The sequence below is a fragment of the Aedes albopictus genome, chromosome 3 (genome assembly GCF_035046485.1).
Source record: "Aedes albopictus strain Foshan chromosome 3, AalbF5, whole genome shotgun sequence".
NCBI lineage: Eukaryota > Metazoa > Arthropoda > Insecta > Diptera > Culicidae > Aedes > Aedes albopictus.
Genome location: NC_085138.1, coordinates 361,781,676 through 362,070,033, shown reverse-complemented (window position 1 = coordinate 362,070,033; position 288,358 = coordinate 361,781,676). Strand labels below are relative to the sequence as shown.

The 288,358-nt window shown below is 40.6% G+C and overlaps 14 protein-coding genes across 25 annotated transcripts; 5 read left to right on the top strand and 9 right to left on the bottom strand.

Moving 5' to 3' along the window:
* Nucleotides 1–4,510: 4,510 nt before the first annotated feature.
* LOC115261072 (AP-3 complex subunit mu-1) lies at nucleotides 4,511–6,497 on the bottom strand. Its single transcript, XM_029862447.2, has 6 exons — nucleotides 6,362–6,497; nucleotides 6,128–6,215; nucleotides 5,742–6,067; nucleotides 5,518–5,677; nucleotides 4,811–5,310; nucleotides 4,511–4,746 (listed from the first exon to the last, which is right to left on the bottom strand). Exons 1-6 carry the CDS (start codon nucleotides 6,394–6,396, stop codon nucleotides 4,611–4,613), a joined length of 1,245 nt encoding a protein of 414 aa, XP_029718307.1. The 5' UTR covers nucleotides 6,397–6,497; the 3' UTR covers nucleotides 4,511–4,610.
* A 17,931-nt stretch (nucleotides 6,498–24,428) lies between these two features.
* LOC134289521 (histone H3.3A-like) lies at nucleotides 24,429–25,392 on the bottom strand. Its single transcript, XM_062855417.1, has one exon. It carries the CDS (start codon nucleotides 25,248–25,250, stop codon nucleotides 24,840–24,842), a length of 411 nt encoding a protein of 136 aa, XP_062711401.1. The 5' UTR covers nucleotides 25,251–25,392; the 3' UTR covers nucleotides 24,429–24,839.
* A 12,663-nt stretch (nucleotides 25,393–38,055) lies between these two features.
* On the bottom strand, nucleotides 38,056–40,936 carry LOC109428986 (dynein regulatory complex protein 9). Its single transcript, XM_019704831.3, has 5 exons — nucleotides 40,435–40,936; nucleotides 40,276–40,374; nucleotides 39,920–40,212; nucleotides 39,548–39,856; nucleotides 38,056–39,494 (listed from the first exon to the last, which is right to left on the bottom strand). Exons 1-5 carry the CDS (start codon nucleotides 40,888–40,890, stop codon nucleotides 39,314–39,316), a joined length of 1,338 nt encoding a protein of 445 aa, XP_019560376.3. The 5' UTR covers nucleotides 40,891–40,936; the 3' UTR covers nucleotides 38,056–39,313.
* A 763-nt stretch (nucleotides 40,937–41,699) lies between these two features.
* LOC109428987 (dynein regulatory complex protein 9) lies at nucleotides 41,700–43,362 on the bottom strand. Its single transcript, XM_019704832.3, has 5 exons — nucleotides 42,999–43,362; nucleotides 42,843–42,935; nucleotides 42,495–42,787; nucleotides 42,123–42,431; nucleotides 41,700–42,064 (listed from the first exon to the last, which is right to left on the bottom strand). The coding sequence occupies exons 1-5, from the start codon at nucleotides 43,359–43,361 to the stop codon at nucleotides 41,884–41,886; spliced, it is 1,239 nt and encodes a 412-aa protein (XP_019560377.3). The 5' UTR covers nucleotide 43,362; the 3' UTR covers nucleotides 41,700–41,883.
* Nucleotides 43,363–43,699: 337 nt separating this feature from the next.
* On the top strand, nucleotides 43,700–49,282 carry LOC109428878 (dynein regulatory complex subunit 2). Its single transcript, XM_019704716.3, has 3 exons — nucleotides 43,700–43,848; nucleotides 45,924–46,400; nucleotides 48,272–49,282. Exons 1-3 carry the CDS (start codon nucleotides 43,708–43,710, stop codon nucleotides 49,250–49,252), a joined length of 1,599 nt encoding a protein of 532 aa, XP_019560261.2. The 5' UTR covers nucleotides 43,700–43,707; the 3' UTR covers nucleotides 49,253–49,282.
* Nucleotides 46,419–47,509, bottom strand: LOC109428879 (general odorant-binding protein 71). The gene has a single exon (XM_019704717.3). It carries the CDS (start codon nucleotides 47,426–47,428, stop codon nucleotides 46,508–46,510), a length of 921 nt encoding a protein of 306 aa, XP_019560262.3. The 5' UTR covers nucleotides 47,429–47,509; the 3' UTR covers nucleotides 46,419–46,507.
* Nucleotides 49,283–52,053: 2,771 nt separating the features above from the next.
* On the bottom strand, nucleotides 52,054–110,074 carry LOC109416888 (switch-associated protein 70). Of its 10 annotated transcripts, none has more exons than XM_019690984.3 (5): nucleotides 109,933–110,074; nucleotides 60,364–60,777; nucleotides 53,759–53,947; nucleotides 52,438–53,691; nucleotides 52,054–52,394 (listed from the first exon to the last, which is right to left on the bottom strand). In XM_019690984.3, the coding sequence occupies exons 2-5, from the start codon at nucleotides 60,460–60,462 to the stop codon at nucleotides 52,278–52,280; spliced, it is 1,659 nt and encodes a 552-aa protein (XP_019546529.2). In that variant the 5' UTR covers nucleotides 60,463–60,777; nucleotides 109,933–110,074; the 3' UTR covers nucleotides 52,054–52,277. The 10 variants fall into 10 exon arrangements, with proteins under 10 accessions (XP_019546529.2, XP_029730892.1, XP_062711403.1 ...); XM_029875032.2 differs by having other exon boundaries at nucleotides 109,889–110,073; XM_062855419.1 differs by having other exon boundaries at nucleotides 60,364–61,010; nucleotides 109,933–110,073.
* A 15,384-nt stretch (nucleotides 110,075–125,458) lies between these two features.
* Nucleotides 125,459–145,462, bottom strand: LOC109428880 (E3 ubiquitin-protein ligase RNF25). 2 transcript variants are annotated; one of them, XM_019704718.3, is made up of 4 exons: nucleotides 144,955–145,461; nucleotides 144,767–144,835; nucleotides 127,038–127,734; nucleotides 125,719–126,965 (listed from the first exon to the last, which is right to left on the bottom strand). In XM_019704718.3, exons 1-4 carry the CDS (start codon nucleotides 144,960–144,962, stop codon nucleotides 126,504–126,506), a joined length of 1,236 nt encoding a protein of 411 aa, XP_019560263.3. In that variant the 5' UTR covers nucleotides 144,963–145,461; the 3' UTR covers nucleotides 125,719–126,503. The 2 variants fall into 2 exon arrangements, with proteins under 2 accessions (XP_062711398.1, XP_019560263.3); XM_062855414.1 differs by lacking the exon at nucleotides 144,767–144,835 and having other exon boundaries at nucleotides 125,459–126,965; nucleotides 144,955–145,462.
* On the top strand, nucleotides 133,736–135,112 carry LOC134289487 (uncharacterized protein K02A2.6-like). The gene has a single exon (XM_062855362.1). The coding sequence runs from the start codon at nucleotides 133,736–133,738 to the stop codon at nucleotides 135,110–135,112; it is 1,377 nt and encodes a 458-aa protein (XP_062711346.1).
* Nucleotides 145,463–147,692: 2,230 nt separating the features above from the next.
* On the top strand, nucleotides 147,693–150,522 carry LOC109416887 (FACT complex subunit Ssrp1). Its single transcript, XM_019690983.3, has 4 exons — nucleotides 147,693–147,918; nucleotides 147,994–148,937; nucleotides 149,018–150,113; nucleotides 150,183–150,522. The coding sequence occupies exons 1-4, from the start codon at nucleotides 147,868–147,870 to the stop codon at nucleotides 150,264–150,266; spliced, it is 2,175 nt and encodes a 724-aa protein (XP_019546528.3). The 5' UTR covers nucleotides 147,693–147,867; the 3' UTR covers nucleotides 150,267–150,522.
* A 22,891-nt stretch (nucleotides 150,523–173,413) lies between these two features.
* LOC109416886 (high mobility group protein D) lies at nucleotides 173,414–197,392 on the top strand. Of its 2 annotated transcripts, none has more exons than XM_019690982.3 (3): nucleotides 173,414–173,572; nucleotides 195,833–196,024; nucleotides 196,146–197,392. In XM_019690982.3, exons 2-3 carry the CDS (start codon nucleotides 195,875–195,877, stop codon nucleotides 196,332–196,334), a joined length of 339 nt encoding a protein of 112 aa, XP_019546527.1. In that variant the 5' UTR covers nucleotides 173,414–173,572; nucleotides 195,833–195,874; the 3' UTR covers nucleotides 196,335–197,392. The 2 variants fall into 2 exon arrangements, with proteins under 2 accessions (XP_019546527.1, XP_029730894.1); XM_029875034.2 differs by lacking the exon at nucleotides 173,414–173,572 and adding an exon at nucleotides 188,046–188,202.
* Nucleotides 197,393–220,968: 23,576 nt separating this feature from the next.
* LOC115268103 (uncharacterized) lies at nucleotides 220,969–231,246 on the top strand. Its single transcript, XM_062858144.1, is given in 7 exon segments — nucleotides 220,969–221,022; nucleotides 221,101–221,218; nucleotides 221,276–222,137; nucleotides 230,014–230,238; nucleotides 230,240–230,603; nucleotides 230,658–230,924; nucleotides 230,979–231,246. Coding segments are annotated over 7 exon segments (2,145 nt in total). The 3' UTR covers nucleotides 231,234–231,246.
* On the bottom strand, nucleotides 222,262–224,026 carry LOC109428883 (multiple inositol polyphosphate phosphatase 1). Its single transcript, XM_019704722.3, has 2 exons — nucleotides 222,746–224,026; nucleotides 222,262–222,618 (listed from the first exon to the last, which is right to left on the bottom strand). Exons 1-2 carry the CDS (start codon nucleotides 223,888–223,890, stop codon nucleotides 222,435–222,437), a joined length of 1,329 nt encoding a protein of 442 aa, XP_019560267.3. The 5' UTR covers nucleotides 223,891–224,026; the 3' UTR covers nucleotides 222,262–222,434.
* Nucleotides 231,247–234,563: 3,317 nt separating the features above from the next.
* Nucleotides 234,564–285,266, bottom strand: LOC109428885 (facilitated trehalose transporter Tret1). Its single transcript, XM_029875035.2, has 5 exons — nucleotides 284,740–285,266; nucleotides 283,291–283,639; nucleotides 275,286–275,421; nucleotides 246,070–246,278; nucleotides 234,564–235,648 (listed from the first exon to the last, which is right to left on the bottom strand). Exons 1-5 carry the CDS (start codon nucleotides 284,754–284,756, stop codon nucleotides 234,569–234,571), a joined length of 1,791 nt encoding a protein of 596 aa, XP_029730895.1. The 5' UTR covers nucleotides 284,757–285,266; the 3' UTR covers nucleotides 234,564–234,568.
* Nucleotides 285,267–288,358: the final 3,092 nt, after the last annotated feature.

Genomic DNA, 288,358 nt, shown 5'->3' with positions numbered 1-288,358 from the left:
TCGATGTAATAACAGCAAATGCAAGTACGAAATACGTGATTAACCCTCGAGCAGTCGCGTCTTTGGCTACCTGCAGCGACGCCGCGCTCACGCTGTGTACCACATGCGTGCATTTGTCATGGTGCGTGTACTCAGTACCCGACGTGACCGCTCCCGGGTTAATAGTGGTAATACTTATTGAAAACAAAGTTTTTTTTCTATATTGCAGTACAGGCGGTGCAGTATACAGGAGCCTAAACACTGATTGCAACTCCATCACGGCGAGTTCGGCGATATCAAAAACGGTGGGAAGTATTGTCGGGCCGCCACCAAATCGGATTTCGCACAATCAAGTCGCGACTTTTTTTAGTCATGTCAAAAGTAGTGCGCATCCTTCCCGTTATTGTCAGCAACACATCCCACTAGATGCGAAACAGTTGCGACACTTGTGGCCCAAGAAAATGGCAATTTTCAATTGACGTCGGTCTTGATTCCAACCGGATAGACAATAACTAGTTCCGTTCGTTTATGACATCAGCAAATGGGAGCGAGTTACCTATCAAAACTTGTTGGATTCCCGGTGCCGTGAAACAGTGCCAGCTGTGAGTTTGTAAATCTTTATATCATGTTCGAACATGCAAAGAAAACGCATTGCACTAAATTATTATCAATATTATAATTTTTATAAATAAAATAACATATTATGATCAAATGTCTGTGTATGCTTAAACCAACCATCCAATATAGGTAGTTCAACCCTCATGTTGAGGGTCAAATTAAGCATAAACATGCTTGAATTTACCATGAGAATAAGTGAGCTGTCAAATCATCAAGCATACATATTGTTGATGTAAGCATAATATGGTTGATTCAACCATATTTATTGCTCAGATCAGATCATAAACTTTGCTCAACTCAAGCTTACATTATTCTTCGACCTGTTGTAATATGCGCAATACAATCTCAAAAAGGGATTATATAAAAATCAGTGCATAAATATGCTGGTTTGGGACCGAAATATGATTGACTTGACGTTATTTTTTTTCTCCGTACATCGCAAACAAAGGTATTGGTGGAATTTATTGAAAAAAAAAACCCTCAATGAATTTCTGAGGGATCGCTGGAGAATTTTATGAAACAATCCCTGGAAAAACTACTGGAGATATCGTTGAACGAATTCTTAGAAAAAAAACATCCTAAGCAATTTCTGAAGGGATTTTCTGCAAAGAATTCTTTAGAAAACCACTGAAAAAAAAAATTAAGGAATCTTCGAAATAATACCTGTAAGAATCTTAGATAGATATTCGTAGAAAACAATCTTGAAAAATGCTTGAAAATGAATATATTATTGATTAAATTCTGAAGCAATTTTTGAGAGGATCTTTGGAAAAAATATGAAAAAAAAATCCTAACTAATAGAAAAATCTGAATAAATCCAAAGCAATGCTTGGAGAAATGCCAGAAGGAACTTTTGGAGCAACCCCCAAAGGAACGTGCAGACGAATCGCTTGAGAATTTCTAGAAGAATTTTCAGATAAATGCCCCAGAAAATTCCTGAGCAATGAAGAAATTCCGTGAAGAAACCTCTGTGGAAATTCAAGCTTTATTTCAGGAAAATTTTCTGAATTCCTAAAGGAAAACCTCAAAACAATTCCTAAAAAAACCTCCGAAACCTCGCGAAAAAAAACTACTGAAATTGTATCTAGGTATAGAAGAATTTTCGAATCCCATAGAGAACTCCTGCAAAAAATCTAACAATATTTCTGAAGGAATGTTTGAAGAAATACATCAAGGAGCACGTGCGGTGTCCGAAACGATCCGTTCCCTGGGCGAATTCCTTAAATAATCTCTGGAGCTATCCTTGGAGAAATTTTCAACGAAATCCAGCGCCGGACAGGGATGCATTCTAAAAGGATACTATGAGGAATGAATTCTTCAGTTGAATTCTGGCTCGTTCTATACAATTTAGTGAGAAACTTTTTCTGTTAACATTCTACAAAAATCTAGAAGAATTCCCAAAGAAATTTCTGACGGTTCCCCAGAGGTAACCCTGGAGCATTTCCTAAAAAAATGAGAAGCTAAACAATTTGTCAAATAATAATGCATGGAGGGGTTTACACAGAATAGTTCTCAATTAGACGCGATTGTAAAATCATTTGTTTAGAGGCGTACCAGTACTTATAGGGGCGCTGAAATTTGGAAACCTTAAGTAACCAGCTCTGATTTTACCATGACAGCACTGGGGCACACACCCGGATAAAAAATTACCATTCCTTACATGGTAAATATTATTAACATATGACTGGTTTTATTGTTCACAATAAAACACATAGTAGATATATTGTTACTTTTTACAATAGAAATCAAGCCCATATAGTTCGTACAATAAGTGAACATTAGCTTTATTAGTGACTAATTGATTCGATTGTTTTTCAATAGTTCTCTAATAATTTGAAGTTACTATCAGTAAAAATTTATTTAAGTTGTTTTTAAATAGTTGCAAAAGCGCATGCAAAGTTCTCATGGACTTTTTATTATAAGAATCAAAATAAAATCTACTTTGGCAACTACTTTTGATCGCAGTCAAAGATACGCGCGAGATAGTCGCCTAAGGCAACAGACCTGGTGTTCAAATTTTCCATCATAGAGTTCTTTGAGATTTCACGAAAAAAGTTCACCACGTGGCCGGGTGATGTGATGACTGCTGCGACTACACGTGGTATTTGCACCGCGATTGAATTTGAACCATCTTTTAAGACCTGGAAAAGTAGTCGCCATAAATGTGTTTTTCATGCAACGCACAATATTAAAAAAGAGTTTATTTCTCAATCACACTTAAAAACAATTCGGAACATATAAATAACAATAAATATTATTGTTGCTTGGATCATGTTTGTATAATCAAATACAAAATCACTTGACATATTTTTTTATAGTTTTCGTTTTAAATTTGAGTACAGTAGATGTTTCGGTTATCGAATGTTATTCGCTAAAACTTCAACGACTGACAGACGTCAAGCCGTGTTGACAGAGGAAGCTCTCAATGAATAACTGAGGAAGTACTTATAGAAAACTAGCTGAAAAGCAGGTTTAGCCAAGTGAGAATGTTACGACATGAAAAAATGAACAATGATTTTTCTAATGTTTTCCAATAAATTAAAGGCGAGATTAAAGAAATCTAGTGAATAGTAAACTACCATTGATAACAATACAAATACAATTAGTTTAATGGGGTCAATTGAACCGATGTTAAAATAAACATGCAATAATATTTGTTGTTATGTAAACAGATTTTGCCTTTGAAAAACCAAAGAAATCATATTTCTCGGTAACATTTTTCTCCAGCATTTACAGATACTAATGGCCACATGCATTGTGAACGATTTATGGTATGGATCATACGATCTGAGGTCTGACTTGTGATATTTGGCAGTTATTTGAAAAGATCGAAGATAGATCTTTTCAACAGCTGCCAAGCAATACTTATTAGACAGACATCAAAGTGTTTGATTCATATCATAAAATGTGCATATCATTCTGGCGGCCGTTAGTGCTCGTAAATGCTGGATATAAATGTTAGCAAGAAATAAGAATTCTATGGATTTTCAAAAGCGAAAACTGCTTACAAATAACAACAAATATTATTGTATTTTTATTGTAACAACGATTCATTTAACGCCACTCAATTAATTGTATTTGTATTGTAAGAACAATGAAAAAACATTAAGATATATTGTTTTCTTTTGAAAATTGCCCTAAAAATGTCTCATAAAAACACAATACATTCTATTGTTTTTCGCGAAAAAGTGTATGAAAATTTTCTCAAAATTTTATGGTAAAGATACATAACGACCACCATTTTTTATTGTAAAAGTGCCATTTACCATTCGCCGAATGGTATAGAACAATAGGGGTGATGGTGAGTGTACCGTGTAAATTACAATACGTTTAATGGTGAATATTTTTCGAAAAAATGGTGTTGTAACAATAAAATTTATCGTATTTTTATGATATTTTTTATCAGGGCAGAAGTTCTACGAAAAGCTGAACCATCTACCTACAAAACGCTGAAGCCTTTTATGGATACGACGCATGGACGCACGGGACTTGGAAAAAGCGAAAGGAGCACGATCTGCATCAGCTGCTGAGAGAACCAATCATCGGCCACACCCTGAAAATCGAGAGACTAGGGTGGGCAGCTCGCCATCAGGTTGTTAGGCATAAACTCGATAAAAAAAAGTTCTCGAGAGCAATCCGACCGATACAAAAAGACGTGATGGGCAGCGAGCTAGGTGGGTCGATCAAGTGAAGGACGATTTACGGACCCTTCGCGGAGTGCGAGACTGGAGACGTACAACCATGGACAGAGTCGAATGGTGACGACTCATACGTAAAGCAGAGGACACTCTGAGTCAGATCTTAGTCAGAAGTCCGACCGGTAAGGTCAGGTAAGTAACTAATTGAAGATTTAAATAGCTGTCAGATCGATAACTGTACGTATGAAGTTTCGGAACAATTAGCTCTACGTCGCTCAAATTGGAATGGTATAATCTCTTAAATAACATATATTACTGGGTGATTACACAACATAAAATACGGTTGAGATTGACACAATAGAAGAGCGTTTACCTTCACATGCGTATCTGGAACTTGCCTGCCTTCGTAACATACTTGACCCCCTTGAAGGGCTTATACTTTTCGCCGTACATATCCAGTCGGTTCACCTTCAACCCGGACACAGCAAGCTGAGAAATGGTGAACTGCACCCTGGAAGATAAAGGATGATGTCACTCGAGGTCGTCATAGTCTGATCTTCCTCCCCGGAACTTACCGATCGATGCTGGTCTCCAGCGAAGTACATCCCGACTGCACCGACACCGTTCCCCTAATGTTCGGCAGTTTGGTCACGTCGATTCTGCCCACGTCCCAGTGGAGGGTTTTCGTCACCGGATCGAACGTATACTTGCCCTGGCTGGCGAGCAGGGCACACGTCAGCACCGCTTTTGGCATCCGGATCTCCAGCTTAACACCTTCCACCACGCGACCCAGGGTCGTCTTCGGTCCCACCGTAATGTCCATTCGACCTTGTTCGCCCGGTTTGAGGCTTAGACTGTGCCGCACGTAGATTGGGATTGCTACTACACTTTGCGACCCGACGTGGTAGGACATCAGGCGGAAGTTACCGTCCGGTGGAATGAACGAGAGGATCCGTTCCGACTCCCAGCGTTTGAAGCGGACGCACGGATGGAAGGAAACGTCGTCGAATAGGCGCGGGTTCATGAACGACAGGGTCAAGTCCGGCATTCCGCTCAGTTTGATGCAGCAGTCGATCTGGGGAGCATAAAAATATGTTTGTTAGATTAGAAGTTTGTAACGTTAGTAAAAAAAAAAAAATCACATTTCCCTGGTACTCTAGAGATCTTAAAATTCTTGCAATTTGGTATTCAAACAGGCTTGATTCATTATTGTGCAATGTCTGTACTTCCGCCCATTGCAAACCAGTCCTAAGTGTAAGAAGTGTCTATAATTTGAACTTACATATCCCTGAATTTCCGCAAAGATGGTCTGCCCATTCTTGTCGATGATGGCATCTACTTCCTCCACCACGTCGAAATACGCCTCATTGTTGGTGTACTTAACGCCGGTTCTTCTCCATGGAATGGCCGACAATTGACCGGTAGGAAGCGTGCCACTAACACTGAAATTATTACAATTTCTTTAGTTAAAACTTGTCAGAGTAGAATGACATCTCCCGCACATACTTCGACTTCCCCGTCACGGAATTGGCAATGGTCCGCAGAATATTCGGCGGTTTGATCAGCTCCTTCAGGATGTTACTCTCCGTGGCCAGCGGGAATCCATTGTCCAACATTTCGTCCAGCAGTTCATAGACCACCACGTAGTTTTCCTTGATTATACTCTCCGTGCACTCCGAGAAGTAATCCTCGAAGGTGTCCACCACTCGATGGAGAAACTCTATGACGAACAACGGCGGACATTCCTGCTTGCAAGCAGCGACCAGCGAAACTCCTCCCCGCTGAATCGATACCAGATAGTGATGGGGTGTGGAAATCACCGGAGGGACATCCTGCAAAAAAACATCATTCACATAAATGTAAAACTCGATAATAGAATTCCATTTACATACATTTGGGTTCTCCCGCTGGGCATCCAAAAAGTAGGACACACAAGTGCGGGACACGACACTGCGCCAATGTTTCTCCAGGAAGACATCGCTGTGTGGAAGATAGTGATAAACAGTGAAACTGGCAACACTGACGCCAATCGGCAATCAAAACAGATCGATGCACTTTCCAAATACCTACAGGAATTTTGCGTTTTACAACGCAAAATGCGCCGTAAACGCAGCAATTTCACTTACCCACTGGAATTGACGATGAATAAACTGTGAATCATGATGTTTTATGCCAAAATTGCACTTTTTGATCCACTTTTGGCCCGTTTTTCTCCGACGATCTTCTCCCAGATGATGATGTGTTGTTCGATTCGAGTTCACGCAAAAACGGCTACGCTCAAAAATGTGTTCGGCCTGCACATTTTTAGTAAACATCCATGCCGCACATGACTGTGTTCGAAACACACATTTTTTTTTTAAATTGCTCGTACGCTCATATGAGCAGAGCATGTATTTTGCAATAATTTCGACATGGCAACCTCACTGGGTTTATAAACCACCTTCAAATACCGAAAAATATTGATATTTTGCAAAAATGTGAGCGTGCGAGCAATTTAAAATATGTGTGTTTCCAACACAGTCCCTGTGCGGCATGGGCGCTACTCAAAAATGAGAGCTTTTATTGAGAGTTTGTTTTGCTTGGTTGTCAAAAATCGCGAGCGATGTGTGTGTGTGTGCGTGGGCGGGCGCGTGACGGCTGATTTTGTGGAACGACTGGAAAATGGAATGAACTACAGTCAATCCTCCACAAGTTGACATGATCACGCAGAATGAGCCATTTTTACGAGACGTTTCGGATCAGCTGATCGCTCATATCATGAATGAAAATTTGACAGGAGGTTGCGCCCAAGCCCGTGAGTGTTAATATCAATATCAACACTGTTGTCGTTTCGTAAAATGGACTATATGGTTTTTTAATTAAGAAAAATGTATCGATTTTTTGATTTTATACGCAAGAGAACCTTTTTCTGAGTCACTATGATTTTTTTCAGATTTTTAGAACTTCATTTTGATACCTCAAATCAATTTCAAAGAGATTTTCTGAAATCACCTTTTGACAGCTGGGTAACTGTTTGACAGCTCCACCCAGTACAAAATGCGACGAGGGGTGATTCGACAAATCGCTCCCATACAAACATCAAATTGATTTTTAAATAGGTTCCCGGACACCAACATTCATGAAAATTTGGATTTCGGCTCCGTTTCGCATGCAGATTCAGAATATGGAATTATCTCAACACCACTAAAGAAGCCAATTCTGGAGCTCGATTTGAATAGGTCGTATGTGCTTTTGTCAATATAAAATTCGATCAGTTTATTTTAGTCATTGTAGCAATATAGCAGATATTTTGAAAACTTTTAATAATTGAACAGAAAGCCTGTTTTGTGAGGATTCTGCTGTATGTATATATAAACTTTGCTCAATTTCAACGGTTTTCGCTATAATAACCGAATCCAACTGATCGAATTTTTATTCTGCTATTCTGCTATTATCAACGCATCCCCTGGCTTTCGCCCATCTGCGTTGTCTTTTCACTAGGCAATACGTCTACCAATTGATGTTTATGGGCTTGCCGGACCAAGTCATGTAGCTAAGCCAAACACCCCACCTACAACTGTTGGGTAGGCACCATTGTCCCACCCACTGGTCTTTTACAGCTAGTTGTAGGTGCACGTGTGCGTGTAAGTATTTGAGTGTGTGTTAGTGTTGGTGTATTGTAGACGCCAACTCGTTCTAATCCACTCTGATTGCTAACACCCTCTTGAACCATTACACTAGTTTACAGCATTTTTGAACTCGGTAAGCTGATGATCGTTTTTGGTGTAGAATCATGCCGTGAGTTCGAAAACGCGAAGGAAAAAAAATAAAGTAGAGCGGAAATTTTTTCGACTTTCCATACAAGGTTGATGATTTGAAATCGATTTTTGTTCTATTTTAAGCAAAGTCGCTCACTTCACACATCTCATTCTCCGTAATCAATGCTCCGATCGAGCTGAATTTTTTACTGTAACTCACCCACATATGATATGTCAAATAAACGTTGAAAAAGAATTTTTAAATTGTTTTTTTCTTATAGAAAAAAATACATTTCTTCATAATTTTTTGGAAATTTTGCTAAAATTTAAGGAGATCGTCCCCAAAACTCAACAATATCTTGATTTTCATCAATCTGATGCAAAACCTGCATTCAGATGATCGAATGGTATTATATTCAGCTTTTAATTTATGGAAAAAGATTTAAAATTGGTTGAACAAAACGCAAGATATTTGAATGTTATTAAATTCCGTATTTTAAAAAGTTCTAAAACTCGATATTAAGCTAAAACTCAAAAACTGTTCTACTTTAAATTTTTTAAAGCACGGTTTCGAAATCAGCGCTAAAATATGCTTCAAAAATTTTGGTCGTTGACAGAAGTTCACGACTTTCGTTTTATTTTGTAAACTAGTGTTATCCTTAAATTTGGCAATCTATGAAATAGAATGAGTTAAACGCCTGTAAAAAACAGTCAGTTAAATCAAACAAGGAATATTAGTATTAAAGCGAAGATACAACGAAGCAACGCCCCGAACCTCGAGAGCACAAACCCCAAGAACCAAATGACAGGCAGCGCCGATAAGTTGATCGACTGGCCACCATCAGGGAATAATCAATCGAGCAAACTCCCCAGCACAAACTGCCATCAGCTCTCCCGACCTACGCCCAACAAATTCGAGGCACAGCCCAGCCTTAGCTTCACCTTAAAACCAAAATCTAGATTACAGAGAACAATACTTCCCAAGTAACCACGCAGCTCGAGCCGCAAATCACGCACAACACGGCACAAATAAGACAAACACTACCCCGCCCATACAACCGAAACCGACCTAGAGTAGAGAAGGATCTCTTTCCACTCCAACCCGGACTCAACTGCACCCACAGGGCAGCGCACCTCACCCACACCGCACTCATTCATGCATCACTGTCCGAACCGCACGGTCACCTGGGTTGAGTCTATCTGCATGACCTCGCCCAACCCGTAACACAGAGTTAAAATCCCTCTCTTGCATTACAAAGTACTCCCTCTTCCCAAAAGTCTGTGCGTGGTATAAATGAGACCTTTAGGCTGAAGAAATCGTCACCGATACAACCGCCAACACTGAGCACTCAATGATGTCGGCCTTATCAACGACGACCCCCTCAGTCCCAAACCCAATTGATTGATGCACCAAGCGAAAAGAAGAAGAAGTTTTGACATCCAAGCGGTGTGCCGTTTACATCCATCGACCAATCAGCGACGAGGATCTAATCGACGGCATACCGCTTGGATGTCAAAACTTCTTCTTCTTTTCGCTTGGTGCATCAATCAATTATCCCACACTACCCAAGTAACCACCCTGCTGAAGCCGTATGCACCGCACGCACAAAGCACACCAAGAAGCACACACACACCGACACGCACCACCCCACACAAACCACCAAGGCCGAAAAAAAACGGAAAGCGGTGCCACCAGCACCACTGCTGAATCACGCCTTTTTGAGTATAATTCAGAAATCGTAGATCCATTCCACGACCGTACTCAGCCCTAACGGTCAATACATGCGCCTCACACATGCAACCCCTACACCCTAACAATATGGTTACTTGGGTATCCCTGGGTTTTTGACATGATGGTCAGGGATCACAGCCATCAAAACTTTCCACACTTTATCAGGGCTTACGACCTGTAGACATGATGATTTCTCAATAGTTTCAAGCTCTTTCGGACCTTCCGCTATGGGAGACCATCATGGCTAGCGGTGTTAATAACCGAATCCAACTGATCGAATTTTTAATCGACAAAAGCACATACGACCTATTCAAATCGAGCTCCAGAATTAAGTTTTTTAAATATTGCGCATTTCCCACTCCACTGGACCCTTTTCGCGGTTAGTATAAGTGCGGAATCATAAAAAAAAACTGCGATTTTGCATCGGATCCATTCGGTGTCTTCTGCGAAGTTATTCAGCACCTTATAATGCATAAGTGCACAGAGGACACCGACACGATTCGATCAAAAATCGCAGTTTTATTCACGATTCCGCACTTATACGAACTGCGAAAGGGGTCCAGTGGGGTCGGAAATGCGCAATAAACTATAGAGGGAGAATGTCACTGGCGTCGCCGCTGCAACATATCTTGCATGTGTCAATCTAATCTAATCTATCTAATCTAACACATGCGCAGCCAGTACAAGAAAGCATCCTGGAAAATAATCGGGTTAGATTACGCCCAGGGGGTTAGACACTCTAATCTTTTGATTTTAATCTTTTCTAATCATTTCCTAATCTCTGCTAATCTTTTCTAATCCCGCTTAATCCCGCTGTTTCCTACCAAAAAAAAAAAAATCAAATCGTTTTTGCTTCAGTGTTTAAATTAGTTCTGTCAAATCACCATCATTGTTTATGTTTACGAGCTGTGCCTCATTTTTTTGTTAACGATTGAATGCGGGTACTTCTATGAAAAATAATTAATTTGTTTAGTTTAAATAATTAAATTTTTGTATTTGTATTGTATTTATTTGGTTTAACGTTAGCCTAAATAATTAGGTAAAGTTTCATATCAGTGATTTGTATACTCAGTCGGCAGGTGATTGGGTAAGTTACGGTGGATTAATTGAATTCGATTTGATTTGGTAACGATAGTTTTGTATTTTCTATTTTCCCCATCAGACTGCGACTTGTCGGGCAAAGAAATGTAGGCGAGGTGCTGCAGCGGAATTGGCCGATGTGGGCCATGAGTGTTTGGAATTCAATGGTGACGGTAGTGCCAAAGAAGGTGTTTGTGCAGTAGGAATCCTGAAGTGGACTGTTACCGTGGCAACTTCATTCAATGGTCAGGTTCGGAACGGGTTAGATCAAGAGTATGCTAATCGCCGGCTGGCGGTCACGTCTATTCAGGAAACCTGGAATGTCACTCACAAGTACTCCTGGCTCTCCACCTTTTTCGGAAGTTGGTTTGTTATGCCACCGTCCGAAATCAACACACATCATCAACAACATTCTCCCGAATCCCGGACAAGCGCTGGCCCCAAGGCTGGTCCACAAGAAAAAAAACATCCACAGGGCGTTCTAGAGACTGAAAGATTCGGAGTTTTACTAATTGTTCGGAGACAACATGACCCTATAAACGAATCATGTACCTTAACTCGTTTTCGTCGAAGGGTATCATTGAGTCTTGAGTCCTGTTGCGGTATCATTGTAGGTAATACATTTGGCGAGAAAGGGAGATCGGTTGAGATTATGGCGATGTTCCAGACCATGCTGCTGGTGACCGAACAAGTGAGTAGTTAAAATAAAATAAAAACATCTTGGCATAACATCCTAAACTCCCAACTGGGACAACCTGGCTTCTCAGCTAAATGATTTATGAGCACTTTCAAAGTTGTTTTTTGTCAGTTTTTCTACCAGTTACCTTTTTGCATTTGTACAGCTATTTTTTTTACAAAACGGTCATGTCTGACGAATCCAATTTGGCTCAAATTATAACAGTAACCATTGCATTACGTTATTTTGATTTGTATTAAAATAATTGAGTTCTATCCCCTACATCGAATTGTTACAGATATACGATTCGACAAAAGAATTGGACCACTTCCCGATTGCCATTACAAAAAAATATGAAGATCAATTTGACTTAGCCATTCTCTTCCATAGTGACTGTCCATTCATTACGTAAGGGGCTGTTCATAAACCACGTAGACCAAATTTTGGCCATCTCAGACCCCCCTCCCCCGCGTAGACTTTCGTCCATACAAAAATTTTGAAACTTGTATGGAGCGTAGGCTTTGGCCAGATCCCCCCTCCCCCCAAAAAGTCTACGTGGTTTATGAATGGTCCCTAAGTGATTTTTACGATTTTTCGACACCACCTAACTCCCAACCCCTTCTAAGATTTTTTAAAATGAGAATCCAAATATTTGTGTATGGCACATAAGATTTCTCAAAGCCCTTCCCTCCTCTCCTCTTCTTCTTTATGGCTCGACGTTCGCATTGGAACTTGACCTGCCTCTCTTCAACTTAATAGTGTTCTTAGAGTACTTCCACGATTATTAATTAAAGGGCTTTCTTTGCCTGCCATTGCATAAATTTGTACATTGAGTGGCAAGTACAATGATACACTATGCCCAGGGAGTCGAGGAAATTTTCCCGACCGGAACGGGAATCGAACCTGCCGTCTCCGGATTGGCGATCCATAGCCTTAACAACTAGACTAAGGGAAGATTCAAATATTACGTCCATCGTTTTTCGGGATTTCCAGACCACCCCCTCCCCCCTCTGTCACGCACTTTTCCTATACCCAATACACGTACTGTCACACTTTTCTAGACCCTCCCCCTCCCCCAAATGTTGGACGTAATTTTTGAACGTTCCCTAACTGGAAACCCTCTCCCCCTCCCTCTTCCCCCATTATCCATGGTCATTTTTTATATGTATCTAATGAAAGTTAATATTTTTTCAATAAACCTTTGTAGTATTAATCTACCTTAATCTTTGTAGATTCATGCTGGTCACCTTACAAAATTATCAACATAGTCAAAACATAATTAAATGCGTTCGAAATTAGCACTGACCCGTCTTGCCCCGCTCTACCCTATCCATTTCTGCTTTTTTAAAACCGCAAATACAAATATTTATTTCACTTTTTGTCCCACCTCTTTTTGGCTGTTCGAGAGGGGAGATAAAAATAATAAAGCATTTAATCTGAAAAATATTAAAAACTCATCGGATTTGTTAAAGAATTTTTAGCAAAACCCGATATTTTGATAAAAGTTATTTATGTAATGAGTTGCAAAAAGTTGATTTTTTCAGCACGAGTCGTACATTTATCCAACGAGGCTTGCCGTGTTGGATAAATACGAAGAGTGCTGAAAAAATCGAGTTTTGCAACGAGTTCCATACAAAATTTTATGCAATGATTTTTTTCATAATGCAACCCATTTGAATTGCATAATGTTCATAATGCAACTCAAATGAGTTGCATTATGAACATTACACAACTATTTTTCATTATGCAACTCATTTCAGTTGCATAATGAGCCAGTTCGGAAAAATTGGCCATTATGATACCAAAATGAGCTACATAAAATGTAATTTAGGATACTGAATTGCATAAATATTTTTTGTCTGCCCCCTAAAAATGCAAAATCCAGCCAAAAATTTTTGAAGGGGGGGAAAACAAAAAGTCAAAATTAAATTTGTATCAGCCTCATTAAAGCTACGTAAAACTTAAAAGTCTTGCCTGCAAGAACTCTTGGCCTTGCATTGGATACTTGGACCAAGAGAGTCATGGTACATCAATAAAGTTAAATAAAACTAATGTTTAGTTGAAGAACTTGATAAGAATTTCAGAATTTGCTTCTCCCGTATAAACATTTATACTATTTTTTTCTCATTTCTTACAGATACTTCTGGCAATTACCAGCCCAAAAATTTCACTCTGGTTATACCACACCACCTACATGGCATCCTGGTCATCATCAACAGTGGACAAGACCAAACGATTTCTAATTTAGCATTCATAATTTATATTCGTTTACATATTAGAAAAAAAAACATTTTTAGGGGGGAGGTGGGGGGAGGGGTTGTATTGTTTTCTTGGGCCTTATAAAAAATCCGAAAATCCAAAGAATTCCACCATGCCTTCCCAAGTTGCGACTTTTGAAATAGTTCATGATTGATTCATACATGTAATCAGAAATTGTCATATTTGAGTAGATTCACCAAGTCCTTTCAAGGTGTGAGGTTAAGCAATGCTTGTATTTTTTATAATCATCTTTTATCCTAAACATCACAACACACGTGATTGTTGCATTTCGTCAGAAATAGAAGGTCTAAGAAGGTTCACAATGTCCTCAAAAATTGCGAGGTGACGCATTACATGTATTTTTTTTTTTTTGACGTATAGATTTTTGTGAGAAGGTTCACCATGTCCTCCGAAATAGCGAGGTGACGCTTTTCATATCTTCTTTTAGAATCATATTATTTCTCCTAAATCTTCAAAATGGTTTATCAGAGGTTCTAGGGAGAAGGTTCATCATGTCTTCAAATTCCATGTTTTCTTTCAAAGTTCATATTTATTCTCCTAAAACTTTGAAATAGTTTAGCAGAGGCTCTCATGAGAAGGTTCACCATGTCCTCAAATATTGCGAGGTGACGCATTCCATGTCTTCTTTCGAAGCTTATACCTATTCATTCCCCTAAATAGTTTACCAAAGGCTCTTATGAGAAGGTTCACCAAGTCCTCAAACATCGCGAGGTGACGCATTCCATGTCTTCTTTCGAAGCTTATATTCTTTCCCCTAAATAGTTTACCAAATGTTCACCATGTCCTCAAATATTGCGAGGTGACGCATTCCATGTCTTCTTTCGAAGCTTATACCTATTCATTCTCCCAAATAGTTTACCAAAGGCTCTTATGAGAAGGTTCACCATGTCCTCAAATATTGCGAGGTGACGCATTCCATGTCTTCTTTTCAAGTCATAGAAATTCTTGTGAGAAGGCCACCATGTCCTCAAACATCGCGAGGTGACGCATTCCATGTCCTCTTTTGAAGTTAATATCTTTCCCCTAAATAGTTTACCAAAGGCTGTTATGAGAAGGTTCACCAAGTCCTCAAACATCGCGAGGTGACGCATTCCATGTCCTCTTTTGAAGTTAATATCTTTCCCCTAAATAGTTTACCAAAGGCTCTTATGAGAAGGTTCACCAAGTCCTCAAACATCGCGAGGTGACGCATTCCATGTCTTCTTTCGAAGCTTATATTCTTTCCCCTAAATAGTTTACCAAATGTTCACCATGTCCTCAAATATTGCGAGGTGACGCATTCCATGTCTTCTTTTCGTCATAGAAATTCTTGTGAGAAGGCCACCATGTCCTCAAACATCGCGAGGTGACGCATTCCATGTCCTCTTTTGAAGTTAATATCTTTCCCCCAAATAGCTTACCAAAGGCTCTTATGAGAAGATTCACCATGTCCTCAAATATTGCGAGGTGACGCATTCCATGTCTTCTTTCGAAGCTTATACCTATTCATTCTCCCAAATAGTTTACCAAAGGCTCTTATGAGAAGGTTCACCATGTCCTCAAATATTGCGAGGTGACGCATTCCATGTCTTCTTTTCAAGTCATAGAAATTCTTGTGAGAAGGCCACCATGTCCTCAAACATCGCGAGGTGACGCATTCCATGTCCTCTTTTGAAGTTAATATCTTTCCCCTAAATAGTTTACCAAAGGCTGTTATGAGAAGGTTCACCAAGTCCTCAAACATCGCGAGGTGACGCATTCCATGTCTTCTTTCGAAGCTTATATTCTTTCCCCTAAATAGTTTATCAAAGGTTCACCATGTCCTCAAACATCGCGAGGTGACGCATCCCATGTCCTCTTTTGAAGTTAATATCTTTCCCCTAAATAGTTTACCAAAGGCTCTTATGAGAAGGTTCACCAAGTCCTCAAACATCGCGAGGTGACGCATTCCATGTCTTCTTTCGAAGCTTATATTCTTTCCCCTAAATAGTTTACCAAATGTTCACCATGTCCTCAAATATTGCGAGGTGACGCATTCCATGTCTTCTTTTCGTCATAGAAATTCTTGTGAGAAGGCCACCATGTCCTCAAACATCGCGAGGTGACGCATTCCATGTCCTCTTTTGAAGTTAATATCTTTCCCCTAAATAGTTTACCAAAGGCTGTTATGAGAAGGTTCACCATGTCCTCAAATATTGCGAGGTGACGCATTCCATGTCCTCTTTTGAAGTTAATATATTTCCCCTAAATAGTTTACCAAAGGCTGTTATGAGAAGGTTCACCATGTCCTCAAATATTGCGGGGTGACGCATTCCATGTCTTCTTTCGAAGCTTATACCTATTCATTCTCCCAAATAGTTTACCAAAGGCTCTTATGAGAAGGTTCACCATGTCCTCAAATATTGCGAGGTGACGCATTCCATGTCTTCTTTTCAAGTCATAGAAATTCTTGTGAGAAGGCCACCATGTCCTCAAACATCGCGAGGTGACGCATCCCATGTCCTCTTTTGAAGTTAATATCTTTCCCCCAAATAGCTTACCAAAGGCTCTTATGAGAAGATTCACCATGTCCTCAAATATTGCGAGGTGACGCATTCCATGTCTTCTTTTCGTCATAGAAATTCTTGTGAGAAGGCCCCCATGTCCTCAAACATCGCGAGGTGACGCATTCCATGTCCTCTTTTGAAGTTTCTTTCCCCTAAATAGTTTACCAAAGGCTGTTATGAGAAGGTTCACCATGTCCTCAAATATTGCGGGGTGACGCATTCCATGTCTTCTTTCGAAGCTTATACCTATTCATTCTCCCAAATAGTTTACCAAAGGCTCTTATGAGAAGGTTCACCATGTCCTCAAATATTGCGAGGTGACGCATTCCATGTCTTCTTTTCAAGTCATAGAAATTCTTGTGAGAAGGCCACCATGTCCTCAAACATCGCGAGGTGACGCATCCCATGTCCTCTTTTGAAGTTAATATCTTTCCCCCAAATAGCTTACCAAAGGCTCTTATGAGAAGATTCACCATGTCCTCAAATATTGCGAGGTGACGCATTCCATGTCTTCTTTTCGTCATAGAAATTCTTGTGAGAAGGCCCCCATGTCCTCAAACATCGCGAGGTGACGCATTCCATGTCCTCTTTTGAAGTTTCTTTCCCCTAAATAGTTTACCAAAGGCTGTTATGAGAAGGTTCACCATGTCCTCAAATATTGCGAGGTGACGCATTCCATGTCTTCTTTCGAAGCTTATACCTATTCATTCCCCTAAATAGTTTACCAATGGTTCACCATGTCCTCAAACATCGCGAGGTGACGCATTCCGTGTCTTCTTTTAAAGTCATAGAAATTCTTGTGAGAAGGTTCACCATGTCTTCAAACATTGCGAAGTGACGCAATCTATGTCTTCTTTCAAAGTTTATCACCCTCATTCTTGTTTTCGATCGAATCCACTTTCGAATGAAAATCGTTCGCATTCCCGTTTACGCCAGCAAAATCAAATGGCCTACTGATTCGATCGAACCAAAAACGTTCGAAAGTCGATACGTCCGTAAACAAGAATGAGGTGTTTCTCCTAAAACTTTGAAATAGTTTAGCAGAGGTTCTCATGAGAAGGTTCGCCATGTCCTCAAACATCGCGAGGTGACGCATTCCATGTCTTTCGAAGTTTATATCTTTTCTCCTAAAACTTGTGAGAAGATTTACCATGTCCTCACACATAGTGAGGTGACGCATTTATAACATGTGTTCTTTTGAAGTCACAGGGAAGCTTACGTATTTTCGGTAGTTTTGTTCTTTCCGTTATGGCTTTTTTTATAGCAAAAATGGTTTTGTACATGTAATTATGTGTATAATTTCCATAAATGCGTTGACACCTCATTTAGTTTTCTCGGCCCTATAAAGGGTTAACTCACGGTTGGCCTCAAATCCTTCAAAACCAAACTATTTTATGTCTAACTTTCAGGCAATTTAGCTGACAAAAACCTCCATGACGAAGAGAACAAACCTGTTGACATCCCGAAGTCACCCTATTTTTTCCCCTAAAACTTTGTTTTCAAGAGGTTCTTGCCAGAAGGTTCATCATGTCCAATTGGGTAAACGATTGATCTTGAACCATACTAAGAGATAAACCCTAGCATGGTTAAGCTTATAACATACATCACATTAGCCTTACTAGCAGGGATGGCATGTCACGCAGAAACTGTGCCCATTTACGCTCATCTTTCACTGAACTTCTCACTTTCATTTTTCTTACAAAAGAGAAAGAGAAAAAACGCACAATAAAATGTACATAATTTCTCTCACGCAGAGTTTTTGTGCGGGTGATTAGAGTGCTGCGTGAGAGCAATGAGAGCCCGCAGATCATAATCCCAGTGCGCAATTTCTGCGCACACGCAGAAAAAACAGAACTCAGTGCACACGCAGTGTGTTCAAAGCGGTCAGTGTTGTTTGAGCATTTGGTGAACCGAAAGCATGACAGTGAGCCCAAAACCAGGAGTATCAAATCCTGTGATATCAGAGACAAGCATACGTCTTAAGCTGGTCAAGTACTTACAGTTGATGGATATTTTGGTTCCAAATTCCACCAAAAGGCTCTGCTAGTGAGCTAACAAATTTTGTTTTTCAAATATATCAGGAAAATTTGCAAAAAATTGCAACGAAATTCCAATCTCATATATCTCATGATCCTGATTACTTAGAGAGTTGGTGTCTTCGGCAAAGTTGTTTGGCTGATCAAGGACTAACCGATAATAAAACTTATGATTCAAAATTCCACCGCTAGGCGGTGCTAGTGAGTTAGCAAATTTTGTTTTTCATATATATCAGGAAAATTTGCAAAAAATTGCAACTAGCGCCGCCTAGCTGCAGAAACTTGAACCAAACGGTAATTATTCTGAAAGCCCTTGATATACCAAACAATTTTGCCGAAGACACCATCACTCTAAAGAATCAGAGTACTGAGATATGTGAAATGTAAAATTTGTACGCTCTCTTGGGCCGCCTAGCGGTGAAATCACGAATCATACGGCCCATATTGTGAAAGCCCATGACCAGCTGAACTACTTTGACGAAGAAACCAACTCTCTAAGTAATCAGGATCCTGAGATATATTGGATGGAAATTTTGTCAGTGTTGCATCTGCTTGTCTATGATATTATCACATAAATCACAGACAAATAGATATGTGACACTAACGAAATTTCAATCTCATATATCTCATGATCCTGATTACTTAGAGAGTTGGTGTCTTCGGCAAAGTTGTTTGGCTGGTCAAGGATCAACCGATAATAAGGCTTGAGATTCAAAATTCTACCGCTAGGCGGCGCTAGAGAGCAAACAAATTTTAAATTTCGCATATCTCAGCATCCTGATTTTGTAGAAAGATGGTGTCTTCGGCAATATTGTTTAGTAGATCATGGGCTTCCAGAATAATTACCGTTTGGTTCAAGTTTCTGCAGCTAGGCGGCGCTAGTTGCAGTTTTTTGCAAATTTTCCTGATATTTATGAAAAACAAAATTTGTTAACTCACTAGCACCGCCTAGCGGTGGAATTTTGAATCTTAAGTTTTATTATCGGTTAGTCCTTGACCAGCCAAACAACTTTGCCGAAGACACCAACTCTCTAAGTAATCAGGATCATGAGATATATGAGATTGAAATTTCGTTAGTGTCACATATCTATTTGTCTGTGATTTATGTGATATCTTAGACAAGCAGATGCATTTGCTACTAGACGGCGTAATAGGGCACTGCACTGTTATGATTTTGTATGTGGTTTTGACGTTTCTTGGCCTTGTTGTTTACATAACTTCTGTGAGCGTGAAAGAGAAGGAGAACATTTTATACAGCGCCCTATAGTACTTTCATACTCCCTGTGGTACACACAGTATTGCACTGGAAGCACGACTGAGTGCGCACTCAACGAATTTTTGTGTGCACATTTTCTGTGCGCACAAAATGTGCACGCAGAAACTGAAAAACATGCTTGTTCTATCATTTGTATGAGCACTCATTTTGAGTGTGCCGCTGATGGATGCCAGAGAGTGAGCGGCTGGTTTGTGTGTGAAAAAAGTTGCGTAGTTCACCCTCGCTCTCGTTGAAAGTCGTGTGTAGAGTGTATGTTTTCTCTTTTCACGTTTCGCACTGAGGAGCATGCCATCTCTGCTTACTAGCATAGATTTCGAAAAAATAGAGAAAGCTTTTAATGTCTATTGAATTTTATTTGATTAACTGTAAACATTCAGCATAACCTAATTATAAAAAACCTAATAATAATTCATCGTGATCCATTTGCTGAAACAGCTTTTAACTTCACAACATCTCAATACCGCTCACTTCTCCATGCAATAGAGTTATTAAACTATAGAGGACGAATGTCGCTGCTGTTCCCTTTGTTCTCGTTCGCAAACATCCCGGGTATCTATCTGTCAAACTGCATACTTTTGCGCTTTGACACTTATATCCCTCCCTATCTTCGCCAGCAAGAGATGTTGCGGCGGCGACGCCAGCGACATTCTCCCTCTATAGTTTATTACCTCTATTCTCCATGCAGATGATTCTGGTAACTTTCTGGCATGACTGCATCCGGTTCCATGTCCATTGTCCATCCATTTGATCGTCCTCCGGATGTCGTTCGTCACCTTAACTCCAATTGACGAGACGATAGACCACTGTATGATGGACGGTCCGATGCCCTGCGTTGTGGTCCCCATCGATTTTGGGCGTCATTGCAGCGAGCTTGTCCTGTGGAAGGAGCTCAACTCCAACACTGTCGTTCGGGTATCGTCGTACGAATTTACTTCAGTAAACAGGGATATTTCGCCACGTACCAGTTGCAAGATGGGTCGGCATTGAAAGCGAAGTCATTTCGTAGACCCGGTGATGAAAAGGAAGCCTCAAGAAATTCTACGGTTCCGGATAAAACGATGATTGGCTCTGTCCGAAGAACCCGCAAAACACACCGGCCTTGATTGAATAAAACTTTTGTTTTGTTTTTTTTTTATGATTTTTGTTTATCAGCAAAATGACAGTTCTGTACACTCAACGAAAAGCAGGATGATTTTTGTTTTGCAGAGCCCCCGTTAATCTTTCTAATTTTGATTAGAGTGTCTAACCCCCTGATTACGCCCGATTATTTTTCTTGTCAATATTGATGATTGCAGCATATCGAAGATATGACACAAGCATCAAAGCGGCCAGGCCTACTGCGCAGCGTTTACCGCAAAGGGGCTGTCCATTAATTACGTAAGGGTTTATAGGGGGAAGGGGGGTTCAAGAAATCTTACGCTCCATACAAAAATATTTCAGTTCTCATACAAAAAATCTTACAAAGGGGGGTGGGGGTGTCGAAAAATCGTAAAAAATCCCTTACGTAATTAATGGACAGCCCCAAAGATGATTCTTTGAATAGATTCGATATCAATGAACTTTCATTCTAAATCGAATCACTTCTCGAATCTACAGGGGAGGAAGGATGCGTGGACATACCGTACCAAACGCTCCGAGATTTAAATATGTGAAATAAGGTATTTTGTTGTATAAATGGATGTTAAAATGAGAAATGAAGCATGAAACGTTCTCACCGAATTTTGTTAATTCATCCGTGGATCCACTTGAGGAATGAAACTTTCGACGTCCCGTGGCCCATTGTTGATGACCGGATCCATCTATAAAGTGCCCCACACAATGCATACGTTTGCGTGTGCGTGACAGTAGTTTGACAGATTTCCCATGGGAAAACTGTCAAAAAAACGCAAACCTCGACGGAACGGACGCTATGTGTTCCAGGCTTAACTCCTGCATGTAGATACGTCACTATGAGAAGACGCATCCGATTCGGCCAAACCAAAACTCGCGCACGGCATCTTTGCACTAACTCGAAATCACTGCACTATCGAAATCTCCAAAATTACCACTAGTCATTTCACAATTGACCCAACATCCAACACAAAAGTCTGCGGATCACATGATACCACAAAACCCACGACATCTTCCGCAACATATCTTGCATGTGTCAATGCGAAAAAGTATGCAGTTTGATAGATAGATACCCGGCATGTTTGCGAACGAGAACAGAGGGAACATCAGCGACATTCGTCCTCTACAGTTTTTAGCTCTATTATTTAGAGTCACAGACAAACAGAAGTAACACCACAGAGAACAGACGTCTATCTTCGCTTTCTGTATTGAGTAAAACTTTGTAATGGTCATATCAGAGTACCTATGTCGTTATGCTCCCGTTGTGTAGTGCTAGCGTCCCATCACTTACATTGTCATCACAGAGAAACAGACGTAACTCTTAGAACATATTTCATTGAAAAACATCGTCACCAAAACATAACCCCAAACATAACAGCCCAATGCTAAACGTACTGTGCTTGGCCGGGCCATCACTAGGTGGCGGTAGTAAAGTGACCAAACGTCAAACAGGAGCAAAAACGACGCCAGCGCAGCGAGTGGTCAATAGAGTGGGTCATCGTTTATATGGAAAAATGAAAAATTCAATGGTATCCCATCAGATCAAAGCTTTTATGATCCCATTGCAGGACCCAAATGAGTGTGCAAAATTTGAGCACGATCGGTTATGTCTACGTTTTGCGCATCGCGTTTGAAATTTGTATGGGGTTTTACATGGGAAAACACACTTTTTTGCATTTCTCTCATAACAAGCTCGATTTTTCTGAAATCATGTAACCGACAAAGTTAAAACATAGCCTAGAGTGTCCTGAAAAACTTTGTCGAAGATCACGAAGTGATCTGATGCTTATGAAAAAAGTTATAGCGTTGACATTGCTTGGCGAAACAGTATGATTTTGTTGCTATTGTTATTCCTTTACATGTAAAAACGTAAACACATGCATGCAATTCGTTGGTTATAACTATTTTCACAAGCATCGGATCGCTTTGCGGTCTTCAACAAAGTTTTTCAGAACATCCTAGGCTATCATTTTATAGTATCGGTTAAAAAGTTTCAGACCAACTTTTTCAACTTATGGCTAAAATGCAAAAAAGTATGTTTTCCCATACAAATTTCAATTGCAATGCGCAAAGTGTAGACGCAACCGATCGTGCTCAAATTTTGCACGGATACTCAGGACCCGAAACGGAACCAAAAAAGATTTGATCTGAGAAAACGGTTCCGATGACCCACACTAGTGGTCAATCGACCTACTAGTACCGAAAATTTGAGAATCAACCGTTAAAAAGGTGATCGATGGGAAGCGAGTGGAGTGTGACGTCTCTTTCTCTGTGATTTAAGTGTACCTCAACACCATCAACGAAGACTGCCCGATAAATAAACTCAATCTACCACACGATGGCAGTCAGGCTTATTCTGCGCGGCGTGTGAGGTGAGACGAGTCGAATGAGGTGACAAAAGTCGACTCGCCCCATTTGATTTACATTAGTCGTCTCACGTCACGTGAGACGAAACCGTCCGTCTCACCTCACACGCCGCGCAGAATAAGCCTGAGTGTTCATCGTTAAAACACACTAGCCCACAAAGCGACACTAGCTCTCAAATGCCAAACAAAAATGACAACATGACAACACAGAGAAACAGACGTCACACTCCACTCGCTTCCCATCGATCACCTTTTTAACGGTTGATTCTCAAATTTTCGGTAGTAGGTCGATTGACCACTCGCTGCGCTGGCGTCGTTTTTGCTCCTGTTAGACGTTTGGTCACTACCGCCACCTAGTGATGGCCCGGCCAAGCACAGTACGTTTAGCATTGGGCTGTTATGTTTTGGTGACGATGTTTTTCAATGAAATATGTTCTAAGAGTTACGTCTGTTTCTCTGTGCTTAAACCCTTTACGCACGATTACGACGTATTTTACTTCGAGCTTAAACGTCTGTTCTCTGTGGTAACACTTCGAACATTAAATTTTCGATTCAAATCATAGTCACGGAAACATGTTCGCCCAATGCTAAAAGGACTGATTTTGGCCTACCATCAACTAGGTGGCGGTAGACCGTTAAATCGGTGTACAATGGAAATTATCAGAGTGTTACGTCCGTTTGTCTGTGCTACTGTTCAACATGTGATGAAGGCAGTTGAAGAATTTGTGTACCTACTTGGGTTCACTGGTGACCGCCGACACCAGCAGAGAAATTCAAAAACGCTTATCAGGCCGGTAGTCCTCTATGGGCAAGAAACATGGACTGCAGAGGATTGACGCGCCCTTGGGAGTTTTCGAACGAAAGCTGTTGCGTACCATCTACGGTGGAGTGAACCAAGAGCTGCATCAGCTGTTGAGAGAATCAACCATCGTCCACACCGCAAAAATCGGGAGCCTACGGTGGGCGGGTCACGTCATCAGGATGTCGGATAGCAATCCGAATGGAAAAAATGATTCTCGAGAGCCATCCGACCGGTACAAGAAGACGTGGTACGCAGCGAGCTAGGTGGATCGATCGAGTGGAGGGCGATTTGCGGACCCTTCGCAGAATGCGGAACTGGAGACGCACAGCCATGCACCCTCATTCTTGTTTACGGACGTATCCACTTTCGAACGTTTTTGGTTCGATCGAATCAGTAGGCCATTTGATTTTGCTGGCGTAAACGGGAATGCGAACGATTTTCGTTCGAAAGTGGATTCGATCGAAAACAAGAATGAGGGTGATGGACCGAGTCAAATGGAGCCGACTCCCACGGCTTGTTGCTCCCACATATTTGTTGGGCTTTTCTCAATAACAATGAAGTAAAGGCACTTGGTTATTTTTTAAATCATTAATCATATCTTATTTACCCGTGCTTTCTAGATCTCATACATCGGCTAAGAACACTACCCTAACCAGTGCGACGCCTCGTTTGCCGCCGACGCTGCATTAGCGATGTTCCTCTTCACATTATCACGCACACACACTTATTTTTCTAACTTGTAATTTCATGTAAAAATGGGGGACGCCTAACCGTTTTTGTCTTCTTTTCACCCCTCGAAAAAGGACGCTTCTCTCTTCCAAACCAAAATTTTCCAGAAAACACTCTTCTTTTCGAGATCTGCAATGGCTGGTCCTGAGAAGGACCGTTTTGGCTTTATTTTATCGTTTCTCCTGTACAGTTATCAATGGTAAAAAAAACACAACTTCACATTTCTCCCCCGAGGTCACTTCCTCCTCCAACTTCTTAAGCACGTTCGCCACGGATGCGCCGGGCCAGCTGGATGTCCTTCGGCATGATGGTGACGCGCTTGGCGTGGATCGCGCACAGGTTGGTGTCCTCAAACAATCCAACCAGGTACGCTTCGCTGGCTTCCTGCAGGGCAGCAACGGCGGCACTTTGGAAGCGCAGATCCGTCTTGAAATCCTGCGCAATTTCGCGCACCAAGCGCTGGAACGGCAGCTTGCGGATCAGCAGCTCGGTGGACTTCTGGTAGCGACGGATTTCTCGCAGGGCCACCGTTCCCGGCCGGTAACGATGCGGCTTCTTCACTCCGCCGGTCGAGGGAGCACTTTTGCGGGCGGCCTTGGTGGCCAGCTGCTTACGGGGAGCCTTTCCTCCGGTGGATTTACGAGCTGTTTGTTTTGTACGGGCCATTTTGCTTTCGGCTTGTTTGCTTCTGCTTGGTTTAGTCCTTTCGAAAAGATCACTCGCGGAGATCGAACCACTTTGAAAAACGCACGAATACTGATGACCGACACCCGAACGGCAACCCCTTTTATTACGTTGCTGGATTGGCGCGAAAATCTACCAACGAAAGCGGTCGAGACGGGCACGGACGACGCTTTTGTTTTGAATGTACCGAAAATGCACCGAGAAAGGGCGCCTTCACGCACACACTCTCAAAACGTGTACGGATACGCGCGACGCGGCGGCATAGGTATCCAGAATCCTCTTTTGCTCTCTACTTTCTCTTCTCTTTCGCTGCGGTGTTTTCTCTACCTACCCGACAGCCGGCCCGAAGGGTGCGATGTGGATTATGAATGAAACGACCACGATGCCGACGGACGACGATCAAATCACGCACGCCGGGCAGAGACCAAGTCCCGTTGATTCGGTTGATTCGACCCTCCTTTGAAGAATGAAATTGGCGCGCGCGCAATTTTTTCGGTCGTCGTTGTGGATAGTGTGCGCCACATGGTTGGTGGTAAAGATTCGGTTTGTTTATGCACTTCGATTTTTTAAGGGATGAGATTATGGGGAGGAGAGTCCAAAACGCCTGTGTTACGCAATGGTGTAACGTTAAGAAATTTCTATAATAAATACGTGTTAAGGGTTCATTCAAATATTACGTAACGCAAAATTTGGCAGTTTTAAACCCCCTCCCTTCCCCACGTAACAACCCAAGTAACCACGGTGCTGAAGCCTTATTGCATGCAGATATACGGTGTATTTAGTGCAATCATTACTTTACATGCAAACTTAAGGTTGATTTAAAGTGGAAGTGGGCAATTATAGAATCAAATTAAGATTAAACTGGTATAATCTTGGAGCAGTCGCATAATTGCCCATTTCCACTTTAAATCAACTTTAAGTTTGCATGTAAAGTAATGTTTGCTCTAAATACACCGTATATCAGCATGCAATAAGGCTTCCAGCATCGTGGTTACTTGGGAACTTTCGTATGAATTTTTTTGAAATTTTGTATGAAGCGTAACACAGCGCTAGACCCCCTCCCTCCCCTCTTTGCGTTACGTAATATTTGAACAAGCCCTAAGGTGTCATGATGCATCACTAAATTTTTAAACAAATCATTGATTTTTTCCTTTTCAATGATTGTTTGCCTCGCGTTTTTGAAGTGATAAAAAACTGTCAATTCTGAAGCTACGCAGCAGAAAAGGTATCATCGTAATCACTGCGAGTGAGCATATAGGATGATACATTTTCATACGAATATTCGTTTTGGTGGCAGAGAATTATCACTATGAAATTTCGAGCCACATATCCAACATGGCTGCCGATGCTGATGGTGCCGTAAAAAGCCTTAAGGTTTTTACGTCGTATTTGGAAAACTTCTCAAAGAAATGCTTTTACGGTTCTAATACTAATCTGAAAAAAATGGAAATGCTCATTTCTCCCAAAAGAACAATCTAAATTCCTCAACAGATAGACATTTCTAGGAAAACTACTTTTCAGTTTAAAAAAATGACAAATCTAGAAGACTAAGATTTTCATTTCTAAATGTTTTGAATAACAGTTATTTATTTATGCAATTCAGTATTATAATTTCTATTTTATACTACTCATTTCAGTATCATAATGACTTACTTTTCCGTACCGGTTCATTATTTTTTTTTTTTTTTTGAAGAGTGATCAGGTGGAGCTGCAGGACAGCTGATAGCAAAGCCTGGACCCTTTCCCAACTTTCCCCCTACTAGGACCAATACTCACGATGGACTAGACGATGTCGTCAACTTGAGCAAAGTGTGTAGTAATTAGCATTGGGTCGTAGTAGTTTTTAAAAATACTGTTTTTAACTTTTCCCATCGCACTAGTGTTTTGATCGAATGGAAGCTCCAAAGATGATTTGATAATTGAACAATATTTCAATAATCGAAAATCTCCGAGGTCACTGGACAACATTCAGAGATAAAAAAAAAGGGTGTCTATGTCTATGTTAACGCCTTCAGAGTACTATTCTTAAGAAATATACAAAGAGCAAAAACAAAAAAAAATGTGTCGTAGCTAATGTTTAAACATTTGATATTTCTGAAAATTATTCGAAGACAGCTACCAGAGCTAGCGTTTTTAGCCGATATGGGCAACTAGTTTTTCTGGCAGCTTCCCCAAACAATATTCAGATAATATCCTCAATTATTTTATAATACATTCTGAAAATTATTTCAAGCTGATTACCAATAGTGTCAATAACCGATGTTAGTCATTGACAGCACCAGCATCATCCCCAAATAACTCTCATATTAGTGTTAGATAACACTTTTTGAGCTTCCATTCGATATTGTAAAAAAAATTGTCAAACCCTATTTGTCAAAATATAGTCAATAATGTATCAAATTGTGTTCCTAATTTCGCTAATCGTCTTCTGCATATCTGTGATCATCTCAGTCCAAAGTAATATTATATCCATCGTAACCCTTTACATTGTCAACCGTCCTAAGTCCTAACTAAATTCCTGCTTTTTTTTTGATCAGTGAAATAATACCGTCTAAGATATAAAAACAAAAAAGTTCAGTCAACTGAAAAATGATAATGATTATTTGTCAACTTTTATAAATTCACAAAACCCATACAAAAAAAAATACAAATATAAACTCCTATAATCAACAGTTTTATCTTTACCTAATCAGTCCATAATTTTCAAATTGTAATGAATCCAATCTGTAAGGCTGTAAGTCAACTTATCCTAGCGTCCCCTGTCCTGTGTACTTTCGATTTCAAGTGATAAATGATGAGTGTAACGCAGAGACCTCCCCTACCCACTCTTGCGTTACGTTAAATTTAACAATTATTGTTAAATTTGAGAAAATTCAATAAATACAAAGATTAGGTCTATGCAAGCTGAATTATAACTTGTCTTGAACTTGTGATAAATGCACAACGGATACTCCTTTGGTTCCCATTAGCACTTACGGCCGATTCCTTCACTTGCGCTCAACTCGTAAACCAGATATATCTAGCTCAAAGTCCAAGCGGTGGTGAATAAACTGGCACTAAAGTGCTAATGGGTTAAGCCCTCCCATCGCGTCAAGATTGAATATCCAGGGGGAGGGGACTTACTTTTCCGTACCGGTTCATTATACAACTGAAATAAGTTGCATAATGAAAAATAGTTGCATAATGTTCATTATGCAACTCATTTGAGTTGCATTATGAACATTATGCTACTCAAATGAGTTGTATAATGAAAAAAATCATTGCATAAAATTTTGTATGGAACTCGTTGCAAAACTCGATTTTTCAGCACTCTTCGTATTTATCCAACTCGGCATGCCTCGTTGGATAAATGTACGACTCGTGCTGAAAAAAAAACAACTTTTTGCAACTTGTTACATAAATAACTATTATGTAAGGAGTTGCAAAAATTTGATTTTACGAAGAGTGCTGGAAAAAAACAAGTTTTGCAACGAGCTTCATACCTACAAAATTTTATGCAATGTTTTTTGTTTTTCATTAAACAACTCATTTGGGTTGCATAATGTTTATAATGCAACTCAAATGAGTTGAAAATGTAACTATTTTTCATTATGCAACTCATTTCAGTTGCATAATGAACCTGTACAGAAAAGTTGATCATTATGAGACCGAAATGAGCTATACAGGGTGTTTGGTTCGTGAGAGCAAACTTTTTAAAGGGTGATATCGATAGAGAACCATAAATGGTGAAAAAAATGTTCTACGCATATGGTCAAATCTCAACCGTTACGTAGTTATTGAACTTTCCATGTTTTTGGTTATTATTGCCTCAACTGGCTATAACTTTAAAATGGTCAAACTTATCACAGTTTTTTTACCCTTATTTGAAAGTCAATAATTTACCAATTTTCTATCAAATGGCATAAATAAGTTTTCAGAGCAAAATAGCTCAAAATAGCGTATTTTAATTTGTTTTTGTCAATTATCTTTGAAACATGCGTAATCAATTAAAATTCTTTCTTCGGCAAAATTGTGGCCCCTGTTCCACCCTACAGTTCGTTCTTTGACACCAAACTTTTAGCTCTTATCGTTTTCTTGCAATTTCGATTTAAATGTGCGGCACAGTGCACAAAAAAGTGCTTACCTTGACAATTGCAAATTTATGATCTGAAATGCGATGTTTAAATCAAAATTGCAAGAAAACGATAAGAGATAGAAATTTCAATTAAAATTCTTTCTTCGGCAAAATTGTGGCCCCTGTTCCACCCTACAGTTCGTTCTTTGACACCAAACTTTTAGCTCTAATCGTTTTCTTGCAATTTCGATTTAAATGTGCGGCACAGTGCACAAAAAAGTGCTTACCTTGACAATTGCAAATTTATGATCTGAAATGCGATGTTTAAATCAAAATTGCAAGAAAACGATAAGAGATAGAAATTTCATGTCAAAGAATGAATTGTAGAGTGCAATAGGGGCCACAACTTTGCCTTAGAAATAATTTCAAATTATTACGCATTTTTCAAAGATAATTTACAAAAACAAAAACAAACACACTACTTTTGAGCTATTTGCTCTAGAAAACTTAGTTATTTAACTAAACCAATCGATTCAAAGATGCCATTTGATAGAAAATTCAATAATCTTTCGAATAAGGGTAAAAAATTGCGATAAGTTTGACCATTTTAAAGTTATAGTCAGTTAAGGCAATAAAAATAAAAAAAAACGTGGGAAGTTTAATAACTACGTAACGGTTGAGTTTTGACCATATGTGTAGAACAATTTTTTCACCATTTATGGTCCTCTATCACCCTTTAAAAAGTTTGCACTCACGAACCTAACACCCTGTATAAAATAGAAATTATGGTACTGGTATGGTAGAATGGATTTGGCTGAAATTTTGACAGTCGCTACGTGAATTTTGATTTGTATTTAATCGATTGAGTTCTGTTCACTACATCAAAAGTTACAGATATACGAAACGACAAAATAATACGACAATGATTTTTCTTAAGGGCCTAACTGACTTGATCGATTTCTCTTTGTCGAAACTCTCCTTTGCTAATAACTTGATCAGAACAAACAAAACCATTCTTCTTCTTCTTTATGGCTCGACGTCCCAATGGGGCTTGGCCTGCCTCACTTCAACTTAGTGTTCAATGAGCACTTCCACAGTTATTAATTGAAGGGCTTTCTTTGCCTGCCACTCACTGCATGAATTTGTACATTGTGAGGCAAATACAATGATACACTATGCCCAGGGAATCGAGAAAATTTTCCCGACTGGAACGGCAATCGAACCCGCCGTCTCCTGATTGACGATCCATAGCCTTAACCACTAGGCTAACTGGAAACTAAATCATTATTCTTTTTGTTTCTAGAGCAAGATGTAGTCGTCGTCTTCGCATTTCAACCAAACAATCTATGGAAAACCTAATACACTTTCCGTAGTACCTAACACAAAGAGAGAATCGATGAGGAGAAATCGAAAATGTCAGTTAGGCCTTAATACAAATCGAAATTCTCGTAAATCCATGTCGGCTGTCAAAAAAAAAACGAGTTGCATATAAAATTTTATGCAAAGATTTTTTTTCATTGTAGAACTCATTTGAGTTACATAATTAACTGGTGTGGAGAATTAAAAATATAAATATTATAAATATAGCAAATCAAATTTAATATATATGAATCGATACAATGAATACTTGGTTTTGAAACTTGATACTTTTGGTAAGGCAGTTCTAAAAAAAAAACAATTTAAACGAATGTCTAGGAAAATCTTCAATGTTGCCTCTACATATTTACAGCCATATTGCCATAGTGCAAAACACCAAAATCAATACTTTTGTGAATAAACTGAAACAATAAGATGCCATTGTACGAATGTCCATCTAAAAGAGATCTACATCGAATCTTGGCGCTCTGTAAATATGATGCTGTTTGGAACCATTCTCCCCTCTTGGTTCGATCTGTTTTTGTTAATTCTGCCTTGATGTATAATTTCTCAAAAGCTTAAAAGACCTCCTCTGACACAAATGCAAAACCAATACTGCATTGCATGCATAGCTAAATAAGCAAGAGATGATGTCTGTGAATACAGGAAACTAATTTAGGTACATATCTACCTACAATATATATGAGTATTGGTTTTATACACATTGCAATACGGATTCTTGAAATTCGAGTGTTTGTTATACCTCTTTTGTGGAAAAGAAAAATTAATTAGCTCTAGATGCTGGGCTGTTTTGATTTTTAACTCTGCCTTGATGGATGACCTTGGACAAAATTACTAAATTTAGCATGTTATGAGCATGGTTAACGAACAACAACAAAAACAATCGTTTTTACAAATCAGTATTGTTATTCCCCAATAAGATATCTCATTGAAATAACAAGAGTTTCAGGCTTTTGATTTAGGCTGTCAAGTTTGACAACAGCAATATTTTGGTATTTAAAGGGACTCGCTAAGACTTGAGTGGAATACCATTATGAGAATTTGGTTTGAAAGTTTTACACTTTTCACGAAAAAAAATGGCCATGAGATCCACGAAGTTATTCCTATAAAGACGCTGAAAAAATCATTATGCAAGATTTTAATCTCTGAGAGTATTCCAGAAAAAATCCCTTTGTCATTCTGAAGGAAGTTCTATTGGTATTCTTGAGAAATATTGAAAGAATATTCTAAAAGCTAAAAGTGTTCCTGAAAAAATCAGGAGGTCTAGTACATGACAAGGTTATATTGAAGACATCCCTGAAGAAATCCTTTAGATTAAACTAGTTTACGAAAACGTGAAGGAAATAAACAGTGTCAGTGTAGTATACAATTCAATCGATCTTTGTTCTATTGTTAAGCGAAGTTGCTCCCTTCTTACACATAATTTTCCATAACCAATGATCCGATTGAGCTGAAATTTTTATTGTAACTCGCTAACATTGAAACAATAAAATACAAATCTTCAAAATTCTCCTAGCGGTTTGATTATGGATTTTTTTTCGAAAATTCGTTCATAGGTATATAGTGATTCTTTTGAAGGGTTTAAAAGAGGACCTCGAATATTTCAAGAACTCCTTGATGTCTTTTTTCAGGTTTTTAATTCAGGATTTCTACAAAAGCTTCATGAAGTTCATATGTTGCTTGTTGTTACCAGGAACTGCAATAAATGCATAAAATTTTCTTCTATTTCAATCATTAGTAATTCAGTTTAGAGTGTGTAAATTACTGTTTTAGAATAGCGCTACCTACGCTATTTAGATCTGTGTTAGATAGTTAATAGAGCTAGGTTATAGATTTTCCTTTTCCGTAAAAGAAGAATAAACAATCATCATTTTATTTTTGCTTCTGTTTAGCATTTGGCCTCCTAGAGGGTTTTTTAATCCCATTTCGTCTTTTAGTGATTGAGTCCAGATAAATCCTTTTTTGTAAAAACGGGGTAGAAAAAATCGATTTACCGACAAATTTATAAAAAAAAAAATGATGATTAAGCTGATAGGAAACTGGTGTTTCCCTTTCAAACTACCAAATTTTCACGTTATAACCTCTACTTGTAATCGCCAATTAGAGTGGAACATCAGCTTTGGCCAGTAGTCTATTTTACATATATGAAGGCCAGTAGTCTATTTTACATTATGAAGTTTATGAAGTCTTTCTCCTTCAAGGATCTTCTTTCTAGAACTCCCTGCAGAAATTAATCCTGCAACCAAATATTCCAAAACAACTTTTAGGAATTGTTTCAAAATTCCTCTCAGGTATTTTGGAGGTTTATTCTGAAGCTCTTGAAAGAGTCCCTTCGGTAATTGCTTCAGGAGTTGCTTAAGAAGTTCCTTAAACTAGCAACGAATTACTCTCAAAGTTCCTATGTCGTCCTAAAAAAAACTCGCAGAATCAAGTTTGAAAAAAGTTCCAGTAATCAATGCATGAAAGACTCTGGGAGTTCCTGCAGATTTGCCCACAGAAGTTCATACAGATTTTCCTCCAGGGTATACTTCAGGAAATCCCTTCAAAAACCCATACTGGGGTTTCTTTAGGAGTTCCTTTTCTAGGGGTTCTTTTTTCAAGAATTCCTAGAGGAGGCATCTTTCTGTAAATTCCTTGTTCCTTAATATTTTTTTCATTTGTTTTCACTGGAATATTCCCATATGTTTCTGTTAAATGTAGGAGCATTGCCGATTTCAAATCACAAAAACGATCCGCGAACCGACTTTCAATTTCTTTCGGCGGCTCCAAACATCAAATGACACATTCCACGCACTTCTACACCGCGGTTTTTGAACTTCATTGAACGATATTTACAGACTCTTGCAGTCGATTTTGATTATTTTTCAACCAAAATGTAGATAATTACTTATATTCTTCCAATAGCACTCAAAACATTGAAAACTGTTTCGAGAAAGTAGCAAATATCTTGGTTGAACACCAAAATTTGTCATTTTTTGCGATGGTGTCCCGTTACGCTGTATTTCTTGATTTTTTTTCGAAGTAAAAAAGTGTCCAATTCACAATTAGAAAGCATAAATTGAATCTTCTATTCAAATCTGATCGTTTGATATGCTGGTTAGCATGTATTTAACAACATAACAATTTTTGGAAGCAGATGTTTGATTCTCGCGCAAAACGTAACGCATGGAATGTGTCAAATTAGTCTCGTTGTAGGATTATACAGTTTCTTCACAAATTCTTGTACACGTTCCAATAGGTATTTTTTCTGGCAAATCCACAATTCAGGGAAATCGAGGAATTTGTGAAGGTAATCTTGTAAGTGTTTTTTTTTAACTCCCAGAGAAATTAAGTATTGCAAGATTTTTTGAAGAAATTCCTGGAGAAAGTGTATAGAGAAATTCCAAAAGAAGTTTATAAAGGTATTACTGGAGTAGTCGTGAATGTTGGTAGAACTCCTGCGGGAAGAATTTTCACAGGAAATCCTGAAGGAATTCTTGACGTACAATGTTGTATATTATTCACTGGCATTTTACCAGATTTGCTGGTATGTCTGAAACACTTGTTATTAATTAGAAGGCACAGAATGTTGGTAATTGGCAAATTGAGAGATGAATATGTGTACAAATCGCGTTCTGGTGAGATTCAAACCAATGACTCCGTATTCGCTAGACCGGCGCTTTAACCAACTAAGCCACAGAACAGGTAACGATTTTGTTGATTAGAAAGTCAAACTGACTCCGAGCCCACACCATTCGCTCTAACTTGTCGTTAATGGGCATTTAACGCGAGTGTGTTGTGGGTCGGCATCTAAGCCGAAAGAGAGATGGATTTATGATAAAAGGTGGGCTACGAGAAGATTGTCATGTTCTCAATTGAACCAGATGAAGTGATTCCAGTTAGTGTAGCGGTAAAGGCTTTGGATCTACAATCCGGAGACGGCTGGTGGGTTCGATTTCCTTTCCAGTCGGGAAAATTTAATCGACTCCCTGGGCATAGTGTATCGCTGTCCTTGCCTCACAATATACAAATTCATGCAATGACAGGCAAAGAAAGCCCCTCAATTAATAACTATTGAATTGCTCAAGGAACACTAAGTTGAAGCGAGACAGGCCAAGTCCCAGTGGGGATTTAGAGACATAAAGAAGAAGAAGAAGTTTATGTGGTTACATATTCAAATAAATTTTTAATTAACCCTAGTAAGATGTTGATGATGATGATGATGATGATGATGATGATGATGGTCCCGCCACATACCCCTACAAAGGTTTGAGCTAGACGATATATCTTTAAGATAATTATTAATTATGATCAATGAAATCAGATTTGCAAACTAAATACGGTCTGATTCTTTTTACAGATATAAACAACATTATAATTTGTCATACTATACAGCAAAAACATAAATTTCAAAATACTGCTGCTCTCAACTACAGATTTTTGCAAGCGTTACTAGTGATCATGAAAGATCAGAAAATCAAAAATATTGCGAGGATTGATAACGTTCGCGCGATGTCAAAACAGTCGGCAATATTCTCATTCTCAAGAAATTCCCGACATTCAACTAGACAACTCACTACTAATCTACAGAATCCTTCAGCAGTACAAATATTCCATATGATAAATAAATACAAAAATGTCATTTATACCTGTCACCGCGCGCGAGACTCAAACTTTTGTAGACTACACAAAATAAGTTCAGTTAATAATACTACGTCAACAAATATAAAATCCATCATCATCATCGGGGCGACCATTTGTTTGTTCATGCCTCCTATTACAAAAATATAAATTGTCCACACAAAATATCCGTTGGTAAACTTCGTCAAGATACAAAATCTAGTCAAGAATAAAAAGTCAACAGAGTAGCTGTTCAAAAAGCAGCTTTTACGTGTGAAATACATAGTCTTTTAAACTGTGATAGCGTAACTGCATTCGTGATGTGGTCAGGCATCGAATTGAAAACATTTATACCTTTATAATACAAGGAATTTTGTGAAGCACCATGCAAAAAGTAGGGTGTTCTTATTTGATCCGCGTTTCTAGTGTTGTAACTATGAATGTCACTTCCTCTTTCAATTCGATCACACAAATATCTAGGCAGCATACCATTCTTTAATTTAAAAATGAACACCAACGTTAAATATACAATTCTTTGCTTCACTGACAACCACTGAAGGGCGTCCAACAAAAAAGTTAAGGAAGTGAATCTGTTACATCTTAAAATCAACCGCATTATTTTATTTTGCAAACGCTGTAGCCTTGATATTTGTGTTTCATTAGCTAAAAACAAAATGGATGGGCAAAACTCAATGTGTGGAGAAATGATTGATTTGTACAACTGTATTTTACTAGCAATAGTCAAATCGTTTTTTAATCGACATAGAATACCATACTTTTTGGCTATTTTCTTGATGACATTGTCGATGTGAGCGTCAAACTTTAGTCTGTCATCAATAATCACGCCAAGATATTTAATTTCGCGCACACGATCAATTGTCTCACTATCAATTTCTACAGAGACATCATAGTTTACTCGATTCCGTGAAATGACCATGAATTTAGTTTTACTTATATTCAATTTCAACTGTTTGTACTTCAACCATTTACTCAGAGAACGTAAATCTGCATTCATCTGTGAAACGGCTTCCCTCAGATCTTTGGCTGCAATGAATATAACGGTATCATCAGCAAAAAGATTAATATCGCAAAATCGTAAGACTCGCCGCATGTCATTTATATACATAATGAATAAAACGGGCCCTAATACACTCCCCTGTGGTACGCCAAGGCTGTTCACCACGGGGCTCGAAATTGAATCATTGAAAGCAGTCCGTTGGGTTCTGTCACACAAATAGCTTTCGAACCATCTATATGCAGAACCCGCAAATCCAAAGCGCTTTATTGTTTTCAACAACAAGGGCCGAGAAATTGTTTCAAAAGCGCGTTTGAGATCCAAAAAAACAGCAACAATCGTATCTTTACGCTCTAGTTTCTCTTTCCATTTCGCTAGCACCAGATTCAATGCGGTTTCACAGGAATGACCTTCCCGATAACCCGATTGCTCCGGTATTAGCAAATTAAAACTATTTAGATAAGCTAACAGCTGGCCTTTAACAACAAGTTCCAAAATTTTCTCTAATGTGTGCAACATGTTGATGGGACGAAACTCTTCGGCTTTAATCGTTCCAGCAACTTTTTGAATGGGAATCACTAAAGATTCCTTCCAAACATGCGGCACGTGCCCAGTTTGTAATGATTCATTAATCAGGTCCAGCAGGTTGTGTCCGATGACATCAAAGCAATCCTGTATAACTCTAGCATTTACATTATCTACGCCAGCCGTTTTTCCCATAGAAAAGCAAATATTTTTCAATTCTTCCAAAGTTATTGGGTGAAAAGATTCAAATCTATTGTTAATACTAATTGGCTGTTTTAATTCGTCAGGCTCATCTACTAATTCAATTGATTGATTAATAGATGAAACACTATCGACGAAATATTCATTAAATCTACACGCGATAACTTGTTCGGACTCTTCTAATGTGCCGTTGAAGGTTATGGACCGCGGTTTACAATTACTAGGCTTTAACAAAGATTTCAAAATTTTCCATAACTCTTTGCTGTTGATGCTGATCAATTTTCCTCTGAATATACTCGCATCTTGTTTGTTTAACCAGCTGCGAGTATTTATTACGCGCGACCTTGTACCATGAATGTTAGGGTCAGTATAACCCAGACAGGCTGAACGTATATGTACTACATAGTCAGCGTAGTACGTCTAATCTAACATCCAATGAGGGTTAAATTAGCAACAATAAAAACACTATGAAACCCAGTTCAAAACAGGTCCCGAGTTTTGACGAAAAGGTTTCAAGATTAATATAAATCAAGCGGGTGCATTTTTCTAAACACATATTGCAAATGTAAAACAAAAATAAGAATAAGTTATATTCTGTTCGCCTATGGCCTCGTTTGCTGACTCGGTGTGTTAAAACATTGGTACTTGCGACGTACTTTTCCACTTTAACCAACATATGTATGTACATGCATTTGAATGGTTAACAAGGACATCACAAATACGGATATGCGTAAACCACACAAGTATTGCACATGTACAGTTGAACCATAGGCATCCGAGAAGATCCTTGAAAACAAAATAGTGGGAAAAGACAATCATGCCTACCTAAATACTCCAATACCATTGCCTATCCGTGTATCTTTGTATTGACCTGGGCTGCAACTACTGCTGCAGCATCCAAAATAAGTAAGAAGGGTGCATCTTTGTGTGGTGCAATAGGGGACAGGGGTTCAAGAATGTTTAAAAGGATATTGTATTGCATGCTTTCAAAACTAGACCGAAAGCGGACATGTATGGAAAGGGTGTGATAGATAACATGCAAATATAGGAAGAATGAGCAATCATTCAGAAGAGAATTTCCAGCCACATGCAATAAAGAGCAGAAAAAGTAAAAGAGACGTCTCTGATTGAAATAGGAATACGCAGAAGGGGTATACTTTTGGAGTTTCTAGCCTACAGAATCGAGATTGCATATTTTAAAGACGGGCTTGGTGGTCTAGTGGCTACCGCTTCTGATTCGTATGCAGAAGGTCATGGGTTCAATCCCTGGCCCGTCCTTTTCATCCTACTTTGTATCTTTCTATCCACTTTCTCTCGCTCTCTCTTCCTCTACATATACAACTCATGTATATTCATATGTTCATAGCCATCGCTAGAACCAGAAACGAATTGAAAAAAGTCGTTTCCCTTCCTTCCAATTTCCACTCACAGCACAGTGTATATATAACGCCTTATAAGTTATGCAACCAAAGCGTGCTGTGCCGCTTGACCTTATTCACCTTATTCACCACACAATCTATCACGAACACTATAAATAACCCTATCCATGGATCACATCACCGACCCAACGGTGACTCCCAGATCTCCCATCCTTTCCGTCTAACAAATACCCCAGTCCGTGCGGGTTGTGGGGACGCAGAGTGCTCTCGGTCTCTAGTAGCAACAACCAGTACACTCTAACATTCTTTTCCCTTCCCAGCTGACTATAAGGACTTGGCCGGCGCCGGTATTGATCAAATATGCATGAGCTGCTAAAATTGCACATTGAGAATAAGTGGAATGTCCCAGCCCCTTATTCAGTTGGATCTCAGTGCAACTGGTACCAGTTCAGATCAATCACGGAGGAGCAACCATTGACATGTATAGTCAGAATTGATCGTTTTTTTTTTACAGAATCGAGATTGCATATTTTAAATAAATCGAGGGCAAATTGTCACAATGTTGATTGTTGATCGATGTTTCCTGTTTAGATACATACATTATTTAAAAAAAATTTATTCATATATTTTGTAAAAAAATACGCGACATAACACTCAGTGCAGTACCAGATACATAAATATAGGGATGTGCTTCACAGCATTTCCAAGTCAAACCTTTGTAGATCACATTCGCGTTCAAAACCACGCTCGAAAGGAACACCGAAAGTTGCAATTTACTTCCTGCAAAAAGGCAGTTTCATAGTAAATTTAAACATAGAACTTTCTACCATGAGGAGAAAATTTTTAAGCAATCAAGTGTTTCACCACTACTGCATGTAGGAACGATTTAGGAAGTTTACTTTTTGCCCTTGGCACGCCGTCCTCCCCGGCGACCACGCATTTTGCGCTTCCGCTCGGCTACGGAACGCCAAGCTCGCTGCAGAACAATTGCGGCCCGTTTCATCATGAACTGGTGTATGACCTCCTCCTGGGCCCGCAGCTCATCCAGGCGCCTTTCCTCGATTGCATCGAAGTATCTGGAAAGATAATTCATTCAATTATATGCTAAGTTGCCCGAAGAATTGCATACTTCTTCTCCTGGGGATCGAACACCGTACGCTTCCATTCGTCGAACTCCTCCTGACGTTCCTGCAAGGTATCTCCCAAGGCGTTCAATTCCTTGGTCCTTTCGCCGGCATCCTTATCGTATTTATTGAGCCACAGCTGGAGCTGCTGCGTCAACTTTGCTTTCTTTGTCCGGTTTGCCTTTTCCGACAGAAGATCGGCCTCCAAGGTGTTCTTGTACTCTTTGGTCCTACGGTTGACTTCTTCCTGAAGCTCCTCGTAACGTTGATCACTTCGCTCGAAGTAATGGAACATGCTCCGATCGGACTCTTGACTAGGAATTAAATGGCAAAATCAATCTCACATAACGATTCTACTTTACCGAGCAACACAATACATAAACTCATCGATTTGCCTCTTGCTCTGCTCCTCCAGCCGTTCAATATCCGCCCGGTACTTCTCGATGATGGCTGTCTTTTCCTCGATCTCCACCTGGAACGATGCCCTCTTGTCCTCCAGAATACGCTCAATTTTGGCGATTTCCTTGATGTTACGCTCGTTCGACTGCCACATCCGATGCAGGATCTTCTCCTTGGCTAAATCTTTCTGGGCGGTCATCTTCATCTTGGTGATGTTGAATTTGCGAAACTCGCGGATGTTGGACAGAAATTTCTTGTATACTTTGGGTAGCTAGGAAATTAAAATACATTTTAAAACGTTTGATAACTAAGAAGACTCTCAAACAATACTGACATTCTTCACATGACTTGAAATCTCTTTATGAAGATCTTTGTTCGATACCATTTCAACCAACTCGATGAACTTTGTTGAAGGAAATTGGAAGTCTGCCATCTGAAACAATCGTTTCTATGATCAGAACGTATTCAACAGAAAATCTCCGAAAATACTCACGTTAACAATTTCCGGTACGAATGCTTCGCCATCATCACTCGATCTCATGTACTTACAAAGCAAGCGCAGAACGTCCTGCTCTTCCGCATTGAAATGCTTCGCCATCAGCTCTTCGTTGCGACAAATCATCGGCAAGCTGAACAGCACTTCCAGCGTGTCGGACATTTCCTGCAGAATCAACGTGACCCTATTGATCTGGATGTTGAACTCGACCTTCTGTAGGCTCTCGGGGTCGTACGAGTCGTGTTCCTCCTCCCCGTGCGACATGATCTCCAGACGGATTTTTTCGATCATGCTCTTCACCGTTTCGATGTCCTCCGGGGAATCATTGGCGAAAATTTCCTCAACCGTGTCGGCCATCCTCGCGAAGTGGCAAACTGATTTCAACTGATTGGTATCTATCGTTTTGACCAGCACAAGGGACATCGATTTAACGCGTGGGTAGCATGTTGCCATGGGTCAAACTTCACCCCTCGTTAAGTGTTTTTAAATTAACACCTGGTGCATGGTGAAGGGGTAATTTTTGGCACGCGATTTTAATGTTAGCCAGTGCTTCAGAAGCGAGACAAACTCTATTATCGATTATTCTTGGATGCTTTCAATCAATTTTCAATTTGGGCGGACAGGACAGACAGACAGACAGGACAGACAGACAGGACAGACAGACAGAACAGACAGACAGGACAGACAGACAGGACAGACAGACAGGACAGACAGACAGGACAGACAGACAGGACAGACAGACAGGACAGACAGCCAGGACAGACAGACAGGACAGACAGACAGGACAGACAGACAGGACAGACAGACAGGACAGACAGACAGGACAGACAGACAGGACAGACAGACAGGACAGACAGACAGGACAGACAGACAGGACAGACAGACAGGACAGACAGACAGGACAGACAGACAGGACAGACAGACAGGACAGACAGACAGGACAGACAGACAGGACAGACAGACAGGACAGACAGACAGGACAGACAGGACAGACAGGACAGACAGGACAGACAGACAGACAGGACTATTCTACCCATGATCGCATATCAGTCCCATCTTTGCTGGGTTTCCTATTCATATGGGACAGTAATGCGATCATAGGCAGTATTGTCGTCAGTAAGTCACGACAGCATTTTCGAAACTTAACAAAGAATTCTTCAAAATATATTTCGTTTGGAATGTTTCTCAAAGTTGTGCTTGACCAATTTCAAAAATTGAGGGAATTTTCCAAGCATGAATTATTTAGAAATTTATATTTAAATGAAAGTGGCTAATTTATTCCAAAGATTCTAATGAATTGTAATTGATATTTGTTTAAGTTAAGTAGATTGATGAAATAGATGATTGCGCACGCTGGATATGAATACTGAGTTGCATTTGTAAGACTTACTAATAAGGTGAAGTAAGATGCGATTGTGAAAAATATGATAATTATTCGTAGCAAGTTTACTTTTTGCCCTTTCCACGTCGTCCTCCGCGACGACCACGCATTTTACGCTTCCGTTCGGCTACCGAGCGCCAAGCCCGCTGCAATACCTTGGCTGCCCGGTGCATCATAAATAGATGAACACGCTCTTCGTGGGCCCGCAGCTCGTCCAGTCGACGTTCTTCAATCGCTTCGAAGTATCTAAAACAGAAAAATCAGCGTTCTGAGGTAACTTAACTTCGATTGTCGGTGGCCGTACTCTATCTCCTGTGGGTCGAATGAGTTTTGTTTCCACTCATTGAACTCCTGCTGCCTTGCTCTCAAGGTACTGGCCAAGCTTTTCAGCTCTTTGGTCCTTTCGCCGGCATCCTTGTCGTACTTATTGAGCCACGTCTGGAGCTGATGCGTCAGCTTTGCCTTTCGCATTCGATTTTCCTTCTCCAAACGAAGATCTTCCTCCAGGATCGTCTCGTACTCCGTCGTCCAACGGTTGGCTTCCTTCTGAAGTTCTTCGTAGCGGTTGTCACTTTGTTCAAAATAACGAAACATGTTCCGGTCGGATTTGTCACTGGAAGAGATCTTACTTGATGAGATCTGCATAATAAATATGACTATCATTTTCAAAACTGACATGAATTCATTGATTTGGTTCTTGCTTTGCTCATCCAGTCGTCGAATATCTTCCCGGTATCTTTCGATTTTCGACGTCTTCTCCTCGATTTCCGCCTGGAATAAAGCTCGCTTTTCCTGAAGAATTTGTTCAATTCGAGCAATTTCTTTAATGTTACGCTGGTTAGACTGCCACATCCGGTGCAGGATCTTTTCCTTGGCCAACTCTTTCTGAGCGGTCATCTTCATCTTGGCGATGGTAAACTTTCGGAACTCTCGAATGTTGGCTAAGAATTTCCGGTAGACTCCCGGGAGCTATAAAGGGCTCGGCTGTTAATTCAAATAATTCGTAGAAAAAATACATGCTTACATGCTTGATCTGACCAATGATGATTTGATGAAGTTCTTTGTTCGATAACATTGAAACCAATTCGACGAACTTCATCGGAGAGAACGAGGACAGCTGAAAATATAAATCAGATTTACTATATTCAGCCAAATGAACAAAGTCTTCAACTCCACTAACCTCAGCAACGGTAGGAGTTGATCCACCCTCGTCAGGAACCTTGGATCGCATATACTTGATCAGTAATCGAAGCACATCCTGCTCCTCAGCGTTGAAGTGTTGCTCCATCAAATCCTTATTACGACAGATTAGCGGCAAGCAAAACAGCACTTCCAACGTCTCGGACATTTCCTGCAGAATCAATGTGACCCTATTGATCTGGATGTTGAACTCGATCTTCTGGCGACTTTCCGGATCGTATGAGTCGTACTCCTCCTCACCATGGGACATAATTTCCAGACGAATCTTTTCGATCGTATTCTTCACCATCTGGATGTCCTCCGGAGAGTCACCGGCAAAGATATCGTCGATTGTGTCCGCCATATGGGGCGTTGTCACTTTCCCGTTCACGATTGAAATCTAATTACATCGAAAAGGAACGAACGGCATCGACGTAATGCAAATCCCTAACGACGACGTTGCCATGCGTTTGTATGTTGATTCCACCATGCGCTCCGATGCACTTTCCGTGGTTCGGATCCCTTATCCGATGGTAGCGGATTCCACCGTTTCCTCAGTAACACACGTTGAGAACTCACAAACAAACTTTTCCTTTCCCTACATAGGGAAGAATTGCTCACTCTCATTCAGTCTTCGACCGCATTCCACGGGAATCAGATTAGAGTTCGTTTTATTCAAGGAAGTAGTTGAGTTCAATTAGTGAGCAAATATGGGCAAGAAAAAGGGAGGCAACAAGAACAAGCTGGCCAAGATGTCCGAAGAGGAACGGGCACGGTACCTCCAGCATCGGGCCGACATGGAGGAGGAAGCTAGACGACGGAAGCAGCAACTGATTGCTACGTTCATGAAGGTATGTTGGGAATTTCCTGGTTGACACACATCCGTTTCTTAATGACATTACATTCATAAAATTTGAGAAAGAAAAAAAACATCTGAAATCGTACAATCAAGTATTTGAATGATCCTTGGAAGGATTTCCAACAAAGTTCTCGGAAGGATTTCCTGCGAAATCCTTGGAAGGATTTCCTGCGAAATCCTTGGAAAGATTTCCAGCGAAATCTTTGGAAGGATTTCCAGCGAAATCTTTGGAAGGATTTCCTGCGAAATCCTTGGAAGGATTTCCTGCGAAATCCTTGGAAGGATTTCCTGCGAAATCCTTGGAAGGATTTCCTGCGAAATCCTTGGAAGGATTTCCTGCGAAATCCTTGGAAGGATTTCCTGCGAAATCCTTGGAAGGATTTCCTGCGAAATCCTTGGAAGGATTTCCTGTGAAATCCTTGGAAGGATTTCCTGCGAAATCCTTGGAAGGATTTCCTGCGAAATCCTTGGAAGGATTTCCTGCGAAATCCTTGGAAGGATTTCCTGCGAAATCCTTGGAAGGATTTCCTGCGAAATCCTTGGAAGGATTTCCTGCGAAATCCTTGGAAGGATTTCCTGCGAAATCCTTGGAAGGATTTCCTGCGAAATCCTTGGAAGGATTTCCTGCGAAATCCTTGGAAGGATTTCCTGCGAAATCCTTGGAAGGATTTCCTGCGAAATCCTTGGAAGGATTTCCTGCGAAATCCTTGGAAGGATTTCCTGCGAAATCCTTGGAAGGATTTCCTGCGAAATCCTTGGAAGGATTTCCTGCGAAATCCTTGGAAGGATTTCCTGCGAAATCCTTGGAAGGATTTCCTGCGAAATCCTTGGAAGGATTTCCTGCGAAATCCTTGGAAGGATTTCCTGCGAAATCCTTGGAAGGATTTCCTGCGAAATCCTTGGAAGGATTTCCTGCGAAATCCTTGGAAGGATTTCCTGCGAAATCCTTGGAAGGATTTCCTGCGAAATCCTTGGAAGGATTTCCTGCGAAATCCTTGGAAGGATTTCCTGCGAAATGCTTGGAAGGATTTCCTGCGAAATCCTTGGAAGGATTTCCTGCGAAATCCTTGGAAGGATTTCCTGCGAAATCCTTGGAAGGATTTCCTGCGAAATCCTTGGAAGGATTTCCTGCGAAATCCTTGGAAGGATTTCCTGCGAAATCCTTGGAAGGATTTCCTGCGAAATCCTTGGAAGGATTTCCTGCGAAATCCTTGGAAAGATTTCCAGCGAAATCCTTGGAAGAATTTCCAGCGACATCCTTGGAAGAATTTCCAGCGACATCCTTGGAAGGGTTTCCAGCGAAATCCTTGGAAGGATTTCCAGCGACATCCTTGGAAGAATTTCCAGCGACATCCTTGGAAGGGTTTCCAGCGAAATCCTTGGAAGGATTTCCAGCGAAATCCTTGGAAGGATTTCCAGCGAAATCCTTGGAAGGATTTCCAGCGAAATCCTTGGAAGGATTTCCAGCGAAATCCTTGGAAGGATTTCCAGCGAAATCCTTGGAAGGATTTCCAGCGAAATCCTTGGAAGGATTTCCAGCGAAATCCTTGGAAGGATTTCCAGCGAAATCCTTGGAAGGATTTCCAGCGAAATCCTTGGAAGGATTTCCAGCGAAATCCTTGGAAGGATTTCCAGCGAAATCCTTGGAAGGATTTCCAGCGAAATCCTTGGAAGGATTTCCAGCGAAATCCTTGGAAGGATTTCCAGCGAAATCCTTGGAAGGATTTCCAGCGAAATCCTTGGAAGGATTTCCAGCGAAATCCTTGGAAGGATTTCCAGCGAAATCCTTGGAAGGATTTCCAGCGAAATCCTTGGAAGGATTTCCAGCGAAATCCTTGGAAGGATTTCCAGCGAAATCCTTGGAAGGATTTCCAGCGAAATCCTTGGAAGGATTTCCAGCGAAATCCTTGGAAGGATTTCCAGCGAATTCCTTGGAAGGATTTCCAGCGAAATCCTTGGAAGGATTTCCAGCGAAATCCTTGGAAGGATTTCCTGCTAAATCCTTGGAAGGATTTCCACAGAAACCTATCAAATGTTTTCTGTTTATTTTTTATCTCTGCTCAACAGAACAAACTGAAACGTGAGGATGCTTTCGCTCGGCTCAACCTGGCCAAGATCAACCAGGAGTGGCGCAGCATCCTGCGCAACATCAAGTGCAAGGAGCTCAAAAACGAAATCGAACAGGTGGAAAAGATGTGCACCGAGTGCATCGAGAACAAGAACGGCATCATCCGGCGGTTGCTGTGCGATCTGGACGAATCGGAGGAAATCTACTCGACCATGCTGCACGCCCACATGGAGAAGATCGAGAAGATCATGAACATCCACAACGATCGGTTGGCCTTTCTTACGAGGCTGTACGAAATCGAGAAGAAGGAGATCATCGAAAACTACGACCAGGAGATTGCGAACTACAAGAGCAAGAAGTTCGGACTGCAGAAGGAGCTGGAGTGCGTGTTCTATGGGTTGGCCGAGCGATCGAGGGTCGATCGGAAGCGTTCCGAGGAGGAACATATGCTGAAGAAGGATGAGCTGAAGAATTCGGTGAGTTTTATTTTCAGAGAAACTTTGCTTTTATTGGAACATTTTTGTGAAGGGTGCTTGAGAGACATTGCGATGCAGGTGCGTTGTGAAATCAACTCAGATGATCACTAGAACATGATTGTTTCGTTTTCCCAGTCGTTGCAGTTTGCTTGCCCCCTATCAGCCAGGCACGTGACGAACTTCATCGAGTAGTCGCACTTATCCTTCAGTTTGTTGTCCATGCTGATCATGTGGAAGCATTCCTGGATGGAGTCCGTGTAGAAGTCGCGTAGTTCGTAATCCCTCAAGTCCTTCGTGACCACGTGCAGTACCTTGTGTTTGTCCGGGAAGCCTTCGTTGTTGGTCATCTTCATTTCCTGGAAGAAACACTGCATCATGCAAGCTCGATCACGTTCTGTATTGTTGGTTCCGTTGCCCGAAGAGTTTCCATTGGGATGCATGAATTGATTGCGATCGCGGTTGTAGCGATCGTTCTGTTGGTAGTTGTATCCATAGCCACCCTGAGAGCCATCGTTATAGTATTGTCGCTTGTACCGTCCCTGCTGATTCCGTCCATCGTCCATCCTTCGTCCCATTTGCCCGTAGTCGTAGTCCCGATCGCGATCCCGGCGTCTTCCATTATCCTGACGATTTCTGTTGTCCCCTCTGCTGCGATCGTCCCCATTCCTGCTGGAGTCCCTTCCCCTGTTCATGTCTTCTCCATTCCTTCCTCTCGTATTCGGTATTTGAATACCTCCAGCTCCACTGACCTGCCTTCTGCTGTTACCTTCGGTGCTCGATTCGCGATCCTCGTCACTGTCCGTGTCTGAGTAGGACGAATCGTTATTATCGTACTCGTTGCTGCTCTTATTCTCTGCCTCGGAGGTGATCCGCTTCATACAAACCCTTATCACCTTCCGAATTTCATCGCTAGTCGGGCCATCCTCGGTGCGACATTTGAGGGCCCAGGTACCTTCCAGGAGCAGGAGAACCAGTACGAGCAAAGCCGTAATGAAGATCGAGTTTCGCGTTGGCCAATGGTTTCCCATGGTTAATCAAGTTTGTCAGCCATGACGCTTATTTGAAAGAGCGAACCACTTCTGTATCGAAACCGTAGATGCGGTACTCAGTAGCTGGATGAAGTTCACTTGAATCTGTTACGATTGCTGATAGTGCTTTTATAGCTGCAATCGTGGAGTTTGATTGACACTTCCGAAAGGCAAATTGAACTAAATACTTTAAGTAATTGGTTGGGACAGATGCATGTCAAATATTACAAGGGTAACCTTTTCTATCTTATTGTGCAGATTGCATAATAAATAATTATTCAAATAAATGATCTGCTCATACTTCGGGTGCGATTTTGTTTGAGGTTTGTTGAAATTCCGGTCACTATTTCAAATATAAGCCACTGACCTTTTCACTTAGACTGTTTTCGAATCCTAAGGAATAATTTCTATAGTTTTCTAGCAACATTCCAATCAAACATTTAGTTGAATTTTACTATTTCTTTCTATGAAATTTGCTAAGGAATTTATCAGAAAAAAACCAAGAGTTCCATCTAAACGTTCTTCGAGTCTCCGAGATTTGCCGTTGTAAAAGTAAGAGGAGCTCAACCTGTATTCACAAACTGAACCAGTCGTTTGCACCTGCTTAGAATTCATCTTCATATTGGTCCACCATTACTGCTTGCACTTGCTATGTAATTCGTCTTCAAAACCCTAAAATACTTTCGTCCACTTCAATATTTTAATGTTGTCGATGTCTGTTTCGACTATCCATAGTTCTCTAGGTCAACTGCGAGATTACCTCAAGTGTTACAAAGCTAGGATTAGAATAAGAGATGCTTTCCCACAAGATAATATATGATAAAGCCATTTTCTCTTCCCTAGATGATTCTCAAGCTCGAAATGATCACCAAAGAGCGCGAGCGGCATATGGAAAAGCTCTGGAAAGAGTTCCAAAAGGTCCTAAACACTTATCTACGCAACACTGAAGAGTACCGCAACGAGTACAGTAAGCTGCGGGACCAGGATGCCAACGATACCCGCCACATCCAGAACCACTACGTCGAGGTGGCTCGACTGAGCGATTTGATCTCCAACCTGCGGCAGAAGCTAGTGACCATCAAAGACGAACACGAGTTCAACGTGAAACAGCTGCAGAAGACCAAGATGGAGCTGCAGGAGCGCATTCGGAACATCAAACAGGAGATGGAGATTGGGCTGAAGATGGACGACGAGAAGCTGAAGCAACTGGCGGTTTGTGGGCATGGAGCGCTGAAGTATTTGCAGAACTTGCTCAGACGAGGCAATGCGATTCTGCAGATTGCGACGTTCTGCAAGAAGTTCGAGACGGAAAACGAGAGCTTGCTTCCGTTTGTGCACAGTGCCGTGAAACGGCAGATGTTCGAGGTGGACGAGGATGAGCTGAAGGAACCTACTACGGAGTTCGAAGTGTTCAAGAAGGATACCTTTGGGATTGCGAAGAAGTTTGAAAACTTCTGGATGAGATTCAATAAGGCTAGGGTCGACTGTGCGTGCTTGCAGGAGGAGAAGAAACAACTGCTCGAGGAGAACGAGAGATTGAAGAATCAACTGAAGGAGTATCTGATAACGGTGAATATGAATAACGGCGGTTCGTTGGAGTCAAACGAGACGCTGCTTGCGGAAAGACCTAGCTCGATGAAGGTCGAAAAGGTGATTCATATCGATTTGAAGCTGAAGTCGGTTCGGTTCAGCAAGGATGGTAAGCGGAGACCGGTGACTTGCATTGAGGGAAACTTGAGCAATGCCATTCGGAACGACAGGTTGATGGAAATGCGAAGCAAGCCGAATCAGTTGTACTCGTTGATTCGTCAGTCCACATCCTAAGGATATGCGGGGCTATCATAAATGGCATGAAGTTTTTTGGCATAAAGCTATCAAACATGATTTATTCTTTTGATATCTTCTGGGACAGAAGCATCTGTTTCAGCGAGTCGTCTATTTAGATTTTACAGAAGATACCTTCTTTCTATCTGCTTTGAATCCTAAGATACAGCAGTTCAACATTTTACTTGATAACTAGCACTATCTAGCGCCAAAACAATTAATTAACCCTAAAAGGGATACCTTCATGGCCTCAGTTTCGTCACCTCACTGAGTGTGTTCCATCAAAGACGAGCTCTGAAAGGCGCCTGGGGTCCAATGGACTCCAGGTATCCTTTTTAGGGTTAATCAACCAAATTGTTGCAACGCTTATTTGACTTTCTCAAAATTTATGCAGAAGAATCCATCATTCTAAATAAACTAGTTCTTAAGGTACCTCGCATGTGGATAACAGATGCTAACTAATTGGTGCATCAACAAGACTGCTCCTCTTCATCTTAAAAAGAAGTAAACTGAAAACCCCACGTTTTATCTGCTTTGGAATGTGAAATACCGTGAGGTGCCCATATTTCGTGCACTTATGAATTCCCAAAGTTTGATAAACGTTTGAAATTTTACCAAAAAAGTATATCGGATTAATTTCTTCAATAATATTTAGTGCTGGCACTCTAGCTCCCAAGAAAAATATAAATTAGGCAACTTCACATTATACGAGATAGTTACAGCATTAGTTTTGATTTGTTTGAAAGTGCCAAATTTCGTGCACGGGTTCCAAATTTCGTTCAAAATGGGTCCAAATTTCGCTCACTCTAAAAGACGTAGAATTCGCCTAAATGTGTTAATTTTCAAAAGGTAGCATACTCGTACAATACAAATGAAACCATAACGTGGAGATAAAATCGATGTATGTGACGAAATATGAGTGAATACTTGCTGTTTCCCATGTTCGTCCCGGATGTTTACATTAAGATTTCCAAAAATCCTTCTGTAGTTATGAGGGTTATTATTTTTGACGATTGTTTTGCACTTTAATTGACATCCTAATTAAACAATAGATTGTTTGCTATTTGAATCAAATGTTCACTAACTTTACTGATGGTCAGTAATGTGAATCAATTCATTTTCGTTATTGTAGCTGTTTACCTTTCTATTATGTGTCATTAATAGTCACATTCCTCGCGAGGTTAATTCTAGTAAAATGTCGTCTTCCAAATTTGTGTTCTGGCAATAAGGCTTACGCCAATAATTTGCATGAATGAAACTAGCGACTGTAAGCTACATACTACTTCCAATGTTTGGATAAATAAAATCATCCTGAGCCTACTTAGTATTCCCACATTTATAAATTTGTTTATTTTTTCTCACTTTCTACGTAGTTTATGAGCAGTCCCTAGCTAATTTTAAACCAATCAAAATAGTTATTAGAACTATTATTAATAACCGAATCATGTGATGGATACAAGTACACATGAACCTCTAAAACAAAGTTACAAAAAAGAATGCGCGAAATTAGGGCCCCATACAAATTTTGGGTTCCTTATTTCGCCAACAACATAAATGTTGAAACAAAATAAGAAAACAGCATTTTTAAGAATTTTTATTGCGTATTATAATAAAACATATTGAATTGAAATAATCATACATAAATTGGAATATTTACTTTTGCTAGAGATCGAAATACTTGTTCACTTCCGTGAGTGTTGATTTTCTCGTATCTCTGAATACGGCATCTGCTATTTGCATACATTTGCAATTTATTTTTCAATCTTTGACATAAATCAATTTTTTTATTTCTTTTTTTTGTGAATTTTATTGAGGTCAAATGTAGTTTTGAGGTTATAGCAAACTTTTGATGATTCCGCTGTTAATTAGATAATAATGCTCTCAGATGTCAGAAGTTAACGAAGTTTGGGCGCGCACGAAATTAGGGCACCCCACGGTACATCAGTTCAAAACTTTACTTGTTAATTGACGCCACCTAGCGACAAAATCATCCAACATAATTCATGGCTAGTTTGCTTTTGATCTCCTGAAGAACTTCGCGGAATACCTAGTTCTTCTATCTGCCTTGAATCCGGAAATACAGCAGATCAATGTTTTTTGTTGATAACTTACGCTCTCTAGCAGCTTGACGCATCAACAAATTTCTCTTGACATCCTGCAGAACTTTACCAAACACTTTCCAGTCTGCTCTGGATCCTGAGATACAGCAGTTCAAAGTTTTACATGAAAACTAGCGAAACCCAGCGGCAACATCACTAACTGATTGGTGCATCATCGGATTAGCTCTTGATCTCCTGAAAAGCTTAGCCAAAGATCTCAAGTTTCTATCTGCTTTATATTCTGAGATATAGCAGTTCAAAATGTTGTTTGATAACTAGCACCACCTAGTGGTAAAACCATCAACTAACTGTTGCATCACTTGATTCACATTGAGCTCCTGAAAGCCTTTGCAGAAGATTCATGCGGATCTGATGTGATGGTTAGAGCACTTGACTATCACGCTGAGGACTTGGGATCGAATCCCACTCCCAAGAAACTCAAAAAATGTGGATTTTGCCTTCGGAAAAGAAGTAAAGCCATGTGTCCCGACATGAGCCAACCCCGGGATAAAAATCTCGTTAACTCGGGCCCTATCGGCCAAATTTCCGACTTATTGAATATTAGTTGGCGTTGTTCAAATCGCGACAACATGCTTCATACCGAATAATTTCATAACCTAAGAATTTCCGACTGTGTGGTGTTCATGGATTGACTAAATATTATCACTCTCGATGAAATTTTACAATACACTAAAGTGCACGTGTTAATGGAATGTAAAAGGTATACTTTATAAAAAAAAGTTACACTTAAAATATTGCTTCACAATGAGTTAGTGGCGGCACCAAACGATAATAAAAAATACTGAATTTCTTAAATAACCTAACCTAATAATTAACTTTAACAGAAAGAACGATCCATCTCCGTGGTTGTCCTCGAATGACTAAAGCAAGATCGGGTTACTGGCACTGCAAAACAAAGCAGCAGTCTATCGAGGAACCGCAACGATCACCGGCCGATCGGATGCCACAAACGACTGCGTCCTGCGAATCATGAAGTCCGGTGCTTTGCGATACGTCGGGGCAATGGCCTGCAAAACAAATTTCTTATGAATGCAACGGTGTTGCTTGCTCCACGAAATCACTTACCTGTAGTTTGGCCTCGACTATACCCTTGTTGTCCTCGGACAGCTGTATCTTCTGCCTGGCCATGTTAAGTTCTCGATCCAGCTTCTTCCGTTCTTCCTCCAGTTGACGTAACTTCTGCTCCGCTTCCTTGAAGCGCTTTTCGTTTTCCTGCTGCATATGTTCGAACTCAATCCGTTTCTGCCGCTCCAGTTCCAGCAAGGCCTTCTGCTCGGATTGCAGTTGCTCTAACTCTTCACGTTTCTCCCACTCCTCGGCTAACACACGTGCTTGTAGTGCTCTCACAATCTCTTCGTCCCGTTTGGCCTGAATCTCATCCTCCAGCATCCTCTCTAGACACAGCTTGACATCCTCTAGTTCAGCGACCCTGCGAGAGTCTTCTCGTGCTACCGCTTCGTACTGCCGCGCCTGCGATTCCGCCGCTAGACGAGCCAGCTTCTCCTGCTCCAGCTGAACATTGGTTTCTTCCAGCTGCTTCAGATGAATGCTACGTAGACGCTCCTCTTCTTGCCGCTTCCTCAGTTCCAATTCCCGTTGCTGCTTTCTCCGGTTAACCGTATCTCGTTGGAAACCTTCCCGCCCGGTTGAATACGTGATGGCCAACTGTAGTGCCGATATCCACTGGAGGCGTGTTTTGTGATCGTGTGCTCCCAATTCGTACGCGCGATCCCCAGAAATCAGGGTAAACTTCGGAATGCGCTCAGTCTTTCCCGAGGACGGTATAAATGGCTTCACAGTGAATTTCGAATCGAGTGCTATCGTTCCGCAGACCTCTCGATCCGTATGATGCTTATAATACGTCAACTCACAAGGTTGAAGCACGAAAAAGTACTCCCGAAACGTAGGCAACACATAGCCCCTCCGGAACAGATAACCCTTCTTGATCACATCCATGATCAACGTCTGATAGATGTCTCTGATGGCCTCACAAATCGACGCCACGTAATCGTTCAGCTTGTCAAAGTCTTTGAATCTCAAAATCGCCAAGAATTCCCCAAAATCCAACCCATCGTCCCATTTTTTCAAATAGTCGTACTTTTCCTCGTTGTTGTAGTCCAACCCAAGTGAGTTCAACAGCTGCTTTACGACGATCAGCGCCTCCGAAGGATGGATCTTCACCGTGAATAAATTATCGTCCAACTCATCGTTGTACAAATCGGCCATCATGCAAAATATCCGGAACAACTGGTAGGTGACCTCCTCGGTGAAGTAGGCATCCTTGAGCTGAAAGTCCTTGTGACAAACCAACCAGCACACCTGAAACAAGCATAAAACAATAGATGTTACCGAAAATCCCAGAAGCAATACAAAGAACACAACGAACCTCATCGATCTTGCTCTCGTAGTTGCGCACCGCCGACAGCGGGAGTTCGTTGGACATCGAACAGAACACCTCCTGGCTCAGATAGTACAGATAGTGATCGAAGTTCAGCGTCGGTGTCGATCGGTAGTGATCGAGCCCTCGCTCTACGCCGTACAGATCCAGCAGGGTGGCAATGTTGGCCGTCAGGACCTGGATGGTGGAGATGGAGAGAAGATAGTGATGAGAATAGAGAAGTCACGGTATTTCTTTTTAGTAAATTCAAAGGTTCGTTCGAAGCTATGTATTTTTTCTCCAGGTTAGAAGCGGCTCACAACAGCACTAGAACTATGTAGGGTATTGTACCATTTGGGCAGGTGTACCTATTTTGGGCACTTACCGCTATAAATAAGTCAATTTCAAACCGACTGATTTTTTTTTTGTACAGAGTTAGATACTGTACGTGCCTAACTCACAAAATTTCAAATCAATCGGTTTGAAATTGACTTAGTTATAGCGGCAAGTGCCCAAAATAGGTACACCTTCCCAAATGGTACAAGACCCTACGGTCACAGACAAACAGACGTGTCACTTGGAAGAAAATGCGATAAAAATCATCGTCACGCAAACATAATCGCCCAATGCTAATTATGCTGTGGTACGCAAATCCACTGAGTAGATGGCGGTAGTGAGCAAACGTCAAACAGGAGCAAAACGATGCGAGCGCCATTAGCGAGCGATTTGCGAACTACGGAATATTTGAATAATCCGTTAAAAAGTGATACGATGGGAAGTGGGTAGAGTGAGACGTCTGTTTGTCTGTGCTACGGTGGTCTTCCAGAAAGTTGGGGGCTCTGCGAACCAGCCATGAAAACAATTGCTACGGAAAGTTAGCAACAGAGTAATACAAACAAAATCCGACGAAAGACAGACGAAAAAGTAACGATTGGAAGTTCGGTACGTGGAAATGTCGATCTCTCCACTACACTCAGCGAAGTAAACTACCGAAATTCATCAAAATACCTTATGAAATTTAGCCATAACTGTAAATTATGGATGCCATAAGAATTACCTTATGAAAATTAAACATGCTTATTATGACCTAATTACATAAGATACACTTATGAAAAGAGCAGAAAAATCGTAAAATGATGCAGACTGGAATCGATCCATGAACGTCGAGATCACTGAGCTCGTGCCCAACCCACGCGGCTATCGACGCTTGAGAATATCGTGATGCTCAATGTGTATAAAAGCCAAACTGTGAGTCGATTTTGCGTCATAAACCGACCTTATGAAATTCAATTTAGCCGTTATGAATTGTTTAAAGACCATTTCATAACGTAGACCTTATGATAATCTTAGGTTTATTTGCCTGAGTGTACATCTGGAGCATCCGAATGCTCGCCGATCTACTGGAAGACGCCAATCCACAAGAACCAGCAGGCTAAAAAGATTCACCCGCGCACAACATGCACCAAAGACGCTGATAGTACCGATGATTCTCTACGGGCACGAGACTTAGACTATGCTCGAGGAGGACATGCAAGCACTAGAAGTGTTCGAGCGTCGCGTGTTTAGAACTATCTTTGGCGGAGTGCAGGAGAACATTGTTGTACGGCGAAGGATGAACCACGAGCTCGCTGCACTCTACGGCGAACCTAGCATCCGGAAGGTGGCAAAAGCTGAAAGGATACGATGGACAGAGCATGTTATGAGAATGCCCGACAACAACCCTGCAAAGATAGTGTGCGAAAGAGATTCGGACGGTACAAGAAGAGTTGAAAGGCAGTGTGCAAGGAGGGCGAATCAGGTGGAAAGAGCGACGTTGGAGATTGACAGTCACGAACCGTGCATTATGGAGAAATATTGTTGACAGTGTTGGTAAAAACTCAAATTCTCAAATCTCATGGTTGAGTTGTTTCACGCACGATTCTTGACTCGCCAAACTCGCCGCCGAAAAAATCATGCATGAGTTAACTCATGATTTCACTCACTGCTTTATTTCTTGGTATTGTTATTATTTACATCGAAGTTTTTAAAATTTCTTGATAGAACAAAAGTATATCTAGCGTACAACAACATTGAATATTGGAGCGGACCTGGTGTGATGGTTAGAACACTTGACTATCACGCCGAGGACCTGGGATCGAATCCCACTCCCGACAAACTCACAAAAAAAATGTGGTTTCTTCCTTCGGAAGGGAAGTAAAGCGTGGGTCCCGAGATGAACTAGCCTAGGGCTAAAAATCTCGTTAATACAGATAATAAAAAAAAAAAAACAACATTGAGTGCCGTTCAAATTGATATGAATTCGTTTTATAAGCAAATGAGATTTCGGCGCTTGACTCGTGAGAGCGAGATTTTGCATGAAAAACTCGCGCGTGAGAAAACGATTCAGAATCGCGCGCGAGTTTGCTCACGCAGGAGCGGTTCATGAGTGTGCTTTGTGTGTGAGTTTACCAACACTGATTGTTGATTTAGTTTTATCTTGAATTTGTTGTAAATAAGTAAATTAATGAACGAGGGAGCGACTATTAACCCGTTCAGGAGAGTTTGGTGATATCGCCACCCCGAGGGATGAGGGCGGCTGGAGCTGGAGCAGTTCGATGAGTTGATCGGTTACGCTAGCGGGCGGAATAAAATCAGCAACGACCTGCTGAAACTCCGAAAGTCGGTGACACTGAAGTAAGTACGATTATATGGCCGAAGAATGAAGCACGCAAAGAGGAGAGATTCTCCTAAACAGAAAACTGTTTCTTTTCCGAAAGCTCGACCATATCTTATTAGACCATGCAGTTCACCGGAACCGTAGGGGAGAAGGAAACCCGCCCTATGGCTTGAACTGCATGGTCTGAACAATCTATAGAAGAAGAAGGCAAACCGTAAAACGAAGGGGACGCTCAGCACTAATCTACAGTGTATCAAACAATTGTCCGTACAGCAAATTTTTTGTCAAAATGATTTTTCATTCAAATGTTAATAACTTTTTTATGCGTCAATCAGAAACGCTGAAATTTTGACCCATCATGAATCATATATTAAAGCTCCATTAGTAAAATTTTAAGCAAGATCGAATAAGTTTTCTGAAAGTTATAGAACTTTTAGTAAAACTTATAAGATTTTTGTACACAGTTTTAAAACATTATATCTCAATATGTACTCGATGATTTTTTTTCATTTTTTTTTTGTGTTACATCTTAAACCTAAGGCTGTCATGTTTGGGGTTTTATATTCACTACAAAAAATATGAAAAATGTGCGTATGTAGTTGACGATGTTTTAAAATTTACCATATTTTGCACATATAATCTTCAGACTCTAGTTTAATTTAAAAATACTTCACTTTTGCAAAAGAAAATAAAAAATGAATAACTCTTTTAAAGAAAAACTAGAAAGGACGAGCAAATTCCTTTTAATTCTACTACTGTGCTTATCTTCGGACAGATAGGCCTATTTCGTCTGTGACTTACAGACTTCTTCAGTGTCAAGTGCTCGACTGCCAAACGTTTTCCACCAATAAAAGTGCATTAACTGAACGAAAAATGCATAGGACCTTCTCTTCATATGTAGTTTAGTAGGTCCTGTATAAAAATATATCAATAAGAGAGTTTGAAAAAGTTGAAAACACTTGGCACTTTTATTGATCAAAATATGACAAATTTCCAAATGACACTCTGAACGTATACAGATTTTTCATATTTTTTGTAGTGAATATAAAACCTTAAACGAAGCTGCATATGAAAACCTTAGGTATAAGCTGTAACACGAAAAATATTGAAAAAGTTTCATCAAGTACATTTTGAGATATAATGTTTTAAAAATGTATTCAAAAATTTTATAAGTTTTACTAAAAGTTCTATAACTTTCAGAAAACTTATTGGATCTCGCTCAAAATTTTATCAATGGAGCTTTAATATATGGGTTATAATTGGTCAAAATTTCAGCGTCTTTGATTGACGTATAAAAAAGTTATAACCATTTAAATGAAAATTTATTTAGACCAAAAAATTGCTGTACGGACAATTGTTTGATACACTGTATTTAAACCCTAACTCAGACTGCTGGGTTGGTGATGGGTGCACAGATATGACTATCAGCAAATTCAGAACAGAGTCGAAAACGGAAGAAGACGGCCACAGTCGAGGGTCATCGCTAGCCATCGCGGATGGCTGATCTCGCGCTCCGACAAGCCGGGGTTTGTCGTGGCGGGGAACACCGACGACCTAGTCGGAACCCTCAGTCTCGCGTGCAGCGCAACGCAACAATGCCAAGAAAATCCCTACCCAGGAACGGGCACCGACCAGTACACACTGGTGGTACCCAGCAATCCAAGGACTCAGCGCATCCTGTTTAAAAGACAGATGCAAAGAGTTCGCATCGATCCGGGTAGAACAGAGCAAAATAAGGTCTACAGAGCGGCCAAACTGGCACTGAACAAAATGACAAAAGCGCGTAAGCGGACGTGCTTCGATAGTATCTGACAGGCCAACACCATCCCAGAGTAATCATGGCTTGTCAACACCCCCGAGATTCAGCAGAAGATGGAGGAATCATTGTTACCGCGCCGCGAGACACGACCATGAGTTCCCGTCCAGGTTGCCCCGGTGACAAATGATGAACTCATCGCACAAGTCGCTCAAGGTGAACAAGACACCGGGCCCAGGCATGTTCGGAATGGCTATACAGATGTGCCTGTGGGCCTGAAGGGACATCCGATCCGCCATAGGTAGTACCCCCGCTGCAGCACTGGGTTTCGCGACTCCGAATCACAGAAACGACTGGTACAACGGCGAATGTGAACAGTTGAAAAACGAGAAGAATGCAGCATGAACGAGAATGCTGCAACACCGTACGAGGGCGAATGAGGCACGTTATAGACAGGCGCGGAACAGGCAGAACAGATCTAGGAGTACGTTCGCAGGACAAAAGATTTCCAGCCCCTAACCTCCAAGAGATTGAGGAGGAGGTTAGCCAGTTAAAAAGCAACAAAACCGCTGCAGCAGATCAACTACCATTCGAGCTTCTAAAATACGGTGGAGAAGCATTTGTGAGAGCACCACACTGGGTCATTACCAAGATTTGGGAAGAGGAAGTATTACCGGAGGAATGGATGGAAGGTATCGTGTGTTCCATCCACAAAAAGGGCGACAAGTTGGATTGCGGGAACTGAGCGCTGCCTACAAGATACTCTCTCAAATATTATGCCGCCGTCTATCACAGATTGCAAGAGAGTTCGTGGGACAATATCAGGCTGGATTCATGGGTGAACGCGCTACAACGGACCAGAAGTTCGCCATCCGCCAGGTGTTGCAGAAATGCCGCGAATACAACGTGCCCACGCATCACTTGTTCATCGATTTCAAATCGGCGTATGATACAATCGATCGAAACCAGTCATGGCAGATTATGCAGGATTCCCGAATAAACTGATACGATTGATCAAGGCGACGATGGATCGAGTGATGTGCGTAGTTCGAGTATCAAGGACATCCTCGAGTCCCTTCGAATCTCGCAGAGGGTTACGGCATGGTGATGGTCTTTCGTTCTTGCTGTTTAACATTGCTTTAGAGGGTGTAATAAGGAGAGCGGGGATAAACACGAGTAGAACGATTTTCACGAAGTCCGATTAGCTGCTTGGTTTCGCTGATGGTATTGAAATTATACCTAGCAAATTTGAGACGATAGCGGAAACGTACATCCGACAGAAGAAGGAAGCCAGGCGAATCGGATTAGTCATTAATGTCACGAAAACAAAGTACATGATGGCAAAGGGCTCTAGGGAGGAATCACCGCAGCCCGCCACCTCGAATTTCTATCGACGGTGATGAAATCGAGGAGGTTGAAGAATTCGTGTACTTGGGCTCACTGGTAACCGCCGACAAAGACACCAGCAGAGAAATCCAGAGACGCATTGCGGCAGGAAATCGATCTTACTTTGGACTGCGCAGAACTCTACGATCGAACCATCCAAAAAACTAGACCGGTAGTCCTCTATGGGCACGAAGCATGGATTCTATGTGAAGAGGACCAACGCGCCCTTGGAGTTTTCGAACGGAAGGTGCTGCGTACCATCTATGGCGGAGTGCAGATGGAAGGCGGGGCTTAGAGAAGGCGAGTGAACCACGAGAGCAGCGAGCTAGGTGGGTCGAGCAAGTGGAGGACGTGCTGCTGACCCTTCGCAGAGTGCGGAACTGGAGACAAACAGCCATGGACCGAGCAGACTGGAGACGACTCTTATGTACAGCAGAAGCCACTCCGGCCTTAGTCTGACCGGTAAGGTAAGTATGCTACGCCTTAGCCACCAAGAAGTCAGGCAAGTTATGTCGAATTCGTTTTTGAACCTGGGTTGGAACTGGATTGGCGGAAAATGTGTAAACAAACAAACTCAAACAAACTTTAGTACAAGCGAAACCGAAGTCGGGTTGGGGTAGAAACTGTCATCTCATCCAGTTCCAACCCGGGTTGGAACTGAATCAAAAACGAAAACGACATTAGAAATTGTGTTTACCTCTTCTGCATCCCCTCAAAGGTCGCAGGATGACTAGGAGACCATTTGAGCAACAAAGCGATTACAGAAACAAAGATATTTATGTTCTTATTACCGAAATAATTAGAACCACCACTTACCTTCAATTTCGATTTCCCCACAAAACCGGAGCAATCCTGCTGCAAAGCGCGAAACGCATGCCAGATACTGTTGGTCACGTTCTTCAGAAGTGTCGTCATTGCTGAGCCGCTATACGTGCTCTTTCTCGAGTCGCTGCTATTCTTCTACACAGTAATAACTCAACGGCAACGTCTTTCGTTGGTCAGTAGATAATCACTCTTGAATCACACAATCGCGCAGTTGGTAGATAGCACACTGCTGGCACTTTTCATTTCACTTGCCAAACCTGGCTGGCCCCGAAAGTCTATGCCGGGAATGCGTTTGTTTTAACAATCATTCTTTTCGTTCATTATTTGTTCTTCACCACTATGAATCTTGAATCAGATTTGTTGTTTCTCCGCCACGCGCTCAACACCTTTTAGAAGCCTTCTTGTCTGATGGGGATGGGAAATTCTCACGATTAACTAAAACATATTGTTCGATTCCGTGGTTGGCGCACAAGGTGAGCATATTTAAATTCGGACGTGGTACTGCGCGCGCACTTTATCTGGACATTTGAGACCGTGCTTGAAATCAGCACCATCGGGCTGAGTAAAAACCCATTCTTCTCTCGTTATTCACACAGCACAGATACTTTTGTGCTTGACTTATTCAGTCCAGTCCAGACCTAAGGTGTTGGTTGGAAGATATGGTTTGTTTTTGCTATGAATTGCCTTCATTTTTACCTTGCGATAAACCGGTAGAACTGTTGCCGATGGCGATGGGTAAGTACGCTCTGGTTGGTTTGGATATTTCACGTTTCAGGTGTCAAGTTTGTGTAAACAACGGATATTGTATTGCATTACTTTCGCAAGTGACTTACAAACAACGACAGTGGTATCAGGTGCAATATAACGCAATGAGACCATTTATATCCATTCGACTTAATCGAATGGGGGTATTAATATAGGCAAAAATCCAATATGTAACGTTTCTTAAAATGATTTATTGAATGTCTAAATTGAGAAAAAAAATTTCAAATTCCACTGTAGATGGCCAAAAAAATATCCATGCGCCAGAAATTCGCATCACCATAACTCAAGAGCTCAAGGTGAAAAATTTATGAGTTTTCAATTCAAACTTACTCCAAAGACGTCCTTTCGGACATGGAAAGCAAGCAATATTAATAAAACGATATTCGCCGATAAAGGCCAGTCAGCCAGCCTCATCTCTAATTAATTCGAACTAATTGCAAACAAGTTTTTGATTGGATTACCAAAAATATCACAAACAGCCACCCAGCATCCCAGAATCAGACAACGAACGTTGCGACCTGGCCGATTGGACTGGACTGTCGAGCCCCGAATGATTGGTGGCCACACGTTTCATCTGATTGCATTGATCGTCGACTAATCTCGCCAATTTTCACACCGAAATGGTAAGCTCCGACCGCCCACCATATGATATTTCTATCGAAACGATCGAAACAAACACCGCGACGCGACGGAGACCGGAGTCGCGAGGAACACCTCTATCTGCGGCTATCTTTCGCCAGTCTTGTTCGCGGAGGCGTAAAGATTCGTTCGATCATTTTTCATTCAGGTGAAGCTGAATGTTTGTTTTAGCACACTTTTCGGACACTTGGCAGTATTTCATTCGACTCGGAGTTACAAGTTTGTGTGGAATATAATGAGATCGTTACATCCGACGTTCGGCATTAGGCACTGTCCATAAGCCGGCATTTGTGGAGCGATTGCTCATGGAGGGTAATACGAATGATCTATCCAGCAATGATCTAGTCGGAACCATGAGCCGTGCGTGTGACGCAGCACTGCTAAGGCAATACCCAGAAATTGACGCAAACCGGTATTTTGGAAATCACCTGGCGACCCGTCGGCATACAGACCTATCTGCCTCCTGGACACCTCAGGGAAACTGTTGGAACGGATCATTCTGTCGTGGCTGAGGTCAATACCGAGAAACCAGATAACTATGGGCTCTCGGATAACCAGCTTGGCTTCCGGAAAGGTCGATCGACGGTGGACGTTAATAAGGCCGTAACCGACGAAACGGCCGAGATAGCGCTCCAGAGAAAACGTAGAGGAATTCGCTACTGCGCGGTCGTCACGTTGGATGTCAGCGTCAGCTGGGTCGCCATTGAATACGCCATTCACCACCTATTAGGAGTTCCGAATAGCTCTTGCCGGATACTGGAGATCTACTTCCAGAATAGGGTGCTACTCTATAACAATGAGGAGGGAGAAAAGAGGTACATCACCACAAGGAGTACTACAAGGGTATACGGCGAGTCGATAGAGGAAATAGAACTGACAGCGGAACATGCAATTGGCATAATTGGCAATTGGCATAGTTTCGGACACGCAGGCATGTCTGGAGTGTGCAGACTGCGACGAGACCGCGGAGCATGCGCTCTTTGAATGCTCACGCTTCGTGGAGCAAAGATCGAGTATGCAGGAGTTATGCGGTAGAACCATCACTCCTGACAACATTGTTGAAAGGATGTGTACGGAGAAAGATAAGTGGGATTCGGTTACTTCCACGGTTTCTTGAATCGTATTTGAACTACAGAGAAAATGACGAGCCAAACAACAGCTAGTTGAGTCGGCTTCCCTTCCCAGCCAGGAGCTTGAGTTCAACGGGTAGTCCAAGTACTAGCCAGGACCTGAGCCTTCAGGGGGAGAGTGAACAACTTAAGGCGGTAGCAAATAGAACGCTTAGCATTACGATCACAAACATGAGACAACGGACAACACACAAAACATCCAGTGGTCCAGTGAAGAACTTTCTGTTTGACGAAAAGTTTTCACCGACTGAAGCGGGAATCGAACCCACACTCTGAGGCTTATGAAACGGCTAGACAACTGGCGCCGCTAACCGCACAGCCACGAAGCCCACAAAGCCAAAGTCGAAGTCATCCCTAACGGTCATACCGCGAGGTAAGAAAGAGAGAGAAAGAAGTTTTAGTGTCGCCCCCACATAACCCGAGGAACCTCTTGGGTATCTGTAAAAGTAAATTACCTTTCTATAAACAAAAAAATAAAAAAATGACTGTGCGTAAGGGTTTCGGGTGAACTATCCAGTTCATTCGAATTTCGCCGGGGACTGCGACAAGGTGACGGACTCTCATGCCTACTATTCAACATCGCTCTGGAAGGTGTGATGCGATGAGCCGGACTCAACAGCCGGGGAACAATTTTCACAAAATCCGGTCAATTTGTGTGCTTTGCGGACGACATGGACATTATCGCTATATTATATTTGGAACGGTGGCAGAGCTGTACACCCGCCTGAAACGCGAAGCAGCAAAGGTCGGACTGGTGGTGAATGCCTCAAAAACAAAGTACATGCTGGTAGGCGGAACCGAACACGACCGGATCTGTCTGGGTAGTAATGTTACGATAGACGGGGATACTTTCGAGGTGGTGGAGGAATTCGTCTACCTCGGATCCTTACTGACAACGTGAGCCGTGAAATTCGGAGGCGCATCATCAGCGGAAGTTGGGCCTACTACGGGCTCCAGAAGAAACTGCGGTCGAAAAAAATTCACCCACGCACCAAATGCACCATGTACAAAACGCTAATTAGACCGGTGGTCCTCTACGGGCACGAGACATGGACCATGCTCGAGGAGGACCTACAAGCACTCGGAGTTTTCGAGCGACGCGTGCTAAGCTAAGAACGATCTTCGGCGGTGTGCAGGAGAACGGTGTGTGGCGGAGAAGGATGAACCACGAGCTCGCTGCAACTTTACGGCGATCCCAGCATCCAGAAGGTGGCCAAAGCAGGAAGGATACGGTTGGCAGGGTATGTTGCAAGAATGCCGGACAACAACCCTGCAAAGCTGGTGTTTGCAACTGATCCGGTTGGCACAAGAAGGCGTGGAGCGCAGAGAGCACGATGGGCGGACCAGGTGGAGCGTGACTTGGCGAGCATTGGGCGCGACCGAAGATGGAGAGCGGCAGCCACAAACCGAGTATTGTGGCGTACTATTGTTGATTATGTCTTGTCTTAAATGTGATGTTGAACAAATAAACACTAGCGTGCGCATGGTTCTTGCTTAGGGGGGGCACTATAATAATGGTGCAATATATGTATGATCATGGTGCAAAATAGAATGATGGTGTTACACGCAATATGAATTCCCAAGTAGGGGTTTCAACATGTTGTGGTGCCAACATCACCAAGTACTTCATATTGGGATTCTAGAGCAGGCTTCGGATGGTAATGATTTCAAGGCAATACGAAACTTAAATATGAAGTCATTATCTCGACTCTTATAAAATTTTATAAACGTATTAAATACAATGAAGAATATCTAGACAATTATCAATTATAGAAAAAAATATTGTCGTTGTGAAAGAATTTTGATCCTAGACAACTAATGATGCTAGGAGAATGTCAGAACTCCTAGATAGAACATTTTGATCGGAATCCTTATTGCAATCTACAGAGATGCCTCCAGGATTTCTCCAAAGATTCGTGCATGAGTTGCTCCAGGAATTCCCTCAAAAAATCTTCCAATAATTTCTTCAGAAATTCCTCCAGGAAGTCTCATATATTTCTCCAGAAATTCCTCAAATAATTCCTCCAGGAATTCTTTCAAAATTACCTCCAGGAATTCCGCCTGAAATTTCTTCTAGGAAAAATCCAATGAAATGAAGAAATGTCTGCCCCCAATATTTCCTCCAGGGATTCCTCTAGGAGTTGCCCCATGGAATCCCCCAGAAAATCCTAAAGGAATTTCTGAAGAATATCTTCCTGGAGTTCCTTGAGAAATTCCTCTAGGAGTTCCTTCAGAAAATTATCCAGGAAATTCTCAACGAATTTCTTCAGGAATTCCTTCAGGGATTCATCCATGAATCATTTCAAAAAATCCTTCTTAAATTAATCAACAAATTCCTCCAGAAATTTCTCTAAAAATAACGCCAGAAATTCCTACAAGAGTTCCTAAAAAAATCCTCGCAAGAATTCCTCATGAAATTCCTCCAGGGATTTCTCCAGAAAATCCTCTAGGAATTTCAGCCAGAATTTCTCCAGAGAATCGTAAAAGAATGTCTCCCGGAACTCTTCCAAAAATTTCGCGAGGAATCTCTACAGGAAATCCTCCACAGATTCCTCCAGTAGTTTCTCCAGGATTTTTTCCAGGATTTTTTTCAGGAATTCTTTCAGGGATTCAATAATGAATTTCTTCTGAAATTTCTCCAGATATTGCTTTAGAAATTCCTCCTATATGCAACCAGTGATTTCTTTCAGGAATCCATCCACGGATTCCTGTAGAAAATCCTAAAGGAATTTCTTCCAAAACTCTTCCAGGAATACCTCCAAGCAATCCTCTAGGAATTTCTTTAGGATTTTTTCCAAAAATTTCTTAAGGAATTTCTCCAGGGATTCATTACTGAATTTCTTCAGAAATTCCTCAGAAATATTTCCAGAAATTCCTCCAAGAATTCCTTCAGAAATTCCTCGAGGAGTTCTTGCAGACATTTCTCCAGGAAGCCTAATATATTTCTCCAGAAGTTCTTCAAATAAATCCCCCAGGAATTCCTCCAGTAAATACTCCTAAAATTCCTCCAGAGATCCTTCCTGACATTTTTCTAGGAAAACTCCTGAATGTCTGTCTGTCAGAATTCCCCCAATATTTCCTCTACGGATGCCTCCATAACATGCTAAAGGAATTTCTCACGGAATTCTTCCAGGTATTCCTCAAGAAATTTCTCCAAGGATTTTTCCATGGATTCCTTCAGGGAATTCTCAAAAAAATTTCATCAGAAATTCCTTCATGGATTTCTTCAGAAATTCCACAAAAAATCCTTCAGAAATTCCACCAGGAATTCTTTCAGAAATTTGTCGAGGAAGAACTCCTGAAATTCCTCCAGCTGTTCCTCCAGGCATTCCTTCAGAAAATTCTCTAGGAATTTCTGCCTGAGTTCCCCAAGAATGTCTCCCGGAACCCTTCCAAGAATTCCTCGAGGAATTCCGCGAGGAAGTTGTCCAGGAAATCCTCCACGGATTCCTTCAGGAATTTCTTCAGGATTTTTTCCAGCAATTTATCCAAGAATTCCTGCAGGAATTCATTCATAAATTTCTTCAGAAATTCCTCAAAAAATTCCACCAGGTATTCGTTTACAATTTGCCCGAGTAGTTACTTCAGACATTCCTCCGCGATGCCTCCAGAGATTTCTCCCTGAAATTCATCCATGGACTCCACCAGAAATCCTAAAGTAATTTCACCCGAAACTCTTCCAGGAATTCCGGGAATTCCTCGAATGATTCCGCGAGAAATTTCACCAGGGAATCCTCCACGGAATCCCCTAGGAATTTCTCCAGGTTTTTTTTTTCCTGATATTTCTTCAGGATTTCCTCCAGGGGTGCAATATTTAATATCTTCAGAAATTCCTCCAGATATTCCTCCAGAAATTCCTCGAGAAGTTCCTTCAGGCATGCCTCCATTAATTTTCCAGGAAGCCTCATATATTTCTCCAGAAATTCCTCAAATAATTCCTCTGGTAAATACTCCAATAATTCCTCCAGAGATTCCTCCTGAAATTTTCTTTTAGGAATGACTGTCAGAATTCCTACAATATTTCATCTAGGGATTCCTTCAAGAATTGATCCTCGCATTCCTCCAGATAATCCTAGATTAAACGAAACTCTTCCAGGAATTCCCCCTAGAAATCCTCGAAAAATTCCCCCATGGGTTCCTTCAGGAAATTCTCAAGGCATTTCTTCAGGAATTCCTCCGAGGATTGATTCATGATTTTTTTCAGAAATCCCGCAAAAATTCCTCCGCTAAAATTCTTTCAGAAGTTTCTTAAGGAAGAGCGCCAGAAATTCTACCAGGAACTCCTCCAGGGATTCCTCTAAAAAATCCTCTGGGAATTTTCAGCAGAACTACAGGGATTTCTCCTTGCATTCCTCAAAGAATTCCTCAAGAACTTTTTCTAGGAGTTTCTCAAGGAGTTCCTGCAGGGATTCGTTAAAAAAATTCTTCAGGAATTCTTATAAAAATCCTGCAGAAATTTATCCATGGAGCCTCATATATTTCTCCAGAATTTCCCCAAATAATTTCTCCAGTAAATACTCCAGAAATTTCTTCAGAATTACCCCCAGGAATTCCTCCAGAGATTCCTCATGAAATTTCTTCTAGAAAAAATCCTTTTGGAATGTCTGCCAGAATTTCATCAATATTTCCTCCCGGGATTCTTCAAGGAATTGCTCTACAAATTCCTCCAGAAAATCCTAAAGGAATTTCTCCCGGAACTCTTCCAGGAATTCCTCCTGGAATTTCTAGAGCAATTCTTCCATGGATTCCTCCAGGACATTCTACAGAAAATTCTCAAGGACTTCTTCAGGGATTCATTCCTTCAACGATTTATTCATGAATTTCTTCAAAAATTCATCCAGAAATACCTCCAGGAATTACTCCAGAAAATCCTCTAGGAATTTCTGTCAGAATTCCTCCAGAGAATCTTAAAGGAATGTTTCCCGGAACCCTTCCAAGAATTCCTTCAGGGATATATCCATGGATTCCTCCAGGAATTTCTCCAGGATTTTTTTTCAGGAATTCCTTCAGAAATTCCTCCCTCCATGGATTCCACCAGAAATTTCTCAAGGCATTCATCCAGGGATTTTTCCAGGAAATCCTTCACGGAATCCTCTACATAATCCTAAACCATTTTCTCCTAGAACTCTTCTAGGAATTCCTCAGGGATACTTCCATGGAATCCTCATGAAATACCTCCAGGGATTCCACCAATATTGTCTCCAGGGATTCTTCCAGAAATTCCACGACTAATTCCTCCAGAAAATCCTAAAATATTTTTTTCCGGATCTTTTCCGGGAATTTCTCAAGGAATTCCTCCAGAGATTTCTTCATGGATCCCTCCGAAATTTCTTAGGGAATTCATCCATGAGTTTCTTCAGAAATTTCTCAAAAAAATCCTTTATTAATTCCTCGAGGACATTCCTCCAGGAAGCTTTAAATATTTGTCCAGAAATTCCTTAAAGAAGTCATCCAGGGATTTCTCTAGTTATTCCTCTAAGAATTCAGAAATGAATTCCTCCAAAAACATCTGGAGGAATTTATCCAGAAATACCTCCCGGAATGCAAACATGGAATCTTCCAGAAATTTTTCCAGAGATTCCTGAAGAAAATCATCCAGGAATTTCTCCAGGAATTCCTCCAGGAATGTTTCACAAAAAATACCCCAAAGAATTCTTTCGGGAATTCCTCCAGAAATTCCTCCATTCATTCCTTCAAAAATTTCTTCAGTAATTCCATCTTGAATTTCTACAAGGATTCCTCCAGGAATTTCTGCAAGGATACCTTAAGGAATTCTTACTCGGATTTCTCCAGAAAATCCTGAATAAATTTGTCCCGGAACTCTTCCTGGAATTCCTCGTGAAATTTTTCCAGGGATTTCTACAGAATTTCTTTCAGGATTTTTTTTCTGGAATTTTTCCAGGAATCTCCTGGAACAACTATAAAAATTTCTCTAGTTTTTGCTCCAGAAAATTCTCTAAAAAATCTTCATGGATACCCCCAAGAATTCCTCTAGGTATTCCTCCAAGAGTCCATCCACGGATTTCTCCAGAAAAAAACTTCTCCCGAAACTGTTCCAGAAAAATTTAAAAGAATTCCTTCAGGAAATCCACCAGATTTTTTTTTCCAGGAATTACTTCATTTTTTCAGGAATTTCTCCAGAAAAATCTTTAAGGATTCTTCCAGAATTTTTTCTGGGAATTCTCCAGGGATTCATCCTTGAATTCCTTCACAGATTCCTTCAGGAATCCCTCCTAGGACTACAGCAGGGATTTTTCCCGGATCTTTTCTGGGAATTTCTCTAGGAATTCCTTTAGGGATTTCTCCATGGATTCCTCCAGGAATTTCGTCGGGAATTCATCCAGGAGTCCATCCATGAGTTTCTTCAGAAATTACTCAAAAAAAAATCCTTCACAAATTCCTCGAGGAGTTCCTTTAGACATTACTCCGGGAAGCCTTAAATATTTGTCCAGAAATTTCTTAAAGAAGTCATCCAGGAATTTCTCTAGTTATTCCACCGAAAAATTCTTCAGGAATTTAAAATACCTCCCGGAATTCAAACATAGATTCCTCCAGGAATTTCCCCAGAGATTCTTCAAGAAAATCATCCAGGAATTTCTCCAGGAACGTTTCGCAAAAAAATCCTCAAAAAATTCTTTCGGAAATTCCTCCAGGAACTCCTCCATTATTCCTGCAAAAATTCCTTCGTTAATTCCATCTTGAATACCTTCGGGAATTTCTACAGAGATTCGGATTCGGATTTCTCCAGAAAATCCTGAATAAATTTCTCCCGGAACTCTTCCAGGAATTCCTCGAGAAATTTCTCCAGGCATTTCTACAGACATTTTTCAGGATTTTTTTCTGGAATTTTTCAAAGAATCTCTCCAGAAATTTCTCCTGGGACAACTATAAAAATTTCTCTATAAATTGCTCCAGAAAATCATCTTAAAAATTCTTCATGGATTCCTCCAAGAATTCCTCTAGATATTCCTACAAGAATTTATCCACGGTTTTCTCCAGAAAAAAAACTTCTCCTGGAACTGTTCCAGGAATTCTTCGAAAAATTTCATCAGGTATTCCCCCACAGATTTCGCCAGGAATTTCTCCAGGAATTCCTACAGGGATTCATCAATGATTTTTTTAGATATTCCTCAAAAATCCCTCTAAGAATTCTTAGTTCCTTTAATCATTCCTTCAGGAAGCCGCAAATATTTTTCCAGAAATTTTTCAAAGAATTCCTTCAGGAAATCCTCCAGAAATTCTTCCAGAAATTCCTACATTTTTATAGGAATTTCTCCAGAAAAACCTCTAGGGATTCTTTCAGAAGTTTCTCTAATAATTCTCCGGGGATTCATCCTTGAATTGCTTTACGGATTCCTTCAGGAATTCCTCCTAGGATTACAGCAGGGATTTCTCTAGGATTTTTTCCAAAGATTTCTCTAGGATTTTCTCTATGAATGTCTCCAGGGATTCCTCCAAGTATTCCTCCAGAAAATCTTACAATGATTCTTGAAAGCTGCCTTCAGAAATTCCTCCAAGAATTTTTTCGCGGATTCTTCCAAAAATTCCTTCAGGAATGACTCCACTGATTCCTCCAGAAATTGCTCCACAAATTCCTCCAGAGATTTTTCCAGTTATTTCTGCAAGGATCCGTCATTGAATTCCTCGAGTAATTCTTCCACAAATTCATGCAGGATTTTTTTCCAAAAAATCCTTCAGGAATTCCTCTAGCAATTCATCCTGGAATTCCTCCATGAATTATTTCATGGATTCCTTCTGGTACCCTTCCAGGGTTTCATCCTGTTATTCCTTCACGGATTCCTTCAGGAGTTCCTCCAGGGATTACATCAGGGATTTCTCTAGGAATTTCTCATAGCTTCCTCCAGGAATTCTTCTAGAAACTCCTCCAAATGTCCCTCCAGAAATTTCCACAGGGATTCTTGCAGAAATTCCTCCGGACATTCTTCCAGAAGTTCCTCCAGGAATTCTTACAAGGAAACCTCCAGGCATTCTCTCAAGGATTCCTTCAGGAATGCCTTCAGAGAATCCTCCAGAAATTCTTCCAGGAATTTCTCCAGGGTTTCTTCCAGGAATGCCTCCAGAGTTTACTCCAGGGGTTCGTTAATGAGCCCCTGCTGGAACTCTTCCAGAAATTTGTCCAGGAGTTTTTCGAAATATTTCTCCACAAATTCCTCCATGAATTCTTTCACGAATTCCTCTACGGATTCCCCCAGGAAATTATTCAAGGATTCTTTTAGAAATGCCTCCAGGGAATTCCTTCAATAATTTTTCCAGCAATTCCTTTAGTAGTTCCTCCTGCAAATTCTACATAACTTTCTCTAGACTCCTCTTCCAGTTTTTGAGAGCTACGTTCAAGAATTCTTTCAAGCACTTCTTTAGTAATGCCTTCAGGGATTCCTCCAGAAAGTCCATCAAGGATTCCTCCTGAAATTTCTCCAGGGATTTCTCCTGGAATGCCTTCACGGATTACTACAGATACGCCACGATTACGCATTGAAAGCTTCAGTAATGCATAAAATTTAACGATGGTGCATTATTTCGCAATTAGACACATAAAGCCTGTATCCGCAATAATCGGGACACAGAAATACGGCTGTAACTCTGCCATGAATCAATAAAATTAACCAAAAAAAAATGACTGAATACTGTTTGGTGTCTGCTTATTATTTGTGCCAAATTTCATAAAAATCGGTGCACTACTTTTAGCTGTAGCTCAAAAATAAAACGACATGCGTTTAAGAATTTTGTACAGTCACGACCAATTTTCATCTGCATGACAGATGGTTATTTTGCGCTACAGACCAATGTACAGCAATAATAACGAAATTTCGTAGGCAGTTGTGATACACATAAAAGCACTTTCATACAAAATTTCATCAACTTTGATCACCTGGTTTGAAAGCTACCAGCGTTGAATGGGGGTGAGTGTTAGTGAAAATGTTTCGTGTTTTTCATATGCGATGTTAGCCTTTTCATAGCTTTTAAATGTCTTGGCCAATTTTCATGGAATTTTCACAGAAGATAGTTGTTTATATATATATTATTCCTGCAAAATGTCGTCATTTTTGGAATTGTACTTTCAACAGTATAATCAGAACAATAAGGGGTGCTCACTAATTTCTGTCGAAAGGGCTAAAATCAGGGTTAGTCCCAATAAATGTTTTGACTATAGAATTTTTTATAGTGCATCGATTTTAATGAAATTTTACCCATGCAAGATACGTATATTGAGAGGTTCATGTTCGGAATTTCTGCCATATCCTTTGCCAATTTCAAAAGTACAGCGCTTATAAGCTAATCTAGGTGCTGTACAAAAATCATTCGCCCACGTTCTACTGTTTCATTGCTACATCAAAAAGTACTGCACCGATTTGCATGAAATTTTGCAGGTGAAATCAACACATCTTAAGATGTTCCCAGGTCAAATTTTAACAATTTCAATGTATCCTTTGCAGAATTATTGCGGTATTTCTGTGTCCCGATTATTGCAGATACAGGCTTTATTTGATTCAAAGATGGTGCGTGAGATGGTGCCTAGATGATTCTGTGAGCATCATTGTGGTGCATGGAATGAATGATGTATGTATGGTGCATTAGCTATGATTCTGTTATACTCGTCATGTTTCATATTAAGGTGCACATGCAATTCGTGCAAAGGTGCAGGAAACTCAATGTGGCACAGAAATCAACATGTTCCAGGTTCGTGGAATACTATTTTGTATGCGAAATGCCAAAATGGTGCATCAAATTCAAATGTAAACCACATCATAATGGTGCATAAGATGCTTAGATGGTATAATGAAATCCAACGCGCCCTTGGAGTTTTCGAACGGAAGGTGTTGCGTACCATCTACGGCGGAGTGCAGATGGAAGATGGGACTTGGAGAAGGCGAATGAACCACGAGCTGCATCAGCTGCTGAGAGAACCAACCATCGTCCATACCGCGAAAATCGGAAGGCTACGGTGGGCGGGTCACGTCATCAGGATGTCGGATAGCAACCCGACTAAAATGGTTCTCGAGAGTCATCCGACCGGTACAAGAAGACGTGGAGCGCAGCAAGCTAGGTGGGTCGACCAAGTGGAGGACGATCTGCGGACCCTACGCAGAGTGCGGAACTGGAGACAAACAGCCATGGACCGAGTGGAATGGAGGCGACTACTATGTACAGCAAAGGCCACCCCGGCCTTAGCCTGACCGCAAAAAAAAAGGTATAATGAATGCCAAAATGGTGAAAAGCTTTGAAGAAGGCGTATGATGCTAGTGTGCTGTATTAGTTGTCGCCGTTATTCAAAGATTATCAACATGTTGCATGGTTAGGTGCACGAATTGCAAAAATGGTGCATAGAATACAAATAAAAGTATTTTATGTGATGCTCACAACATAATGGTGCATCAGATGCCTAGATGATATAATAAACGCTGAAATGGTGCTTGGAAAGCTTTGATGGTGCATGAAATTAAATGATGGTGCATATCAGTATGATGCATTAGATTTCTAGTTGATTAAAAGATAGTGCATGAGATCAGCATAACGCGTGGATACCTAGTTCATTCTGTAGACGCTTTGAAGAAGGTACATGATGTTAGTGTGCTGTATTAGTTGTCACCGTTATTCAGCGACACTCGACATTGTGTATGGATAGGTGTACGAATTGCAAAAATGGTGCTTGGAATTGAATGTGGTGCCGAAGTCACCATGGTTCACGTACATGGATTACAGTTTTGGAATACGAAATGCCAAAATGGTGCATGTTATTCGAATATGGTGCTGACCTCACTGATTAGTTAAAAGATGGTGCGTGAGATTAGCCTAAAAATGATTCTGAGAACATCATGGGTGTGCATGAGATACTAAGAAATTGTATGTATCAGGGGTGCATTTGTTGCCACCATGATTCAGTGATTCTTAATATTGGGTGATTAGATCCAAAATGCAAGAATAGCAAAAATGATGCATAGAATTTAATGTGGTGCGGAAGTCAACATGTATCAGGTACATGGAATACAATTTGGTGTACGATATGGCAAAATGAAATTCAAATGTGAATTAAATGCCTAGATGAGGCATGAGATGGTGCTTAGATATTTATGTGATCATCATGGTAGTGCATGGAATGCATAGGCGCTACATGATGTTTGTATGGCGCAGTAGTTTCACCATGATTCAGTTATACTCAACAAATTCCATATGTAGGTGCACGAATTGCAAAAATGGTGCAGGAAACTCAATACGGCACAGAAATCAACATAGACCAGGAACAAGGAATGCTATTTTGTATGCGAAATGTCAAAATGGTGCATCAATTTCACTTGTGAACCACATCATAATGGTGCATAAGATGCCTAGATGATATAGTGAATGCCAAAATGGTGGTTGGAAAGCTTTGAAGAAGGTGCATGATGCTAGACGATGCATTAGTTGTCACCGTTTTTCAAAGCTTATCAATATGGTTAGGTGCACGAATTGCAAAAATGGTGCATAGCAAACAAAAAAATGTATTTTATGTGATGCTCACGGCATTACGGTGCTTTAGATGCCTAGATGATATGATAAACGCTGAAATGGTGCTTGAAAAGCTGTAATGGTGCATGAAGTTTCATGATGGTGCATGAGCCTCTGCACGAGTTTGCCCTGTCCTGCTCACTCCCACAGAAAATTTGAAAACAGCGCGCACAGTAAAAGTCACATTTGACTTTTACTGTGCGAACTGTTTTCAAGTTTTCTGTGGGAGTGAGCAGTACGCCAGATTCGTGCAGAGGCTCATATCAGTATGAAGTATTAGATACTTAATTGATAAAAAGACATTTCATGCGATCATCATAATACGTGGATACCTAGATCATTCTGTGGATATCATGATGGTGCATTGAAAGCTTTGAAGAAGATGCATGATGTTAGTGTGCTGTATTAGTCGTCACTGTTATTCAGTGATACTCGTTATTTTGTATGGCTAGGTGCACGAATTGCAAAAATGGTGCTTGGAATTCACGTACGTGGTTCACGTACATGGAATACAGTTTTGGAATACGAAATGCCAAAATGGTGCTGGTGCATGTTATTTGAATATGGTGCTGATATCACTGATTAGTTGGAAGATGGTGCGTGAGTTTAGCCTAGATGATTCTGAGAACATCATGGTTGTGCATGCGATACTAAGAAATTGTATGTGTCAATGGTGCACCATGGCTCAGTGATTCTCAACATTGCGTGGTAAGATCCAAGGTGCAAGAATTGCAAAAATGGTGCATACAATTTTTCGTAGAAGGGGGGGCAAGTGCCCCCCCTTGCCCCCCCCCCCTGTGCACGCTAGTGCAAATAAATGTATGTATGTACGTACTCCTAGATCTGTTACCGAGCCACCTTAGGTGCTTGCAACGTCGCCATTGAGGTGCTCATCGTAATGCTGCCGCCACCTCTCGACCACCTCAAGGCCTGAAACTCTTAGCTTCTTTTAACAATGCACTGGAGATGAACCAGCCTGGCTAAAAATCTCCCTAATAAAACTAATAATAATAATAATAACAATGCTAGTCCCCTTTTCGAGGTAAACTTTACAGTTATATCACGCCGCGTATATGGGAATGTACTCAGTAGCAAAGCTGTAAACAACAAGCTGCTTTTAAACAAGTTGCTCAAATCCCTTCTGGAGCAAATAGGATTTAATCTCATCTGCTCCCGGAGATTTGTAAGAGGGAAAGCTATTAACCGTTATGTGTCCGACAAACTATTTGCTTTTTTCTACGCCATGCTTTTTAAATGGGCGCTGGATACCCGGGTACCCTGTCGGCCACATAAGGATTAAGCGCCCATTGAATCGATTCAGTAGCTACGATGCTCCGTGTCTCAGCCAGAAACTCGTGACTACATGAAAAGACACCTGATTAATCCGAAGATGTAATAGCCATACATTCAGAACAGTGTGTTCTGAATAAGTATTACAAAACTTCCTCGTCAGAGAAAGACAAATAAAGTTTGTTTAATCGGAAATCCTCAGATTTCGCAAGGATTTTGTTCAACCGTCTGACTTCAATCAAACTTGAAACGATTGTATAAGTTTTTTTTTTCAGCCAAATTGTTCAGCAGATCGAAGAGCTTTCTTATAGTGCTTCCGAGCGAACTTGTAGTCACCCATCCAGCTGAACGCCGTTAGCTCCAACTCTTTCTACCTTGTTTCCTGAGCTGATCCATATCGAAATTCCACCAGGGGATTCCTCTTGTAGTCTTCATTGGCCGCAATTAGAGGACAAGTTTCTTTCAGTTTTTAAGAACGTTTTAGTTTCAACTGCATCATCCATGTCACTTGGGAGTTCCAATGAAAGGTAAACACATAGTTTGTTGACCGGACGTTAAGTTTGCGTAGTAAAATTCAAATGTTCAAAATAGATGCAGCGATATTCAGACAAACTCTTCATCCAGATAGTAAATTCGAGACAAATTCAGTACGAGCAGAGCGTTCTATCTAATCTAACACTTCTGCTATAGCAGATACCATAAAGGTTGGGCGTTTGTCAATGTTAACTAATCCAAGGCCTATACTACTTAAGTAATCCTAGTAGTGAGTTCAGAGATGAGTGTAGCGAGGAATGCGTTATAGACAAGCACACCCCGATTACCTCACATTTTAACCCTCTAATACCCAAATTTTTGATTTTGATCTAAATATCATTTTTCGTTATCTAAAATCGATTTAAACATGTTTTGGAAGATGATTCTTTTAAATTCTCAATTTCGTGAATTTCAGTTTTTGATTTTTCTAATTTTTATTTTTGAACATCCCCACACTTTTATATTTTTCCTGGAAGCCAATTTGGGGAACGGATTTTTTGAGAAGAAAACATTTTGAGATTTTATGATTATTGTTGAAATATTATTATTTTAAATATTTATCACAGAAAATTTTATTTTCCGTGTAATTTTAAGGAAAATAATTTTAGAGTGTATTCGATTCCCTTAAACTATTAAACAAGGACAGAATGATTTGGGAAAAATTTAAAATATGTTAATTGTAGCCATTCAATACAAAATAAACAATGACTTCTAAAAGGTGACTAAAACATCAATTTTTCAATGATTTTTAAAAATTGTAAATACGTTTTAAAATACACCAAAAACCATTTTGAGATATACAGAACAGTCCTGAATATCAGGCAAAAATATAAAAAAATTGATTTTGCACGAAACAAAAATTACAAAAATGCTCAAACTATACCCCGTCTAAAGACGGGATTGGGTATTAGAGGGTTAAGTTTTGTTCTGCTCTAAAAGAGGTTTTGATAAACAATGTTATAAACTTTTAATAACTGATGGCTTATATACAGGGGGTGGCCACAATGTTTGGGATAGGCAACTTTTTTTCTCCCAATAAAAAATTCAACATACTGTAACTTTTCATGGAGTACATCAAAAAATCTCAAATTTTGGCTGTTTATGAACCTGTTAGATATGCATCATTGGTACAAATTTGGGCTCGATTGAATAATTTTTCGCAGAGTTAAAACCGTTCGGGTAAAACACTATTTTTTAGACAACTCAATTTTTAAGCTGTCATATCTCGGAAACCTGTGAACCGAATTGAATGAATTTTTTAACGTTTATCAACAATATATTGATAATTAATACAAACTAATAAAATGTAATATTTTCTCACGGCGAATTAAGTTATACCGGGTTCAAATTTTTACCAATATAGGGGAAAATAAGTCAAATTTACAATACCACACAAAAATTACTAAATGTGTTCTTTTTCTAATCTAAATAGGCTCTAATAAATCTGATTAAAAATAACTTGAGAACAGAAGTGGAAAATCTTTGGACATCAACACTAAAATTTATTGACATTGACGTAAAAAAATAGTTTTTCGAGAAAAATCCAAAAAGTGTCAATCCATGATAACTTTTTTCAACGTTCAAAAAGTATCTATGTTTTAAGAGTTTGTGAAGCATTTGTATATTGTTAGTGTACGTTCAAAATTTCATTCAATTCGGTTCACTGGTTTCCGAGATATGACAGCTCAAAAATGAGTTGTCTAAAAATTGTGTTTTACCCGAACGGTTCTAACTCCGCGAAAAATTATTCAATCGAGCCTAAATTTGTACCATTGATGCACATATAATAGGTTGACAAACAGTCAAATTTGAGATTTTTTGATGCACTCTATGAAAAGTTATAACATGTTGAACTGTTTCATGAGAGAAAAAATATTGCCTATCCCAAACATTTTGGCCATCCCCTGTATATACTGGAAAAACTTGTAATTAGAAGACGCGAAATATTGCTAATTAACAAATTGAGAGATGAAATTTGTGAAAAAAAAATCGCGTTCTGGTGGGATTCGAACCCACGAAACCGTATTCGCTAGACCGCCGCTTTAACCAACTAAGCCACAGAACATATAACCTACAGGTAATGATTTTGGGAACAGAAGGCCAAACTGACCGAAGACACACCGTGAACACTCCTTTTACACAAACCCATCTCTCTTTCGGCTTAAGCTGTTAGTACCCAGGGTCGAATATTTGTTTAAAAAGAAACCAATGCTCAAACATCTTGTTCTACTCGATTGAATTTTCATTATTATCTGTTGTTTCTTAAGTTCTTTCCTTGTCAGGCCTTAGATGCCAATCCACAATACACTTGCGTTTGTGCCCACTAACTACAAGTGAGAGCGAATTGTTTTTTGTTGAACTTTTATGGCAATATGTATCATTGTACCCTATGTTTTCATATTCTAAATCTTTTTCAACCTACGATCACCACTGGAATTCGTAGAATACTGAAAGAGGACAGCAATTCCAGCTGATGAATGAGTAGTCGGAGAAATGCGTGCGGGGGCGGACGTTTTGACGCGAGAGGAAAGTAAAACAACCACAACATCACACAGAGTTTCACGCTTGGATCGACCGGAGGAGGACGTGTTGATGGCGATCATGCGATCAACGGTCAACGTGCGCTCTACAGTCGACCAAATATGGTGACCCCTCCGGTCGTGCAGTATCACTCTCCAGTCTCCACTGTTTCCAGTAGTAGGTTGTTGGGGATGTGACCACCTCGGTAGGGTTCTCCAAAACATACCGGTTCCGATCGGTAGTGAGTCACTATCTGAACGAGATAGGTGACCAAGTTCGCGTTAAGCAGCAATAAGAGTTGGATGCCCTAAAGAGGAAGTGATCGAACCGAGGAAGAGTCGCTCTGAGAAACGACCTTGACCGCCGTCGTCCAGATAGTTTATTTTACTCTCTGCGGTGTGTTTATCGCAACGGATCGGATGGCGCCGATCTCTACCTCAGTCAGAGTTGGCAGAGTTGATGAAGAGAAATATGAACTTATGCCCATATTTGAAATGCGCAGTGGCTCAACATCATCGCCAACGGTCGTCGGGCGGTCGTGTGCAAAATACCTCGCAAACAACCGCCGGAAGCACTGCTCCCAGCAAACGTACGGACACGTGCAATGTCATGGGTGTTCTGCGCGGCTACCACACTCGATGCCATATTCTCCAAACAAGATAGACAAATTACTCTGTCACGATTGCGCTTTTGCTTTGTCCGTCTCTACCAACAGTTACACACTGCTACTTATTTATGGTAATTGTATAAATGGATTATAATATAATATACACGAACTTAAATCGTCGGACAAGAACGCCTCGTAGAACACTGTCATCGCAATAATGCCTGGCATTCCATTTTGGACGGACAGCGATCGGTATCATCAGTCAGTCATTGTTTACTCAAGCACCCGAACCCATATTTCGAATTCCTTTGTTATCCTCAGACGCAGCCAAAGAGCTATAAAAACTGGCCATAACTGTTAAACTAAAACCACCATCCGTCCATTGAGACCTATCTCATTTATAATCCGGTATAAGTTCGGAAATTTTAGTTCCTGAAACGAGCCACTCAAAACACTATCCAAATAAGGAAAGTAGTTCTTCTTCTGCCGGATAGTTAAATGGCGCCGCCGCCATCCACAGCGCAGACATCGCGGACGGGGTGCGCTGCGCATTGAAGCGGTGTTCTAGAATTTTGAAACCCGACAGACCGAACGGCTCAATTCTCGGTATCAGTTTTATCTCAAAGCACTCTGCCGAGTCTGGCTGGGTTGCACTCTGACTGGTACCCATGGCCCGGACCCGATCCCGACCGGTCGGTCGAGAGCATCCGTTTCCAGTTAAGGCTAAAAAGGATAAAACGAGATTTATGTCGTCGACGACGACGACGACGGTGTTGTTTTTGTTGTTCGCGGTGATGTGTTGTACACCGCAAAATGACTGACAACAACGGGGAGAACCGCCTGATTTGCATACCATACTGACACCATATCAACGGCTTGTCGTCGCAAGGCGCTCTCCTACGACTGTGTATGATGCAGGTACTTTTCGTTTTATTTTGATTCAAGTTCACCATTCATATGGGTTGCACGGGACGGGAACAACCGTTGAGCACGTTCAAGTGCGAACTATGAACTTGGAATTTTCGCTGTGAAATAATAAAGATTGAAATTCAATAAACTACAGTCAGGTCTTTTTTTACGCGGTTTTCATTTACGCGGCCGCGTAAATGAAAACTCCATACAAAAAAAAAATTCATCGTCTTATTTTTGCATGATTCGTCGAGAAATGGTGAGACTTTTTTTACGCGGTTTTTTGAATTTTGAACTGAGTTTTATTTTTACGCGGTACGTATCCCCCGCGTAAAAAAAAACCTGACTGTATAGTGTTTCTCATTGTTTCCTTAAGGTGAAACATCGGAAAATAGAAATATGGCTGTCACAATGGCCGACTTGAATCCCTACTCACGTTTACGTTTTCAAAAGCACTAATTCGTAAACAGATGCGCTTGATTTGGATTATCTACATCTTTCATCCTTTTGCAAGTGAGCAAAGCTAGGGTGGTTTGATGTTTTTTTTTTGGGCTCTTCTGATGTTCCACCTTAAGGACAAACGTCTTGAAATCCCAGTTCAACAATGCTCCAGAGCTTCGAATGCACGAATCTCAAGAAGTAAGCTTCGTACAACAAGTTCTGCCAGATATTCCTCCGGAGAGTTTTTCCAGTTATTCCATAAGGATATCATAGAAACCTTTGGAATGCCTTAAAAAATCACCGAAAAAATTCTTATAAATTATGCCTTGTATTCCTTCCGAAGTTGCTCCATCGATTCGTTTCGATGTTTAGAAAATCCTTCAGGAATTCTATTGAAGATGCCTTCCACTGTTTTTTTTTGTGAAAGTTCTTTTAGAACATCTTCCATGGATTGCTTCAAAAATTCTTCTAATGTTTCCTTCAGATGACCTTTCAGAAATTTATCACAGAATTTCTCTCGAAAAACTTCCATGACTTTTTCTTCCTCCAGAAATCCGTTCGAGAAGTCTTTCAGGAAATCATCCATAGATTCATTCAGAAAAGTCTTCAGCGAACCCTTTAGAAGATTAAAAGTTCAGAATTGTTTCAGAAATTTCTTCAAGGATTTAGAAAATCTTTAAAAACTCTTCCAAAGTTCTTTTCATAAATTCTTTCAGGGATTAGACTTTTCCCAGGAGATTCCTTTACAAATTCTTTGTGAAATTCCTCTATGAGTTTGTCCAAGGCTTTCTTAAGGAAATCTTCTATGACTTCTTTCCAAAATTGCTCCATGGATTCCTTCAGAAATGACTCTGCTTTAACATCCACTATTTTTTTTTCAGTTATTCTTTCCGGGATTCTTTAGGAAATTTCTTCCTTCCGATATTCTCTCAATAATGTCATCAAACAATACTCCATTTTTTTTTAAATAAATTTCTGAAACTTCGCCGGGCATTATTTTAGAAATTCTTCTAAGGATTCGTTTATATAATCCTTCAGGATTTTCTCTAGGGATTCAAAGTTTCAGATTTTAGAGTTTTCTTCCGGAATTGCTTTAGTAATTCTTCCAAGTATTCTTTCAGAAAATCTTCAGAAATTCGTAAAGGTATTTTTTAAAGAAGTTCACCAGTGATTTGTTCAGGAACACTCTCCGGATTCCTTTGGAAATTCCCACCGGAATATGTCTAGGAATTTATTCTGGGATCCATCCAGAAAACCCTACAGGAATTCCTCCACCGATTGTTACATATTTTTTTTTCCAATGATGCAGGCAGAAATACTTCTAGTGCTTCCTGCAGGAGTTCATACAGATATTTCTTCAGGATACATCTCATTGTTATTTTTTCCAGAAATTTCTCCGGAATTTCCTCTAAGGATTACTCTAAGAAATTCTTCACCGATTCTTTAAGGAATTAATTCAGAAATATTTTTAGGTAGGGTAATTTTCCAATTATTGCACGGCTAAAAACTTGCCTATTGTTGCACACTACATGTTATTCTTATGGGGTGTGCAACAATTGGCGAATTTTTAGCCGTGCAACAATTGGAAAATTACCCTATTTCTACTTCTGCCGGAAGCTTATACAGACGTGTCTGTAGGAATTCCTTCTGAAATATGTCCTGTCCATAGAACGCTCTAGGAATACTTTCAGAAAATCCTCCAAGAATTGTAGTTCTAGGAATTCTTCAAAAAAAAAAAAGAATCTAGGAATTTTCCAAAAAAAATATCAGTAGTTTTTTTTCCAGGAATTCTACCAAGGTTTTCTCGTAAAGATTCTCTAAGTTTTTTTTTTTCAAGGAGTTTTACAGAAATTCCTTCGGAAAATCCTTCAAGAATATCCCTGAGACTTCTTAAGTGCCGTCGTGCGGGGCTACTTTTAAAATGCGTGGCTACTTTGGACACTTTTGAATATGGATTTTTTGAATTCGAAATATGGTTCAAATCTATTTGATGTCTTTGGAACTATTATGAAGCAATAGTTTTCTCTTCATTTGGATAAAATTATTTTTCAAACAGACCGTTTATTGCTTGTCAGGACGCGAAAAAACATCGAATAAACCAATAAAATATACATAACGTATCAGAACATTTGGTCTGTAAGCATTGTTTCTACATTTCATAAATTTCAAAGGATTGATCAATTCATTAAAAATGTATCAACGTAGCATATACAATCGAATATTTGTATCGTTATACATTATGAATGACCTTTTCACCTAAATAACGGATTAATGGTCCCTTTTTACAGGCTATCTATAAAGCAATATCACGCTGCTCATAATACCAAAGGTAGCACAGAACCATCTTCAAATGCATATATTAATTGAAATTATGTCTGAAATAGTATACATACTACAGTATTGATACAAAGTAGTTTTCAAAATAACCCTGGAATTTGAAATGCAATTTTGCTATAGATGAAAATGTCCAAAGTAGCCCCCATCCGGTTCTATGTGAGATGTGTCCGATTGGTGTATGAACAACTTTTTTGTTAATTGACGGATATAGTTCAAATTTTGCATACATCCTACATACATACTCACGATTATTATGTGTAAAAAAAGATTGAAAAAGTGTAAAAAGAAGCCGCACGACGGTAGTTCGTCTGGAGATTCATACAAGGATAATGCTGAGATTTTTACATAGATTCTACTGAAATTCTTCGTAATTTCTGCAGCAATTCTTTCAGGAATTCATTCAACAATTTCTGCTCAAATTCCTTCTGAAATTTCTTCAAGAACATCCCCAGAGATGTTTGCAGAACTATAGGAATTTCTTCAGGAATTTCAGCAAGGGATTTCATCATGGGATTTCATCAAAAGTCTTTCTAGGGAACTTTTCAGAAATTTCTCTTAATAGTTCTTTAAAAATCCTACGGAAATTCTATCGGAAATTCTATCGGAAATTCTTCCAAGAGTTCTTCTTATAATTCTTTGTGAAGTTCATGTAATAATTCCTGCTGAAATTCCAACAAGAATTCTTTTTTGAAATTGCTCCTGTGGTTCTTTCAGAAATATCTCGTGGCAAACGCGCTAAATTGTGACATAGTTGGGGAGGCAAGGCCCTTCAAAATCAAGAAAATTCTGGTAAAATCGACGCAGTTCATCCCAATTTGGCCTGTTTACGTGCAATGTAAACCAGTGCATTGGACTGGAAAACCAAACTACGTCACAAGTTGGCGCCTATGTTTCCTGAGCTTCCTTCATAGATTTCTTCAGGAATTGTTTCCGATATTTCAGAAGTTTTCCTGGAAATTGCACAAAAATAGTAAAAGAGTTCCTTTAAAAAAATCCATAAGGAAGTGTAGTTTTTATTTTGTACTTGCTCACTTGTAATATGCTTAAAATAAGAAGATTAGATGTGCTGATTTTGTTTTTTTTATGAGATTGGTGCGCTTAAAACCGTGAGTAGGCGCAAAAGTCGGCCATTGTGGCGGCCATATATGGTTTCGAACAAGTCTGTCCTTAAGAGTAAAGCTTTCGCGCTACTACTTCAGCGTGCCGGTTTGGGGCATATTGCCCCAACATCTTACACACCAATTTTTTTGAAACGCTTCCAGCACAAAAAAATTAGCAAAATAAATTGCTGAAGTTCAGCAATTATTTTGCTGAATTTCAGCACAACATTGCTGATCAACTGTCAAAATTGCTGGATGATTCAGCAAGTTGAAAAATAATTGCTGATATTCAGTAAATTCGCATTGCTGAATGAAATCAGCACAAAAAATCAGCAAAGTTTGCTGAATACCAGTAAACAAAATTTGCAGTGTACAGTTACAAGGGTTAATACTATGAGGACCCTAATCAAACTTTCTACAGCAAATTGTTGGTTATAAATGGTTCGCGCACTTTTCCATATGAAGTAAGGGTCCGAAATGACCAGAATTTGTTCTGAAAGGTTTATGGACAACCTGTAAACAATACCATCGTAGAACATTGACCGTCAGTCTCAGACTAACCTCGATTGAATGGTTTTCGCACACCCTTGAGTCCAACAATGGTGGCAACCCGAAAAACCCAATCCCACACGTTGGTGTTAGCAAAAAAAATGGACAAAGCCACTTTTCTCGTCGTTGTCCTCTTTGGCTTGACCATCACCATATCGTCAAAATCGATAAATATAAAATAAATTGTGCGAATCATGTAGGTACCTATAAAATCTCGTAAAAAAATCTATACAGTATCAGATTTCGCGTGGGCACACTCATTCCCGATGGCTTCTTTTGCACGGTGGCATGTACTAACTAGGCACCCCAGCTCGGTTGGTCACGAACGCGATCGATCGGTTAGTCAGTCAGTCAGTCAGTCAGTCGTCCCAGTACGCAATGAATCACCAATCAATCTCGTGTTCACTACTGTGAGAACACTTTTGAACCTCCAGTTTTTACCGCAGTTGTAGAACACCACTCTTCATAACTTGTTCCTCTCTTTTGGGAAAGTAATTAGCGATGACGACAATATAGCAGCAGCAACAGCTCTCCTCATACGCACAACTATTGAGCCGCGGCTTGGACAGATAGCTATCATTCAATCACAAAAAATAACGCTCACCTACAATTAGAGAACCACTTTTCTCCCGAGGTGGACAAATATGGTGGTGGCTTCTAATACGCCAACGTATGTACGTGCGCGCGCGGCTAGATATGGATCGTGCACGTTTGTCGCCGCGCTCCTCTGTGACGACTCGATAGGTCGAGCGAATCGGTAGCTGGGCGGGGCTGACTGCGGTAGCTTGCAGATCGGAGGAAGGCTTGACCGTAGGTAATGACAACGCTAACGATCGATCAGGTTTGGTCGATAGTCACACGATTGGAGATTAAGTAATTAGATTTATATAAAATTTACTCAATGAAAAGCGGTGATCGTGGGATAAATTGAGCATGTGACACAGTTTTCTGGGAAGTTGTTGCACTGAGTGGCCATAACTTTAGAAATAATTGTAATTGCTAATGAATAATCAGGTGATAAACCAGTAGAAGAACCTAGATGATTGCATTGGATGAATCGAGGACTCACAAGAGGACTTTCAGATTAGTTATGTAGATTTTTTTTATGAACTTGGAAACTAAGACTAAAAATCCCTAGCAAAAAATGCAGGAATTATGCATGAAGAAATGGTTTATGGGTTTTGGCAGGTCAATAAAGAAATTTCAATCTAAAGAATTTATAAAGTTGCCCGTAAAAATTTGTGAAGCAATCTTTGGAAATTTCTAAAGGCCCATTCTTCAACCTTTGCATTATTTTTCAAATATTTTTTTTTTGCTTTTCTGACAGCAACTTTGATTAGACATTTTTTAAGACGCACTGTTAGTAAAGCTTCGAGGAGAATTTGAAGGTGTTTTTGGATTTTATTTTTACAAAATTGATTGAAATGTCGGGGCCCGTGGCGCAGTGGTCAACACGTTCGCTTGAAAAGCGAATGGTCATGAGTTCGATCCCAGCTCCGGCACTTGCAATTTTTCATCAATTGCTCATCCCCCCGAGAGCAGCTGATATCTGAGCCTCTTCGGAGCATACAACTCTAACGGACCCGGAATTTGGATATCGGCGAACCGCAATTCATAATGGACGACACCCAATTGGACTGCAAACTATCAATTTCTGACTCCGGAGATGACCTTCTCTTCTCTGGTGTAATCCTGTCTAATGTGCACACCAATTTTTTTGAAACGCTTCCAGCACAAAAAAAAGTCAGCAAAATAAATTGCTGAATTTCAGCAACATTTTTGCTGAATTTCAGCACAACGTTGCTGGAATATTCAGCAAGCTGAAAAATAATGGCTGATATTCAGTAAATTCATATTGCTGAATGAAATCAGCACAAAAAAAACAGCAAAGTTTGCTGAATACCAGCAAACAAAATTTGCAGTGTGGGTAGTGGCTACGGCTAGGAAAACTCAGATCAATTTTTAGCGTAAAAAGCGTGTGTAGCCCTAGCGACTCTACTTCAAAAGTTCTTTTTCGTAGGGTAATTTCTGTATAGATTACCTTGTGAACCCAGTTTAGCTTCTTTCATTATAAATGAAATGTCGTGCCTCGAGCATGCTATATTTTAGAATAACGTTAACAGTATGTTTTAACCTTTCCTTATTGATGTCTTCAAGCAAGCTCTTGTTTTCAGCATATTTTCACTGATACTTTGGCAGTATTGCTACGATGATTATATCATCTGAAGCAGCTCAAATATTTTTTTGAGATGCTTCAGTTTGATGGAATACTTGGATGGAATGAAGTGTACTACATGCATAACTTTACATTGAATTGCGCCTAACCCAACTCTGCATGAATAGAATTTGTCATGAGTTGACTGATTGGCACGTGTCAGAAGAGGAGTCTCTATTTGACCTTCTTTCCTGCCTTTTTTGCACTTTTGAGTGTTCCTTCGCAAACTTTGCGTATTCAGGCGTCCCTGCTCAACAATCTAGACTAGGGAACCCGAGGAGAACCTGTACTAATTGTGTTGGCGCGGTAATTACGGATGGTTACCCTAAACAAGTGACAGAACCAGAAACAATAGGTGGAATGAATTAGCGGTCGAGCAATTGAATTGCTCGCTGATATTTTGTAGTTATTCAATTAAATTGTGTTGATCTTGAAGATTTTAAGCGCAAATAGTGAGTGGTAGGCAAAATTATAAAATAATTTTGATTTCAATTTTTATAAACCTATTTATAGTTTAAGCTGATCCCCATACTGCCGTAATTCTGCAAAGTGACGTAAGCGCCACTCAAGTCTTTCGACATTTGTTGGTATATTAGGGTAAAAGCACTAGACTTCGCCACTGCTCTAGTCTTCGCCCCCTCCATACATTTTCCATTTTTTATGTATGAAGTGGCGAAGATTAGGGCAGAATTTTAGGGGGGCGAAGTCTAGTGTTTTTACCCTATAGGGTGCGGGCACCGGTTTTGGCCAGTCTAAGGGAAATCATTTTTATAAAAATAACCAATACTCCTATGGAAACAACCAATGCGTCAAATGAAAAGTTTCGATCTATACTTTATAAGAAAAATGCAGAAATCAAGCCAATACTTGATTTTTGTATTAAAAGTGGCGCTGGCCAAAATAGAAGCATTGCCGCAGTTTTGGCCATATTCTTAACTTTGGTTTCTATTTTGGCCAATCACGTGTATTTCTTATGGGAGTGGCCAAATTAGAAGCACCCTGGCCAAAATAGACATATGGGAGCTGATTTCTTAAGGAAAATTATTTTTTTCTTCTAGTTTTTAATCAAAATGTATGGTTTTCACAGCTGTAATCATCATATTACAATAGAATCTACTAGTAAAAAATAAATTTATGCCGATTTAGATCGTAACAGGCTGAATAACGCACTATGGCCAAAACTCCGGGCTGGCCAAAACTGAAGCTTCTACCCTATATATTATCTGGTGAAAAAATAACACTGTGGTATGCCTACTGTATTAGAATGCAAGATCTAGCCGTAATCTATCATCTATGGAAAGAAACTTAGAGGATAACCAAGAGTTTTATGCATAATAATCAAAAAATTGGTCAAAACTCTCAATGTCGCTTACGTCATTTTGCTGAATTACGGCAGCATACACACTGTGTCTTTTGACCTGCTGTGAAAATCAGTGCTACGATTGAATCGCCACCACAACAAATTGGTTGCGATCACATTTTATGGATAACTCGCTTCCATTGCAACTCCAAGAGAGTTTCATTGTGGTTTTGTTACTAGAACGCCCTCCATTGTGGTATACCATAACTATTGCTTTGAAAGAAGCTTGTCTTCTGCGGTCTATGCGTATCGCAAGAGCTATTCCTGAATAGAATTCTGATCTGTTCTAGTTCAAAATATCTTCGGATAAACCATCCAAGTAATCACAAGCATTATATCATAACACTAATTCAATCGTATTATAGTTTAGCTAATGCGAGATTACTTTTATTTTACACCTGTCAAGTAATAAAGCGTTTAATCTACATTATGAAAGCATTGAAGCATTATGGGATTGACAGTTCTATATAGAAATCCTCTACATAGAGATGAGCGGAAGTTACATATGTCGATTCGGCAACACTGTTAGTTTTGTTTACAACAGCTTCCAACACTTGTCACACAGCTAGATTTTCAAACTTTGTGCGTGACTTTGTTGTGGTGCAAGTTGTTTTGTTTACGTTTGCTAATTATATTCGAACTTTTTTCCCCAAATTTTGAAAAAGATAACAGCGCAATCGAAGAAATCTGAAATGCATTGCAAAGAATAGCGCGAACCAAATCGGCAGAAGTGAATCACGCAGCAGCAATGAAAGTTTTTTCGAGAAGAGCAGCGACAAAAGTTTCTTTGTGAGCATAAGCTCTTGAAAGCAGAATTAATTAAATATTATCTTCTTACTAAATTTACATATGCCATCAAATTCTCGATAATAAAAATAAATATTTGTAGTATGATGATTAACCTGGGCTTGTTAGGGTAATATCTGTAAATAAAAAGAAAATCGCGTTAAGTACTGTTCCTTTGAATTCCACTAAGAATTTGCATCCTTTGACAGATACGTATTTCGACCTCAACTGTAAGGTCGTCTTCAGTGTCTTGTACTTGACTCGACTCAAGTACAAGACACTGAAGACGACCTTACAGTTGAGGTCGAAATACGTATCTGTCAAAGGATGCAAATTCTTAGTGGAATTCAAAGGAACAGTACTTAACGCGATTTTCTTTTTATTTATTTGTAATATGTTTATTGTCGATTGCAATACCGTCCAAACAACGCCTTCCTCCAACGATATACATGTTCATTTGGCTCACACTTTGACAGTTCTCACTGCTTGATTGGCTCACAACGGCCGGCTCCACATATCTCTATAATGTAGGATTACTAGTTCTATAGGGACGTTGTTGAATGCTTCATTGCATTACCATGCTAAAAGCTTTATGGCAATCAATAATGCAAGCATTTATTACCTCATATATGCCTTCACTAATGCTTTAATCGTTGTAAACAGAAAAAAAACATCTGTTCAAAAAAAGTCTGTACAACCTTTTTAAAAAGATAACCATTCAAAAGAAAAGAAAAACAAGCACAAATTTTCATGGATTGGTTTCCTTATTTAACATACAGTGTATCAAACAATTGTCCGTACATCAATTTTTTGGTCAAAATAATTTTTCATTCAAATGTTTATAACTTTTTTATACGTCAATCAAAAACGCTGGAATTTTGACCAATTATAAAACATATATTGCAGCTCCATTGGTAAAATTTTGAGCGAAATCGAATAAGTTTTCTGAAACTTATAGAACTTTTAGTAAAACATTTAGGATTTTTGAACACATTTTTAAAACATTATATCTCAATATGTAGTTGATGAATCTTTTTCAATATTTTTTGTGTTACAGCTTGCACCTGAGGCTTTCACATGCAGCTTTGTTCGAGGTTTTATATTCACTACAAAAAATATGACAAATATGTATATATTCAGAGTATTATTTGGAATTTTATCATATTTTGATCAATAAAAGTGCCAAGTGTTTTCAACTTTTTTTAACTCTCCTAATGTAATATTTTTATACAGGACCTACTAAACAACATATGAAGAGTAGGTCCTATGCATTTTTCGTTCATTTAATGCACTTTTATTGGTAGAAAACGTTTGGCAGATTATATGTTCAAAATATGGTAATTTTTTAAATACCGTCAACTACATAAGCAAATTTTTCATATTTTTTGTAGTGAATATAAAACCTCAAACGAAGCTGCATATGAAAGCCTTAGGTATAAGCTGTAGCACAAAAAATATTGAAAAAGTTTCATCGACTACATATTGAGATATGATGTTTTAAAAATGTGTTCAAAAATCTTATAAGTTTTAGTAAAAGTTCTATAACTTTCAGAAAACTTATTCGATCTCGCTCAAAATTTTACCAATAGAGCAGTAATATATGATTCATGATTGGTCAAAATTTCAGCGGTTTTGAATGACGTATAAAAAAGTTATAAACATTTGAATGAAAAATTATTTTGATAAAAAATTTGCTGTACGGACAATTGTTTGATACACTGTAGTGCCCCGTTCTCATGAAAGAAATGGTAGAATTGAGCACGTATGAGAAAATAAGAGCAGAATCAACACAGACGTCACAGATTAATTTATATCTTTATATTATCTTCATTTGTGGTTCAATCGGTTCTGTAATCGCTTGTTTTCGAATCAATTTGGGAGAGTAAGATGACTGATGGCATTCAGACCCTAGTACAACTTTTTAGAGCTGCTGAAAACACAACTCAATGAAGCACGAGCTGAGTCTGTTGCACATTTTATCAGATGCAAAATACATGGTAGTCGTAGCACAGCGTTAGCGCGTCCGAGTTTCATCGCGGTCCAGTTTCAGGAGTCTAGGTTCAATCCCCGAAATAGAATAAAAAACATCATAGTGAGAGTATCGGAACAGGTATGAGAAGATAAAAATAGACAGAAAAATGAAAAAATACTTTTTTTCTTTGTTGACATGATGCCTTTTCTGAAATGCTTGAAACACATTGTCGATTATCGCATCTGTGATGTTCGTGTGGCTAACATGCCTATTCATGTGAACTCACATGCCTCCCAATTTGGGAGGTCCACCCACAGTGACTCTTTTACATAAAGATTTATATGTTTTCAAGAAAGCACTCGCTCAAACGTATTTTTTTCTTGGGTAAATGATGAAATAGGCTTATATGTATGGCGATGGCACAAATGTCCCAAATGGAGGATAACGTGCTTCAGAAGCCGGCCTACTGATACCTGATTGATCGAGAAATAACCTGCAATATGTTGCAGATTGCCTACACGCTTGAGAAATATGTCAAAGAACTAACTGGTTGTTTTTTTTTTAATTCTGAACGAAGACTTGATTATGACTGCAATAACTCAGTTACCAGTATTCAGCACATTAGCCTCTCAGTTCAAGCGAACAGTAATCAATCAACTGCCATATCGCACACGGAGAGGAATGTCACATTCAACAAACGATAATGCTATTTTCGCCCCTTTTATTCAAGTGCATCCGATCGGAGCCAGCAAAAACCACCATTCAGTGTCACTGTCAGAAGTCACATTAGCCAAATGTCCAGTTTGCCTTGCTATTAGGAACGCTCATATCGCTGACATATCATAAATTACATAAACGGTCACGTTCGTTCATAAGCAAACCGGCAGCGAGGCGGCGTGGCGATGATGACGACGGACGAGAGTGCTGCCTACATACATTGTACGCGGCGAGAGCGCAAAAAATGCCACTGCAGAAATGGATCCCAATCTGGACGAATGGAACTTTGCGCGCAAATCCTATCTAGCGGCTCCGAAGTCGCAACAAAAACAAAACCAGCACAACGTGCGGTGCTGCGCGCCCGCGCGAGCTGATGATGGATGTGATCGAACCGTAAGCACGCAACAACTGCCGCGGCCTGGGCGACATGCTGTCAAAACGCTTCTTTGGCTACCCGCTGCGCTCGCTGGATGCTCTATGCTCGAACTCGAACCAAGCTGCTAATGTTGTGATTGCTTTGCGTTGTTCGCATAAGCTCGCGAAGCGAACGAATAAAAAATGATCTCCATCCTTCGCTTCCGATCCGTGGAGAGCGCGAGCGCGCGCGCGCGATCCTCGACACGATGATGCGGATGAGACGACGACAACCAAAAAGGAAGTAATGCGAGCGAGCGCACCCGTTTGTGCGGGATCATAGTACGGCCCGCGAAGCGCGACTTGCTGGCGACTGGCGGTTTTTCTCTGCTTAAGGTCCTCGATCAGCCAGGCGTGTTACAACACTTAAGGCAGGGGTCCTCAAACTAAGTAAAGAATATGGTATGATCGAGTTCTCTTTATTGATCTCACTTATCTTCTTTAAATTTAAATGATAAATATGCTTCGTCGAGGAGCTGGAGAGCCATGCTGCGGATATTCCGGTAGGTGGTAGCGTACAAGATCGCCATCAAGAACGCTTTCAACGCCACCAGCGAGAATCTTTTGAGTAGCGTATGGAACCAGAGAGAACAGTGGATCACAGTCCGCAGATAACAGCAAGAGCATGATAGAGGAGCGAAGGAACGCCAAAGCTGCGATAGTGCGAGCACAAACACCAGGAGCCAAAACCGTAGCCAGTGAGAGCTCTTCGATTTTAGTTAAAGAAGTAAAACGCTCATGTAAACGGGACAAAGAGTGTAGACGGACTCCGACGAAGGCGACAAGGCCGAAAATACCGGTGACATACGTCTCATCTACGATATTTCATATCGCCTCAGTGGGACTAATATGAACACTGCGATACCCGTGATAGAGACGTCTGGACAGATATTAATCGGCCCGGCTGACCAACTGAAACGCTGTTTCAAGCGCTTATGAATATATTAACCGTGTCAACACCAAAGCATAGAAACAGAAACAGCCATCCGTAGTATGAAATCGAACAGAACCCTGAGGATTTTTAGAATTCCTAGAGAATGTGTGATAGAATTTTTCGTGTTAAGTACTGTTCCTTTGAATTCCACTAAGAACTTGCATCCTTTGATACGTATTTCGACCTCAACTGTAAGGTCGTCTTCAGTGTCTTGAGGTCGAAATACGTATCTGTCAAAGGATGCAAATTCTTAGTGGAATTCAAAGGAACAATACTTAACACGATTTTCTTTTTACTTACAGGTATTCCCCTAACAAGACCAGGTTAATCATCATAGAATTTTCGGAAAAAATCTCTAGACGAGTTCGTTTAAGTATTTCAGAAGGGAATTTCAAAAGCATCTCTGAAGGAATCCATGGGGAAATTATATGAGAAACTCATGAATAATCTCATGGTGGAATCTCTGAAGGAGTTTCTCGATTGATTCCTAAGGTAACTTCAGTAGGAATCTATTAACAGATACCTAAAAAAATGGAAGTATATTGGAGTAATTCTTAGAAGAATGTTTTTTTTTTCGTCGGGTATAATTTCAAATATTTTGCTGAGTAGTAACCATTCTCCGTTAATAATTTTCTTTGTTTTCACTGTTTTCTTAAATTGAAATGGAAAACATATAGGGTATGAGTGCCATAAGTAATTTTACGCTCACCGGTGGTATTAGCTCGTTGTTAACTCGTTAGGTATTTGAAACACATTTTAGTTAGAAACCCGATCATTGCAAAACATGAATATTGAATGCATTTCAAAGGCACTCAAGTGCCATATATGTGCTGTCAGTGCACTCCGATTCACGTTAGTGTCAAAATTACGTTGCAATTAGCGTATGTCATTTGCTCGTTGCAAAGCAAATATGTTGCAATTGCAACAGTTGAACGGCCGCTGTTGTAGATGGCTTCCTATGAAAATATAGTGACTGGCCGTTGGTTTTTTGGCTATGTCTCTAAACCGGTAAGAGATTCCATTTTAGCGCCAAGGAACGAAAGAAAGAACATTAGTTTTTGCGCTAGGAAAAATTCTGTTCAAAATAATCTATGATACAGATGGTACTTTTATCAGCATTTTTAGTCGTTTTTTCTCTATGGTGAAAAATTTTATGAGAAACTTTTTGCTCAGTGTATTTTTAATGGATTGCTGAGGTAATTTGGCGTCGATTTCACTAAAAAAAAGTTTGTTCTACGATGCATAGTTTTTGAAATATGATTTTTTGAAGTTTGGGGTGTTTTACAAAATTTTGAAAAATTGTGATATTTCATCTAGCGTTTTCCGGAAAAATGGTCCACTTTGATTTTTTTGAATTCCAAATATGATCATATATCCACGACCTCTAGCTCTGGTGAAATTTTCATTGAAATCGGAGACCCTTCGGCCCAAACCTGTTCGGTAATAAAAAAAAATCCCCAACACCATCTTGTTCGCATAAACCTCATCTCAATAAAAATCCTTATTATGACATCACCAGTTTCTTCTCATGCTCGCAACGAAAAGTTCCTGAACCAACCGGGAATCGAACCAGTCACTCTCAGCATGGTCTTTCTCCACGCTTCTCAAACACTGTTTGCACGGCGCAACAGCCTCTTGCAGGCTCGCTAAAACGAGTAGCAAAAGCGAGTCTGCGACTGCGACACGTTGGCGCGCCGCGAAACCCGAGTTTGGGAAGCGCTGGTCTCGCTGAATATCCAGATGCTTACTGCTTCGGCAGTATGAACTCTGTTCACTCCTATACATGCACTTGACTCTAATAAAAAATATTCGGGAGGAACACTTGAAGGTATTTCGGGATCGAATACCATGAATAAAATTTGGAAAGAATCCCTAGATGAATCTATAAAAGAATTCCTGAAGAGGTCTCTGGAATTGGAAGAATTCCGGAGTTAATGGGAGGATTTTTTTTTTGCAAATAGCATGAGAAATGGTTTGAAAAAAAAAAATATCCGAGAGGAATCTTATGTAGATTTTCGGGAGAAACATCTCGAATAATTCATTCTCCCAGGATACTTGAAAGATATCTGGAAAAAAACTTGAGAAAATTTTCTGGAAAAGGGAAAAACTAAGAGTCTTTTTCAGAATTCCAGACAAATTCCGAAAGAAGTTCTTGGGATAATTCCGACAGATATCCCACGAAGAATTTCGCGAGAATTCGCTTCGAAAATTTACGGAAGGAGTAGCTGAAGAAATCCTTGAAGGATTCCAGTATTGATTCAAGGAAAAGTACCGGAAGGAGTCCTTGGAAGCATCCCAAAAGGAATTTCGATGAGTATTCCGAGAGAAATCACAGGAAGAATTCCTGAAAATTTCCTAAAAGAATTCTGGGAGGAAATATGTTTGAAAGGAAATCCTGGCAGCCTTCTGGGAGCATTTCCAGGAAGAATTTCAGAAAGAGCCCTTGGAGTTGGAGCAATTTCCGCTAAGTCATTAAGCTCTCGGTCGGGAAGAAATATGTAATTGTTTCAGGGAAGAATCCACGAAAGAAAAGAACCCGGGAAGAATCTTTGCAGTGAGGTTCGGAAGGAAATGCCACAAAAGCTTCAAAAACATGCCTGAAAGGATTCCGGAAAAAAAAACAACGTGGAAGAGTTTCAAAAGGATTTGTTTGTAAAAAATCCAAGAGGAAATTCTGGACGTATACTTTACAGGATTCCGAGAGCTGGAAGATTTGTTGGAGAAATTCCGGATAGTCCATGAATAATTCCGCGAGGAATTGCCTGAACAATTTTGGGAGCAATATATGAAGTAATTCTGGTAAGAGGAAAGAAAATCATTAAGAAAATACTAGTGGGAATGCTAGGAGAAAATTTTAGGGAAATTCCTGGAAGAGTCACGGGAGCAATTCTGTGGAGCATTCCAGAAAAAATCCATAGGATAAGTGTACCAATTATGGCTATAGTACCAATTATTCGCCATAGTTGATTTTCACCCTTTAACGATGTACATCAACAAGAAAAACTTTGTGAACAACAGATCACGTTTACAAAAGATAGTCGCACTCATTTAAACTCCACATTTTCCTTAAATCATGGTGGAAATAAATTATTTTCCTTAAAATTTCAGCTTTCTTGCACCCTTTTTCGCCATAGTGTACCAGTTATGGCTAACTCCATAAGGAATGCATGCAAATAGTGCGAAAAGGAATCGAAGTTAAAAAAAGTAACCATAACTGGGACAGGGCTCCTATCATTGGCACACGCTGTAATAAATACTAAAAGTAGTTTTGGCTCCGTTTTTATATTTTTCCTGTAAAGTATGGAAACTAAGCTGTCTTTTAACTTATTGATGACATTCGTTGGTCTTCTCGTTATTTTTGTATAAATAGCTTTCCTTAGGTAGTGCCATTATTGGTACACGCATCCTATTTCCGAGAAGAATTAATGAGAAACTTTCAAGTGAAAGCCCTGGGAAAATTTAGGAGCAAAGCCAAGCCAATAAAGTAAAAAGAGAAATTTCTGAAAAAAAAAATCGCCAGAAATCTGAAGAAGATTTCGGGGAGATGTTTGAATTGCGGAAGATGCCCCTAGAAGAGTTCCAGGAGGATTATATGTAAAAATTCCGGAATAAATCTTATTTAGAGTTCCGGGACGAAGCTCTGGAAGAATTCCGGGAGATTTCTTTGGAAGAATTTTTGAAGAAATCTTTGGAAGAATTCCGAAAGGATTACTGGAATAAATTCGAGGGGAATCCCTGAGAGAATTCTAGAAGAAATTACTAGACATAATCTGGAAAAAGCATCTGGAATGATTCAGGAATGAATCCCAGGAGGAATTTACGTTGGGATCCTCATGAAAACTACTGAAAAAAACATCTGGAGGAGCTTTGAAATGAATCCAGAAAAAATATCCGGGAGAAATCCTAGAAAAATCCTGGAAAAATATAAGGAGGATTCTTTTGAAGTATTCTGGAATGAATCCTTGGAGTGACTCTCAGAGGAACCCGGAGAATTCTAGGAGTATTTTTATCTGTATTAAGTAACGAGAATGTCAGCCCTAGGCTAGTTCATTTTGGGACCCATGCTTTAATTTCCTTCCGAATGAAGAACTTACATTTTGCCGGGAGTGGAATTCGATCCCACGTCCTCAGCGTAAGAGGAGTTGTTTTACTAGTCGTAACCAAATATTCAACCTATTACTTGCATTTTTTCAAAACACTCGATGTGTTGATAACTCTCAAAGTTGAATTTTGGTCAGCATTTGTTTTGTATCATTTCCGGTTCATTTGAAATAAATTTTAGACCACTGCCATTTATCTCTGACCACTATCTACTGCCATGTATACCATGTATACGCTTGTCAGTATCCCGATTTTTGTTTAGGTTAATCAACCCAAGCAGAAAATACCAAGTCAAATACTCTGCAATTCATAAAAGAAACACGTGTTTGAGGTTTGAATTGCGAAAAGAAAAACACGTGCTCCGGTGGGAATCGAACCCACGACTCCCAATTCGCTAGACGGGCGCTTCTTTTTCTCCAAGCTACGGAGCCACAGTTCTGTGCTTTCAGGGGACGGAGCTGGTCAAGTGGCTCCGTAGCTGTATGTGATTGATGGGAATTTGATTTAAAAACAACTCCTCGTTTTACGTACTACGTCAAAATATGTGAATGTGCTAAAACAATTTGAGAACCTCTGCTTAAAGGATAGCGTCGTCCCCACGAAAAAAAAGTGTGCATTTTACAGCTGCGCCACCAAAGTTCAACGGATCGATCTGAGGTTGCCGCCGTGTGTCGTTGTTGTCGCCGTGGGTACGAAGATCGCAAGTGAGCACCGCACCGCACGCGCAATGGTCCTTGAAATTCTTCACAAAACTGTGAGCGCCCGGCTCGGGTTGGCGGGTGCCTACTTATCTGTATATTTACTACGTACGACGTCTGACAGGCAATTGACCCCGGCGAGCTGCTTTTGCTGCTGCTGCTGCCGTTGACCGTCTCTCATGAGGACAGAAGAACAGTGGTTTTGTTTTGGGGACTGCATCACCACCGGAACGGCGGCAACTATCCCAGGTGCCACAGACAAGAATAAGATAGTGAGTCCCAAGTAACACACATGTTATATAAAAGTTACGACAGCGCAAGTTTTGGTTGTATAGAAGTTTATTTTACGTTATTTCAACACAATGTTAGAATTACGTAAAATAAACTTCTATACAACCAAAACTTGCGCTGTCATAACTCTATTATAACATGTGTGTTGCTTGGGGTGAGTCACCATCACCAGTAACTGTCGAGTCGGTAGGCTGTTTGGGCAAGCGGATGATGATGCAGCGCGTCAAGGTCGTTCAAAATGTTAATGGATTAATTGGAGATGCCACCTGGGGGAATGACTCAACTAATTGAAATGCAATCGAGACGGAATGTATTCTAATGCAAAGTGACTAGGCGTCTTGGTTTATGTGGGACTATCTCGTACTCGAGTTATTGGCTACGCGATACGAAGCGTCGCGTCGTCGTGAACTGAAGAAAACAGTTTCAAAATTTGCTTGAATCCGCTTTGCGAAGGTTGACTCGCAATAGGACTTATTTGGACTTCTTCTTCTTCTTCTTCTTGGCACTAGGACAAAGAGAGCTGCAGAGCTTAGTGTTCTATGCGCACTTACACAGTTAGTATCTGAGAGCTTCTTCAACTAATGATCTTTTTGCATGTGTATATCATGTGGTAGGCACTAAGATAATCTGGGAAGTCGAGGAAATTTCCAAACCTTGCTAAAAAGGATCTATCGTTGAAAATGGTTAAGCAGTGGCAGCTAGATGGGCTAGATGATTCAAGTGTTGGTACAGAGTTTCGCGTAGGTTGGAAGAAGTGACAGCCAAAGAAGTTTGCGGGAAAGTGACATCGCTGTGGAAGTTCAGAGGAAGAGCATATGAAGAAGGATTGCCGCTGAGACGAAACTGAAGACTGTGCGAATCATTCAGCGTTGAATAGAAAGGCGGCTACGTTCATGGCAACTCGTTTTGAAAGTTCGTCGAGTACTGGACCAATACGTTTTCGATATCTGCCTTCAGCAGGAGTTTAAAACGAGGCGTGGCGAAGGAGGAGTAATCATGATTAACAATCAATTCATGGATTAAGGAAGTGTTTGTGATGAGCATGTCCTTTTCGAGCATGAAAATAGGCATAATTTTCTCCTTCTCTTTTACTCCATCAGAAAATTTGTAAACAACAAGGCCAAGAAACTTCAAAATCCCATACGAAATCAAAACGGTGCAGTGCCCTATACCCAGCCAATAGGGTCAAAGTGTACCCTGCACTCAGGCAAATAAACCTAAGATTATCATAAGGTCTAACTTATGAAATGGCCTTTAAACAATTCATAACGGCTAGAACGATTTTCATAAGGTCGGTCTATGACGCAGAATCGACTCACAGTTTGGCTTTTATACACATTTAGCAACACGATATTCTCAAGCGTCGATAGCCGCGTGGGTTGGGCACGAGCTCAGTGATCTCGACGTTCATGGATCGATTCCAGGCTGCATCATTTTGTGATTTTTCTGCTCTTTTCATAAGTTTATCTTATGTAATTAGGTCATAATAAGCATGTTCAATTTCCATAAGGTATTCTTATGGCATCCATACTTTACAGTTATGGCTAAATTTCATCAGGTATATTGATGAATTTCGGTAGTTTACTTCGCTGAGTGTGAATACCGCGATTTCTCCCAAGATTCCATCCAAATTTTTGCCGGGATTCTTTCTGGATTTCATCACACACACACACACACACCAACAAATCTCAGTTTTCATAGTGACACAATTGAGTAAACTGACGTAATTTAGCAAGACACAAATATTGAACTGATCTATTTTTGTGGCTCGAGTAATCTATTCAGGAAAATAAATACTACCAAACTAATTTTACGCCATTTCAGACATATTCAGTAGATTTTAAAGCAAACTCCTGCGATACTTCGTCACGTAACGTGATATTTAGTTCGTTGTCTCATAAATTTACATGAGAAAAGACACAACCACGGTTTGTTTACAAGTAGCCAATCTCCAAACGTCATTTTTCGGAATCGGCTGCAGAAGCAATTCGCATGAAGTTTTCGCGAATTAGATATTTGTTCTCACAGTTGAAGTTCAGTAAATTTTATTGAAAAATTATTTTGGTGGCTTTAACCCTTTGGAGCCGGAGGGGTCATATATGACCCCGGCGATGAAACCGAGCATAGCAAACGTGTTCGACACCAGCGAGGTTGCGTCAACAGCGGCGAAACATATCGGCTCCAAAAGGTTAAGCGGACAAAGTAGGCGGAAACAGCAGGTAGTTATTTGCAAAGAAGAAGGGAATTAAGATATATACTTCTCGGTGCAATAGTGTAGTGAAAAAAAAAACAAGATTTTGAAACGCTTCTTATTTTCAGTTTCCTTCGATACATAATACCCTGCATCAAGCGCTGCATCGATTTGTGTCTTCCATATGCGACCCATTCCTGAGGAACAGACTCCCAGTGCAGGTGAACCATTGCCCCCTACAAAATAATCAGTGGCCGGCTCAACAAGCAACGTTTTTTCGGGAGAAGGCTACGATAGTTTAATTTTTTCAATGATGTAGAATAATCAATTTAATAATAAATGCGTGGAAGAATTCCTTAGGACATTCATACCATAAATCGTTATTTGAGAGAAACTGGGGGATAATTTTCTAGGGTTGGCTTTTTGAGATTATGTTTTGATGCGTTGTCAACTTGCAGTAAAATTACAAGTCAAAACTGCCTCGAGTTTACCTCTTGTAAAAATAAGTTCGCACTTAATCTTGCATCATTTTTCTCGCTGCAATATGTCGGCGTACAGTGACATAAAATTACAAGGTTTTTTTTAAGTGTGCAATTCACCCTTCTGGAATTCGTCGCAGGATTACTCCTCTGATTTATCCTTGAATTCATCCCAACATTTGTTCCGGAATTCTCCCGGAAATTCTACCGAGCTACCTCCCGTAACAGTTCCCGGAGTTCATGCCGGGATTTCTCACAAAGATCTTGCAAAAAGCGTCCAAACATTTTTTCAAAAAAGTATTATAAAAGTTCTTACAAATTACTTCTGGAATGAGAAATGCGGCAGAAATTTTGAAAGGAATTTCATGAAAAAAACTGGAGGGAAGTTCTAGTAAAATACCGCAACGAACTGGGAATACTGGGAGAAGCTCTGATAGAAGGTCCGACAAGACCAATAAGCGAAATTTTGAAAGAGATCCCGAGAGGAGTACCTGAATAAATCACGAGAAATTCTCTAAAAGAAATCCCGGAAGAAACTAGTAGAAATCAAAGAAGGAATTCTGGAAGAAATTCCAAGAACAAAAAAAAACTCCCAATAGATTCGGCCAAAATTTTGAATTCTGGCAAAATCTCAAAAAGAAATGTCGGAATAAACTTCTCAAAAAAAAACAGGAGGAACACTGACAGAAAAAATGTTGAAAAATTTCTAAGAGAACGAAGAGCTCCTATAAAAATCCCGGAAGAACCTTCGTAAAAATCACAGGATAAATGCATGAAACGATTCCAAGAGAAATCCCGGGAATATTTCTGCGAAAAATCTAGAAAAGAACACACTTAGAAATGTCCAAATCTCGGAAAAAAAACGGTCAGGGAGGAACAACAGAACTTTTTCAAACAAGGATTTCGGGTAGAGTCCCAGTACGAATCGCCAGAGGAATTGCGGAAATCTTGGAAATATCCTGGTAGGAACCAGAAACAAACTCCACAAATATACAAACAAGATTCCCTAGTTAAATAGAATACTAAAGAAATCTTGGGAGTAATTCAAAGAGGAATTCCAGATAGAGTTCTTGACGAGCTTCTTGTGAAAATCCTTAGGGAACAGTTTCCACATTCAAAATTACCAGCTTTTAAACTACGATCCTAAAGCTCTATATAGATTCTTGGTTTTGGTCACAAAACCTGGTCTAAGGGCCGATTTCTTCACCTGCCCGGCTTAACGACGTAAGCCTGGTTTATCTTAAACCACACTTAAAGTTAAGCCAAATTCTTAAGCCAGGTTTAAATATTTGCATTTCTTCACACCGGCTTAGCAAATGAAGGCGATGGCTTACGCTAAGCCAAGCTTAACGAAATTTCCCATATCATTCCAGTGACTTTCCAATGGAAACGTCATTTTAAGCCGCCGATATTTTGAAATGCCCGTTATATGCAGTATGGAGTAACAACAACAAAACATCCGCTGAAATTTTAGTAGGAAAGGCGGAATCGGTAAATTTTTCGGATGCAGAAGGAAATTAACAACGATGAACTACCTATAGTGTTGATATTTTACCCAACGCTAGTATCAAAGATCTTCGATGTAGTACCTACTCCATATGATCGTTCTACAACATTTGGTGTTCAAATTTGCCTTTCATTGTACAAAATTGGAGTGCCACCAGTGCCACATTGCAGCAAAGGCGTTGCAATGTTGATTTTATGCTATCCAGAATCGCTTTCGAATAAATAATCTCCATTATCGCCCTGTTAGAGTTGCATTTCGATAGTGAGTTTTTGAAAATGTGTTGGTCGTGAGATACTCCAGCGTCCAGACCATTTTTCGAATATGTTTAAAATTTGGAACTGTGTATGAAAGCCACAGCAAAGTTCAAGTTCAACTAGAAACTGAAATCCCTCAATAGAAACAGTTTATTCCTCTTTTATTCCATTCGTTGGTGTTTTTAAAAGCTTTATTTTAAAAATGCTTATGTGCCGTTCACAAAATACGTAACGCTCTTAAGGAAAGGAAAATATGATCGTGCGTTACGGCCCATACAAAAGATTTAGGATTTTAATATAAAAATGCATTAATACGATGATGATATGTACAACCGAAATCAGTTGCATTATGAATCATATTGCAATTGTTTGGTATAGTACGAAAAGCTAGTCCGTTGTGATCCGGCAAGTATAAATCAAATTTCATAGTGCTGATTTACAAAAAGATATTTAAAATCCACTTGCGTCATTTTTAGATATGGGAACTTACGCATTTTCGGCAGTTTTGTTCTCTTCGTCATGGAGTTTTTTTTTTGAAATTTATTGAACTCAAAGTTGGCCTCAAATCCTTCCAAAGTGAGCTGAATGATATGCCCATGTTTCAGGCATTTTGGCCGACAAACACCCCCTACGACGAAGAGAACAAACCTGCCGATAATATCCAACGTCACCCTATTAGGTATTCAAAATAAGTCATATTTAGAAGTACACCACGAATAATACTTTTTAAATTTAGAATTATAAGTCAAAATGTTGAATATTCGATGGGCTAAACGTGCTTTGAACTAAGTTTTTCTATAGAAATTCCTTATAAGGAATCAGTGTATAAAAAGTTATTAGAAGATTTTTTTTTGCGTGTCATCCTAAGTTTGTTTGTTAAAAAATAATATGTCTTGAACCATAAGAGACAAAAATATGTTTATTGTGATCTGAAATTATGGAAGGACTTGACTTCAAATAAATAGAACTTCAATGCAAATGTACTTTCGACTTCCAAATCAGGATGACAAATTTCCAAAAGTATCAACACGGTGCCTTTTTGAAGACTTTCAATCTAATGTAAAAACTTGATTGTCCAAAAACCCGATGTTGAATATTTTATATTGACGACGCACCGGCTGTAGATTATCATTTTCTTTATCATCGCCTCCATCCGTAATCCGTATCCAAACGTTTTAGAATTGTATTGTTCATAAATATCTATATATAAAAAATGCAGTGGCATACGTGGGACCGCGCATAACTTGCGAACGAAAGGTCCGATTTAGATCGTCTTAGTTTTGTTCTGTTAGTTTTCACCCAAGGAAGGTTTATGAGGCAAAAAACATGGAAACATTGACAGTTTTTGAAAATCGATCTTCTATACGTTTTGTGACCGGGACTTGGACTTGGCTAGGGACTTGGAACGTCAAAAAACGCAGTAGGCAAGACAAAGTTTGCCAGGGACAGCTAGTACATACTATAAAATGTTTTTTTTAAAATATTGTCTGCTGTTTCAAAAATTTTACCATGAAGCAGGTGAAGAAACCCAAACTCTGCAATTTGCGGCTTAAGCCTGGCTTAGCGCTGCTAAGCCACCTCAGAGCACCGCTTAAGATAAGCCACACTTAACCCTTAAAGGCGCACGACAATAAAAAACTGATTTAAAAAATAAATTAATAATTAATAATAAAAGTGAAGGTCAATTATTTTGGAGCGTTTTTAGGTATGTTGTTTTAAAACAACATTGCGCATTTAAGGGTTAACGTAAACCGTAGCTTTACTAAACCGGGTTTAGTGGTTAAGCCGAGGTGAAGAAATCGAAAAAATGATAAGCCCGGCCTAAAATTTTGCTAAGCCTGGTTTAAAATTTAAGCCCGGGTGAAGAAATCGGCCCTAAGAGTACATATTTTTTAATGCTCTTATTGGTTCTTGTTGAAATTTTTTTTTGATTTTTGTTTTTGTTTTCATGGTAATTTTGAGTAATTTTCTTACCATGTACGCACAATTGGGTGTTCACTCATAAAATAAAATCCCTGAGTTTTTGAACTAGAAATTGTTACGGGTATACATATTTGTTACATTTACAAGACAGAATATTTTTTAAATGTTATAACACAATTCAATATTCGTACGTTCTTTGTGTTATATGTTTCAATTTCACTAGTAACTATTCCCTTAATTTCAATATACATTAGGGTTCTGTCAGAATAGAGGCCAATGAAATGCAATCCTATTTTGATTGCCAACTTTCAGGCCATTTCGGGCCGCGGTTAAGCACTAGAGGGGCTGCCCATAAACCACGTGGTCATTGGGGGGGGGTTCGGCCAATGACTATTTTGTATGGACATATAAAAAATTTTGTATGGACAAATGACCACCCGGGGGGGTGGGGGTCGAAAAGTACCACAAAAATGACCACGTGGTTTATGGACAGCCCCAGAGATGTAAACCTTTCCCTGGCACGAACTTCAAGTTATAGAGCTCTAGTGCACACTTAGTTTTTTATACCGAACTCGGTTTAATTTTTTAACGAACTCGATCGGTTGCATTTGGCAAACCGAGAAATTCGGTACATATCAGATATTCTGTCGATTAAAAGCGAATGCTCGTTAAAAATGACAGATTCATGCGTCAAAACTACCGAAAAAGACGGTTCTCATTGAAAATATACGAACTCGGTGCCAGATACCGAGAAAACTCGGTTCACCAAGCTGACGAGCTGAACAATCGCGCGGCCATGTTTGTTTTTCTCAGTTTTCATCAGTTGGACTAAATGATGAAATGACCGGTGTTTTGTGCAAATATCAAGCTATGTGTTGACGGATTTAGAAGGAATCTACTTGGAGATGCTGGTAAGTGCTTATACTAATGGGATATCAAAATTGTTGAGCAAAATAATGTGCGATTAATTATGTTTCTCCTACTTTGTTCCAGTTGATCCAACGCAACATCCGGAAGCGGGCGAATTTCGCCAACTACATAGAAAGGCTTTTCCCAATCGAAATTTAAAAATCCATGGCTTACAAATATGTATGATAAATAAAACATGCAATGAAAAATGTAATCGCGAAGTTAATTATTTAATAGCTCATTGGTATCCGAATAACATTTCCCAAACATCCACGATGTATAACCGAACTTCGGTTTATTAATTTTGCTTCAGCTCCAACCGACTGCTTCGGTAAGTTTGACGTTTTGGTTCAAACCAAACCTATACCGATCACTCGGTTAATGCACTTTCAACCGAACACCCAACCGAGCGTTCAGCAGATAAAAACTCGGTTGAAATTCAACCGAGTTCGGTTAAATTTTCTAAGTGTGTGATGAAACCCGAATCGGATGCCTGATTAGAATTAGTTTTCCTAGACAGAAACAACCTATGAAACCAGCAACAAGTGCTGTGAACTATAAGGCGAACTGCCAAATAAAACACAATTCCAGGATGACTGATGGACACAAACCAATTAATGAGGGCCCATATAGCCGAGGCGGTAAACGCACGGGTATTCAGCATGACCATGCTGAGGGTGACGGGTTCGATTCCCGGTCGGTCCAGGATCTTTTCGTAAAGGAAATTTCCTTGACTTCCTTGGGCATAGAGTATCTTCGTGCCTGCCACACGATATACGCATGCAAAATGGTCATTGGCAGAGGAAGCTCTCAGTTAATAACTGTGGAAGTGCTCATAGAACAGCTGAGAAGCAGGCTTCGTCCCAATGAGGACGTTACGCCAAGAAGAGAGAGAGAGAGAGAGAGAGAGAGAGAGAGAGAGAGAGAGAGAGAGAGAGAGAGAGAGAGAGAGAGAGAGAGAGAGAGAAACCTCGTCATCCTGTGATCGGAAGGTGTTTATCCATCTGTTTTGTTATCCATATGTTTTGTGTTGTGCTGTTTCTATTTGTGATGTCTCTTATTTGTGCATTTGTAAGGTTCCAGTGTCGTGATCATAAGCCATGTCGATATGGATTTTTTTATACTAAAAAGATACTTTTCGCCTAAATGGCGTGATTTTTTTTTTTTCGAAATGGATTATTCTGGAGGGGGCCAGGCCCCCTTGGCCACCCCCTATTTACGCCAATGGTCGTGATATACTTTGTAATAATTAATTTTCTTTTATTTTTGTAACAAATCCCACCAAATAACTAAATTCTTCTAAGTACCTTTTTTGCTAAACTCCAAGATTTTTCTCAGAATTCTTTTAGGTTAATTGCAAGAAATTGGTTTAACAAATCCACCGACAACTTCTTGGTAGACGTATTGCCTAGTGAAAAGACAACGCAGATGGGCAAATGCCAGGGGATGCGTTGATAATAGCAGAATAGCAGAAATTGGTTTAACAAATCCACCGACAACTTCTTTTATCAAGAAATGACATCCAAACACTCTTAAAAATAGGGGAAAAACATTCAGGAAGCCCAACCTATAATTCTACACCTGTCCGTTAAATTACAAGTACAGGTTTAAACTGGACTGGATGTCTGTTATCACCACCAGTACGGTGCAGTATTACGCGCAAACCCCAAAATTTTATTCCCACCTTTGGGTTTCCGCGCCGAAGACCCAGCGCCAGATTCGGCGACAAAGAGAGCTGACAGCAGTCGCCGGCCAGTTGGCAATCCTGATATTTGACGACGATCGCCCGTTAGTCATGGGAGTGGATTGTTGTCACGCAAATAGAGCTTTTCGCTGAAAATGCATGTGTATTGAGTTATTGTTGACTGATTTTTGCTGTGTAAGTGTGGAATTCAGCGATTTCCTGTATCGCGTAAGCCTTCGCTGGAAGAAAACATCATGTTGCTCAGCGAAGCAAGGAAAATTTTCAGTGAAAAAAGCAATAATGTTAAGATTTGGATGAAAATCCTATGGAAAATTGGAAATCACGATAGAGTATCAAAAATTAAAAAAAAAACCGGTGATATGATAAATCTTTTGGCTATTCCGATGAATGGAAGTAGAGATTTTTTTGGTGTTCATTCGAGATTTCTGAGAGTTGTTCTTGGGGTTCCTAGCAGAGTTTGTCCCAGAATTTCTGCAGGAGTTTTTTTACGGGGTCTCTGCTGGGGTACCTCCCGGTTCTTTTTTTTTTCAGAGGTTTTCCCAAGTGGATCAATGCAAGAAATGCGGTGAACAACTTCAAGGAAAAGCCTGGAAAAAGCTCTGAAAGAAATCACGGGAAGAACTTTACGAGAAATAGCCTCTGCAATTTGGGATTGCACTAAAAAAAATAAGGAGAAAGACCAGGATAAATTCAGAAAAACTCTGAGAGATATGCCAGGACCAAAGCCGGAAGGAATCTTCTAAGATATGTACCGGGAGCAACTCCGAGAGAAATTTCAGGTAAAACTTAAAAAGAATATCCCGCAAGAATCTTTAGGAAATATTCCAACTGAAACACCTGTACAAATCCAAAGCAAAACTCTGAAAAGCTCAAGGAAATGTCTTGAAGAAATTGCAGGTGAAACTTCTAAAGAAATCCCAACAAAAAGTCCTGCAGAAAATTCATGGAAAACTCCTTAAGAAATCTTTGCCGGAGCACTAGTAGAAATCCCATAAATAATTCCTGCAGCAACTGTGGAAGAAATCCCGGGAAGATCTACTGGAGAAGTCTCATGAGAAACACTGGAAGGAAGAGCAAAATATCTTTAAGAGGAATTCCGAGAGAAACTACTGGAGAAATTCTGTGAAAACACCTGCGATATATCATTAAGACTCTTGGGTAGATCTCGTAATTAATCATGGAATAAATTCCTCGGAAGAGCTTCAAGAACCTCCCACGAGGGACTCTGGAAGCAATACAAAAAAAAACCTCTAGAATAAATTGTGGAAAAAAATCCTCGTGAAAAACTCTAGCATCGGTAGGAACTCAGAAGTCTCGGAAGATTCTTAAAGAAAAAAAAAGTTCGAATCTTGGAAAATGGAAAAAAATAAATACTAAGAACATGTTTCATGGGAAAATGCGGAAGGTATCCTGTGACAAATCCTGGGAGGCATTCCATGAGGTATTTCCAAACTAATTTCAGAAAGAAACCCTGAGAGAATTTCTGGAAAAAATCATTGTATCGGCATTACTAGATTAATTTCAACTACCAGATTCATACCAGCAATGTAGTAAACTCTGTGGACTCTAATTCTGTAGTAAAGTAGTAAAGTTCATTATTTCGTATTCATGTTTTTTTTATCGTTGTAGAATTCCTCTGAGCGTTCAAAATGTTTCCTGAGTATTACAGGTTTTCCCCTGATAAACAAAATTCCCTGAGAATTCTCGGTTTTCCAGGTAGTAAACACCCTGTATAGGAATAGAATTCCCAGTGGAAAATTTGTCGAATTCGCTCACGTCAAGGTCGGCATCAAATGTCAAGCTGGAATTGTTGTTTACCGTTATATTTATCAGCAGTTTATTAATTTTTCTTCCGTTTTTTCATTATACTCTGTGCACAAGGATATCGAGAAAAAATCCGTTGCGAAAAGATCCAGGACCAACACTGAGTCGAACCCCTGCTGAATTCCAGTACGATTACTGCTTCTGCTTTATGGGCCCTTATCTTATGTCTCCTTAATCAAATGCATTATTTCTTAAATGTGTGAAGTGTTGCTTTCTCCGTAACAGTACTTATTTGTTTGTAAATATTCAGTGACCGCATTTGGTGCGATATCGCCGCTCCTTCGTCAACCGTCGTGCTATGTAATCGAAATGATAAGATAAGAATTTGCAAACTGTAGACTGGCCGATGGACAGATCCGGCAAAGCTTTGCACAAAGAAATATCTTAGAAGATTTCCGGGAAACACCCAGCAGCAACATCAATAGCAAAAAAAAAAACAAGTGTATGATATCACCCTAGACTATTTTCAGACACTCATTTGCCCCGGCAATTAGTTTCCAAATACGCCTAGAATGGGTCCGGATTTGGAGCGATACAAGCGTTAGGCACACGTGCGTTATGCATTTAAATCACCTCAACAGCTGCGGATACTCATGTTTGACTCCTAAGTTGATGGCCATAAATCCAATCCGATCCTAATGTACTAATTGTACACGATTAGCGCCGACAAACCATAATCGTCCAACCACCTTAAACTATTCGTTCATTCGCATAAACAATCGGAAACCGTGTGATCCACAGGCACGCGCGTAATTTCACACATTGTCCAACAGTTGCCGTTGCGTGCGCTCAACAGACACGGGGTCAACCGCTACTACACAGTACACACTACCGAGTAACCTATCCGGCACTAGATCCTAACGCATAAGTAGATCCAATGATGTAGTAACACTTCTAGTTAGACACGCACTTGTTCTTGCACCTTCCCACAAAACACTTAAGCTATGTACTAACTTTGAGAGCCGAACTGGAATTAAGCGCATGCGTACGCGACCGAGCTTGAAACGATACTAAGAACACCGACTGCTTTGGAGAGCCAAGCTGCTCAAGTTACTCCGTCCGACATCAAGGCGCGATGTACGATCGTCTGTCTGTTCAAACTTTGAGTCATCACATGATTTGAGAGCACCACGCACGACGATGGACGACGACGACAACAGTTGTTGGTCGATCGGTCTGGGTCCGAGTGCTGGTTATTCGATACGATACTAGAGATGATCTGTACCGAACCGATGAGGGCGACTCTACTACAGAGGACGGATATGGAGCGCGGCGCGGACACACAAAGTGGAAGAGTAATAACAACAAATTGACTTAGTTGCCGCTGCCCGCCCGCGGGAGAAGAGCGTTGAAAGCAACATGAGACTTATGAGCGTAATCGGTCACTTGGGATTGCAGCTTAGAGACTAGAGATGTGCAAGATACTCAAGGGGTTGTTGGGTTGTTAAATATAAGATGATGAGATCTAAGTCGGGTTTTGGGCAGAATCCGTATCAGCTAATGACCATTGGCAGAAATCCCACGTTTACGTCTTTGATGTCTTAATTTTATTGAAATAGAAATGTTTTCATGATCGATTGTTTTGCAGTATAATAAGGAAGTTTGGGAAGTAATTATAAAACACACTCTTGCTGGATAATTTTAATAATTTATTAAATTTCGAATGATGATGCCTAAATTCCTTGTAAGTTGTACTGGAATTTTCGGTGTTATTCTATTATAAACTATTGGTTTTATTCTAAATCTATATAAATAAAAATGGAAAGATGTTTGTAAATCATGGTTTGGCTCAAGAACGAATCAACGGATCTACATGATTATTTCACTGTTGGTTACGTGTAGCGCTCTGATGTATCATTTAGAACTTTCGGTGCAATATAGGGTCTTGTACCATTTGGGCAGGTGTACCTATTTTGGGCACTTCCGCTATAATTAAGTCAATTTCAAACCGATTGATTTGATTTTTTTGTACAGAGTTAGCTACTATACGTGCCTAACTCTATACAAAATTTCAAATCAATCGGTTTGAAATTGACTTAGTTAAAGCGGCAAGTGCCCAAAATAGGTACACTTGCCCAAATGGTACAAGACCCTAGTAGCTTTGTCAGTAATTTATTTAGTTTTAAGCATTTATAAGTTAACGAATCTACAAATCCGCGCAAGGCGTAATCTGAAAAGTTTAGCTTCGTATACTGGCACGGTCGCCATGTAGTAGATTGCAACATGTAGGTGATTGCAACACCCAACTAACATTTTCAGCGCTCTAAGCTTCGATCATTTACTTTCTGTTGTGTAACCATCGAATTGAAGCATTTAATGCTGAATAAAAGGGAAGCTAGCTAGATATAATCCATAAGCTAATACACGGCTGCAAAACAAGCACCATACAGCTACCAAACTCAGTAATCAATCACTTGTCACTGGGACTGCCTTTACTGCACTCTGTTCCAACTACCGGACATTTCCGGAAGATGTGAAACCTTGAACAAATCGAATAGGAGTCCCCACTGCTACTATACAGTACAATTCGTAATACTGACAAAGCCCGTTTTGCAATATCAATACATCTAGAAGCTGTAATAAAGAAACTGATGGAATACCAACACGGCTTGTCGGATGTAAACATAGTTGTCAAAACAAACTTTAAGCGGGATATATAGCTACTACACAAATACTTTGCAGCTATCCATCTCTATGCTGTGAAATTATTTGGATTGCTTTTATTGCACTTTAATCCAACTCCGGAAGATTTGCCGGAAGATTTGCAAATCGAATAAGAGCCCCAACCAATAAAACAGCTGCTTTTATACAGTACGTTTTGTAATGTTTTCAAATACACAAAACAGCAGCGCTTCGTAGCTGTTTAAAGAACACTTTTTCAGCTAGAAGCTGTGACGACGAACCAGTTGGCGCAACCACACAGCTGGTTCAATGTTAACATTATTGCGTTTGACGTTTCACAAGCTTTTGCAGCAAGATGAAGTTGGGTAAGGTTTATTGTGACACAATTATGAAGCCTTGTCTGGAGTAAAACAAAACGGGCTATTTTCTATGCTATTTATGTATAGCAACGTGGTAGCGAAGACATCATCAGGACCAGCGGGTACGGAAATCGGGAGCTCGATTCCAAGTAGCGGCAAGTACTTTAATTATTCAGTTTTAAAAGCGAAAATTACAATTCCACATGTATTGCGTCGCGGTATCCATAACCGAATTATAATTAATCGATTAATTTGGGGATTTAACAACTACTTAACAAGGCTGAAAAAGCGCCTTCTCAAGATGTTATTCAGTTAGTAGTTACACAGGAGCCAACAAAAGAGCTATGACTCGGTGGCAAACAAGCTGCTCGCATAGCATATACATGTGGATTAAGTTCGCCAGATTCATTGGTATAGGGCTTGCATAGAAGCTTCCGTCCATATGAACGACACAGTAACTCAGCATCAAGCCGTATTGAGAACGCTTTGTTGACGTTTACATTCACAATAAATGTTAGTTGGGCAGGCTGTGCGAACTAGCTGCTGCGTTTTAAATTAAGGTCGGCCGAATCATGAAAAGGTTAATATCACTGCGTTATCCGGCTATGTATCAGGCCATATTAATAAAGCTAAGTAAATACTCTTTGCCCTGATCTCTGTTAAGTTTCACAGAGGTTTGCTTCACGGCTTCACATAGATTTAGTAAAGAGTATTTACTAAACTTCATTCATATGACCAGTTGTTCGCAGAAAGTGTTTTCAGAGGGATTGAATCATGGATTGAATTGGTTTCAGTATTTATTTATTTAGGAACAGGGAAAAGTTTGCGTTTGAGTAGAGAAGTCATGTGACCTTATTCTCGCGTTTCATAGAGCGAGCAATGGCGCTCAAGCCTAGGATTTCGAGCCGGGTCATTAGGCGGAAATTCCTATGTCTCATCTCGTGAAGAAGAACATCAATGGAGTGACATTAACTTTCTAAGCAACGTCACTCCCAACGCTTTTGCTTCTCAATCTATATCATATGTTATACGGAGCGGCTGACAAAATGTCACCGTTCTATGATTTTGTTCAATTATTTTCAATGACGCTGAACAGTAGGCCTGGTCGCTTCAACACTTATACTGCATCTCTGATACGTTGCAAGTATTGATAATGACAAGAAAAATGATAAAAGTAGTCGATTTTGTCATTTTCCAGAATTCATCCAAGAGATGGCTGTATAATTGTGCATGTGTAGACTAGACTAGAAGCACAGAACAGATATGCAACTTCGAAAAAATTTGAAGTTTCGAGGTGGAAGTCGGGAAATTGTCACTTGGAGAACTAGATTGGAATGAATTTCCATGGGAAAATAAAAAATCATCAAAGCGTGTTACGCCGTCTCCCTATGCTCGCTGTAGGCAAAAGCTTCGCTAGGGTTCAGCTATCAAACGAGCAGTGCTTTTCGTGACGAAGATTCACACCAGTGCTAGAAGTTATGTTGGCTCAAATGATGAACAAAGAATCACTCAACATAAATATTATAATTATAAACACACTGCCTAACCTAACTAACTAATACGAAAAACATCACTTAAGAGCTTTTTAGACTTTTAGTTGTTGCGCGAGACAGAGTAAAATCAAAAACATGGAAACACCGGTTGAACACACGAGACATACTAACGATTGACTCATTGTAAGAATAAATGTTACGTCAAGCGGGTTAGACAAAGAAACTGAAGTAACTGGTATGAACGTAGACAAAGACGACAGATACACATCGTTAAATTTGTTTTACAGGAAAAGTTCGGTAACTTTGCAACTTTTACCAAACTGCGTTAGATTTTGACAGATAAACGATAAGAGTTTAAAGAAATTTGGTATACTTTTTACTGAATTTCATTAAAATCCCGTTACCGAACGCTAAGCAGTTGAAATTTCGGTAAAAATTACCGAACGTGATTAGCTGTGCAGACACTCCGATGATCTCGAAGTGATATAACCTATACGATATTTAAAGGTTAACATTTCGTCTAAAACTACGCCAAGATCTTTCATCGATGATACCATATTTATGATGTTTCCGGCAATAGAGTAATCAAAACGCATGAGTGAGTGTTTTCTACCGAAACAGATAACCAAGCATTTTGACGAATTTGAACACATTCGATTCACAGAAAACCAAGATATGAAGTTGTTTAGCTCTGTCTGCAAGGATTCACTATCTTGACGACAAGTGATTTTGTAAAATAGTTTTAAGTGATCGGCATATGATATTTTAAAGCAGTTGAGTAGAAGATAACATCGTTCAAATAGAGCACGAATATGAAGGGTCCGATATGACTGACCTGTGGAACAGCGGATGTGACACAAACTAACACAGTCAAAAATCGATCGACCAGATAAGATTGAAACCAGTCTAATACATAAACATAACCACTTATTGGGTCTCCAGTTAGTCTAGTGGTTAAGGTCAATCGCCAATCCGGAGATGGGGGGGGGGGGTTCGATTCCCGTTCCGGTCGGGAAAATTTTCTCGACTCCCTGGGCAATAGTGTATCAGGACTGTATCGGGAATTAGCTATAAACGTTCATAATTGCCTAAAAAATAATCTATTCGAAATAAACATAAGTTTTTTTTTGGAGATACTATATAAATCGTTTAAATAAAGAATGGCAGTTTTGATTTTCAAAAAAATAATCATTTAACTTGGACATTTATTTCAAAGATTGCACATATGTTTTAAAAATTTTGAACACCTAAAAATTTTATATTGCGAAAACTGTGAGAAAATATTAATTTTTTTCTCTTATTTTTGCATAAAAATATTTTCATTTCCAGAATGTTCATGATATAGGAAAGTCATTTTTATCAAAAAAAAATCCTGCGTAGTTTAGCGCAATTCTTAAAAATGAAAAAAGGCCATTTTATGAGAAGCTCTTTTTTATGCGTCTTCAAAGAACGATTACGTAAATAAAAAATAGATAAAGTTGAATTCGCTTTTTTTTTCTATTGGGCATGTATTTAAATTTATTGAAGAGCTAGTTTTACCAGAGAACGGAATTTTATAACCTCTGAAGATATTTGAAACAGAGCGTCAAAGTTCGCCCAAAAAGTAGGTGTTTTTTGAGATAGACCATTTTCTACATGTTGGAGGTTTTTCTATCCAACATATAAATCTTGTACCGACTTTTCAAACCCTCTAACCAGAATACCCTCTTCGAATGAGTGTAATCAGTTATAAATTTTAAAAGTCGGTATTGAGTGATATGTTATGTGTACATAACTGCTAGTAATAATCATTATTTTCCAGATTTTTCCCCGTACATTTTTTTCTCGCTATGAATTTTTGAAACGTTAAAATTTTTTTTTTTTTGTGCAGATTGTTATTTTGTGCGGTGTACTCATACACAGATAAAAATAATGAGGTTTACACGTCATGTAAACTTCATTTCAGTCATGTAATGTCATGATGCCATGTAGTCATGTAATGTTATGACAGTTTACATGATATATCATGTAAATTTGTGTTATATGTCATGTAAATACTCAGAGTCATGCTGAATTACATGACATATAATGGAAGTTTACATGGTATTTTATGACTTTTACATGATATGTCATGTAAACTTCTGTGAAATCTCACGCTCCAATCATGTGCATTATATGTCACAGAAATTGACACTATCTTTTCGATCTGTGTAGAACCATATTTTCAATAATACTAAACATTTTCCAAATTTCTTCAAGCTGTTCTAAACTTAACTAAATTGTGAAGATTTCATAGAAGAACCGGAATAAAAAGACCACTGTGCTTCGAGATAGAGCATTTTGAATGTTTATAGTTAATTTCCGATACAGTCCTTATACAAATTCATGCAATGGCATGCAAAGAAAGCCCTTCAATTAATAACTGTGGAAATGCTCAAAGAACACTAAGTTGAAGCGAGGCAGGCCAAGCCCCAGTGGGGACGTAGAGCCATAAAAAAGAAGAAGGACCATCTATTATTTAATCTCCAATGTACTTTAAGTAGTTATAGTCATAAGAATAATTATAGAAGTTGGCGATACTACTTCAATGAAGGGCTCTGTATACGTGTAGACATTAGAGTGGGTCATCGTTTATATGGAAAAATGAAAAATTCAATGGTATCCCATCAGATCAAAGCTTTTTCGATCCCATTTCAGGACCCAAAAAAGTGTGCAAAATTTGGGCAGGATTGGTTATGTCTACGTTTTGCGCATCGCGTTTGAAGTTTGTATGGGGTTTTACATGGGAAAACTCACTTTTTTACATTTCTCTCTTAGCAAGCTCGAAATTTTCTAAAACCATGTAACCAATAAAGTGAAAACATAGCCTAGGGTGCCCTGAAGAACTTTGTCGAAGACCGCGAAGTGATCTGATGCTTATGAAACAAGTTATAGCGTTGGCGAAACAGCATGATTTTGTTGCTATTGTTATTCCTTTACATGTTAAAACATAAACACATGCATGTGGTTCGTTGGTTATAATTATTTTCACAAACATCGGATTGCCTTGCGGTCTTCGACAAAGTTTTTCAGAACATCCTAGGCTATCATTTTACAATATCGGTTGAAAAGTTTCAGACAAACTTTTCCAACTTATGACAAAAATGCAAAAAAAAGTATGTTTTCCCATACAAAATTCTATACAAATTCCAATTGCATTGCGCAAAGTGTAGACGCACCCGATTGTGCTCAAATTTTGCACAGATACTCAGGACCAGAATTGCAACCAAAAAAGCTTTGATCAGAGAAAACGGTTCCGATGACCCACGCTAGTATACATGATTACACTAGCCACGGTCGCCATGTAGTAGTCAAGTTGTGTGTGTGGAAAGGGCTCTGTTTTCAATTCAATATTTCAACTATAAAGAGTTGCGAAATAAGACATAAGTAAGGGAGAATAATAGTTGATTTCCGAACAGTAACTCAACCGTTGCACCCACTTCCGATATATGTTCCACCATAGCGCTTCAATGCATGCAAAAATATTATTTTTAACTCAACATCCATGTATACATGGACAAATAATATGTGGAACTATACAAATAATCCACAGCGTGGTGATTGTTAGGATGGAAACATCACTTAGCCATGGAAAAAAATACCTAATTATAGTTGCTTTATTGATCATCTGTAATTTCAAATATTCAAACTTACACTTAAGTGCACAAATTCACAGGCTTATGAAGATTACGCTTCCAACCAACTTTAACTTATATTTCAATTTGTCATATCGTCTTCCTCAGTTCAGTGTTGCCAGTTCCACAGCATAAGTGCAAGTTAGCACAACAGTGATACGGTTAAACTTTTTTTTTCGTATCGATAAAAAATTATATGATTTGTTCGGAAAAAATGAAACATAATTTAAAGTATTGCCTCAAAATGAAAATACCGCATTATTTACCATGGACTTTCGCACCCTGTAAAGCAAAACCTTGAGCAAAACTAAAAACTCTTATAGCAATCTGAATATTTTTTTCTGCTTTGTGTTATTGTAGACGTTGCATGCCCTTCTCTTCACAGATGAGACTGATTTCCGATTCTGGCGAAATTTGAGATTCGAGATATTCATCGGAAACGTAAGTTAAATTTAAACCTAGTCGGTTTAGGAAATAATGTTTGGGAACGGCAACTTTATTCACTTACGATCAGCTATAACTTTTCATAGAGTGCATACAAAATTCTCCAATTTTGACTATTTGTCAACCTATTATAATTTGGGCTCGATTGGTAATAGAAACGTTTTCGATTAACACTATATTTTAGACTAATTTTTGAACTACCATTTAGAGGCATGGTAGAGAATCGAATGTAATTAAATTTGGAGCATTCATTATCAATATTTTGACGCTTGGTACGACGTTATAAAATGTAATATTTTCTCACAACGAATTAAGTTATATCGGTTTGACATTTTCAAACTTATAGAGGAAAATACGTAAACATTACAACACCATACAAAAAAACTAAATGTGTTCTTTTTTTCCAATCTGAATAGCATTTTCTTCGAGAAAGATCCTGTAGTGTCTACCTAATGGTTGTGTGCATTGGATATCTACCTACATGAAATACTATTCATGACAGTACCTAAATGTCTAGGTATGATTCATTATGTCTACGCAAGGTAGTATAAATACGGGTGGTCATTGGACCACACAGCAGATAGGGCACAAGCCTTGGACTTGTCAACATCTTTATTATTCTTCTTTTGAATGATATAAAAGATCCAAAAGTTCTTACTTTTTAAAGACTTTTGAAGCATTAATATCTCGATGAAAAACGTTAAAAGTTCGATCCGATTTACTGGTTCCGGAAAAATGACAGTTGAAAAATAGTTGTCTAAAAAATAATGTTTTACGAAAACGGTTCTAGCTTCACGAGACATTAACCAATCGAGACCAAATGTGTACGAGTGCACTCTATGAAAAGTTACAGCTTGTTGAGTTTCTTGCGAGAGAAAAAAAACTTGCCTATCCCAAACATTTTGGTCATCCCCTGTACTGTCACTCGCATAACAGTCCCATATGAATAGGAAACCCAGCAAACATGGGAGTGTTATGCGAGTGGGGGGGCAGTGTGTTACAGAACTAAAATAAAACATTATTTTGTAAAAACTTTCAAAGGCAAGCATTAAAATTTTAATGTATTGTTCATCGTGAATATTTGTTATCAGAAATACATCATAATACAAGAAATCAAAAAAATAAAGATAAATTTCTCACGAATAATGGTCACCCCTTGTTGCAACATTGCACATGGTGCAGCTTGTCAACGCTATCCCAGGTGCTGAATCATAAGCAAGTTTATGCGTCATTCATCGAAGGGCTGCACTCCATGCACTCGAGTCGCTCGATCGCTCCAAACTGGATCAAGATACCTCGCACAAATGATCGCCCATATAGAGAAAGAGGAAAAAAGGAGAAGCATATTTGTCATGCCTCCGCGTCTTCTTTAATTTTCTGAGAATAAAAAAAAACACTCAAGCCGTGGCTTGAAAGGGTCCGTTCGACACGTTTTTTCTAATCCTTGTGAATCCATATAACACCGAGTAAGCAATAATCGGACAGATCGACTATAAGACTGATGGGAGATGAGAACAGCCTTTAACGCCGAAAGGTGCTGATCGATGATGAAACAGAAGAATATTGAAAGAAAGTATAAAACCACTCAACAGTGCGAACTTAGAACGGTAGAACCATAAAGGTAAGAACGAAAATAATGAAAAGAGAGTAGAGTGGAGAACATTCGTATAGGGAGTGCTCGGAGTGCTATTTTGGACACTTTCCGCTATAAATAAATCGATTTCATATTTTTTGTACACGTCAAAACACTTCTCACCGTGCAAAAACAAAAATAAGTTAATTGGTATAAAATTGACTGAGTCACAGCGGAAAGTGCACAAAAAGGCACTACATATAAATTTGTTCCAAACAATCCCTAATAAAAATGTATTATACACGGCTGATAGGGTGAATGATTGTATCATTCCCTGTATGATGAAGATGATGGTAGCCCGAAAGGGTTGTTAAGCACGTTGTATCATATTTTTCTGTTAGGGATCTCTTTAGGCTTTCGGGATGTTTCAGGAGCGGCAAAACTATATGCGTATTGTTTACATATTTGACATTACGAAATTTATGACTTACTTCTTTGATAGAGTGTGGCATTTTCTTCAATGGCGCTTTTTATCATTCGTTTCCATCCTGTTTTCATTTCATTGAAATTACATTGAAATTGAATTATCATCTTAAACACTACACCGTTTACAAGTATGAATCTTCTGCACATTCTTCGCAGTTTTTTTTTCTTACTCTTCTTGATTGATTGATAAATTTATTAGTTTGAATTTTTTGTTATCGTGAATTAATTACGTTAATTAATTTATTAGTTTACTACAAATGTGGCCGCAATCTGGCACATCGACGAAGCTTCATTTTTATCTCGCTTCGATAACTTCGTCTTTCGGTATACGCCAAAATTATGCATTTTTTGAGTGCATCTCTTCGTCAAAGAATCAGTTTTCAAAACAACCTCCAATGTGCGAGAAAGTATAGTAATACTAGATCTGCAATTTTTATCAAGCTCAATCTCAATTTACAAACAAATCAAGTAACGTTGCACTTGTTAGGATGAGAAAGATAAAAATTCAAAACAAAGTTACAAAGTGAACTAGTAAATGTCTTTTCAATAAGTTTTTCTGTAAAAATGTTAATTTCTTCATATTCTTCGTCAAAATAAACCAAAATATTTAAATGAAATTACGTGACATCTAATTAATACACACATGTGACGTCTACATATTTAGTAAAATCAACTAAAGCTCCTCCCTTGCAAACGATTACGCTACTAACTGTACTGGCAAACCCTGATACAATTCAACGTTTACACAGTAATAAGAATTTGTGTAGTAACGTAACGGACTGTCTGTGCCTGATGGGAATCTATGCTCAAACGTGCAAATCGCGGTAAAAGTGGATTTTCGTAATATCGATTTCACTAATTTGAACCTAGAAGATTTTCTTTCTATGAAGCTGCACGTTGAAGAATTAGTTGAAATTTGATGACTCGACTAAATTCGTGATGACATGGTAGAAATCCTCCCAGTCACTAGGGACTGCAGAACGTTTGAACAATCTCAGCTCGTATGTTTAACCAACTATAAATTATTATAGAAATTATATTACATCAGCACCATGCTTGAACTGAACAAACCGCTAAATTAATAAATGACACTTCGATGAAGTAGGACATCAGTTACCGTATAATTCTATTACAGACAGATAGATCAATGATAATGCCTTATGCTACATAGTGTAATTATGAGATTGCGAGCAACTTTTACCGAGATATTCTTTGATATTAGGAATAAATGACAATATTCAGCAGAACGACTATCGTCCGCTAAATCAAGGATCATGTGCGTTCACATGACGATGGTATCGCTCCTTTGCATACCAGCGCTCCTAATGACACCATCATGAGCAATGTCGAACAACAAATTTTAGAGTACATCACCCTTATACCATTCCGTCTGAGGTGCAAAGGACGTTAAAGTCTTACTTTGACTTGATTTCGATTCATCTACAATTGCATGAATGAGCCAAACCAAATTCGTCGGAAAACCATGTTTGACCATTACCCGCCATAACTCCTTTCTTCTCGCTAAATCACTTGGCGCTGTGAGGTCAATAAACAGACGGTGAGTCTGCAAGTTGTACTTCCGGAATTAATATAGAATTTTTCACAGGTCATAAAGGCATGCCTTCGCCTGCGTGCAAAGCAAATGCTGCTGATGTTCATGTTTCAATGTTGACATTGGTAGCGGAGTGAAGGCTCTCCTCATCAATGACTGGAATAGGACTGCCGGCAGCAATTCAAAAAAAATCTCTGAATCAACTCCAGAAGGAATACTCGGAATAATTCCAAGGTCCCACGATCACGATGGAATCTCTGAGGAATACCAGGAAGAATTCCTTAGAGTAACTCATAGAGAGATCTACGACAAGGTAACTAAAGAACTAATATCAGAAGTTACTATGACAGACATTTGAGTAGGAATAACTGTACTCCAGAAAGAACATATGAAGCAACTACTGTAGGAAATCCTGGAGAAATCTCTGAGGAAATCATGAAGCAATTTTAGAAGGAAAGCCTGGAGAACCACGAGAAGCCATTCTTCGAGAAATTTCTGAAGCAACATTCTCTGTTTCCGCGGGCTAAACTAGAAGCAAAACATGATTGCAGCTAGAGTTCCGATGCATGAAAAAATGGCTACCGTTTTGTATTCGCAGAAATCAAACTCATCGTGTTTGATCTGGGGTTCGTTCTGCTTTGATGAAAATCCCTATGACAAGTATAAACAGCGAAACCTTTTCATCACATTAGTTTTCTTGAATCTCTGAGGGAACAAACAAAAAAAAAACTGTACAGAAATCAATACTTCATTGCCTTGCAATGACAACAGAAAAAAAAAGTTGATCATCAACATTACAGGATGCCAATATAAGGTTGACTCGCAAAAGGCTGAAAGCACTTAAGATTGAACACGAAAGGCTGAAAATTCATACGATATGGGATGAGTTATAAGATTGGCATTAGTCAAAAAAGTAATAATGACGTATATGATTTCAATCAAAGAAAGAAGAATGGAAGAGATATTTAAAGGAATCGCGGGACGATTACCCTGCAGAAAATCCACGCAGAAAGAATCCAGGAGGAATCCCGGCACAAATCCCTGAAGGAATCTCACGAGAAATCTATGAAAGATAATTTCTGAAGAAACCTCGAAAGAATTCCTGGAGCAATCATTAAAGGAATATAGGAGAGATTCCCTGAAAAAAATCTCTAGTAACCCCTGAATGAATTCGGGAAAAATCAATGAAAGAATCGCGGGAGAAATATCTAAAGGAATCTCTGAAAGAATCCTGCAGGAACCCCGGAAGGAATCATCATTGATCTTGTAACAAGATGATTGGCACATCCCTAGCGAAATGGACCACACGATCATTAGCTCGACGGCTAGGCAGTGTAGGTCTGAACCGTTGCTTGTCCGGTCGCCTTTTGTTGTAGCACTATTTATAAAATAAACCGCAAATTGTACTTCTATTTCGATTAAATATATGTTACGAAAAAACTGTTCGTTACAATCTTGGAAGGAATACCCGAAGGAAAAAAGAAAAACTGAAAGAATCTCTGAAGGAACCCCATAAAGGAATCCCGAGAAAACTCAAAGAAGCATTTCTGGAAGGAATTCCTGAAGAAATCCCGAAAATCTTTAAAAAATCTTTGAGGAATTAAAAAAAAATCACTCGTCAATATCCTGGAGAAATCCCGAAAGAAACGTGGGAAAGACCTCTGAACAAATTCTGTAGAAATCCCTGAAGGAATTCCATAAGGAACCCCCGAAAGAATTCCATAAGGAATCCCCGAAGGAATCATTGAGGGAAAAGGAACTAAAGTAGGAATCTCGGGTGAAATCCCTAAAGAAATAATGGAAACCCCCTAGGAATAATCATAGGAGTATCCCTGATGCAATCACGGAAGTAATCCGTGAAAGAATCCCACTACGGCATCCCTGATGGAATGCCGGAAAATATCCATGAAGGAACCCCGGGAGAAATCGATGAAGGAATTTCGAGAGAATTCTAATTCGTACCGGGTTTCCACGAAGAATTATGGAAGGGATACTTGACAGAACTCTGGAGGCATCCCTGAAGGCATCCCAGAAGAAATATCTAAAGAAAACTTGGGAAGCATCAATGGAAGAATCTTGGAAAGAATGCCAAGAGGAATCCCGGGAGAAATCGCTGTAGGAATGCCGGGAAAAATGTTGGATTGGGAGAAATGAATGAAGAAATTCCTAGAGGAATCTCTGAAGGAATACAGGAAGGAATTCGTGATAGAATTTCCAGAAGAATCTCGGATGGAGTCCCAGAAGAAATCCGCAAAGAAATCCCGGGAGATGGCCCGAGCAGAGTCTGACAACAAAATGATAGCAATTCGAAAACTCGATTTGTATTCAACAGCAAATTGATATCACATTTTGATACCAGTTGGTCTTGACTAAATTTGATTTCAAACTTAGATTTCGTTTTGCTGTCACTTCAAACTATTTAAAAAAATAAGTTTTTAAGTTATTTCATAACTTCCAGGCAATCTTGTATAATAGCTTCAGGAATATACCATTAGTGTAGTTATCTTATGGCATTTAGGATTTGGTATCAATCGAAAAACCCCTATATTTAACGATTTTTCCATTTTTTCGTACTGATAGCATAAACAGTTATCAATTTTCTATCACTAATAGCAGGAATTGTTTTCAACTTGCTGTTACGGGAACATTTTTCTGCTCTCATTTTTGATGTTTTAACCGTTAAAACGACCAAAACGACAACAACCTGAGTTATCATAATTTGCAATATCACAACATCAAAATTTGGTATCAATTTGCTGTCAAACTTTGCTCGGGGGGGAACTCAAATGAATCTCAGGGGGGAAATATCTTTGGGAATTCCGGAAAGAATCAATGAAAGAATTCCAGGAGGAATCCCCGATGGAATCTCAAGAATAATACGTGGTTTTTTTTTTCAATCCCTAAAGAAATCTTGAAAGAATCGTTGAAGAAATCACGAAAAGAATCCCTAAAGCAATCCAGGGGGAAATCGTTGACGGAATTCCGGTAAAAATACCTGAAAGATTCCCAAGGAAAACAATTGTAGAAATTCCGCGAGGAATCATTGATGGAAACACACCCTTAAATGAAACAATACAGCGCACGAGTAACTTTCACACAGCGAGCAAAAAGACAAAGAATTTTTCACGCAGATTTGTGTACGACTGGATCAACGCAAAAAATGTGCTGATCCGGTAGTACACAAATCTGCGTGAAAATTTTTTTGTCTTTTCGGTCGCTGCGTGAAAGTTACTCGTTGTTCTGTGTACATCGAGTTTTGCGTGTACAGGAGATATTTTGAAAAGAAATCTCAGAAGAAATCCCATGATAAGTCAAGGAAGGGAACCGTGGTACAATCAACGGGATCAGCCCGGTAGGAGTCTCGGAAGGAATCCTTGGAAGATTACTGGAGAAGATCTTGAAAATATCTCGGAAGGAATCCTTTTGGGAATGCCGGCAGGAGAATACAGAGAGGAATCCCGGGAGCCGAATTATTGTTTTAGCCTTTAGTGATTTCATCCTTTTAATATTTTCAGACTTTTGTCTTATGTTCTGTCTTATGTAATTTCAACCTTTCGTACGTAATCTTAGCTTTTTGAGATGATCAACTTATTTATTTGTTTGTGATACAAACAATACAAATCCATTTGCCATAAGATGAAAATGTGGAATGATGCTCTCAAAATCCATTTAACCCTCTAATACCCAAATTTTTGATTTTGATCTAAATATCATTTTTCGTCATCTAAAATCGATTTAAACATGTTTTGGAAGATAATTCTTTTTAATTCTCGAAATCGTGAATTTTAGTTTTTGATTTTTCTAATTTTTATTTTTGAACATCCCCACACTTTTATATTTTTCCTGGAAGCCAATTTGGGGAACGGATTTTTTGAGATAAAAACATTTTGAGATTTTATGATTATTGTTGAAATATTATTATTTAAAAATTTTTTCACTGAAAATTTTATTTTCCGTGTAATTTTAAGGAAAATAATTTTAGAGTGTATTCGATTTCCTTAAACTATTAAACAAGGATAGAATGATTTGGGAAAAATTTAAAATATGTTAATTGTAGCGATTCAATACAAAATAAACAATGACTTCTAAAAGGTGACTAAAACATCAATTTTTCAATGATTTTAAAAAAATGTAAATACGCTTTAAAATACACCAAAAACTATTTTGAGATATACAAAACAGTGCTAAATATCAGCCAAAAATATAAAAAAATTGATTTTCTATGAAACAAAAATTACAAAAATGCTCAAACTATACCCCGTCTAAAGGCGGGATTGGGTATTAGAGGGTTAAGTAACTTCCTTTGAAATTATCTGGAAGCTATCCAGAAGATGATTCTTTCTGGAGATAACTACGAAACAAAATATCATGAAACTGCTTTCAAGCTTGAAGGTTCTCGTTTGGAATGTTCTATGCCATTGACAATTTTAAATCTGCATATTAATCAACTGTGCATGCCAATTCATTGTACAAACAGTCAATAGCATGGTGATTCTGCAGAGACAATTACGCGTGCCCACAGAGATTATAGAATACAGTTCCAGCTGTATGATGCAACTGATAGAATAAAAGGCTACTCACAGTCTAAAACTATAACTTGCAGTTATATTGACAAAATCTGTAGCAATCTCAACTAATCACATTCGGCATAAAACGCATTATGCTAAATACACAGCATATAAACTCAGCACAATCCAACACAAACACACAATACCCTGATAAATCAGATATACGCCTAAAATATCATTACAAAGTACCTATCACAAAAAGCAATGCTCTAGTACTAGCACTTGGTGTGCACCGCCGTCGACGGCGCACGTGGCAACAGATTCGTACCAAACACAATAGAACTCCCAGCAGCAGTGCCAATAACGGCACCACCATCAACATCGTCATTCCCTCCTCCATCACCACCGCTATTGGCACGCCCGGGAAAAAGTATGATATTCTAATCAGTCGCATTGGTTTACACGTTAGGGATAGGGTATGAGTTACACCATTAATTGATTGACTATTAATAAGAGTGCTAGATGGACTTCTACTAGTGTGGATATCATTTTGCTGATATCCACCGCTTGGTTTATGGGTGCCAGGGCTACGAAGATTAGATAAAGGAGCCATAGTGGCTCCGATAATTGCATAATTGGCCTCATCGATCCTAGCGGGCGAGAATGTTTGTACGAGCGGCTTACCTTGCTGGGCCAAGTGTTATATCAGCAACCGCTGCCGCCATTGGGTTGAAGTGTCGTCATCCGGCAGCAGCAGTGCCGCTCGATCTCGGAGCATTAGCGACGACCTGTGGTTGCTTTGGCTCCACTGTGCGATTTCTGGGGGCAACAATTGTCACCTGGCATTCGATGCGCACGAATTGTTTACCGAGTTCTTCTGACCGGCAGCGGTTCCGGTGGCATTGGCTGACGTTGCGCCACTATCACTACCGCCGCGATGACGATGACCGCCACCGTGATGGTAATGGTGGTGGTGATGACCGCCCCGTCGATGACGGTGGCCACCACGATGGTGGTGGTGAGAATTGTGCTGCTGAGGCTGGGGAGAACCATCAGCCATCTCCACCGGGGCTGGTCCCGGTCCGTTCTGAGGAGCACGGTTTGCTCGATGGTTGCCTTGCTGGTTTCGACTACCTCCGGGGCCCGCCCCGAAGTGTCTAGAAGAATTTCCGCGGTCATGCTGTGCGGGTGGCTGATTGTGGGCCGATGATGCGTTGTTTTGCTTATGTAACTGTTGTACAGGTTGATTCTCCATCGGGGGGTTTTCATGCAGTACTTCGTTCGTGACTTTCGATGTCTGAAACAAAATACACATTATCATAAGGTTGTAATAGAATGGAACACTGATATCCTTCCTGGATTCACTCACCTCATTGTTGGCGCCTTCCGTTTCAATGGCAATCACGTTACCCTCCTCGGCGTCCAGATCGATGATCCCGCCCCTGCTCTTCTGGTGCAAATAGAGCCGACTCATTTGTGCCTGCAACGTTTTGAGCTCATCGGTGACCCGGAACTTGGGCGCATTGATCAACTCACTCGGAGGTCGACATTTGGACAGTGGTTCCACCTCAACTTCAATCGGTTCCCTACAGACCGGACACTGCGCCTGATAGGGTTTGGTTTCCTTTTGCTTCCACACGGGCATTTTGGACAGCTCTTCGTCGTAATTTCGCTTCGAAGCATTCAAGTGGCACGCCAGGCAGTGACTGTGCAGATAGTGATAGCACACGGTTTTGGTGAAGGCATCCCCCTCTTGGAACCCGTACAAACATATGACGCACTGCCCCGAAGGAAGGTTACTCTCCGTTAGGTGCTCCCGAATGATATCGATCAGATCGAAAACCACCGGTTGACCCACCGATTCGTCCAGTTTCTGGCGCACTGCCGATTCGATATTGTTGATGATGTGATCATCGAGACCACGTGGATTTTTTAATCTTATAGTCGGCTTCACATCTGGGTATGTGGGTCCTGGGAGGACCTGCAGCGTAATGCACACGTACTGACTGTCCACTTCTTCGCCGACTGTGGGGAACACCGTCGTTTCGATCATTTCCGGTATACCACTGGAAAAAGGATAGAAAGATTTTTTCATGATTAATTTTAAGATGGCTTTAATTATCAAAACGGAATGGTAAACAATTTTAAACTTTGAATACAGGTCGGACTCGATTATCCGGAGTCGGGTGCTGAACCTCCTCAAACATATATCTAGGAAACGGGCTCAGGGTTAAACATTCAGTCAAATTGGGAATAAGTTTATCTAATTTAGTTTGATCAATCCACGAAAATGCTGAAAAAAATGCCGAATATACCGTGTATGCACCAAACTTTGCGCAGTTAAGAAAAATCAAATTTCTAGTCGTTATAAAAATTACAAACAAACAAAATATATCATGAACCACATGCTCATACGACAGACTAATGATCCTTCTTTGAGTCTGCAATATAAAAAATATATAATATTAACCAAAAAATACTTAAAATAGAAAAAAAACTATTTCATTGCCTTGTTCCTAACTTTGCGCACAAAATCTTCGATTGTTCCTAACTTTGCGCATGGTGTGCCTAACTTTGCGCATGCTATGAATTGCTCAAAAAAGTAATAAAAAATGCTATTATTTAATGGTTTCCCATTAAACTAAAGTTATTCAGATCAGATAGTGTGATCTTTGTTGAAATACTTTGTCCTCGCGAGGGAGGGGGAACGGAGGCCTCCGGAGTTTTTGATTTTGTCTGAGGTTCGTACTAGGCACCTACCGTGTGAACAATCCAAACTTCATGAGGGGTTTCCTGTGGCTAAAGATCAAAGGTAAAAGCTTCTTGATAAATGAAGTGACCGTTACGGATAGGAACAATAAGGGGTCATTTAAATATGACGTCCATCTTTGGGGGGAGGGGGTTGGGGTTGTCTGAAAAAGTGTGATATGCCATGTATTAGGTATACTATGAAGCATGACGGGGTGCCCCAGGGGAAGCGAGGGTTCTAAAACTCTAAAAAATGGTGGACGTCATATTTGAATCGTCCCTAACATTGACCGCCGGAAAAGCCAAATGAAGGAATGTTCACAAATAACGTCTCATTGTAGGCAGATGGAGAGTGCCTGCCGTAGTGATACGGTTCATACAATTTTCTACTAATTTCTATATAAAATCTGCTACAAGGTTGAGAGGCAGGCCTGAAATGATCAGTGCTGGTGTTACATAATATTTAAATGGTTCATAAGTCATGTATTCACGTTCAACATGCGTTTACTGAAAGTGCGCAAAAATTAGGAACACAGTGCAAATAATGGTTCCAAACATTGCGCACCACTATTTACTAATTAAATTGAAAAATTTATTACGAACTGTGATTGATATTACTAGAATATCACCTTTTTTGTCAATTAACCGCAAAATTAATCATCGTTGCACAGTTTTATTGAGGAAAATGTTGATTTTTAGTAGAGTTACTTCTTGGTAACCGTGTTAAGGCGAGGCAAATGTTAACGTTTTTGTGTATTTTTTTGTTTATTATTCAACATAAACAAAGATTTTATGGCAATTAAAAATTTTTCAAATAATGTTTACGTTTACACAATGCTAGTGCAATGATTAAACTGGTGAATGTGTTGACCTGTAGTTATTTGTTTCGTTATTTCACAAGAATGCGCAAAGTTTGGACCTGCGCAAAGTTAGGTGCGCACACGGTATAGAGTCATTGGCGGAGACAAGGTAGGGAGGATTCTAACGCTAATCCGAATATCACTAGCCCGAATGACAGTAGTCCGAATGGCACTAGCCCGAATACCACAAGCTTGAATCTGATAAACTCATCCATCATTATTTTGGTAACAATAGAACACGGAAAAAGCAACGTATGTTCCAACTAAGGAAAAATCTGTGGAGCGGACCTGGTGTGATCGTTAGAACAATTGACTATCACGCCGAGGACCTGAGATCGAATCCCACTCCCGACAAACTCCTGAAATGTGAGTTCTTCCTTCGGAAGGGAAGTAAAGCATGGGACCCGAGATGAACTAGCTTAGGGCTAAAAATCTCGTTAATAAAGATAAAAAAAAGGAAAAACCTCTGCCGAATATGTGAATTGATTATGACGCTAATCATGGTACCTATCAGGTATCAGAAGGCCGGCTCCAGAGGTACGTTATCCTCCATTTGGGATATTTGTGCCATCGCCATAATAAAAGCCTATTTCATCATCTATCTGAGGGAAAAGGAAGGAAATAAGCATAAGGATGGGGATAAGGACAGATAGGGAAATAGAAAAAAAATACTCTGGAAGAGGGTACTAACGCATAAGCGCCCCACAATGGGTTCAAACTAGAAATCCTCTACATCTTCTACATATTGTCGCGCTTATCTTTTATTAGTCTTCTTCTTCTTTTTTCTGGCCAACTAGCACCTTTCGGCGCCAGTTGTGTTTTACGTCGGCTGGGTCTAGGAGCTAAGCCTTAAATTCCGACGCCCCAGGGAGACAGCCACCACACCTGAGGACCCTACATATCGAACCCATCAACACATGGGCCGGGACCTACGGCTTTACTTCCTATCCGAGGGAAGGCGTGATCACGGATTTTATGTCTCAGAAAATCCCATCGGCGTCGACGGGAATTGAACCCCGACCGACTGGGGTGAGAGGCAACCACGCTTACCACTACACCACCGACGCCGACAACAAAATATTAGAGTCTTGCGGCGGTCGTACGCTCGCAAGGCATACCGACGCATGACAGTCGCAAGGCAAAACAAAAGAAAAAGTGTTTCGATATGGACCAGTAGGTCTGTGCCAATAAGGGAGAGAAAAAAAAAAGTGTTCCCGCCAAAAACAAAAGCACGTTGTTTTCGCGAAGTGACAGATGTTTTTGAATGTATTTGTGACGAACGACAAGAGTGGCTCAGTGGAATGAGTGTTCTTGCTGTCAAACCCCATATAATGAAATTATATACTTTTAAATCTGGTGACGCTGTTATGATTAGTTGTAGTAATGGAGTCGTCTTATAATGTTAACTTTAATGAAAATATACATTTAGATCGAAATACCTAACATCAAATTGACTCTTTTCATAAAATGAGCTTGAAAAGAATGCTGTGTAACCATCTTGGCAACACGCTTTATAAGTGTAGACATTTCTCTCTCAACAAGAGAGACGAGAGAAAACAGTTTCCGTTCAGGAAGCGTTTGAAAAGTCTCCAGCTTATTGCTCTCTCGCTCTCACTCTCACAGAAAATACAAATTGGAATAGGCAATATGAAAAGTCAAGGGCTTTTCGCAAGAGGAGACGATGTACTCTTGGTAGTCTTTTGGAGATAGCAGACAGCGACGGACGTGCGATGTCTCAAGCGTTCGAGGATTCGATGGAGGAAGTTTCGGCCGGCGCGTACGTATGCTTGGCCGGTCACGATGGTGGAACTACGGCGGAAGATAGCGGCAATTCTGCCGGCGCTCTGGTTAGTCCTGCCGGTCACGACAATTAGTGACTGTCGCGCTAATATCAGAAGCCAGAGGCAGATAATCGCCATATTCTGATTTTTCTTGAGAGGCATAATAATGTAGGATTACTATCTTTGAAGAAGTCAGCAAATAGATTCGCAGCCTCTTCGGTTGAGTTTGACCTTATGTTGTTGTAGGTTACGTCGCTGGGAATAGACCTATTACGTTTTTTCGAGTTGACATAAGACCAGAACGAGGAAGGATTAGCTTGCAAATCAGTTTCGGTACTGTTGGATCACAGCAATCAATGGATTTACACGTCAACTGAATAATACCCTAAATACGAATTTATCATCATAGCAGCCTTTGCTCCAAGGTTACTGATAGACGAAAATTCTCGCGAAAGCCAAACAATTAATTTCAGTGTGTATCGTCCCAAATGTTTATCATAGAAACAACAACTCGTTCATTTACTCACAAATGCGGGAATGAACTCATCCTGCGTGAGTGTGTTGCCCGCCAACTAACTGGAATGAAAATTGCGAGAGCGCTCTCGAACTATTTTCCATTCAGCTGCGAAAGATAATCTGCTCGAAAATATCGTGCTGATTCTCAGCTTTCATTCCGATTCCCACTCACGGCGATAATATCATCGGAATCGGCAGGAGCATGGGGAAGATTTCATCAGAAGCCCGTTTGTGTGCATTAGGGTTCGGAATTAGTCAAATAAAGTTATAAATTTGTTTGCTAGATCGAGGACTGACATGCAAGGGTTCGTTCAAAAATTACATAACGGGGAGGAAGGATACCTAGCGCGTAACGCACTTCATGCAAAATTTTAAAAATTTGAAAATACAAAAGTTGTTTCGTGGTTGGGGGTTTTGGGGGGCTGAAATTGTCAAATGTTGCTTTCCTTTCGATTGATTAGCAAATGTGTCATCAACTAGCACTCAAGTGCATGAAGATTTTAAATCTCGGAATTGATCAATGGATAAATATCCCGAGCGGGAGCGGTTGCGTCGTGTACTGAGACACGCATCATGAAAATTGCACGCATGTTGTACACCGCGTGAGCACGGCGTCGCTGCAGGTAGTCAAAGCCGCGACTGCTCGAGGGACATTTATTGGACAAATGGTGTATCTGGTAAAGTTATTAAATAATTCAAGGATTTACAGAAGAAGGTACAAAAAAGCAAACAATTTTGTCCAATTACATTATCTCTATCTAAATGGTCAGGATCATGATATGTGATGTATTAAATTTTAGTATGCTTGAACATTTTTTGATTCCTCCATTCTCCCTCAGAGAAGCATGTTTTTTAACTATGTAATATGTATGCGGTCCGACCCATAATCGTAGAGGGAGTCCACGCTTCCTAAAACTACATCTTTTTTTACTCTTCAAGCAAACATTGCAGAAAACACCATCCTCTTGTGCTCTTACCAGTGCATTTTGTATTACACAAGTTTAACTTGTAATACGAGAACGACCAATCCACGCTCGATGAAATGACCTTGCCAAAGGCACACATCTTCCGGTTCATCAGTTAGGTTTAAAATACCGTTAGAGTTGCTTATCAAGCTCATTTTACTGTAGCGCAAAATATGTGTCTCAAATATGTAAATGCATCAAGGTATAAACATTTGCATCTTTGGTGAGCATTATTTAAAGACACGGTATCGATACCGCGCTGCTTTTCCTTTGAATCGGCACTCGTGGTGATAAATTATTATCAATCGCAGTGAAAATTATCAACCGCGATAATAACTGCTCCAGTTTTCGCTTCCTTCGAATTGTTCACTTTCGAGCAGCGGTGCGAGAGTTGTGATCGATGAATGAACACCACTTCGAGAGCGTGAGTATCTTTGTTTACAAGCGCCACTGGAACCAGCGAGAGTTTTTCTCAGCTAGACAGTGACGGCTGAGTTCATTGCATTAGCGATCAAAATATGCACGGTGAGCTTGGGAATGCTTATCGGCTAAAAAATCATAATGAGTGCTCCACGATACGATTATTGGTAACCTTGCTTTGCTCCACTATATAAGCAGAGGAATCTGCACTGGTTGATTCATTCTAAGTTTGGCTTCCAATAAAGCAACTACTACTTAAGAACTACAAGAAAAGCATTTTCATTCCGGAAGTTACCGAACATATCAATTTGGCGACGAGATTTCAAGAACCCGAAGCAATGGCAGACCTTCAGCAAGCAATACTCCAGATGGCGGATCTCCTACCAACACCCAGTAACCCGGAGCAAACCCTAGAAGCCTTGGCTACGAACATCAGTGAGTTTTTTTTCGATCCGGAAAATGGAATTACTTTTGACAAGTGGTACAGCCGGTACGTGAACCTCTTTGATTCGGATGCCAAGAATCTGGAAGATGCCGCCAAGGTACGATTGCTGCTAAGGAAGTTGGATACACCCTCGCTCACCCGATACGTCAACTACATTCTGCCGAAGCTTCCCAAGCATGTCAATTTTGCGGACACCGTCGAAATCCTCAAGAAAATTTTTGGAGCTCAAACGTCAACATTCAACAAGCGTTTCCACTGCCTGCAGCTTGTCAAGTCAGAAGCCGAAGACATTATCAGCTACGGAGGCAAGGTGAATCGTGCAATGCGGCCAAATGCACTATGTTCGGGATTGTCCTTTCTCGGATCATCAGTGCAAACAGTGCAATCGTGTTGGCCACAAGGAAGGCTACTGTGGCTGCCTGTCCAAGCCGAAGTCAGTTCCAGCCAAGGAGAAACAACCAATGAACAAGTCCAAGAAATTCCGTCAAGCGAAAACCCGTGGCGTTTACATAGTGAATCACATCGCTCAACACTCCAGCAAACGGAAGTACGTGCCCACATTCATCAACGGCGTGGCAACCAAGCTACAACTGGATACAGCAAGCGACATCACAGTGATCTCACAGCAAACATGGAACTACCTCGGAAAACCAGCGATCAAGAAACCAACGATTGAAGCGATGAATGCGTCCGGAAAACCGCTCCAATTGCTAGGAGAATTCCAGTGCGAAGTCAGTATCAACGGTAAGACTGCTGAAGGAAGATGTTTCGTCACAACGGCTGCAAACCTCAACCTGCTGGGCATCGACTGGATCGAGCTGTTCCAGCTGTGGTCGGTTCCCATCGATTCGGTCTGCAATCAAGTCAGGACGAAGACGATCGATCAGCAAATCCGTGAATTCCAAGTGAAGCACAAGGACGTTTTCGACGATTCTCTGGGGCATTGCAAGAAAATGAAGGTGAAGCTTTTCCTGAAGCCGGATGCAAAGCCTGTTTTCTGCCCCAAGCGGCCAGTTCCTTTCAACACCGTTCCATTGGTCGATGCCGAACTCACAAGATTACAAACGTTGGGCATCATTGAACCCGTCGACTTTTCCGATTGGGCTGCTCCTATTGTGGCAGTACGCAAACCAAACGGCCGAGTTCGCATCTGCGCGGACTACTCAACGGGACTCAACGAAGCACTCGAGGCCAATCACTACCCGCTTCCGACGCCGGAGGAAATATTCGCGCAGCTCAACGGCAGTACCGTCTTCAGCATAATTGATCTTTCCGACGCGTACCTGCAGCTTGAAGTAGATGACGACTCCAAGAAGCTCCTCACCATCAATACCCATCGTGGACTGTTCCGGTTCAACCGCTTCGCTCCAGGGGTAAAATCAGCACCGGGGGCATTCCAACGCCTGGTGGACGGAATGATTGCGGATATTCCTGGTGTACGAACATTCATCGACGACGCTATCGTATTCAGCAAGGACATGAAGTCACACGCAGAATCACTCAATCTGCTCTTCAAGCGCCTCAAGGAGTACGGTTTCCACGTTAAACCTGAGAAGTGCCGATTTTTCCAAACTCAACTCGGTTACTTGGGACACGTAGTGGACAGTCAGGGCATCCGCCCTGATCCGGAGAAAGTGAAGACCATTGCAGCCATTCCACCTCCAACCAACGTTCCGGAACTACGGTCCTATCTTGGAGCTGTCAACTGATAAGAAACACGATGTTAACTAGTACACGGTTTATTGAAGAAAGAGTAAGAGTTCAGGTACAGGGGTGGTATATATAATAGAATTCAAATTATCATAGCCTACTAATCATTGGGTCTATTTACTAATGCTTATTTCTAACACCCCCTCTTAGACCCAGTGTGGATCGATGCTTCAGGAAAGCTGGACCAGGTAGGCCCTTCGTGAAGACGTCCGCCAATTGATCTTCAGTCGGGATGTACTGAAGCTTGATGACGTCATTCTGGATGCACTCTCTGATGAAGTTGTAGCGAATGTCCAAATGCTTCATCCGCTTCTGGTCCCGGGGTTCTTCGGCAATATGAATACAGGACTGGTTGTCCTCGTGAATCACCAAAGGAACGTCCAGATTCACTCCAAACTCGGTGAGGAGATTCCGCAACCAAATTGCTTCGCACGATGCTTGGCTGAGGGACACGTACTCCGCTTCTGTAGACGACAACGAGATCGTCGCTTGCTTCCGTGTAGTCCACGATACTGTGCTACCATAGACTTGGAACACGTAACCACTGGTGGAGCGACGGTCGTCCATGTCACTGCCCCAGTCCGCATCCGCAAATCCAACGAGTGGATCGGCATCAGTGTTGCGTCGATATTCCAGGCACAGATGCTTGGTCCCTTGAAGGTATCGCAACACGCGTTTGAGGTGGCACCAGTGCTCATCGGTCGCGCCACTCTGGAAGCGGCTCAGGAAGTTCACCGCGATGCTAATGTCCGGACGAGTCGATAACATCAGATAGGTCAGACAACCTATTAGCTCTCGGTAGGGATGCTGGGTCGCTTCCTCGTTATCCTTCTTCCTCGTCAGTTTTTGGTTGGCGTCCAATGGAGTCATCGCCGGCTTGCAATTGTCCATCCCGAAACGCTTTAACAGAGCAGAAATGTATTTAGCTTGATTCAATCGCAACGTACCTTCCTTCATGTTGTACTGAATCCGCATGCCCAGGAAGTTTTTCAGCTCCTGCATGTCGTCCATCTCAAACTCGCTCTTCATCTTTCGTTTAATCCGTTCAATCTCTTCCAGGGAACTTGATGCCAAAACGATGTCATCGACGTATAGGACTAGGTACGTCCACACGCCGTTCGCTTTCCTCGTGTACAGGCAGCTGTCGTACTGTGAGCGTTGGAACCCGAGCTTCAGGATGAAACTGTTGAAACGCTCATTCCAACTACGAGGTGCCTGCTTCAGGCCGTACAAGGATTTGTTCAGCCTGCACACCTTGTTCCCCCTCTCAAATCCTGGTGGCTGCCGCATGTAGACGGTTTCCGTCAAGTTTCCGTTGAGGAACGCCGTCCGCACATCCATCTGGTGCAAATGGAGATTCTTCTGCACCGCCACCGCCAGCAGGGTCCTGACGGTTGTCATCCGGACCACGGGAGCATACGTTTCCTGGTATTCGTAGCCTTGTCGTTGGGAACACCCTTTGGCCACGAGCCGAGCTTTGTACCTGTCGATTGAACCGTCATCACCGTATTTAATTTTAAATACCCACTTGCAGGGAACCGGTCGAACACCAGTTGGTAGGTCCACGAGATCCCAGGTCCGATTCTTATCGAGCGCATGCATCTCATCGTCGATCGCACGCTTCCATTCCGGCCAATCGTCACGCTTCCGGAGTTCATTGATGTCGTCCGGCAATGCTTCCACGTAGTTCTCCGCATTCAACGCAAACGCCATGCACACGTCGAAATCGGAAAAACGAGCAGGTGGCCTGCGAAGCCGATCGCTTCGCCGAACTGGAACTTCGTCATCCTCGGCGCTTCCGAACTCGTCAGCTGATGAATCGCAACCACCAGCAGCTCCATCTTCCGTTTCTTCGATCGCCGGTTCGGAATTTGGTTCAGGATTCGCTTCACGTCGCAGATTTGGCCGTTCTTCCAACGGTTCTAGACGGTCGGACACCAGGTGGTCGTTAGTGTGCACTTCCACCCGACGCTTCGATTCCGACTCTTCAACGACTACGTCCCGAGCGATGATGATCTTCCGCCGTACAGGATCCCATACACGATATCCGTTGACACCGTATCCGACGAGGTAGCAAACTTGACTCTTCGCATCGAGCTTGGTCCGCTTCTCCTTGGGAACGTGACAGAATGCCGAAGACTCGCAGTCTGGACACATTTGGCTTGTGCCCAAACCACATCTCGTACGGGGTTCTATTTTCGACCAAGGCAGTAGTAGGGCTCCGGTTGATCAAATGTACTGCGGTCAGAACCGCCTCGTTCCACATCGACCGCTTGAAGCCCGCATCGTCTAGCATCGACCGCGCTCGTTCCATGATGGTCCTGTTCATCCGTTCTGCGACGCCGTTCTGTTGCGGCGTATATGGCACAGTTGGCTCCATGACGATTCCTGCTTCCTCACAAAATTGTACAAAATTGGCATTAATGTACTCACCACCGTTGTCGCTCCTCAACCTGGCGATTCGAGTTCCAAAATGTACGGTGGCCATCGCTGCATGTTTCCGGAAAGCGTCGAGCACATCCCCTTTGGATTTCAGCACATACACCGCCGTGAAGTGCGTGAAGTCGTCGATGAAACTGACGAACACCTTCTGACCGTCCCAAGAGGCTGGTGTGAACGGACCGCAGACATCCGTGTGGATCAATTCCAGCGGGCGCGATGAACGGGGCTGAACTGCTTCGTCGAACGGTTGCTCGTTTGCTTCCCCATCATGCATGGCTCACATACACCTCCATCCGGTTTCAAACTTCCACTGCCAACATCGATGCCTTCGACCATGCCAGTTCGGATGAGCTTCACCAATCCAGCGTTTCCAATGTGGCCGTACCTGCGGTGCCACAACGTCAGCTTGCTTCCTTGATCAGCTGCCATGGCGGATTCAATCTTCGGTACATCCACATCCAATTCGTACAGCCGGCCCTTCCGACTCGCAGTGCACACAACTTCAGAGCCACGTGTGATTCGTGCACCATCCTTGCCGAACGTTACCTCCATTCCCCGTTCTGTGACTCGCTTCACGGAGAACAAATTGGCGTACAATCCTGGTACGTACAGCACGTTGTACACCGTGCATGTCAGCTGCCCACCTTCCACGTTGGATGTCATTTTTACTTCGCCGGCCACACGACTGGTCAGCGACACTCCCGACTTGGCGACGTTGATGACGATGGGGGAATCCAACGTGCGCACATTTTGCAAATAATTTTTGTCGCTTACCATGTGTTCCGACGCGCCGCTATCCAAAATCCAACGGAATTCGCCTCCGGCTGGTTCGCCGTCCACCGTCATGAAGGCCACATCGCTACCAGTTTCCGCCACGTGCGCTTTGCTTTTCTTCTTCTGCTTTTCCGGTTTTGCTACAGGACGTTCGTTCTTCGCATTTTCTGGACAGTTTGCTCTCTTGTGTCCGGGTTTTCCGCAAGAGTGGCACTTGAAGACGAACTTACCACTTCTTCCAGCAAACGCCGTGCTCGTTTCCGGTCTGTCCCCGTTGTGCTGTCGCTTCGCGTCCTCGCTGAGCAGCCTCGACTTGACGAATTCCATCGAGCACTGCTCGACCGGTAGCGTCTCCAGTACTGTGATCAGCTGGTCGTACGATTTTGGCATCGACTGGAGCAGGAAAAACACCACCACCGGCTTGTCGAATTTGATTTCTGCCGATTCCAGTTCTCGGATCGTCTTTTCGAACGCCAGAATGTGCTCCTCCATCGGTCGTCGTTCGTCGTACTTCATTCCGGCGAGCTGTTTGAGTAGGTAGAACACGCCCGAAACTCCTTTCCGCTCAAACGTGTGCTGCAACGTGGTCCAAATCGCTCTCGGGGACGTCTTTCCGCGGATATATTCCAGCTGGGAATCCGCAATCTTGTGGATCAGGATCGACTTGCATTTGGCGTCTTCTTGCTTCCGCCTGGCCCGCTTGTCCTCCTTTTCCTTCTTTACCGCTGCCGTGTCCTCAGGAACCACCGGGAAAAAATCATCTTCCTCCAGAGTTTTCTCGATGCAATGGAGCAAACCCAACTCTTCCAGGTACGACTCCATGCGGAAACTCCAGTTCGAAAAATTCGTCCCGTCGAATAGGTACACGCGCTGCGTCCGATCGTCCTCCATTTCCGCGTTTTTACGACAAATTTTTCGTTCCGAACCGAAACCACGCTACTGACGCCACGTGACTCGCGTGAGAAAAAAAAAATTTCTTCGCCCGTCGGTCGCGTACTTACTCGCGGTTGCTATGGTAACGTGGAGTGCCCATAACCTGATAAGAAACACGATGTTAACTAGTACACGGTTTATTGAAGAAAGAGTAAGAGTTCAGGTACAGGGGTGGTATATATAATAGAATTCAAATTATCATAGCCTACTAATCATTGGGTCTATTTACTAATGCTTATATCAACTTCTACGGACGATTCGTGCGCAACCTACACGAATTGCGCCACCCGATGGATCAGCTGTTGAAGAAGGAATCAAAATGGCAATGGACTCCACAATGCCAGGACGCTTTTGACAAGTTCAAGAAAACACTTCAATCAAACTTGCTCTTGACACACTACGATCCAAAACTACCAATCATCGTAGCAGCTGATGGATCAAACACAGGGATCGGCACGGTTATCTTTCACTAGTTTCCCGATGGCAAAATGAAGGCAATACAGCACGCTTCAAGAACGCTCGCACCTGCGGAACGGAACTATGGACAACCGGAGAAGGAGGCACTGGCGTTAATATATGCGGTAACGAAGTTCCATAAATACTTGCTCGGTCGGCATTTCACACTACTGACGGACCACAAACCACTGCTGTCCATCTTCGGTTCCAAGAAAGGTATTCTGCTACACACTGCAAATCGACTACAACGATGTGCACTCACAATGCTGAACTACGATTTCGAGATTCAATATGTATCAACGAACGATTTCGGATGTGCAGATTTGCTGTCACGGCTCATCAACCGAACCAATCAGCCAGAGGAAGAAGACGTAATCGCAGCGGTCAACCTTGAGGAAGATCTTTCAAGCATTCTCTCCGACGCAGCAGAAAAGGTTCCGGTTTCGTTTGCAGCACTGCGGAAGGCTACATCAACAAACACCACACTCCAAACCGTTTCTAAACACATCCGTGAAGGTTGGCCAAACTGTTCCAAGGATCTCCCCATTGCAGTTCAACCGTACTATCACAGACGCGAGTCACTCACCATTGTCGACGGATGCATAATGTTTGGCGACAGAGTTGTCGTTCCTGACGAATTTCGACGAAGGATCCTGAAGCAATTTCATCGAGGTCATCCGGGAATAGTTCGCATGAAGTCCATAGCAAGGAGTTTTGTATACTGGCCCGGAATCGATCAAGAAATTGAGGACTACGTCAAGCGCTGTACACCGTGTGCAACGGCAGGAAAGGCTCCTACAAAGACAACATTGGAATCCTGGCCTGTACCTTCAAGACCCTGGTCGAGGATTCACATCGATTACGCTGGTCCAGTGGATGGAGTCTATTTCCTCGTGATAGCAGATCCCTACTCCAAATGGCCAGAAGTTCATGTAACCAAGTCAACGACATCAAGAGCAACAATCAAATTACTGAATCAAACCTTCGCTACATTCGGTGTTCCAGAGGTACTCGTGTCAGACAACGGAACCCAATTTTCAAGTCACGAATTTCAAACTTTCTGCACCAGTCAAGGAATCCATCACATTCGCATCGCTCCATATCACCCGCAATCAAATGGACTAGCTGAAAGATTCGTGGATACTTTGAAGAGAAGCCTCCGCAAGATTCGCTCAGGGGGAGAAACACTAGAAGAAGCACTGTGCACTTTCTTGCAAGTATATCGCTCAACGCCCACCAATGACCTGGAAGGTAGATCTCCGGCGGAAATCATGTTCGGAAGACCTATTCGTACCATACAATCCATGCTCAGACCGAGTGAATGTGGAACCGCATCCAGGAACAGGAAAAAGCAAAACGACGCCTTCAATAAGAAGCACGGTGCAGTCCAGAGGAATTTCCAGCACGGCGATTCCGTGTATGCCAAGGTTCATTCAACGAATTCCTGGAAATGGGAACCAGCAACCGTAATTGAGAAAATCGGGAACGTTAACTACAATGTGTTCCTGAACGATCAACAACGTTTAATACGGTCCCACACCAATCAGCTCAAGAGTCGTGTTCCAGACAAGAGTCCAAAGAACCAATCATCTGCACTTTCCATATTCTTCGATGGATTTGGATTAACGGTCTCGACAGAAGCTCCAGCGGATGTCGCTCCTCAAGTTCAACCTGCAATTCAACCGCTTGATGACCCACCTCTTCATAATCTGGAAGATTCTATCTTGACGGATGATATGTCGGATGGAGAAGCTGCTGGAACCGATGAAACCGAGGATGAACCGATTCCGGCTCCGAATGCAATTGATGAACCACAACCAGCCCAACCTGAGATTCCAATACTAGAAAGAGGACGACGCATGATTCAACTACCAGCCCGGTTCAAGCCCTATTGGATGACGAAACCTTAAGGGGGGAAATGTTGGATCACAGCAATCAATGGATTTACACGTCAACTGAATAATACCCTAAATACGAATTTATCATCATAGCAGCCTTTGCTCCACTATATAAGCAGAGGAATCTGCACTGGTTGATTCATTCTAAGTTTGGCTTCAACTACTACTTAAGAACTACAAGAAAAGCATTTTCATTCCGGAAGTTACCGGACATATCAGGTACGATTTATTTAAGTAGTCCTTGAAGGCGGAATCCACGGATGATTGGTAACTGGATTCCAATTGTTGCAGGTTCATTTTGGCTATGTGCTGTCTTTGCTTGAAGTATCTTTTCCTGGCCTTGCGGAGAACGTTGCGACTGTGGCGTAATTCTGCAGTCCACCATGGAGGAGACGTCTTAGAGTATAGTAGGTTTCTTTTCAATGGCACTTTTTCATTCAGGATTGAAAATACTGTGTCGTAAAAATTGGTGACGGCATCGTCTAAGTTATCGGTCTGTAGAATGCCAGACCAGTTGACCCTCTCTAAAGACGTCGAGAGATCGTCAAAGTCACAGTGACGGAAGTCAACACACCAAAAATTCGATTGAGGGTTTCAGCAAAATTTTGCTGAATTTTGCCGAGCTGAAGGTTTCAGCAAAAATTTTGCTGAAATTCAGCAATATTTGCTGATTTGTTCAGTAAACTCTGCTGATCACCAGTAACGTTTTGCTGAAATTCAGCAAACTTTGCTGAACGTTCAGCAAAAAATTTTGCTGGACTCTTCAGCTCGGCAAAATTCAGCAAAATATTGACCGTCCAGTTCCAAACTGTTCACGACCGTTCGAAACAGTCGGCGTTTTAAACGGTCGGTGAAACAGTCGGTGACGGATTTGACAGCAGAAATGAGCGAGAAAGATTTCGCGCGCAAACGCGTTTTCAAAAACATTCAATTGGTGGAACAAGGACAGCTAACCGGTCGCTCTGATCAGCTGTTGCCGGCAGCCAAGCCGCCAGCTTTTTGGCGCGGAAGTCGGGGGGTGTTCAGATGCAATGTTTATCACTCAACAAATTATGAAAATATTGTTTTTCGCAATAAATGTTTTAAATGTTTTAAAGTGAGGTTTAATAAATGCAATTTATATTATTTCCAGGATAATTGCTAATGTTTGTTATTCTAAAGACCTATACGTTTGAAATGATGATGTGCTTTAACAAATTTGCTGATTAATTGGTTTCTGTAGAATACATCGAGCGTCCCCTCGATATTCGACGACTGTTCTGAACAGTTTCACAAACAGTCGGGATAATCCAACTTTGAACTGAATACACAATATTGCTGAAAGAGTTTGGTGTGAAAATCAGGAAGACCACGATTAGCACGATGTATCTAAATGTAATGTAAAAAATCTGTAATCTAAACGAATAATGAACGGCTTGTGATGGATATCAACTTTCAGGATTGGTGTTGGGGGTTCCAGTAGTTCGACGTTGTCAGGATCATTCACAAACGCTAAATCAAGAAGTCTTCCATTTGCGTTGTATGCAGAACAGATTTGATGCAGGCCGCATGGCAGGACAGTTTCACACAGGCTGATCTCTTGTTCAGAAGAAGCGTTCAAAGGAATATAACTGTTGAGGTCAGTGTCAAGTTGCCATTGCAAACGAGGTAGGTTATAGTCGCCAACCACCACGATGCTGTCTGAGCTATCGGAGCTTTTGAAGTACAGAATGCGATGACGTGTTTGAAAGCACCCGTAGGGGATGGTTCGTCATGCGGTAAATAAACCGAACAATAGACGTCTTTCCTGTTGAGGTTTCCAACAGATACATCAATTGTGATAGCACATACATCTCTGATGGTTAGCGAGTTTGCCATTTCATGTTTACTAAAAGTAGCAAACACCGAGTTTACAAGGTTTCCTATATAGAAATTCCCCTTACGGATGTAAGGTTCTTGGACTAAGGCCACTTGGGCTGTACCATTTTGCATAAGTCTGCAAAGATTGATTGTTGCTGTTCTTTTATGCTGAATATTGATCTGAGCTATCCTAACCGTAACCGCTACCCAAACTAGGTAAGTTTATACTCTTCGCAATAACAGCACAACAAAGAACAGCAGCAATAACACCAGATCGGTATCGATTGAAAAACGCCAAAGGCGAGGATACACAGAATACTCTGAGTAAATCGCATAATGCGAAACCATATAGGTGAAAATTTAAACTAATTAACAACATCTTCATAATCCCGCCTTATTTAGCCTCAAGTGAGACTAAAGAAGGGCAGCTGATTGTCTCGGAGAAACACAAGGTCCACTGCACCATTGCTCCGGTTAGCGCAGTAAAGGCTACATACTGTGGAGGGCGCCCTGGTACTCCACAGGCTCCGTTAGCGGTTAGGTTTTTATTAGACCCCCCTAGCCATTCATTCCTAGGCACGGTAAGCATAAAGCCGCATCACACCATGAATTAGGGGTCACCTGTTGGTGGATTCTTACCACCGGAACAGGCGATCCGTAGTGTTATTCTTAGCCAATTGAGACAATCGCTACCGACACTACACAACTATCTAGGCTGATCGAGAAAAGAAGTTAATATTGATAATCAACTTCATACTGGCTCGAACAGCCTGCAACAGTCTCATTCCCATTTTTAACATATTTTTTCGATGAAAACTAACTGTTCAACAGATCATACTTATTGGAAATTTTACAAGGAATCCGAATATGCAATAAAAGTTGAGGGTTTACGGTCGTATTCACAAATTATAGTGGAAAATATGACTGAAAAGGCGTCAAAACGATGTAACGTCACGGTAGAATGTGTTATTTAGCCAAATCCTGGGCCGACCGGAAACCAAACTATCAGGAATCAGCATGATTTGGTAGAAACCCGAGTGTTAATCTTTTCGGATATGTCAGGTAATTTTGCATCACAATTTCACGTATTTGAATTTCAACAGCAGAAAAATTAATAAGCGTCAAATTAATATCAAGTGATATAAAATGACAAGATGAACTTCATATAAGGATAAAAGCAATTAAGCCCCAAAGGATTCGTTGCACCAGAGCCCAGTGCTATCAGATGCAGTTGTGCAATCGATTTTCTTTCAACTGCATTGCCAGACAACAGAGAAAAGAATGATCCTAGACCAATTTCACCACACTCACCTGCTGTTCCGGGTAATCTTGACGTCGTCCATCAGGATCGCTTCCAGCGATTCGACCTCGTCGATTAACCTACGGAGTGATATCCAGAAAAATAAGATTTCATGAAAAACGCCCAAAATTTTGATTTTTTGTGGAAACAGTAAATCGAACCAGCTATCCATTTTCCACATGTGGTTCTCTATACTTACGCATCCATTTGCTTTTTCCTTATCGGTGCGGACGGTCCTCTTGAAGAAAATCACTCTTTGCAACAACCAGACTCAAAATTTTCGCCAAAGCTCGTCCTCGCCTTCAACAGCACTAGAACCTGGCCGTACGGAAAAATCAATTTTCCGCACCTAGTCGTTTTCCACACCTTGTCCTCACCACGCAGACAGTGCTCGTCTTCAGCCGAAGCGCAAGGTGCAAGTGCAAAAAAAGGCTGATGGTAGTCCGATTCTGACGATTCTACCTTCCACAACGACTGACCGGCGGTGCGCGGATCACGGAAGATTTGGGCGAAGCACAATAACGAGACCACTAGTTCTACCGGATCGGGTGGCCACAGGAACTTTTCGGAAGTCGATTCTAACGCGGACACGGCGCGGATGCTGCTCAAACTGATAGCGAAAAACGCAGAATAAACCCAGAAAAACAAACCTTCGCGCACACGAAAAGGAAGCTCTTCCAAAATTTGACAGCCAAAAGTGACAACATCAAAACGGGATTAACGGGAGGGGCGGTAAAATCTGCATATTCGGTAAAATTGGATGCAAAACAAACGGAATTCATGGGCGTTGACTAAATTGGGGGTCAGAATTTGATTTCATTCAATTATTTTTATTGAGCGCTAACGAATCAGATTAGGGTTCATTCACAAATATCATAACGCCAAAATTGGCCTGTTTAGACACCCACCCACCCCATCGTAACACTGTTTATATGGAAAGAAAAATTATTTGTTCGGGCTGTAACACCATGAAGGACACCCATGGGCACCCACCCCCTCCTGCGTTATGACATTTGTGAACAAGCCCTTATTCGGTTTGAATTGGGGTTTTAAATTATTAAAAATGTATTGATTTTTTCATTTTATACGAAAGAGCATCTTTTTCTGAGCCACTATGATTTTTTTCAGATTTTTAGAACCTTATTTTGGTACCTAAAATCAATTACAAAGAGATTTTTTGAAATCACCTTTTGACAGCTGGGTAACTGTTTGACAGCTCCACCCAGTACAAACTGCGACGAGGGGTGATTCGAAAAAACGCTCCCATACAAACTTCAAATTGATTTTTAAATAGGTTCCCGGGCTCCAAAACTCATGAAAATTTGGATTTCAGCTCAGTTTGACATGCAGATTAAGAATATCGAATTATCTCAACACCGTTTAAGAAGCCAATTATCGTCACTCCTGGCATCGAAATCGAATAGAAATCAAATAGAAATCGAATCGAAATCGAATCAAAATCGATTTAAATCGCGATTCAAATCTAATCATGTTTCGAATCGAAATCGAATCGAAATCAAATCGAAATCGAATCGAAATCGAATCTAAATCGAATCGAAACCGAATCGAAATCAAATCGAAATCGAAATCGAATCGAAATCGAATCAAAGTCGAATCGAAATCAAATAGAAATCGAATCAAAATCGAATCAAAATTGAATCGAAATCAGAATCGAATTGAAATCGAATCGAATTCGACTTGAAAATCGAAAATGATTTCGATTCGATTTCGATTCGATTTCGATTCGATTTCAATTCGATTTCGATTCGATTTCGATTCGATTTCGATTCGATTTCGATTCGATTTCGATTCGATTTCGCTTCGATTTCGATTCGATTTCGATTCGATTTCGATTCGATTTCGATTCGATTTCGATTCGATTTCGATTCGATTTCGATTTGATTCGATTTCGATTCGATTTCGATTCGATTTCGATTCGATTTCGATTCGATTTCGATTCGATTTCGATTCGATTTCGATTCGATTTCGATTCGATTTCGATTCGATTTCGATTCGATTTCGATTCGATTTCGATTCGATTTCGATTCGATTTCGATTCGATTTCGATTCGATTTCGATTCGATTTCGATTCGATTTCGATTCGATTTCGATTCGATTTCGATTCGATTTCGATTCGATTTCGATTCAATTTCGATTCGATTTCGATTCGATTTCGATTCGATTTAGATTCGATTTAGATTCGATTTCGATTCGATTTCGATTCGATTATTTCGATTCGATTTCGATTCGATTTCGATTCGATTTCGATTCGATTTCGATTCGATTTCGATTCGATTTCGATTCGATTTCGATTCGATTTCGATTCGATTTCGATTCGATTTCGATTCGATTTCGATTCGATTTTGATTCGATTTCGATTCGATTTCGATTCGATTTCGATTCGATTTCGATTCGATTTCGATTCGATTTCGATTCGATTTCGAATCGATTTCGATTCGATTTCGATTCGATTTCGATTCGATTTCGATTCGATTTCGATTCGATTTCGATTCGATTTCGATTCGATTTCGATTCGATTTCGATTCGATTTCGATTCGATTTCGATTCGATTTCGATTCGATTTCGATTCGATTTCGATTCGATTTCGATTCTATTTCGATTCGATTGCGATTCGATTTCAGAACGATTTCAGATCGATTTCGATACGATTTTGATACGATTTCGGTTCGATTTCGATTCGATTTCGATTCGATTTTGATTCGATTTCGATTTCGTTTTTCGATTTCGATTCGATTTTGATTTGATTTCGTTTATTTCCGAGCTAAAATTTCTCAGTGCAACGCCATATATTTTCCATCGGACCGGTAGAACTTTACCGCTCGCCGTTAAAACAGCATTAACGGCACCGTTGCTTGCATCGGTAGTTGTGTGTTAATCTGTCAAAACATAACCTTTTTTCCTTACCGACCGACTTTCGGCTTCACGATCATCCTTGTTCTGCAGTAGCAGCAGCTTCACGCATAAACTTTTAGCGGCATATTCCATCGTGTTGTCCGCGGCGCATTTGCACTTTTTTCCGTGTTTTCTGGCGTAGGAAATTCCGATTGTGACCAGACAATTCGACCACCAGTGGCACCAGATCTCGAGCGTGATGGATTTCCTGGAGTACTCATCGATTAGCTCCGAAGTGCGGGGTGCTATGGTAAGTGTTGATTCCCAGTGCGATTGCACCGAGACGCCATTAATCATGATTGTTGTTTGCGGGTGCTTTTTGTAGTGTCCCGGGAAGCTGAAAATGACCGACACGGCGATTGTGTTCAAGAACGAGAAAACCGGCAAGGTGGAACAGATTAACGCGTCGGATATTGACTTGATTAACTTTCAGAAGTTCGTGGGGAACTTCGGGTTGAGGGTGTTCATGAAGAATGGGTTGTTGCACCGGTTTATTGGATTTACCGGAGATGAGCAGAAGATTGCCGACTTCGTGAAGAAGAACTACAAGTTGGACATGCTGGAGAAGGAGCTGTCGATGCGTGGTTGGAACTGGGGCACGGTACACTTCAAGGGGAGTGTGTTGTCGTTCGATATAGAGAACAAGACCAGTTTCGAGATTCCGCTGAATCATGTCTCGCAGTGCAACAGCGGCAAGAACGAGGTCACGGTGGAGTTCCATCGGAACGATGACGCCCCGGTGAGCTTGATGGAGATGCGGTTCCACATTCCGACGTCGGAGTCGGCCGAGACGGATCCGGTCGAGGCATTCCAGGAGCAGGTGATGAAGCAGGCTTCGGTCATTTCCGCTACCGGCGATGCAATTGCGATCTTCCGGGAGATCCACTGCCTTACGCCTCGTGGTCGCTACGATATCAAGGTGTTCCAGAGCTTCTTCCAGCTGCACGGTAAAACGTACGATTTCAAGATCCCCACATCGTCGGTCCTACGGCTGTTCCTGCTCCCCCACAAGGACAACCGGCAGATGTTCTTTGTTATTTCGTTGGATCCGCCAATTAAGCAGGGTCAGACGCGGTACCACTTCCTGGTGACACTGTTCCAAATGGACGAGGAAACCAACATCGAGCTGCCGTTCACGGAGGAAGAGCTGAAGGAGAAGTACGAGGACAAGCTGACGAAGGAATTGTCCGGGCCGGTTTATGAAGTGCTCGGCAAGATCATGAAGGTGATCATCAACCGGAAGCTGACTGGACCGGGAACTTTCATTGGGTGAGTGTCGACGTCTAACTAAAATTTCTCTTTTCACTTTTACTTATCTTTTCATTATGTTTTCTGTTTTTTTCTTACAGTCATTCCGGCACTCCGGCCATCGGTTGCTCGTACAAGGCCGCTGCCGGATATCTCTATCCGCTGGAGCGCGGTTTCATCTACGTCCACAAGCCTCCGGTCCACATCCGGTTTGAGGAAATCGCCTCGGTAAACTTTGCCCGCAGCGGTGGTTCTACCAGAAGTTTCGACTTTGAAATTGAACTCAAGACCAGCACCATCTACACGTTCAGCAGCATCGAGAAGGAGGAGTACGGCAAGCTGTACGATTTCATCACGTCGAAGAAACTGCATGTGAAGAACACCGGCAAGGACGGCAAAAACAACTACAAGGAGGACTTTGCCGACTCGGACAACGAAGCCGAACCGGACGCGTATCTGGCTCGGGTCAAGGCCGAAGCGAAGGAACGCGACGACGACGACGATGGTTCGGATTCGGACGAGTCGACCGACGAGGACTTCAACCCGAACCAGCAGGAGTCGGACGTGGCCGAGGAGTTTGACTCGAACGTGGAGTCCACGTCGGAGGAGGATTCCGATGAGGCTGGAAGTGGTAGCGGATCGGATGGCGGTAGCAAGAAGAAGAAGGAAAAGAAAGAGAAGAAGGAGAAGAAGGTCCGCAAGGAGAAGAAAGAACGTAAGGAAAGCAAGCCCAAGAAGTCCAAATCCGGAGGAGGTCCGAAACGTCCGGCGACGGCCTTCATGATGTGGCTGAACGCCACCCGAGAGAGCATCAAGAAGGACAACCCGGGCATTTCGGTGACGGAAATTGCCAAGAAGGGCGGAGAAATGTGGAAGGAGATGAAGGACAAGTCCGAGTGGGAGGGCAAGGCGGCGAAGGCCAAGGAAGAGTACGCTGAAGCGCTGGCCGCTTACAAGGCCTCCGGAGGTGGCGGCAGTGACGATGAAGGTGCCAAGGGCGCCAAGGCCGCCAAGAGGAAGAAGGAAGGAGCTACGCCGAAGAAGTCCACCGCCTCACCGATGAAGGGCAGTGGGTTCAAGAGCAAGGAATACATCTCCGGAGATGACTCGTCGAGCAGCGACGATGATAAGAAGGATGCAAAGAAAGCGAAGAAGGGTTCTGGCGATGAGAAGGAGAAGAAGGCTGGTGATAAGAAGGTAAAAGATTCAAACAAATTCAACAGTTTAAGCAATCAATTTCTACAATTTATTTTCTCTATTTCCCAGAAATCGAAGAAATCCGACTCGGAATCGGAAGCCTCCGGCAGTGGATCTGAAGAGGAGGAAGAGGAAGATGCAGGCAGTGATTAAGCGGGCGCAGCATAAGGCAGGTACTAGCTATGTGCGCATTATTCTTATCTACTACAACTACATCTCTATACAAGAAACTCTCCGCCGGCATCCTGTTTTTTGAGCGACTGTGGATGATTGATGATTATTGGAAACCGATCCTAAGGATTTAGTATTAGCGAGGACATGATCGTTTTTACAGACATTGCTTTCTTTTACATTATTGTGTAAGGTTATTGATAGGCTAACAATGGATCACTTGTACAAACTTCCCCAAGACGAGTGCGGTTGATTGCGTTGCGATGTTGAATATCCGAAATTCCATGGAACAGGAAGCTTCGGATTCTCGTATCTCCTTATCTAGTTATCAGGTAGGTAGTTCTCCCTCTTTCGATATTTTCAAAGTTTCGTTTGCAGTGTTGAGACCACCCATGGTGGTGCAGAGGGCCGAATTGAAAGATCTCCATTCTGGGCGATTGCCAGCCATCGCCTTGACCTGTTGCCAGGTCAAATTTCTGTCAACTATCTTTGTTTCCTTGTGGAGGCTGGAGGCTCCGCTATAAGCCTCTGGGTCTGCCCCCTACTACGATGTCCTGCTTGGTGCCACCATCGGCCACCATTTGGCTTCCAAGATATTGGAAGCTTTCAATACTCTCCTTTACTTGCCCAGCTACCGTAAAGCTGGAAGGGTTGACCGTGTCTACATCCAACGATTTGGTCTTGTTGACGTTAATGGTGAGACCTGCCGCCGCAGAGGAGCGAACGGCAAGATCATCAAGCTTACTCTGCATATCAGAGTGCCGTTAAGGTAAGAGAGCAATGTCATCAGCCAGTTCGAAGTCATTTAGGTGCTCCATGGTTATGAGCTGCCACAGCAATCCACGATTTAGTTCACGGTCAATCGCACCTACCAGGATCTCGTTGATTACGATGAGGAACAGTAACGGTGTTAGAGGATACATCCTTGCCTCACTCCAGCAACGATCCGGATGGGATCGGACAAAACACCGTTGTGCAGTACTCTGCACGAAAATGCCCTGTACTGTGCTTCAATGAGGCCGATGATTTTCTCGAGAGACCCTTGCGCCTGAGGGCTTCCCACATGTTTCCGTGATTGAGACGGTCAAAAGCTTTTTCGTAATCAATGAACACCAGGTAGAAATACTCTTGGAATTCATTGATTTGCTCCAGAATGATACGAAGCGTGACAATATGCTCCGCACAGGATCGTCCGGCACGGAATCATGCTTGCTGTCGCCGGAAGGTTGCGTCAATCTTCTCCTATATTCGCTTAAGGATCACATTGCAGAGGATTTTGAGAACGATACACAGTAACATGATGCCCCGCCAATTATCGCATACAGTCAGGTCACCCTTCTCGGGTACCTTCACTAAGACGCCTTGCATCCAGTCGACCGTAAATGTCGCGGTTTCCCATATATTGCAGAGTAATTGATGCAGTAGTTGTGAGGATACTACGGGGCAGCTTTGAGCATCTCAGCTGATATGCGATCGACCCTTGGGACCCTGTTCGATGTCATGCTACGGATGGCTGTTTCTATCTCCTGCACTGATGGAACTTCGGTGTTGACATGGGTAATGTGTCGAACCCTTGGCGGTTCATGCTGAGGTGTTGATGGTGTGGCCGGCACGTGAAAAAGGTTTCCAAAATGCTCGAACTAGCGTATCAACTGGTCAGCCGGGTCGGTCAGTAACTGTCCAGACGTGTCTTTCACGGGCATCGTAGCATTCATCTTGGTCCCGCTAAGGCGACGTGAGGCATCGTAGAGGAGCCGGATGTCGCCGGATGTTTGCGGTTTTCTTGCCTTCGTCGACTAGGGAGTCCGCCCACGCTCTTTTGTCCCGTCTACATAAGCGTTTCACTTCCTTCTCGAGAGCCGAATAGCGCTGACGGGCTACGGCTTTGGCTCCTCGTGTTTTCGCTCGCTCTATCACGGCTTTGGCGTTCCTTCACTCCTCTATCTTCCTCCAGGTATCATCTGTGATCCACTGCTTTCTTCGGGTGCATAGCTCACCCAAATTATTCTCGCCGGTGGCGATGAAGGCGTTCCTGTTGGTGCTCCATTGATCTTCTACACTTCCACCTTCCGGAATATCCGCAGCAACGGACTTCGCTCAGTCCTAGGATATCAAGCTTCGTACGGCATGCCTCATTGGCTTATTGTGCCATTTTAGCCTGCTGGGCTAGGGTTAATTCATTCCAAGTTCCAATTCTTGTCCGTTGTTTCGCGCTAAAAGTCGTTGCCGTTGAATCAGTTCGTAATCTTTCATTTTCGGTTTTTGTAACGGTTTTTTGGTTTCGGAAACAGTAGGTTGTTGGCCTAAGGTCCCCTATCCACCGTGGTGGGGCTGCCACCTTAGGTATAGCTTCCGGTGGAGGAGCATTTCATACTCAGTCGCTGGATGCCAGAACAAACGTTGTTTTAAGCCGCACCTCCTTGGTGAACAGACGCGAGAGAAGTACCTCCACATTCTAGCTGAAGTCAGAAGGACAACGGTGCCCAGACTGTACTACCAGCTAAGCACACAACTCTTAGCTGGCGGTGTTTGTCATCGCTTGACCCGTGGAAGCATGAGGTAGAAACTTGTCAGGACCAGAGCTATGTGTTACGTTTGTAAAGTAGTTGTTGTGTGTGTAAAATAGTTTAAAGAATTTTATGAATTGGAGAATGGATTTCATAGAAAGTTCTTTGATTGTTGCATGGAGTGTGTTACGTTTGCATTTAGTCGTATTTTTGTATCGTATGTTATACTCTGGCTCAGTGCTGAAAATTTCATTTCGTCATATCTAAATTCAACCACCTACAGCTCATTTTAGAAGCTGAACCTGAGAATATGGTATATGGAAAACTTGTGCAACTAGACCAGTTCTGCAAGAAAGTCATGGAAAACCCGCTATTTTTCAAATATTTATGATAAATGTCACGGACTACCTTTGAAAAATTCCAAATGATATTCGTAGTCCGTGACATTTACCTTAAATATTCAAAAAGTTGCGATTTTTCCGTGACTTTCTTGCAGAACCGGGCTAGCCGCACAAGTTTTTCATATACCATATTCACAGGTTCAACTTCTAAAATGAGCTGTAGGTGATTAAATTTAGATATGACGAAATGAATTTTTCAGCACTGCTCTGGCTTGTGAAACTGTACACTCTAAATAATTTTCACGTCTGATTTACGTGAAATATCACGTAGCTCATCCTTATTCCGAAAACCTCAAAAGTTACGTGACATTGGTAACCTTCACTCGATAACCATGTCGTTTGCACCACCCTGTTTGGTCAAATCCACCGTATCTTCACGTAAATCGATTTAATGCGTTTGTGTTAGTGTACTTTCGAGTTGGAAGTCCCCGCGAAACGAAAGTTACGTGAATTTCCGGTGTGAAAAAAAAAATCAATATGGCGCCGAGAAGTAAGTTGGTGCAAAAACTCCTTACTAATAGAAAGTTGCTGGAAATATTGAAAGGTAATTTGGTTGCTCAAGGCAATAGGCAGTAATGAATAGTGATTGTTTTCATTTCTCAATAGTTTCAGAAGCTGGAATAGATGTTATGTATCCTGATGGTGACGGAGGACTAGTTCAGCGAGTGTTTAGAAGCTGGACTACGAAGATTTTGAGTCACAATCCTTGGGTTTGCTTGAAATCATCAGTACAAAATAAATGTACTGTTGTAATACAGTTAAAAATGTAGATTTATTAATTCAAAATAAAAGACTGATTAAGATTTTTTCTTTAATTGTTGCATATTTGTACCAGCTTGTAGCGTATTTGAGGAGACAAATTTTTAAATCCTTATCAATGCAATGATATTTTTACGGTAGGGTATGCTTTCTATGCTTTTTTCATTGCATTGTGAGGATTTTAAAACTTGCCTCTTCAAATACGTTGCAAGCTGGAGCGGCTGCTCTATTTTAACTCATAAATCATATATAAATAACGTGAAATTCATGTTGAACTAACTATGGTTTCACGTAAAATTTACCTAAGATTCCAGTAGCTCTCACCTACATTTCACGAAAGCGATGCGTAAAATTCATGTCAAATTTATCTGAACCATCACGTCGATTGCCGAATCTCAAATATGCCCAGCTACCTGAAATTCCGGCAAAGGCTACGTGAAAAATATGGTGGACGAAAACTACCTATCTTTTCACGTAAATCGGACGTGAAAATTCCTCAGAGTATACCTCAAGTATACCTAAATTGAAACACACAATCCGTTCCGTAACACGGACATCACATTGTAGACCAGTGATTCCCAAAGTGGGCGAAATCGCCCCCTGGTGGGCGAAAATCAGGTCCAAGGGGGCGAAAATAACTAAAATGAAAATTGGGGGGCGAAAATACTGGAAAGGGGGCGATTTTTCAATAATAGAAATCTATAATATGAACTATTAAGTTCAAATCTTTGAAAAATCCCATGTTAACGACCTAAGTTATACAGAATTCCAAAGTTAAATATTTTTTTGTTTTTTTTTTCAGGAAATGGTAGGAAGAATTCCTACATATTTTTCTCGTAAGCCTGCTACAAGAATTTACGAAGGAATTCCGTTGGGAATGAGGAATTTTGTAAACACTTTTTTGGCAAACATTCGAGGAAAGTTTAACAAATCCATGTTAAAAGATAGTGTTTTCCCATAAAATAATGTTGTCAAATGCATAGGCGAATTCTTCGCAGAGGTTTACAGTCAAGAATTTGGAGAAGTTTCAGGATTTTTTACAAACATTTTTGTGGAGATATTGGTGAGGAGGCTTCTGATAAGGTTTTTGGTGGGATTCATGTTCCCTAAAGAAAATTATGACGACTTTTCTAGTGTTATTCGTCACACAATTTCAGGTTTTTAGGTAATTTTTCAATTTTGATTAACTATTTCCAGAAATTCGGAAATAACCTCAAATATTTCAAGTTTGCCGCAAGAATCTTCTTTTTACCCTTCTTACACCCATAAGAAGGGTATAAATATCGCTCGAAAAACCGACTTTCGATCCGAGGCCCGGAGGGCCGAGTCTCATATACCAATGAACTCAGCTCGACGAACTGAGCAAATTCTGTATGTGTGTGTGTGTATGTGTGTATGTGTGTGTGTGTGTATGTGCGTTACAAAAAAAAGTCACGCACGTTTCTCAGCCGTCTGTCAACCGATTTGAGTTCTCTTGGAAGCAAATGAAAGCTACTACATCCTAGTAGAACGCTATTGAATTTTTTTTCGATTGGACGTTTGGTTACCGAGATATCTCTCGAAGAGTACTTATGAGTCATACATCTAAACTTTTTAAGATTTTTGACCAAGTGTATCATAATAAATATTTCGGCCGTATGTCAATCGATTTGGGTTCTCTTGGAATCAAATGAAAGCTACAGCATCCTAGTAGATCGCCCAGAAATTTTATTTCGATTGAACATTTGGTTACAGAGATATCTTTCGAAGAGTACTTAGGATTTATACAACTAAACCTTTTGAGATTTTTGACCAAGTGTATCATAATAAATATCTTAGCCGTGTGTCAACCGATTTCGGTTCTCCTGGCACCAAATGAAAGCTACAACATTCTAGTAGAACCCTATACAATTTCATTAGGATTGGAGATTTGGTTACCGAGATATCTTTCAAAGAGTACTTGGGAGTAATACAGGTTAACTTTTTGAGATATTTTTGACCAAGGGTACCATAATAAATATCTCAGTCATCTGTCAACCGATTTGGGTTCTCTAAGCACCAAATGAAAGCTACAATAACCTTGTAGAAGGCCCTGAAATTTTATTTCGATTCGACATTCGATTACTGAGATATCTTACGAAGAGTATTTCAATAAATTCTTTTTTATTATTATATTCACTTGTTATCTTGCATGAGGTTTTGACCAGTCTATGGGAAATTATTTTTCAATAAATAATGCTGACCTCATACAAAGTGTATACGAGCAGGTTATTGTTTTCAACAAAATTATATATAACAAATTACAAATACACAGGAATTCTATGAAAACTAACAATATGTTGAATGAAAGCTTTGAATTTATATATTGTGGGAAAATGCAAGAACCGGACAGCCAAAATAACTAGCTAATGCCAAAACTGATTAACTTAGTAGATATATCATTTATGTCCTTTTGACACCATAACCATGAATACCAAGTACAGTATGCGACAGGGAAAAATGCGAAAGTGTTTTTCAACCTCAAGTCTCAATTTTGTCCATTCGACGTTGACCAATCTATGTTTCAACGTTCCATGATCTCTAAAAGGCTAATTTTCTCAAAAGTTTTTTTTTTAAATCCCATTTTGGTCACTCATCTTTACAAGACGGTGCCTGAAGCTGAAGACTATCAGAATTTTCAAACCAATTTTCAACATGTTCATTCATTCATTTCATTTATTTAGTATTACATCAAATTCAAGATAAAACTGAATCAACAATATTTCTCCATAATACACGGTTCGTGGCTGCCGCTCTCCATCCTCGGTCTCGCCCAATGCTCGCCAAGTCACGCTCCACCTGGTCCGCCCATCGTGCTCTCTGCGCTCCACGCCTTCTTGTGCCAACCGGATCAGTTGCAAACACCAGCTTTGCAGGGTTGTTGTCCGGCATTCTTGCAACATGCCCTGCCCACCGTATCCTTCCGGCTTTGGCCACCTTCTGGATGCTGGGTTCGCCGTAAAGTGCAGCGAGCTCGTGGTTCATTCTTCTCCGCCACACACCGTTCTCCTGCACACCGCCGAAGATCGTCCTTAGCACGCGTCGCTCGAAAACTCCGAGTGCTTGCAGGTCCTCCTCGAGCATGGTCCATGTCCGAGGATCCGAGGTAGACGAATTCTTCCACCACCTCGAAAGTATCCCCGTCTATCGTAACATTACTACCCAGACGGATCCGGTCGTTCTCGGTTCCGCCTACCAGCATGTACTTTGTTTTTGAGGCATTCACCACCAGTCCGACCTTTGCTGCTTCGCGTTTCAGGCGGGTGTACAGCTCTGCCACCGTTCCAAATGTTCTTGCAATAATGTCCATGTCGTCCACAAAGCACACAAATTGACCGGATTTTGTGAAAATCGTTCCCCGGCTGTTGAGCCCGGCTCGTCGCATCACACCTTCCAGAGCGATGTTGAAGAGTAGGCATGAGAGTCCATCACCTTGTCTCAGTCCCCGGCGAGATTCAAATGAACTGGATAGTTCACCCGAAACCCTTACGCAGTTTTGCACACCGTCCATCGTTGCTTTAATCAGTCTAGTCAGCTTCCCAGGAAAACCGTTTTCGTCCATGATTCTCCATAGCTCTGCGCGGTTGATACTGTCGTATGCCGCTTTGAAGTCGATGAACAGGTGATGCGTTGGGACCTGGTATTCACGGCATTTCTGGAGGATTTGCCGTACGGTAAAGATCTGGTCCGTTGTCGACCGGCCGTCGATGAAGCCGGCTTGATAACTTCCCACGAACTCATTTGTTTTAGGTGACAGGCGACGGAAGATGATCTGGGATAGCACTTTGTAGGCAGCATTCAAAATAGTGATCGCCCTGAAGTTCTCACATTCCAAATGGTCGCCTTTCTTGTGAATGGGGCAGATTACCCCTTCCTTCCACTCCTCCGGTAGCTGTTCGGTTTCCCAGATCCTGACTATCAGCCGATGCAAACAGGTGGCCAACTTTTCTGGGCCCATCTTGATGAGTTCAGCTGCGATACCATCCTTACCAGCTGCTTTGTTGGTTTTGAGCTGGTGAATGGCATCCTTAACTTCCCTCAGCGTGGGAGTTGGTTCATTTCCGTCCTCCGCTGCACTGGCGTCGTCGTTTCCTCTGTTGCCGTGGGCTCCCGTGCCTACGTTCTCCACGCCGTTCAGGTGCTGATCGAAGTGCTGCTTCCACCTTTCGATCACCTCACGTCCGTCCGTCAAGAGGCCTCCGTCATTATCCCTGCAGATATCGGCTCGCGGCACGAAGCTGTTGCGAGATGCGTTGAGCTTCTGATAGAACTTCCGTGTTTCTTGGGAACGGCACAGCAGTTCCATTTCTTCACACTCCGCTTCTTCCAGGCGGCGCTTTTTCTCCCGAAAGAGGCGGGTCTGCTGTTTACGCTTCTGTTTATAACGTTCCACGTTCTGTCGAGTCCCTTGCTGCAGCATTACCGCCCTCGCTGCATTCTTCTCCTCCAAAACCGTTCTGCACTCTTCGTCGAACCATTCGTTCCGTCGATTCCGTTCCATGTACCCGATTGTGCTCTCGGCTGCGTCGTTGATGGCTGCTTTCACTGTACTCCAGCAGTCCTCTAGAGGGGCCTCATCGAGCTCGCCCTCGTCTGGCAACGCGGCTTCGAGATTCTGCGCGTATGCTGAGGCGACATCCGGTTGCTTCAGTCGCTCTAGGTTGTACCGTGGCGGTCGCCGGTACCGTACATTGTTGATGACGGAGAGTTTTGGGCGCAGTTTGACCATCACCAGATAGTGGTCGGAGTCGATGTTGGCGCCACGATAGGTCCTGACGTCGATAATGTCGGAGAAGTGCCGTCCGTCAATCAGAACGTGGTCGATTTGAGATTCCGTCTGCTGTGGTGATCTCCAGGTGTAACGATAAGGGAGGCTGTGTTGGAAAAAGGTGCTACGTATGGCCATATTTTTGGAGGCGGCGAAATCAATGAGTCGTAGGCCGTTTTCGTTCGTCTGCTGGTGGGCGCTGAACTTACCAATCGTCGGTCTGAATTCCTCCTCCTGGCCTACCTGAGCGTTCAAATCACCTATGATGATCTTGACGTCGTGGCTTGGGCAGCGATCGTACTCACGTTCGAGCTGCGCGTAAAATGCGTCCTTGTCATCATCAGTACTTCCGGAGTGTGGGCTGTGCACGTTTATTATGCTGAAGTTGAAGAATCGGCCCTTGATCCTCAACCTGCACATTCTTTCGTCGATCGGCTACCAACCGATCACGCGCCTCTGCATATCACCCATCACGATGATGTTCCCAGGACCTGTTCCCAGGTCGCGTGTGTTGCCGCAGCTCTGATAGATGGTATGATTACCTCTAAACGTTCGCACCATGGATCCTGTCCAACACACCTCCTGCAGCGCTACGATGCCGAACCCGCGGTCCTTCAGTAGATCGGCGAGTATGCGGGTGCTCCCAATGAAGTTGAGAGATCGGCAGTTCCACGTACCGAGTTTCCAATCGCAAGTCCTTTTTGTTCGCTGGGGTCGTTGCCGTTGGTCTCGGTTCGTATTATTCTGTTGCTGATTTTCCGTTACAATGGTTTTTTACGGCTGGCTCGTAGGGCCTGACACCAACCCCCTACTTTCCGGAGGACCATAGTGCACAGTTGAGCTTAGAGTCCTTCCCTGGCACTCGGACGTAGATCAGCCGCCCCTAACATGGGGATCAGACGCTGTTGTGAGCCGCTCCTCCTGGAGAACAGACGCTCAGGTTTGCCGAAGCAAACCCCCCCTTCCCTGTCAGCCTACGACCAAAGTTCCCACCGGGGTTGGTTACCCGATCTTCCCTAAGGTTGCTCATAGTTTCCGGCCGGTACCGCGTGGAGGTAGGGATAGGAGTTGCTGGGCAGAGGCTAGTGGATCACAATGGGATCTGAATTGCGCAGCATACCCAGCCTTTACCGTGCCTTCAACATGTGTAAATTTCATATGTGATGAAACAAAAATTTTAATTTTCTCTACAATATCATAAAATATATGTGCTTATTTCATCTGGTATGTGAAACTACATGGCTCTGGATTAGTATGCCCTGTTTGTTCATCGAATTAAAGCTATTTTTTTACTATTTTAGCCATTTTCTCTTGTGGCCATTGGGCGCGCAGTTGATCGATACCCACTCTTAAGGCTTGCATTATCACATGTTAAAAATCAAATATGTTCATTTTTATTTTGTAGTGCTAGAATATAGACATTGACTGATACACTGTCTTGAAAAAACAGTGATATATATCCCATATTTAACGTGTGATAGTGCCTTGAACAATTCGCATTTTTTCCTGCCGCACCCTGTACTTCGGAGCTAATTTAATATTTATTTGTTAATAGATTCAAGATCTTTTCGCAGTTAACAATATATACAATATTTCAGAATATGTAAGCTATTTTTTAAACATTCCATACAAGATTCTAGGAGATGTCTGGCATTTCTGGTAGTTTAGTCCATGATCCATGATGCTATTTTGGGAACCAATCCACTAGATGCCAAATCCACAATATTTTCTAGAACTTTTGGTCAATTACACAAAATAAATATGTTAAATACAAATAATACAACAATAATTTTAATAAGTGTAAGAAGGGTTCTGTTCACCATAGGTGGATTAAATCGGGTTTTATCAAAGGTTTTCCTTCTTTTAAAATGTTGAAAGAACCATAATTTAAGTTCAGGTGTTGAAGCTGCTTACTTTTTACCAGATGTTTCTCCTTCTTATAAAATAGGCTATTCTTTCAAGCAGTATTGTATTCGAACAGAACGTGAGCAAAAAATGAACTGAACACTTTAAATTTTTTGGTCGACAAAGCATTGAACTTGCCTGTCAGAGCTTTTGCTGCTTAAGAGCGCCCGCTCGGTTCCCATTCGACTCTGAGTTCACATGCGCTAATCTTCATCATTAAATCCTATGTGTCTTCTTTCCTACACAGATCGAAAAAAGAGTGTAAAATTCTGTGACATATGATGCACATGTTTGGAGCGTCGGATATCACAGAAGTTTACATGACATATCATGTAAAAATCATAAAATATCATGTAACTTTCCATTATATGACATATAATTCAACATGACTCTCTGTGTTTACATGACATATAACACAAATTTACATGATATATCATGTAAACCATCATAATATTAAGTTTACATGACTAAACTGAAGTTTACATGACGTGTAAATCTCATTATTTTTATCTGTGTAGGACTAGAACCTTGTGCCGCATCTACATGTTTGGACGTTATTATGTTATGTCATAGGGAAATGCATCATAGATCCTTTGGTACGACATTGTAGTCTCGGATATTGAAATACAGCTCCAGGAATTTAGATTTTTCGAAACACACGATGATCGGACTGGTTCACTCTTCAATAAAAAGAGATTGAATTAGCCCAAAAGATTGCCAAAATTGAAGTTTGAAATGGCGCAAATATGATTATTTTAGTATCACAGATACCAGGATAACATGTTAGTCAGCATGCTACGGGTTCAGTCCTTTCCAGTTCATGCCGCGTTCAACTTGCATGTTCAAATATATTTGATCGCAGTGTGCCGAGTATGAACAAATTGAACGCGTTCCCACTGCAGTGCTGCAATTCGGTTCTGAATTCTTATGCGCACATTGGGGGAAATAGTTTCTGTCGATATGTGATGCTAATAAACCTGTCTAGTCACCCGGAGTTCCTTGAGGAACTTAATCAGGAATGGCCAACTGATGGACCGACGATCAGACTCTATTGGTTTAGGCAATTTTATGATTTTCGATAATTCATGCCAATAACTCCGTTACTGTATTGTATTAAATCATATGATTGGAAATCCGGATTTTCCAAAACCCATGTTTACCGGACTGGTACGCTCAGATATGGTTCCAATAGCAGAAGAATTTCTGCATCTAATGAGCTCAAAATGTTTGAAATCTGTGGAAACATGGTGAAGGTATGGCCAGTTCAGTTTCGCGGATTTCGCTACACTGAACGGCGGCTTGCGGTGAAAATTACTATTCTGAGGGTCAATTTAAATGCACAACGCCACTAAATTTGTGCAGACTGAGTTTCGTTTTAATTCAACAGAATAATGTTTTCAATTTTACCATGGACTCGATTTTCAATTTAAAAAAGTTTCTGTTGGCAACCGGATTCGAACCAAGTACCTTGACATCACCAGGCTCGCACTCTACCACTCAGTTATCGAACCGGTTGATGTGAGAAGAAACAAAACGCACACAAGAAGCGTTGGTGGGTCGATGATCATGTTTGCCATGGTAAATTTAAAAACATTTTTATGCTTGTCATTACTGCAAGGCTCCTTTCAGTGTAGTGTTCAATTTAGAGCTCGCACGCGTTATAAATTTAGAACTGAACAAAGTTCAAACATTTTTGAGCAACAGTTAGGTACAATAGTTTTTGCCTCAACTACCGCTTATTACCCGAATTACCCGAACAATTGTTTACATCTAAGACTCATTCAACCTAGTTTCCGAGTTGACACACATAATACTTCAAACGAGTGGAAATAAATTGTTGGCGAAATCCTTTGTCAATTTGAGCTAAAATAGTTTAGTATTAGCGGGGTATTGGCCGATATAATACTGAAGAAAGTACAATAACATAGACATTATGATACCGAAATCCATAAGATTATGTTCCACTTGAATGTCTTTTCATCAGTTAGAGTTAGCTCACGTGACCAGATGTCCATTCGATGAATAGTCAAATCGATTGAATGTCATATACTTCCTCTTCCGTAAAATGGGTTTTGACCAAATGACCGTTTGACCAAATGTATTTTCGAGCAAAGATTCTTTTGTTTCCTGTGATCATTATCAAGTCAAGTCAAATATTTATCAAAGACCAATAGATTAGCCATAAATGTCCAAAATGTCATTTCATTCGATTCTCTGCAACTTTCAAAACTTTTCAACATGTTGATATCTTTCAGCCTTTTGATATCTTTCAGCCTTTTGACGCTTTCAGCCTTTTGATCATTCAGCCTTATGTGTTTCAGCCTTTTGATCATTCAGCCTTATGTAATTCAGCCTTTTGTACGTAACCCTTGTACACGGATAGCACTAATCGTGCCTATATGTGGATAACATTTCTTGAGAATCGGTTCAAAATTGACTAAGTTTATTGGCCTTGGTATAGTTGGGAGCTCTCGAACTGTGTGCAATGAGAATGATGTGTTAGTTCCAAGCCCCGGAATAACAACTACGAATTGTGCGGGCATCTATGCTCATGCATTTAGAAGAATTACGTATCGATATTTCATATACTTTTATATAACTTGCAAATGTTGCCAAAAACGGAACCCCTTATTGCCGAATCCGGAACTTGCCAAAAATGGAGCACAAAAAACGGAATCCCACTGTACTCCGTTGGTAATGAATTGGGTTTTTAAATTAAAAAAAAAAATGTATCGATTTTTTGATTTTATACGAAAGAGCACCTTTTTCTGAGCTACTATGATTTTTTCCTGATTTTTAGAACTCTATTTTGGTACCTAAAATCAATTTCAAAGAGATTTTTTGAAATCACCTTTTGACAGCTGGGTAACTGTTTGACAGGTCCACCCAGTACAAAATGCGACCAGGGGTGATTCGACAATTCGCTCCCATACAAACTTTAAATTGATTTTTAAATAGGTTCCCGGGCACCAAAATTCATGAAAATTTGGATTTCAGCTCAGTTTCGCATGGAGATTCAGAATATGGAATTATCTCAACACCGCTAAAGAAGCCAATTCTTAATTGATTTCTTTAATTGATCGTTTTGCATGTTCTGATTGAGTTTCTTTTTAAACCTGGCAGTTCATAAAGAGGAGATTTCAATGGAAACATTAGGCCATATGAATAAAACTGAGTAAATAATCTGTACTAAATCTTTGTGAAGCCGTAGAGCAAATTTTCTGTAAAACTTCACACACTGAAATAAATTTTGTTGTAGAAACTACCGATGATTCTCAACCGACAACAATTTCCAGTTAATTCCACTAAAATACTGTCAGTTTGACTAACAGTGCAGTTAACATTACCAAAAATAATTTTAATTCAACAGCTGGGCATTGTATGTTTAACGGTAATAATTTTACTATGGAATCGGTAGTTTCCGTAACAACATTTATTTCAGTGCAGAGATTTGAGTAAAGAATAGGTATTTACTTAGTTTTATTCATTGGCCTGTTGGAGAAATTTATACCAAAGTTATTATCTATTCTATTTTAGCAATGTTGAAAGCTAGTTTCTGCTATGTCTATTACAATAAACTGTGAGGTAATTTCAATTGTTTAGTCATCATTACCGAAAACCGTTGACCATCTTCTTCATATTCCTGGCTTTAGATTCTACTATGACAGAGCCTACTTTTCAGCAATGGCTGTAGCGTTCACACACTTTCAATTGATTTTTTTTTAAATAGTACTTCGACAAAACAAGTTTCGGCAAAAACATATTTTCGCAATCCGATGCATAAATAGCTACTGTGCAGCTGCTCCAACGGTTTATAAGCGCATTTGTAGCATTTATGCAATTGCGATAAAAGGAATGTAGTCTAATGTTTTACTCGGCAACAGTACCTTAACTATTGTCGAGAAGAAGAACTCCCTTTTTCGTATATCCTTGCTTGAGACCTTTCCTCATACCTTTTGCATCAGGGCAAGCTGCATCATGCAAAGCGTGTTAATAGCAATAAGAGTCCCTTTTCCCTTTTCATAATAATTTTCATATGGTTTCTGCTGGCTGCTGGTTCACTGATATTCGACCGGCCACAGAAGAGCAGGCTGCTGCAGTTTGCAGTACCTAGTAGTAGCATAATTCCACCAGTTCCATTTAGGGTGTCGTCTACCTTGCAGTCTTGCTTGTAGTTACTGCTATGCTAACCGACGACCATTCTTCCCGTATATGTTTCTTCTGCATATTCGCTGTGTGGTAGAACCGTCGAAGTTTTCAAGTGAATTATGACGAGCAACAAAAAGTTCGTTCCATTTGCTATGCTGCCGATCGCAGAGGTTTGCTATAAGCAGGCAAGGACGTTTTTCCCGCCTGACGCATGATCAAGTATCGATAGAAAAAAAGAAAAAAATATATATAGGAGCAAGATGATGTCTTCCATTCAAGCACTGCCTCGATTTTCTGAGAAAAGTAATGCTGGGGCAAAAATAGCATCAATACGTTTAATCATGTTTATTCAACATTTGATTAAATTGCAATTTAACAATCGCAGGCGTTATTAACGCAAAATTGAAGATGTTTTAAATCAATCTTCTCTACAAGCGCGATGCAGGCTTTACAGTCTGAAGAAGCCTGTGTTATCGGGGTGTCTACTACCTGGAAAACATGGAAAACCGAGAATCCTCAGGGAATTTTTATTTAATAGGGAAAACCCTTTCGATTCAGGGAAATTTTGCACCGATATTCAAATTGTTGGTATGAATAGAAAAGTTTTCGAGTATGTAGAGTTTTCTTCTTTCGAACATGAGCCTTAACTACATATTTGTAGTAGGAACAAACTGTTAATATGTTCTCCATTATTCTACCGGTTTCTACTGATTGTTTGTGGTTTCGTGAAGACGTTGAAAATTCCTTTGAATGATTATTCGCAAAGTAAATTAAATCAAGAATGAATCTGGATATAGCCAATGCTAGAGAAGCACAAGGAGGGCTGCTAGGTATATATACGACACGCCAAAGATTCCGATAAGATGCTGCAAATTCCATGTCCATGGACGTAGATTAACCTGGAAGCTAGAATCCATCTAGAAATTTCGCTATTATTCCAGAAATTCTGTCTGGGTTTCTTTCTGAAACTTTTTTTTTAGAAATACCTTGGAATGCCTCCCAGGATTTCCTAAAAGATTCCATCCCTAATTTTCACGTATTTTTTCTTGGTACTCTTTTTGGAATTGTTTCCGAAGAAACACGGAATTCCACCTGCGTTTTGCTCAAAGACATTTTCGTAGGATTCCTACCAGGATTTATCCCAAATTCTCTTTAAGAATTCCTCTCGGGATTTTTCTTGGATATTTTACGTGTTCCTTTTGGGACTTGCCCTGGAAATCTTCTCAGTATTTCTCTCAGAGTCGTTACAGGAGTTATTCCTGAGATTTCTACTAGTGTTCCTTCAAATATTTCTGAATGAGTTTTCACGAATTTTCTGCAGTAGTTTGTCACGGGATTTCTTCCGAATTTTTTTTTCTGATTTTCAACAAGAGTTTCAGCTGGGATATATTTTAAAGCTAAAGGTTCTCGCAAAAAAAAAAAATTAGTGTTCCACTTGAGTGAAACTCAGAGTTTCTCCTGGAACTTCTCTCAGAAGATTCCTTCTGGTGTTGATTCTCTCAGAGTTTTTTCTCGATTTACCCTAGAATTTCTCCTAAGATGTTTTTCGGAATACCTTCTAGGATTTCTACTGCAACTATTTCAGATATTTCTCATTGAATTCTGGTTTCTGAATTCATTGGTTTCATACAGAGCCAGGCTTTTCCTGGTAGTTGTATCTGATTTCTTGCAGTGATCCACCTGAGATTATTTTTTACATATTTTCTCAGGATTTTTGGCAGAACTCTCCGGAATCTTTAACGGAAATTGTTCCGAAATTAGAGCATACAACAATTTCTTGAATAGATACTTGCAGGGATTTTCTACAACCCAAGTAACCATGACGCTGTATATAGAGTATTAATTTCGCTTTATAGTGTATTATATGACATGCGATATAAAGTTGTTTTGTCATATAGGCACCATTATAGTAGGTTTAAAGTCGAAAGTGGCGCTACTATTGTTGATTTAAAGCAAGCTTTACTGTGGTGATTGCTAAAGCATATAAAATGCTTGTACCTTATAGCTAATGCAATCAAATCGTATGGAATGCATACTTAATGCATCATGTCAAAAAAGAAAAAAAGTATGTTTTTCATTTTTCTATCTATTTTTATCTTCCGATACTCTCACTTTGATGTTTTTATTGTATTTCGGGAATTGACCCTAGACTGCTGAAACTGAACCACGATGAAACTCGGACGCGCTAACGCTGTGTGCTACGATACCATGTATTTTGCACCTGGAAAAATGTGCAACATAAAGTAAAGTATACTTAGCTCGTACCTTATTGAGTTCTGTTTTCAGCAACTCTAAAAATGTGCTGGGGTCTGAATGCCATCAGTTATGTTACTCTCGAATATAAATTCGTCTGTGTTGATTCTGTTTTTTTTTTGTTTTCATACGTGCTAACTTCTACCTAAAATACAATAAATAAGAAACAATACAAACAACGCTTTAATCCTTACTTTTATGAAATCGGGGCTTTATGCTAAATAAGGAAATCGATATCCCACATATTTTTTGTTCCCTCAGCATCTGATTGTTTTCATGTCCCAACCAGAAAGCCAAAAAACCATACATAATATAAATTCAAACAGCAACATCTGAGCATGATAATCTAAGTGCTCAGCAGCAATCCATGAAAAGTTTGGTTTGTTTTTCTTTTGTTTAGAATGGTTCTGTTTCTAAAAGCGTTTTACAGTTTTTTTTTTCGAACTGAGCGATATATTTCTTTTTACAACGATGGAAGCTTTAGTAAAGGCATATATAAAGTAATAAATGCTTGCATTATTGATTGCTATAAAGCTTTTAACATGGTAATGCAATGAAGCATTTAACAACGGCTCTATAGAACTATACAGAACTGTCAAAATCTCGTAATGCTTCAATGCTTTCATAATGTAGATTAAACGCTTCATTACTTGGCAGATGTAAAATAAAAGTTATGTTGCATTAGCTAAACTATAATACGATTGACTTAATGTTATGATATAATGCTTGTGGTTACTTGGGCAAGTTTTCGTCTGAATGATTCTTGGGATAACTCACGAAATTTCTTCTTTGGAAAAATATCCGAAGAAATCCAAGTGAAATCTAGCAAGAAACTCCAAAAATATTATTGAAGAAATTGACAGGAACAACAGAAAAAAAATATCTCGTAAAAATTCCCGAAAGAAACTGTTGGAATACTATCCCAGAAAACCACTAAGAAATATTCGCGAGGGAACTTTTGATAAATTTGGAATGGTTGTCAGGAGGACTCCAGCAAGAAGCTCTGGAAGCATATCGGGAGATCCTGAGATGCTCTAGATACAGATACCTCGTGCATAACTTCAGCGGAAATTTAGAAAAAAAAAACTCTGGTAGAAATCCCAGGAACAACCCTCAGAAATCTTGGAAAATGCTTACTCTATTTCTGGGGATATTTTCTTGGATATTTTGTATAGTTTCTGAAAAGTATGTACAAGTGAGTCTGTGTTTTATTCCGAACTTCTCTTGGAAAATCCGAAGAATTCTTAAAAACATAAAAAAATGTAGTTGAATTTTTGAATTTTAAACTTTTAAAATTTCCCGCTGGAAAACCTGAAAAACTCAGGGAGTTTTATTTTGGGTTATGAGTAGACACCCCCTTGAGTTGAGATTTGTACTCGTGATCTCCCAACCACCCAATGCCCTGTCGCAAACCTTTTATGTATAGCATCTATGCATTGTTTGGGCTGAATCATTTGCACGATGATTTCTGCACATACATACATTTATTTGTTCAACAACATCACATTTAAGACAAGACATAATCAACAATAGTAGGGTGTGTGTACCAATTATGGCACTACCTAAGGAAGCTATTTATACAAAAATAACGAGAAGACCAACGAATGTCATCAATAAGTTAAAATACAGCTTAGTTTATACATGAAAAATATAGAAACGGAGCCAAAACTACTTTTAGTATTTATTACAGCGTGTGCCAATGATAGGAACCTTGTACCAGTTATGGTTACATTTTTTAATTTCGGTTCCTTTTCGCACTATTTGCATGCATTCCTTATGGGGTTAGCCATTACTGGTACACCATGGCGAAAAAGGGTGCAAGGAAGCCGAAATTTTAAGGAAAATGATTTATTTCAACTTTGGTTTGAGCAAAATGTGGAATTTAAATGAATGCGACCATCTTTTGTGAACGTGATCTGTTGTTCACAATTTTTTTCTTGTTGATTTACATCGTTAAAGGGTGAAAATCAACTATGGCGAATAATTGGTACTATAGCCATAATTGGTACACTTACCCTACGCCACAATACTCGGTTTGTGGCTGCCGCTCTCCATCCTCGGTCGCGCCCAATGCTCTCTGCGCTCCACGCCTTCTTGTGCCAACCGGATCAATAGCAAACACCAGCTTTGCAGGGTTGTTGTCCGGCATTATTGCAACATGCCCTGCCCACCGTATCCTTCCGGCTATGGCCACCTTCTGGATGCTAAGTTCGCCGTAAAGTGCAGCGAGCTCGTGGTTCATCGTTCTCCGCCACACACCGTTCTCCTGCACACCGCCGAAGATCGTCCTTAGCACGCGTCGCTCGAAAACTCCGAGTGCTTGCAGGTCCTCCTCGAGCATGGTCCATGTCTCATGTCCGTAGTAGAGGACCACCGGTCTTATTAGCGTTTTGTACATGGTGCATTTGATGCGTGGGTGAATCTTTTTCGACCGCAGTTTTTTTGTGGAGCCCGTAGGCCCGACTTTCGCAGATGATTTGCCTTCGAATTTCACGACTCACATTGTTGTCAGCCGTCAGTAACGATCCGAGGTAGACGAATTCCTCCATCAACTCGAAGGTATCCCCGTCTATCGTCACATTACTACCTAGACGGACCCGGTCGTGTTCGGTTCTGTCTGCCAACATGTACTTTGTTTTGGCAGCATTTACCAACAGTCCGACCTATGCTGCTTCGCGTTTCAAACTTATGTACAGTTCTGCCACCGTTTCAAATGTTTTGGCGATAATGTCCATGTCGTCCGCAAAGCACACAAATAAATTGGATCCCGGCCTGTTGAGCCCAGCTAGTTGCATTACACCTTCCAGAGCGATGTTGAAGAGTAGGCATGAAAGTCCGTCACCTTGTCGCAGTCCCCGGCGAGATTCGAATGAACTGGTATTTACTCAGTTTGGTACATAGTTCATCGTGGCTGTAATCAGTTTAGTCAACTTCCCAGGAAAACTGTTTTCGTCCATGATTTTCCATAGCTCTTTGCGGTCGATATTGTCGTATGCCGCTTTGAAGTCGACGAGCAGGTAATGCGTTGAGACCTGGCATTCACGGCATTTGTGGAGGATTTGCCGTACGGCGAAGATCTGGTCCGTTGTCGATCGATGAAGCCGGCTTGATAACTTCCCGCGAACTCATTCGTTTTAGGTGACAGACGACGGAAGATGATCTGGGATAGCACTTTGTAGGCAGCAATCAAAATAATGATCGCTCTGAAGTTTTTACATTCCAAATGGTATCTTTTCTTGTGAATGGGGCAGATTATCCCTTCCTTCCATTCCTCCGAAAGCTGTTCGGTTTCCCAGGTCCTGACTATCAGCCGGTGCAGACAGGTGGCCAACTTTTCTGGGCCCATCTTGACGAGTTCAGCTGCGATACCATCCTTACCAGCTGCTTTGTTGCTTTTGAGCTGATGAATGGCATCCTTAGCTTCCCTCAGCATTTCCGTCCTCCGCTGCTGACGTTTCCTCTATTGCCGTGGTCTCTCGTTTCTACGTTCTCCACGCCATTCAGGTGCTGATCGAAGTGCTGATTCCACCTTTTGATCACCTCACGTCCGTCCGTCAAGAGGCCTCTGTCCTTATCCCTGCACATTTCGGCTCGCGGCACGAAGCCATTGCGGGATGCGTTGAGCATCTGTTAATAGAACTTCCATTTTTCTTGGAAACGGCAGAGCAGTTGATTTCTTCGCACTCCGCTTCTTCCAGGCGGCGCTTTTTCTCCCGAAAGAAGCGGGTCTGCTGTTTCCGCTTCTTTTTATAACGTTCCACGCTCTGTCGGGTCCCTTGCTGCAGCATTACCGCTTGCGCTGCGTTCTTCTCCTCCAAAACCGTTCTGGACTCTTCGTCGAACCATTCGTTCCGTCGATTCCGTTCCACGTACCCGATGGTGCTCTCGGCTGCGTCGTTAATGGCTGCTTTCACTGTACTCCAATGTCTGGCAACGCGGCCACGAGATTCTGCTATGTATGTATGCTGAAGCCACATCCGGTTGTTCTAGTCGCTCTAGGTTGTACCGTGGCGGTCGCCGGTACCGTACATTGTTGATGACGGAAAGTTTTGGACGCAGTTTGACCATTATCAGATAATGGTCGGAGTCGATGTTGGCGCCACGATAGGTCCTGACGCCGATAATGTCGGAGAAGTGCCGTCTGTCAATCAGAACGTGGTCGATTGGAAATTCCGTCTGCTGTGATGATCGGTGTAACGATTCGGGAGGCTGTGCTGGAAGAAGGTGCTACGAATGGTCATGTTATTGGAGGCGATGAAATCGATGAGGCGTAGGCCATTTTCGTTCGTCAGCTGGTGGGCGCTGAACTTTCCAATCGTCGGTCTGAATTTCTCCTCCTGGCCCACCTGAGCGATGATCTTGACGTCGTGGCTTGGGCAGCGGTCGTACTTGCGTTCGAGCTGCGCGTAAAATGCATCCTTATCATAATCAGTGCTTCTGGAGTGAGGGCTGTGCACGTTTATTATGCTGAAGTTGAAGAATCGGCCCTTGATCCTCAACCTGCACATTCTTTCGTCGATCGGCTACCAACCGATCACGCGCCTCTGCATATCACCCATCACGATGATGTTCCCAGGACCTGTTCCCAGGTCGCGTGTGTTGCCGCAGCTCTGATAGATGGTATGATTACCTCTAAACGTTCGCACCATGGATCCTGTCCAACACACCTCCTGTAGCGCTACGATGCCGAACCCGCGGTCCTTCAGTAGATCGGCGAGTATGCGGGTGCTCCAAATGAAGTTGATAGTTCAGCAGTTCACGTTCCGAGTTTCCAATCGCAAGTCCTTTTTGTTCGCCAGGGTCCATATAGCCGAGGCGGTAAACGCACGGGTATTCAGCATGACCATGCTGAGGGTGACGGGTTCGATTCCCGGTCGGTCCAGGATCTTTTCGTAAAGGAAATTTCCTTGACTTCCTTGGGCATAGAGGATCTTCGTGCCTGCCACACGATATACACATGCAAAATGGTCATTGGCAGAGGAAGCTCTCAGTTAAAAACTGTGGAAGTGCTCATAGAACACTAAGCTGAGAAGCAGGCTTTGTCCCAGTGAGGACGTTACGCCAAGAAGAGGAGAGGAGGTCGTTGCCGTTGGCCTTGGTTCGTATTCAGAAGGCCGGCTCCAGCCTACTACTTTCCGGAGGACCATAATGCACAGTTGAGCTTAGAGTCCTTCTCTGGCACTCGGACGTTGATCAGCCGCCCCTAACATGGGGATCAAACGCTGTTGAGGGCCGCTCCTCCTGGAGAACAGACGCTCAGGTTTGCAGAAGCAAACCTCTTCTTCCCTGTCAGGCTACGCTACGACCAAAGTTCCCACCGGGCTTGGTTACCCGATCTTCTCTAAGGTTGCTCGTAGTTTCCAGCCGGTACCAAGCGGAAGTAGGGATAGGAGTTGCTGGACAGAGGCTAATGGATTATAATGGGTTCCAATTAAGTTCAAAGGAACCTTAATTGGACCAAACATGAAATTCTGTGTTCGCTCTTCAAGTCATATCTGAATTTTTGGTTTCTGGCCAGCTACCGTCTTAAGTTGTGCTCTTTTCCATGGAAGTTTGGGTCTTGGCTAGTTTCCCTTTGAACTCAAACATCCCAAATGGAGAATAACGTGCCTCTAGAGCCGACCTTCTGATACCCGTTGGACACAAGCTCCCGGAAGGAAATGGGGTCAACTCAACCTGCTGTTGGTTGGCCCGTCATTTGCTCTGTAGTTCAAGTACGATTCGGGAGACCGTGCACGGAGACATGGAAGTAACGGAATCCCACGTGTCTGCCCCCGTACACATCCTTTCAACAATGTTGTCTACCTCATATCTCCTGCATACTCGACCCTCGAAGCGTGAGCATTCAAAGAGCCATGCTCCACGGTCTCGTCACAGTGTCTCAGGTCACAGTGTGCGCATTCCGGACACGCGGGGGAGCTGGGATTTTAATAACTGTGGAAGTGCTCATAGAACACTAAGCTGAGAAGTAGGCTTTCTCCCAGTTGGGACGTTGATTTGTAAAAACTTGCGAAAACCACGCGAAAAACATTAATAATAGAACATAAACAAATTTAAGCATAAAAACTGCGAAGGATAAGTTTGAGAACCCTATCTAGTTCATGTTGCACAACAAGTTCATCCATCGTAAACCACCCGCCCGACCAACCCACACAGTTACATTCGCAAGCTCACCAGAGAAAAACAACGCGCCACGCCGCCACGCACAAAAAGCTTCCTCCCACCCGTGTAGCATGCATGACACTGGTGAACCGCATGAACCCACAACGAGACGAGTTTGCTAGTGTGTGAGCGATGTGTGTTGCACAAGCGAAAGCACACCGCTCGTCAACACGAGACTCGCACCAACACACCCGCAAGCCCGCCCGTGTACGGAGGCCAATACGATTCGGTAGCCTTGTTCGAGCTTCTCTTCTGTCCATTGTAGCCAGCGCAAGCAGTTCGGTGTTCGAAGTGTTCCTCCATAGGAAAAAAGTGATCATAAATTAGTGCTATTTGAACGGTGAAATTCTCCGGGAAATTACTCCGGTAAGTCGTTTTTCACTTTCTAGGCCCTATGGCCACATCTTTCAAAGGGTTTTTTTCGGCCTGGTCGCGGAAATCTGGCACGCCTTTGGCGGTGAAAATGGCCAATTTCCGAGCCATGACTGGCGTGGGTCGGCGAACAAATTTGTTCTATGGCCGCCATAGTGAATTGTTCCGGTGGCAGGTCTTCGATGGGAAAATGGATTTTTCACCCGGATTTACGACCGAACTCGGTCGGAACCGGGGTCCAGGGGTTTTTCACGTTTCCCAGCTAGCCACTGGAGCGCCACTTGGGTCGCACTTCCATTTTCGGTCGAAGAAAAAAATTCGCCGAAAAGCAAGATGGCTCAAGCCGTCGAACAAATGGCTTCCACTCTAGTACCAGTCGTCGAACAAAATGTAAGGGGAAAATTTTGAAAAATAAATTTCTTCAACCGATCGGCGCGGATCCCAAATCCGTGTTCTACGATCGTCCTGGTTTTTCCGGCCGCGTCGATTGGTACCACTGTTCCAGGGTCTCCGGAGTAAATTTTCCGAGTTTGACCCATTTCGCGCCAAAATAATTTCCTTCAAGAGCTCCCATGGTAAAGTACTCCGGCCATAGGAGTCTGAAATTTTTGTTCGAAGATGACGACGGTCCATCATCCTCCTAGTCGGGCGGTCGGTCGGTCCGTTGCTTTGCTGGTGTGCGGTCTATCGGTCGGTCGGTCGGTGAAGGCGCACGATTTTCATTCACAAGCGCACAAGTTGGGTTCGGGCCAGGTGTGTTGGTGCATCGGTCTCGCTGATAGCGCCCGCAGTAGGGATGAATGAATATCGTTGAAAGCTTTCGGGCTTTTGTTTTTCGGTTGGGTGGGAACGGCGCGCGTAATCCAATCAAGGCAAGTTCGATGAACTGGTATGAATGAAATGAATCAAACGATTGTGGATGAACCTGTGTTATTTTTTGGCAAAAGGATTCACAAGTCGAATAAGAAAACGTTTTTCAAATTGTTTACAATCAAACCAAGCGTAACATTACATAGCATAGCGGCTACATTACCTAAAGGTTGAATTCGTTTATAAAAATGTTTTGGATTAGTATAATCTATTCAAGATATTTCAATTTGTCGCAGTTGTCTTTAAATTCTGCAGATAGTATGTACATATGATCAATTTAGTTAAATGATACATAAACATTGCAACATTGTTAAAGTTTTCAATATCGTAAAAAATACAGGTATTCTTCGATACAACGTACCCTCGATATAGCGTACCCTCGATATAGCGAATTCGATATAACGTACATTTTGCTTCGATATAACGTACAACATTGAATTTTTTTATTTTTTTCCCAGGAATAACCCTCAGACAAACTACGAAATCACTCAAATCAATGTTTTGTTGCAGCATTAACCTTTTTAACCAAAATTAGCGCAATTTGGGGAAAAATTTGGTGTACGTTATATCGAAGCAAAATGTACGTTTTTTTTTTTAATTTGTAATTTGTTGTTTTATTGTAAACGATAACCTTTTAGTTGTTACTTTACATGAGGTCAAGGATTCTGGCATAGGAAACATTACGTTATATCGAAGCACAAAAAACGAAATGAGTTTTTCATGAAAACTCATATTTTTCATTATTGGTTTTGTGAATATCACCGAAATCATTAATTGGGGTTAATTTCACGTCGAACATATCAACTCTAGCATAAAAAATATTAAATTTTTCTCTGCTTCGATATAACGTACACTTCGATATAACGTACAAAGAGAATTATTTTTTGTACGTTATATCGAAGAGTACCTGTACTTACAATTTAAAGTTGTTAATTATTTTCTAGTTCTGAAAATACTCTATTACCTAAAAGTAAATGATCATTACGATGCCCTAGCGTAGGCGTGTTAATGTTAACACATACTACATAACATGAATTTCTCTGCATTATTTGGCAAAAATTATAACAATTGTCTATAAATGTACGCAATCTTAATAAGTGTTATTTATATTTTAGATTTATGGTATTCATGTATGATAGTAACACAGACAGTTTATGATTGCAGATACGTTTTGAAGTTTATGAAAGATTTGACTCAAGATATAAATACATTCTCCGCATATCAGGCTGAACTAACAAACAATGTGAAAACAAAAATGATAAAATTACATTTAATGTTTAACGTTAAAAACAATTACAATACATCGAGATAAAACCATGCCAAAAACTGATGAAATGTTCTATCAGATATTGATGATAGATGTTCATACCATACTTTTCCTGAACCTAAACATTTTCCAGCACATATTTTGATACATCATCCATTTCAGATGTGCACATTCTTAGAAAGATAAATTAAAGTGTCTCGATGACAGCATGATGACAACAAATCAACAGTTACTGTTCCAACTCAGAAGTCCTTATCTTTGTTTCTGCAGCCTTGTTATACCTATATTTTATATTTTTTCTTTCAATTTTTGATTATGTATTTTAATTAGTGTATTATGGATCTTGTTTTTTGCCGGTCACTGTACTGACCCCACTCGCATAACAGTCCCATTTGTAAAAAGTAGGAGTTGAGAAAATAGCATTTGAAGTTTGAAAACTTGTTTCTATATAAAACTTTGAAAAATCGCCAAAATTTGAAAAATATTTTGATCATCTCGAAAACTTTACAGATTGCTTTGCACATGAACCTGAAAGTCTCTCAAATAAGATAAATCAATCAATCAATCAATTTGCACATGAATATAGGGTAATTGATCCGATTATGGAAGAGTTAACAGACACGAATGCCACTACCAAACGTGGTAAAGTGTCTTTAATAAATAATAATAATAATAATAATAATGGAAGAGTTAAGCACTGGGTTCATGTTTAAACCACAATTGTATCGCCCCAAACAAACTTTTTACATGGATTGAATATAAAATAATAAAATCTATCCTTTATCTACGGGAAAATAACGAAATATTGCCACTTTGAGGTTGTTAGGGGCTGTCCATTAATTACGTAAGGGTTTATGGGGGGAGGGGGGTTTGAAAAATCTTACGCGCCATACAAAAATATTTGGATTCTCATACAAAAAATCTTACAAGGGGGGGTGGGGGTGTCAAAAAATCGGGAAAATTCCCTTACGTAATAAATGGACAGCCCCTTATGAGTATTTTAATCGTTTTTTATTGCTTTTTTGCACCGTATTCGACCCCCTGCAGAAATTTTTTGTCACACCACAATATGTTCCCACCAGTTTAAGCATACATTGGTTCGCTTCGCTGCTAGAAAGTTTAAGCGTCGGTTACACTTTTTGGGTGGTGCATGGAATAATCGGTTTGTTTACTTGCTACTTTCCTTGGTGTTTGGCGTGTGAACAAATATTTTAGACGATTGAACATTTGCACGGTAATCTATAAAGCAATGCAAGATGCAATATCTGGAAGAACATTGTGCTTCTACTGTTGCGATATTTGTTCCTAATGTTGCGGTATTTGTTCCTATTGTCGCGGTATCCCATTGAAATCATATGGAATACCGCTGCATTAGGAACACTACCGCAACAATAGCAAACATATTAAGGAAAATATATTTTTAAAATAGGTTTTTTTTGGCAAATCATAAGCAAACAAATGGTGCAATCTCATAATTTAAGCACAATACATCTATTAAAATACCTTTTGGTAACATTTTAGTCGAGAAAGTGCTCAATTGCCATTACCGGAACATTAAGTAGGTACTACCACAACGGAGGGAACAATTACCCTATAACTGTAAAAAATTACAATCACTACAAAGTTCTTCAGTTTTGTGTTACGTGACACAAAAATCCATGATGGCACTGTTATGCGGCTACTTTTGATATGGGACGCTCATGACTTGGTATTTTTTTCAACATTGACATAAAAATTCGTAATTTTTATTATGTATTGTTTTTGGAAGCCCTGCGGCTTTTAAGTTTTGCGTGGCCTTAAGGATTGGGAAAGGTGGGAAATCGATGTGGTGTATTGATCTGTAAGAGAATGCGTTGTTAGTTAAATGGTCAACGTAATTTACCTTTGGGTCGCTTGTTTGGGGTAAGCGTTTTAAACATACTGGTTTTGCTGGGTTGCTCTTTCCTATTTTCGTTCGATCGTGTTTTTTTGTGGTAGGTAGGTAGTTGCGATTAAATTTTGGTTATATGTTCTTGGAATGCTGCTTCTTCCTCATTGCCATCTCCATCGAAATACGATAAGCCTATGTCATTTGCTGTCTGCGATTTCTAGCAAATCGTTTTTGTAGTCCAACTCCTCCATCTCCTGCTACAATCGCTTCGTCGCTTTCTTAAATTCGGCTCTGTCATTACCAATGTGCTTCCAATCATAGGCGAAACTACTGGGGGTGCCAGGCACCCCCTAGAACTTGAATACATTGCTGTGTTAGATGGGGCGATGAATGATGAATGGATGAACTAATGAATATTTGTTTGTGGTGCACCCCCTGGCAAAAAACCGTAGTTTCGCTAATGCTTCCAATTCCAACGAACATCCGTCCATATCCACGTCTTGTCTACCGCTGAATTTCCACGTGAAATAAGGTCTTTCAACTTTTTCCCGGGATTTTGTAGATAAGTGCTTTATGTACAGGGGATGGCCAAAATGTTTGGGTTAGGTAACTTTTTTTCTCTTATAAAAAAATTCAACATGCTGTAACTTTTCATAGAGTGCATCAAAAAATCTCAAATTTTGACTGTTTGTCAACCTATTATATGTGCATCATTGGTGCAAATTAAGGCTCGATTGATTAATTTTTCGCGAAGTAAGAACCGTTCGGGTAAAACACTATTATTTGGACAACTAATTTTTGAACTGTCATATCTCGGAAACCAGTAAACCGAATTGAATGAATTTTTTACCGTTTATCAACAATATATTGATACTTGATACGACGTTATAAAATGTAATATTTTCTCACGGCGAATTAAGTTATACCGGGTTGAAATTTTTACCCATATAGAGGAAAATAAGTCAAACTTACAATACCACACAAAAATTATTAAATGTGTTCTTCCTAGGCTCTAATATATCTGATTAGAGATAACTTACGAACAGAAGTGGAAAATCTTTGGATATCAACACTAAAATTTATTGACAATGGACTTATCAGGGTGGCCACCGAACCGGGAAAAACGGGAAAACCAGGAAAAAGACGGAAATTCGGAACGACCGGGAAAAAAGCGGGAAAAAGCCGGGAATTTGAAATGTTTACCGGGAAAATTGTTGTTAAGAGTAACTTTATGTGCATATTTGAATTTTACACCTCATCGAAAATCTGCAAAATCGAAGCCAAACCAAAATATTCTTGGGATACTTCTACGAAATCCCAAGGAATTCGCCTGCGCAATCACTTGGAATTTTCTTAAAACAGAACTTGGGATTCTTCAAGCAGTTTCTTCTAGAATTCCTCTAGGTTTTTGTACCGCTTGATTATCTCTTGGAATTCGATGAGATTTTTTCGAGGAAGGAGTTTCTTACATCTGAGATTTTTTCAAAAGTTTCTTTTTGGATTAACACGTGTCCTTTCTTAAATTTCGACACTGATTCTTCATTAGGGCCTAACTGACATTTTCGATTTCTCTTCATCGATCCTCTCTTTGTGTTATTTTAGAATGTGTTTTGAGTTTTCCCAAAAAATTTTGATTGAAATGCGAAGGAGATTACTACATCTTGCTATAGAAACAAAAATAATAATGATTTTGTTCGTTTTGATCAAGTTATTAATGAAAGAGAAAGTCGATGAAGAGAAATCGATCAAGTCAGTTAGGCCCTTATGAAAAATCATTGTCGATTTATTCTAGTTTTTTTTCAGAGAATTTTTCCGAAATTTCATCAGGAATCTTAATAGATAAGAAAATCATAACCACTAAACTGGGTTTTAATCAAGACAACCTATTGCAATTTATTCAAGAGATTCTTTTAAGATTCATCAAGATTTTCCTTCCGCAATTGTAACAGGAGTTGCTCCAATCTTCAAAATTTCCCACGGAAATTCTTCCTAGATTTTTTTTTGAAATCCCTCCAAGGTTTTTTTTCCTTTTCTTCCTGGAGCTTCCTCTGGGTTTCCCTAGAATTTTCTTCTGGAATTCCTCCGAAAGCTTTTTTTTGAAATCAATCGGGAGTTCTTTCTGGGATTATTTACAGAGTTTCTTCTGGTATTTCTCCAGGATATCATTCTGTTACTCATCCAACTCCACAAGTTCTTTGCACGATTTCTGCAGCAGTGCCTTCTAAAACTTTGATTTTGAAAAGTTCCAAAAGATTTTGCTGAATTTTATTTTTATTTAATATTTGCTTTTGGAATTTCTCCAGTGTTTCTTACTGCGTTTCCTTCAAGAGTTCTCTATGGAAAGTTATAGCATGTTACTTTTTCGTAAAAGAAAAAAAGTTGCCTATCCCAAACATTTTGGCCATCCCCTGTATGCTTCCTTTCCTGACCCTTCGGAGCATGTCTTAGGCATGGTACACAAATTACGTAACGCTAAAATTGGCCATATCAGACCCCCTCCTCCCCTTCGTAACGCTTTTTGTATGGAGGCCCGAAAAATTTTGTATGGGTCGTAACGCTACGCTGGACTCCCCCCCCCTCCCCCTATAGCGTTACGTAATTTGTGTACGATGCCTTAGACATGGCTGAGTACAAACAATGTTCATCTCCAGCGATATTTTTTACCAGCATCGCATCACCGTCGTACTGCATTACTCCCATTTTTCACTGCTATCCCTGCTTACTGCTATCACTCATGATACTCAGATACATGAAAATATAAAAGAAATGTTAGCGCCTTTGGTGATACAGTGGGGACCCGATTTTGTCAACCCCCGAATTTGTCAGCATTTTGACCCGTTTTTATTCGTCTCCACACGTCATCACCTCACCGCAAAATCGCTAGCGTATAACGATCGACACGCCACCATTTTTCGAATGTTGGAGAGCACAGGTACATTTTTCGCGGTGTTGTTTAACCGTAAACAACACCGCGAAGAAAGTACCTACACCCTCCACTGTTCGAAAAATGGTGGCGCGTCGATCGTTGAAGTTTATCGTTTGTTAGTCAATCAGCCTTTTTTGAAGTAGAAAAATAAATGTGTTTTTCATTCAGCATTTCAATTTTATAATCAATATCAATGCAGTTGATGTATTTAGATGTCATAGAAAAATTACGCAATGAACAAAGCTCGTGTAACTTTTGGAAACGGCCAAACTTTTTTTTTTGCAAACTAACACACTTATGCCATTTTAGCACCCAACCCTAGCCAATGTTTTGAACCAATATTGTTTTAAATTGCTAAAAGATTTCAGCTCTCTCTTTTTGGCGTAGCGTTCCAACTGGGACACAGCCTGCTGCTCAGTTAAGTACTTTATGAGATCTTTCACAATTTTTAACTGATATCTCCAAAGCCAATGTTTATTTTGTATATGTATATCGTGTGGTAGTCATGAAGATACTTTATACACAAGGTAGATAAGGAAATGTCGATTATGAAATGGATTCTGGGCTAACCAAGAATCGAACTCGCTAGCCTCAGCATGGTTTTGCTGATTGCACGTGCGCTTACCACATCGGCTATATGGGTTTACCAGACTATTCTTCTCAACATTCTCTGGAACAGAACACACAATAAACGTTGCTTGTTGTTGTGATTACAAGTCAACCAATTTACTTTTTCTTTCCGGCATCTCTGGGATTCCTCCAGGTTTACTTGATCTTACAGGGATTTATCTATTAGAAACCCTTAAAAAAATTGAAGTGGCATTCCCCCAGAAAATCTTGCTGCGATTGCTTCGAGAATTTTTGCTTGGTTTCTTATAGATATTTTTGCTGGTATTTCTATAAGAATTCCGCCGGAAGTTTTTAAAGGAATTCTTTCGGAGATTTTTTAACGATTAATTCAGATGTGTCTCTTTGAGATTTTTCCAGGCATGATTTCTCTAGAAGCTTTTCTTGGGATGCGTTCAGGAACTCCTACTAGGATACCTCCAAATATTCTGCTGGTATTCCTGAAGGACTTTTTCTAAAAAAAAAAACTACATGAACTCCTACAGAGATGTATCTAGAGGTTTCTCCAAGGATTTCTCCAATAATTCCTCCAACAATTGCTACGTGGATTTATCCAGGGATTTTCCTAGCAATTCTTTCAAGACTTCCTGCTGGAATTTCTCCATACATATCTGTTTTGATAGTCCAGGAGCTTCTGCTGGAGTTCTTCTAACATTTTTTTTCTGGAAATTTCTATAAGAACCCTTTCAAATATTTCCCTAAGAATTGTTCATGCATTCTTTCTATGATACCCCCACTTCATACTTCACAAACTCCCGCTGAGATTCCTCCAGAAATTTGTGCTGGTATTCCTGTAGGACTTTATCCAGTATTTTTTACAGGAACTTCTCTTGTTGTATACTTTATTAAGATAATTCTGTAGATATTTCTGCAATAATTGTGTGAATTACTTCCGTGCGTTAGTCCATGAAAAAATCTACGGAAACCACAAATTTCCCAAATGGAGGAGAATGGAGGAGAATGTGCCCCTAGAGCCAACCTACTAATGAATAAACCTAGCGATTTTCCTGGAGATTTTTTCAACAATTCCTCTTAGGATTACTTCAGAAATCCTTCTAGGAATTTCTTAAAAAGTTCCAGTATTGATGCCTTCAGTTATTATGCACTCATGTAGGAATTCCTCTAGAGATTTCACTATGGTTTCTCTGTTAGATTTCCCAATAGGGCATCCTCAATGGATTTCCCGGGGATCCCTCTTGAGATTTTTCCAGGGTTACCTATACGAAAATCTCTTGATATTGCTTCTGAAAGTCCTTTGGAAAATCTTGTTGGAAATTCTCCTGGAATTCATGCTATTTATTTATAAGTTTATATATTCATTATTATAATATTTCTCCAAGAGATTTCTGCAAATATTGCAGCAGGGATTCCTTCAATGATTTTCCAGCGAATGTTCCAGTAATTTCTCCAGGGATGCCTCTAGGGATTTCTACGGAGATTGTAGTAAGGATTCTTTCAAAAATTACTTAAGGGATTTATTCGAAGCTCCTGTAAACGTTTTTGCAGAAACAACTTATGGAATTCCTTCGGGAATGTCTTGACGGTTACGTTCTGTAATCCTCGGCTAAGAGTGGAAAGGCAGCGAAAACGTAGCCAATTTGGGCAATATGAGTGGCTATACTTGTCAATCTGATGCTGTTTCATTTTCATTCGTTAACAGCTATAGTTAGATGTTATGATTCAAGCTGCGCTAACCAGTGTCAACTGTCTTCTGTGAACCACAATTGCCATAAGCTATGACTTATGAGAAGGCTGTGTTCCAGTGGGCATGTTATGACAACAAGGAGAGGAAATAAAAGATTTAATAGTTCTTCTGTAAAGAGCACTGAATGTTAACTTTACCAAATACCATTTCTTTTTTGTGCCCTTAACACCCATTAGATTTTTTTTACCACGAAAAGTCCGTTTAAATATTACGTAACGCAAAATTGGCAATTTAAGACCCTACCCGCTATCCCTCCCCCGTGTAACTATTGTAAGAGAAATTTTGAAATTTCAAATGAAGCGTAACCCAGCGCTGGAACCAACACACCCCCCCCCCTCCCTTATTGGCGTTACGTAATATTTGAACGAACCCAAATCAGACCCTCCATGCCTATCTCCTTCTCTAAAGTGCTCAGAACAATTTTTCAAGAAAAAAAAGTGGTTTCAAAAAAACATCGCGATTTTGTCAGCCCAAAATGCTACCAGGGGCTGACAAAATCGGGTCCTTACTGTATTCCTATACGTCAGTGGTGAGCCATTTTTCGAAACGACAACAAAGTTGATAATAATATTGATATTCACGTGGTAGCGAACCTACCTGCTGTCAAATTTTCATTCACAAAATTGGCGCGTAAAATGGACTATGGACAACCTGCACTGAGGCAAAAAAAAAACTTAGGAAGAACGTAAGAACCCCATATGATTTGGCGACACTACGATTATTGTTGAAAGCCATAAATTTCACTTATGATTAAGAGGGAAAAATTCAATATCCAGTCCCTTAACCCGACGTCTCCACTAGACAGAAATGTCTTGCCATTTTGCTGGACAGATGTGGCATGACAGAAATGTTCTCTCGCTGTTTGCATGGAAAGCAGCGGTGTTGATCATTTCTGTTACGTTTTCTCTTTCTGGCAGCAAAATGGCAAGACATTTCGGTCTAGTGGAGACGTGGGGTAACAAAACCATAAGCTTTCGCATATGAATATCATCAGATAAAAACTATGATTATCCTGTGTTTTGTCTTATTGAATTCAATTACTACTGCTTATGGAAATCGATATTGTTAATTATGAATTTCATCGCGCAAGTCAAATAATATTCGTATTCCAATTTTATAGATTATGGATGGATTAATTCTATTCTAAATCATTTCATGTATCTTGTACATTGTATCTTGGAATTACCCAGTAAGTAAAATGATCGATATTTCTTGATCGATAATATTTAAAATAAAAGGACAAGGAGCGTATTCAACTGTTCTTTCATTTAAGTTTGCATAAGTGACCAAAATTCTGTGGTAAAAAAATGATCGTAAAATTTGTTTCTTGTCCCTTTTATTCAATCGTTAAGATTGATTAAGAACGACCGATCATGTTACTTACGTAATCCAAGATTTGTTGTTGATTTGGGCGGAGAATTCTTGAAATTAGGAAATGAAGGCAATTTTACTTCAGCTCCGAAAACAGATCTTTGAGTAATGTGTGTTTATCCAAGCACCAGCTAATTGGAATCCATACCCATGCTGTAACGATTTTCATAGTTTTCAATTATGATTTTTTCACAACCATGCCACTTATATGGCAATCGCCAATCATAAGTTGTAGGTATGAAACGCAAGCACAACCGCTATGAAATAAATAAGCGAGCAATGAAACAGAAAAATCGTCCATTCATATATTACAACTTATGAAAATCCTAAGTGTTTTTGCCTCAGTGTGCATTATTTTGATAAAAGATTATATTTGTCCACGTGACACCGCTACACGGAAACAACACAAAACCTACACGACTACAAGTACCCGACTAGGTAGGTGATTCTTTTGTTTGTGAATTTCCTCTTCTTCCTTTAACTCAATTTGATTTTCATAAAGTTGCAAAAACGTGGTTGTATTAGTGTATTGTTTTGACCAGAAAACGATTTAGTATGAATTTTTCGTAATGACAAAACACATTTTTCTTTTCTAAATAGAGCCAAAAGTCTTGGCCTTATTCGTACCGTTTTTACAACTCTATTATAAAACAGTTACGTAAAGGTACAGATCTGTCATTTTCATAAACTTAACAGCTAGATTGCAAAATAACTCGGAAATCGGCTTTTTTACATTTCTGCACCAACAACCGTTGTTTGTTTGTATCTGGTCTTGATCTAGTCACACGCATCGGTACCACTGACAAATAGAATAGCCCATGTACGAGTTTATATAGGATCAGCTGATCGCTCAATTTATGAATTAAAATTGTTGACGCTAGGTGGCATAGTATTAGGGTAAGGGAGGTATTTTGGACCGCTTTAGGAAGTGGATGAACAATTCAGCGAAAAAAGAAGGTTCCCACTTCTAAATATGGATAATTTCAGTAAGCATTACGTAGAGCAACATGTTTTCTGTCGAAAAAGGCCTACCAGAACTCTAAATTGTTGTAGTAAATACAAGAAATATCAAAACTCCTGAAGGATCTCGGGCTTCTATTTTGGTCCACCTGACTTTATTTTGGACCACCAAGTGCACATATTTTGGCCCACCAAATTAAACTTCAATTGTTTGATGAAATGAAAGCCACCTCTGCAAAAATGTAAACATAGTTGAAACTACGTGAAGTTTACATCTTTTCTATTTATTTTTTGAGGCAGAGGTCGTTTAAAAATTACGTAACGGTAAGAAAAGATGAAATTTTGTTGCAATTACCAGTTTTTACATATTGTAGTATGAAACTTCATAAAAAAAATGCTACGCAAAACGTGTATTTATTAACTATTGCATGACGTAAGTCACCATGTATAAATTACGTAACGCTTCATAGGAAGTGTGAAAGTCTAGAGATTTTGCTAAATATAAAGGCGTTCCACACATATTGTAATGGGTGGAAAGGCCATCAAAAATAAAGTAATTTGAATGATACGTAATTTGTCAAACATACATTAGATAACACATTGTCTCAGTCATCAACTAATTGCCGAGAAGGACAACTTTCTAAACTGGATGACTGAACACCTGAAAACTTAAACTTGTCAAAAAGTTGTTAGGGCACAAATCGAATCGAAACGAAATAACTTGGCGAAAAGTTGTTAGAACAAATCGAACCCACAAAATTCTCATTGTGAAATAAACGTATAACAACCCAGATCACGGGAGGTCCCAACTTATTCTATTTATCTGTTTTCAGAGTACATTACATTGGCATGAATGCTTTCTCTCTTTAGAAGGAACTGGAGAGATGGATCTGACAGGTGGTCCAAAATATGTCCACATCTGATTATGTTGAACATATTTTGGCCATACCTCAAACCACCATTTTAGTAAATATTATCGCTCCACCGAGGTTAAGAACAGTTTATTTTGAGTTCTTACATGACCCTAACTACATTCACATGAAATAAATATTTATTTGTAAAATTTAATACCTCTTCGAAGCCGACTGCAAATTTGTCACCTTCTTTGTTTTTGATGCTTTTCCGTGTGTTTCATTGGAAGTGAAAACATTTTCTTTATTTTTGATACTGAACAGCATATTTAACTGACTTCCAAAATAAAGGTCATCACACAGTTGAATACTTTTCGTGTTCCAATAAAAATTTATCAAGATTTAGTAGAGATTTTGTGAAAAATATCATAAAACTCCCTAGGTGGGCCAAAATACCTGCCCGGTCCAAAATACCTCCCCTACCCTATTAATCACGTGACGAATACATTTTTCTGAACTGTTGTCGTTTCGTAAAATGGATTTTCTTTGCCCTATCATCCGTTGTTTAACGTTTCGTTGTCCGTTAAGAGTCGTACGATCGTTGTTAATCGCCGGCCAGCCATTCTAAAAAATACATTGTATGATCGTTACTTATTTCATGAATATCTCTGCTTTATTCTATGGATTTTCTTTAATGTTTTTAATTTGAAGTTACGTTACGTTAAGTTTTCGAAAAATTTCATTATCAATCATTGTGACAGATTGTGACATAAAATTGCATTTAAAATGAGGAAAAGTATTACCTTATGTTAGCAATATTTCACCTCCTCAACGGAAAACATATTTAATTTATCGGTACAAATCTAATTTTATTTAGCCTTCTCGAAAATAAGAATAACCTACCTTGACAACGAAGGTTAAACAGTATCGGAAACAAAATTGTATTATTAATAACAGTACTTATTTTTGCATTGATATCAATTCCGGTTTTTCGAATCATGAAACATGAAATTCCACCGAAAACTCAACTCCTCATTTTCCCGTTTCGTTTTACCGGTTCGCGCCAAACGCGCTCCAGCGATTCAAAATTTGTTAATGTTCATCATCACTTCATTCATACATCGAATTTACTACCTCTTGAATGTGTTCATCCGTAGTAGAAATCGCAAAGCGCAACCGTGTACCGAGTCGACCGACCGAACGGTATTTTATCTCGCCAGGTAGGCAGCGCGCTCTTCAACGGGCATCCAACCAACCAAGCCAAAGAGGCGAACGTTTGCCTGTACTGCCTGATGCTCGTTCGACGAACATTGCTCTAGAGGCAGACTCTGGCTGGCTGTTTCCGAGCGTCGAATGGCGCTGCTACTTTTTGAAATGTGTGCCGCTTGTTCAAGAGAGGGAAAGCGCAAAGCACCACCCGGTCGGTCGATGTGATGTGATGTGATGATGACGGTTACAACACCGCGATGCCATTTTGTATCGTATGGGAAAATTGATTTTTCGACAAATTTCGCAATTTCGAGCGATCATTGACGAGATGGGGCGTTTGAATGGCATTTCGGGGCACTAGTTCTAGCTTGTTTTGGGGGTTTGGGAGCTTGTTAGCGTTTATTATCAGAGAAAAGAGCGTTTTTCGGCTCGAACCGGAAAACACGGATTTTGCGTCGCAGAAGGGAATTTGAGCTGCGAGGCGTCATTGGGGGTTAATTAACACCGGCTGGGATCGATCTGTGCCGCCTCGGTTCGGATTCGATCGAATTTTGATTGATAATTTTGCGAAAAACATTTTCGCCTATGAATCGAAGTCTCGGTCTGGATTCAAGGCAATCGAGCGCGCGGGAGATGGATCGCGCTCAAAAATGGCTACCGACGCCACCGAACGGGCAGGAAACAGCCCGGAAATTCATTCACACCACCGTGGCGGGTGAACGTTTTCATTCATCGGCACATGGTGTGGGGTGGTGGTGTGCGTGTGATCGGGTGAGCTTTCGACGCACACAGGCGAATTTGGGTGCGGTGGTAGTGGTGCGCCTAGGTAGAGGAACGTTTGTTCGCGCGGTCTCGAGCTCAGAGGCCGTTTGTACGCTGGGCATCAATTCAGTTGTAGCCTCGTTCGTTGATCCAGTCGGTTGTGTTTTGATAGTTGCTCCCGCAGTTGTTGGTGTGATTCCAAAAAGGTGATTGTGGAAAATAAGTACAAGTCCCAATTTCGGACTGGTGTTAGTGCAATTTTTGCTTCGGAAAAGAGTTTGTATGAGTGGTGTTTACGTTTTTATTGCCGGCAAGTTTTTCCAACTAGTTGAACCCTGCGATTGATTAGAGAATAGTTACTACTATTGAACAGTTTGTTGAAGTTTACTATGAAGATGGAAAACGCGCGAAAATAGTGGCATTTTTTCGCGCGGGCATCATGAGGCAGCTGGGGCCTACTTTGACGAGATGTGCGCTTGGGTACGCTTGGTGTGAAAAATCGATATCGTGCCACAAGCAAGCTCTTACCTACTATCTACTGTGGCTGTGGCTGGGGGTGAAAGTTCGTTGGAAAAAGAGCTCCCGGCGGCGGCATGGATGATGAAGAGATTGGATTTTTTTCGGTTGTGCGGAAGGTGACCCCCGCGCGCGCTTTCTGTTGGCTTCATTGGCGGAGTGTGGAAGAGAAGCAAGAAGAGTTGTACTGTGGTTGGTAGCTGATCATGGGACGACGCCGAGAGCGCGCGCTTGCTTCATACAAATTTGGTCGTCCATTTTGTATGAGAAGAAGGAAACACGCGAGCAGCAGCGCGCTGGTTTTGTTCGGTGCTGTGCCTGCTTGCTTGCTTGTTCAAAAAAGGCGATGCGGAGCTCAAGCTGGAAGAAGTGGCGGTTGTACTTCATTGAACGAGGAGCACATTGTTGGAGAAAATTTTAAGTGGTTTGCCTGAAAAAATGCGTTTTCAATTTTATAACAAAACCCAGTCAAAATGACGCCAAGATTATCTCATTCCCAGCGAGTGCGAATGTAAAACGCTAGCGTGGCCGGGAATTTTTAATGAACCCAATTCAAATGCCACGTTTGGGACGCCAAAAATTTGCAGGTAACGCTTCTGGGTCGTCCTTGATGCGCTACCAGGAAATGAGCTAAGCATTTTTGGCGCTAAGCTTCCCCCGTGGAGTGTTTGCCCCTACCTCCTTCTTTGTGGGTACCAGGAAGCGTGGTGTAACGGTGCTCTAATCAGGGGCGTACAATTTCGTTTCAATGATACACTTTCATGCAACATTTGAATGAGTCACTTCAAGTGTTTCATAGATTTTTCTAATGACTCGGTCGTTAAAAAAAACTTTTCCACTCATCGTAGCACTCGGTAGTCTCCCACCCGGTCGCATTACTTGTGCTTCACCCGTCAGAGCATTAGTGTCTCACTGGTGCGCGCTAGTCTCTCAATGGTTACGGGCGCCCGTTAATTGGATTTAAGTGGTCGAATTTGTTATTCTCTTTCATAAAACATAATTATCATTCTATTGGCGTGCACCACTATTTAAAAATGTAGTTTAAATAGTGTTTTTAGCATGTTGAAGTATTTCAATGACTCATAAATGAAACGAAAATCCAAGTGTATCATCCCATGTTTCATACACACTTGTTTCTGTAGCATCAACGAACGAGTGTGTTGCTGGGTGAGAGATGAAGCATCACAGCAGTCCGTTCGCATGGGAAACGATTTGCTACAGTCGTCGTACGTCATGTTTTCCTTTCGAAATTGCACGACCCTGGCTCTAATTGAATGATTGATTACTAGGGTTAGCATCTTTGAAACTAACTGTACAAAAATGCCTTTTTTTGCGTTAAGAATACCCAGATTTGAATTTCAGTCGGAGTGGCGTCATTTCGAAGAAAAATCGTAGAACGTTGTTTGATTCACTTCTAATTCATGTTTGAAAAACCAACACTTCAATCTCATTACTGTCTATAATATTGGTCTATTTCTTTTTGGCAATGCTTTCATTTTTACAAGAAACTATGCATAAACTTTCTTAAAGACGAATCCATGTTGAACATCGATTTCCGTATCGAATGACGAAATTTTCACGTTTAAATCCTCCTAAAAGGAGTTAAGATTTTCGCCCCTCAGTAGCGTCCCAACATTCAACTAGGGCTAAAGCCTGTATCAGCAAAAATCTGGACACAAATAGGATACCAAACCGTTTGGGTAGTGGCTGGTACTTTGGGCATTTTCCGCTAATACTCAGCTAATTTCAAACCAATTTACTTGAAATTTTATACGCAGCTTGATATGATAGGGTATAGGGTGTCCCTTATGCCGTTTTTCTTTTTAAACCTGGGTTGGAACTGGATTGGCGGAAAATGTGTAAACAAACAACGTCAAACTTTAGTACAAGCGAAACCGAAGTCGGGTTGGGGTTGAAACTGTGATCTGATCCAGTTCCAACCCAGGTTGGAATAACTCAGTTAATTTCAAACCGGTTGTCTTAATTTTTTATACACGGCCAGATCTCAGATCTAGAAACACGGATGTGTCTCACTGCGTACAAAAAATCAAGGCAGCTGGTTCAAAATTGACTGAGTTATAGCGGAAAAGTGCCCTGCCGAGAGGATTCCAGCTCTCTACGTATCACACGGCGTACAAAAAAAGTAAGGAAATTGGTTCAAAATTGATTGAGTTACAGCGAAAAAGTGCTCTACATAGAAGCCTTGCCGAGATGGCTCCACATCCCTACAGATTTAACTCTGCTATCGGCAAATTTAACCAAAAAAAAAACAGAAAAGACTTTGGTGTGTGTCGGGGTTATTCGTGTCAAATTTCTACGACAAAAAGAACTGCACCAATTTCCATTAAATTTTGCAGGTGGTGAAGTAAAGATATCGAGGTTTTCTCAGGTCAAATTTAAACAATTGACCAGAAATCAACCCAAATATAGGTTCTTTTCACTCATATCGGCTCTTCCGTGCGAGAACCCAAATTTGGCTATACCGCGTTAAAGCTCTGAATGGGTAGTTTCCGTTTGATCCCGGCAGAAAATTGCAACCCATCGCAAAGTTCTTTCTACCTAGCGTTGACTTTCGAAGTACCCTAGTGGGTTGAAATAAACCCACTTTTGAGTATACGGCAAAAAAACCAAATTTGGCTTCTCGCACGGACATTATCGGCTAGGTAGCTGCTTCTCGCTTTGTTTTTGACAACATTGCGAGCGGGAGAGCGAGAAAACAACCCACTGGTGGGTAAAAAGTTCAAGCGGTTTACTTATTTTTGCGTTCTTTTAACGTATTTTTTAGGTAATCTGTTTTTTCCGTGTACACCCGATTCTTTTCTTCGCACGGGTCCTTTTTCTGTCATAACTCGTTTCGTACATGGATAGTACTGACGGTGTCTCTCTGTGTACAAATTTTCATGTGGATCGCTTCAAAATTGACTCAGATATGGCCTAGAATTGGCTCGTGCCCTAAAATAATCCTTGTTTCAGCAACAGCTTATTTTCAGTGCTCGAACTATTGCGAACAGAACTATGTATTGCAATTCTTAAAGCTTGTTGTTTTTTACTTTTATTTTGAAGAATTTGCATTAGGGTAGCGAACCACTTGGGCAGCGGCCGGTATTTTGGGCACTCTTCGCTATAACTCAGTCAATTCCAAACAAATTGACTTGAAATTTTGTACACGGCTAAATACTGTACGTATGAGTTATAGCAGAAAAGTGCCCAAAATAGGACCCCTGTCGAGATGATTCCACTTCCCTACAACCCTACAAATATTGCATTGAGATTGCAGCACAGAATTTGAGTTCACGACCAATATTTTCGGGATTTTGCCAGAAATCTGCAATACTCTTTTTACTTCTATCAAACCATAAGTAATACAGAAACGATCCCATTTTCAACCCTTTTACCCTCATAGTGTCTGCAGAGCACGTAAAACATCATCACTTTTCGGCAAATCTTACCTAAACCAGTGTTCATTTCAATATCGTAAACAAGCTATGTGAAAGCGTCAGTGTCAACACTAGCCGTGACGCGATTTTTACAGAAGCAGCTCGCTCAACGTCATCGGATCGGAAGACGATAACAAAAATAATCTAATCGTAATACTCACTCATATTTCGGTCATGACGGAGCGTGACATGATTGTAAACCAGGCACAAACTAGCTAAAAGTTATAATTCCAACCAGGGATGGGAAATGTCATTTAGTTATTTGCTAATTTCACTGCACTTAGTTGGAAATGTCATTCGGTTACATCATTGATGATCCGTAACTAATCAGCATTATGGACTGGTGATGCGTACGAACATAAATTTCCATCGAAAGTGGTGTAAATAGAAAAATGTCATGACATTTTTTCGATTAAATTCCGCGATATTTTCCATTCCTGATTCCAACACAATTTGTCATGTTTCCGTCATGACACGACCCTTGATCATTACGAAATGACATGAAGAGCCAACTTTTTCACCATCATGGAAAGGTCACGACCAATAGCAGCGCTGGTTATAAGCTAATTAGGGTACTTGAGCACTCTACTTATTAAATCAATAGTGAAACTATTGGAAACAAATAAAAACCTTACGGTTTCGATTAATCCCAGTGATTTCTAACATCTTTTGTTCGAGCACTTCAAAGCATTTGTTTTATTAGCATTCAAACCTTTGAAGAAAGTCGTTTAAATTCTACAACATTAATGATGTTGTAGCATTCATGTCATTTGATGTCAATGGATTGACGATCCACTTGGACAGTAGTTGCAATTTCGACTATGCCTCAATAAATTCCTAATCAATTGACTTGAATTTTTGTACACGGCTACTCTACGTAGCTCACCACGATCAAACAATTACGTCAATTGGTGAAGTGGATTTTCGATCCACAAACTGATTTAAACATTTGGCTTGCGTTTTACCTGTATTTTGTAGTGGACCCCTTTTGTGAAAATAAATTCGATCAAATTCCTGAGATCTTAAGAATTACAAGTGAGAAATCGCAAAATCTTTCCTAGAAGTCACCTGAGTCAGCGGGAGTATTCAGCAATTGCTCCATTCTGATGGTGTCCGGATACGATTTATGATCGGTTCAGAATCCGTTCGTAATGGAAATGTTCTTGACTCTTCTACTTGAGTACAGAGAATTTATTCTCTCACATGCTGCCGAAAACTTATTTGTGGTAAATTTAAACATATCTCAAGTTTGTTTCGGTCCTAAATATTGTGCTGCTTGAAACAAAACTAACTTTAGTTTCAAAACAAAGATCCGTTTCATATTTATTCCCAACAGCTCTTTGGTTTGACATTGCGCGTAAATTATCCGATCTTCGAAGGGGACAAGCTCTTAACTAAAGCTGTTATAAAACCAATGAAGAGCAAGTGATTCTTTCACGAAGCAATCATAAAACACAAATAAAATCAGTTAGAATATAAATTGTTACTCTTGCTTTTAGAAGTATAAGTGTATTGCACCGGTTCGTGCAACCATACAATTCCTTTCCGCTACGCTTCGTTTGTAGGTGTTTTCTAACTGGCAAAGGTACCCGGCGAATTCAAATTCTGCGGCCGGAAGAATTTCCGACCCACGTGGTTTGTTTCCACTGTTCGCTTGGCTCGCTGTACAGTTGTAGAGTTGTTACGTTTGTATTGTAAGATATAGATGTTTTCAAACTTTAAAACATCGTTGTTACTAACACTCCGGGTGCGGCGAGCGCGAATGTGTGAACAACTCCTCTTAGGTGTACGATTTTCCGTGTATGTATGTCTGTGTGCATGCATTCATTTCCCACACTGCACTTTTAAGTTTTCCTGCCTTCCCTCTAGAGGCGGAACAGTCTGGTTCGATAGTGCATAAGAACGCAGAATGCAGACGTCAGAATGTCAATAGTTACACATTGTAGCTGCAGAATTGATATGTGTGTTCAATTCTAGTGCACTTTCATTGATGATAATCCCGTGATCCTAAATGGTAAAATCACATCACTCGAAAACATTTTGATATTTCTAAGATTACCAATGATATCAACCAAATATCAACGATATCATTGATATATGCACTTGATTTCAATTTTGGTTGGTATATTGATCATCATTTATTAATGGAAAGGTGGTTTCTATTGATAAATAACATACAGCCAGTTTTTGAATCACAAAACTTTCAAAACTTCAACTGACAATCAGTCAGAAATGCTTCATCTCATCTTCATGAGCGAATAATGATAATATCGCGAACATCAGCGAATACTGATTGGTGTTTCGTATCTTCAAAAGTCAATCAAAACATACTTTGGGAAGCAGTGTTCATCATTTTCATTTGAACCCACTTCAAACACTCTCAAGCTTCCATCGAACGAACGACGAAAACACTTAAATTCAAAATTCTCACGTGAAGCGTTTCCTAACAAACGCTTCGCGTTCCCGCCTTCCACGCTTGGCATACGGTGTTCATTTTTGTGTGTTCACTCACGTCAACGGATCGAAGCAAGCGAGCGCGCGCATTTTTTCAAATTTTCAACGAATGCCATATTTAGTAACCGTTGTTGATTGGCTACCGGATTCTCTGGTGCTACTAAATCGATTCATGCTCTCTTCCTTCCAACCGTCATCGTTTCGCTCGATGCTGATGAGCTGGCGTGATCAAATATCATAAACGGCGGCACGTTAATTTTGTAAGCCCGTCACCACGACCATTTCGCTTGCTCCCGGCATCGATGCGAGGCGATGAACGACGACGAGCTTCGTCGTACGTACCTATATCACTCAGACCACGTCCCATCTCGAGTCGAGTGGATTTTATGGAAATGGTGGTTGGAAGCTTTTTTTGCCCTATTTAAACACGCGTGTGTCTGAGCCGTTGTTTGTTCGTTAAAAAGAGCGCGTATGCGTGTCGGTTATGTCGAGCGATCCGAGTATCCGGCTCAGCGACGTGGAAGGAGATTTTGTCTTCTCTTTATTAAAATTGATTTTTTTTCCTTCGTCGCCATCGCCACCATTTCGCACACTATCCCTTCTCCTCGCGACGGATTTTGAACGGCATGAACTGATATCATCTTAGTTGGCTATGATGAGCGTTCATTTCGATACGTGATTGTATTGTCGTCGCGGTTGAAACCCGAAGTTTCCCCACACCCGACAATCGATCTTTCTCAAAATCCATACGTGAAACCTAACGTCGGACGTAGTGCGCTGGACAGCGGACCTGGCCCTCTATCCAGCGCACTGTGCCCGACGTACGTCCGACACACAGTTTAGGAGAAAAATCGATTTTCGCGTGTCAAAAATTCCGATTTTCAACTGCACGAACAATATGATGAATGCTTTCTCACGCGGTACATACACTGAAACAATCATTGCAAGTGTTTCAGTAGCACTTGAAATGCGTTCATTCCGAACCTTTTGGTCATTTGGTGATCTAATAAATTCTCACGATTTCAATCACTAATCAATCGCTTAAGTTTAAGTTTTGGTGGGCACATTCTCCAGTAATGGACAAACTGCGTAAAAATGAGTGAGCTCGTTCCATATTATTGTTGAAAATATCTTGTTCAAATCCATTCAAATATTTTCAAGAATTGACTACAAATCTTAAACGTTTCGTTATCGTGTCGGTGTAAGCATAAGTTTCAGTTTCTTTGAATAAGTTCATCTCAATTCAGCCTACTTAAACATCATTCATGAACTTATCAGAGGAACTTATCAGAGTTACAAAAGTAAACACTACCCCCAGCAATAAATGAAGCACCATTCAAAATTTTCGAATACGATGCAACGTTGATTTACTTTCCAAGCAGTTATTCAAATGACTAACGGTTGGCAATTTCCTCTTTTCCCTTCGCAGATCTTTTTTCGTAACCGCTAAAAACAAAAACCAAATTTCAAAATGGCCGAGAAACCAAAGCGTCCTCTGTCCGCCTACATGCTGTGGCTGAACTCTGCCCGCGAACAGATCAAGAAGGAGAACCCCGGCATCAAGGTCACCGAAATCGCCAAGCGAGGTGGTGAATTGTGGAGAGCCATGAAGGACAAGAGCGTAAGTGTCTGCAGGCAAAGCCTACTATTTCAACAATGTCTCCCTTAGATTATCTATGGTTACTTTGATTTCTAAACATTATTTTACATTTCTCTTTATTTCTCCCCTTAACCCAATCCAGGAATGGGAAAACAAGGCCGCCAAGATGAAGGACGAGTACAACAAGGCCGTCCAGGAGTTTGAGCGAAATGGCGGCGGCAAGGACGCCGGCAAGGGCAAGAAGAGCAAGGGTGCCAAGAAGGTCGTGAAGAAGAGCAAAAAGAAGGACTCCGAAGATGACGATGATGAGTCCGGAGAGGAAAGCGACTGAACTAATTAATCTAAAATTAGAGCAAACACCCCCCACAACAACACAGTAAAAAATACAAAAAAAAACTTATTTTTAATTTATTGTATAAATGTTCGGGGCCTTACTTCTCATGAGCAGTATAAAGCAAAAAACCGGTCAGTGAAACAGATTTTAGATCAGAACGAAATTCAAAACACACTAAACTTAGAAAAGCAACCTTAGAGGCAAGCAGAAAACGACGAAAAAACATTTGGACCTGAGCTTGCGGAATCAGCTAAATTCAAACCCAAGTAGGCGAATTGGAATGGCGAACGCGCGCCCGCGTGCGCGTGCTGTGTGAAGTGAAAGTTTGATATTTTTTCGTCTGACTACACTCTAAATGTAAACCTGACAAAACAACACACACACAAACCAACATACAAAATTACAAAACCGACGTATTTTCTCTTACACACCAGGAACTTTTTCATTTTTACCTTTTTCACACACACATTCATAATGTGCATCCAACTTATGTTTTTTTTAAGGAAGGCCATGTAATATTAAATGCAAGAGTAACGTAAAAATACAAAATAAAAAACCAGAAAAAAAATCTACAAAAAAAGGAAGCATACCTAATTTTAAGTTAATTAAAATGTGTATGAAGAAAAAGGACAAAAAAATCTGTATTCTTAGGTCAAGAAAAACGAAAACAAGAAAAAGTAAGACATTGTCGTAGATGTACTCTCTCAGTTCAAAAGAATTAACCAACATCAAAGCAACAGAGACGCGTAAATATTATTACAAACAATTAGATAAACTTACCCGAGTGCGTGTGTGCGTGAGTGACGAGTGTGGCGAGTTATCGTCCCGCTCTTGTCACCCACCTACTCCCCTCCCCTCTGCTGTGTAGTAGGATTTTTCTTTCTCTAGTGTATCTAGCGTGTACCTCTACCCCCTTGTATGTAAGAACAACAAAAAACAATGGAACTCCGTTTTCTCATTTTTGTTTTCTCTCTCAATCGTGTCGATTGATTGAAATGTGGAAAGATCGTATCTTGAATTTGAATAAAATACAAAAAAAAAACAATAAAATTAAAGCAATTTGTGTTAGTATCACAAATCTTAATAATCGCTTTGGATTCTGTGCCTTTCGATGTGGTGACCACGACGAATGCCATATTTAGTAACCGTTGTCGATTGGCTACCGGATTCTCCGGTGCTACTAAATCGATTCATGCTCTTTTTTTTTCAACCGTCATCGTTTCGCTCGATGCTGCTGAGCTGGCGTGATCAAAATTAATATTAATATTAATTATTAATATTAATATCGTGCGTTAATTTTGTGAGCCCGTCACCACGACCATTTCGCTTGCTCCCCGCATCGATGCGAGGCGATGAACGACGACGAGCTTCGTCGTACGTACCTATATCACTCAGACCACGTCCCGTCTCGAGTCGAGTGGATTTTATGGAAATGGTGGTTGGAAGCTTTTTTTTGCCCTATTTAAACACGCTGCGATGAATTGGTGAGTTCTTTCCTATTTGTTTCATTGTAAAGCATAAAGCTTGGACACACCACGCTCATTTATTCGTTTTGTGATGATTAACTTGATTGACGGTTTGTTCGTATACCTTATCCACTGTGTTCTACATCGCCTTGCGAACACAATCATAGAAGTGTTGTATCCGGCATTCTCGCAACATGCCCTGCCGACCGTATCCTTCCGACTTTGGCAACCTTCTGGATACCGTGTTAGCCTTCTTGGAGCGCAGCGAGCTCGTGGTTCATTCTTCGCCGCCTTTTTTTGTTTTTCGTCGCTCGAAAACCCCGAATGCTTGAAGGTTCTATTCGAGCATGGTAAATGTAATTGTGTCCGTAGACGACCACCAGTCTTACACGCGTTTTGTACATGATACATTTTGTGTGGGGGTGAATCTTATTTTAATCGCAGTTTCTTCTGGAGCCAATCATAGGCACAACTTCCACTTCAGCCGTTTGCAAGGCACCGAGGTAAACGAATTCCTCCACCACCGCGTAGGTACTCAGGTAAGGTGCAAGTACGTAGGTGGAACTGTCTCGCTCACTCTTCACCTACTGCATGTATGTACTTAGTATTTGACGCATTCATCACCAATCCAACCTTTGTTGCTTCGCGTTTTAGACGGATATACAGCTCTGCCACCGTTGCAGGGCTGTTACAACAGTCGCGGATTTCGCGAAAATCGCGATTTTCGCAGATTTGTCGCGGATTTATGTGTCACGACGCGGATTTCGCGGATCCTTGAAATTTGGTCGCGGTTTTCGCGGATTTGTCTGATTTAAGTCGCGCATTTCGCGGATGCCTATCTGTATGGCAGTTGTAATTTACTTTAAAACCATTTTTAATTTCTCTTAAACTTATTTCTATCGAAGCTTCTATCAAACGTTATTTTTTGCAGCTTGAAAGCAGTTTCTGTTTTAAGAAACTTTTCAAAACTACAAAATATATTGAAAGTCGAAAATTTATGCAAATTTTTCCAACAAGTCAAAAGTTTTTTGAATGGAATGACAGCAGATATCACGAATGTTTGCGAAGCAAAGGTCATGCAATTTTGTTGAACCAATCTTATATCTTCGTAAGAAAAAACATAGAAAGATTAATGGCGTCTCTACAATTTCTCTAGATTCTGATGGCATTTCCCAAATTGGTTGAAATTTTCTGCTGAGATATCGTATCGTTCAGTTTTTTGTCCTGTACCTACAGGCTTATATACAGGATTGAGATCTTTCAATTCGGTTCTCTGCTCCACTATGGGTGATCAGAACTAAACATTCTAATTAAAAAAAAAACCCGATTTAATCCACCTATGGTGAACAGAACCCTTCTTACACTTATTAAAATTATTGTTGTATTATTTGTATTTAACATATTTACTTTGTGAAATTGACCAAAAGTTCTAGAAAATATTGTTTATTTGGCATCTAGTGCATTGGTTTCCAAAATAGCATCATGGATTATGGACTTAACTACCACAAATGTCAGACACCTTCTAGAATCTTCGTGAAATTTTTAAAAAATAGCTTACATATTCTGGAATATTGTATCTTTTCTTAACTGCCAAAAGATCTTGAATCGATTAACAAATGTATAAGAAAATCAGCGAGATACACTTTGTCTAATATCTCTTAATCAATCGAATAAATTTGCTCCGAAGTACTTGGTATTCATGGTTATGGTGTAAAAACGACAAAAATGATATATCTACTAAGTTAATCAGTTTTGGCATTAGCTAGTTATTTTGGCTGCTTGGTTCTTGCATTTTTCCCACAATATATAAATTCAAAGCTTTCATTTACCATATTGTTAGTTTTCATAAAACTCCTGTGTATTTGTAATTTGTTATTTACAATTTTGTTGAAAACAATAACCTGCTAGTATACACTTTGTATGAGGTCAGCATTATTTATTGAAAAATAATTTCCCATAGACTGGTCAAAAACAAATGCAAGATAACAAGTGAATATAATAATAAAAAAAGAATTTATTGAAATACTCTTCGTAAGATATCTAAGTAATCAAATGTCGAATCGAAATAAAATTTCAGGGCCTTATACAAGGATATTGTAGCTTTCATTTGGTGCTTAGAGAACCCAAATCGGTTGACAAACGGCTGAGATATTTATTATGGTACCCTTGGTCAAAAATCTCTAAAAAAGTTAACCTGTATTACTCCCAAGTGGTCTTTGAAAGATATCTCGGTAACCAAATGTCCAATCCTAATGAAATTGTATAGGGTTCTACTAGAATGTTGTAGCTTTCATTTGGTGCCAGGATAACCGAAATCGGTTGACAGACGGCTAAGATATTTATTATGATACTTTTGGTCAAAAATCTCAAAAGGTTTAGTTGTATAAATCCTAAGTACTCTTCGAAAGATATCTCTGTAACCAAATGTCCAATCGAAATAAAATTTCTGGGCGACCTACTAGGATGCTGTAGCTTTCATTTGGTGCCAAGAGAACCCAAATCGATTGACAAACGGTTGAAATATTTATTATGATACACTTGGTCAAAAATCTTAAAATGTTTAGAAGTATGACTCATAAGTACTCTTCGAGAGATATCTCGGTAACCAAACGTCCAATCGAAAAAAAATTCAATAGCGTTCTACTAGGATGTAGTAGCTTTCATTTGCTTCCAAGAGAACTCAAATCGGTTGACAGACGGCTGAGAAACGTGCGTGACTTTTTTTTGTAACGCACATACACACACACACACACATACACACATACACACATACACACACACACACATACAGACATTTGCTCAGTTCGTCGAGCTGAGTTCATTGGTATATGAGACTCGGCCCTCCGGGCCTCGGATCGAAAGTCGGTTTTTCGAGCGATATTTATACCCTTCTTATGGGTGTAAGAAGGGTAAAAGGCTTTTCCTACATACATTCCGTGATATTTTTGCTACTGTTTATTAAGCTCAAATATTACAAAGAGATAGTAGCTTTTATGTATTTGTTGCAATTGCATTTTCATGCAGAGCTCCTTGAGAAACCAAATATGATCATAAAAAGTCTGTTGACAAACGTCTGAGAAATGTATTATGATACATTTTATCAAAAATCTCTCAAAAGCGTAAATTTCATTACTCCTTAGTACTCGTGGAAAGATATCTCGGAAACAAAATATCCAAACGGCATGAAATTTAATAGCATACTACTTGGATGCTGTAGCTTTCATTTGATGCTGAGAGAACTCAAATCGATTGCACACGGCTGATTCATTTATTATGAAGCATTTTGTCAAAGACCTCTTAAAAAGTTAAGTTGTATTACTCCAAAGTACTCCCCGAAAGATATCTCGGTTACAAAATGTCCAATCGGAATGAAATTCAAAAGCGTTCTTCTAGGGTGCAGTAGCTTTCGTTTCGGGCCTTAAGAACCCGAATCGGTTGATAGACGGCTGAGAAATTTATGGTGATACACTTTGTCAAAAATATCTAAAATAATTAAGTTGTACTACTCCCTAGCACTCTTTGAAAGATATCTCGGTAACCGAACGTCCAATCAAAAAAAAAAATCAATAGCGTTCTACTAGGATGTAGTAGCTTTCGTTTGGGGCCTTAAGAACCCAAATCGGTTGATAGACGGCTGAGAAATTTATGGTGATACACTTTGTCAAAAATATCTAAAATAATTAAGTTGTACTACTCCCTAGCACTCTTTGAAAGATATCTCGGTAACCGAACGTCCAATCAAAATAAAATTCAATAGCGTTCTACTAGGATGTAGTAGCTTTCATTTGCTTCCAAGAGAACTCAAATCGGTCAACAGATGGCTGAGAACCGTGAGTGACATTTTTTTGTAACATACATACACACACACACATACACACACACACACATACACACACACGCACATACAGACATTTGCTCAATTCGTCGAGCTGAGTTGATTGGTATATGTGACTCGGCCCTGCGGGCCTCGGATCGAAAGTCGGTTTTCCAAGCGGTATTTATACCCTTCTTATGGGTGTAAGAAGGGTAAAAAGAATTTATTGAAATACTCTTCGTAAGATATCTAAGTAATCAAATGTCGAATCGAAATAAAATTTCAGGGCCTTATACAAGGATATTGTAGCTTTCATTTGGTGCTTAGAGAACCCAAATCGGTTGACAAACGGCTGAGGTATTTATTATGGTACCCTTGGTCAAAAATCTCTAAAAAAGTTAACCTGTATTACTCCCAAGTGGTCTTTGAAAGATATCTCGGTAACCAAATGTCCAATCCTAATGAAATTGTATAGGGTTCTACTAGAATGTTGTAGCTTTCATTTGGTGCCAGGATAACCGAAATCGGTTGACAGACGGCTAAGATATTTATTATGATACTTTTGGTCAAAAATCTCAAAAGGTTTAGTTGTATAAATCCTAAGTACTCTTCGAAAGATATCTCTGTAACCAAATGTCCAATCGAAATAAAATTTCTGGGCGACCTACTAGGATGCTGTAGCTTTCATTTGGTGCCAAGAGAACCCAAATCGATTGACAAACGGTTGAAATATTTATTATGATACACTTGGTCAAAAATCTTAAAATGTTTAGAAGTATGACTCATAAGTACTCTTCGAGAGATATCTCGGTAACCAAACGTCCAATCGAAAAAAAATTCAATAGCGTTCTACTAGGATGTAGTAGCTTTCATTTGCTTCCAAGAGAACTCAAATCGGTTGACAGACGGCTGAGAAACGTGCGTGACTTTTTTTTGTAACGCACATACACACACACACACATACACACATACACACATACACACACACACACATACAGACATTTGCTCAGTTCGTCGAGCTGAGTTCATTGGTATATGAGACTCGGCCCTCCGGGCCTCGGATCGAAAGTCGGTTTTTCGAGCGATATTTATACCCTTCTTATGGGTGTAAGAAGGGTAAAAGGCTTTTCCTACATACATTCCGTGATATTTTTGCTACTGTTTATTAAGCTCAAATATTACAAAGAGATAGTAGCTTTTATGTATTTGTTGCAATTGCATTTTCATGCAGAGCTCCTTGAGAAACCAAATATGATCATAAAAAGTCTGTTGACAAACGTCTGAGAAATGTATTATGATACATTTTATCAAAAATCTCTCAAAAGCGTAAATTTCATTACTCCTTAGTACTCGTGGAAAGATATCTCGGAAACAAAATATCCAAACGGCATGAAATTTAATAGCATACTACTTGGATGCTGTAGCTTTCATTTGATGCTGAGAGAACTCAAATCGATTGCACACGGCTGATTCATTTATTATGAAGCATTTTGTCAAAGACCTCTTAAAAAGTTAAGTTGTATTACTCCAAAGTACTCCCCGAAAGATATCTCGGTTACAAAATGTCCAATCGGAATGAAATTCAAAAGCGTTCTTCTAGGGTGCAGTAGCTTTCGTTTCGGGCCTTAAGAACCCGAATCGGTTGATAGACGGCTGAGAAATTTATGGTGATACACTTTGTCAAAAATATCTAAAATAATTAAGTTGTACTACTCCCTAGCACTCTTTGAAAGATATCTCGGTAACCGAACGTCCAATCAAAAAAAAAAAATCAATAGCGTTCTACTAGGATGTAGTAGCTTTCGTTTGGGGCCTTAAGAACCCAAATCGGTTGATAGACGGCTGAGAAATTTATGGTGATACACTTTGTCAAAAATATCTAAAATAATTAAGTTGTACTACTCCCTAGCACTCTTTGAAAGATATCTCGGTAACCGAACGTCCAATCAAAATAAAATTCAATAGCGTTCTACTAGGATGTAGTAGCTTTCATTTGCTTCCAAGAGAACTCAAATCGGTCAACAGATGGCTGAGAACCGTGAGTGACATTTTTTTGTAACATACATACACACACACACACACATACACACACACACACATACACACACACGCACATACAGACATTTGCTCAATTCGTCGAGCTGAGTTGATTGGTATATGTGACTCGGCCCTGCGGGCCTCGGATCGAAAGTCGGTTTTCCAAGCGGTATTTATACCCTTCTTATGGGTGTAAGAAGGGTAAAAAGATTATACCGAAAATTTTGATTTGAATTACAGTAGAAGGTTTTGTCAACACCGCTAGCCATCATGGTTTCCCATAGCGGAAATCATCATGGTTACAGGTCGCAAGCCCTGGTAAAGTGTGGAACGTTTTGATGGCTGTGATCCCTGACCATCGTGTAATCAAAATCCCAGGGATACTCAAGTGACCATACTGTTGGGTTGTGAGGGTTGCGTGTGTGGGGTGCATATATTGACAAGCATTGCTATGGATCGATAGGGCTGAGTAGGAGCGGGGAATGGATCTACGATTGCTTAATTGCGATTATACCTACTGGTATAGTCGTGGTTCAACAGTGGTGGCGCCGCTTTTCGCTTGTGTTCGGCCTAGGTGGTTTGTTTAGGCGGTGCGGGTAGGTCTGTATGTACTTCGTACGTGCAGTGCGTACGGCTTCAGCATTGTGGTTACTTGGGTAGTGTAGGATAATTGGGTTTCGGACTGAGGGGGTCGTCATCGATTCTGCCGACAGCATAGAGTGCTTATTGTTGGCGGTTGTGTTGATGACGATTTCTTCAGCTTTATAATCTCATTTATACCACGCACAAACTTTGGGAAGAGGGACTGCTTTGTAATGCAAGAGAGGGATTTAAACTCTGCGTTACGGGTTGGGTGAGGTCATGCAGATAGAAGCAACACAGGTGACCGTGCGGTTCGGGTCATGATGGATGCATGAGTGCAGTGTGTGTGGGGTGCGCTACCCTGTGGGTGCAGTTGAGTCCGGGTTGGAGTGGAAAGATACCCTTCTCTACCCTAGATCGGTTTCGGTTGTACGGGCGGGGTAGTGTTTGTCTTATTTGTGACGTGTTGTGCGTGATTTGCGGCCCGAGCTGCGTGGTTACTTGGGAAGTATTGTGCTCTGCAATCTAGATTTTGGTTTTGAGGTGAAGCTATGGCTGGGCTGTGTCTCGAATTTGTTGGGCGCAGGTCGGGAGAGCTGGTGGCGGTTTGTGCTGGAGGGTTTGTTCGATTGGTTATTGTGGCGTTAGCACTAAATTGGTTTCCGAAAAAACTTCATTGACTTCCGCTGCCTTTCCTATGCGTTAAACATTACGTCGGAAGTAGTGCGCTGTATAGAAAACCAGATTTACTGTACAGCGCACTACTTCCGACGTTACGTTTAACGCAACGGAAAGGCAGCGGAAGTCAATGAAGTTTTTTCGGAAATCAATTTAGTGCTAAACGCACAATATTCACTGGTGGTGGCCAGTTGATCGACTGTTCGCGCAGCCTGTCATTTGGTTCTTGGGGTTTGTGCTCTCGAGGTTAGGGGCGTTGCTTCATTGTATCTTCGCTTTAATACTAATATTCCTTGTATGATTAACTGACTATTATGTACAGGCGCTTAACTCATTCTATTTCATAGATTGCCAGATTTAAGGGTAATGGTTCAATAGGGTGTTAGCAGTCAGAGTGGATTAGAACGAGTTGGCGCCTACAATACACCAACACTAACACACATACACCAATACTTACACGCACACATGCACCTACAACTAGCTGTAAAAGACCAGTGGGCGGAACAATGGTGCCTACCCAACAGTTGTAGGTGGGGTGTTTGGCTTAGCTACATGACTTGGTCCGGCAAGCCCATAAACATCAATTGGTAGACGTATCCCAAGTAACCACGAAGCCGTATATAAGTGCATGAATTTTGCCATATATTTATATTTAAAATTGTGTATATAATGCTGCATTACTTTAAACACCTCATTGAAGCAATATTAAAGTCGAAAAGGGCCCCACTAAAATTAAATTAGTGCCACATATTGCAGCACGTTGACAGCCATTGCTAAAGTGACATAAATGCATGTGCTGTACATTTGCATTTGCACATGCTTAATACGTGCAACACGAAAAACCAAAACAAAAATCTATTTTTAGCACCGTTTCGTTATCGACGGCACTGATACCCCCACACATGAATGTTTTAACCATCATTTTTTTGTTGCCGGGTCGGGAGTCGAACCAGAAGTGTTGAAGACCGCTAGATGAGTTCCATACGTGCTGGCGCCTCGGGCCGTTTCTGCTGCAGTGAAAACAACAGATATTTCATTAACTAAAAGGAAACTGTTCTTCTGTCTCAATCATTGCAGTAGAGGGCAAAACGACTATGTCATATGTAATAGAATACAGTATTCTTTATCACATTCTGATAAATTACTGATAAATACATAATGCATTTTAGAAGATATTTAATCAATATAAGAAAATTAAAGCCTCGTTTAAAACACCCTTCGCACACTGCTCATATGCTGATTGTGATCTCCATCATTATTGGCATGTGATAGCAGCCTACTGAATAGGTCATCTCTAAAAAGGTTTAGCTGTCGTTGATCGGTGGCTCAAACGGAGATTAAATTGGTCGGGAGTCAAATCAGAAATGTTGAAGACCGCTAAAGTTGACCGTAAAGTTGTTCAATCTTGTTGATTTCATTTGTTTACCATTAGATCCAAGCTTTTATAATTGTATTGTTAGAGCAAACTTTGCTAGTTTGTACATTGCATTTATTCAGTTTTTGAAGTGTTGAGTTATTGAATTATCTTATATCACCCTTTAATGAACCCTAATGTAAAGGAAAATGCAATGCATCATTACATTGATAGTGCCAATCTAAAGGATTATTGCATGACAAGTGTGGAATTACTGCATTTAGCATTGCAAAGGTTGATATGCAGTCTAATTCGTGCAATGATATAATGCTTGTGGTTACTTGGGATTGCCTAGTGAAAAGACAACGCAGATGGGCGAAAGTCAGGGGATGCGTTGATAATAGCAGAATAAAATAGCAGAATTACAGTAGAAGGTTTTGTCATATATAATTTTCAAACTATTTGCACAAATTACTCATTTCCGTGTATTTCTATACAACTTTATATGAGGGTTATATAATACACAAACATAGTAGTTATTTATGCAACGAGTTGCAAAATGATGATTTTTACAGCACGAGTCGTACATTTATCCAACGAGGCTTGCCGAGTAGGCCGTTTCGTTACTGAAACGGCTTGTATAAACATAGAAATTATAGTGTCTGTGAGAATCTTTCTCTGTAATGATTATTCAACAACTGTATTCATTATTTGTATACACTTTATTACCGATACTTCAATATTACATACAATGATTCACACTCCAGACAACAATAACAACATCTCCACATATGACAGATACTCAATGTAAACATACACGCTAAACGTAATAGAGTAATACAATAATTTATTATGTGCATACCACAAGGTACCACATCTCGTTTTTTCTCCAGATCCGCTGCAAGGTCACTCCACGTTGTTTTCGCTTATAGTCTCCTCAGTTGATGAACGTCTCGCTTCAGTCTCACATCAGAATTAGCAGTACAGTCATCCATTTGGTCATCCATCTCTGCTCGGCATTTTGGTAAATTACTTGGCCGTTACCTAAAAAGAAATATTATTTTGACCCAAATCCCAAAATATTTTTAATACTGACTGTCAAGCTAAATATTACCTTTGCTGATGAATTAATTGAATTGCTTTCCTCTGTTCCAATGTTTTCAATGACAGGTAGCATGCAAACATTGTATACTGCCCACTTTTTTTTTGTTTTGACATGTTCTTTCATATAAGAATCTCATACAAAAGGTATGTATATTCAGATTATTATTCAGACATTTTTTTTAACTGATATGTCGGAACACTGCACGAATGTTACAGTGAAAAAAATATCAATATCCATTACCTCGTTTTCGATCCAAAGTGTCCAAGCGTCATACAAACACTATTTTATTTTAAGTTTTTTTTTTTAGCGAACTTCGCTGGAACTCGTTCCTTGTTCAGAATATATTCAGAAGTTTGACTTTACAGATTTTGTTTTCTAAATATCGAAGGGATTGATACTTTTTTAAATCAAATCAAATTTCAAAAAACGTTACTTGTCCAAAGCAATATTTGTAATACTAGTTTTAGCTAAATAGTAATTTGAAAACTTTAAAACATCCAGTTTTTTTAATTATATTCAATACATATTGTTCACAAAACTCACACCCGCACTAGCTGTTTGAAAGTATAGTAGAATATTAATATTCATTCTTTGTTTTGTTTTTCATGTTGTAATCCTATAATTTTCTCAAATTCTTAATACATACATCATCGTCGCAGTACCAAATCGAAATCACGCATTTAAGCACATGCAAAGTTGCAGTTGTGACGTAAATTTGAACCGGTTGCTGGTATTGCGCATCATTAAGCTACTTAAGAGCTGAAATTAGCACTAATCTAAATCGAGTTGCTATGTTTATAAGTAGGTTAAACATTTATTTTCGCACCGCCAGTCACTTCGGCTTCCAACCGAAAACGTAATGATAGTAGCGAATTATAATATACAAAGCAATTTTCTCCAGATAACAAAATAAATCGATCATCTTATTGGAGCACTTTTCGGCGATTCACCTATACCCATACCTATAGGTGTCCACGTTTTTAGGAATCATGTTTCCGATAATTTCGGAATTCTCATAATTTACCATTTACCTTTCAAACTTAATGAGTTTATTTTTACGGTTTGGTCGTTCAATAGGTTTACATTCTACGATGCATATTTTCCCGCATTAACTGGTGATTCGTGTTCAATCAAACATATTTTAACATTACAAACCCCAATTATCTGTCTATCATATCACTTATTTCACATCTTTTCGATGAAATACATCCTCATTTCTTTTTTGTTAACGCTTACAAGTCTGACGTATTTAGTGTACACTGACCATGATTGTCTGTGTCATGATGGCCCTTACGCTTGCCTCTACGATTCATTCAGTACATAGTGAAACAATTTAAAGCACGTTTTTATTCAAATTTTCAATGAACTTATTAACACAAATATCACTTATACATGTACACACATTTTTATTGGTAAAAATCCATGGATATGAATTTTATTTGTACACACATACTCGTTTTCCACGCTGGATCACACATAAAATCGATGGACCTTTTATAAACTATGTGTATCTACACATTAAAAGGGTTATCTATGGCAAATTGCAAAAATCTATGTGTGCGACACATGCATACAATATTTGCAGTTTTTGCAGTGTATGAAATCTAAAAATTCAAACAAGGTAACATGTTAGTAAATGGTACCTGTTTGCATTAATAAGCTCGACTGAAAAACAAACCTCATAATGCAGCTTTCATTAGATATATCTATTCCTGTAGTTACAGAAATGATTATCTTTTATTATTCCAATATGTTGTGCTTTTGATATACTGTACGTTATTCTCCTCAATAATAGTTCCAATACTTCTTTAACTGATCAAAATTTGTCTCTTCCTGTAAGGAAATTATTGTGCAGAATTTGTTGTTGAGTGTACTGCTGTACCTTGTTCTCTAACTTGTTCCACAGTTCTTGGCAAGATGGCACTATATCCAGTGTTAAGCAATCATAAGTGAAAATGCCCCTCCTGACCACAGCCGATACATTTTATATTCAAAGACTTCAGAAGTGATTACTCAAGAACTCACTGTACTTGAATCGCATAAACATTTAGTGGCATTCAATAGGCTATAAAGCGCTTTTTACTCGAATTCCTGAGACTTCTAGTTAGGCCGAAAAGTTTCATTTATTTTTTATTATTCGTTTTTTTTAAATATTCAATTCAACTAGTTATTTGACTAGCAGGATACTTAACAGGTTAGTGGTTAGCAACTGCTCTGAATATGTTGTCTAACTTAATGCTTTAACTGTCATTTTGACTTCCTATCTTGCAAACTACCAAGACAGTTTAATTGTTCTCACACATTGATGTTAATTTTCTTGAAGTTACATTTTTAGTCTTGTAATAGAGGACACAGCATTGGTTAAATCATGTCTTCATGTTAATTTGGTTTCAAGAGCCAACCCTTTTTACGTCTCGTAGACTTAATATACTTTACTGAGCAATGATAACTTCAATATATATCACCTGAGGTGGTTCCACAGCAATCTCAGTATTTGCTCAGTTATATTCGCATTTGGAACATATTCAAATATTATTCGTTCCTGTTTTTCTAATCACGCTCAGCCTAAAGTTTAGTTTTGTCTTTCGCCTTCTCAGCTGCCACTTAATTGGTGTGAAATTTCATTTTTAATGGTTCAATTCAACTATAAAGCCCAGATTGGAGTTCAAGAGAAATCGCTCAAGAAACTTCTAGAACGATTCCTGGCAGAAACTTTCTGCTGTGACTGACATTTGAACTGTCATTTCTTCGCAACTGCGTACTGCGATCGAAGAAAAAACGGTTTCTTGAGCGATTCAGCCAAGGAATTTCCCATGCATCAAGATAGGCCGAGAAATTCCTTCTGATCTGAAAACAGCCCTTAAATCTGTGTTGGCTGGTAACCTGTTTCTTACGAAATTTACGACACTGTTGCGTTTTTAGTACTTTAATTTTTAATAACACAATTCGCCTTATACGGCTCTACAAAGAATCGACTATATCTGTCTTGCAGGTCTTACCGCCTTCAACGGCATTTCCACCTTCAACGGCTTTTTCCGCCTTCAACGGCTTTTCACTCACCGACGGATCTTTCCGCCATCGACAGTTTTTCGCCTTACCCAAGTAACCATGACGCTGTATATAGAGTATTAATTTCGCTTTATAGTGTATTATATGACATGCGATATAAAGTTGTTTTGTCATATAGGCACCATTATAGTAGGTTTAAAGTCGAAAGTGGCGCTACTATTGTTGATTTAAAGCAAGCTTTACTGTGGTGATTGCTAAAGCATATAAAATGCTTGTACCTTATAGCTAATGCAATCAAATCGTATGGAATGCATACTTAATGCATCATGTCAAAAAAGAAAAAAAGTATGTTTTTCATTTTTCTATCTATTTTTATCTTCCGATACTCTCACTTTGATGTTTTTATTGTATTTCGGGAATTGACCCTAGACTGCTGAAACTGAACCACGATGAAACTCGGACGCGCTAACGCTGTGTGCTACGATACCATGTATTTTGCACCTGGAAAAATGTGCAACATAAAGTAAAGTATACTTAGCTCGTACCTTATTGAGTTCTGTTTTCAGCAACTCTAAAAATGTGCTGGGGTCTGAATGCCATCAGTTATGTTACTCTCGAATATAAATTCGTCTGTGTTGATTCTGTTTTTTTTTTGTTTTCATACGTGCTAACTTCTACCTAAAATACAATAAATAAGAAACAATACAAACAACGCTTTAATCCTTACTTTTATGAAATCGGGGCTTTATGCTAAATAAGGAAATCGATATCCCACATATTTTTTGTTCCCTCAGCATCTGATTGTTTTCATGTCCCAACCAGAAAGCCAAAAAACCATACATAATATAAATTCAAACAGCAACATCTGAGCATGATAATCTAAGTGCTCAGCAGCAATCCATGAAAAGTTTGGTTTGTTTTTCTTTTGTTTAGAATGGTTCTGTTTCTAAAAGCGTTTTACAGTTTTTTTTTTCGAACTGAGCGATATATTTCTTTTTACAACGATGGAAGCTTTAGTAAAGGCATATATAAAGTAATAAATGCTTGCATTATTGATTGCTATAAAGCTTTTAACATGGTAATGCAATGAAGCATTTAACAACGGCTCTATAGAACTATACAGAACTGTCAAAATCTCGTAATGCTTCAATGCTTTCATAATGTAGATTAAACGCTTCATTACTTGGCAGATGTAAAATAAAAGTTATGTTGCATTAGCTAAACTATAATACGATTGACTTAATGTTATGATATAATGCTTGTGGTTACTTGGGTAGTCGGCTCTTCTGCCTATAACATTTTCTGCTTTCAAAAAGTCTTTCCGCCTTCAACGGCTTTTCTATCTGTGATCCTTTCCGCCTTTTACGGCTATTTCAAGAATGTCGCCTTCATTAGCTTTTATCGCCTTCATTGGCTTTCATCGCCTTCACTGGCTTTTAACAGCAACGGCAAAATTTGATTTCAAAATATTGTTTCACCTCTACGCCTTCCTCGGCCATCCGGTTAACAAATCAATACTTCATTCATCATTCAGCATTTAAGTCTAGATTTAGGACAACAACCCTATTCAACGAGTATCAATATCACAATCAACAAAACTTAGATTTTCTTCACAGTTATTTATTTCTTTATCTGACAATAGTGATTGTCATCGATTTGAACTAAACAATACCGATCACCATCAAAATCTCTCACAGGTTGATCATTGACATTAGTCGAAAGTATAAATAGATTGTTTGATTCATATTGAACAGTTAGTACACAATATTTACCTTTTTGATTCCAATGTTGAAATTCAATCACAAGTCATCACCTGAAGGTCATCACCATTCTGCATGCACCACACACACCACTCATCTCTTTCTTTTTCCAAAGAAAACACTTCCCGAACCGAAATTAAACTAATTTCACATGCACTGTTCACCGTTCTCGTCGCCAATGTGAGAATCTTTCTCTGTAATGATTATTCAACAACTGTATTCATTATTTGTATACACTTTATTACCGATACTTCAATATTACATACAATGATTCACACTCCAGACAACAATAACAACATCTCCACATATGACAGATACTCAATGTAAACATACACGCTAAACGTAATAGAGTAATACAATAATTTATTATGTGTATACCACAAGGTACCACAACGAGCACTAACGGCCGCCAGAATGATATGCACATTTTATAATAAGAATCAAACACTCTGATGTCTGTCTGATATGTATTGCTTGGCAGCTGTTGATAAGACTATCTTCAATCTTTTCAAATAACTGCCAAATATCACAAGTCAGAACTCAGGTCGTATGATCCATACCATAAATCGTTCACAATTCATGTGGCCATTAGTATCTGTAAATGCTGGAGAAAAATGTTACCGAGAAATATGAATTCTTTGGTATTTCAAAGGCGAAATCTGTTTACATAACAACAAATATTATTGCATGTTTATTATAACTTCGTCAATTGAACCCCATTAAACTAATTGTATTTGTATTGTTATCAATGGTAGTTTACTATTTACTAGATTCCTTTAATTTATTGGAAAACATTAGAAAAATCATTGTTCATCTTTTTCTTGTCGTAACATCCTCACTTGGCTAAACCTGCTTTTTGTAGGAGCTATCACACAGCGGAACACACAACAGCGGGACGAGAAAGGAACTTTCCGGACCGGAGTAAAAGCAAAACACTTGCGTACGGTTTTGACGATCACGAACGAATGGACTTTTATTTACATTTAACATTTTACAACTATAAACAATAACATTGCTCGACAACACTCAACATGATTATGGTGCATCCATGAACATAGATGTTGTCTTCTTAACGAGGGGTGCTCGAATGCACACATTACTAATTCCCAACACCCCCTCTCAGGTCGACAACCCGAGTAATCCTTCGAAAAATATCACAGATCCTATCTCACATCTTCGATAGTCCAAATAATCGTCAACATTCAAAACTTCTAGGTCAGATCGCCAAATTTAGGCTCCAATTAAACAAAATCATCAAACTAATACAACAACAGTTCTCTCGCACACAATAAACGTCTAAAACAGTCAAATTTCACAATCATCAATCGTCAAACAACATTGTCAAAACACTTAAAACAGTTTTGTCTAATTAGGTAACATCGTTACCTACATGCTTTATACCGTCCACAACGATACTTTCTTAATGTTACTTCTTCTACTTCTTATTCTTGTTCGCTTTCCTAACTTGCTCTGCACTTCATTGTCTTGCGACTTCACCACATTCTTCCGAGCATTTTCCTCACTAATCGCCTTCCCGTATAGCGCCATCTTCGGGTTCTCCGCATCCTTCACGCTCACTATGGCCGCATCCGCACCACGTCGCTTGTGTTCACACCAAACATCCAGCTCGTACAGCTTTCCTGTATGGTGCCCGACAGCCACAACTTCCTCCTTCTTCACAATTTTCACTTTGTCGCCGGCAAAGTGGACCTGCAACCCGGATCTCGCCACACGATTCACCGAAAACAAATTGCTCCGTAATCCGGGGAGGTACAACACTTCCTTCGCTTCACATTTCTTCATTTTTCCGCCGACGTCAGCAAAGAGCACTACGTCACCACAAAATTCCGCTGTCATCTTCTCACCGTTCGCCACAAGCACTGGCACCGGCTGCTCCAATCGTCGCATCACTTTAAACAAACTGGGATCGTTCACCATGTGGTCCGTCGCACCAGAGTCTAGGAACCACTGCATTTTCACCAGCTCTTCTTTTTCTTCCTGCGACGCCATGAAGCAAACGTCCGCACGATCCGAGGTACGTTTTTCTTCAACTACCATGTCTGATTTACTGTTTCGACGTTTCACAACTTCGTACTCACTCGGATTCACTGGCAAACGCACGCGACAGTCAGCTTGTTTATGTCCAATTTTGCCGCACCGAAAGCACTTCAACGTTCTCCACACATGCCTGCTCGTCATGGCAACACCCTCACTTTCTCGCTCATTTTCGACCACAGGGGCCAACAGATTCTTCTTCAGGTTCACATCGAGCAACCGCTTCTTCACAAACGCCAGTGTCACACCGCCGGGAAGCGTCTCGATGGCCGTCACCACCGAATCGAACGACGCAGGCATTGTCAGCAACAAATGGCAAATTGCATCGGGCTCTTCCACTGCCGCACCGCTCTCCTTCAACTCGCGAATCAACCGATCAAATTTCAACAAATGTTCCGGCAAATCACTATCAGCCCCCTCTTCATACTTTAACCGGAGGAGCTGTTTCCTAATGAACAATTGCCCGGCAACACCACAACGTTCGAACACCGCCTTTAGCGTGTCCCAAATTTGTTTTGGATTCGCACAGTCTTTCACAAGCTCCAGCTGATTATCCGCGATGGCCGAAACGATAATCGCTTTACACTTTTTCTCTGCGGCTCTTCGCGCCACCATTTGCGTTTTCTTCTCCGTTTTCACTTGCGCGGAATCGTCGGCCATCTCACGCAACTCGTCAATTTCACCAATCTCCCGGTAGACACAATCCAGTAGCCCGTACATGTCGAGGACGGTCTCCATCCGGAACTTCCAGTTATGGAATCCGGACCCGTCGAACGCGGCGACTTTCGCTTTCTCGTCCATACCTGGGCCCATAACCTGTAGGAGCTATCACACAGCGGAACACACAACAGCGGGACGAGAAAGGAACTTTCCGGACCGGAGTAAAAGCAAAACACTTGCGTACGGTTTTGACGATCACGAACGAATGGACTTTTATTTACATTTAACATTTTACAACTATAAACAATAACATTGCTCGACAACACTCAACATGATTATGGTGCATCCATGAACATAGATGTTGTCTTCTTAACGAGGGGTGCTCGAATGCACACATTACTAATTCCCAACACTTTTCAGCTAGTTTTCTATAAGTACTTCCTCAGTTATTCATTGAGAGCTTCCTCTGCCAACACGGCTTGACGTCTGTCAGTCGTTGAAGTTTTAGCGAATAACATTCGATAACCGAAACATCTACTGTACTCAAATTTAAAACGAAAACTATAAAAAATATGTCAAGGGATTTTGTATTTGATTATTGTTCCTACAGTTGAAAATCGGATTTATTGACACTCGAAAATCCATTTTTCTCCTCAATCGTGCGTCGGACGTACGTCGGACATAGTGCGCTGGATAGAAGACCAGGTCCGCTGTCCAGCGCACTATGTCCGACGTTATATTTCCCGTATGGATTAGGAGAAAAGGCGATTGTCGCGTGTGGGGAAGCTTCGGGTTTCAACCGCGACGACATTACCCAAGTAACCACAAGCATTATATCATTGCACGAATTAGACTGCATATCAACCTTTGCAATGCTAAATGCAGTAATTCCACACTTGTCATGCAATAATCCTTTAGATTGGCACTATCAATGTAATGATGCATTGCATTTTCCTTTACATTAGGGTTCATTAAAGGGTGATATAAGATAATTCAATAACTCAACACTTCAAAAACTGAATAAATGCAATGTACAAACTAGCAAAGTTTGCTCTAACAATACAATTATAAAAGCTTGGATCTAATGGTAAACAAATGAAATCAACAAGATTGAACAACTTTACGGTCAACTTTAGCGGTCTTCAACATTTCTGATTTGACTCCCGACCAATTTAATCTCCGTTTGAGCCACCGATCAACGACAGCTAAACCTTTTTAGAGATGACCTATTCAGTAGGCTGCTATCACATGCCAATAATGATGGAGATCACAATCAGCATATGAGCAGTGTGCGAAGGGTGTTTTAAACGAGGCTTTAATTTTCTTATATTGATTAAATATCTTCTAAAATGCATTATGTATTTATCAGTAATTTATCAGAATGTGATAAAGAATACTGTATTCTATTACATATGACATAGTCGTTTTGCCCTCTACTGCAATGATTGAGACAGAAGAACAGTTTCCTTTTAGTTAATGAAATATCTGTTGTTTTCACTGCAGCAGAAACGGCCCGAGGCGCCAGCACGTATGGAACTCATCTAGCGGTCTTCAACACTTCTGGTTCGACTCCCGACCCGGCAACAAAAAAATGATGGTTAAAACATTCATGTGTGGGGGTATCAGTGCCGTCGATAACGAAACGGTGCTAAAAATAGATTTTTGTTTTGGTTTTTCGTGTTGCACGTATTAAGCATGTGCAAATGCAAATGTACAGCACATGCATTTATGTCACTTTAGCAATGGCTGTCAACGTGCTGCAATATGTGGCACTAATTTAATTTTAGTGGGGCCCTTTTCGACTTTAATATTGCTTCAATGAGGTGTTTAAAGTAATGCAGCATTATATACACAATTTTAAATATAAATATATGGCAAAATTCATGCACTTATATACGGCTTCGTGGTTACTTGGGTATACAAACTTGATCCAAGCAACAATAATATTTATTGTTATTATTTGTTACGAATTGTTTTTAAGTGTAATTGAGAAATAAACTCTTTTTTAATAAAAAAGTCCATGAGAACTTTTCAGGCACTTTTGCAACTATGTATATAAAAACAACTTAAATTAATTTTTACTGATAGTAACTTTAAATTATTATAGAACTATTGAAAAACAATCGAATCCATTAGTCACTAATAAAGCTAATGTTCACTTATTGTGCGAGCTATATGGGCATGATTTCTATTGTAAAAAGTAACAATATATCTACTATGTGTTTTATTGTGAACAATTAAACCAGTCATATGTTAATAATATTTACCATGTAATGAACACACCAAATTTTGGATTTCTCATCCAGCAAAATAATTTGCTGGATGGACATCAGCAAAATATATTTTGCTGAGAGATCAGTGATGACAACTGATAAATCAGCAAACATTCGAATCACTGGATAATCAGCAACACACCTGTCAAACACTTACAGTTTCCCAAAAATAATTACGCACGCACTCTCACTTCAAGGTTAATTAAAAGGAATGCATAAGATTTCCAACGGAAAAGGACGTCGGAAGCAGCTAAAGTAATGTGCCACACTTATAATGAACATTTGCAGTGCTGTTGCACTGCAGGAAAACTGAGTTTTATTGATTATTTAAAGTTTATTCTCTCGCAAAACAAAAAAAAAAAACAAAAAAATCCCGCCGGAATTGAGCGCGGACAAAATTACTGGTCAACCAGCAAAATATGCTGTCAAAACGCATTGCTGAATAGCCAGCGAAAACTTTTTGCTGGATGGATTGCTGTATTTACAGCATGTCAAAAACCAGCAAAATTTTGCTGGTTTTCAGCGAAATGAAAATAGTGTGAATGGTCATTTTTTATCCGGGTAGCAATAGCCGGTGGAGTTGGAGACGGTGTAGTTGCAGACACAGATTCAGCCGAAGGTTCGATAGTTAGCGGAGGAAGAGTCTGTCAATCAAAAAGGGTTTCCTTAGTAAACATAATTTTATGAATAGTAGATGCTTACTAGGTCTTTTCTCCATTACGGCAACATGCACTTTCTTCCTATTCGCTTGAAACGGCTACAGAGTGAGTTCCTCGAGTTCCTTGCGGCCGATTATCCTGAACAGGTTAACTGTCTAGCCGTTATTTAGAAGGAATGATTTGAATTTAAAAAAAAATAACAATAAGTTTCACTTCATTGTACTTACCAATGAAGGCATCCACTGTGTCATCCGACAAATCAAACGTTTTAAATAAATTTAATGTTTTTTAGTGTTCTAACTATACTCTTTCGACAATTTCGTCCAACGGGTCTTCGATTTTCTCAATTTACCACAATAAAAACAAAATGGCAGTGGATACATTTGTGCAAAATGTTATATGTATTGCATGTGGAACTGGAATTACTGCTTTTAAAATTGAATAATTAAAGTACTTGCCGATACTTGGAATCGAACTCCCGATCTTCGTATCTACTGGTCCCGATAATGTCCTCGCTGCCACACTGCTATAGGTATATAAATAGCATAGGAAATAGCCCGTTTTGTTTTCCTCCAAACAAGGCTACATAATTGTGCCACAAGAAACTTTACCCAACTTCATCTTGCAGCAAAAGCTTGTGAAACGTCAAACGCAATAGTGTTTACATTAAACAAACAAGCTGTGTGGTTGCGCCAACAGGTTCTTCGTCACAGCTTTTAGCTGAAAGAGTGTTCTTTAAACAGCTACAAAGCACTGCCCAAGTAACCACGAAGCCGTATATAAGTGCATGAATTTTGCCATATATTTATATTTAAAATTGTGTATATAATGCTGCATTACTTTAAACACCTCATTGAAGCAATATTAAAGTCGAAAAGGGCCCCACTAAAATTAAATTAGTGCCACATATTGCAGCACGTTGACAGCCATTGCTAAAGTGACATAAATGCATGTGCTGTACATTTGCATTTGCACATGCTTAATACGTGCAACACGAAAAACCAAAACAAAAATCTATTTTTAGCACCGTTTCGTTATCGACGGCACTGATACCCCCACACATGAATGTTTTAACCATCATTTTTTTGTTGCCGGGTCGGGAGTCGAACCAGAAGTGTTGAAGACCGCTAGATGAGTTCCATACGTGCTGGCGCCTCGGGCCGTTTCTGCTGCAGTGAAAACAACAGATATTTCATTAACTAAAAGGAAACTGTTCTTCTGTCTCAATCATTGCAGTAGAGGGCAAAACGACTATGTCATATGTAATAGAATACAGTATTCTTTATCACATTCTGATAAATTACTGATAAATACATAATGCATTTTAGAAGATATTTAATCAATATAAGAAAATTAAAGCCTCGTTTAAAACACCCTTCGCACACTGCTCATATGCTGATTGTGATCTCCATCATTATTGGCATGTGATAGCAGCCTACTGAATAGGTCATCTCTAAAAAGGTTTAGCTGTCGTTGATCGGTGGCTCAAACGGAGATTAAATTGGTCGGGAGTCAAATCAGAAATGTTGAAGACCGCTAAAGTTGACCGTAAAGTTGTTCAATCTTGTTGATTTCATTTGTTTACCATTAGATCCAAGCTTTTATAATTGTATTGTTAGAGCAAACTTTGCTAGTTTGTACATTGCATTTATTCAGTTTTTGAAGTGTTGAGTTATTGAATTATCTTATATCACCCTTTAATGAACCCTAATGTAAAGGAAAATGCAATGCATCATTACATTGATAGTGCCAATCTAAAGGATTATTGCATGACAAGTGTGGAATTACTGCATTTAGCATTGCAAAGGTTGATATGCAGTCTAATTCGTGCAATGATATAATGCTTGTGGTTACTTGGGTGCTGTTTTATGTATTTGCCAACTTTACAAAACGTACTTTATAAAAGCAACTGTTGTATTGGCTGCGACTCTTACTCGATTTGCACATCTTCCGGCATTGAATTATAATAATCTTTAATTAAAGAGCAATAATTTCACAGCACAGAGATGGATAAAGGGTGAGTCGTTAATTATTGTGCCACCCTACTTTCAACTGATTCGCAAATTATCTACAGTTAACGAAATGAAACCAAATTTTTACAGTAGTTTAGTATATGTATGTATTTCAACTTTTTGGTATAGGTTCAAATTTAGGATGCGTTTTAGTGAAATTCACGACATTTTCAATTAACGCCCTCCATATGGACATGTTCAGGCTCCACTTGAAACAAATTATTAAAACTATCTGCACAGACAAACAGACGTAACACTTCGAACATTTTTCGATTCAAATCATAGCCACGAAAACATATTCGCCCAATGCTAAAAGGTCTATGTTTGGACGACCACCAACTAGGTGGCGGTAGTGAGCAAACGTCAAACTCGAACAAAAACGATGCGAGCGCCACGGTTGGGCAGTTGGCCAACTATCAAATTTTGAAAAAGACCGTTAAATCGGTGTACGATGTGAATTATCAGAGTGTTACGTCTGTTTGTCTGTGATTTTAGATTTTAGCATGTGATTGTACAACATCTTTTTTAGAACTGTTAACCAAATTTATTCTATATCGACCGGAATCTCACTGATAACTGTTCAATTTATTATATGTAAACAATATACTATAAGGAGAAACTGTGCAAAATTTGGTTGATTTTGGTGAAGTAGGAAAAAAGTTACGTTAGTTTGTAACTTTTAGCTTTTAGCTGTAAAGAATTTGTGTAGTAGCTATCACATTTAAAGTTTGTTTTGACAATAATGTTTACATCCGACAAGCCGTGTTGGTATATTAACAGTATCTTTATTACAGCTTATAGCTGTAATGAAATCGCATAACGGCCTTCAAAGCGTTGCTGGTTTTGGGATTTGTCAGTATAACGAATTATACTGTATAGTAGCATCTGTTTCCTTTTTATTCAGCGTTGATTCGATGGTTACACAACAGAAAGCAAATGAATGAAGCTTATAGCGCTGAAAATGTTAGTTGGGTTGCGTCCGTTTTTTTTGCTCGTATTTGCAACCCATTAAAAAAACCACATGGTTTATGTCAGCACTGGCATTATTGTTTTAAAATGCAACAGTAGGCCACATTTTGTTGTGCATTTCTTGTCCATATTATTTTCGCTACCTGTTTAGCTAAACAGTCCAAATAGGTCCAAATCATCAAATTTCAAGTGTAAAAAATGGTCGTTTCCAAGAATGCCCGTATATCAGTTGATTCCACCAAAAGCCTACACGTAGGGGTAGCTTTCCGTTTACCTACTAGTTTTTCTCAAAGACTTTAATTGATTTATTTTTCTTTCCGATGATGTCAGTCAAGAAAAAGATCTTCAATTACATCTCAAGATGAAATTTTCGACGCAAAGTATAAAGCCGCCATCAAAGCGTACCAGAACTACATGGAAGGCTTTCAGCTGATGTTGGCGGAAAATGGTTAGTTTGACTTACTTTTGGTAACTGTTTGTATTAACAATCACTCAACTATAAAAGAGCGCAAGATGAATAAAATCCTGGATGAACGAGCAGTCCCACTCTGGTTCCAAGAACTCTCCGACGATCAAGTCGAAGCCATGAATCGACTGCTGGAAGCCATCCGAGACGACATTGACGAGGATACGGTTCTGCGCTGTCGCGAGCTGATCCGAAGCCTGGGCGTTTATCCCCTATGTCCGACGAGCATTTTCCGGGAAGCGCTCATCATGTCGCACGGAAATGATTTATCCTTTCTCTGGTTCTTGCTGGAGCTCCATTATTCCAAGAATCGAAAGACGGCCTATTCTAACAATGAACGTTTGCTGATGTCCGCCATTTGCCATCTGGACATGATGACCACGCTGAGGGGTTTGGAGGATGTGCTTCCGCCACGTGCTCCAAAGAAACGTAAACAAGCAAGTCGAAGTTGCGAATCGCTTGGGTGGCCCACCGGTTCCCGCCACTATTGTTCACCTTATTTGGAACCTCTACGGGTTAAGGAACCGCGGAAGAATATTTTTCGAAAGAAGGATTTTTTGGCGCCATTCTGCTTGGACCGTTACAAGCGATACCGTGATCCGGACTTTGTGATACCTAATGAAGCGTCCCGATGGTTCGCTAAACATGGTCGAGCCAATCAAACCATTCCGAAACAATGTTCAGAGGATGAACAGCAAAAGGAACAGGTGCAACGGAAAATTCCCCTGACAACCAGCGCATGCGGAAGTGCGGAGTTGATCGTTCGGGAGCTCCTCAACGATCAGATTGCTCTGATGGTGGGCCACGAGGAGGAACGGCAGCTGCTTTGCCGGAAGCACCAACAGATGGCCCGCAGGAGGAAGGAACTGATGGCATTGATAACCAAGAGGTCGGCGGTGAGGTGAGTTTTTCTTATTGTGGCATTATGCCATTTCACATAACGTCGTTTGGCTTAATGATCGTTGGTGATTACCCCAGTCAAATGAACGTGGCTTTCTTTCAACATAAAAACTACAACAACAATGTTTAAAAGCCACTAAAAATAAGCAACTGAGTTGGTTGGATTTATTCTTGTTTTGATTCCTGTTAGAATAAGCAGCTATACATTTCCATAATGTTGAGATTTAGCGACCAAATTGGGTCGTTCGTTGAACATCCTAAAGGCTTTCCGTCGATACAGACCATCGCATCGTCTTACCTACAATTCATCCCTTCGAGGCACTTCTAGTGAGCACATCGTATCAAATGCGCAGTTGCTCATTCGTTCGCCGAATAAGCGCTTGAAGTGGTCATAATCGCACAGTATTTGTCCCCTCGGACATCCGGGAATATGTACCGGCCGTTCCTGATGGTTGAGCATGACGTGAGTTCCGTTGGTGCACCTATAATTTTATGATAGTAAAACGTGATCTCCGTTCAATCAACCATCGCCCAAAAGCCCACATTTACAAATTTAAGCCTTCAAGATTTTTAGGGAAGTATTATACTGTATTAGACCGTTGTACTTACTCAAGCTGGGTGAATACCAAATTCGTTGCAAACGCATCGATTTCGCTGACCCTCCACTGCCGCTTCCTCTCGTAGTCCTTGTGCGTCAACGTAAAGTCATCCCGGTACATTCCGAGAAAAGCCATGACCTTCAGCAGCGTCCCAGAATGAGTGAAATAGAACGTGTGCGGCTCATGCTCCCCATCGAACCGCTTAAGCAAATCCCCGAAGGCGCTGCAAGCCTGCTCGTACGTCAATTCGTGCCCATAGCCATCGATCCAGTAGTACTCTAAATCCTCGCCGAACTCCAACAGCTTGATGGTAGATTTGTCAAACAAGGTACACCAGGGAGACGTGTGCTTCTTGCTCCACGCCGTCTCGAAAGCGCACGCCTGGTACATGAGGTAGATGCTGTCGGCATCCAGGTAGGTGCCGACCTTCTTGGAGATTCTGCCAATAATGTCCTTCATCGGCTTACTGTTGTAGAACAATTCCACTTCCTGGACGGCTTTCGGGTTTTCCTTTATCTCTGTTCTCCATCGTTGACAGAGTTTGTAAAATCTCAATACCGGATCTCTGGAAAGCGCAGTTGGATACTCCACATCCACCGTCCGGCCAAACAGTCCCAAACTGAAGTTCCTCGCGCTGTTCTCAGCCCGTTCCGTTTTGGTAAATTTGAAGTAGAAATCCTCCTTCCGGTAATCATCTGGCAACTGCCTTCCGTATCGCGCCCGGAATCGCTTGCCCAGCTGCTGCATCTCGTCTGCCCCTTCGTCCACCAGAATCTTCTCCTGGTCCATTTTCAGCCTCGGTTTCCACCGTTGGAACATTTCCAGCTCCTTCTTGCAAAGCTTGCCATGTTGAAGAATGTCGTCCCGAATGTCCACCAGGTCCGTGTTCATCCGATCGATCACCTTCTTGGACGGATTGCGTGTTCCGTGTCGAAACAACCCCCATGTCCGTCGCACCTGACACCCGTCGATGTCCCCTGGCACCGGGAGGTATGCCCCATCGCGGAACACATGCCTGTACGGCGTTTTGGTGGCCAACCGGCGATGGACGGTCTCCCAAGGTTTCTCCGAGCAGGCTTGACCGTGAACCAGCACCGTGGCCAACGAAATCCCACAGATGACGACTATCAGCAGCAACGACGACGAAGACGGCATGTTGGCATTGCATTCGCGAGGAACTATCACGGACAGTTGCAAGGATTTCTAGTTTTATACTAAATCCTTGCGGAAGAATGATAACAAACACTGACTGGCTGGCAGGCGAGCCGAAAACAACGGGTCGTCAAAATAAATAAACACCACCCACTACTACTACTACTATCCCATTCATGTGCTGTCGTAGAGGTCGTAGATAACGGTAGTGTGTGAACCGGGTTATGAATGGGCGGAAACAATGATTGCGCTATCCTCCGCTAGGTGGCCAACATTGCTTTTTGAAGTGTAAATGAGGCTGATTGTGTGAAATGCACGCAGGGCGAAATGAGCAAACAATTTTATTTTGCAAAACCAATTTTCTATCCAATCTATCTATCTATCTATCTATCTATCTATCTATCTATCTATCTATCTATCTATCTATCTATCTATCTATCTATCTATCTATCTATCTATCTATCTATCTATCTATCTATCTATCTATCTATCTATCTATCTATCTATCTATCTATCTATCTATCTATCTATCTATCTATCTATCTATCTATCTATCTATCTATCTATCTATCTATCTATCTATCTATCTATCTATCTATCTATCTATCTATCTATCTATCTATCTATCTATCTATCTATCTATCTATCTATCTATCTATCTATCTATCTATCTATCTATCTATCTATCTATCTATCTATCTATCTATCTATCTATCTATCTATCTATCTATCTATCTATCTATCTATCTATCTATCTATCTATCTATCTATCTATCTATCTATCTATCTATCTATCTATCTATCTATCTATCTATCTATCTATCTATCTATCTATCTATCTATCTATCTATCTATCTATCTATCTATCTATCTATCTATCTATCTATCTATCTATCTATCTATCTATCTATCTATCTATCTATCTATCTATCTATCTATCTATCTATCTATCTATCTATCTATCTATCTATCTATCTATCTATCTATCTATCTATCTATCTATCTATCTATCTATCTATCTATCTATCTATCTATCTATCTATCTATCTATCTATCTATCTATCTATCTATCTATCTATCTATCTATCTATCTATCTATCTATCTATCTATCTATCTATCTATCTATCTATCTATCTATCTATCTATCTATCTATCTATCTATCTATCTATCTATCTATCTATCTATCTATCTATCTATCTATCTATCTATCTATCTATCTATCTATCTATCTATCTATCTATCTATCTATCTATCTATCTATCTATCTATCTATCTATCTATCTATCTATCTATCTATCTATCTATCTATCTATCTATCTATCTATCTATCTATCTATCTATCTATCTATCTATCTATCTATCTATCTATCTATCTATCTATCTATCTATCTATCTATCTATCTATCTATCTATCTATCTATCTATCTATCTATCTATCTATCTATCTATCTATCTATCTATCTATCTATCTATCTATCTATCTATCTATCTATCTATCTATCTATCTATCTATCTATCTATCTATCTATCTATCTATCTATCTATCTATCTATCTATCTATCTATCTATCTATCTATCTATCTATCTATCTATCTATCTATCTATCTATCTATCTATCTATCTATCTATCTATCTATCTATCTATCTATCTATCTATCTATCTATCTATCTATCTATCTATCTATCTATCTATCTATCTATCTATCTATCTATCTATCTATCTATCTATCTATCTATCTATCTATCTATCTATCTATCTATCTATCTATCTATCTATCTATCTATCTATCTATCTATCTATCTATCTATCTATCTATCTATCTATCTATCTATCTATCTATCTATCTATCTATCTATCTATCTATCTATCTATCTATCTATCTATCTATCTATCTATCTATCTATCTATCTATCTATCTATCTATCTATCTATCTATCTATCTATCTATCTATCTATCTATCTATCTATCTATCTATCTATCTATCTATCTATCTATCTATCTATCTATCTATCTATCTATCTATCTATCTATCTATCTATCTATCTATCTATCTATCTATCTATCTATCTATCTATCTATCTATCTATCTATCTATCTATCTATCTATCTATCTATCTATCTATCTATCTATCTATCTATCTATCTATCTATCTACGCATAATTGTCCCATGTTGAAAAACTTGAAGCAGCGAAAAACGCCATTAAAGTTTTAAAATGATTTTGCTTTTTTTCGAGAAGCAGTGTAACAAATTGAATTTTAGTTTTCATAGTATTGTGAGAAATCACTTAAAGCATGCCTGTGGTACATTGAATCAAAAGTTTATTCACATATAGTATATTTCACTAAAAAAAATATTTAGGTGTACTGTTATGCCTAGAAACGTGGACCTGTTGGCTAAATTTCTACCCATATCGGTACCTAAAAAAACGTCTTTTATGTCACTTGACGTGGTTTGCTCTGCACAATTCTATTCTATATTCTTCAAATAACAAAAAATGTTACCTTCTCTTATAACACTATAAGACCTTTATGCATAAATCTCAAACGTCTTGAAGCAAAACGGAGCCGGCAGAAAACATAATAGTTGTTTCACACTTTAAAAAGACATTTTTTATGACCGGATAAGTAGAAATCATGTATAGTTGGTGAATAAGTAAGAAGATTGGTGATTAGGTGAGTGAGTGAGTGTGGGCTGCCCCAAGATTGAGTGAGTTAGTGTGTGAATCAGTTGCTGACTGAGAAAGTAATAGAGCTTTAGAGCCAAATGGGACAAAGCGCTGTTCCTTGAATTTGAGTATGTTAGTAAGAGTATATGTGAATTAGTATGTAAATGTATATGAATTAGTGAGTAAATGAGTTAGTGTGTCAGTGAGTGGAGCAGCGACTAAGTGAATTGCTGGGTTCATGAGCATATGAGATCTGTTAAGTGGGAGTCAGTGTATTAGTGAGTGAATTTGTGAGTTAGTCAGTGAGATATTCAGTGAGTTAATGAGCAAGTTTGTCAATGTGGGAGTTAATTAGTGAGTGAATGAATGAGTAAAATGTTTAATGAGTGAGTCAATGAATAAGTGAGTAAGTGAGGTAGTTAGGTAGTGAGGTAAATGATTGTGTTAACTTCAGGAGTGAGTTGGTAAATGAGTAAGTTGATGTTTTATTGGGTATGTGAGTGAGTGGAAGAAAATGAGTGAGCTGGTAAAGTAGTAAGTAAATGAGCTAATGGACGAGTTTGTGTGATAGTGAGTTTAAGAAATCAGTAACAAATTTTGAAAACGACGTATAATCAATGCTACACCATTGATTATACGTCGTTTTCAAAATTTGTTACTGAAATAGTAAGTGAGAAAGTTAATAAGTGGGTTGTTGAATTAAAAAGCAAGTGAGTGATTTACTGAGCTAGCGAATGAAGTAGTGAATTTATAATATATGACTGAGTGAGCTAGTGAGTTATTTAATCAGTGAATGAGAGAGCTAATGTGTGAGTAAATAAGTGAATTAATAAGCAAGTGAGTAAGTGAGTGACTCTGTTGAGCCTGTTAGTGAGTAAATGAGTGAATTAGTCAGTGAATAAATGATTGTTAGTGTGTAAATAAATTAATTAGTGAGTAAGTGAGTAATGTAGTGAGCTGACAAGTAAATGCGTAAGTGAGCGAGTGAGAAGTTAGTGAGTAGTAATTCACTAAGTAAGTGAGTGAGTTTGTTAGTGAGTAAATGAGTGGGTAAAAATTGAGTGAGTTAGTGAGTGATATAGTGTGTTAATAATTTAATGAGTTGGTGAGTTGCTAAGTGTGTGTGTTAGTAAGTGAGTGAGTTTGTTAGTGAGTGATGTGATGAGTTGAAATATTAATTTGTGACTGAGTGAGCCTATTAGTAAATGAAGGTGTGAGTAAATGAGTGAATAAGAGAGTTAGTGATGTAGTGCGGACCTGGTTCATTTGCGCTTCGACGACCCAGACCGGTGCTACTACTCGACATTCTACTCGACTAACCCCCGGCGGTGGGTCTAGTTTGCTCCGTCAGAAGGAGTATCTCCCGAAACCGATCGTTGTTTCTCCTGCCAACTTCGCTGTAGTACTGACTTGATCTGAATTACAATCCGCGCTACATTTTTCTTCATCGCTGCACATTCGTTCGACGATAATGTCCACGTTTACGTCGGCGCCGACAATCAATGGCTGTCATTTTTCCTCGCGTGTGTGTGAACCTTGAGCAAGTGAAGATGACGTGTTCCGGTGTTTCTTCTGTGTCCCGACACTTAGGACATATCGGCCACCTCCTCGTGTGTTCTGGTTTGGGAATTAGACTATGGGTCCACCTGCCCAGCATTATTCCACTGCTGCTGCCACTTTGATAATGTGCTGGCTCGCGCTCTCTTCCGAGCTCCTCCTGTGCCTCGTTCCCGGTAGCATTCGCTATCTTCTTCCAGTAGAAGGCAAATAGGGATCGCCCAACTAACAATCGCCAGCCGCAAACAAGCATGTATGCTGAATTGTTGCTTTATAATAGTTATTATAGCTGAACTAAAATTATGCTGTACACATTACTGTACAAATGCTATTTCAATTGAAAAGGTAGCCAATGTTCATCTTTTCGTATTCGTATTAACAATGATAATTTAAAGAACTTTTCAAGCGTTTAATAAGATTTTTATTCGACTCGCAGTAATTCCTTTACAACGTGGTTTAACAAGACTTTTTTATGCTTCTTGTTAAGTTCATGTAAATTTTAGCACATGTATCTGTATAATGTGTTTTTCACAAGTCAAATAAGCGCTTTCGTTTCATTATACTTCGACTCAGAGCACATGGTGAAAAACGCGTATTTTTTTACTGAACAACAGCTGAATTAATCTGTTGTTCAGTCGTTAACCATAATGTCTGTGTGAATTCACCATTGCTGAATAGGAGTCGAAGTCTAATCATTATGGAACCACGGGAAGTTTATGTTTTGATTTGAGCGCTGCAATTCATCATCTCTAGGATGGCGCAGATAGGAAGGCTTGCGGCTGGTAATAAACGGGTCTCGAGTTTGAATCGGGATTTAGGTACATTTAAATGTAGTTATTATTTCACAATATTTGTTCACAGCATTAAGTTCCAATAATATACTCTCGAGTAAATTGAAAAATTTTGCATTTTGTTTATTTTTAATCATTTTTGCTAAAGCTGAATAACAGCTTTACTATGTAGTTGTAAAACGATTTAATAAAAAAAAAAACAGTTCAGTTTCTCCAAATTTGTGTGAACGAACCCCGAACAAAGGTTCAAAGGTTGTGCCTGAAAATTATCCAAATGTTGTTCAGCATCATGCTGAATCAATTCGTCGTAAAGGTGCTTGTAAAATGAGTGATTGTTGTTTGGGTCATGACGGCTATCACACACACGGCGTTTGATGAAATGGTTCGATATGCACTTTACACGCGCATCGCCATCAGCCTGAACGTACGGTTCATTTGGACGCAATTTCTTCCACTCTTAAATGCGGACGACGATACGCTTGCTAGTAACCTCATCCTGCTGCTGCTGCTGATCGCAGAGTTTTTGGGCATTATCCGGGACAGTGCTGAAAACACCACCGTTGCTTTCTTGCCAATGTAGTCTACATGGATGTTGAAGTTCAGTCGATCGTCCAACATCACTACCAAGTGTCGGACTTCACGCTTTGAATCTGTAATGCACACGCAATCCATGATACGTGCATGCTGCACTGCCGTTCGGTTACTGATACTCACAAGCTCGGTCTTGTGGTGAGCCAGCGATAGCTTCTTCCCGCTCCTCCGTGTCCAGTATTTCGACCTCTTCTCGTGACTCACCAATCATCAGCAGCACCGCATCGTCGGCAGGGCCAAAAATTTTCACTCTTCTGGGAAGGCTCAGCGTTAGAACCTCTTCATACATACCATTCCTAAGGGTCGGACCCTAAGTGGATCCCCGTTGAACGCCTGCAGTAACGTCCTATTCCCGGCATCTGTTTCGGCGTCTGTAAGTGTGTGAATCTGGAAATTGCTTTTCAGGATCTAGCACACATTTTCAGGCAAGCTCAGTCTGTCCTAAGAAATCTATCAATAAGGACATTGCGTTCATCCCTACTTTAAGTAAGTTCATTCCATTCATTCCCTTCACAGAGAGAAACTCAACGTCGAAGTTGCAAATGCTCGTGAGGCTCAGAAACAGGCGGACGAATTGGCGCGTGAAAATCACATGATCCAACTATTGCTCCGGAAGCTGATCGATGATTCGGTTGTAAGCTGCATGCTAACACCCCGCGGAAACTGCCCCGAATGTTGGGCTTCGTTCGAACGGCAACGGAAACTCCTGGACGGAACTCGGTGTTCTTGCGATCAGGAACCGTCTCAGAAGTATGCTGGCAATCGGCGAGAAGAAGCCTCTGCTAAAGTATTTCCGCTGCTGTCGCGGAACGGTACCGTTCGAATTCGACTTCCGGACGATATTGGAAGATGACGTCCAGCGACCGGTTTGTCCGGTGAAAAAGGCCATCCGGTTGGCACTGGGAATGGAGGAAAATGGGGACGTGGACGAGAGTGCGGCCGTGGACCGGTGCATGAAGCAGATGTGGCGCTGCGAGATGAAGCTTTGGAACGAAAGGTTCCTCAAGGGTCGTGAAGAAGTTGCACAGAAGAAGACGGAAGTGGATTTGCTGGATTTTGAGTACATCGACTCGAAGGATCCGGAATTTTTGCAGCAGCTGTTGAAGGTACTGTGGCCAGTCCATATGGCTTCCAGATATAATGCTGGTGTTTCTTTTCAGAGGGCATTACTGAAGCTCTGCGAGCACCCGAAATACGTACTGGCAACATTCCCCGAAGCATACCGTGTACCGTTTCTGAATGCTTGGATTCAGAACCGATACGGAGCGGTTCCTTCGCAGTGGGAACGCAACCAGTTGCTAGACGAGAGCAAGTTCTTCTGGGAGTGGCTGATTCCAAGGGTGACGGCCATGCGATGGCCGGTTTGCAAAGATCTGGGCATGCATGGGCGGGTCAACTGGAACTTCAAGACGCGCTTGGAAAAAAAGGTTAGTATTGGTATTGCTCCGTGAGAAGGTCGAATAACCAGGCATTTTCCGCAGGCCCAAGAGCAGCTGCGTGCGTTCTATCGCAAGTTCAAACGGGTTCAGATGCTGGAGAATCGCCTATACTGGTCCACCATGGATCCTTATCGGACCAATGTGGACCGCTTCCGGCAGGTGTTCTTCGATTACCTGCCGAACTGTGAGCCACTGATTGGACCGATGGTGAGACCGTGGCAGAAGCACGAATACCGACCGATGGAGTCGCTCAATCGAGCACTGAAGGCATGTGATAGCAAATCAAAGTGTGTGTAACGCTTTTTAAATTTGGTAAAGGATTCTTATTAGACTTTATGTAACATATACTGACGATCCTTTGTTACAATGATATATTTTAACCGAATATCGACGATACCAGAAAATCATATAGATTGTCTTCATTTTAATAAATAGAATATTACGTATTATTTTCTATTTACAGATATATTACTAAGAATATTCGCCAGCTATTACAGTAATTTATAGTTGGTACATAGTACATATAATTAATTTCTAAAGTCGCGATTAACTAAAGTAGATACATGTACTTTCATTCACATCAGCACTAATTTTACTTACATTCCACTCTATGTCATTGTACAACTAATTATGGAACATACATACATACATTTATTTGTTCAACAACATCATTAAGACAAGACATAATCAACAATAGTACGCCACAATACTCGGTTTGTGGCTGCCGCTCTCCATCCTCGGTCGCGCCCAATGCTCGCCAAGTCACGCTCCACCTGGTTCGCCCATCGTGCTCTCTGCGCTCCACGCCTTTTTGTGCCAATCGGATCAGTTGCAAACACCAGCTTTGCAGGGTTGTTGTCCAGCATTCTTGCAACATGCCCTGCCCACCGTGTCCTCCCGGCTTTGGCCACCTTCTGGATACTGGGTTCGCCGTAAAGTGCAGCAAGCTCGTGGTTCATCCTTCTCCGCCACACACCGTTCTCCTGTACACCGCCGAAGATCGTTCATAGCACGCGTCGCTCGAAAACTCCCGAGTGCTTGCAGGCCCTCCTCGGTCATGCTATGGTCCATCTCTCGTGCCCGTAGAGAACCACCGGTCTTATTAGCGATTTGTACATGGTGCATTTGGTGCGTGGGTGAATGTTTTTCGACCGCAGTTTATTCTGGAGGCCGTAGTAGGCCCGACTTCCGCTGATGATGCGTCTCCGGATTTCATGGCTCACGTTGTTGTCAGCCGTCAGTAATGATCCGAGGTAGACGAATTCCCCCACCACCTCGAAAGTATCCCCGTCTATCGTAACATCACAGAGAACAGACATCCAAGTCCAGTTCCGAAACTGTGTAAGGAATTTAACGGCCATTTGAAATCGGCAACACAAGTGGCAATAGCGTGGCGCTGCAATCGGGTAATTTCCCATACTAATTTAATTCACCACTTGAAATGTTTCAATTCACCACTGACTGTGGCAATATGGTGTTTGGTGGCGTTAGTGTTGTCATCGTGTATTGGTTTGCAACCTTACTCAAGTAAAGATTCAAATCCTTACACATCTTTCCGAATGAAATTTGTTCTAGCCTTGATGTCTGTTCTCTGTGGTAACATTACTACCCAGACGGATCCGATCATGTTCGGTTCCGCCTACCAGCATGTACTTTGTTTTTGAGGCATTCACCACCAGTCCGACCATTGCTGCTTCGCGTTTCAGGCGGGTGTACAGCTCTGTCATAGTTCCAAATGTTCTGTCAATAATGTATACATGTCGTCCGTAAAGCACACAAATTGACCGGATATGGTGAAAATCGTTCCCCGGCTGTTGAGCCCGGTGCAGTTCCCGGCGAGATTCGCATGAACTGAATAGTTCACCCGAAACCCTTGCGCAGTTTTACACACCGTCCATCGTTGCCAGGAAAGCCGTTTTCGTCCATGATTCTCCATAGCTCTGCGCGGTCGATACTGTCGTATGCTGCTTTGAAGTCGATGAACAGGTGATGCGTTGGGACCTGGTATTCACGGCATTTCTGGAGGATTTGCCGTACGGTATAGATCTGGTCCGTTGTCGACCGGCCATCGATGATGCCGGCTTGATAACTTCCCACGAACTCATTCGTTTTAGGTGACAGACGACGGAAGATGATCTGGGATAGCACTTTATAGGCAGCATTCAAAATAGTGATCGCCCTGAAGTTCTCACATTCCAAATGGTCGCCTTTCTTGTAAATGGGGCAGATTACCCCTTCCACTCTTCCGGTAGCTGTTCGGTTTCCCAGATCCTGACTATCAGCCGATGCAGACAGGTGGTCAACTTTTCTGGGCCCATCTTGATGAGTTCAGCTGCGATACCATCCTTACCAGCTGCTTTGTTGGTTTTGAGCTGGTGAATGGCATCCTTAACTTCCCTCAGCGTGGTAGTTGGTTCATTTCCGTCCTCCGCTGCACTGTGTCGTCGTTTCCTCCGTTGCCGTGGGCTCCCGTGCCTACGTTCTCCACCCCGTGCATGTGCTGATCGAAGTGCTGCTTCCACCTTTCGATCACCTCACGTCCGTCCGTCAAGGGGCCTCCATCTTTATCCTTGCATATTTCGGCTCGTGGCACGAAGCCGTTGCGGGATGCGTTGAGCTTCTGATAGAACTTCCGTGTTTCTTGGGTACGGCACAGCAGTTCTATTTCTTCACACTTCGCTTCTTCCAGGCGGCGCTTTTTCTCCCGAAAGAGGCGGGTCTGCTGTTTCCGCTTCTGTTTGTAACGTTCCACGTTCTGTCGAGTCCCTTGCTGCAGCATTACCGCCCTCGCTGCGTTCTTCGCCTGCAAAACCGTTCTGCACTCTTCGTCGAACCATTCGTTCCGTCGATTCCGTTCCACGTACCCGATGGTGCTCTCGGCTACGTCGTTGATGGTTGCTTTCACTGTACTCCAGCAGTCCTCTAGAGGGGCCTCATCGAGCTCGCCCTCGTCTGGCAACACGGCTTCGAGATTCTGCGCGTATGCTGAGTCGCTCTAGGTTGTACCGTGGCGGTCGCCGGTACCGTACATTGTTGATGACGGAGAGTTTTGGGCGCAGTTTGACCATCACTAGACAATGGTCGGAGCCGATGTTGGCGCCACGATAGGTCCTGACGTCGATAATGTCGGAGAAGTGCCGTCCGTCAATCAGAACGTGGTCGATTTGAGAATCCGTCTGCTGTGGTGATCTCCAGGTGTAACGATAAGGGAGGCTGTGTTGGAAAAAGGTGCTACGTATGGCCATGTGTAGCAAGTACGGCGATTGAAATCACCGCAACTCTGTTGGTTTAAATGAGTTGTATAATGAAAAAATCTTTGCATAAGATTTTATATGGAACTCGTTGAAAAACTCAATTTTTTCAGCACTCTTCGTATTCATCCAACTCGGCAAGCCATGTACATTTAGACTCGTGCTGAAAACATCAACTTTTTGCAAGTCATTACATAAATAATTATTCTGCAATACCAGACTCTTGGATATTTATTATGACACTGGAATAAAACTGAATATTTATTGATTCTTTCCAATTTAATTTACCACTGACTTGTAACTAACACTACATTGATATTTACAAAAATGTACAAAACGCATCACACTTGCATCCAATTTTCCTTACTCAGCAATATCAATTCATTTCTTGACATCTTTCAACGGTGTACCCTCTTCTTCGACCCCCATTTCCCCTTTTACCCGAGTTATCCTCCTGTTCACCCAGAACCAATTTCGCTGCTGGAAGTAGTCCTCAATGTCGTGCAGTGTCCTACCTTTCGTTTCCGGTAGCATCAAATACACCAAAAGTGACGCCCCAAAAGAGGCTACCCCAAATATTAGGAACAGTCCCTGAGTTTTGAACACCTCTTTCATATAGGGAAATGCCTTGGCAACTCCGAACAGCATCAAGTTGAACACGGTGAACAGATAGCCCGCTATCTGTCCGCGGATCTTCGCCGGCAGCAGTTCCCCGATCATGATTCCCGGCATGGTCATGAACCCCGTATTTGCCCCGATGTAGATCAAGATGAACACCGCCATCACGTAGGTGTCCATCGAAGTCTTCAACGCGCCCAACCGTGCGTACATGAAGATAGCTATCGCCAAACAGCTCAACCCAGAACCGACTCCGCTGCCGATGACCATCGTCCGGCGAGGCATCGCCAACAGTAGGAAACAGTACAGACAGGTGAACACCAGTCGAACCACGGCCGTTAGGACCGCTGCCTGCATCGTATTGATGTCGCTGCCTCCCATGTCCGAGATGATGTCAACCGCGTAGAACACCACCAGGTAAGTCCCGGATAGGATCTGCAGCACGTGGAAGCCGTTTATGATCACCAACGGTTTGATTAGCGCAATCTCCGACAGCGATTTCCAGATGCCACCGTTGTTGCCTTCCAGCGTCTCATTGCGGAACCGGATGATCAACCGGACCAGTTCCCGTTTGGCCTGTATCGGGCATCCGCGGAGCCAGTGCAACGCTTTCGCCGCCTTTTGCAGTTGATTGTTTCGCGCCAAATACACCGGCGTTTCCGGCATCATTGCTATGGCGAGAAAGGACAGCGCTGGCAGCACTGTACCAGCCCAAGCCACCTCTCTCCAGTGCAGGAAGCTACCCAATGCGTAGACCAGCAGAATGCCCAACGAATACGACACGAATGGCACTCCAATGAGCAGACCGCGAAGATGTGGTTCGGCAATTTCAGCCAACAAGACCTGGAAAAAGTCGGAGAACAAAATAGAAAGAGAAAAAGGGAAACGAACTTTGATTAATCAAATTGCGCCAGGCGGACAATTGCCGGGCGGCCGTTTCGTTGCTGTCAAGACCAATTTATCAATATGGTGAATGATGACGACCAGTATAGAACTCTGGGCCTAAGTGGCACCTTAACAGAATTGTAGGGGGTGGTGTTACAGAATGCATCCTTGTTAAGATATTGAAATTGCGTTACGGAGAGAGGGATCATTTCAGGAAATGAGATAGGCTTCTTAGTATCTTCAAAGTGTAATTAACCCTAAAAGGGATACCTGGGGTCCATTGGACCCCAGGCGCCTTTCAGAGCTCGTCTTTGATGGAACACACTCAGCGTGGTGACGAAACTGAGGCCATGAAGGTATCCCTTTTAGGGTTAAGTTGTACACTACAAATGTATTTTTTCACCATATCCCCTCTGTTCAACTTACCATTCCCGTTTTAGTGCAAGTGAACATACCCACTTCAATACAGGAAAGAAGCAGTTTGGTGTGATTTACGAACTTATCGCCCACGACACGACAGGCAGCAAGATGATTGAAGATGCGTCAGTTTTCGGGGAAACGCTAAAGTGGAACAGATGGCCTTGGCCTGGTTTTGGAGAAGTACCAGTTGACCAGCTGATTGATACTGTCGTAGTCGTTTTAAATTTGGGACGCTATTTTTGAACGCAAGTCAACTTCAACTTCATAGAATTTATCTTCTATCTTCTATCTTCTATCTTCTATCTTTTATCTTCTATCTTCAAGCTTCTATCTTCTATCTTCTATCATCTATCTTCTATCTTCTATCTTCCATCTTCCATCTTCCATCTTCCATCTTCCATCTTCTATCTTCTATCTTCTATCTTCTATCTTCTATCTTCTATCTTCTATCTTCTATCTTCTATCTTCTATCTTCTATCTTCTATCTTCTATCTTCTATCTTCTATCTTCTATCTTCTATCTTCTATCTTCTATCTTCTATCTTCTATCTTCTATCTTCTATCTTCTATCTTCTATCTTCTATCTTCTATCTTCTATCTTCTATCTTCTATCTTCTATCTTCTATCTTCTATCTTCTATCTTCTATCTTCTATCTTCTACATCTTCTATTATTATACAGGTTCTATCTTACTACTACCAGGTGGAGTTTACTTCTCTCTTTTGAATTAAAATTCATACTTCCTATTTTCAATTTATTTTTAAGGTCAAAATTCTTAAGGAATAATGAACTGTCAATCAAAATATATCACACATTTTGGACACTTAATCACTTCTAGGAATACGATGAAGACTGTTTACGGAAACCCTGTCGTACCGCCTTAGAACTCACAACAACCAGAACGAGAACGACAAGCAGTAGTTTCTCGCTTGGATTATTCGCGATCAAGTGCAGGTTCACGGTCGTTTTCGCCCGGCTATAGCTAATAAACTCATCATGCGAACACTTTCTCCTGTTGATATTTTCGCATTATTGGCGCGTCCATTTCTATTTGCTGTGCCTCTCTACTCAAATGCAAACCGCCTGCGCGTGAGGAAGCAATGTTGAAAGTAAATCATTCCACTCAATCTTTAGAAGTGCATGTGCTCTCAGATCACAACACCATAAGTTTTCTACCTACACTTGAGACTGCTTCTCTCAGTCACAGTGGGAATAATGAACCCAAAATCGCAACATAATGTTTATAATGCAACTCCAATGAGTTACGTAATAAAAGTTACACAACTTAAGAGACGAATGCCGAGAACGGTAAAGTCTCTCTAAACAAAAAAAAGTTACACAATTATTTTTCGTTATGCAACTTTTAGTTACAAAATAAACCAATGCGAAAGTTAAGTCATTCTGATTACACAAGTTTACAAAATAAAACGAAAGTCGTGAACTTCTGTCAACGACCAAAATTTTTGAAGCACATTTTAGTGCTGATTTCGAAACCGACCTTCAAAATTTTTTAAGTAGAACAGTTTTTGAGTTTTAGCTCAATATCGAGTTTTGCAACTTTTCAAAATATATAATTTACTAAAATTCAAATATATTGCGCTTTGCTCAACCAATTTTAAATCTTTTTTCATAAATTAAAAACTGAATACAATACCATCCGATCATCTGAATACAGGTTTTGCGTCAGATTGATGAAATTCAAGATATTGGCGAGTTTTAGGGACGATCTTCTTAAATTTTAGCAAAATTCTCAAAATTTTTTGAAGAAATGTATTTTTTTCAATAAGAAAAAACCAACTTAAAAATTCTCTCTCGACGTTTATTTGACATATCACATGTAGGCGAGTTACAGTAAAATTTTCAGCTCAATCGGAGCATTGATTACGGAGAATGAGATGTGTGAAGTGAGCGACGTTGCTTAAAAATAGAACAAAAATCGATTTCAAATCATCAACCTTGTATGGAAAGTCGAAAAAATTTCCGCTCTACTGTAATTTTTTTCCTTCGCGTTTTCGAACTCAGGGCATGATTCTACACCAAAAATGATCATCAGCTAACCGAGTTCAAAAATGCTGTAAACTAGTGTTATTTATTTTCAATTCAATATTTGGAAAGAGGGAAACGCCCCCTTGAGTGATTTCCAGAAAGTTAAGTCATTACTAACTCATTTTGGTATCATAATGACCAATTTTTCCGAACTGATTCATTATGCAACTGAAATGAGTTGCTTAATCAAAAAATAGTTGCATAATGTTCATTTGAGTTGTAATATGAACATTAGGCAACTCAAATGAGTTGTATAATGAAAAAATCATGGCACAATAGTTATTTATGTAACGAGTAGTATTGTCAGCACTCTAAAGAGTGCCGAAAAGTAGTACTTTTCGGCACCCTTGCTGCAGTGAAGTAAGGTAGGCCGCAACGCAATTACAAAAAAAAAAAATTGTAAGGAACTCGTTGCAAAAGCCGATTCTTTCAGCACTCTTCGTACGTATAAATGTACGATTCGTACTGAAAAAAAAAACACCTTTTTGCAACTTGTTACATAATAGTTATTTATGTGACGAGTTGCAAAAAGTTGATTTTTTCAGCACGAGTCGTACATTTATCCAACGAGGCTTGCCGAGTTGGATAAATACGAAGAGTGCTGAAAAAATCGAGTTTGGCAACGAGTTACATACAAAATTTTATGCAATGATTTTTTCATTATACAACTCATTTGGGTTGCATAATGTTCATAATGCAACTCAAATGAGTTGCATAATGAACATTATGCAACTATTTTTCATTATGCAACTCATTTCAGTTGCATAATGAACCAGTGCGGAAAAGTTGACCATTATGATACTCAAATGAGTTGTATAAAATTGAAATTATGATACTGAATTGCATAAATACCTATACGCATTTAAAAAAAAATATAAAATCGAATCGAATGCTGGAGCTTTCGTCTTATGCGGACCACGGAGGATTTTTTTTTATCTGTATTAACGAGATTTTTAACCCTAGTCTAGTTCATCTCGGGGCCACGGAGGGTGTCCCACTTCGCACTTTAACCTTATTTTAGTATAAAACTCAAACTAGAAGCACATGTAAACCTCGGTCACTAATTAATGATACGAAATGAGCATGACATTTTTTCTAGTTCTTTAGATCACCAAGATGCCCTATGCTGCGGTTGCTAAGGACAATTTGCGTAGGGCACTGCATTGTTTTGCTTTTGTATGGAATTTTGACGTTTCTTGGTCTTGTTGTTTACAAAATTTTTGTAAGAGTGAAACAGAAGAAGAGAATTTCATGCAGTGCCCTATAGTCCTTGACGTGTCGTGCCTTTGTTGTTTACGGTTCAGGCTTAGAGAATTTTCGTCAACTCTCATGAGTAGTGCGATTGAATTCGAAAAGTGTGCTTCACCCGCGTGAAACAGTGCACTAATTGATGACTGGAGAAATTCTCAAAAAACCTTGCGGGATTCCTCCAAGAAATTCTTGCAGGAATCTTCCAAGAACTTCTGCTGGGATTTCTCCAGAAACTACTTCCAGGATTTCTCCATGAGATTCTGCTGGGATTTCTCAAGGAATTCGTTCTGGTATTTTCTTCCAGGAAATCCTTCCGAGATTTTTCTAAAAAATCTCATTGGAGCCCTCAAAAAACATTTTCAGGGCTTCCTCTAGGAGTAACTTTTGTCATTTCTGCAGACTCTTCTAGAAATCCCCCGGAAGTTAATTCTGCAATTCCTTCAGGAGTACTTCATGAAAATTCTCCAGAAGTTTTTTTTTTACTGAATGCTATGAAATTCGTATCTAATTACTGCAGGACTTCCTTGAGAAATTCCTCTGGAGGCTTCTTGGAAGGAACTCCCGGAAGAATCTCGGAAAGAATTTCTGGAGCAATCACAGAATGAACTCCTAGAGAAATGGCCCTTAAGGGGTTCCTGATGGAAAACCAAATAGAACAACATTCAGAATCTCAGAAAAAAAAACTTCTGGAAGAATACCAGATAGCACTTCAGAAGGAAAAATAATGAGTTTTTTTCAGAAATCAAACTCAAAATTCCTGGGAGGTACTAGGAGATTTTCCGGAACGATTTAGGTGAGGTTTCCGACGAAATAATTTGGAAGAAAATAATCCTTCCAAGATCATTCCGAGCATCCCATCTAAATGTTCATACTAAACTTTAATTGAATTCTTCTTTAGGAATCGCAGCAGACACTTCTGAATAGGGTAATTACAGAAGGAACGCTTAATGGACTCCAGGATGTATGTATGGAAAGTATTTCAAGAAAAACTTTTGGACGAATCACTGAAGGAACTTCTAGAAAAAAACCGGAAGGATTTTCTGGATGAATTTTACAAAGGATTCCCGGAAATATCCCAGGAGAAATTCCTGGAAAAGTTTTGGATCAAATTCCTGGATGAATCCCGAGAGTTATTCCTCAACTCTGGAGGATAGCTGGGATTCATCAAGAAAGAAGTACTTGTGTGATTTCTCAGAAAGTTTCTTTTAGAATTTACCATTTATGAATAATACTTCAGAAGTATTATAAGGTAATTCCTATAAGGGTTCTTTCTTGAATTCTTTCAGGAGTTGTTTCTGTGATTCCTCTAGAGGAGTTCTTTCTGGAATTCCTCGATGAGTTCCTTCGGAAATTTCTCAAAGAGCTCCTTTTGAGATTCTTCTTTTAGAGGATTTCTCCCGGATTTTCTTTATAAAATCTATCAAGATTTTCTGCAGAGATTTTTTCAGGACCTTCTGAGATTTTCTCCGAGATACCCCAAGCAACTTACTTCGCCCAGGAATTCATTCAAAATTCCTCCAGGAGTTTCTTCTACTTTTTTTCAGGAATTCTTCATGGGATTCATCCAGGAAATATTTCAGGAATTTTTTGTTAAGATTTGTCCACGCGTTCCTTCAGTGATTAATTCAGGAATTCCTTTTGAAATTCTTTCACAAGCTGGCATGTCTGGAATTCCTCCTTGAGTTCTTTTTGGGATTCCATCCTGGATGCGCTCCTTTTGAGATTCATCCAGAAAAATGTTGTGAAACTAATTTAGGAAACCTTCCAAGATTCCTTCAATATTTTTTGTGGAATTCTTCCAAGAACTTTTTCTGGGTTTTCCTCCAAGAGGATTCCTACAGGTACCCCTACCGAGATTTCTCTAGCAACTCCTGCGGGATTTTTCCAGGAACTCCTCCCGGCATACCGCCAAAAACTCCTCCCAGGATTCCTGCAGGTTCTTTTGGAATTCCTCCGGAAATTCATTCTGAAATTCTCTCAGATGCTCATAAGACGATAGAAAAATCTTCTGAAGATATTCCAAAAGGAGGAAACTTGGAAGAAGCTCCTTGAATAGATATCTGAAGGTACTTTTTAAGAGATCTAATAAGGAACTCCCGAAGGAATCTCGGAAGGAATTGCTGCAAGAATTTCAGGAAGAATTTTCGTAGCATTCCCGAAAGAAATCCCTGGCGGAATCACGTAAGGAGCTTCTGGAGGAAATTGGGAGATCCTGGATATATCCCTGTTATTCCGGAATAACAATCGAAATTCCTGGAAGGTTCGACTTGAAAGTAAAAAGGCTTCCAAGACTATTCCGAGTTTTCCACCAGAATATCTTAACAAAATTTTCATTTAATCTCATCAATATATAAAGATATGCTCAGCTTCACCGGAACGTCTCCAACCATGACTACAACCGAGCTCTCAACTAGATCTACTGTGCAATCCGCATAAGAATCCCACCATAAACCTATAAGAGTCTTCTTAACCACCACTTCCACTCACACATATAAGTCCACCAGACAGGCAGTGGCGTAGCTAGGATTTTTTCCTGGAAGGGGGCCTGACTTGAGATGAATTTTAAGCGGGATGAGGATGTGAATATGCAAATCGGTATTGTAGTTTTGAGTATTAAAAATGACTGTTTTAGATTTGTTCATAGTTTCGTAAACTATATATGAGTACGAACAATTCCTTCAAGATTTTTTTTCCATAGCATGCTTCAGTGATTCCACCATGGCTTCTTCCAGAAATTCAATGAAGAGTTTATCTAGGGATTCCACTACACATTTTTTCGGGGATTTGTCCTGAGATATCTTTAGAGGTTCCACCAAAACTTGTTCCAGTGATTTTTTGAGGTTTCCTTCAGGAATTTCTCCAGAGATCCTTTAAGGTATTTCTGCAGATATTCAGAGATTTCTACAGGGATTTCTCCATATATGCATTCCAGAATTCCACTGGAGATTGCTCCAATAATTACATCTGGAATGATTCGAAGTATTTCTGCAGGAATGTATTCCAGAAACCTTTTAGAAAAAATACTTAGAGATTATTAAAAAATACTCCAAGAATTGCTTGAAAAATTTGTACAAAAAACCTTTATGGATCCTAGTATTCCTATAACAATTACTGCAGACATTGATTTCTACATTTTTTCATCCAGGAATATTCCTACAAAAATTCTCCCAGGTATTCACTAAGAAAGCTCTCCTGAGATTCCATAAAGGGTTCCTCAAGGAATTGCTTCCGGGATTCTTCAACGGATTTCTTCAGAAATTACTTCAAGAGTTCCTCCAGCGATTCACCGGAAATTTCTTCTGTTATTCTTTCAAAAACGAATTCCGGGATTATTTTAAAAATTCCTGCAAGAACTCTTGTCGGGATTCCTTCAGAAACTCCCCCAGGAATTAATCCAGGATTTCAGGATTTCCTCAGGAATTTCAGTGGTTTCTTCAGTATTTCCCCTGAGAATTCTTCAGAAACTCCTCCTGGAATTCCCTCAGAAATCGAACTTTGTATTTCATCAGAAATAAATCTTGAGATTCCTCCAGGAACTCCTCAAGGGATTCCTTCGGAAATTCCTTCCGATTTTTTTTCAAGAATTATTCCAGGTATTCCTCCTGGCATTCCTCTGGGATTTCATTAAGGCTTTTCTGCAAGAGTTCTACCAAGAATTTCTCCAGGAATTACCGAAGGTATTTCCTCAGGAATTCCTCCGGAAGTTTATTCAAGAATGGATCCAAGAATTCTTCCATGAATTCCTACGAAAATTTTTCCTGGGTTTCCTCCAAGAATTAATCCAAGAATTTCTTCTCTAGGGTTTCCTCTACACATTCCTCCAGGATTTATTTCATGGATCCCTCCAGAAATTCCACCGATTCCAAGTAGTTCTCTAGAAATTCCTCTAAGGATGCCTCCAGAAGTTCCTCAAGATGTTTCTTAAGAATTACCCCAAGAATCCCTTCAGAAAGTCCTCCAGGAATCGATCCAGGAACTCCTATAGGAATTCCTTCAGAAATTAATACCGCAATTCCTCCTGGAATTCCTCCAAAAATCCATCTGGGAATTCCTCTAGAAATTTCTCATGGAATTTCTTCAGAAATTTCTCTTAGATTTTTTTTTTTCAGAAATTCCTCCAGTTATTGCTTCGAGAATTTCTCTTGAGATTCCTCCAGGAGTTAATTCAAGAATTCCTCCAGGAATTCATTGAAAAATTCCTCCACGAATTTTTCCAGGGATAGTTCCACGGAATTTCCCCAAAATTTCCTTTATAAATTTATCCAGAAATTCTTCCTGGGATTCCGCAAGGAATTTGTCCAGAACTTTCCGGGCATTCCTCCTGAGGTTCCTCCAGAAATTGTTTCAGGGATTCCTCCAAGGATTTTTCCAAAAATTTTCCCAGAGATTCTTCCAAGAATTTCTCTAGAAGTTTCTGTAAGGATTCCTCTAGGAATTTTTCAAGAGGTTTCTTCAAAGAATTATCCTGGGAGTTTCTCCATGAACTCATCCCGGGATTTCTCTAGGGATTTATCTAGAGATTCCTCCGGGAGTTCTTCTAGAAGTCCCTCCCAGAATTCTTCTAAAAACTCCGACAAGAATTCACTTAGGAATTTATCCAGAGATTGCTCCAGACATTACTCCAGGAATTTCTACAGGGATTCTTCAAGGAAATTCTCAAGGGATCTGTTAAGGAATTTCTCGAGAGATCCTTCCAGGAATTAATACAGGCATGTCTCCAGGAATTTATCCAGGGGTTCCTCCAGGCATTCCTCCAGAAAATCCTCCAGAGATTTCTATAGGGATTCCTCCAGGCACTCCTCCAGGAGTCCTTCAGAAATTACTACCGCCATTTCTCCAAGAATTCTTCTAGGAATTCATTAAGAAATTTGCCCAAGAATTCCTCCCGGAGTTTATCCAAGAATTATTCCAATAATTTTTCCTGGGATTCTTGCATGAATTCCTCCTGAGATTTCTCTAGGAATTGCTTCAAATATTTTTTTCAGGAATCCTCCAAGAAATCCTCAGGCGATTCTTTTAAAAAAATTGTTCCGATTTGATGGGGGCCTAGCTACGCCAATGCAGACAGGGAACCCCAATTCAAGGTGTCATGCAACCCGTGTCGAAGGATGAATGGACGAGAACATATAAAACATGCTTGATCGTTACATTGATCTTAGCAAAATGCTACACCATTCATGGACGGACACTCTCCAGGCAAGTTCACTCTAGGAATGGGATACCTCCAGCGTATTGGTGGCGTATTGGACAAGCAAATCTTCCTACGCCATGATACGAGTGCTTGATCTCCTTTTGTAAGACCTCTGGGGCTGGTGTTGATGGTTAATGGGTGTTAACGGATGAGGACCTTGTGGGGGCTGCATGGATAAATCTGGATGGAGTTTCGAATCCAACCTTCAAAGTAGCTATTGCAAAGGTACCTGGGATGTTCATATCTACTATGCAGATATGTTTGAACGAGGGGGTCTTCCCGATGCCCTCCTGGGCTTTGACCACTTTTGTTAATGTCACTTTAAACTAGGAGAGTTCTTGCGCCCGGTAACTTTTCTAAGACTCTAGAAAGCTATTGATTTCCAGAACCCAGTACTGGTGTACGACACAGAGCTGAAGTGGAGGTCTACGGTGAATTGATCGACCTGCCAATCACTCGATTGCGGTTGTGGAGAAGAGGATGAAGCCCTGGAAGTGGAACTGGCTCACCACAAAACTAAGGTAGTTGTTTCCTCCTGTGTGGTCTGAACCAGACGAGACTTCGTTCATTCGTTTTTTTTTCTCACTGTGCAGCGTCTCAGCTGGATTTATCTTGGCACGCACATAAATCAAAATCCACGCGGAAACAAGTTCCTGGTTGTCCGCGCACGATTGTTATCATCGCCGCCGTAGAAGAAGAATGACTCGGAACCGTTTAAGAGCCACATCGTTGTTGGTTATTACGTTGCGTTGCTTGAGTGGAGGATGGGTCCATGCATGCATAATTCGCACCGGCGACGACGTCTGTCTCTTCTTGAGATTAAGCCGACGACACTTTGTTACGTCGATTCAATCTAATTGAGAGATTATCGTACTTTTAAGATGGTGACGGCGTCGATGACTGGGGTTGTTCGTTTTCATTTTTATACCTACTGTGAATTTAGAAAATGTTGAGGTCTCCAAATTTAGGCACTTTTTGGAAATATCCAGGTCTTCAAAAACGTACTGGAATATTGGTATCGAAAGATTCTTCCATTCTAAAGATAAAGTGGATTTCTATTTGAATGTTCGTATAAAAAAGTTTTTCAAAAATATTTTTGTCAATATTGTAGACAACCCTAGCTCTTCCCACAGAAAGATGCAATGAATAAATTATGGAAAATGGCAACTTTCTGATCTTGAAAATTGGCGAACGTGAGCAACGGCTTGTTCTCTTCTCGTACACATATGATTGAGTCGGCGGCGTTTGGATTGGATAGCTCTGTTATAGCGGATAACTGTCCGGCAAGGTCGTTCGTTGGCTCGTCTTCTTCTGATGAACATGTGTACATCTTCTACCTATGATGACGAAGGAAGACTTAGTCAATATGGCCAGACAGAAAACAAACAGGATTATGTCGACACACGCACGCACGAGACTCGACCGCACCGGTTATTTATCATGGAAGTCCGTTTTATTTTATTTGTATCGTACCTGTGCGGGGGCGGCGATCAATCCAACGGCGATACCGGCAACAACCCGTCCAACCAGTATGAGGAAGTGCGATGACGCTGTCGCTAGGAAGATCCATCCGAAGAAGAGTGGTACGATCGCGAGCATGAGAGCCGGTTTGCGACCCCAGCGGTCCATGATGGGACCGGAAGCAAACGAACCGACCGGGGTGGCTAAGCTGTGGACACTGGCTGAAAAGAGGGAAAAGAAAAAAAAGAAAGCGTTGTTGTATTCAGAATAGTTTTTTTTATTCTTAACCGCTTAACCCTCAAAAGCCCTAGACGAACCACTTTTTTTCAATCGACTACTACTCAAAGACCATACAATCAAAAAATTTGAAACCAATTTTAAATTAAATGCGGTTAGTTGGTCTTCCAATATCTGGGTGTGGCATCCCCCCTGACCCCTCCCCCCTTTCTGGGAACTGAGAAATGCCTTGCCACGGGGGTATTTTTTGACAATTTTATTGAATCTCAAACATATTTTCGTTCTGAAATTTGTATTGTAAAATGTATTTGGCCATAAAATGATCGCTCTGTGCTATAGGCATGCCGCCGCTGCGGAACCAGTACCGGATTTCGGATTTCCGGACATAATCTCCGGAGGAACCTGCTACATACTGTATACTGGGGTTCGCATTCATAATCCTTTTTAAGGCTTCAAATATTGAATTTAGAGGTATGATGTCTTAGAAGAGTTTGTTCTATATACTTAAATCTTTATTTTAAGATTTTCACCTTGATGATTAATCCACCTAAAAGTGCGATAGGAATTCACTTTTCTCAAAAATGAAGATAGAGTATTGGTGTCTGCTACAAAGTTGCAGAAAAAGGTATTATTGGAAAGTTTGCCGAACAAACTATTACCTTATCTGTTCAACTTTAAGAGTTATGTGTCATTGTTTATGGACGGCCCCTTGTAATAGGTTTTCAGATATAACTTTATCTATGGATTTTCATGATTTTTCGAGTGTTCTACAAAGTTGTTCTTTGTGATAGAATACACCTCCTTCTGCTTTCTCCTTCGTACTGGAATAACGCTCCAAGTGGAACAGCGACTGCATCTCAACTTGGGGGTGAAACCCTAAAAAGCCACCCTAAGGTATGCTTGAAGAAATTCCTATGATTTTTGCAGAAATTATTGCTGGAGTACCTCACTCAATTACAGTCACTAGCTCCGGCTTAGTTTTCTTATTTCTCATTCATTCTCTTCTATAAGCATGAGAATCAGAGGAATGGAAGAGAGAGCAAGTTCCACCTCTTCCATCATTCTTGTTCTCTTTTTTGTTCCTGGAGAACGAGTTTAAAAAAAGAGGAACAGTTGACCACGCTAGTGGTTACAACTGTGATACTTTCAAAAAAAAAAATAAAATCTTGTTTTGATTCCTTCGGGGATTTACATGACGATCATTTCAGAAATATTCTTACTTTTTTTCAGCTGGGAAGCAACTTGAAATTCCTTTATGAATTATTGCTGAGATATCTCCAGAAGTGATGCTGGAAGCATTCAGAAATTTCTAATACAATCCACCATGAAGTTTTGTTGAGATTTCACAGGCAATGTCTGCTGAGAATCCTCCAGGAATTCTAGAAGGGCTCTCAAGAGGAATTTCTAGAACAATCCCAGACAATTCTTGGAGAAATTCTAGTTGGAGTTTCTGCTGGTAGGTACTCTTAGAAAAAAATCTTAAGGTATCCTTGAAGAAATTTATAAATGATTCGCAGTAGTCCTTGAAGGTATCACAGAAGGAATATGTATAAAAATATGTTTAAAACCCCTTTCGGAAAATTGCAAGAGGAATGCCTCCAGGAAAACCTGATGATCTTCTCTAGGCGAATCCTGCGGGAATTGCTGAAGAAATAGCTTCAAGGGTTTCTCCAGGGCTACATTCAGATTTTCCTCTCAAAAATCCTACGAGAATGTCTGCTGGGACTCCTGCGGAAATTCTTATTGAGACATTTAAAAGGATTTCTCCATGGACTCTCCCAGAAATTCCTACTGTGCTTCTTTCACAGGTTTTGATCAAGAATTCTTCCCGGCATTGCTCTTGGGATTCTTCCATAAATTTCCGCAAGAATTAAGGTGGTTAGAAGCAAAGGGGTGTAAGTAACAAACATATACTTTCGAGTAAATGAGGTTTGAGTGAATGAAGTTTTCCATTAATTTTTCATCCAATACAAAATGTATAAAGTTTCAAAATCGACCCAATTTTCTCTGATGTATTGTAATTCATCGTAAAAATAATCTTGAAAAAAAAACCTGAAAGCTTAAAATTATAAGAATTTTTCGATATGCTCAGCTCAATATCGACAAAATGACCACTTACACCCCTTTGCACCCGGACTCCTCAATTATTCTTGCATAACCAATAGGAATTTCTTGCTGGGACTCCTCCAGTAATTCCTGCTGTAACTTATTCATGGATTTCTCCAGATTCCTACCGGGAATCCTCTTTAGAATATATTATGAACTGCTACTGGAATTTCTCCGGGACTGCTATTGGGGTTTTTCTAGACATTTCAGGTAGATATCCTCCTGATTTTTTTTTTGAGATTCCCATGCAATATCTGCAGAGAATGCTCCAGTAATTCTTGCAGGACTTTTAAGCGCAATATTTATATTTTATGGAGATATTCTATGAAAATCTCAGCAAGAATTTCCTAAGAAATTCCAGAAGGTATTTTTGGAATCCCTGTTGTTTACTGGATGTATTGCAAGAGGATTTCTTGGAGAAGAATTCCTGGGAGAAATTCCGGAGGGATCCTTAGAGGGATCTTCAGAAGAACCCCAGCAGTCATCCCTACAAAAATTGCTGGAGAAATCTTTTGAGAAATCTTCTTAGAATTCCTCCAGGGATGCCTGATGAGATTGTGCTAGAATTTCTGCTGGGATTCTTCCCTCAACAAAGAATGTCCCTTTAAGAAACACTACAGTTTATTCACATCCTCTCGGAATATCTCTATGAATTCTTGCTGTGATTCCTTCAGGAATTCCTACCAGAATTTCTCCAAGCATTTTTGCTGGGATTTCACAAGCATTTCAGGGTGGCGCTCAAGAATCCTCCAGGAATTTCTGAATAATTACCGTCATTAATGGCTTGAGGAATCCCAGGCAGACTTCCAAGAGGTTTCCCACCACGAATTCCCCGAGAAATCTGAATCAATTTCAACTTAATCTCTCAAAGGAATCTGAAGAGGATTTCCAATAAGAAAACGAAGAGGAATTCCTGAAACAATCGTTAGATACATTCTTAGAAGAAGCGCAAGAAAAATTCTGAAGGATGTTACAGAAGAGAAGTTACAGTAGTAGTTGGTGGATGAATCCAATCAATAATAATTCATTGATTCAATTCAATTTGAGGAATTCGTGGATTAAACCTAGCAGGAATTTTGGGGAAAATTGAAGTGAACTTTGTAGAGGACAGTTTTGAAAAAAAAACAACCTGTAAAAATCCCAAGAGGAACTTTTGTAGAAATTCCTATGGACTGGGCATTCTAGATTTTTTTTTCGTAAATGAGGTTCTGAAGGAATTCTTGGGAAAATACCCAGAAAAATGCAAAGAGATACTTTTGGAGGAATCCAAGAAAAAGTGTTTTGAGAGATCCTCTTGAAATTCCTCTACAAAATTATGATAGGATTTCTCTCGAAATTCTTGCTCAGATTACCCCAGAGGTTTCTCCAAAGATTCCTTTACATATGCTGCCTGTAATTCCTTCAAGTGTTCCAATAGGAATTCCATTTGTGATTTCTCCATAGATTTTTCAACGATACCTTTAGATTTTTCCCTAGTAACATCACCTGAAATTCTTGCTAGGATTCCTTCGGATATTCCTGCCATTTTTTCTGGAAGTTTTGCTGGAATTTCTCAAACAATATCAGCTGAGGATTCTTCAGTAATTGCTCTTAAAAGCCCACTAAGAATTCCTGGTAGCAGGAATTGGTTGAGGAATTCCAACAAGACTTCCTGGTGAATTCTTTAGGAAATTCCTGAATTAATGCCAGAAGCATTCCTTGTGTAATCGTAGCGAAAGTTTCTGAAGGAATTTCAAGCGAATTTCCTGCATGAGTTATTAGGGAAATACTTAGAAAAATTTCTGTAGAAATCCTCGTAGAAATCATTGAAGGAATCACAGCTGGGAATTCAAAAAATGCCTAGAAATATCACAGCATTTTTTTTGTACGTAGGAATCTAAGCTGTAATTACATGAGGGATTTCAGTAATAATTTCTGTAGGAGTATTATAATCATTAGAGAAATTCCTCTAAAATAAAGAAAATTTCACCAAAAACTCTCCTCCATGAGATGCAGGCGCTGTTCCACTTGGAGCGTTATTCCAGTACGAAGAAAAAAGCAGAAGGAGCTGTATTCCATCACAAAGAACAACTTTGTAGAACACTCGAAAAATCATGAAAATCCATAGATAAGGTTATATCTGAAAACCTATTACAAGGGGTCGTCCATAAAAAATGACACATAACTCTTAAAGTTGAACAAATAAGGTAATAGTTTGTTCGGCAAACTTTCCAATAATACCTTTTTCTGCAACTTTGTAGCAGACACCAATACTCTATCTTATTTTTTGAGAAAAGTGAATTCCTATCGCACTTTTAGGTGGATTAATCATCAAGGTGAAAATTCTAAAATAAAGAATTAAGTATATAGAACAAACTCTTCTAAGACATCATACCTCTAAATTCAATATTTGAAGCCTTAAAAAAGGATTATGAATGCGAACCCCAGTATACAGTATGTAGCAGGTTCCTCCGGAGATTATGTCCGGAAATCCGAAATCCGGTACTGGTTCCGCAGCGGCGGCATGCCTATAGCACAGAGCGATCATTTTATGGCCAAATACATTTTACAATACAAATTTCAGAACGAAAATATGTTTGAGATTCAATAAAATTGTCAAAAAATACCCCCGTGGCAAGGCATTTCTCAGTTCCCAGAAAGGGGGGAGGGGTCAGGGGGGATGCCACACCCAGATATTGGAAGACCAACTAACCGCATTTAATTTAAAATTGGTTTCAAATTTTTTGATTGTATGGTCTTTGAGTAGTAGTCGATTGAAAAAAAGTGGTTCGTCTAGGGCTTTTGAGGGTTAACCAATGGGTGTAGCCAGAGGGGGCAGAGGAATTCCTCCCACGATTCCTTTATAAATTCTTACAAATAATTCTGCAAGGCCGCACCGAATTCCTCTATAAATTTTCCAACAGCTTGCATCAGTGTCCCTCCAGAGATTTCTTCCAGAATTCCTCTAGAGATTTCACCAGACATTCCTACGGGAATTTGTCCTGGGATATCTTCAGAGGTTGCTCCAGTGATTGTTCCAGTGCTTTTTCCAAGGGCTCCAGTGATTCCCAAAGGAATTTCACCAGAGATCCTTTTAGGTATTTCTGCAGGTATTCCTTCAGAGATTTCTTCATGGATTTTCCATTCTGGAAAAACTTGTAATTAGAAGGCGCGAAATGTTGCCAATTGACAAATTGAGAGATGAAATTCGTAAAAAAATTGTGTTCTGTGGAATTCGAACCCACGACTCTGTATTCGCTAGACCGGTGCTTTAACTAACTAAGCCACAGAACAAGTAATGATTCTGCGGAATAGAATGCCAAACTGACTCCGAAGCCACACCGTGAACACACCTATTTCACAAACCCATCTCTCTTTCGGCTTAGATGCCAATCTACAACACGCTCGCGTTTGTGTCCACTAACTACAAGTGAGAGCGAATTATTTTTGCGATTCGATTTTTCCATTCCTTCAAGAATTCCATCTGCAGGAATTTCTTACAGAATTTTTTCCAGAAAATTCTACCAAAGATTATTTAAAAATTAAACTATGAATTCCTTCAAAAATTTCTTCAGAGGATCCTTTAGGAGTTCATCCAAGGTTTCCTTCTATAGTGCGTTCAGAAATTACTGCATACCTGGATTCCCTCAGACAGGGTGTTTACTCATGAGACAAAATAAAATTCCCTGGGTTTTACAGGTTTTTCCAGGGAGAAATTTTGTAAGTTTTTAATTCAAAAATTAGTCAATTTTTTTAAAAATTTCTTGACTTTTCAAAAATCTACAGAAATGTCCTCAAACCTTAAGTAAAAATGCGCAACATTTATTATTCAAGGGATTTCACAAAATTCCTGAGGTTCCAAGATTTTAACTCTTTCGAATGTAACACAAATCTCGTTGTTAAGTTTCAACCTACTTTTTTATTTTTTTCGGTCATCTTCAGAAAAAATCCATCACCCGTTCATTGTATTTTGAATCTGAACTTGGATGTCTGTCCTCTGTGCTAGTAGTTTAGTAATGTTGGGATTTCGAAAATCAACCCACAATTTTTCCTTGAATTCCTTCCAGAATTTCTCCTTTGAATTTCTAACGCAACTCCTCTTTCAAATTATTTCCCAATTTCTAGCATAATTCTTCCCGCGAGCTCGTCCTTGAAATTATTGAAGGTGTTTTTGGCTCTCTCCAGTTTTTCCAAGTATATCCTGAGGATTTTACGTATTTGCTTCCACAAATAGTTCCTCCCAAGATTTTTTCGGTGTTCTGTCAGAATTTCTCATAGTTATTCCTGGGATTTCTATCACAGTACTTCCCAGGATTTCAGCAGGGGCTTTTCACGGGGGTTCTGCAAGAGTATGTACCCCCCGGGGTTTCTTCCATATTTTCTCGATGGATTCCTCTCGGAGATACTACAAACATTTTTCCAAAGTTCTTCCAGGAATTTGTCTTGATGGATTCGGGATATTTTTTCCAAAATTTTGTCTCGGGATTTTTGCAGAAGTTCTTCCTGGGATTTCCTGCAGAGAGTTTTCCAATATTTCTCTTGGATTTCGCCCGTAGTCCCTCCTGGGATTTCTCTTATAGGTTTTCAGAGTTCCTCTTTAAATTTCCCTAATATTTCTTCCTACCTTTCCTGGATAAGTCCTACCAGTTTTTTTTTCGAGACATCTCAGATCCTCTCGAGATTTCTCCAATTAGTCTGCAAAGTTTTCCCAAAATTTCACCGGGATTCCTTCAGATGTTTCACAACGAAACAACCGTTTTCGTCCACTTCTTCCATCTGAATCAGATACCTTATTGCGTGAACTTGTTGTTAACAGTGATTGTTGTGAAGATTTTCAGTCGGAAAGTTGATTTTGAACGAGTTTACTGCACCTAGTCCAGAACCAATTCTTGGCACCAGTGCCGAACTTCCAACAACATCAAATGGGAAATCACTTCGGCACCCATCCTTGTGCTGCTGAAGAGCACTCGCCTGCGTGTGATGATTGTTCTGAGTACTTGTGCGGCTTCAGAGTGAAAGTGTAGCTAATTGACTGTGGATCCCGTTGCGGAAATGTTGCAGGAGATGATTACCCACGGAAGTGAGTTTGGGAAAAATGCGGCAAGTGATATTTTGATTTGTTTTGCTGTGAGGTACCGAGAATTGACGCGGGTGCCCAAGTAGTTCGAAACCCTATATATCTCAGGTGAATCACTGCATAAAATCCGGAAACAACTACCGTCAAACGGGGTTACTTGCAACAGCGGTGTAACTTGCAACACTATGACATACATTAAATGTGAACTATTTTTTCATAATATTGAAAGCTAGTATGCTTCACCGTTTCGGTTATCAAAATTATATGTACCAAAGATCATTTTAGTGAAAAAATCAGTTTGGTTTCTTTGTTTATTGTTCAGCTACACTGTTAAAACGGTTTGCCCATTTTATGCCATAAAAACAAGTATGAAAATCGTGCTTTACCTTTCTCCTATGGTAAGTGCGATAAGTACCCAGGTAACCAATAAGCATTTGAATAAGCCGTATATCTGTTTTATGTCTGTATTTGACCTGCTTACTGCCGTATGATAGCAGTTCGACTGCTAAACTGCTCTATATTAGCAATTGAAATGCTACTTAAAATCTGACAGCAGTTATGTAGCATTTCAGTTGCATGGTATGTTTTGGACAACAAGAAGCATAACTGCTACATTCGTGCCATAAAACTGCAAAGTGGGATGAGTGATGCTAAACCTACAGCACATTTCCACTTTTTAATTTACTAGCCCCGGCTGCATGGCATCTGCATTCGCATTCGCTTGTCCTGTCATTTATAGACTAGCAACTAAAAAAAACATACTTTGCCAAATCAATTCCATGGTTTTGGCTACTTTCCAATGCTCGATCAGCATATGCTGACGAATCATCTACCGGTGTAATATTCAAGCTTAAATTGATCAAAAAACCAACGCACATTATGCAATCATCTATACCCAGACAACCAATTTACACGCATAACGAAGTTTACGACCGAGTTATGCGTTCAACTAACCGTAAAAGCATCATCGCATAAAATGTTGCAAATATGCCTTTTGCGTGCAAAAGTGGAGGCGATATACGTGCACTGACAGAACAAGGATTACGCTGTATGAGCTGAAGCGATATCCTCTGCGATAAACGATGTGTACTGTAATGCGACGTGATCAATCATTTTATGCGACTTGCCTCTATTAGGGAAAAAATAGTTCTCGTCGCTCTTAGTGTCAAACTCATTACCTTCGGATTAGCAAGCCGCACCTTACGTTCAACACCACACAATTCTTGTGAAACTAGCTGATTAATCGCGATGATATTCTAATTCATCTCAAAGTTCCCTAATTAATTTAATTTACCTGTCGTGTCCAAATACGAAGCAGCATATCAAACAACCCGCAGCTGAGAGTGATGTTCTGCAATTTATGTTTACCATAACCAGGTAAAAACGCTTCTGAACTTAATCGTCGGCTCCGATAAAACAACTAATGATCACTACGTTTCACTACCGGATGGTTTTTCACATAAAATATTAAAAACTTCTCCGCACTGAAACCACAGTCTAACTTTTTCCTTGTTATCACATTGCAAATCATATTATGTCAGCCTCCTGTCACCGCAATACTGCCCCACAGGAAAATAACGAGCCAACATCTCTGGTTCCCACTTCCAGCCGCCTCGTTGAACACAATAGCGGCGGCTCGGTAGCTTGGTTCCCCATGACAGCGCAAAGTTTGTATACAAACATAATTCCAGGAGCAAAAATCAAAAGCGGCGAAACTTTTTTTCACAACCAACTATTTTTCACCTTTTAAATTCGTTAGTTTAAGAAAAAAATGATTTTTAATTTCGCAATTATTTATTTAAAAATGAAGTCATAATAGTATCAGCTCGTCTTCGTCACGGAAATAAAGTTTACATAAAATTTATAATTGTTATTGATATGATTCAGCCATAGACAATAATCGTTCCTGGATTTTGATGCTGACCTCAAAAACATGGCCGCGTGACAGGAGGCTGTATTATGTACGCATAATAGATTCTCGCTTATGTGAGTTTGTATGTATACGCAAACAAAGCTGCTTATGCATTTGTACGAGTAAATTGATACACTATTGCAAGTAGAGCTGTCATAACAAGACGAAATCTGCAAAATCATCGCAGTGCGCGGTAAATGCGAGTTCAAATGTTGTTTTGCGAGTTTGCTTGTGTGATTATACGATTCTGTTTTGTGCATCGCTAAAAAGAATTGAAAAGTCATTTTTTGCGGTGAATTTTACACTTTGGTTGCAATTAGGGTTTACATTTATGCGATGGTGAGGTGTGTTAGTGATAATATGATGAAATTTATGCATTTTTATGCGAGTTCTGGTTGTCTGGGTAGCTTACATCGTAGCGCGGTTCAGCACCATCGTCAACACGAGGATCGAGAGATCAACTCCCAATTTCGCCGAAATCACAAAAAAAAAACAACAGCATTTCAAAACGTGCCCCAAACCTCAAAAGTTGCACGGGAGAATGTGGATAAAAATAGAAGAGAAAGGGAAGCCGTAAAATGGGCAGGGGGAAATATTTTGTTCTTATTTTTGACAATCTGGGGGATAGGAAATTTAAGCATTTAATCAGCCGTATATTGGGCCAAAACCTGCATTGAAGTAGCACTTATGGCGCATATAGGGCAAATTAGCATTTAATGACCTGCTGTAAAGGCGCATATAGTGCCGAATTAATGCCATGTAAACTGCTCATTGGTTACCTGGGGAGTCTTTCAAACATTGTTAAAGACTTCCATATTTTGAAACTTAATTCATGTTTCACCTTAATGAAAGTTTAATTCAGTTTATGAACATTCTAAAACAATCCCCAAAATCTAATCTGAACCTAGATTGACAGAACTATTTCAATAGAATGCCCAAATTGACGGCTTTTACATACATTTATTTGTTCAACATCATTAAGATAAGACATAATCAACAATAGTACGCCACAATACTCGGTTTGTGGCTGCCGCTCTCCATCCTCGGTCGCGCCCAATGCTCGCCAAGTCACGCTCCACCTGGTCCGCCCATCGTGCTCTCTGCGCTCCACGCCTTCTTGTGCCAACCGGATCCGTTGCAAACACCAGCTTTGCAGGGTTGTTGTCCGGCATTCTTGCAACATGCCCTGCCCAACGTATCCTTCCGGCTTTGGCCACCTTCTGGATGCTGGGTTCGCCGTAAAGTGCAGCGAGCTCGTGGTTCATCCTTCTCCGCCGCACACCGCCGAAGATCGTTCTTAGCACGCGTCGCTCGAAAACTCCGAGTGCTTGTAGGTCCTCCTCGAGCATGGTCCATGTCTCGTGCCCGTAGAGGATCAGCGGTCTTATTAGCGTTTTGTACATGGTGCATTTGGTGCGTGGGTGAATCTTTTTCGACCGCAGTTTCTTCTGGAGCCCGTAGTAGGCCCGACTTCCGCTGATGATGCGCCTCCGAATTTCTCGGCTCACGTTGTTGTCAGCCGTCAGTAAGGATCCGAGGTAGACGAATTCCTCCACCACCTCGAAAGTATCCCCGTCTATCGTAACATTACTACCCAGACGGATCCGGTCGTTTTCGGTTCCGCCTACCAGCATGTACTTTGTTTTTGAGGCATTCACCACCAGTCCGACCTTTGCTGCTTCGCGTTTCAGGCGGGTGTACAGTTCTGCCACCGTTCCAAATGTTCTAGCGATAATGTCCATGTCGTCCGCGAAGCACACAAATTGACCGGATTTTGTGAAAATCGTTCCCCGGCTGTTGAGCCCGGCTCGTCGCATCACACCTTCCAGCGCGATGTTGAAGAGTAGACATGAGAGTCCGTCACCTTGTCGCAGTCCCCGGCGAGAAACGAATGAACTAGATAGTTCACCCGAAACCCTTACGCAGTTTTGCACACCGTCCATCGTTGCTTTAATCAGTCTAGTCAGCTTCCCAGGAAAGCCGTTTTCGTCCATGATTCTCCACAGCTCTGCGCGGTCGATACTGTCGTATGCCGCTTTGAAGTCGATGAACAGGTGATGCGTTGGGACCTGGTATTCACGGCATTTCAGGAGGATTTGCCGTACGGTAAAGATCTGGTCCGTTGTCGACCGGCCGTCGATGAAGCCGGCTTGATAACTTCCCACGAACTCATTTGTTTTAGGTGACAGACGACGGAAGATGATCTGGGATAGCACTTTCTAGGCAGCATTCAAAATAGTGATCGCCCTGAAGTTCTCACATTCCAAATGGTCGCCTTTCTTGTGAATGGGGCAGATTACCCCTTCCTTCCACTCCTCCGGTAGCTGTTCGGTTTCCCAGATCCTGACTATCAGCCGATGCAGACAGGTGGTCAACTTTTCTGGGCCCATCTTGATGAGTTCAGCTGCGATACCATCCTTACCAGCTGCTTTGTTGGTTTTGAGCTGGTGAATGGCATTCTTAACTTCCCTCAGCGTGGGAGTTGGCTCATTTCCGTCCACCGCTGCACTACTGGCGTCGTCGTTTCCTCCGTTGCCGTGGGCTCCCGTGCCTACGTTCTCAACGCCGTTCAGGTGCTGATCGAAGTGCTGCTTCCACCTTTCGATCACCTCACGTCCGTCCGTCAAGAGGCCTCCGTCTTTATCCCTGCATATTTCGGCTCGCGGCACGAAGCCGTTGCGGAATGCGTTGAGCTTCTGATAGAACTTCCGTGTTTCTTGGGAACGGCACAGCAGTTCCATTTCTTCACACTCTGCTTCTTCCAGGCGGCGCTTTTTCTCCCGAAAGAGGCGGGTCTGCTGTTTCCGCTTCTGTTTGTAACGTTCCACGTTCTGACGAGTCCCTTGGTGCAGCATTACCGCCCTCGCTGCGTTCTTCTCCTCCAAAACCGTTCTGCACTCTTTGTCGAACCATTCGTTCCGTCGATTCCATTCCACGTACCCGATGGTGCTCTCGGCTGCGTCGTTGATGGCTGCTTTCACTGTACTCCAGCAGTCCTCTAGAGGGGCCTCATCGAGCTCGTCCTCGTCTGGCAACGCGGCTTCGAGATTCTGCGCGTATGCTGAGGCGACATCCGGTTGCTTCAGTCGCTCTAGGTTGTACCGTGGTGGTCGCCGGTACCGTACATGGCTGATGACGGAGAGTTTTGGGCGCAGTTTGACCATCACCAGGTAGTGGTCGGAGTCGATGTTGGCGCCACGATAGGTCCTGACGTCGATAATGTCGGAGAAGTGCCGTCCGTCAATCAGAACATGGTCGATTTGAGATTCTGTCTGCTGTGGTGATCTCCAGGTGTTACGATAAGGGAGGCTGTGTTGGAAAAAGGTGCTACGTATGGCCATATTTTTGGAGGCGGCGAAATCAATGAGTCGTAGGCCGTTTTCGTTCGTTTGCTGGTGGGCGCTGAACTTACCAATCGTCGGTCTGAATTCCTCCTCCTGGCCTACCTGAGCGTTCAAATCTCCTATGATGATCTTGACGTCGTGGCTTGGGCAGCGGTCGTACTAGCGTTCGAGCTGCGCGTAAAATGCGTCCTTGTCATCATCAGTACTTCCGGAGTGTGGGCTGTGCACGTTTATTATGCTGAAGTTGAAGAATCGGCCTTTGATCCTCAACCTGCACATTCTTTCGTCGATCGGCCACCAACCGATCACGCGCCTGTGCATATCACCCATCACGATAAAAGCTGTTCCCAGCTCGCGTGTGTTGTTGCAGCTCTGGTGAATGGTATGATTACCTCTAAACGTTCGCACCATGGATCCTGTCCAACACACCTCCTGCAGCGCTACGATGCCGAACCCGCGGTCCTTCAGTAGATCGGCGAGTATGCGGGTGCTTCCAATGAAGTTGAGAGATCGGCAGTTCCACGTACCGAGTTTCCAATCGCAAGTCCTTTTTGTTCGCTGGGGTCGTTGCCGTTGGTCTCGGTTCGTATTATTCTGTTGCTGATTTTCCGTTACAATGGTTTTTTACGGCTGGCTCGTAGGGCCTGACACCAACCCCCTACTTTCCGGAGGACCATAGTGCACAGTTGAGCTTAGAGTCCTTCCCTGGCACTCGGACGTAGATCAGCCGCCCCTAACATGGGGATCAGACGCTGTTGTGAGCCGCTCCTCCTGGAGAATAGACGCTCAGGTTTACCGAAGCAAACCCCCCCCCTTCCCTGTCAGCCTACGACCAAAGTTCCCCCCGGGGTTGGTTACCCGATCTTCCCTAAGGTTGCTCGTAGTTTCCGGCCGGTACCGCGTGGAGGTAGGGATAGGAGTTGCTGGGCAGAGGCTAGTGGATCACAATGGGATCTGAATTGCGCAGCATACCCAGCCTTTACCGTGCCGGCTTTTATAGTTTGTAAATAGTTGAATGGGTGTTTAAAACATGTAATTTGAGCTGAAGTAGCCAAACACCACTTCATACTGAAAATGATGACTCACTTTACCTTTCCAACAAATTACATTGAGCATTGTTGACATTTTGTAACTAGTACTGAGTCATGAGATTCATAAATATTTTATATTTGAGGGACATAAGACCTGCTATGAAACGATATACTATCGCTTATAATAACTACCAACCCTTAAAGGAAAAAAATAATTTAATTGGTTAGTTTACATCTTTTCAAAGCATTTTTCATGCATTACTTCAAAAACTTATAGTATGATCAAGAACTAAAATATTAGTGCAGTTTAATGGTAGCTAACTTAGCTTCATGTCATATGTTGCAAGTTACCCCACAGATGGGGTAACTTGCAACAAGCATGTATTTCACACCTCCTGTTTAGGTGGCAACGTATTTTAATAAATGAAGTTCTGCATAGCATTCTACTCGTGGTAATTAGTGTACACGATGCTTTACCGTATGTTTGAAATGTTTAGATTTTCAATGATGTTGCTTCAAAGTCGAAAAGTGTTGCAAGTTACCCCATTTGACGGTACAAGGAAAAGCCTGGAAAAAGCTCTGATAGAAATCACGGGAAGAACTCTATGAGCAATACCAGCAATAGCTCCTGCAAAGATCTTCTGAATCAGAATCACTCTAAAAAAATAAGAGAAAGTCCAGGGTAAATTCAGAAAACAAAACTCTGAGAGACATCCCAGGATCAACGCCGGAAGGAATCTTCTGAGTGAAGTCCCGGGAGAAACTCCGTCAGAAATCTTGGGTGAAACTTCAAAAGAAATCCCCCGAGAACCTTTATGAAATATCCCAGCTCAAACTTATGTAGTAATCCAAGAAGAAACTTTAGGAGAAAGCTATCGGAAATTTCTTGAAGAAATTACAGCAGGAACTTTAGAAGAAGCCTCGGAAAGAATTCCTGCAGGAAATTGTTGAAAAAATTCTTAAGGCCCTTGGAGGAGTTCTAATAAAAATAACTTCTGTAGCAACGCTGGGACAAATCCCACGAAGATCTTTTGGAGAAGCCTAAAGAGGAACACTCCAGGAATTATTTTTGGGACTCTTCCAGGAATTCATTCAGGAATTGCTTCAAGAATTGTTGAGGGGTTCCCTTAGGAAACCCTCTTGGGATGCTGCTGAGGTTTGTCCTGTGGTTCTTTCAGAAATTGCTGCAGGGATACCCCCAGGAATTCCTCCACGACCTCTTCTTGGGATTGCTTCGGGGATTTTTCAAGAATTCCTTCTGCGATTTTGTCAGTACCTACTTCCTCCTGGAATTTTTTAAGTACTTCCTCCTTGTATTCCCTCAGGAATTCCTCCTGGGATTTCTTCAAGAACTCTTTCTGGCATTCCTCCACGTATTCCTCCAGGTATTGTTCCAGGCGTTCGGATAGGGATTCCTCCAGGGATTTCTCTAGGGATTCCTTTAGGGATTCTTAGAGGAATTTCTCCAGTAGTTCATCCAGACATTCTTCCAAAAATACTCCAGGCATTCTTCCAGAAAATCCTCCAGAAGTTCCACTAAGAATTTCTGCAGGAATTACCCCAGGATTTTTTCCTCAAATGCCTCCAGGAATTCCTCCAGGAACTGATTAAGAAGTTCCTTCAGAAATTTCTTCAGATATTCTGGAAATTTTAAAAGATTTTTTCCACGAATTCTTCCAGAGATTCCTCTAGAAATTCCTTCTAGGATTCTTTCAGGAACACTATAAGACTTCAGGCGTTTTTCCAGGAACTCTTCCAGGAGTTCCTCCAGGAATTCCTACAGAGATTCCTCCAGGTATTTATCTAGGGATTCCTCCAGGAGCTTATCCAGGGATAAGAATACTTTCAGGCAGTGTTGCGAAACTCATGCTCACGAGTAAAAATTACTCACTCGCTTTACTCATTTGTGAGTAATGCTCACGCTGTGAGTTACTCACGTATGAGTGTACTCATTTGTGAGTAATGACGTCATACTCACTTGTGAGTATTACTCACTTATGAGTAATACTCACGCGAGAGTATGACGTCATTACTCACGCATGAGTTACTCATTTTACTCACGGTGAGTTTCGTGAGTAATTTATTTTTGTTGGTTTGAAATGATGTTTTTGTTTGTTCTCTACTGCAATAGTGATTATTTATAAACTAAGCACAGTTTTCGAGGAAAGGTGGGTCTGCTCGAGAGCTTTGGCACCATAGGCTAAAAATTCTTATTGTTTACCTACGCATGCAAAGGAATAACATCAATTAGGAAATCTCTATATTTCGCCTCACTCTGTTTGGGGCTGTTCATAAACCACGCAGACCAAATTTTGGCCATCCCAGACCCCCCTCCCCCTCGTAGACTTTCGTCCATACAAAAATTTTGAAATTTGTATAGAGCGTAGATTTTGGCTAGACCCCCTCCTCCCCAAAAAGTCTACGTGGTTTATGAATGGTGCCTTAAGGGTATAACTTTTTTCGCATACGTCGGGTCACTTTGCGGTCTTCAATATATATCTTCAGGCATATATTTACCTCTCGATATTTATTGCGGATTTTTAGAAAATTTTCCATTCTGCGGTAGCCGCCGAGTTCTATCGCAGCTGTGAAAGTCCTACCGCAGCCATGAAAATCATCTTTTCATTGATATCCAAGGTATCCTTGGACTGATTGATGATACCTTGAGGATCGTTCATAAACCACGTAGACTTTTCGGGGGGAGGGGGGGGGGGGGGGGGTGGTCTGGTGAAAGTCTACGCTCCATACAAATTTTAAAATTTTTGTATGGGCAAAAGCCTACGAGGGGGGAGGGGGTGTCTGAGATGGCCAAATTTTGGTCTACGTGGTTCATGAACAGCCCCTTGTTGAAAATCATCAGTTTGACAGCTGTGGTAGCTTTTCAATCTTCCGTAAAGTGGAAAATTTTCTCTAAATTAGCAAAACCTACCTTCAAATAAAAAATGGTAGGGTCATTCAATTACAGCATCTCTTTTCCCATATGGCTAGTTTCTATTACTGTGCAAAAAGATAGGACATGTAATGGCCAAATAGTGGTTGAGTATTTTCAGCAATGGTTGTAATTGTAAGTCCCAACTCTTCGCCTATTCCGGTCATTGTTACCGATACCGGAAGGAAGCACAACGGAACGTCAGACCATACTGATAATGAACAAAACCGATTATCCAACTCCAAACAGCAAAAACATCCAACCAGCCTCTTGGTGGCGGTTCAGTCTGTTTATACCACAGTCCTGCAAAGAGTGAAACCGAATCTGACTATCGAACTGTATAATCGGCTACCTATCGAGCACACCACACACTTCCGTAAAATTACGCTTTTTTAATTGCTATCTCTGTCAACCACCTGAAGATAGCGTTAGTTCTTGAAGCCGCCGCCTTTGGTGGGGCGTTACGGGTTCGTTTACGAAATTTCAGTCTGCCTTTCAACGAAGACGGCTAATAACAAGACAGACAGCTCCCACCCTGTTGCAGGCGACATGGTTGAAACGCCCTCAACGATTCACAGGAACATTAAAATATGATTGTGTGCGTGTACATGCAAATACGTACACGCAAATGGTAGCATTGCATGCACACTTATTCATGATGTTGTTCCTTAAAGTCGTTCGTGGCGCTAGTGTGCTTGTAGCTCCCAAGGTATATGGAGAAAGAGGGAAGATGTCTGTCTTGTTATTAGCCGTCTTCGCTTTCAATCTGCTACGTGCGGAAGCGAACTAGCGTCGTGCATTTGAGAAACGATCGATTCCACATTTGTTCAATGCGTTTAGTTTTCTTTGTTAAATTTACAAGACGCACAACCATGAAAATACACTTCGTCCATTTAAAACAACACGATGTCAGCCGTTTCAGAGGGTTGATCTCTGTCACTCTACAAAAGGTTTAAGTTCAAACAAATGCCCTCAGGCTGAGCTGTTGGGCTCAAACCTCTTCAGGACCACCCTTAACGTGCCTCTGGAGCCGGCCTTCTGATACCTGAAGTTACAATAAAAAAAAAATAATAATAGAATTATTGACAAGCAACCTTGTCTAATGATTCAATCAAGGATGCAATACATTCGCCCCAATAAAACACACAATTTCAATGTTTGATAGGATTCCAAGACTTTAGATAAATTTTAGAATACCGTATGAATATGAGTAAAACATACTCGTGAGTGAGTATGTGCACGTTAATACTCACGAGTGAGTGTGAGTTGTACAGCGCTTACTCAAATGTGAGTAATACTCACGGTGAGTTTAAGGTGTACTGCTCATACTCATGAGTGAGTTTCACTAGTTGTGTGAGTACTCGCTCATTTCGCAAAACTGCTTTCAGGCATTTCTCCAGGAACTCTTTCAGGTATTTCTCCAGGAATTCCTCCAGGAGTTTTTTCCAGGAACTCCTCCAGGTAATCCTCCGGCAGTTTCTTCAGAAATTCCTCCAGGGATAGCTTCAGTAATTCCTCCAGGTATTTTGGATTTTTTCCACGTTTTTTTTGAGAGATTTCTCTAGGGATTCCTCTAGAAATTCCTTCTAGGATTCATCCAGGAATTCGACAAGGCATTCTTCCAGCAATTCCTTCAGAAATTCTTCCAGGGACTCATCCAAGAATTCCTGCAGAGATTCCTCCAGGTATTTATCTAGGGATTCCTCCAAGAATTTTCCCACATGTTCCTCCAGGAATTCCTCTAGAGATTCCTCCAAGAATTTATCCAGAGATTTCTCCAGGGATCCCTTTAGAAATTCCTTCTGGGATTTTTTCAGGAATACTGCAAGGCATTGCTCCAAATATACTGCCGTGAATCGCAAGTCAGTCCCATCTGCATTTTGGGCAAAAATGAGTTAATGGTCGTTTTCGAGCTGTCTTCAGATGATCTTTCAGCTGCGTGCAAAAAAATATATAGTTGTTTCAATAAAATTGAAAAACAACACCAAGTCAGATTGTCCCATATTGAAATGTAATCGCAAGTCAGTCCCATTACGAGCTTGTGCACCCTCCAGTACAAAATCTAACACTATTTTAGCCAGTTTTATATTTTTCACTGTTACGTTTTCACGTTTAAAACAATATGTGAAAGTTTTATGATGATCGCAGAAGTTTTCAATTCATGGCGATTTTTTAGAGTTTCGCATAGAATCGAATTTGAAAACTTCATAGGCCATTTTCTCAATGCCTACTTTTTACATATGGGACTGACTTGCGATTCACGGCAGTATATATTTCAGAAATTTATCCAGGCATTCCTTCTGGAATTCCTTCAGGTATTTTTCCAGGAACTCCTCCAGGAATTCCTCCAGGAATACCTCCTGGGACTCATCCAGGAATTCCTCCAAGCACTCATCCAGGAATTCATCCTGGAACTCCTGCAAAAATTCCTACAGGGATTCATCCAGGGATTCTTCTAGGGATTCCTTCAGGAATTCCTCCAGGAATTCATCCAGAGATTCCTCCAGGAATTTATCCAGGAATTTCTCCAGGAATTTTTCTCCAGGAATTTCCCCAGGAATTTCTCCAGGGATTCCTCCAGGAATTTCTTTATGAATCTCTCCAGGAATTTCTCCAGGAATTTCTCCAAGGCTTCCTCCAGGAATTTCTCTAGCGAATTTGTCAAGGAAGTCCTTCCGAAAACCCCCAGGGAATGCCTCGAGGGTTTCCTCCAACATTTTTTTTTTCTCTTTATTATTGAGACTTTCAGCCCTGAGCTGGTTCGTCTCTTACCTCCAACAATTGTTTTAGGACTTACCGTAGGACTTCTTTAGGAATTCCATCAGGGATTTTTTTCCGAAAAGTTGTGTAGGGAATCCTCCAGAAATTTCTCTTGGAATTCCTCTAAGAAGTTGTCTTACTTGAGGGACTCAATTCGGGAATCCCTCCAGCAGTTTCTTCAGGAGATTACTCAGAAATTCCATAATGAATTATTACAACAATTTCTCCAGGGATTCCTTCAGGCATTTCTGGTGTGATGGTTAAGGCCGACCTGGTGTGATGGTTAAAGCACGTGACAATCGCACCGAGGGCCTGGGATCGAATCCCACTGCCGATGAAATATGAGTTCTTCCTTCGGAAGGGAAGTAAAACGTGGGTCCCGAGATAAACTGGTCTAGGGTTAGGAACAATAGCAACTGAAGGTTTATTCTTAGAGGAATACACATCCAAGATTGCTAATATTGATCTATGCTGTGGCAGCCCATTACCATAGAGCACCTAAATGACTTCGAACTGGCTCATGACGTTGCCCTCTTAGCTCAACGGCGCTTAGGTATGTAGAGTAAGTCCGATGATCTTGCCGATCGCTCCTCAACGGCAGGTCTTACCATCAACGTCCATAGGACCAATTCGTTGGATGTAAACACGGTCAACCCTTCCAGCGTTACGGTAAATGAGCCAGCAGTGGAGACTGTCGAATGCTTCCAATTCTTCATTACACCAACGAACCTAACCTCAAAATTACTGGCAACTCTCGGGCCAACTGTTGTAACAAGAGCATGAAAAGGACGGCAACAAGATCGATAAAGTAGAATGTATGATCCGTCTTTTTCATGCATGTGTGTGGTCTGTCAAAACGATCTGAGAACTGTCAACCATTTTCATGGCTAGCTTTGTTAGTTTAATGAAGAATATCTTGGTAACCAAAATGGTAGCCGATGGCGGCACCAAGATCGACATTTTCAACTCGAACGTGAAATCTGTGCGAAAGCGAAATCTGTACGATAGTAAAACATGGTGTGTATCAGTGGAGATCTGTGGAGCCGAATTTTTAACTCGAACGTGAAATCTGTAATGCTGTACGCCAGTGAAACTTGGTGTGTATCAGTGGAGAACACTCAACGACTGCAGATCTTCATTAATAGGTGTCTGCGGTATAAAATTCGTGCTTGGTGGCCTCACAATTGAACCTCCAACGTGGAGCTCCATAGTCGATGTCATTAACACCCAAAAGGCCAAGGTCATTTTCGCAACAAATTTTCAACTTGAAAAATTCATAACTCTGTTGATTTTTATCCAATCCTAATGAAAATTTGAGACAATATCCAGTTTTTATTCTAGTTTTGATAAAATGGGACACGAAGTCTAAAACCCGGATGGTTTCGGAGTTATTCCGGATTCCCGTGGGGTACCAACGTTATGGTATTTGGGGTATTTCTATCAGAACTATTTTTTTCTCTATGGAACAACTTTAAAACATTTGCAATAATTGAAGCTTTATCGAAGCTGATTGTATTAGTACATTTTCTGAACACCTGGAGTCCTTCTGGATGTTTCTGGATCCCCTGGAACGCCTCCGGGAGAACCGGTGCCAGGGGACATTTTCATTTTTACTCCAAAACATACCGTGCGGCAGCTCATTCTTCATGATTTTCCGTCAGTAGGATAATTTTAGCTGTAAAAATGGGCATTGACCGTTTTGGCCACTTCGGGAACATCCGGGGTGCCCTAGCGGAACCTGTAGTAGAGGACACTTGTATTTTCACTCCAAAATATACCGTGCGGCAGCTCATTCTTCATGATTTTCCGTCAGTAGGATTATTTTAACTGTAAAAATGGTCATTGATCGTTTTGGCCACTTCGGGAACATCCGGGGTGCCCTGGCGGAACCTGTGGTAGAGGGCACTTGTATTTTTACTCCAAAATATACCGTGCGGCAGCTCATTCTTCATGATTTTCCGTCAGTAGGATTATTTTAGCTGTAAAATTGTCGATGACCGTTTTGGCCATTTCCGGAACATATGGAGTGCCCTGGCGGAACCTGTGGTAGAGGACACTTGCATTTTTACTCCAAAATATACCGTGCGGCAGCTCATTCTTCATGATTTCCGGTCAACAGAATTATTTCTGCTGCAGAAATGATCGTTGACCGTTTTGGCCACTTCCGAAACATCTGGAGTGCCCTGGTGGAATCTGTAGTACAGGACAGTTGCATTTTTATTCCATAATATACCGTGCGGCAGCTCATTCTTCATGATTTCCGGTCAAAAGAATTATTTTAGCTGTAGAAATGATCGTTGACCGTTTTGGCCATTTCCGGAACAACTGGAGTGCCCTAGTGGAACCTGTAATAGAGGACACTTGCATTTTTACTCCATAATATACCGTGCGGCAACTCATTCTTCATGATTTCCGGTCAATAGAATTATTTCAGCTGTAAAATGATCATTGACCGTTTTATCCACTTCCGGAACATCCGGAGTGCCCTGGCGGAACCTGTAGTAGAGAACACTTGCATTTTTACTCCATAATATACCGTGCGGCAACTCATTCTTCATGATTTCCGGTCAATAGAATTATTTTAGCTGTAAAAATGATCTTTGGCCGTTTGGGCCACTTCCGGAACATCCGGGGTGCCCTGGTGGAACCTGTAATAGAGGACACTTGCATTTTTACTCCATAATATACCGTGCGGCAACTCATTCTTCATGATTTCCGGTCAATAGAATTATTTCAGCTGTAAAATGATCGTTGAACGTTTTGGCCACATCCGGGGTGCCCTGGCGGAACCTGTAGGAGAAGACGCTTGAATTTTCACTCCAAAATATACCGTGGGGCAGCTCATTCTTCATGATTTCCGGTCAATAGAATTATTTTAGCTGTGCAGTGATCGTTGGCCGTTTTGGCTAGTTCCGGCTACCCCGAATGCCCTGGCGGAACCTGTAGTAGAGGATACTTTTTTTTTTTTATTCCAAAGCATACCGTGCGGCAGCTCATTCTTCATGCTTTCCCTTCAATAGGATTATTTTAGCTGTTTCAAATGGTCATTGACCGTTTTGGTGGAACATCGAGGGTGCCCTGGCGGAACCTGTAGTAGAGGACACTTGTATTTTACTCCATAATGTACCGTGCGGCAGCTCATTCTTCATGATTTCCTGTCAATAGATTTATTTTAGCTGTAAAAATGGTCGTTGACCGTTTTGGCCACTCCCGGTACATCCGGGGTGCCCTGGTGGAACCTGTAGTAGAGGACATTTGCATTTTTACTCCAAAATATACCGTGCGGCAATTCATTCTTCATGTTTATTCGCCAAAAGGCTTAATTTAGGCTATGAAAATGATCATTGATCATCGTGGCCACTTCTGGAACGTACAAGATGCACCTGGTAGAGGACACCTGAATTTTTTCTCCATAATATACCGTGCGGCAGTTCATTCTTCATGTTTATTCGTCAATAGGATTCTTGTAGCTATGAAAATGATCATCGACTATCGTGGTCACTCCCAGAACGTCCGGAGTGCCCTGGCAGAACCTGTAGTAGAGGACGATTACATATTTACTCCAGAACATGTCGTATTGCAGCTCATTCTTCATGATTTTCCATCAGTAGGATTATGTTAGCTGTAAAAATGGTCATTGGCCGTTTTGGCAACTTTCTGAACATCCGGGGTGCCCTGGCGGAACCTGTAGTAGAGGACGCTTGCATTTGTACTCCAAAACATACCGTGTGGTAGCTCATTCTTCATGATTTCTCGTCAATACGATTCTTTTAGCTGTAAAGAAGGCCATTGACAATTTTGGCCACTTCCGGAACGTCCGGGGTACCCTGGCGGAACTTGTATTAGAGGACACATGCACTTTTACTCCAGAACATACAGTGTGGTAACTCTTTCCTTACGATTTTTGTCAAGAGGATGCTCTCATCTGGCATCCAGCGGCTGGTCATAGAATGGTCCTCGAGAATTTCTATAGCCATAAAAAAATCGGAGCCTGACCATAACATGCGGGCAATAATGTGTCGGTTCCCATGGCAGATTTTTATACGAAATAACGTCCAAAAGATTTGATGTGTCATAAAATCCTATGTACCTTCTCTCCTTGGACCTTATGACGTAACTGCATGTTGGAAGTTATTTCACGGGAAAATGCGCCATAAATTCTTAGGACATTATGGTCTAGGACGTTATGATACTGAGCTAAAATAATCATTGACCATCACTTCTATGGTGCCCTGGCGGAACCTGTAGAAGAGGACACGTACAATTTTACTCCAACTGTATGTGCCGCAACTCATTCGTCATGATTTGCCGTGACATTGATATTTCCTCCTTCAGTGTCAATGTCACGGCAAATCATGACGAATGAGTACCAGATAAATTCATTGAGCAATTTCTGAATGCATCCCTATCGCAGCCTTCGAAGAAATCCACGGAGGAATACCTGAGAAGTTCCGGGTTTATATCAGGAGCAATTACTGGAGGAATCCCAGCAAAAATGGCTTGAGTAATTCTAGCATGAATCGAAAGAATTTCTTGAAGCAATACAAAAAGATGTTCCCGTAAAAATTCTAAGAAGAAATTATGGAGTAAGCACAGAAAATACATAGACGAAAGCGTACAGGGAAATTTATAGAGGAATCGTGGAGAAATTAACAGAGAATTTCTTAGATAACATGTTTGAGTTGGAAAATAACTGAAGGCATCCATAGAGATGCTTTTATTATGAAATCTCCTTAACCCTTCAGCGCGCGCGCTGTTGTAAAAAGTACAACACTACTAAAAAACCTCGCTCGACGTAAACAGCGCGAGCGCGATGCAGTTTCGGTTGCTCGATGGCGCGCGTCCTGAAAGGTTAAATGGAGAAATCCCTGGAAGCATCCTCAGTAGAGCTTCTAAAAACCAGCAGGATTTCCTGAAGGAATCATATGATGGAATCCTGAATGAATCCTTAGGAAATCTTCTATATAAGGTTTGTATAAATCCACGGAGTAATTCAAGGAGAAATTATAAGAGAAATCCTTCCTGAAATTGTTGAATGCATTTCTAGATAAATTTATTTGTAAGTACCAGTAGAAATTCCTGAAATACCTGCAAGAATACCTAAAGCAGGCCTGCCCAACCTTTAACGATCGCGGGCCATGGATTACACTCCACACCAGTTGACGGGCCAAGTGCACCGCGGTGCACGATCTGAAAACCGCTGTTAAATCAATTACAAAGAGATATTTTGAAATCACCTTTTGACAGCTGGGCAACTGTTTGACTGCTCTGACCAGTACAAAATGCGACGAGGGGTGATTGGACAAATCGCTCCCATACAAACTTGAAAGTTATTTTTAAATGGGTTCCCGGCTTGGTTCCCGGACATCAAAATTCATGAAAATTTGGACTTCGGCTCAGTTTGGCATGCAGATTCAGAATATGAAATTATCTCAACACCGCTAAAGAAGCCAATTAAGACACTGCATCTTATAATCTGAATTATTGTTCATCTGATTGGACGCAGGGGCTCCATTTCCCCCAACAATGGAAATTTTGAAAATGAGTAGAATTACTCTGAGGTTACGCTGAAACGTTGGTTTTCTAAATTGCAATGTCAGCCAGAAATTTCGTAAACATTTCAAAGTTCATTGCGAAAATTTGATGCCTCTTCCGGACGTAATCTGTAAGAAGCTCAAAATAACTGATTGAAAATCTTTGAAAATACCTATATTGACTTTAAATTATAAGCTTGCTTTGAAATTATAATTCATTGGAAAAGAGAAAACATTCAAATTTATTACTCCACCGGAAAAAAGTCAATACTTTTCTTCATTCGTGCCGCGGGCCGCATGGAATGTCCTCGCGGGCCGGATGCGGCCCGCGGGCCGTACGTTGGGCAGCCCTGACCTAAAGGAAATCCAAAAGAAAAACTTTCAGAGTTTTCAAAGGAGGAATGACTGGAAAAATTATTAGGAAAATATCAGAAGAGAATCTTATGGAAATGCATGGATGAAGTCCCAAGGGAATTCCTGGAGGAACACCAGCATAAATTCCTGGAGGAATCTCAACACTGATTCTCGAAGGGTTTCCAGGAGGAATCTATATTGGAATCTCAGAAAAAAACATAGAGGAAGCTTTGGAGAAACACCTCCAAGAATCGGCAATTCCTGAAAAAAACACAGTAAAACATGAATCCCAGCATAAATTCCTGTAGCAATCCCAGCAAGTATTCTTGGAGGAATCCCTGGAGGCAACTTTAGAAGAAAGGAACAGTTTTCAAATTGGGACGAGATTGAGTCAGGAGAGTGAAAAAAATGATTACATGTTTGTCTTACTTATAATTACTAACCAGGCAACTTTTGACGTTTGTTTTATTCCGGAGGTACATAATAAAAAGGGAGGGTCTTTCATCTATTTGAAACGATAAAACTTTTTAAGTTGGATAGCGTTAGGTTATTACATTATTTTTATTTGTTTTCATCCGAGAACTTTACCATAATGCTAATTTATCACACATTAGGTTACTACATGTTACGCAAGGGCACCATGCAAATGTCAATGATAATTTTCAAAGCTATAAGAATCCTGAACATAAAAAAATCATGAAGAATAAGCTGCTGCACAGTATATTATGGAGTAAATATGCAAGCACCCTTTACTACAGGTTCTTCCAGGGCACCCTGGGTGTTCCAGAAGTGGCCGAAATGGTCAATGACCGATTTCATAGTTATAAGAGTCGTATTGACAAAAATTCATAAAGAATAAGCAACCGCACGATGAGTTGTGGAGGCAAAGTGCAAGGTCTTTTACTACAGTCACTACTAGGGAACCCCACAAATGCAGGAAATGGCCATAATTATGATTGACAATTATCATAGCTATAAGAATCTTGTTCTTGGAAGATCATGAAGATTGAGCTGCCACACAGTATGTTCTGGAATAAGTGTGGAAGTATCCTTTTTACAGGTTCCGCCAGGACACCTCGGACGTTTCGGAAGTGGTCAAAACGGTCATTGACCATTTTCATAGCAAAAACAATCCTAATGACGAAAAATCATGAAGAATGAGCTGCTGCACGGTATGTTCTGGAGTAAAAATGCAAGTGTCCTTTACTACAGGTTTCACCAGGGCACTCCAGATGTTCCGGAAATGGCTAAAACAGTCAACGATCATTTCTACAGCTAAAATAATTCTATTGACCGGAAATCATGAAGAATGAGCTGCCGCACGGTACATTTTGGAGTAAAAATGCAAGTGTCCTCTACTACAGGTTCCGCCAGGGCACTCCAGATGTTCCGGAAATGGCCAAAACGGTCAATGATCATTTCTACAGCTAAAATAATTCTATTGACCGGAAATCATGAAGAATGAGCTGCCGCACGGTATATTTTGGAGTAAAAATGCAAATGTCCTCTACTACAGGTTCCGCCAGGACACTCCAGATATTCCGGAAATGGCTAAAACAGTCAACGATCATTTCTACAGCTAAAATAATTCTATTGACCGGAAATCATGAAGAATGAGCTGCCGCACGGTACATTTTGGAGTAAAAATGCAAGTGTCCTCTACTACAGGTTCCGCCAGGGCACTCCAGATGTTCCGGAAGTGGCCAAAACGGTCAATTACCATTTTTACAGTTAAAATAATCCTACTGACGGAAAATCATGAAGAATGTGCTGCCGCACGGTATATTTTGGAGTGAAAATACAAGTGTCCTCTACTACAGGTTCCGCTAGGGCACCCCGGATGTTCCCGAAGTGGCCAAAACGGTCAATGCCCATTTTTACAGCTAAAATTATCCTACTGACGGAAAATCATGAAGAATGAGCTGCCGCACGGTATGTTTTGGAGTAAAAATGAAAATGTCCCCTGGCACCGGTTCCCCCGGAGGCGTTCCAGGGGATCCAGAAACATCCAGAAGGACTCCAGGTGTTCAGAAAATGTACTAATACAATCAGCTTCGATAAAGCTTCAATTATTGCAAATGTTTTAAAGTTGTTCCATAGAGAAAAAAATAGTTCTGATAGAAATACCCCAAATACCATAACGTTGGTACCCCACGGGAATCCGGAATAACTCCGAAACCATCCGGGTTTTAGACTTCGTGTCCCATTTTATCAAAACTAGAATAAAAACTGGATATTGTCTCAAATTTTCATTAGGATTGGATAAAAATCAACAGAGTTATGAATTTTTCAAGTTGAAAATTTGTTGCGAAAATGACCTTGGTCTTTTGGGTGTTAAAAGCCGATAGCGAAGTTCGGGAGCGAAAGTGGAGGTGGGTCGGCCACACTCTACACAGGGGCGGGAACGAAATCTGTAAACAAGCGTTAGATTGGAACCCAGCAGGATATCGCAACAGAGGCAGACCCAAAGGCTCATGGCGGCGCAGCCTCAACAAAGAAATAAAGGAAGTCGACAGAAATTTGACCTGGCCACAGATCAAGGCGATGGCAAGCAATCGCCCAGGAAGGAGATCTTTCAATTCGGCCCTCTGCACCACCATGGGGTGCTCAGGACTGAAAGTAAAGTAAAGTAGTTCAATTACTAGCCGTAGTTTAGTGGTTTGTTATTGTATGATTTGGACCACACGTGTATGCTTATATAGTAATTATTAATTATAGCTGACAATATCTATGACACTCCTGAAATTAGTTCCGAGGGGCTCGAATCACAATCACAATCTTAATAATTCCGCATTCCTGTCCAAAAACAATCTCTCTGCTACTGGATCTCGTTGCTTCCTTAGTCAACTCTGAGATATGGGCAGCTATCTAAATAAATTCTTGTTAAGCGCCTAAAGGAACAATCATTTAATTTTCAACAATTTTGGAGAACAAATATAGACACACGGTGGGCCATGACAGTCACTCACCCACAACGATGAGGAGGTCCAGCTTGTTCCTATACTCAAGTATACGGTTATGCATACGTTCATATATCTTCCAAACGAGTCCAACGGGGAGGAAACGTTCTTGACCGCGCGTGTAGTGCGTTTATTTAGATACATCAAATCTCCAACAGGGTAACATGCTCTGTCCATATTCTGGTTCTTATCGGAGAAGTAGTTGTGTTTGACCCACTTTTTTCCCTTTGAATGTGTATAGATGTCCACGTTGTGTGTACAGACATTAAACTAATGCATTCCATTTCTAACTCATTAGTAGAGATCACCCTCGGATTTGTACGACGCTGCCGTCGACGGGGGTAGGACCTTACTCAAGCTGCGGCATGCTGAGCTTGAGCCAAGTCAATGTTATCTCGCCATTGTTGACTTACGATTGCACTTGACAGTAAGTAACGTATTTCCGTCCGTAGTAAGTAGTTGTTGCTTTTTTAGGGTTACTATATATACTGTGACCTTTAGAAGGTACTTGTAGATTAGAAACTGTGTAAACAAGTTCAAAGTAGTGCACTGTATACTTATGAGAAACATCGATTTGAAAGATCATGAGCTTCGATAGATCTGATAATTTGATGTATACAAAAGCTAATGAAGGTAATAAAAATAATAATGATAGCAAAAAGTGATTACGATGACAACCAAAATCACAGTAATATGTAATAATAATAATAGTATTGATGGAAATAACTATATTATCAATATATAGTAATGAACATAAAGTAAAGATAGTTATGATAATATTTAAAGTTAGATGTTTTTAATTGTGAAATTTTAGTGGCCAGATTTATTTTCAATTATTATCAACTCATTTTTAATATGTATTTCGTAACTGTATTGATTGTATTTCAAACTATTTACCCATCATAGAGTTATTCTACTCATTTCCGATTCACTTCGATTTATGTATCGTTCTCAATTATATGTCCCCGAATACCAAGTATGGTAACCCTACCGCGTATTACTCACCGATCCACGAGCCCATCTCGATGTCGATGAAGAGCGGTTCGCTGACATTGTACAGTTGGGGAAGAAGTACGGCCGAGTATCCAATCGGCATCCCGCATGCTGCCGCCAGGAGTAGAACTGCACATGTCACCAGACACTGAAATTGAATTGAATGATAGAAAGAAGGAATGATTGGTCAATAGTCTGTGCCGGCCACTATACATATGTGATGAAATGCAATTTGTGCTGTTGTTGTGCTTTCGATCACATCGATTAGAGTTTTTAATTGATTCGCTTGACTGGCGAGTAGGTGGGGTCAAATCGAGTGCGTGCTGGCGGAATATTGAATCAAACGGATGGCAGTTGGGCACATTGATAAATTGATTGGTTTTAATTTGTTGCATCAGATGGTTGTTGACTTCTTCGGTTGACTACTGATATTCTGCTGGATAGAAATCGAAATAATTTCAAAGTGATGTGGGATGACGAGTGATGGGATCACGTGAAATGATCACGTGTATGAATCGTCAATATATTTAGTCGTTTCATCGTTTGATCAGAGATGCTAATGGTTCTCAAGTTATATTACATATGCATCGATGTCATTGCAAAACTTGTTTGTTTGACAAATGTTTGTTGAGTTTAATATTAGCTCTCAAACAGCACATCGGCTTGAACAAATCCTATTAACACAGCAAAAAAACTGCAATTCATCACCTTACACATGCTGTAATTACAGGTTTGCTAAAAGCTCCTATTAACCAATGAATCTAGCGAACTATAACTCAATTAACTGCTTAGAAATATGAGCTGTGCTGACAGAATCGTTTGTTCTTTGGAATTGAGATCCAGCTGGTTGGGTAAAAACTATCATAAGAAAAACATTCAAAGGCAGATTATGGAGTAGAGGGGTTAAAACTACTATCAAAATCTGCGATGGGACCAGGGTTGAAAATTGTCATAAAAATATCATTTGGCTATTTGCAAATCTTATAGCCACTAGTAAAAAAATAAAAATTGACCATAGAGGACAATGATATAAAAACTTTGTTAACGATGCTAACAAATCAGACGCTTGTGAAAAGGATTGTACCTTAGACATGGCTTAACGTCTGATCACTTTGTTGTCTTCAACAAAGTTTTTCGGCATATCCAAGGTTAAGAGTTCTATGTCACCGGTTATGGGGTATAAGTAAAATTAGAACGCTTCTCGAGAAAAATGCCAAGAACATAACAATGTGTTATTATACAGATTTGAAATGAGTACACTAAAACCTGTTAAATGTGTTTATAGGGGAGAGCTAAGGAAGGTTGCAGTGGCGTTTCAGTGGGTCCCAAGGGGTTTCTGCGGGGTACCAGGAGATCTCAGAGCCTCTCTGAGATGAGTACCATGGGGTCCGCGGGGCTTTAAATAGGATTTCAGAGGAATTTCAGGAAGTTTTAGAGCATTCTCGTTGGGATTCAGAGACGTTACGAAAGCGTTACTGTGAAGTTTTCAAGGGTTTCGGACCGTATCAGGTGCGTTACATGGGGCCCGAGGGGGTTAAGGGAGATTTTGGAGGCATTTCAGGTAGTTTCAGAGCATTTTCGGCGAGATTCAGGGGCGTTACGGAATCGTTGTAGAGGAGTGTAATATGAAGCCCGAGGGGGTTGAGGGGGATTTTGGAGACAGTTCAGGAAGTTTCAGAGAATTTTCAGAGACCCCATCACATAACTTTTGAAACGCCTCTGAAATACCCTTTGATTTAGAGGTGTTCTTGAAACTCCCTGATACGACTCTGACTTAATTGAAACGCCCTTAAAATCATCATTATTAATTTAAAATGCCTCTGAAGCCCTTTGGACGCCTTTAATAGGGTCTATGAACCCCTTGAAACTCTCCTGAAAATTTCTAAAATGCTATCAAACACCCTTAAAATCTCTAGGAACGCCCTCAAAATGTTCCTGAAACACCCTGAAACTCTCTGAAATAACTCTAAAATACCTTGAAACGCCCCTCAAACCTCTTGTAACGTCCTTGAAAGGCTCCTGAAATCCCTTGAATTGCCTTTGAAGCCCCATCAAACGTCCCTGAAACCCCCATAATACTATAATACTAAAGTAATCTTATTAAAACGCCAACAAATCATGACAGAACGCCCTTAAAAGGCTCTTCTAATCTCTTGATGCAACCCTTTAAAACGCCACTAAAACCCCCTTTTTTCGACTCTTTTGGAAACCCCCTTAGCCCCACCTCAAATTCCCAGGAGCAAGACCTGTTCTCGCGAACTTGTTCCCTTCATTGAAGCCCAAGCTTAATTTATGTATAAACTAGCTGTCCCGGCAAACTTTGTCTTGCCAAGCTGTCTTGGTTTGACAACTGTTGGGTTCATTGCAGCACGGCACTCTAGAACGGTGTTATTGCGATCGTGTTGATTTTCTTCCCAGTTCATAAAAAATCAGGTTTTTATCAATTTTCTTACTATTTTAGATGATTTCCACAAATTTTACTACTTGCACAGCTGCCATGAATACGAATCGAACCATGCAAGGGTCATTTTGATCGGTTCATCCATTCGTGAGTTTTGTTGCCTCAAAGGGACTTCAAACTCATTTTTATATATATAGATTCCCTCTTTCTATGACTTTTATAATTTATGCACATTTTTAATTTATGCAGTCTCAGCCATGTGCCTAAAAGGAGGTTCCAGTGTATAGCTGGAAAATGTTATTGGAATTATCAGAAGCATGACAGCAGAAATGACATAAAATAGAATGAAATATAAGTGGCAAATAATTGTTTTTGACATGTAGTATTTTGAGCCTCATAGGGGCGATTTCTTCACCTTGGCTTAAGCGTTAAGCCAGGCTTAACTATATGGGTAAGCCTGGCTTACTGGGTAAGCCGAGGTGAAGAAATCGGCCCTTGTGAATATTAGGTAGATTACCTTTCGTAATTGGGTTCTTTAGGGGTATCCGGATTATTCCATAAACGGATTCTCCGCCCAAAAATTAGTCGAAATCCAAAATTTCATAATTTTTGGAGTCCGGGAACTATTTTTAAAATGCATTTAAAGTTTGTATGGGGAAAATTTTTTGTTCGGGTCGAACTGTCACTTTATCGATTGAACTGTCATTCTATCCACGAAAATTAAAACTGTTTTGTTAATTAAACCACCAAAACAAAGGTATTGGAATCCAATAAGATCACGTTTCACTCAGAAAAATGAGCTCTTTCGATTAGGCTATAAAAAATAGCAATATTTTATTCACTAAACAACCCAATTCCAACCCATTACCCATTAAAGTAAATATTTTTATGCAATTCAGTATTAAAATTTTTATTTTATACTATCCATTTCAGTATCATAATGACCTATTTTTCCGTACTGGGTCATTATGCAGCTGAAATGAGTAGCATAATGAAAAAAAGTTGCATAATGTTCATAATGCAACTCATTTGAACATAAAGAGTCCCAGGGGATTTCAAGGTGTTTCAGGGGTAACCAGAAGATCTTAGAGGCGTTTCAAGGGACCCCAGGGGGTTCCAGTGGTACGATGAGGCCTCAGTGGCGTTTAAGGTGGGTTCAGGGTCGTATCAGATGATTTCAAGGGGTCTCAGGGGAAATTCAGGGGGTCTTAGGGGAGTTTCAGTGGGTAACAGGATATTTGAGCGGTGTTTCAGGAAGGTCCCAAGGGATGTCAGGATCTCCCGGAAACGCCCCTGAGATCCTCTGGAATTTCCCTGGAACCTTCTAAGACCTTTCGCAGTGTCCCTAAGCCCCCCTGGAACGCCCCTGAGACTCCCTGAAACGCTCCTGAAACCCTCTGCGACAGCCGTGAGACCCCCTGAAACGCCCCTGATACCTAATGGTACCTTCTGAAATTCCTTGGGACACCATAGAAACGCTTCTCTCCCCCTTGGGAGCCCCTGAAACTCCCTAAAACTCCCCCGGAAAGCTTCTTGGACCCATAAAGTACCCCTTGAGCTCCCTATACCCCGTGGGATTTCCTTAAAACGTCTTTCAATCTCTTGCAACACTCTCTGAATCCCCCTGAAGTGCCCTGAGATCTCTGGAGCCCCCTGCAATTTTCCTGAAATTCCTTGAAGCGCCCCTGAGTCCTCATTGAAATTCCATGGGATCTCGTTGACACGCCTTTGAAATCTCGTTAGATCCCTTTGAAACGCCCCTCAATGGAAACAAATCGGTATAAAACGCGAATAAATTCAATATCTCTGCTCGGAGTGGAGCGATTCGAGTTTTTGACTTAAACTGCCAAAATCTTTATAGTTTCAAGTAAGGAAGATGCCATTCACCACAATGCTGGAAATCAGTGTATTGAGCACGTTTTACTTCGCTCTCTCTCTCTCACCTTTTAGAGAAAATCCTCATCTATTCCCGACTGGCATGCAAAATAAATTCCTTATTTATATAACAACTTTGGGGCTGTCCATTAATTACGTAAGGGTTTATGGGGGGAGAGGGGGTTTGAGAAATCTTACGCGCCATACAAAAAAAAAATGGGTTGTCATACAAAAAATCCAGCAAGGGGGGGAGGGAGTGTCGAAAAATCATAAAAATTCCCTTACGTAATTAATGGACAGCCCCTTCGTGGTATCGGTAATTTTACGTAAGGATGGCCCTGTTTTTATCGATTCCGTTCCACTCTGGGTGGAGATGCTTGTGAAAGTTTCAAAAAAATAGGGGTTACCGGGGTTATTTGAAGATATTTCAATTTTTAAGGCCATGCGGTGAGCCAAACCAGCATCATTCAATACTACGGCAGCATTGTGCGGCGAGTGACACCTTCCTTATCTGAAACTAATGGTTTCAAAGGTAATGTCAAAAATTCAAGCGAATCCAACCACTCCAAGCAGAGATATTGAATTTATTCCCGTTTTATCCCTGCTTTTTCCTCATTTGACCTCCTGGAATCCCCTGAAATTGTCTGAAACGCCCTTGCAAGCCCCGAAACGCCCTTGTGAACTTCTGCAACTTCAATGGAACCTCCGGAGGCTCTATGAAGTGACCCTGAGCCCCCCGCCCCAGAAAACCCCTGAGTCATCCTGAGACCCCTTGAAGCGCCTCTGAGACCACCTGGATCCCTCGGAAACCTCTTACATCGCATAAGACAACCTTGAGACCATTTTAAACATATCTGAGACCACATGGTACTCCCTGAAACCCCCTGGGACCGCTTAAAACGTCCTTGACATCTCCTGGTACCCCCTGAAACGCCCCTGAAACCCTCTGGAACCTCCAGGGAAGCCCATGATACCCATTGAAGCGTCCGTAAGGTGACCTGGAACTCCACATGAAGCGTTCGTGAGACCCCATTGAATCCCCTAAAATAACCTGAGATGACCATGAAACTCCCACAAAAGCCCCTGATTTTTCATGTGACACTCTGAAATGTCCTGGGAACCTCTGAAATGCCCTTGAGATCTCCTGGTATCCCCCTGAAACCCCTGAGACTTTTTGAAGCGTTCCTGAGGTTGAGGCCGCTAGTATCCCATGGGGCCGCTGAAAGTGCCCATGAGGCCCCTTAGAATCGCCCTGAGACCTTCAGAAATGCACCTGAAACTCCGTCATAGGAGGCCTCCGAGAGCCCTTGAAGTCCTTGAGATCCCCTTAAACGCCATTGAGACTTCTCTGTACTTCCTGAAACCTCAATGAAACGCATCTGAGATCTTCTGGAACATTCCTGGAACCCTCTGAGAAGCATCCCTGAAGCCACTTGGAACCCCCTGAGACGCGCTGGAACCTCATCGGATTCCTTTGAAGGCATGGCCTTAAACGCCCCTGAGATCTCCTGGTATTCCCTGATATCTCTTGGGACCTCTTTGGCACGCCTCTGAAATCTTACGGTACCCTCTGAAACCCATTAGGACCCTCTGAAACGCCCCTGAAACCTCCCTTTGTTCTCTTCTATAAACGTGCCCTGGCTGCCGATGCCATAGTTACTATCATTAGTCTCTTGGAACCCCCTTTCTTTTGGGCTCTTTGGGAACTTGTGGAACGCCTTTGAATTTTATTGTTATTGTGCTTTGCGAAAGTAGCCATGTAGGTAGCACTATTTTTCGCTTGCATGCCAATACAGTGCTAGTGTAAAACTGATCTGCTCTATATTGGCCGTATATAAGCCCTATAAGGCCAAAAAGGCAAACTGTAGTGCTAATGATTACTTGAGTTAGTTATCTAGATATTTTACAAATAGTATTCAGGAACAATATTATATGACTATTCAGGACATATTATAAACTTAGTGTATCTATATCTCAATCAGTTGCTCAGTGGTTTTTCTACCAATTTGCGTTCTCTTAAAGGCACCAAATCGAAGTGGATAACTGACACTGATGAAGATTACAAGTGGTAGTCGTAATACGTGTATCTGTCAAAGGATAAGCAACATACACACTTAATTTGAAATGCCGGGATCTCAGCATTTTCTCAAACTTTCGCCGAGATTCGCACAGCCGAGCGATCGGCAAATAGCAACATAACCGAGACCTCAGCAACTTTGACAGTTCATTACTGAGGTTCGGCAACTGTTTTGCTGAGAATCAGCTAACAAATGCAAATTTAACTGATATATCAGTTTTTGAGTTTGCTGAGTAGTCGGCTGTGCGCGGAAAGCCGAGCCCGCGAATATTTTTTAAGTGTGTAGGGGGGAATTAAAAGGTACGAAACTGATTACACTCATTCGAATACCAAATCGAGGTTACAACATCCTAGCAAAATGCTATTGAATTTAATTGTGATTTGAATTTGAGTAAGAAAAGTAACAAAAACACTATTAATTACATGGATTTGTTTGGTTTCTTACATGAACCACAATTGAGGGGGTTAGAAGCAAAGGGGTGTAAGTGACAAAAACCCACTTTCGAATAAATGAGGTTTAAAGTTTTTCACCAATTTTTCAATCCATACAAAATGTATGGAGTTTCAAAAACGACCCAATTTTCTACGATATATTGTAATTTTTCTAATCATTGTAAAAATAATCTTAAAAAAAGTTCCTTAAAAGCTTGAAATCTGAAGAATTTTTTGAAATGCTCAGCTAAAAATCGATAAAATGGTCACTTACACCCCTTTGATTCAAGGCCCCTCAATTAATAACTATAAATACTCTCTGGAATGCTCGAAAATTTTATCATTTTTCCTCGAAGATCATATTTCATATTAGTAAAGCAAATAGAAAACTCTTATTAGATTTGAATTGTCGATTCTAGGTCGTTTAAGGAACTTTTGGTAATGGAAACTTTTTTGACTTCCTTGAGCATAGAATATATTCGCACTTGCTACACAATAGACAAATGCGAAATGGTCATTGATGGCAAAGAAAGCTCTCAGTTAATAACTGTGGAAGTGCTCATAGACCACTAAGCTGAGGGCCATCCATTAAGTACGTCACGGTCCTAGGGGGGAGGGGGGTTTGTAAAAGTGTGACAAGCAGTGTATTAGATATAGGAAAACCCCGTACGAAGGGGGGAGGGGGGGGGGGTCGAAAATTCCCAATTTTAGCGTGACGTACTAAATGGATGCTCCCTGAGAAGAGCTGTCCTAAAACCAAGAAGAGGAGAAGGTTACAAATGGCAATGTGCATAGTACTCATTTAAGCAACTTCATCCACGGTGTGTTCATGTTATGTTTACAATATGCTGCTATAAAACGATCACAAGAGATAAAGGGTTCGTTTTGCAATAATATTCATGTAAATGATACCAGTTATCTAATTCTATATTTGACAAAACACAGACTGTTAATTTCCTTAAACATAACAGAACAAATAACAAAGGTTAGTGGGTGGATTGAATGTACAGTACACTAAAGAGGCCAGTCGTTCATAAACTCAAACAGCAATCTGTTTCGGTTTCGAGTGTCAACCTTGAAAGGGCTGATAAAATGAGCCCTATTTTATATTATAGCTCGTTTAAATTTTAGTTATCACATCACGGCTAAGATGACATTTTGAGTATTTTTTAGGGATTTTTAAGCACTCATTAATGCAAAGATGCAAAGAAAGAACATTTTTCGAAACATACCTGATTGAACACTCCTTTGGTCGTGGAATGGAATTTCTCATCTTCAGCTTCCTCTTTCTGTTGCAGATACTGTTCATCTAATTCTTCCAGTTTCCCATCTAGATAGAAGGACGCTAACACTCTCGAAGGAGGCTGTTGTTCCTGTTCTTCTTTTTGAAATGCTTGCGATTCTAATGTTTCGGGGATTTGCACTTCACTTTGGTTGTTATTCACTACGATTGCACTACTTTCTACACTAATGGTACCACTAATGACAACTGTTGGAATGATGGTTGACTCTTCCTGATACTCGGGAGGTTGATGCCGTGCTTCAAGGATCGTATCACCAACTAGGGGAGACTGTGCGTTGCTGTAGGTGGGAAAGGAATGTAAATCCTATAGTTTTGTGAAGCTTGTAAAATTTGGGTCAAATATGGTAGACTTGTAAACATGTTAACTCAGTAAGACGAAACTAAGGAAAGCAAATTTCAAATATCCGTAAGACAAGAGAAGGACAGTTTTTAAATTTTCATACAATGATGACAATACTCATAAAGTTCTTAAATACAATTCCCAAGCAACAAATTGAAGACCAATTTGCCTTCAGGTGGTTTTGAGCGCTGTTATAAAACCAATTTGATTTTATGTTGGCTTTATGTAGGTGTTTAGAATCTCCTCGTATCTACTTGGTTTTAAGAAGTCATAAATAGCTGGTTCCCAGCTTTTAATCGCACCAAGTGTGTTATTATCATCATTTCCAACGTTCTAAACCTTTGAACCTAGCAATCCCAGCTCTCATACCAGATGTTCATCGTCCACGGTTAGAACTGTATCACTTGGGTTTCAAATTACCGCTCTAACTCAGTTTCAGTGGTCCCATTTTCTAAAATTATGTCATTGCCATCATTCATCTGGCACGTTAAACTCTCGTCTGGGCATGGCACACGTATCAAATCATTTATGTCTCAACTGCTTTGTTTGTTTCTTCTCTTGGTTTGGTCTGGAGTTCGGGTATTCTTCATCCTTCTAGGAAACACCATTTCGCGTGGGAGGGTTTTGCCGTTCGTTGACCTTTTATCTTTATTTGATTTGAATGGGTTGATTGCACAGGTCGGCAGTAATGAATTAGCAAAACGTTTGAAAGTTGAACTTCGAGCTTTGAGTCACTGTTATTGAATGTGGCGTATCTGGAGACAATGTATTGACGAACATCTAAGTTATCGTTCTTCTTAATTATCCTACAAAATAAAAATTATCGTCACCGGCGCTGGTGGTGTTCTGTTCCCGACGAGCGAGATTTCTAAACTCTGCCTCTCAGTTTTCCACTTGTTGCTAGCTTTTCCACTGTTGACCAGTGCGAACACTCGCTTCGTTCGTTGACCTTCACTGTCCCTCAAATTCAGCACAAAAACATTTCCATCCAGTAACTGCTAGTTTTCCCACACAAAACGACACTTCTCATCAAATTACCTTTTATCGAACTTCATTTCGTTTTCTTCTTTCTGTAACTAAACCCTTCCTATCATTTCTTCGATGACTTTGACCCAGTCGACGCTCACTCCACCACCGCAACCCTTATCGATTGACGTTTGGCAAGTCACTCGAACCGTATTTGCACAAAAATCTTCCTCCTTCCACTTTTGCCACAGAAATCAAATCGAAGAAAACTCGCTGAGATCACACGCGTGCATTTGCCTATCTTGCGAAACTCACGAAGTCTTATCAAATCAACGGTCGAGCGACGAATGTCCGCTGATCGCTAGAACCGTTTTCGTATATATGCGAAGCGCGGGTTTTATCCAACAACTATGTAGATACCTACGACTTGCAGGCAGCGCTCAACCCACAGACTCGTGCGAGTTCAAGTCTCGTGTCATACCTATAAGCAAGGCGTATCATCACAATTGTTGGAGCTGGATGTGATGCCCATCAGCTCGCAGTCTCGTCTCGAGAGGAAACCATAAAGTATGACGTCGAATCGTCACCGTCGCCGTCGCCAAAAGTGAGCGTGGGTTGTTGATTCACGAGAGACGCGCTCTCTGTTTTGATTTTGCCATCAGCCAGCGCTTGAAATCGAAAGTGGAAGCCTGTTATCAAACGCGAGCGAGAGTAGATATAGTGGCGTCCATCAGCTGATTACTGCGATGGTGTTTGTACTAGCTTTGATGGTAACCCTTTTAAAACCGATAGTTGTATAGTCTGTCTGAAAGTTTCTATAAAAAAATGTTATAATTTTAACGATACATGATCTTACAAAAAGGAGAAACATGTTGCGCCGTTTTGATTGGCTTTTTGATTCCTGCCAGTGGTGAGCTCGTTTCATGCAATTGTTTTATTGCGATTGTTTCAAAGAAAATTATTCTCCCATGTCATAAATTATTGGAATTGTATGTAAATCCTATGATATCCTAGAATACAGTTTCAATAAAATATTTATTTCCTTCTGATAAGAGTGATAAGAGCTGCTTCTGTCCGCAGATGAATTATTATCGGTGAGTTCGTTCCATATTTAAAAAAAATCGCTATTATTGTCAGAACTAAACCATATTTTTCTTGTTTTCACCCAACAAATATTGTACGTTCCTCATGCCAAGTATCGGCACAAGTTTTCAAGTCACCTTTTGTTGATAATAAATATTTTTCTTTCATTTTTGCATTGACAAAATAAGTTGAATGGTTCATCATCTTCGGTGTCGACATATGTAATATTTTAGTCAAAGTGAAAATGTGTTTTGATTCAAATAAATGTTGCATGAATCACATTACTTTCTGGAGGATTTGCCGTACGGTAAAGATCTGGTCCGTTGTCGACCGGCCGTCGATGAAGCCGGCTTAATAACTTCCCACGAACTCATTCGTTTTAGGTGACAGACGACGGAAGATGATCTGCGACAGCAATTTGTAGGCAGCATTCAAAATAGTGATCGCCCTGAAGTTTTCACATTCCAAATGGTCGCCTTTCCTGTGAATGGGGCAGATTACCTCTTCCGTCCACTCCACCGGTAGCTGTTCGGCTTCCCAGATCCCTGCATATTTCGGCTCACGTTGGGGATGCGTTAAGCTTCTGATAGAACTTCTGTGTTACTTGAGAACGGCACAGAAGTTCCATTTCTTCACACTTCCAGGCGGCGCTTTTTGTCCCGAAAGAGGCGGGTCTGCTGTTTCCACTTCTGTTTGTAACGTCCCACGTTCTGTCGAGTCCCTTGCTGCAGCATTACCGCCCTCGCTGCGTTCTTCTCCTCCAAAATCGTTCTGCACTCTTCGTCGAGCCATTCGTTCCGTCGATTCCGTTCAACGTACCCAATGGTGTTCTCGGCTGCGTCGTTTATGGCTGCTTTCACTGTACTCCAGCAGTCCTCTAGAGGAGCCTCATCGAGCTCGCCCTCGTCTGGCAACGCGGCCTCGAGATTCTGCGCATCTGCTGAGGCGACATCCGGTTGTTTTAGTCGCTCAAGGTTGTACCGTGGCGGTCGCCGGTACCGTACATTTTTGATGACGGAGAGTTTTGGGCGCAGTTTGACCATCACCAGATAGTGGTCGAAGTCGATGTTGGCGCCACGATAGGCCATGACGTCGATAATGTCGGGGAAGTGCCGTCCGTCAATCAGAACGTGGTCGATTTGAGATTCTGTCTGCTGTGGTAATCTCCTGGTGTAACGATAAGGGAGGGTGTGTTGAAAAAAGATGCTACGTATGGCCATATTTTTGAAGGCGGCGAAATCAATGAGTCGTAGGCCGTTTTCGTTCGTCTGCTGGTGGCCGCTGAACTTACCAATCGTCAGCCTGAATTCCTCCTCCTGGCCTACCTGAGCGTTCAAATCTCCTATGATGATCTTGACGTCGTGGCTTGGGCAGCGATCGTACTCGCGTTCGAGCTGCGCGTAAAATACGTCCTTGTCATCATCCGTACTTCCAGAGTGTGGGCTGCGCACGATTATTATGCTGAAGTTGAACAATCGGCCCTTGATCCTCAACCTGCACATTCTTTCGTCGATTGGCCACGAACCGATCACGCGCCTCTGCATATCACCCATCACGATGAAAGCTGTTCCCAGCTCGCGTGTGCTGCAGCAGCTCTGGTAGGTTCTGGCATGATTTCTTCTAAACGTTCGCACAATGGATCCTGTCCAACACACCTCGGCAGCACTACGATGCCGAACCCGCGGTCCTTCAGTAGATCGGCGAGTATGCGGGTACTCCCAATGAAGTTGAGAGATCCAATCGCAAGTCCTTTTTGTTAGCTGGGTTCGTTGCCGTTGGTCTCGGTTCGTATTATTCTGTTGCTGATTTTCCGTTACAATGATTTTTTACGGCTGGCTCGTAGGGCCTGACACCAACCCTCTACTTTCCGGTGGACCATAGTGCACAGTTGAGCTTAGAGTCCTTCCTTGGCACTCGGACGTAGATCAGCCGCCCCTAAAATGGGGATCAGACGCTGTTGTGAGCCGCTTCTCTTGGAGAGCAGACGCTCAGGTTTGCCGAAGCAACCCCCCCCCCCTTTCCTTGTCAGCCTATGACCAAAGTTCCCACTGGGGTTGGTTACCCGATCTTCCCTAACCCGACGTCTCCACTAGACAGAAATGTCTTGCCATTTTGCTGGACAGATGTGTCATGACAGAAATGTTCTCTCGCTGTTTGCATGGAAAGCAGCGGTGTTGATCATTTCTGTTACGTTTTCTCTTTCTGGCAGCAAAATGGCAAGACATTTCTGTCTAGTGGAGACGTAGGGTAAGGTTGCTCATAGTTTCCGACCGGTACCACGAGGAGGTAGGGATAGGAGTTGCTGGGCACAGGCTAGTGGATCACAATGGGATCTGAATTGCGCAGCATACCCAGCCTTTACCGTGCCGTGAAATTTAAAAACCCTAATTAATCCACCTAGCGGTGATGTGCGCCTTTCTCGTACCTTCGGAAGCCTATTTCAACAAAACTCAAGTGACAGTGACAAATGACAAAAATCCATTTCATGGTATCAGAATATCGTTTATCTGACTTTTGATGTTTGAACCTTGAACTCTTAAGAAAAAGTCAGATATATCCATATTGCATGGTTTTAGAGTTTAAACGACCACCATATTGAATTTGGAGC

Bases quoted from the DNA above. Each gene is read 5' to 3' on its own strand.
- LOC115261072 (XM_029862447.2), bottom strand. From the start codon at position 6,396: ATGATTCACAGTTTATTCATCGTCAATTCCAGTGG. The intron at 6,068-6,127 runs GTATGTAAATGG...GTTTTTTTGCAG, and splicing joins CCCAGCGGGAGAACCCAAAT to GATGTCCCTCCGGTGATTTC. The intron at 5,311-5,517 runs GTAAGTTCAAAT...TATGCTCCCCAG, and splicing joins TTGCGGAAATTCAGGGATAT to ATCGACTGCTGCATCAAACT.
- LOC134289521 (XM_062855417.1), bottom strand. From the start codon at position 25,250: ATGGCCCGTACAAAACAAACAGCTCGTAAATCCACCGGAGGAAAGGCT.
- LOC109428986 (XM_019704831.3), bottom strand. From the start codon at position 40,890: ATGGCAACATGCTACCCACGCGTTAAATCGATGTCCCTTGTGCTGGTC. The intron at 39,857-39,919 runs GTATTGTGTTGC...TTTAATTCCTAG, and splicing joins AGGCAAATCGATGAGTTTAT to TCAAGAGTCCGATCGGAGCA. The intron at 39,495-39,547 runs GTATGCAATTCT...TTATCTTTCCAG, and splicing joins TTCGATCCCCAGGAGAAGAA to ATACTTCGATGCAATCGAGG.
- LOC109428987 (XM_019704832.3), bottom strand. From the start codon at position 43,361: ATGGCGGACACAATCGACGATATCTTTGCCGGTGACTCTCCGGAGGAC. The intron at 42,432-42,494 runs GTCAGTTTTGAA...GATCTCTTCCAG, and splicing joins AACCAAATCAATGAATTCAT to TGACAAATCCGACCGGAACA. The intron at 42,065-42,122 runs GTACGGCCACCG...TTTCTGTTTTAG, and splicing joins TTCGACCCACAGGAGATAGA to ATACTTCGAAGCGATTGAAG.
- LOC109428878 (XM_019704716.3), top strand. From the start codon at position 43,708: ATGGGCAAGAAAAAGGGAGGCAACAAGAACAAGCTGGCCAAGATGTCC. The intron at 43,849-45,923 runs GTATGTTGGGAA...TCTGCTCAACAG, and splicing joins TGATTGCTACGTTCATGAAG to AACAAACTGAAACGTGAGGA. The intron at 46,401-48,271 runs GTGAGTTTTATT...TCTCTTCCCTAG, and splicing joins AGGATGAGCTGAAGAATTCG to ATGATTCTCAAGCTCGAAAT.
- LOC109428879 (XM_019704717.3), bottom strand. From the start codon at position 47,428: ATGGGAAACCATTGGCCAACGCGAAACTCGATCTTCATTACGGCTTTG.
- LOC109416888 (XM_019690984.3), bottom strand. From the start codon at position 60,462: ATGACGACACTTCTGAAGAACGTGACCAACAGTATCTGGCATGCGTTT. The intron at 53,692-53,758 runs GTTCGTTGTGTT...TGCTTGTTTCAG, and splicing joins ACGAGAGCAAGATCGATGAG to GTGTGCTGGTTGGTTTGTCA. The intron at 52,395-52,437 runs GTAAGTGATTTC...TGCATTCATAAG, and splicing joins TAGTCGAGGCCAAACTACAG to AAATTTGTTTTGCAGGCCAT.
- LOC134289487 (XM_062855362.1), top strand. From the start codon at position 133,736: ATGCACTATGTTCGGGATTGTCCTTTCTCGGATCATCAGTGCAAACAG.
- LOC109428880 (XM_019704718.3), bottom strand. The intron at 127,735-144,766 runs GTGAGTGTGGTG...TCCTTTTTCCAG, and splicing joins AAGATTACCCGGAACAGCAG to TGGTATACCGGAAATGATCG. The intron at 126,966-127,037 runs GTGAGTGAATCC...ATTTTGTTTCAG, and splicing joins CGGAAGGCGCCAACAATGAG to ACATCGAAAGTCACGAACGA.
- LOC109416887 (XM_019690983.3), top strand. From the start codon at position 147,868: ATGGATTTCCTGGAGTACTCATCGATTAGCTCCGAAGTGCGGGGTGCT. The intron at 147,919-147,993 runs GTAAGTGTTGAT...TGCTTTTTGTAG, and splicing joins CCGAAGTGCGGGGTGCTATG to TGTCCCGGGAAGCTGAAAAT. The intron at 148,938-149,017 runs GTGAGTGTCGAC...TTTTTCTTACAG, and splicing joins GGACCGGGAACTTTCATTGG to TCATTCCGGCACTCCGGCCA.
- LOC109416886 (XM_019690982.3), top strand. From the start codon at position 195,875: ATGGCCGAGAAACCAAAGCGTCCTCTGTCCGCCTACATGCTGTGGCTG. The intron at 196,025-196,145 runs GTAAGTGTCTGC...AACCCAATCCAG, and splicing joins GAGCCATGAAGGACAAGAGC to GAATGGGAAAACAAGGCCGC.
- LOC109428883 (XM_019704722.3), bottom strand. From the start codon at position 223,890: ATGCCGTCTTCGTCGTCGTTGCTGCTGATAGTCGTCATCTGTGGGATT. The intron at 222,619-222,745 runs GTAAGTACAACG...ATAAAATTATAG, and splicing joins TTGGTATTCACCCAGCTTGA to GTGCACCAACGGAACTCACG.
- LOC109428885 (XM_029875035.2), bottom strand. The intron at 246,279-275,285 runs GTGAGTAATACG...CCCTCTTTTCAG, and splicing joins CGAGATGGGCTCGTGGATCG to CCAGTGTCCACAGCTTAGCC. The intron at 235,649-246,069 runs GTACGATACAAA...GACTTTTTCCAG, and splicing joins TGATCGCCGCCCCCGCACAG to GTCTTGTTGGCTGAAATTGC.